Raw genomic sequence first — 288,358 nt, forward strand, 5'->3', positions numbered from 1 at the left:
GCTGCCATCCCACTGCCTCCTTCTCCTTCTCTGCCGTCTCTCCCCCCCCCCCCCCCCACTGTCTGAGGCAACTACAGGCAACCCAGGGCAGAGAGGAGCAGGCGGGGGGGGGGGACAGAGGCAGCGGTGGCGGAGGATGAGGCAAGCAACACTGAAATATACTCGGAGTCGAGAGTGGATTTCATGCTCTTTATTCAGCTCATAGTGGTGAGGAGGAATGGACGTTCCCCCAGAATGTCTGCCTTATATACATTATTTACACAATGGGCTGCAAGTGATTAGCTAATTCCAGGATTCTCCTGTAGGCCAATCAGGTTGCGGTTTCCCTTCCACCTGGAGCTGGATTGGGTGTCTCCTGTGGACCAATCAGACTGCTGCATTCTGAATCCTATTGTTCTAGGACCAATCAGACTGCTGCATTCTGAATCCTATTGTTCTAGGACCAATCAGACTGCTGCATTCTGAATCCTATTCAACTCAGTACATAACAAGCACATGCCTGCTCTTCCCAAGGCAAGAGGCAACTGCCTCACCAAGCCTGATGGGTGGGCTGGCCCTGTTGACAACAGTAAGTTGTTGTGAGCCACGGTGAGGATGAGGAGATTTCACCCCTCCCATATCCAAGAATCTGCTGATGTTCTCTGCTGATTCTCCAGAGAGGAGGGGCGGTTTCTGCTCTCTACTTATTCCGCTCCAGCCTCACATCAAAGTATTGGAGAGAGAGAGACTGAGTGTTAGCGAGAGATCGTGTGTATAGATAAGGTTGCTGCTAAGAGCAGCTGCAGACACTCAGTGCAGTTCAGCATTTTTCGTTTAGACCTCATTTAGCTCTGTATATAAGTAAAGGTAAAGGTACCCCTGCCCGTAAGGGCCAGTCTTGCCAGACTCTGGGGTTGGTGCGCCCATCTCACTCAAGAGGCCGGGGGCCAGCGCTGTCCGGAGACACTTCCGGGTCACGTGGCCAGCGTGACATCGCTGCTCTGGCCAGAGCCAGAGCCAGAGCCAGAGCCGCACACGGAAACGCCGTTTACCTTCCCGCTAGTAAGCGGTCCCTATTTATCTACTTGCACCCAGGGGTGCTTTCGAACTGCTAGGTTGGCAGGCGCTGGGACCGAACGACGGGAGCGCACCCCGCTGCAGGGATTCGAACCGCCAACCTTTCGATCGGCAAGCCCTAGGCGCTGAGGCTTTTACCCACAGCGCCACCTGCGTCCTAGCTCTGTATATAGTTGTGTATTATAGTTGTAGATAGAATAAAGAAAATATTCTACAGAGCTGCTCTCCGAGTCGTTTATGCTCTGCTGTACTCTGCTATACTCTGCTGTGCGACGACTGTCTTCTTGTGGAAGTGAATCCGGTGTTCACAACTCTAAGCTGTGAGTCCACAACACTTTGACCTGTTCCTGTGCAGAAGGTGGTCTCTGGAAGTGCTACCCAGCTCGCCTAGCCCAGTCGGGGCTGAAGTGGATGAGTTCAGTTGGTGGCACTGGCTCAAGGGCGATGCTGACAGAGAGACACATCAGGGCAGATTTCACATGCATTTTTATCAGGCTGATTGTGATTGGTGATTTGCATGTGTGAAGGTTGCTCCAATTATTTACTGCAAATAGAACTTTCACCTCACCTGATTCCAGACCCTCCAAGTGTCCCTATTTTCCAGGGACGTCCCTGATTTACAGAAGCCGTCCCAGGTTCTGATTTGATCCCAGAATGTCCCACGTTTCCTTAAAGGTAAAGGTAAAGGGACCCCTGACCATTAGGTCCAGTCGTGACCGACTCTGGGGTTGTGGCGCTCATCTCGCTTTATTGGCCGAGGGAGCCGGCGTACAGCTTCCGGGTCATGTGGCCAGCATGACTAAGCCGCTTCTGGCGAACCAGAGCAGCGCACGGAAACGCCATTTACCTTCCCACCGGAGCGGTACCTATTTATCTACTTGCACTTTGATGTGCTTTCAAACTGCTAGGTTGGCAGGAGCTGGGACTGAGCAACGGGAGCTCACCCCGTCGCGGGGATTCGAACCGCTGACCCTCTGATCGGCAAGTCCTAGGCTCTGTGGTTTAACCTTAGGATGTCCCTATTTTCATTGGAGAAATGTTGGAGGGTATGGAGTTATCCAATACACACACCCCTCCCCCAGAGCCTCCTGAAGGCAATCCTGTACAGGGAAGTTTTTAAAAAACCGTTTAATGTTTTATTATGTTTCTATATATGTTGAAAGCTGCCCAGATTGGCTGGGCCAACCCAGTAAGGTGTGGGGTATAAATAGTAAAATTATCATTATGGAATGGGACATCCCTATTTTCATCAGAGAAATGTGGGAGGGTAGGTGATTCCATGGTTAAAGCTTTCACGTCTGACCAAGACTCATTAAGGCTGCATATACACTCTACATTTAAAGTGCATTACTTCCCCCAAAGAATCCTGGGAACTGTAGTTTACCCCTCACAAAACTACAGTTCCCAGCACCCTTAACAAACCACCATTCCAAGGATTCTTCAAGGCTAGTGCTTCAAACGCATGGTGTGTAGGCAGCTATAGTGGAATGATAAGAGACCGAGCAAAACTTGCACAGGCATGAACAAGCTGAGAGTGAATCTAGGAAATTGAATCTAGTGGATCTAGGAAATTGTCCGGACTGCCTTGAAACCACCCTTTACCTTGGAAATGTCTAGGGCGGTCAGTTACCCAATGCCACAAAAAGAGGAAATGTGTCATTTAAAAGCAGGAGGGCAAAAGAGGACACAGATTTGCATAACATTTGCATGTTACAATGCATAGATACAAATTTAGAAATGATGACTATAATTGAAACAGAAATGGAATACGTCTCAATCAGGGCCTGTTTGTGAGATTCCCACAGACATCTGGTTGGCCACTGTCAGAAGAGGTTGCTGGTCTGGATAGGCCATTGGCCTGATCCTGCAGGGCTTTTCTTATGTCAGATAGCCCTGATCTGGTGATCATGTCTCCCCATTCCACTGCCCGGGTGTTAATTGTTGATGGGCAACTTCAGGCCCCCTGTTTTTCCTTCTTCAAGTCCTTTATCTTTAAATAAAGGACCTGGAGTGGGCAGGCCTTCAAATAAAGGACTTTTTCAAATGGTGGGTTGTCCTTTGTGAAGTACGACACCCTATAAATATCATTAATGCTGAATTACTCCTGTTCCTATGTTCCTGTGGCCTGTTGAGGAACCTCGATGGACTTTTGGCCATAACCTTGGAGACTTAACTAGTGAAACGCACTGGCTCAATCCTGGTCTCACATTGACTTGGCAAAGCCAAGAAAGCGTTTATGCTCACAGGAGTGGGAGGTCAGAAAGGGGTGGGTGGGGCAGGATTGCAAATTAACAGCAAGATATTGCAAACGCAAATGACATTAAACAAATGCAAAGGGAAAGAATATTAAAAGGCATGCATAAGGGAAATCCCGAACTAATTCATCTGTTTGCTCAGTGCAATTTTATTTGGGTATAAAAATGAAATAGGGTATAAATAGTGTGTGCTCTCTTTACTTAAGTTGTGAGAGATGGTTTGATATGGAGGTTATGCTAAATTATAGGGTTGCTATATGTCAGAAACTTCCCGGACATAGACGGAATACTGCAGTCGGAAGCAGTGTCCGGGCGGAAATCATTTTGCGATTTAGCCATAAAAGCTCATTACTGTGTGCTAAAAACACACACAACCCCCTCCCCCAAAACCCTCAACAACTTTGGCACAAAAAAAAGGTCAACAACTTTTGTGTCTGGATTTTCACTTTTTGAAATATGACAACCCTACTATATTAGCGTTCATAAAGTGAGAGTAACTCAGCCATGAAATGTTTTTAAAAGATCAACATGTATTTACAGCAGGAATTCATCTATGCAAATACAGCTAGGAAAGACGTTAGGTACCTCCTCTGTAGGATCTGCACATAATTTTGCTGTTGTTGTTGTTGTTGTATACCGCCCTTCATCCGCAGATCTCAGGGCAGTTCACAACATTAAAATACTATATAATACAACACTGGGGAACCTTTGGACTACAATTCCCATCATATATGATCATTTGGCTAGAGTCCTGGAGGGCTAGGTTCCCTAGCCCTGAATTAAAGTGATGATTACATCTAAAGAGAAGTGAATGATTTTCTCCACAAAGCACCTCACAAACATACCACAGCCAGCCACTGAGGATTAGATTTGATCATAATTTAAGTTGTTGTTTATTTATATCCCAATTTCCCCCCTGACAGGACTCTAGGAGGCTGCGCTAGGCCATTTACTGTTCTGCTAGGCAGGGTTTCACAAATGCAATGACAGAAAAATAAGTTGCGTTTGATGCCATTCCTGTCACAGAGCAGGACTTCAAATGGGCTCTCACCATATCCTCCAAACACCTTGATGGCAAAATTCAGGACACAATCTTCCAGGATGCCGTCTTCCCGTTTCTTCTTGTGAGAGAATGGCGGCCATTTTGGATGCTGTGATCTTGTGCAATTTGGGGGCATAATTTCCCCCTGGAAAAATTACTTTTTCAGACACAGCGCCCTAAAGCATGCATTTTGGGGTGCCACATGAGATCACAGGACCCCCCCCAAAAAAGTGCTTTTTGGGGAAGAAATCACTGCATAAATTTGTGTGAGATCACAGCACCCACTGCTCTCTCATGAGAAAAAACAGGACATCCCAGTTTTTACAGGACACTTGGTGCTCAGTTAGATTATAGCTTAAATTCTTGTCCTGCTTTGTCTGGTTTTCTGGAATATCAAGAAGGATCATAGCCTCCAGAAAGGGGTCCCCTGAAGTCATCATGCCTGCCATCTGAGGTAACTCTCTGTACCAATGATTCATTAGGGTGGGAGTAGCCAACCTGGCGACTTTCAGATATTTTAGACTACAACCCCCATCATCACCGGTCAACCTGCCAATGGACAGGGATGATTGGAACTATAGTCTATAACATTGGCTACCCTGCACTAGGGATTCAACTGGATGATTGTTGGTGGCCGGCCAGTAACAACAACAAAAAGCAATTTGGAAATGGACCAGGCACATCCACTTCTCAGGAAGGGTCATTGTCAGGGCTGAACCAAAGGCAGCAGTCTAAAATAAGCCAGGAATCTTCAGTCAGACCAAAGAAACCAAACAGGCATTGGAGATGAGGGTAAAACAGGAATCATGGCCAGGAAGCAATCCAGACCAAGGTCAGATGCCGGGAGCAAAGGACAAACCCAGAATACACACAAGATCACACCAAAAGCTCAGGAAACTGGAAGCCCTCACAATCCTTTCTGTCCACAAAGGTCCACTGGATGGCTGAGGGCAGGCTAGGTTACCAGTGTACTTCAATGCCTAGACCAGAGCTAAGGAAGCTGTGGCCCTCCAGCAATTGCAGGACTCCAGCTTCCATCAGCCTCAACCATCATGACCAATGCTCAGGGTATGATGGGAGTTGTAGTCCAACAGCAGCTGGGGACTGCAATGAAGGCTAGGTCCATTCTTAAGGATATGTACGTAACTGAAACAATTGCAACAAGCTCTTTGGGGCAGGGCCTGCCCTCTTGTATTCTGTGACGATTCAAGCATGATTTGATGGTATTAGTGTTTTGTGTGTGTGTGTGTTTGTGTACACACACACACACACACACACACACACAATGTTAATCATGTAGGGTGAAAGGAAGAAAGTTATTTGACAGGCCTCATAATACACACCAGACTCTGCAAAATTATAATAAATAAATAAGCGGGCGTGCATTGCAGTGTGCGAGGAAGGAGATGATTAGCAACCGCAAAGATGGTAAACAACACCCTGCCAGCTTAAGATGCGTTACGTTAAGCTGCAGCCCAGGGACGTACTCTGATTTTTATTCTTAGCATTTATACACCGTTCTATGAGCAGGGAGCTGCTTAGTGAACCTCCAGAGAGGTTGCAAAATAGAGAAATCACGGGAGAACTCGTGCAATAGATTGATACTCTTTATTCTTAATTAATAAAATAGATGAAACAGGAAACATTCAAAGCTTTGACTGGAGAAGTGTGTTTTATTGGTCGGATAACTGATCTAGTGCTTGCCTTGGGTGGGGGGTGCTCCCCTTGAAATAAGTCCCTTCATAGTCTGGGAGTGGATTCTGGAATCCACCTCTGTTGCTTTGGCCCAGGTGACCTCAGGGGTTAGGAGTGCCTTTTACCGGCTTCAGCTGGTTTGGCAGCTACAGCTGTTTCTGGAGTGGGGGAGCCGGACCACCCTCGCCCATCCTCTGGCAAACTCCAGGTTGAATCGCCGCCATGGACTTAAGGGTACCCAAGAAACTGCAGCTGGTGCTCCTACAAAATCACCTTACCCCACAATTCGATTGGCAGAATTGGCATTAATGCAATTAGTGCCCCATAATACCCGCTCGGCATTTGTAAGAATGCAATCATTTAGTGTTGAGATCAAGCAGGTGCCTACACAGTCCTCTTTTTAGCACCTGTGTAGACAAGCCTAACCAGATGCTTAGAAAGTGGAAGAGATTTTAATCTGCTTCAGGATTTTAACTTTTGTATGTTTTAAAGTAGGGTTGTGATTTTCTCTCTCTCAGTTTTACTGTTTTACCTTTTGTAAACCGCTTTGAAGGGATACTTTTTCTTTCTTTCTTTCACAATCAAGGGGTGTATAATTTTTTATTACATTCATACATACATACATACATTTGTTGTTGTTGTTTAGTCATGTCCGACTCTTCGTGAGCCCATGGACCAGAGCACGCCAGGCCCTCCTGTCTTCCACTGCCTCCCGCAGTTTGGTCAGACTCATGTTTGTAGCTTCGAGAACACTGTCCAACCATCTCGTCCTCTGTCGTCCCCTTCTCCTTGTGCCCTCCATCTTTCCCAACATCAGGGTCTTTTCCAGGGAGTCTTCTCTTCTCATGAGGTGGCCAAAGTATTGGAGCCTCAGCTTCAGGATCTGTCCTTCCAGTGAGCACTCAGGGCTGGTTTCCTTAAGAATGGATAGGTTTGATCTTGACATACATACATACATACATACATACATACATACATACTATTGGGAGGACCATTCCACATGATGTCAGAATAAACCCTATAGTGTGGCAGTGGACTGGGAATGGCCACATCGGTCCTAAAGGATCTTCACTGGGTCCCAGTACATTTCCAAGCACAAATTCAAAGTGTTGGTGCTGACCTTTAAAGCCCTAAATGGCCTCCGCCCAGTATACCTGAAGGAGCGCATCTATCCCCACCATTTAGCCCAGACACTGAGGTCCAGCTCTGAGGGCCTTCTGGCGGTTCCTTCTCTGTGAGAAGTGAGGTTACAGGGAACCAGGCAGAGGGCCTTCTCGGTAGTGGCGCCCGCCCTGTGGAACGGCCTCCCATCAGATATCAAGGAAATAAACAACTATCTGATTTTTAGAAGACATCTGAAGGCAGCCCTGTTTAGGGAAGTTTTTAATATTTGATGTTTTATTCTGTTTTTATATTCTGCTGGAAGCCGCTAGAGTGGCTGGGGAAACCCAGCCAAATGGGCGGGGTGTAAATATTATTATTATTACTGCACTTTGTAACTCCTGTTATATATCATGCAGGCATATTCTCTATTGGCCTTTTGGCACCTGCTGAAAACATTCTTCTTTCAACAAGGTTTCTAAGTGGAGACTTTTATCCCATCTGATATCTGCATGATTTGAATTGATTCATCATACATGTGTTCATGTTTGTCCTTCCACCGGCAGGTTCAATGCCTCTTATTTAAACAGGCTGTTGGGAGCTGACTGCTTTTAATGAAAGGGCTGGTGCCATGCTGTTTTTACTGTAAGTATCTTTATGTTTCTAATAGTTATTATATATATTCTCTTAATTCTATACTGTTTAATTTCTTTTTAATCATTGCTTCCCTCCCAAACGCTTTTAGCTTTTCCTATCTTATATGTAAGCTGCCTTGACTTGATGTCAGGGAACAGGGCAAGGGTATAAATAATTATTGTAATAATAAGAATAACATACACTCCAACACGCCAAGGCGAAAAACCTGGACGCTCATTTTCTAGGGCACACTCCCATGTGAGTCACATGACATGGGTGAACTCGTGGCCCCCCCCCCCAAAGCACAGTGATCTCACAGTGCCCGAAAACGCGTATTTTGGGGCGCCACGAGAGATCGCTGCCCCACAAAAAGTGCATCTTTTGGGGTGAGTTTACGGTGTGAGATCATGTGAGATTGTGGTGCTCAAAACCACACGTTTTTGGGTTCCATGCTCTTGCACAGAAAAATTGGATGTCCCGGGACAAGTGATGGGTATGGAATAATATGTGGTGCACATGTATGTTTGTTTGTGTGTGCGTGTTGTAAACTGCTGTATTGCAAATTGCTTTGAGGTGTCTCACAGGGCGGGATTCGTAAATGAAATAAATAAATAATACAGTGGTACCTCTGTTTATGAACTTAATTCGTTCCGGAGGTCCGTTCTTAACCTGAAACCGTTCTTAATCTGAGGTACCACTTTAGCTAATGGGGCCTCCTGCTGTCGCCGTGCCGCTGGTGCGCTATTTCTTTTCTCATCCTGAGGTAAAGTTTTTACCCCGAGGTACTACTTCTGGGTTAGCGGATTCTGTAATCCAAAGTGTTTGTAAACCGAGGTGTTTGTAACCCGAGGTACCACTGTAATAGCCAAACAATAAAGTTGCTTACAAGAAAATGTATTCACTGAAAGTGGAAAATGGGAAAGGTTGCATTAAACAGCAACATCAGAAGAGGTGTGTTGTTAGAAGCCTTGAAATTGCAGCAGGAGAGAGAATACTAACAGCATTGTTGCAGGGATGTTGCTGGAACTAAGATGAAACTGTCCAACTCCCTTGTTACAGTGGTGCCCCGCAAGACTAACGCCTCGCAGGACGGAAAACCCGCTAGACGAAAGGGTTTTCCGTTTTGGAGGCGCTTCGCAAAACGAATTTCCCTATGGGCTTGCTTCGCAAGACGAAAATGTCTTGCGAGTTCCTGTGGGTTTTTTTCCCTTTTTCCCCCCTTTTCCTAAGCCGCTAAGCCGCTTATCAGCTGATCCGCTGATAAGCCGCTTAACAGCTGATCGCTAAAAGCCGCTAAACCGCTAATAGCGCTAATCCGCTAAGCTGTCAATGGGCTTGCTTCGCAAGACGAAAAAACCGCTATACGAAGAGCCTCACGGAACGGATTAATTTCGTCTTGCGAGGCACCACTGTATTTGTTTGCTATTGCCAGGAAGTGCCATGTTGTTTAATGTTGTTGTTATATTTATAGTACTGAAACATTGGGGGGGGGGGGGGTTTCCTGCATGTCGCTATATGTATTTGTTATTTGCAGTGGTGCCTCGGTTTTCAAATGTCTCCGCTATCGAACATTTCGGTTTTCGAACGCCATTAAACCCGGAAGTAAATGCTTCGGTTTTCGAACACACCTTGGAAGTCGAACACGCCACGCAGCTTCCGTATTGAGTTTTCTGTACTGAGTTTTCTGTTTTCAGTTTTTGAACGTTGCGGAACTCGAACGGTCTTCCGGAACGGATTACGTCCTTGAAATATACTCGGAGTCGAGTGTGGATTTCATACTCTTTATTCAGCTCACAGTTCTAGGACCAATCAGACTGCTGCCTTTTGGATCCTATTCAACTCACTACATAACAGTCCGAAAACCGAGGTACCACCATACGTCGTTTCATTTCGTTATCATGCAGGAGCTCTTGCGATGGTTGGTATCAAGATATATTCCTTTATCCTTCGTTGCAAGCAGCCTTCAGCAAAATTCTTTTTTTGTGGAAAGGCGGGAGAGAAATAAAATGATGATTGAAATTGTACTGAAAGTTAAACAAGCAAACAAAATACCTAGAGGCAGCTAAAGACAACTGGAAGCTTTTAGGGTGCCTTTAAAAGCTGCAGAATCGCCTTTGCATTAAAAGCGATAAATATTTGAATGATCAAATCACCCAGGGCATTTTCTGGCTAAATTGTCTCGCACAGAATTAAAACAGCATTGCAAAGGTGGGAGTCAACACCCTGACAGCTTCAGATATGTCACTCTCAGCTGCAGTGCAGTGATGTGCCCCCATTTTATTCCAAGTGTAGTATTTATACACTGTTCCATGAATAGGAAGCTGGCCTGGCCAAAAGATGAAATTAATTGGATAAGTGGCACCAGACTGGGCAGTCCAAAAATAATGATTTACATCTATTTCAGGAAAGGCATATCCACTATACTAAGGGAGCGGAATTTATCTTAGCGCGACACATCATCTACAATAACCCAGACACTTCAGGAGGACTTCTAGCAAATACTGCTCTCAAAACGGGTCCTTCAAATTGTTGCTGAATTTCACTGCTCTTTTTTAAAAAAATAATTATTGGTCAGCATTTATTCTTGATTTTATAGGCATTGTTTTCAATGGTGGAGGCTGACATGATTTCAAGAACACACACACAAGGATGTGTGTGTGTTTATGAGATGTATAGAAACCACAAGCCACAGCGCCTGGGTGCCTCGGAGTCTGCTTAAAAATAAACAAATATCCATGGCCTCCACTGTCTGATGGGAAAAAATAGATGTGCTTGTTTGGCATAATGTGACCAAGGGATTCAGAAGAGGGTAACAGCCAAGACTCCTCAGTTAGATGTATGGTGACTAAGGGTGTTAGAAAACTGGTTTTTTTTATTGTGAACATTTCTCCAGATATGCCCATTTTTGTGTGCCATTTTGCCTCATATACACATATTTGCAGGAAACCTTCCCAATATATATATAGATGTATTTATCCATTAGAGAGTAGATATATATCTATATATATAGATAGATAAATAGATATATTGATTATGTATGTTGATATATATATATATTGTTTTAAAATAGATACATTTATGCCAGGAAAGCAAACAAACAAACCAACAATCATACAATCAAATAAATAAACAAACTATAAATTGACAAACAGACAATAGCAATACATGAAACAACACAATTATTATAACTAACATCATTTGTACTCCCAATGATGTGAACGATTGTAAAACTTGTAAAACAAGAAATTAAAAATGACTTCCAATTAGTCTTGCTGTACTTTATCTGTTGATTATCTTATACCGCACAGTTTCATACCATTAGAGAGTTACTGCCCTTTGAGGGGGATGGTCATAGGGCAGTTTATCCCCCAAAAATGGTACTGTAAAAAGATAAACTCATAATATGCAAAACGATTGCGATAATTCTCATGAGTACCATAATTCGAACACAGTAAAAACGACTGAGGAACAGTTCCCAGGATCCTTTGCTGCAAGTCATGTGCTTCAGAGTTCCTTTAAATGGATGTTGTGTACACAGCCACGGTCAGAGCCAAAAGCGACATTCAGGATCAGATTGAAGCCCTTCATTCCACAGGAACAACAAAACTCTGAACCTCTGGCAAAGGACGCAGGAAGAAGGCTTGGGAATAAGGCTGCTGGAGTGATGAAAATCTCTCTTCACACAGAATTGCAGGTCTGTGAGGGGAATAGGGGTCTTCTAACAACTCTACAGCTCCTGCCCAGTTCTCTTTGGGAGAAACCATGATCGTTTAATGTGGTATCATAGTGCTTTAAATGTATGGCCTGTGACTTTCTTGTTCCAGCAGGTATTTAAAGGTAGAATTTGACCTTATGATATCTTTTTTATTGTTTTGCTGTCTCATATTCTGTCAGTTGTTTTTATGTACACGCCTTAGAAATGTGAATAATTAAGCAGTATGAAAATGCCTCAAATACCTTTAAAAGTTTTTCTTTTTCTTTTATAAGACTGGGCAAAGGTGGATCCAAAATGTGGCAACCTTATCCCAAATGGCTGATCTCAGGGACATGGGATGCAAGTTGGATAAATGAATGAAATGCAATGAAAGGGGGCTTTGAAAATGCGATTCTCTGTAATTTGAGCAAGTCTTGTTTTTGCAAAGTCCTTTTAAATGCATCAGGTTATGTTTTATTAACATTTTCATCCCCTGCCTTCCTCCACCTCTGATAAAAGCGATATTCACAGTGCACTAACACAACAGCAGTGCTCCTTTAAATAAAGCTGTTTAGGGGAACCAGCCCACAGTGAAAATACAATAGCAAAAAGAAGAAGAAGAAGAACGCAGCCCAAGCTTTAATGAGCTGGGAGGCAGGCAGATTCATTTGGGAGCATTCAATCAATAACATTATCAAACAAAGGCAATTTGCATTCTCTTCTTTAAAAACAACAACCATCAAAGCTAAATGCCAAACCATATTAAAACAACGGCGAGGTAGCGAGTTAAAAAATAAACACAAATTGCATAAAAGAGCACCAAATGTAGATACTACGCAACAATTCTAAAGACCTTGCCTTATTCTGAGGGGATCCGCAAGCCCAGCATTATTGTGAAGGAGAGATGGGGTGGCCCTCCAGATATTCTTGGACTTCAACTCCCATCAGCCCCCACAAGCGTAGTCTATGGTCAGGGATGGTGGGAGTTGGAGTGCCACAAAGCCTGGTGGGGCAAGTCTTTTCATCTCTCCTCTAAAGCAATGGGAAGCAGCTGGTTCAGGCAGAAGATTCCAGAAGGAGAACCATTCTTCTGTTTTCAGTTTCCATCTCTGTGTGTCATTTTTTTAAAAAAGAACAGTCCAGAGGAGAAAGCATCCGCCATTTTGACTTCTTTGTTTTTCTCAGGTTTTAAAATATCTAAGGAGGACATGTGCAGTTTTAAAAAAATATTTTCATTCTCTAAGGCAGTGCTAGGAGTGGGTGTCAGGAGAGCCGGTCAGCAATCAACCACACAGAATCAGTGAAATTCACTCTTTGTTTAAGGAAGCGGGGTCTGCTTGGGAGGCCAGGCCTAGTGAGCACAACACCCTGGTAGATATTGCCCTTTTGAGGTAGCTGTAGGAAAGAAGAAGAGGAGGCGTTTGGATTTGATATCCCGCCTTATCACTACCCGAAGGAGTCTCCAAGCGGCTAACATCCTCCTTTCCCTTCTTCCCCCACAACAAACACTCTGTGAGGTGAGTGGGGATGAGACTTCAAAGAAGTGTGACTAGCCCAAGGTCACCCAGCAGCTGCATGTGGAGGAGCGGGGAAGCAAACCCGGTTCACCAGAATACGACTCTACCGCTCTTAACCACTATACCACACTGGCTCTCCAGGGACTGAAGGTCGCCACCTTCCCACAGCCACCTAAGTCTCTTCTCCCAGGTCCTTCCCAAGCAATCTGAGGCTCCATGGATGTGTATGTCTCTGCTACACGCTTTTCATACCTTTTCTGGTTCTGGGAAACCAGGGGGAGAGGAGCTGGTCTCAGCAGGAGGGGGAGACACCGTGGCTTCTTCACCAGCCTGACTCATCTCTGCCTTTTGGGCCCCCTCCTCCCCAACTTCTGATTCTGACTTTGATTCTGGGCTTCTCTCCTTGCCTTCCTCCTCTTCTCCCCATGACTACTCATTGTGACCCCACCACCAGTCCCCTGGCTCTGAACCCTTGGTGGTTCCCCAGTTGGTTCCTCCCGCCATTCCTCTGCATCCAACCAGTCCATGACAGTAAATGAAACCATATATCCTAAAGACACCAGTCTCCACTGACCTTCATTCCAAGGAAGCCGAACCCCTGGAGGCTCTCAGGGACTGGGGTTGCGAACAAGGATGTGTGTCCTGTAGCTTCGTGAGAAATACAGTGTGCTGGTCCCATGGGTTACCCAAGAGGCAAGGTCCAAGTCCGGTCCGTGGTCAAAGGTGCAACATGGAGGCAGTCCGTAGAAGCTGAAGCTGGGTGCAGGGCAGGGAGTCGGGTGAAGTCAGGTACAGGCATGCAAGCAAGGCCAGGGCAGGTGAGGAGCTCAGGTAAGCAGGACAGGGTCCAGGCAGGAACTAGCAACCAACAATGTTGCTCCCACAATTTGGGACTGGGGTGGCCGGCTTTTATCTGCCCTGAGGCATAGGGCGGCCCCTATCCTCTGGTGACTCGCCTCTCCTAGCCTGGAAGCGAGCACTCCCCCTGCGGGAACTTAGTTCCCTCCGCCTCTCTGTCCTGAGCCTCTGCAGCTCAGGAGAGGCTGGAGGGTTACCGGACCCAAAGGCAACCTCAGCTTCCTCTGACGGGGCACCTGCAGGCAATGGGTCCTCCATCATCTCAGGAGCCAGAGCAGACTCAGCTGGTGCCTGCACCTGAGGATCCAGCACAGGTGAGGACCCTTCAGGCTCAGGCCCCAGCCCTGGCTCAGCTGGTTCTGGAGGCGGGGACTCCTGTGCAGGCTGGGATCCCTCAGGTTCAGCAGCCAAGTCCAAATCCCAGGCCATCACATACTGTTCTGTGATGCGTTTCTCATTCAACCAACTTCTATCCAACTCGAAAACGTAAGTTGCTTCATGGGGAAAGAAATTGGGGGGGAGGCATCCCCACCCCACTCTCTGGTGTGTACAGCAACACACAAAAAGAACTCGAAACGCAGCAGAAAGAAATGACCTCGCTGCATTTTAAGCCACTGATGTGTGATGTGTGAAGCTTTTGAGATGAACCAGCCTGTCATTCAGTTAACAGCACCGTCGGACTGAAGGGCAAGCTAGCAAGGCAACAATGGACCATCTGCTTGTAGGAGAAGCCAGAAATGGGAATCAGCATAAGATGCCTAACTGCTATTGAAATGTAATCAATTAATCGATTGACTAAGCAGTAGGGATAGTCGTGAAAGCCTCCCATCTGAATTAATCCCTAGATGCTGAGCTGCCTAATTACCTGATTATGTTCCCAGAGCAACACTGATAAACTCGGAATCCTTCGTTCTTATTTCCAGAAACTGCATGGCGTCAAAACGTTCCTTTTCTGTAACTCAGAGATGGGGAACCTTTTTCGTCCTACGGGGTGTGTTTTCTTCTGAGCAGCCTTCAGGAGGGCAACTCGCAAGCAGCAGGGCCAGACGCAACATGGAGAGGGCAAGGAATATATATATATATATATATATATATATATATATATATGTCAGGGACTCAGCGGAAGCGCAGGGAGGGGAGGAGATGGAGAGCGAGGGGGAGCAATCCGAGGGCAGCGTAGGAGAGGATTACAGCAGCCCGATAGATTCCGTGAGCCTCTCCAGCGAATCGGAAGATTCACAGAAGGGGGCGCCGATGGGCAGGGCAAGGGGGGACCCAAGGGGGACACCCCAGAAACAAGGGGCCAGCGGGGACTCCCAGAGCAGCAGTTGGAAATCAGGACCAGCTTCCCCACCAGAGCGTAGTGGGGGGGAGGAGTCCCAGGTATCAGAGCCCACATATTCACCACCAGCGAGAGAAGATGAGTCAGGGGTGGCCACGCCTCCATCGGAGAGCGAGGGAACGGTCAAGAGGAAAGTTGCAGGCTGGGCGCGCGCGCCAAGTTCAAATGTACAGGCGAGCGGCACAGAAGGTAGCCCGGATAGGGAACCAGGTCCTAAAGCCCGCCGGAAGGAGGGGGAAGAATCATCAGGGTCAGCGTCAGAGGAGTCCAGAAAGGATGAAACCCTAGCGGGCAGGAGGGCCCAGAGGAGAAAGGAACTTAGGAAGAGGTGGAGCAAAGCGAGAGTCTTAAACTGGTGTGGAAGGGGCGGAGACTCAGACGGGACTTCGCCGGTCTAGGGTTGAGACGTAGAGCTGCGCGCTGCAGCTTTAAAATGGAAACTGAACCTCAATAAAGACTTTTGTACATAACTACAGCCTAGCGTTGGTCCTCTGTGAGCTGGGACCTAGAGGCAGCTCTGACAATATATATAATCTTTGTATAGCAGGTATTCGTGCATTGCTGTGGGTGCCAGCAGTGGTCCATTCTGCTGAGTACCATAATAAAGGCCTGCTCCCTCTAGCCAACAAAGTAGGGGTATAATAATTAATTAAAAGAATAAATAACTAAAATCAGTTAAAAACACCAAGACAACAAATACATTATTCATTCATTCATTAAATTTGTACTCCACCCTTCATCTGTAGACCTCAGAGTGGTGGCTCCTGGAAGCTGTCTCCATGGCACAGCAGCCACATTCCAGGAAATGGCTTCAACTGGCCAGCTAAACAAGGTGAGGGTAGCCAATCAGTCTCAAACTCGCAGGGAGTTAGGGGCCTCCACTGCATCCAAAGGCAGACTCTGGCAGGTTCAGCAGAAGCGACCAATTGTGATGCCAATAATGGTCAAGAAGGTGGTTTCTGCACCTGCTGTAGAGGGAAGTGAGGGGCCGGTGGGACAAAATATACACCAGGAAGCTTAGTTGGGTCAGTCTGAAGTATACCCTTCCAGAGTTAACACTAAATACATTACTTCTGGTAAATGAGCCCCTAGAGCTGCTAGAGGGCTGTGACAATTTGTGTCCCGGGCTTCTTAGACTCATCTACCCATGTACTATTGTGCAGATGGAATCCCCCGCCCCCAAGTTTTCCTACCCCACTATGTTAACCAGGTATGGTAGCACATCTAGGAGAAGGAAAACACTGATCCTAAACCTCCGCTGCCTAGACAAATCTGGAGTGGAGTCCCCAGGGTGGTTGAATGGTGCGTCGTACACCTCCTTCTGGCAACTCCTGCAGCCAAGCTGGTGCCAAATGTATTGCTCTGCTTTCCTTTGAACCACCTCAGCGAGACTGAGAGTCTTGTCATCTAGGAAGCCCAGAACCTCCCTATACACTACCCAGGCTTGTGCCCGGTGTGATGGCCTGGGGCTCGGACTCGGACTCTGCACAGGTTCCCCTGCAACAAGCACCAGCTGGGCCGAGTCAGGGGCCTGAGCCTGCCTTGGCTCCAGATGCGGGGATTACCTCCAGCTGGGCAATCACTTACAGCTGCTCCACTACCAGTTTGGTCGGGAGAGGCTGAGGCGGCCTCTGGGTCTAGTAACCCACCGACGTCTCCCGAGCTGCAGAGACTGAGGTCTGAGAGAAGGAGAGACCTGAGTACTTGCAGGAGGAGTGCTTGCCTTCAGACGAGACAGGGAGGTGAGTCACTGGGGGATCAGGACCGACCATTACCCTGACAGAGAGAAAAGGCTGTCGGACCCCGCCCCAGGTTGTGGGAGCAACGTTGCTGTTTGCCAGAACCTGCCTGTGATCCTGTGCCTGACCTTGCCTGGTTCCCTGCCTCGTGTCCTGCCTTGGCCCTGTCGGACTGACTCCTCGCTAAGCCTTGGGTTCGGGACCGGACCTGGACCACGTTGCTCGGGTTACCCCCTGGCCCAGCACACCCTGGGGAGGCCACTTTGGTGCTGTTCATGCAGCAGTTTGGCTTCACCCCCGGAGGTGCACTCCACTGTCTCTTGAGACAGACGGATGCCAACAACAGCAATGAAGTCCTTTTCAGGGATGAACATGGATGCAGCCCCAAGGTGGTACAATGCTCATGTTGATTCCTGAAAGGGGCTTCCTATCATGAGTTGAAGGCATCTTCCCAGAACTAACTCGGTTAGCTACACAATTGGGAAGGGCGATAGGTAAAGGGTAAAGGGACCCCTGACCATTAGGTCCAGTCTTGGCCGACTCTGGGGTTGCGACGCCCATCTCGCTTTATTGGCCGAGGGAGCTGGCATACAGCTTCCGGGTCATGTGGCCAGCATGACTAAGCTGCTTCTGGCGAACCAGAGCAGCGCACGGAAATGCCGTTTACCTTCCCACTGGAGTGGTACCTATTTATCTACTTGCACTTTGACGTGCTTTCGAACTGCTAGGTTGGCAGGAGCAGGGACCAAGCAACGGGAGCTCACCCCTTCGCGGGGATTCGAACCGCCAACCTTCTGATCGGCAAGTCCTAGGCTCTGTGGTTTAACCCACAGCGCCACCTGCGTCCCTCGGGAAGGGCGATAGCTCGGTGTTAAAAGCATCTGCTTGTCATGCAGAAGGTCCCAGTTTTGATCCCTGGCATCTCCAGCTAAAGCTAGGAATCTCCCCTTCCTGGATCCTGGAGAACAGTTGCCAGTCGGTGGAGGCAATACAGAGCCAGCTGTGACAGTGATGTGACTCAGTAGAAGGAAACTTCCCTACATTTCCAGCTTGGATGAGTAGTAGCACCACGGACGTTTTCAGCATGATGGGGAGAAGATGCAGTATATACCAGCAATATATAATTAACTGCTACAGTACTTCCAGAACAAACATGCACGAGTTGGTTTGAGTACTGTTAGCTGCACTTCCCTTCATTCCGGAGGATTAGACGTTGACTTTTCGTTTCTGCATGCAACACTTGCTGCTGCAGGGCGAAACAGAAGGTTGCTTATCCTTGTGTGCAAACAATATAAATAGATGTCAAATAGAGAACGCCGCGGAGCCATCTTTCTCCCGACAATATGGTAAGCCTCAAAGACAGAAATGGATTTCCTACTCGCTGCCCGCTACCTCTGCCTCAGTTGCTATAGCATTAGCCGGAGCCTAGCTTTCCAGAATGAGGGAAATAAAATAAAAACAAGCATCTACGATAAGTAGAAAACAACAACATATGCACTGCTCCCAGGAGGTGCTGCTAATATCGAAAGGCTTTCGGGAAGCCGCTCGTCATTCTTAGCATGGCTTCGAAGGCTGAGAACAACCGTAGCGTGGAAGAATATTGTGCATCAATTTCATTCAACAGCAGCTTTAAAGGGAGAGGAAATCACTCCAAGCGGTGACTTTTTGTGTGTGTGAAAGCAGCTCTGTATATTCTAATCACACCTCATTGCTGCCAAGTCCAGATCTATAAGAGGGGAAAGAGCTGAATCAGAACAGCACAAGAACGCATGCAGAAGGCAACCTCTGCTGCAAGGTTGAGGGAGTTCTGCAGCACATTTTACTAATTCACCTCCAGCCCCGCAGCGATAACGTGGCGGTTTGCAATCTCCAAGTACTCTTGGGGGGGAAGTGAAGTGGATTGGGGGGGGGGGAAGCATTCGTAGGAATCCTTGGTGCAATACTGAGCTGCACAACCGAGAGAGACAGGTTTCCAACCAACTCATTAAGCAATTCAACTTAAATCCATAAATGGTACTTCTTGCGCTACCTTCAACTCAGGTTGTGCTCTTCGCAGATAAATGCCTCCTGAGAAAATAACAGATGCCGGTTGTGGAGGCAGATTGCACAGGCGAAAGATCGCGTTGCCTTCTTTGGCATTTAAAACAAATATTTTGTTCCAGAGTACATGGTGATGCATTATACCAGGGCACGCTGCTTGCCCAGCTAATCTAAGTACTATCTACCTCAAGGGTGGGGAACTTTTTGCAGGCCGAGGGCCACCTTCTCTTCCGGACGATCATCCAGGGGCCACATGGGCAGAACACACATTTTAACTTTCCATAGCAGCCTAGGCTCTTCTTGTACACACAGGGACTTCCACCCAGTCAAGCAAAAGCCATTATTAGAGTTCAATGACACTTTACACATAGGAAAAAACACCCAAGGAGGTTGCAAAAGAAGGGGTGGTGAGTAGGGCTGTCATATTTCAAAAAGTAAAAAACAGGACAGCAAGTGAGAGCCAGGCTGGTGAGAGTCCTGAGGGCCAATGAGAGACACCTAGAGGGCCTTATCTGGCCCCCAAGCCTTGAAAATCTCCATCCCTGGTCCAGCAACTCTCCAGGGGCCCAAATATAGGTTTTCATGCACTATGGGGGATGGAACGGAACTGTACACTCTCCCACTTCAAGTGCTGGAGCACACAAGCTGGGAGTCACAGACACTACCAGAACTAGTAAATTATAATCTTATAAATCTCTAGCACAAGTGTCGCATTTGGGGGAAGGGCCCTGCTTTCTGGATTATGTCAACCTGTATGATATACTCCCGATGTTTTAGACTACAACATCCATTATCCCTGATCATGGCTGAGTGAAGCTGATGGAAGCTGTAGTTCAAAACATCTGAAGGGCAATCACTGATCTGTAGTGATTGGTGGGGCTCATCTGCCTTCCAAGCACCAAGTGTTGCTGCTGGTTCCTGAGAGAAGGGGGTGCGAGGTGCAGGAAGCTGCTGTGCTCGGTGAAGGCACGGCAGTGGAACCATGCTTCCTGCCACCATGCTTGCACCGTGCTGAGCTCCCTGTGCCTCGCCTGTCTCCCTGGTCCCTCTCCCTCTCAGGAAACAGCAACAATGCTCAGTGAGCAATACTGCTCTGCCCTTCCCCACCCTGCTGGCTGCTACGGCCTCTGATGTCAGCAGTTCAGGAGTTAAAATGAGGGATGGACATCAGTATTGTGTACTCTCTGCCCCTCTCAACGATGCTCACAAGAGGAGCTTTGGCATTGTTACAGGTGCCAACATCCCTTATGAGGAACAGCTAAGGGAGCTGGGCATGTTTAGCCTGGAGAAGAGGAGGTTAAGGGGTGATATGATAGCCATGTTCAAATATATAAAAGGATGTCACATAGAGGAGGGAGAAAGGTTGTTTTCTGCTGCTCCAGAGAAGCGGACACGGAGCAATGGTTCCAAACTACAAGAAAGAAGATTCCACCTAAACATTAGGAAGAACTTCCTGACAGTAAGAGCTGTTCGACAGTGGAATTTGCTGCCAAGGAGTGTGGTGGAGTCTCCTTCTTTGGAGGTCTTTAAGCAGAGGCTTGACAACCATATGTCAGGAGTGCTCTGATGGTGTTTCCTGCTTGGCAGGGGGTTGGACTCGATGGCCCTTGTGGTCTCTTCCAACTCTATGATTCTATGATTCTATAATGCCTGTTCTGCATTGGTACCACCACACTTTGAAACTCCCTGCCTGTTGACATCAGGCAAGTGAATTTACTGTACTCTTTTCGGTGCCTCTAAAAACATATTTGTTGAGACAAGCCTACAAGGTTTGGTAGAACGTTGGTGTATGTTTTAAGCTTATTGCTAATTTTAATATTTTTAATTTTAAAAAATAATTTCATTGCTTTGTTCTCTTTGTAAATCGGAGGTAATGCATAGCCACCACATCTATGAGCTCCTTTTAGTGAGAACCAGTGCTCCATCTAAAACAAGCTTAATGGCTGCCAACCTTAGGTATTGGATTGTCTGAACAAGCACCAGATTCACATGCAATGGCATGCATGTATCACAGGAGGAGCGGGTGACAGTTTCTGGAAAATGCATGGCACCTCCCTTCGCATTTGTTAACAGCCCAGCCTGAACAACAATTGGTCTCTCTCAGTTCCTGGCCAGTAGAGATTAGGGGTATTATTATGAATGGTGACATTTTCGGTGCACAGGGAGAAGAGGAGTTTTTTCACCGTAGCTGTTTCTTCTGGATAACAGAGATGTGTGAACTGCATATTTAATGTTCATAAGAGGCTTTGAAAATGTAAAGGGCAGTTTATTTATTCTTGCTTAAAATGATTAATCGTGGTCCTGAGGCACAAAAAGAAAGCATCGGAAGCTTTTCCAAGCACAAACTTTCACGTTTCAGGTCTCAATCTCCAGCTCTTCGTGGGCAAGGCTCGATGCAAGCAGTTTGCCTTAAGTATAATAAACATGTAAGGGTGTTGTCATGCTGCAGTTCACTGAGCCACTGACAGGGGGTGCTGTAGAGTAAACCCATCCAAAAGGCAGTGGATGAATGGCCCAGGAGCACCCAAAACAAACTCCAGGAGATCCCTAGCAGCTGCCCTACTCTACTAGCTCCTCCAGTTGCCAGTCCTAGAATTTCTGTCCCCAAGATCCAAAGCCCCAGGTTGCCTGGTGCTGCTACGAGCCACCTTACTCCTCCCTGGTCAACTTGAGGAGTTTGAGTTTCTGCTTCTACTTCCATGGCTGAGTAGGAGCATGAGTTCCCGTAGGAGCACAGGAAGGTGGCGATGAGCAGTGGCAGGCCAGCCTGGTAATCCGTTTCTACAACAGAAGATTCCCCAACTGGTCGGCGCTTCTGGCCTCCTTCCTGCTCTCCTCCTGCTGCCAGGCCAACCTTTCATCTCCCTTGGCTGTGGTGGACAGCAAAAAGACATAGAAGCGTGTTTTGGTCAAGGAAGGGGATGCAATGTGGGGATGCAAAGGAGAGCCAGTGTGGTGTAGTGGTTAAGAGCGATAGACACGTAATCTGGGGAACCAGGTTCGCATCTCCGCTCCTCCACATGCAGCTGCTGGGTGACCTTGGGCTAGTCACACTTCTCTGAAGTCTCTCAGCCCCACTCACCTCACAGAGTGTTTGTTGTGGGGGAGGAAGGGAAAGGAGAATGTTAGCCGCTTGGAGACTCCTTAAAGGGAGTGAAAGGCGGGATATCAAATCCAAACTCTTCTTCTTCAATTTCTGGAAACGGCTTCTCCCTCCCAGCAGAGCTCTTTGGAGCTGCCCTGCGTAGCTTCTTGCACCTCCGAGCTTGGAGCCACCTAGGAGCCACATGGAGAGGCTTTGAAAGCCCTTCCAGTCCTTCCCCATTTTCCTTTGCACCTCTGACATTGGAGTTGCAAAGGAGAAGGGGGGAGAAGGATCATAAAGGACTAGAGGATGGGTGGGGGATCTTTGGCCCACCAGATGTTCATAGAATCATAGAACCATAGGACTGCAGACTTAGAAGGCACCTGAGGGTCATCTAGTGCCTGCAATGCAGGAATCTCAGCTAAAGCATCCATGACAAATGACCATCCATCTAAAAAATCTCCAAGGAAGGAGAGTCCAAAACCTTGCAAGGGAGTCTGTTCCTCCGCCAATCAGTTTTTACCACCAGAAGGTTATTCCTGATGTTAGTCAGAATCTCCTTTCTTGTAACTTGAATCCACTGGTGCACGGCCTCTCCTCCAGAGCAGGAGAAAACAAACTTGCTCCATTCTCCTTGTGACAGTCCTTTAGATATCTGAAGATGGCTGTCGTATTTCCTCTCGGTGCCCTCGTTACCAGGCTGGACATACCCAGCTCCCTCCATGACCATTCCTCATAGTGCTTGTTTTCCAGACCCTTGATCATCTTGGTTGCCCTCCTCTGCACACCTGCCAGCTTGTGAATGACCTTCTTAAATTGTGGCACCCACAACTGAAAACATGTTGTGCTGCTAACTGCAGGCAAACCACCTGGCTTCATCTTTTGCAAGCAAAATCTAGCAACGAAAGCATGGCTACCTACAAGGTAGGTTCCCATCGCTACATGAAAATCCAGAAACCGCTGCTGCTGCCAGAGGGAAGACTTGGCTGACACTGGAGCTGCTGTGGCCAGAAAGCCGTGGAGAGTTTGCCTGCCACCTTCTCAACGGGGGCCTGAGCTGCTGTGGCTACTGTTTGGGTTGCCTGGATGATGGTTTAGAAAAGGCTGCTCTGGTCAAACACTTGTTGTTGTTGTTGTTTAGTCATTTAGTCGTGTCCTACTCTTTGTGACCCCATGGACCAGAGCACACCAGGCACTCCCGTCTTCCACTGCCTCCTGCAGTTTGGTCAAACTCATGCTGGTAGCTTCGAGAACACATTCCAACCATCTCGTCCTCTTTCGCCCCCTTCTCCTTGTGCCCTCCATCTTTCCCAACATCAGGGTCTTTTCCAGGGAGTCTTCTCTTCTCATGAGGTGGCCAAAGTATTGGAGCCTCAGCTTCAGGATCTGTCCTTCCAGTGAGCACTCAGGGCTGATTTCCTTAAGAATGGAGAGGTTTGATCTTCTTGCAGTCCATGGGACTCTCAAGAGTCTCCTCCAGCACCATAATTCAAAAGGTCAAACACTACATAATCCATAATGGGGGAAATGTACCAATAGGACTAGTGAAAGAGAAAGGGGTAAACTTTCACACCAGGGCCGGTTGCAAACTGCAACAGGTGTAACTAAATTGCTAAATGCGCATTTCGGGTGTGCGTGTGCTGAGTTATAAATGCAATGCCTCTCTGATGGAAAATTGCTTCATCTATCCCCCCTTTTATAACATTGCATATGCTTGCATCTAATAGTTGGAGAGTTAGTGCAATCCAATTTCTCTGGCTTTAAAAAAACAACAATGCTAAAGCGGAAAACTATAACTTGCAGCCATTAGTCCACATTTGCAATGATCTATTATGTTCTCAGTGCCTAATTCCACCGCCCTGCATGAAAATGAAATTAACAGGATCATTTTCGGGATGAGCCTTATTTTCAAACACAATGTCTTAAGATGTCAATAAAGCAGCAGCTCATTGGGCAGAGAAGCTTTATATTTTGTCAGTTGTTGGTTTTTATATATATATATAAAAATCAAGATCCACCGATATGCTGGGATCCTTTCAAGCGTGCTTCACAGAACAGTGGGAAGCAACGATACGATCTATCTTGGAGTAACTTCACACGCGGCATTTTCCAGTTTATAAAATGGTCGTTAAAAAGAAAGCGAGGGAGGTGAATGATTATGGAAAGCGCACTGTACGTGACAAGTCACGTCTGCGGCAGGATGGCTCGGGAAAAAACATATTTATAAACTCTTCCCGTTGGGTGCTTATAGATTGGCAAGATTGCAACCCAGAAGATATGCATTTATGGAGGATATAAACTGTCTTTGCAATTTACACACCAAAGGAGGGTACAGTAGAAGCTGCCAACTGTGTGGCCGGCAGCACCTTCTCAGAAACCCACAATGCACGAGAGGCTGTTTGCTCATTCTTCTCGGTTCCTGGCTCAGTCCCTGCTGCAATGGACACACACCCTTAAGCCTGTCCACGTTTTATTGGGTGCCAAGGTTGGACACCCATCCTCCCATCCTTCCTGAGTATAGGAGAGGTGCAAAGAGCATCTCTCTGTGAGTGAAGGTAGAAAAGTCTGGGGTAGATGCTCCCCACAACCCCCACTGATAGGGTGGCCGACGCAGAGGCATGTCTGTAATGTTTTATAGCCTTGTGCCTTTTGCTGCCCTTTTGGATATGGCAGTCATTTTGTGTTATGCCACACCCCCGTGGCAGCCATTTTGTGCTATGCCACGCCTCCTGCAGAAGCCATTTTGTGACTGGTGCCCATGGCACTTCTTCCAATGCGAAATGCTCCCACCTGGCCCAAAAGGTTGGCAACCCCTATCATGGTAGCTTGATGGAAGAGTGCGGGCTTTGTTTGCAGAAACTACCAAGTTGAATCCTTGGCAGTGCCAGGATCAGGACCTGAACCCCACACTCTGGCGAGGCCCGCTGCTGAGCCTACATTTATTTTCAGATCTGACAAGCGGGTGAACCAAACCAACCTTGTAAAATCCCCACAGTGCCCCTGGATCTAGCATCATTCTGGAATGCAGTGGCATAGCGTGGGTTGCCAGTGCCCGGGGCTGTGCAGAGGGAGGGAAATGGATGGAGTAGACATGCACATTCAACTGCCTAACGGTGTTTGTGTCACCCAGAAGATCGCAACCACTGAGATAAGAAAAGAATAGTCGTTCCGTTGTCTGGAGAGGTCGCTTCCTGGTTCGCAAGGAGAAGCTGTTTTCAACAGAGCCCAGCAACAGAAGTGTGCAGCTGTGTTGATGCAGCACTAGGTGTTGAAATTTTGCAGCCCTAACAATTTTGCGCCCAGGGCAACTGCGCCCAGGGCACACTATGGCACTGCTGGAATGTTCTAGGGAATTAATAAGGTGACTAGAACCATCAGCCCAGTGCGGTTCATAGCCTTGCAACCAGGTAAGCTCACTAACAGAGTAAGGGACCCGGGGTCACTTCAAAGCTGGAGCTGGGGCCCCGATTCCTGGAATCTCCTGTTCAAAAGGTCTGGGAGGATCTTTGCCTAAGATGATGAGACTGTGGAGAGCTGCTGTCAGTCAGAATAAGCAATAGTGAACTAGATAGACTAATGGTTTGATTCAGTATACTATTATTATTATTATTAATCATTATTATCATTATTTTCTTATACCCAACCCATCTGAATGGGTTGCCGCAGCCACTCTGAGCACCTTCCAACAAAAATAGAGGGAAACTGGAGGAGGGGGGAACCATCAAGCATTAAAAACTTCCCAAAACAATTATATAGTTGTTCAACTCTTTGACATCTGCTGGAAGAGTGTTCCACAGGATGGGTGCAGCTACCAAAAAGGCCTTCTGCCTGCTTCCCTGTGAGGGAACCGGAAAGGGTTACTTCCAGGTTTCGGGGGTCACGCATGCACAGAAGCACCGAATAGTAACCCGCGCGTGCGCAGACACACCGCTGTGGGTTGTCAACGTGCATCCCACATGGATCACGTTCACAACCCAAGCATCCACTGTGTATACATATATATATACACAGGTATATAAGGCATGTGGCCTCTTGGTTGTTCATATGCCTTCCTCCTCAATGGAAGGGCCCTACCTTTACTACAGGTTTTGAGATCTGTGGCTGCTGCATCTCCCCTTGATTGCTACACTCGAAGGTAAATTCACACTTCCCGGGTTATATGAAATGACAATCCGCCTTGTGAGTGCCAAAGAACACCGCCTGATTTCTTCCTCACTAAAATTCCTACTTCTTTTTCAACGGTCCTGATCTGCTGCAAACCACGGATGGAAAACCCACTATGGATTCAGCTATCCTTGGTCAGTTTGGACAGTATCCAATCCGTTATTCAGTCAGCATAAGGATGTACACTTCCCCACTCGACGCACTGTACCCTGCCCCAAATTTGCTCTGAAGGGTTCAGGGAACCCCCAAAACAGGTTTAGGAGGCACCAGAGAGGCCGAAGAATAAAACCCTTTTCCTCCAGCGTTGTGGAAAGTGCCTCAAACAAGAGAGGCAATGCTCTATAATGGTTGACTTCATGATAACGAACAGCACCAGAAATAGATAAAGCGTCAATAGCCACAATTAGTGGGTCAATATTCATTAGCGTAATAAAAGAGCTGGCCATAAAAGCACTCGGCTCCAACCCAAGAGGACAGTAGCCGAGTTTCTGTTTACATAGCCAAAACAAAATAGCTGATTTCAAGGTGGGGAGACCACTATTAAGGAGTGGTTCTTATCAGTTCAGCGCAGTCCTAATTTCATCCCTGCTTTGCCACGATGCTTGCTGGATGGCCCTTGGGCCAATCACTGGCAGGGGCTGGAAGGAACTGGAAGATGAAGGGGCTGAGGAGAGAGGGGACGTGACAGAGGGCACGACTGGGGATAGGCTGGTGGGGCAGAGTGAGGGGCAGAGGATCTTGGGGATGAGACTAGTGAACTGTGGGGTTCTGTGCCACCAGTGAGAATTAAAAAAACCCTCCACCAGCAGCTTCCCCATAGGCTGCATCTGTGAGGCATTTGCCAGCAAAGTCTGGGGAAGGGGCTCAGGAGCTGGGTGCAAGTCAACAACAGCAAAGGAGAAGAGAGGGAAGCCCAGGCGTTGACTGGACAGCCTCTGGAGATCCCTGAACATGCCCATGCAGAGCTTGTCTGAGGCCCATGGTGGGAATCCCCAGTCAGCTGGGAGGCACGGGCATTCTTGGCATGACGGTATAAGTCCCTGGCAGGGGACTCCAGCCAGCTTAGCCCTCAGGCCTGAGGCAAGTGTACTCTGTATAGCTCTGTACAGTCATGGCTTGGTCCTCAAATGCCTTGTGACTCAAATGTTTTGGCTCCTGGACGCCGCAAACCCGGAAGTGACTGTTCCAGTTTGCAAACGTTTTTTGGAAGCCGAATGTCCGATGGAGCTTCTGCGGTTTCCTGCAGCCAATCGGAAGCCGTGCCTTGGATTCCGAACGTTTTCAGAAGTTGAACAGACTTCCGGAACAGAAATCCCTTTAAGAACCAAGGTATGACTGTATAGGGAAGTTTTTCAATGTTTAATGTTTTATTATGTTTTACAGTGGTACCTCAGGTTACATACGCTTCAGGTTACATACGCTTCAGGTTACAGACTCCGCTAACCCAGAAATAGTGCTTCAGGTTAAGAACTTTGCTTCAGGATGAGAACAGAAATCGTGCTCTGCCAGCGCGGCGTGGAAGCAGCAGGAGGCCCCATTAGCTAAAGTGGTGCTTCAGGTTAAGAACAGTTTCAGGTTAAGAACGGACCTCCAGAACGAATTAAGTACTTAACCTGAGGTACCACTGTATATATGTTGGAAGCCGCCCAGAGTGGCTGGGGCAACCCAGTTGATGGGTGGGGTACAAATAAATGATGATGATGATGATGATGATGATGATGATGACTGTCCCTGCCCTTCATAGGCCTCTCCCTAAATGCTGAGACACACCCAAGCCCCCTGAAGAGGCTGAGCCTCTGGAGCAGAAGAAGAAGAAGCCGAAGAAGAGTTTGGATTTGATATCCCGCTTTATCACTACCCGAAAGAGTCTCAAAGTGGCTAACATTCTCCTTTCCCTTCCTTCCCCACAATAAACACTCTGTGAGGTATGTGAGGCTGAGAGACTTCAGAGAAGAGTGACTAGCCCAAGGTCACCCAGCAGCTGCATGTGGAGGAGCGGAGACACGAACCCGGTTCACCAGATTACGAGTCTACCACTCTTAACCACTACACCACACTGGCTCTCACTGGAGCCCTTTGTGGATCATTCTCCCCACTGAGGTGCACCCAACTACATCGTTTTTTTTTCTTTCAGGAAACAGGTGGAGACCCGCCTTTTCCAGCAGGCTTTGGGATGTGGGAATTGTGATGGCAGTAATTTGTGGATAGTTTGACGATGATGCTTTTATTATAAGTTGTAGTAAAGCAAGTGTTTTTACCTCGAATGCCTGCTGTGCTGTTTATCGCGTTGTAAAGCACCCCGTGGCCTTTTGGCATAGAGCAACATCCAAAATAATTTTGATAGCATTTTGCATTCATTTCTGAAAACGCAACTAGTCATGTTTTGGTTGATGCATTGGTTAAGCCGGGGAAGTACAAATTTGGGTAGTTTCCATTCTCCATGAATGAGTCTCGAAAGGCTTGTTCACATGTTATACCAAGCACAGGTCTTTACACATATACGCACATCTGAGCAACAAAGTGTATCCTTATGGAGTTGTACAGTTCAAATACCTGGGCACACAGGTACACAAATTGTACACCAGCCAATTGTATTGCATGTACACTCATACGGCCAACCCCCTTTAAAGCCATCTAAAGGCAGCCAATTCCACAGGTTAACTTTGTGCTGAATAAATACTTCTCTATCTCTGGCCTTGAATTTTCTGCCAATCAGTCTTGTTGGATGGCCCTGAAAGGTAGACACAGAGGTGAGGGGTGGAGATTTTTTGCATCTACGTTCTCCATACCAGGCAGAACGTTATAAACCTTCTGGTGTGATCCAAGGCCAGTTTAGGCCACAGGAAGGCATCACAATTGATTAAGGTAAAACCGCAATTCATCTTCCTTTTCCCTTTTTAAATAAGTAAAATCCAAACATTATTATTCAGTCGTTACCTTGGAAAGTTCCTTCAATAGTTGGGTTCAGTCCATCACAGTATAACTAATAAGCTGCCCTTGCTTAACTCTGGCTGGAGAAACGCAATGATACCCAGAAAGTGCTGAACTGGCATTCTAGAGGACATTGGACTTAGCAGCTTTTGGAAAGAAGGGGGAAAAACGACACTATAAATAGAGAGCTGGAAGAATCCAACTATGTTAATTACGGTATAAATAAGGCACGCTTCAGCTGTGTTTACACGTGCACTTCATTCTGGATTTGTTCTTATTCTTGTTGGCTTCACACACACAACCCCATCCCCCAATTGCATCTGAGCCTTTGCAACGGGGTGGGGGTTTGTTTCCCCCCAGTTTGCATTCCCCCGTGGGAAACCTTCCAGGGTCCATATGCCAGTGGGGAACACGCTGGAGAGAAATGCAGCCATCCTTTGAAATCCGCACTTCTCTGAATTTTGCTACGAAGTTCTCCAGCCAAGTAATGTGCATGAAAATACATATGCTCGTGTAAGATGTGCAGATGGATGCATCTATCGGTGAAAATAACATGCAAAATTGCATTGCGCTGTAATGTGCCCTGGGATCTCCAACATTTCTCCTATGAAAATAGGGACATCCTAAGGAAAAGCGGGACATTCCGGGATCAAATCCAGAAACCAGATGGCTTCTCTAAATCAGGGACGTCCCTGGAAAATAGGGAGACTTGGAGGGTCTGCCATTCGCTTTGGGATCATAGAATCATAGAATCATAGAGTTGGAAGAGACCACAAGGGCCATCGAGTCCAACCCCCTGCCAAGCAGGAAACACCATCAGAGCGCTCCTGACATATGGTTGTCAAGCCTCTGCTTAAAGACCTCCAAAGAAGGAGACTCCACCACACTCCTTGGCAGCAAATTCCACTGTCGAACAGCTCTTACTGTCAGGAAGTTCTTCCTAATGTTCAGCTGGAATCTTCTTTCTTGTAGTTTGGAACCATTGCTCCGTGTCCGCTTCTCTGGAGCAGCAGGAAACAACCTTTCTCCCTCCTCTATGTGACATCCTTTTATATATTTGAACATAGCTATCATATCACCCCTTAACCTCCTCTTCTCCAGGCTAAACATGCCCAGCTCCCTTAGCCGTTCCTCATAAGGCATCGTTTCCAGGCCTTTGACCATTTTGGTTGCCCTCCTCTGGACACGTTCCAGTTTGTCAGTGTCCTTCTTGAACTGTGGTTCCCAGAACTGGACACAGTACTCCAGGTGAGGTCTGACTAGAGCAGAATACAGTGGCACTATTACTTCCCTGGATCTAGTTGCTATACTCCTATTGATGCAGCCCAGAATTGCATTGGCTTTTTTAGCTGCCGCGTCACACTGTTGGCTCATGTCAAGTTTGTGGTCAACCAAGACTCCTAGATCCTTTTCACATGTACTGCTCTCAAGCCAGGTGTCACCCATCTTGTATTTGTGCCTCTCATTTTTTTTGCCCAAGTGCAATACTTTACATTTCTCCCTGTTAAAATTCATCTTGTTTGTTTTGGCCCAGTTCTCTAATCTGTCAAGGTCGTTTTGAAGTGTGATCCTGTCCTCTGGGGTGTTAGCCACCCCTCCCAGTTTGGTGTCATCTGCAAATTTGATCAGGATGCCCTTGAGTCCATCATCCAAGTCATTGATAAAGATGTTGAATAAGACCGGGCCCAAGACAGAACCCTGTGGCACCCCACTAGTCACTCTTCTCCAGGATGAAGAGGAACCATTGATGAGCACCCTTTGGGTTCAGTCAGTCAGCCAGTTACAAATCCACTGAGTGGTAGCATAGTCAAGTCCGCATTTTACCAGCTTCTTTACAAGAATATCATGGGGCACCTTGTCAAATGCCTTGCTGAAATCAAGGTAGGCTACATCCACTGCGTTCCCATCATCTACCCTTCATCTGGCCCCTCTCACTGTTGACATGCACGCACACACACCCCAAACAAATTACTCCCAAGACAATGTGATTCCCTGCTCTGCTTTATGAGACATACTTGCAAAGTCTTTCATTCTAGGCTGTTCTGACGTTATTCTGTGACACGCATATGAACCTGCATGCACAGGGAAGAAGTGGTGCCATGCCAGCTGACACTCACCACTGACACCTACAGATTGGGGGGGGGGCTGTAGGAAAGGGGAGCCTAACCCTTTGTGGCTTAGGGCCTTCCTATTTACAGGACCGCCACAGAGGGCCTTAAGGTCCAGGAATAATCATAGTTTAGAGGTCCCAGGCCCTAAGGAAGTCAGATTATCCTCCACCAGGGCCTTCTCAGTGATGGCTCTGACCTGGTGGAATGCTCTGTCCCATGAGACCAGGGTCCTGCAAGATTTGACTTCCTTCCGCAGGGCCTGTAAGACACAGCTATTCCACCTGGTTTTCAACTTGAACTTAGTCTGATCTTTTATTCCCCTTCCTTCCCTCCCCCTCCCCTTTTTATGAAGATTTCCCGCTCTGGGATCCCACAGCTATTTCTCCTCTGGCCTCCTCGCTGGCCCAAATAGGACTAATTTAACTAGCTATCCCTGGTGATCATCTAATGTTTATTGGATGGATTTTCCCCTAAATTGATTTTTGAATTTATTGTTTTTCACGCTTTTATACTGTATTTTATGCTGTTTTTTGTTGTATCACAATTAAGTGTTTTAAATTTGTTGTTAGCTGCCCTGAGCCCGGTTTTCTGAACCAGGAAGGGCAGGGTATAAATAAAAATTTATTATTATTATTATTATTATTATTATTATTATTATTATTATTATTAACCTGCATATGTTCATGCCCACCAGCTCATGCCCACTCTCCTTCCAGACAATGCACAAAGACTTGGGTGCATGGAAACATTAGTGGGAACAGTGTTGTGCAATGTAAAAAAAAAAGAGCATGGCTCAGTTGGTTGGAGCGTGTTGCTGATAATGCCAAGGTTGCAGGTTCGATCCCCGCATGGGGCAGCCTGCATATTCCTGCATTGCAGGGGGCTGGACTAGATGATCCTCAGGGTCCCTTCCAACCCTAGAATTCTATTCTATTCTAATGGGTGCTGCTGAGCTGGCACTGAGCGGTGTGCGTCTCTTCTGTTGGTGTCTGATGTCTACGAGCTGCAACACAGCCTGCCTGCCTGCCTGCCTCAATGCCTGCCTCCTCCCAGGTTCAAGAATGCCATAAATGCTACTCTCCCTACACGAAGAATCTGACCACATAAAAGGCTTCTCCTGGATCTTCTTACAGGCCTGTGGAAGTTGAGAGCCCAGGAAACTTCTCTCCTGAAGGAAAGGAGGCGTACGAGTTCAGCCCGAGTGAATGAGTGACCATTTGCCCGAGGTTTCTCTGCTACAGCTGCAGACAGCTTATGGTAATTTTAAAGAGTATTTATAGCCAGCTTTGATGAGTTCCCTGCAGTATTTCAAAGCTCGTTGCAATCATTTGGCATTTCTAATGACTCCTCTATTCCCCCACCTACTCTCTCTGCCTAGCCTAACCAAGCGACACTGCGGTTCCTGCAGGTGTAAAGGTTTCTGAGAAAGCAGAACTGTTCAAAGGTGTGTCCACACCTACACTGTTGTCTCATCACCATTCTTTCTGATACCAAACTCAGATACCTATCAGACCATATCTGCATGGCACAAATGCCACTTTAACCATCACTTTAACCATCCCCCCAAAGAATCCCGGGAGCTGTAGTTTGATAAAGGTGCTTAGAGTTGTTTGTTGCTGTTTAGTTGTTTAGTTATGTCCGACTCTTTGTGACCCCCTGGACCAGAGCACACCAGGCACTCCTGTCTTCCACTGCCTCCCACAGTTTGGTCAAACTCATGCTGTTAGCTTCGAGAACACCGTCCAACCATCTCATCCTCTGTCGTCCCCTTCTCCTTGTGCCCTCCATCTTTCCCAACATCAGGGTCTTTTCCAGGGATTCTTCTCTTCTCATGAGGTGGCCAAAGTATTAGAGCCTCAGCTTCAGGATCTGTCCTTCCAGTGAGCACCCAGGGCTGATTTCCTTCAGAATGGATAGGTTTGATCTTCTTGCAGTCCATGGGACCCTCAAGAGTCTCCTCCAGCACCATAATTCAAAAGCATCAATTCTTCGGCGATCAGCCTTCTTTATGGTCCAGCTCTCACTTCCATACATCACTACTGGGAAAACCATAGCTTAGGAGACCTGTATTCCACTCACAGAGCTGCAATTCCCAGAGTTCCCAGAGAAAAAGGAATCACTGTTAAACCCCTCTGGGAATTGTAGTTCCAGATGAGTTGCTAGGAGAACCCTATTTCCCTCAAAGAGCTGAAATTCTCACAGTCAATTCCTCTCCCCAGGGAACTCTGGCAATTCCAGTCTCAGTGCTTTCCAAGGGAATGGGCGGGGGGGGGGATGGGGGCTGAAACAGGCCTCCTCTCCAAATGGGGGTCAGCCTCTCCACTCTTAATGGCCTGCCATCATCCTTGCAACTCTCTGATATCTGTCCACCCAGACAGATTTTGCTACAGACCCTCCAAGTGTCCCTATTTTCCAGGGACAGTCCCAGATTTAGAGATGCTATCCCGGTTTCTGATTTGATCCCAGAATGTCCCATTTTTCCTTAGGACGTCTATATTTTCATTGGAGAAATGTTGGGAGGTATGGTGTTATCTGACCCCCGATCCATCTGAAGGCAATCCTATACAGTCGTACCTCGGAAGTCAAATGGAATCCATTCCGGAAGTTCGTTCGACTTCCAAAACATTTGGAAACCAAAGCGTAGCTTCCAACTGGAAGCCACGGAAGCCCCAACGGATGTTCAGCTTCCAAAAATAGTTCGCAACCCCAGTCAAGCTGGCAAAAATTTACCATCTGCCCGATAATAAATGTTGGAAATGCAAAGAGATTGAGGGAACATTCTTTCACCTTTGGTGGACGTGTCCTAGGATTAAGGCCTTCTGGGAGATGATTTATATTGAAATGAAAAAGGTATTTAAATATACCTTCCAGAAGAAACCAGAGGCCTTTCTCCTGGGCATGGTCGGCCAATTGGTGCGAAGGGAGGATAGAACTTTTTTTATGTACGCTACAACAGCAGCAAGAATACTCATCGCGAAGTATTGGAAGACACAAGAATTACCCACCCAAGAAGAATGACAGACGAAAGTGATGGACTATATGGAATTGGCTGAGATGACTGGCAGAATCCGGGACCAAGGAGAAGAGTCGGTGGAAGAAGATTGGAAAAAATTTAAAGTATATCTTCAAAAATATTATAAAATTAAGGACTGTTAGAAAGATGTTGGAAAAAGAAAATTAGATGGGTTTGGTTGAAATGACATAAAGGACTAAGTAAAGATGAGTTGATGAAATTGACAAAAGAGAGGACGTTAATTTGTAATATATTATATTAAATTACTTAAATGAAAATAAGGTTGGAAGGATTTGCTGAAATAACGATTTGAATTAGAATACAAAATTGGGAGGTGAGAGGAGGTCAAGGAAATAAGTAAAGGAGGAAAGTTATGTAAAGGTCTAATCAGTTCTTTTTATTTTTTAAGTGAATGTATTTTTTCTTTTTTGGTGTTGTTATTTCTTTTTGTATTTTGTATTTTGTATTTTTCTTTTCTTCTTTTTGTTATTCTTAAATTTTGAATAAATATTATATATATATAGTTCGCAAACTGGAACACTCACCTCTGGGTTTGGGGTGTTCGGGAGCCAAAACATTCGAGAACTAAGCTGTTCAAAAACCAAGGTACAGTTGCATAGGGAAGGTTTTTTTAAAATGTTTAATGTTTTATTATGTTTTTGTATACTTTTTATATACATGGCTGGGGCAACCAGTAAGATGTGTGGGGTATAAATAGTAAAATTATCATTACGGAACAAGATGTCCCTATTTTCATTGGAGAAATGTTGGAGGGTGTGTTACCACCACCATCCAGCGTTGCCATATAAAACTGTGGGAATCAGGTCATGGATAATAAACTAAGGCCCAGTAGTAGGAGCATCCCATACCCTACAAGTGTTCCAGAAAAACCAGCACATCCTGTTTTTTATCATGAAAGCATGGCAGCCATTTTAGTTGCTGTGATCTCACGCGATTTTGCAGTGCAATCTTCTCCTGAAAAAAGCACTTGAGGGTGGGCTGCAATCTTGTGTGGTACCCCACAAAAACACATGTTTTTTGGATGCCTTGACCGAAAAAGCGCTTTTGGGGAAAGGAACCGCAGCAAGAAATTGCATGAGATCACAGCAACCCAAATGGTCACCGTGTTCTTGCGATTAAAAAATGGGAAGGTGGTGTCCGGGAAGATGGCACCCTGAATATGGGCACCCCACAATGTCAGGAGGAAGGCAGCAAGTCCACTTCAACACTCCTCCCCCTGTCGCTCACTCAGGGGGAAACTCACCAAGTCAAACTTGCCCTCTACCAGGCTTTTGCCCCAAGTGAGGGTTATAGGCCTGTTTCATACAGGACCTGGAGTACAGTTCCATATTCTGTCCGACAGTGCGATTGCTCCTGTGCCTCTGACACCCTGAAGTAAAGACACCCAAAGCATCAAGCCCCTTTGGTGTCTCCCCTTCAGAAACAGCCATGCTGCCCGTGGCAGAGCTTGTTCTTCTAATAAGGCAGGCCAGGGATTATGGCAATTGTAGTCTAGAAACATCTAGGGGGCCACAAACGCCCCACCCCTGATCGGAGCAGAGCGCCATATTGTAATGCTGTGATTTATAGGCGAAGCCCTTCCTTCTGGATGGCTTCATTTCAAATGGTGAATTTGAAACTTCCATTGAAAACTATAAATCCACAGAGTGACTCCCCACCCCCCACCTTACAAGGCAAAAAAAAAAGAGAGTTTAAATAATCACACCCATGAATTAGACAGCTTGGGCAGACTCATAACCTATGAATTACAGGGTGGTACGTGAACTGCATCGCAATGGTGCCTTCTACACTATTAATTTTCTTTTTTTCTTCTTACGTAATTCTTCCTAAGGGTTCAGGCATTAATGGAGTACTAGAGCTCCCAAAGCAGACAAGAGACCAGCACATTCCAGATTCTAATTTGAATTGTAATTCTTAAAGCATTGAAGAGATGTCCCTTTGCCCCCAACCACTGAAGGTATTTGTCATCCCCTCCGCCCTCCAGAATGACAGCCCCGTTCGACATTTCTCTCCCCATCTGGCCAAGGTTCTCTTCCCAAGTACTGTATAAACATTTAGATGATAGATTTTTTTCTGGTGGTGTTGGAGAACCAATGGTGTTGGGGAACAAAATCCCCCAATTTCTCTGGGAAGAGGGATCGATGGTTTGGGAACCGCTCTGTAAACGGTAGTTCTGTGAAGGGAATAAAGGACTCGTAACAACTCTCAGCACCCTTCACAAACTACAACTCCCAGGATTCTTTGGGGGAAGAAGCCATGATTGTTCCAAGTGGTATCGTAGTGCTTTAAATGTGTGGTTCGAATTTGGCCAGCGTTTGCCATCCAAAAGTATCTGTTTCCCACCCTCCAGCTCTTGAAAAGCCTGCATACGAGACCTGCTTCCAGCAGACTTCTGAGGGGGCTTTCTGGCCTTTGGAGTTGAGGCAGAAAAAAATGGTTGTTGGCCCTGAATTCCCCCACCATTCCTCTTCATTGCAAGACCCTGGGTTCTAATGCTATGGGAGAGGTCTGTTAGCTTTTTTCAAACAGTGCACCTCTGCCATGCTCCTTTACTTGCCTTTTTTCCAAGCTAAAAAACCCCCAAACATTGTACAGTGGTACCTCGGGTTACAGACGCTTCAGGTTACAGATGCTTCAGGTTACAGACTCCGCTAACCCAGAAATATTACATTGGGTTAATAACTTTGCTTCAGGATGAGAACAGAAATCGTGTGATGGCGGTGTGGCAGCAGTGGGAGGCCCCATTAGCTAAAGTGGTACCTCAGGTCAAGAACAGTTTCAGGTTAAGAACAGACCTCCAGAATGAATTACGTTCTTAACCCGAGGTACCACTGTAATCTTTTCTCACAGAGAATTTGTTTCAGTCTCTTAGTGATCTTGGTTCCCCTTTTTGGGATTCTCTGGAACTTAACTGCAAAACTGTTGATTTGGGGCATCTCCACCCCCATCGTTCTGCCCGGACACTGAGGTCCAGCTCCGAGGGTCTTCTGGTGGTTCCCTTCTCACCCTGGGCCAGCAGGGGGATACTGTAGATAGTTATGCAAATAAGGGATCAAAAGTGATGTTCAGTGATTGGATAGTTTCAGAAAATTGTTACAGTTACGTTGTACTGGCGCTCTATATAAGCAGGCTGACTGAACCCTTCAGTTCTGTTCTGTTCTGGCCTGTGAATAAACAAGAGCTGTTTGAAGAATCGCTGTGTTGTCTGATATGTTCACCCACAACTTAACATATTCTGTTTTTAATCTGTTGGGAGCCGCCCAGAGTGGCTAGGGAAACCCAGCCAGATGGGTGGGGTATAAATAATAAATTTATACAGCAGCAGTTTTGGGGGGCATACATGTACGTATGTATGTATGTATGTATGTATGTATTTATGCATGTATTGCTTTGTTATTCTAAAATGGCATAATATATTAAAATCATAAAGTGGGCATGTACCTTAGGAATCAGCTAGAAATGTCGAGTTTGCTAAATCAACTGTAGCTAAAAAAATTTTTAAAAAATAATAATTATGTTTTTAGCTAAATTGTTATCTGGGTTTGTTTTTCTGGACTTTTGTGCCTGCTGCTGTGGTTAGCATAGTCACTTAAATAAGACAAAGTCCAGAGAGAAAAGTCTTGAAAACGCATTACTGAGGAACCGGAGCAGCACGGGGGGGGGGGGGGGTGATGTGAGAAATAAACAGAGCAGTTTTGTGCTTTCTTACTTCAGGCCTTGTACAGATCAGGAAGACATCCAACCAAACAAATGGATGAAAACTCCCTCAGAACTACAGAGCACAAACTACCTTACAGCACTCTGCCTGGTTGCTAAGTAACATCACCTCAGCCACCCTCTTAGCTGACTTATGGATAACAAAATTAACCCATAAATTACATATGGAATGATCTCTTCTGTTACCCTTCCAGCAGTTATAAATCTTTACAGGTACAGTTTTATTGTTTTTCTCACCAACAGACGCCTCTCCAGATCTATTAATACCGTAAGATGAGGCTTTCAGATTTGAGGATCAGTGACCTTGCCCCAATCATAATAAATTATCGTCCTGCCCACCGCCCCCGCCATTGCACCATAGTACCTGACTTTCCTTGAGCTTTTCTTTATATGAACCAATTTATCATAAAAGAGGTTGGAGAGGAACAAGGGCTGCGGAAAATGTATCCCGAGAAAGCTAGTCAAAATTGGAGCCACTGAAAAGCCTTCATCCTAATTACAAAAGACTGAATCTCAAGAATAACCGGTATGAAACTATTCCAAAAAGAAAATTGCATCTCCTCCACTGTGCTCTGATCTGCGTGGGAAGATACCTTCTTCTTATCTTCCCTTTTGTTTGACTAGATCTGGGTTGGCATGTCCGCGCTAAATCATTCTCTAAGTCTTGCCTTGTTTTTCAAACAAATTATCAGACCAAATTACTTACTCCGCTCAGATAATGACGCCATTCAGATTGTCTAATGTACAATTTCCTGACACGCTCCGCAGTGGTTTCTTAGGAACCCATTCAGAGGGAGACCTGAGATCAGAACCTCTCCCAGCCTCAGTCCAACCCTAGGAAAGGTATTAATGTGCAAATGTGGCATAAGAAGGTAGTGGGGATGTACTGCAATGCGCACTGCAATGCGCACCCCATGCAAAGTAATACAGCACAAGTAGATTGCATCCTTCCCCAACTGTGTGCAGTGGTACCTCTGGTTACGTACTTAATTCGCTCCGGAGATCCGTTCTTAACCTGAAACTGTTCTTAACCTGAAGCACCACTTTAGCTAATGGGGCCTCCCGCTGCTGCCGCGCTGCTGCCACCCGATTTCTGTTCTCATCCTGAAGCAAAGTTCTTAACCCAAGGTACTATTTCTGGGTTAGCGGAGTCTGTAACCTGAAGCGTATGTAACCTGAAGCGTATGTAACCCGAGGTACCTCTGTATTCAGATGAAAACTACCAGCAGGGGCGGGGGGGAGGAATTCAGGACGTTATACGCCAGGGGTCAGCAAACTTTTTCAGCAGGGGGCCGGTCCACTGTCCCTCAGACCTTGTGGGGGGCCGGACTATATTTTGGAGGGGGGGAAATGAACAAATTCCTATGCCCCACAAAAAAAACCCAGAGATGCATTTAAATAAAAGCACATGTTCTACTCATGTAAAAACACGCTGATTCCTGGACCATCCGCGGGCCGAATTTAGTAGGCGATTGGGCCGGATCCGGCCCCCAGGCCTTAGTTTGTTATACGCCTATCGGCTTAGAGTTCTGAGTTTCCTTAGCTCAGGGGTGGACCTTCTTTTTCTTTTGTTGAGAGTCGTATCCCCTGGGGATAATCTGCCAGGGACCACATAGCCGTGGTCTCAGGGCGGTTCAAAGAAAATCCTTACCAACCATATGAAGTTACAAGTAGGGCAAGGGTGCATGAAATTAGGTTGAGGACCACGCAAGGCCCTAGGGCTCGTGTGGCAAGCTTCTGACCCTTCAGAGTTCTGCTGAACTACAACTCCCATCAGCCCCAGCAAGTATAGCCAGTGACCGGGGGGATGGGAATTGTAGTTCAGCAACACCTGGAGGGCCAAAGGTTCCTCGCACTTGCCCACACCTGCCTCAGGTGGATGTAGGAGACTGACTTTCACCTTCTGTTCTGTCCAATAAGCCACACGCATGGGAATCATAAGCCACACAAAGCCTTGGGTGTTTAAGGAATAAGTTCTGCAAGAGCACCTGACCCAATAAAAGTGACATATTAATATTAATAACATTAAGAATAATATGAATACATTATCACTGCAAACCAAATGATTTTGATTAAACTGTCCCCATACAAACTCGGTTCACTAAGGTACAGAGCTCTCTGCTGGGGTGTTTTTGTATATCCGACATTGTCATAAAAGTTGCGGCATAAATATTTCATGAATAAATAAATTGCTGTTTTTGTTGTTTTAATTCTGTAAGGTGCCCTGGAAATATTAATGCTGTAGGGTGACATTTTGATAGAACAAAACAAAGAATAGATATGAAAATTATGAGAAAATCTTAATACAAAAGCTATTTAAACATTGCGTTGTGCAGTAAATATATACAACCAGAAGGACTTGCCACATTGTTTTCTGTTTTAATTTGATGGGTCACCTTCTCTATTACACATAAATCACCTCTTCTAATTAGTAATGATCCATTTATTGCCTTACCTGTCCCATCCCCCAATCACACTTCCCAACGCCCTTGGTTCAGTTCACATTCAAGCCTTGTAGGCTACAGTCCTATGCATGCTTACCTGGATGTAAGTCCCATAAAACTTAACAGAGCTTACTTCTGAGTAGACATGTATCGGATTGCCTTATTGGTGAAGCTACAATTGTAGAACACCCCCCCCTCTGCATATACAGCCTTCCAGACAAGGGAAATATCTTCCTTTCCTTAAAGGACAAATGAAGAAACTGGCATCAGAGAGCACAGCTGTGCCACACATTAAATTGCTGAAACCTTGAGCCCACCCACACTTCTTTCCACAGCTTCTCAGACTTCTGGATCCTCCTAATCCAGCACGATCTACTAGAGTTGTGCTCTTGAAAAATTACTGTTGCATTTCATCTCATCCCTTGTTCTGTTTTGTTTCCAGGAACCCAATTTCCTTACTTTTCCATTTGTCATTGTCTCATTTGTTTAGTTTCCATTTCATTACTGTTTTGTTCTCTCTTCTTTTTCTTTTCTTGGTTATTCGTTTCATTTCTACGTTAATTAGAACAGAGATGCAGCCATAACGTTGGTGTTTACCATCCAAACGGCATTAAATATGTGTAGATGTTGTACTATTCACCTAAGGTAGACGTTCCCAAAACAGGGGTGGAAGAATCTCTGGGCTCTGGGCCATTCTTGGCCTACGAGGCAGTCCGAGTTGGGCTGCTAAACCATTTCCCCAAACCAAACCCACCTGACCATCAGCTGACACAACCAGGTGACATCAGTTGGCTGGCATGGTTCAGTCCAGCTGAGTGTTGCTTCACCAGCTCATTCCCTGCAGGGAATGTGCTGGTGAATGAGACCCCTCCATCTGGCTCCATGGGTCAACTTTGACAGGTGGGAAATGGAGGGCCTGCCCCTGCCCACCTATCAGTCACCTGATGTCATTGCGATGATTGACAGGTTGGTGGGGGTCAATGTTGTCTCATGGTGGTGGGGTGAGAAAGAATTGAAGAAATAGATTTAGTCACTGGGAGAGGATATACTGTTGTTATGATCCTTCCATGCTCACTTTAGTCAGATCAACAGAGTACCATCCTTTGCAGCTTAAACATGGAAGCTAAGACAAAATTGATCTAACCTCCTAGAAACAATAATCCAGGATGCTTTAAGGCAGACTGGATTTTCCTGGTATTGCCCCTTTCCTCCCCCTTAAAAACAACAATCACACACCCACACATTGTTGTGTGAACAAATAAAAGTAGTATTTACTTACATAATCTAGGCCTTGAAGCAGCAATTACAGTTGCAAGATGAAGGCAGGTTTGTAACTACTGTACTGTCTAAGTGACAAAAGTACAAAATGGAAGTTTTTTTTAAAAAAGGTGTCTGAGCTGCAGAGATCAAGCATGCATGTGTGATCAGCTTCGGAGCATGATGAAGAAAAAGAGAGGTGCCCAGGAAAGAAGGAAGTGTGCAGTGTTTCAGCTTCCTGCCAAGGCAGACAAAGGAAGTGACCTCACAGAGTTCTCTCTAGCAAATATTACGGGAAAGCTCTGTGAGCCTCAGCTCCTCCATGTGTCTATCTGGCAGAACATGATTTGTTGGTATGACTACGATAGTGTCCCACAATATCAAGATCTGATATCCCATCCTTGCTATAAAGGACTGGGTTCAGATTTGATGCCGTGCCCACATTTACCTGTGGCCTTGCCTACCACTGGCATGTGGGTACCAGAAGTATCTACACCCAGAACCCTCCCATGCTGAGAATGGTTCTCCATTTCTGGTGTTGGCTCTTGACCCAATTTCATGCTGGTGTCAAGGAAGGGGGAAAAACACAGGGTGAAAGGAAGGGGGAGAGAAGATTTTGCCCCCTCCCACTTTTGCATCCGGCCCTGCCTGCCAGTGGCATGTAGCCCCTGACAGATTACCCCCAAGGAAATGCAACCCAAAGGTTTGGTTATAGAAGAACAGACAGCCTGACTGACCTTGTAATTATTTTCTCCCCTGGAAGAGAAAATTAGAACTATTTGTTCAAAGCCACAGATAAATACCGTAATGCCATTTTTTTTTTACTTTATGTGGGGGGGGAGGGATATATATATATATATACCAGATGGGGGAGAAGATGCCTATAAAACACATGCATGGTGACAACTGGAAGCTGCGGAATTGGGCTGGAATTGCATTTTGCCCCCTTTTGAAAGCTTAATTTGTCATTTCTGGATGCTGTGTATATACCACAGGACACAGCTGCCGAGTTGAATCACGACTCTCCTGCCAAGGCAGCATTTAAAACCCACAAAATGGAAGTAAATTCTACTGCTGCAATGCAAAGCCCGGTTTCGGGGAGGTCAGATAGGCATCTTTCCCCCACCCCCACCCCTCAAAAAACAAAAATGTGTTGCTCCCGCATTCAACATTGCCATAGAGTTTCTTTGCACAGCCCTGAGAAACTAGGATAGCTGTGGATATCGCAGGCCTCTTACAGAAACCACGGCGGTCTTATGAACACAGCATCATGGTGAAACTGGAGCTCAGGGGTGGCAAGCCTCAGGCCAAGGGGCCGAATGTGGCCCTGGGGATTCCCACCTCTCCCCAGCCACGCCCCTATCAGGGCCTGTCAGGTCTCTGAAGAGTGTGTGGCAGAGGCAGGGGCCAAGGGGAGTGTTATGTACTGAGTTGAATAGGATCCAAAATGCAGCAGTCTGTGGATGGGGGAGGGGGAACTTTCCTTTCTTTTCTCTATGTGATTAACCAAGAATCCGCCCCCCCCCACAAGTCACAAGTCAGAAATGCCGTTTAAATGACTTAAGCTGAGGATTTAAGACTGTGTGGAGATAATTTTCTAACCAAAGCATGTTTTAAGGAAAGTATAAGAGCTTTGGAATGACGCAGCAAAAAATAGCGTCGCCATTTTGGCAAGTTCTGTCGAAAGACTTACGTCTGGGAGGAGGGATAGATCTGTTTTCATATTGTGGGTGAGCCTCCTCAGAGGGACTAAAGAAGGCGACAGAATTGCGAGACTGATGGTGGAAAGAGAGCTTTTATTTATGAAAGTGATGATCTATGGAAACCATCTCGACATGATGATTGGATGAACGGAAAATTCACACAGGATTATAACTGGTGTTTACCTGCTTAAGGAGATTATCAGAAGGGATCATAAAGAAAAAAAGAAAAATATACGAACAAGACGATATGTGAGAACAGCAAGATAGGACTGGATAGAATTATGAACATTATTTGGACAGATTTGTGGATATTAACGCAGCAGCAAGAAGATGATTGGAATCCCCTTCGGAACTTGAAATATGGGTCCCCCCAACAAAAATTTAAAATTCGGCTTTGTAATTTGGAATTTATGTGATGTGATTTGATTTGATTTGATTGGTCGGTTAATAAAAATTATTTAAAAAAACCAAAATGCAGCAGTCTGATTGGTCCTAGAACAATAGGATTCAGAATGCAGCAGTCTGATTGGTCCACAGGAGCCACCCAATCCATCTCCAGGTGGAAGTGAATCCGCAACTTGATTGGCCTACAGGAGAATCCCAGAATTAGCCAATCACATGGGGCCCATTGTGTATATAATGTATATGAAGCAGACATTCAGGGGGAACTACCATTCCTCCTCACCACTATGAGCTGAATAAAGAGCATGAAATCCACTCTCAACTCCGAATATATTTCAGGGAGTGATCCAGGAGAGGGAGCCAGCGCTTCATGGGGCTTGACGCCATTCGCAAGGCAGGAGCCAGGGCAGGCGGAGGGAAGAGAATCAGGGCAGTCCGGGATGGAAGAAGGCACATGGGATGTGGTGGAAGAAGAAGAGGCCATTCAGGCAGCAGACAGGTCACTAGGCCTTCCCCCGACCTGCTGTCTCCTAGAACCAGGAGGGGCTTGAACTGGAAACAGCAAGTCAGCCCTAAATTACACCATGCAGGTTGGAGTTCACTTTTTATTAGTAAAAGCACAATCTCTGCAGACTTCACTGAGTGACAGGCTTAGTGAGCAGAGCAGTTCATTCCCTGTGCACTTCCTCCATGAAAACCAGTTGCCGCGACTGAAAGTCCCCTCCTCCCCACAGCCATCTAAGCCCCCTCCTCTCCAGGGCTTTTTTCAAGCAATCGGAGACTGCGCCTGCGTGAAGCCAATCTCTCTTCTGCCCTTTTCATGCTTCTTCTGGTCCTGAGAGATGAGGAGGAGAGGGAAGCTGGTCACAGCAGGAGGAGAGACACCCATGACTCTTCGACAGCGGGATTCATCTCTGCCTCTTGGCCTCCTTCCTCTCCTGCTTCAGCTTCTGCCTCTGACTCTGGACCTCTCTCTGCCACAGACTCTGCCAGCTCACTAAGCTACTGCTTCAGTTTGCCCCGTCAACAATCCCTGAGCTCTGAGCCTTCTTCCCTTTGTAGTTCCCCAGCTGGTTCCTCCCACCATTCCTCTGCATCCAACCAGTCCCCAACAACTTTCCATGCAGAAGAAGTCTCAGGGGAGGGTATATAAGCTGCAGAGGAGCGGGGCTCTCATTATTGGCGCAGCTGCTCTGCAGGGTGCAGATTTATGGAGGACAGCTGTCTAGCGACTAGAGCCGTGTGTGCGTGTACATCTGCGTGTGCATCTAGAGCACCACGGGAGTCACCTTAAGTGCTTCTTTTGTCAATAAAGACTTGGCTTTCAGGCGTATACCTTCTTTAGCTGTGGTGGGCTAGGAGAGCCCCCTTTCCCCAAGCCACACCTCCTCACTGGCCCTTCTCCACAGGCTTTGGCTGGAATGTGCATTGGAATTCTGTTCACGGCTCTGGATGGAGGAGGATGGAGACAGGGCATGGGAGTGCATGTGTGGAAACTAGGCTACTACAGAAAGGTAAAGCACATTTTATTGCCCCACCCACTTTCCCCTTTTGCCCCGCCCACCACCAGCATGCTGTATGAAACAGTACAGTGGTACCTCAGGTTACATACGCTGTTCAGGGAAGTTTTTAAATATTTAACGCTGTATTGTTTTTAATACTTGATTGGGAGCCGCCCAGAGTGGCTGGGGAAACTCAGCCAGATGGGTGGGGTATAAATAATAAATTATTATTATTATTATTATTATTATTATTATTATTCAGGTTACATACGCTTCAGGTTACAGACTCCGCTAACCCAGAAATAGTGCTTCAGGTTAAGAACTTTGCTTCAGGATGAGAACAGAAATCACTCTTCGGCGGCGCGGCAGTAGCAGGAGGCCCCATCAGCTAAAGTGGTGCTTCAGGTTAAGAACAGTTTCAGGTTAAGTACGGACCTCCGGAACGAATTAAGTACTTAACCTGAGGTACCACTGTACATCCTTTCATCTGTTCTAAAACCAGGTCACTTGAGAGAATACTTGTTCTACAGTACAGCTCTTCTCTGGAAAGATTGGAACGCCATTCCTAGGTTTCTGCCTAGGATCGCAGCTGTTCGGCTCCGACAATGTGCCAGAATTAGCAGGAAGTGGGGCTGGAGTCCCTGTGGGGGAGGTCTGACCTTTAGATGTCCACAAAAATGATAAGTCAGTGTTGGGCAGCTAAATGTCCCATGGCATTTCGGTTAGCAAGCTGGTGAAATGTGAGCCAGACAATAATACCGTTCGGTTGATTCGCAGCTGGAGAGAAAATCATACTTGGAAAGTGGGCATCAGTGGTTCCTCATCAAACTGGAGAGAGGCATTGAGTGGGGTGCTGCTACTCAGAGCCTAGTAATATTTTCATTAATTACTTAGATTACTGAGAGCCAGTGTGGTGTAGTGGTTAAGAGCGGTAGACTCGTAATCTGGTGAACCGGGTTCGTGTCTCCGCTCCTCCACATGCAGCTGCTGGGTGACCTTGGGCTAGTCACACTTCTCTGAAGTCTCTCAGCCTCACTCACCTCACAGAGTGTTTGTTGTGGGGGAGGAAGGGAAAGGAGACTGTTAGCCGCTTGGAGACTCCTTCAGGTAGTGATAAAGCGGGATATCAAATCCAAACTCTTCTTCTTCTCTTCTTAGATGAAAGCAGGGAGGAATAGCAGGGAGATGAAACAGGGAGGAATAGCAAATGCCACAGAAGATGGGAATGAAATTCAAAGCAGCATGCACAGAAAGGGAAACTGGGCTGAAATGGACAGAATGGAGTTCAACAAGGACAAATACAAAGTCTTGCATTTGGGCAACAACACATGTATATGATGGGATATATTTTGGAAGCAGCACACGAGGAAAGGATTTTGGGACCTTAAAGGTAAAGGGACCCCTGACCATTAGGTCCAGTCGTGGCCAACTCTGGGGTTGCGGCGCTTATCTCACATTATTGGCCGAGGGAGCCAGCGTACAGCTTCCGGGTCATGTGGCCAGCATGACTAAGCCGCTTCTGGCGAACCAGAGCAGCGCATGGAAACGCCATTTACCTTTCCGCCGGAGTGGTACCTATTTATCTACTTGCACTTTGACGTGCTTTCGAACTGCTAGGTTGGCAGGAGCAGGGACTGAGCAACAGGAGCTCACCCCGTCGCGGGGATTCGAACCGCCAACCTTCCGATCGGCAAGTCCTAAGCTCTGTGGTTTAACCCACAGTGCCACTCGCATCCTATGCACTCCCTAATTCCACACTAACTTCCAGATTTTGGACTACAGCTGGCCAGCATGACCAAAAGCCAGGGGTGATGGAATTTGAAAGGCAGTAGCACCTGGAGGACAACCCTGCTGCTGCTGCTGCTGCTGCTGCTGTTGTTGTTATTATTATACTGCCTTATACCCATAGATTTCAGGATGGTTCACAACATAAAATTACAATATAAAAAAATGCAAAATGCATAATAAAAATAATAACTAAGACAACCCTGGAGAAGAGTGACTAGTGGGGTGCCGCAGGGTTCTGTCTTGGGCCCAGTCTTATTCAACATCTTTATCAACGACTTGGGCATCCTGATCAAATTTGGGCAACAACACATGTATATGATGGGATATATTTTGGAAGCAGCACACGAGGAAAGGATTTTGGGACCTTAAAGGTAAAGGGACCCCTGACCATTAGGTCCAGTCGTGGCCAACTCTGGGGTTGCGGCGCTTATCTCACATTATTGGCCGAGGGAGCCAGCGTACAGCTTCCGGGTCATGTGGCCAGCATGACTAAGCCGCTTCTGGCGACCCAGAGCAGCTCACGGAAACACCATTTACCTTCCCACCAGAGCGGTACCTATTTATCTACTTGCAATGCGTGCTTTCGAACTGCTAGGTTGGCAAGAGCAGGGACTGAGTAACAGGAGCTCACCCCGTCGTGGGGATTCGAACCGCCGACCTTCTGATCGGCAAACCCTAGGCTCTGTGGTTTAACCCACAGCGCCACCCACGTCCATAGTTAATCACAAAAGGGATGGGGGGGTGGTCTGGAATGCTTTCTAAAGACACTGGGTCCCTCAGCTGTCCCTCCCCCTCCACTGCTGCTGCTTCCTCCTCTCCCATTATTTCCCAGCTTTTCCCCTCATCGGATTGTGATCTCCCTCAAACCCCTATTCTAATTCTGAACTGTCTTCTTCTTCTCTGGAAGGGTCAGGCTGGGGAGAAGGTCTCCACCATTCCTCCTCTGCCCAGTCCCTGACAGCCATGTGCACACTGCTTTCAAAACCAGTAGCAGGAGCACACTACACAGAGAGTAAACAGGAGTGTGCACACATCCAGTCTCTCCTGCACTGGGGTCTTTAAAGGGGATATTTACCTAGACATCATATCGGCTATGGGTGGACTTATTGCCACCTGTGGGACCTTGTTGGCAATCCATTTTCTAATTTATCCCCCTCCCATGGTCCTAACAAGCATTGAGAGGCAGAAGTCCTGGGGCTCCTGCAGAAAAGAGGGGAAAGGAGAAAGGGAAGGAAGAGGTGAATTTGCTTGAAGCCAGACAGATAAGCAACCAGGGAAACATTTGCACACAGGAGAGTGCATTACATTTATTGAAGCAGTAGCTATGAAACTCCTAGCCAATGATAATGTGAAATTTACATATCCTTCCACTCCTGGCACACTTCAGGTGTGGGGTTGATTGTTGCTCCAAAGCTTGAAGATTTGGTTCCTTTCACAAGAGTGGCATCCTACATTGAAATTAAAACATAGATTGCTGCAGAAATAAAGCTATCCCCATCTCTCTATGAGCACCTTCACACAAGACATTTTTCCCTGCATGGGCAAACGAAAAACCAAGTATACCTGTCAGGGAACTGCCATCGGAAAGGCAGGAGGTGGAGGGTCTCTCAGAAGTCAGGAGAGACTCAGCAGCGGAGGAAGGCACCAGCAGGGGGAGAGTGGGTGATCAGAGAGAGAGAGAAACGAAGGAATGGCTCAGGGAGTCTTCCAGCGATAACAGCGGAGAAGTCTCAGGTCCTCCCATAGGTACACCCACTCCTCGCCGGAAACTGTCGCGCCGAGAATCCAGACGACGCGTTTCCGTCAAGGAGCTTTTATGCTGGAGTAGATTCCGTAAACGCCCACGGTCGGATTCTGCCAGCGATTGAGGGAGCCACGCTTAAGGGCTCCGCTAAAGACAGAGTCTTGCTAAGCTGAGCAAACTCTGAGGGACTAAGCTTTTACGCACAAGCAGCTCATCATCCCATCACAGCAATCCGACAGTCTCTGAAAGCCGCTTGTGCAAGGAGAGGCATCATGAGCAACCCAGCCGGAGCCGGAGACGCAGGAGGAGCTGGAGCTGGTCCAAGCATGGAAGAAAGGTACAGGATGTTGGAGGTCCAGCTAGCGCTGCAAACGGCTAGGCTCGAGGAGAGGAGGGCTCAGGATGCAGAAAAGGGGAAAGCCACCCCACTCACGAGGAAGGTGCCAGGATTGGTGCAGAAGTTTGGGGGGGATCCCAGGAAGTATCAAGCCTTTAGAACAGAGATGCAATATGCCCTCAATCTGCAGTTTGATGACTTTCCTGATGAGGAATCGAGGGTAGCGTTTGTGATTGGCCATCTTGAAGGGGGGGTGAAGGACTGGGTGAGACCCCTGATGGCAGCTAATAATGACGCCCTAAAGGACTCGAGGAAGTTTTTTCGCGCCATGGATCTGATGTTTTCCAGCGAGATTGAACAGGGAGTGGTGCGCAGACAGTTAATGGGGTGTAAACAGGGGAGCCGATCTGTACGTGAGTACTGGACTGAGTTCACCATGTTGATCCATAAATTGGGATGGGAATTGTCGGCGGAACCCATACAAATGCTCTTTGAAGAAGGGCTATCTTCGGCGGTGAAGGACGAACTTTCCCGGGCGCCCAGGGCGGAGTCTATGGACCAGCTGACTAAATCAGCGCTGGCCATAGGAGCACGCCAGGAGGCGAGAGCTTTGGAGAAGCGGGAAGGGAAGGGGGAACGTTGGAGGGATTTCCGCATTCCAGAGATTCCCGAGCAGCATTCCCCGCCAGTAGAGCCGATGGAAATTGGAACAGCGCGCGTGCGCAGTTTCAAACCCTAGTGAAGGGCGGAAGAAGGAGGGAAAGAGCGCCAAGAAATGTTTTCTCTGCCAACAGCCAGGTCACTTTGCCAGAGTCTGCCCACAAAGAAAGGAATGGCAAGGGATGGCGGGAGCTGTTGGGGGGGAGGAGGAGGGAGTTAAGGAGCAAGTAAAAGCCAACGCCTGGCTGCCACCATCGGGGCACAGCAGCCAGGCCAAAGAGCAGTGAATGTGCCCATGCCAGAACCACCAAGACCAGCGCTTGTAATAGAGGTGTCGCTAGAGCTGCCAAACGGACACCCACCAAAGATAAAGGCGCTATTGGACTCAGGCAGCTCCTGTAATTTTATGAGTAAGGAGTTTGCAGCCGAACACCAGATACAGACTATCCCTTTAAGTAACCCTTTGCAGGTGACCACGATTGATGGGAGGGCGCTGTTGGGAGGGGAAGTTAACCAGCAGACTGTCCCAATGATAATGAGGGTGGCAAGACACACAGAACTGATAGCGTTTAATGTGGCCACCTTGGGAGGAGCGCCCATTATTTTGGGAATGAGCTGGCTAGCGCTGCATGATCCGCTAGTGGGATGGCACCAGCGGGTAGTTTCCTTTGGGTCAGCGCATTGCCTGGCACACTGCAAGGAAGGGGAAGCCCAAATAAGAACCCAGGCTACGCTAGCAGGGATGGAAATAACAGATAAACGGAAGGTACCACGACAATACGCCGACCTGGTTAACGTCTTTAGCGAAAGAGAAGCAGATAAACTGCCCCCGCACAGACCCTTTGACTGTCAAATTAACTTACTCCCAGGAGCACAATTGCCAGTGGGCAAGCTGTATGCAATGTCAGACAGGGAGATGCAGGAGTTAAGGGAGTTCATTGACAAGAATCTCAAGCGAGGTTTCATCAGAGAGTCACGAGCGGTGGGGAGCAGCCCAGTGTTCTTTGTGGACAAAAAAAATACTAATAAACTCAGATTGGTCGTGGACTTCCTGGCCCTAAATGCAGTGTCAGAACCAGTGACTTTCCCCATGCCCAGAATCGATGACATTTTGACCCGGGTGAGGAAAGGGAAAATTTTTACCAAGCTGGACCTAAGGGGGGCGTATAACCTGATACGTATGAGAAAGGGAGATGAGTGGAAAACCACTATGTTCACCCCCTTGGGAGCCTTTGAGTACCTCGTTATGCCCTTCGGTCTACAGGCGGGCTCGGCCTGTTTTCAATCGTTCATGAATCACATCCTGGGACCATTGCTCTACAAGAACTGTGTAGCGTTCTTAGATGACGTCCTGGTGTACTCAGAGAATGAGGAGCAGCATGTGTGAGACGTAAGAGAGGTACTGAGCAGACTGCAAGAAAACCAGCTGTGGGTGAAGCTGGAGAAATGTCAGTTTCATACCAGAGAGGTGGAATTCCTGGGGTACCGGTTGTCAGACAAGGGATTGGCCATGGATCCTAGCAAGGTTCAAGCGGTACTGGAATGGAAGACACCGAAAACTAAGAAGGATGTGCAAAGGTTCCTGGGCTTCGGAAACTTCTATTGGAAGTTCATCAAGAACTTTGCCCACTTAACGGCGCCCATCACTGATTGTCTCAGCAGCAAGAAGAAATTTGTCTGGACGGAAGAGGCACAGCGAGCGTTCGAAAGGTTAGAGAAGGCGTTTGCGTCGGAAGAACAACTTTTGCACGTGGATCTACAGCAACCAATGAGAGTGGAGACTGACGCCTCAGACCGAGCGGTGGGGGCCGTGCTTCTACAGCCGGGAAAAGATACGTCGGAATGGAGACCGTGTGCCTTCTTCTCGCGGAAGTTGAACAAATCTGAGAGGAACTACACCGTATACGACCGAGAACTGCTCGCCATTCATGAAGCGTTTCGGAGATGGCGACACTTGCTGATTGGGGCGCAGCACAAGGTCCAAGTGCGGACCGACCACAAAAATCTGGAATACTGGAGAACTGCCCGAGTAGTGAACCAGAGACAAGTGAGATGGGCCCAGGAGTTCTCCAAATTTCATTTTGAAATTCGTTACGTACCAGGACCGGAGAATGTCAGGGCGGACGCTCTCTCTCGAAAACCTGAGTATTTAGAGGGGGAGGGAGTGCCTGAGGAAAGGCATATCATCCCCGAGGACCACTGGGTGTGTGGGGCGGCATTGGTGGGGCAAAGAGAACTGGTAGAGGGTACCGAGAACGATGAATACGCCCAAGAGAAACTCAGAGAACTCAGGGGGACAGGGGAGAACACAGGGGGGGTTGAGGAAAAGAACGGGGCGTTGTATTACAAAAGGGCACTGTACATACCCGATGGGGAACTGAGGGGCAGAGTGCTCAAGCAGTTACACGACAGCCCCACAGCGGGGCACTTCGGGCAGCACAAAACCATGTGGTTGGTTACCAGGGAGTTTTGGTGGCCCAAGGTGAGGGAAGACATACGGGAATATGTTAGGGGGTGCGACAGGTGCCAGCGAGCGAAAGGGGAGAGGCTGGCACCAGCGGGGCTATTGGAACCCTTACCCACACCGGAAAGGCCATGGGAGGCAGTATCCATAGATTTTATGACGGATCTGCCCAAATCCAAAGGGAAAACAGCTGTCATGGTGGTGGTGGGCCTATTAACTAAGATGTGCCATTTTATAGCCTGTTCACACATGGTCACAGCGGAAGAAACCGCCAAGTTGTTTGTAAAGCATATTTTCAGGTTGCATGGCGTCCCCTTGAGGGTGGTCTCCGACAGAGGGAAACAATTTACTTCCAGGTTCTGGAGGAAGCTCATGAGCTTACTGCACGTAGAAGTCAATTTTTCAACTGCCCGGCACCCAGAAACAAATGGGCAGGCGGAAAGGGCAAACGGGATTTTACAACAATACCTGAGGTGTTATGTAAATGACAGAGAAAATGATTGGGTAGATAAGTTGGCCCTGGCAGAATTTGCCTACAACAACGCGGAGAATGTGTCCACAGGGATAAGTCCCTTCCTGGCCAATTATGGGTGTCATCCCAGGGCATTTCCAGGAGAAGGAGGGGAGAGATGGAGTGTCCCGGCTGCGGAACACTTTGTTGAAGAGATGGAAGCGATCCACCGGCAACTCCAACTTAACTTAGAGAGGGCCAAGGAAGAATACAAGAAGCAAGCAGACAGAAGCAGAAGGGAAGGTGAAACCATAAGGGTGGGGGACAGGGTGTGGCTATCCACCCAAGGACTGCCGTTCAAGGGAGGGTGTAAGAAATTGAGACCCAAACGGCTGGGACCCTTTGAGCTCATACAACAGGTCAACCCGGTAGCATTCAAACTCAGATTGCCCAACCACATGAAACTGCACCCAGTATTTCACAGGTCTCTACTGTCGCCATACCGAGAGGGGCGAGAGTGGGGGGAACGTGAGAGGGGGGTTACTCAAACACCGGTCATAGAAGAAAGGGAACGCAACATGCATGTGGCAGAAATCATTGATTCCAGGTGGAAAGGGAATCAGGTGGAGTATTTGGTAGAATGGGAAGGGGAAGCGGAGTCGGAAAACACATGGGTGCCGGCAGAGGAGGTCAATGACGAGGTTTTAATAGAAACATTTCATCAACGGTTTCCAAGGAAACCTCAGCCCGTGGGACGGTTCAGGAGGGAACACTTCGGCACCACCGATGAGGAAGAGGAGTTTGAAGGGTTCCCAGAATCAGGGCTGGAAGAGGGAATAGACTCCGACGAGGAAGAGGACACAGGGAGAAGAGACGGGAGGCAGTGGAGAGAAGTGTTTGAGTCCTCTGATGATGAGGAGTGTTCTTTCCGGGGTTTTCCATCCTCACCGCCAGCAGGGGAAGGGGCGGGAGGGGGTGAAGGGGGCCCTGGAGGGGAGGTGGATGTCAGGGAACTGCCATCGGAAAGGCAGGAGGTGGAGGGTCTTTCAGAAGTCAGGAGAGACTCAGCAGCGGAGGAAGGCACCAGCAGGGGGAGAGTGGGAGATCAGAGAGAGAGAGAAACGAAGGAATGGCTCAGGGAGTCTTCCAGCGATAACAGCGGAGAAGTCTCAGGTCCTCCCATAGGTACACCCACTCCTCGCCGGAAACTGTCGCGCCGAGAATCCAGACGACGCGTTTCCGTCAAGGAGCTTTTATGCTGGAGTAGATTCCGTAAACGCCCACGGTCGGATTCTGCCAGCGAGTGAGGGAGCCACGCTTAAGGGCTCCGCTAAAGACAGAGTCTTGCTAAGCTGAGCAAACTCTGAGGGACTAAGCTTTTACGCACAAGCAGCTCATCATCCCATCACAATACCCAATTTGCATTTGGGTGATCACTGCACATTATGATCTCTGGGGGGCTTTCAAATCATTCTTCTAAGCAAGTGTGTCCTGCGGAGGAATTCCGAAGCATGAGAAGTGGGATCCTCATCTTCCTAAAAGTCCAGGAACCAGGACACTCCATAGACCACTTGGTGGCACATATTTGCAGACCCATCAAGTTGATTATACAGTGTGCCAAGCGTGCCTTCCTCTTAGCACATTTCTCCTTTTCTCCCTGAGTTTGAGCGTCTTCAAAGCCCATGGTAAAGGTAAAGGTAAAGGACCCCTGGACAGTTAAGTCCAGTCAAAGGCGACTATGGGGTTGTGGTGCTCATCTCGCTTTCAGGCCAAGGGAGCTGAAATTTGTCCACAGACAGGTTTCCAGGTCATGTGGCAAGCAGGACTAAACCACTTCTGGCACAATGGAACACCGTGACAGAAACCAGAGTGCACGGAAACACCATTTACCTTCCCGCCAAAGCAGTGCCTATTTATCTACTTGCACTGGTGAGCTTTTGAACTGCTAGGTTGGCAGGAGCTGGGACAGAGCAACGGGAGCTCACCCCATCATGGGGCTTCGAACCACCAACCTTCTGATTGGCAAGCCCAAGAGGCTCAGTGGTTTAGACTACAGCGCCACCCACATCCCCATCACACCTTTGGGAAAGGCTGTTCTTTGGAGCACTCTTAGGCCAGTGTTTCCCAGAAACTATAATTTATAACCCTCTGCCCAAAATCGTATCCCCTACCTCTCTAATGCTCATACACCACGCAGGGCAGCTCTCAACAAAAGCACAATGCTTTTTTTATTTTAAAAAATGCAAAAAACCCCAAACATAAAGGACGCACAACATTAAAAATGCATTTCGAAAGCAACGGTGGCAGAGATCACAGATAAAAATGAAGAACGGTGCATACTGGAGTTTGCAAATTCTGTTCCAAATATGTGGACATTTTTCTTTCCTCCTTCAGCAGCAGCAGCAACACGAAGATACTTTGCATAAATCCTCCTCGGCCAGAATCTGTAATCTACATGATCATTGCTTCTAATCTACTGACTTGCCAGGGCTTTCCACGCTGGCATTAAGGAAGATAATTACAACAGCCCCCAGCCCCCACCCGTCGTTTATCTATAGATCCAAAAGCTTTACAAATGATTTCACAAGCCCCGAGATCCTTCCGTCAGCTAAAGTACTAAATAATCCTTAAGATCTGAGTGATGGGTCACCTCCAGATGAAAATTTACCTTGGGGAAAATTCAATGCAGCATCTTCAGCTGCTTCCAACCATCTCCGCATCTGCTTGTTCTCCTGGTCCTGTCTAGTGGCTCGTCGCTAGAATTATAGCGATCGTTCCGGCCCAGATTTATGGACCATTTATGTGCAAACCCCTACAACTTTTGTGTTCTATTTTTAGGCATCCGGTGGCACTGTAGGATGCTCGCACTGCATACATCAGCCCCTTCCTTAAGAGTTTCAGATGTGCCACCTGGCAGAGGCCGGAGTGCTTCTTTCTGCCCATTGCTGTACTTGCTGAGCTCTTAGGCCAGGCACCTCCCAACAGGACTTAATTTAAACCTGGTTTCAGCTCCGGCGGGGATGTGGGACCTGTAGCTCTTGGGATGGTGCTGGCTGGGTGTCAGGATGCTGTCAGAGGCTCCTGGCTGGATGCCCAGGAAAGTATAAAGACAAGGGAAAGTTGGTTACAGTCCTTTTTTATTCCAATCCTTAGAGAGAGAGGCTATAGAACCCTGCCTCTTGGATAATGGCGCTGTCCCGTGTGAATCTTCACCCCCCGTCTCTCCCAATTCCTCATTCGTCACTTCTACGGGTGCTGCTACGTGCCCTCTGTCTTTGAGCTCTTTGCTCTCCTACTTTTAAGACTCACCGGGTTCTGGGAGATGGAGGGTCTGGAATGCTTTCTAATGACTGTGGCGCTCACACAGGGTCCCCGGACGTTTCACCGTCTATTGATCCCTGTGCCACCACTTTATTTCTCGCTGCCACCACCCAGGCCCTACCTGGTACAATAATGAGTCCAGTCAGGGTTAAATTGTTTATTTATTGCAGTTTAACAAGCGAGCGGTTTCATAAATGGTATCGGTCCATTACAATCATGGGGTGCCTGTCCAGACCTATAACTTCCGCTACCTGCTCTCACTCACTAAACCACCTCTCAGATATTTACTTGTCTTCCTAGCCCCTAACTGTTCCTGACTCAGCTTATTTCGCTACACAAACTCAACCTACCCCCAGACTGTATCCCAATTCACTCCCACTCCAACCAACCACCCAACTCCCAATGAACTCCTCCTTCGCCCCTTCCAGAGCTGGTTTTATAGTCCCTCTGACTCCACCCCCCTGGGTTATGATTGGGTAACCTGTTTAACTATTTCACCTCCAGCACTCTCATATGTTAACGTCACATACCTCCTCCCTTAAGAAGTTTCAATTCAGGAGAGTTAACTTCTTAAAGTTACATTCCTGATCAAACAGTTTTGTGTTGATTTTCCCCATATATATATACATATATACATACATACATACATACATAAACAAGTAAATTGTTGATTGTCTCTGTTCATCCTTCACTCTCTGGTTTTTGTGATAAGGCATCTGCCACGATGTTCAAGGATCCTTTCACACTTTTGATGGTCACTTCCAGCACTCTCATATGTTAACGTCACAATGACACAGCAGCAGGTGTTGCTCTTGGCTCTCCCATGGTTGCCCAACTTTCCCCCTCATCTGCCTCTGAGCTGTGACCTCCCTCAAACCCCTGCTGTAAATCTAGACTGTCTTCCTCTTCCTCTTCCTCCTCCCTGGGAGGGTCAGGATGGGGAGGTGGTCTCCACCTTTCCTCCTCTGCTCAGTCCCTGACACTGAGGTGGATAGCAGTTGAAGTTCAACAACTTCTGAAGGCCCCTGGGTTCCCCATCTGTGGCTCAGGGCTTATCCACACCCCTGTTTGCCCTGTCACCACCACCCCCGGAAATCTGACCTTTAAGAGGACAAATGGTAATTGGGTTTGCTGTTTGTTCTGATTTAGCACTAAAGAGTAGTTTTTTTCAGTGGACAGTGGTGGGGCATGGCATCCAAACAAAGAAAATCATCGCCATCATAAGACCTAGAAACTTACTCTTTTCAAATCGAAAGCGGGGATTCTCCAGGAACCATTGTTTTGATGTGGGTTTTCTACATTCCCACAAAACTGTGGAGTTTAGGCAGACATATGCACTTTATATGTCTGTTGGACAACTAGTACCTGGGAAGCAATGGAAAACAATGTTGTTAACTCTTCATTCCTTCGTTCTTTTTCACCTGACAAGTCTGCATGTGAATTGCTCTGTTTGAGAAAACGCCTACTGGCGTGAAAAATGTTGCAATTGTTTTGTCTTCTGTTGCTGCAACTTACGCTACATTTGACTTGAGTGCCTCCCCCTCAATCATTCCTGGTTGTTTGTATGTAAAATTTTCTCTTTCTTTTTATAATTCACAAATTTTTATAAAAACATTTTTAAAAAACAAAAACAAAAACCTAGCTCACACAAAATCTGAAGCTTGAGCCCATGACTTCCAAACAGACTCAAAAGGCCCAGCTTACCCCTCTTTTGGGGATGCAGGTGGCGCTGTGGATTAAACCACAGAGCCTAGAACTTGCCGATCAGAAGGTCGGCGGTTCGAATCCCCGTGACGGGGTGAACTCCCATTGCTCGGTCCCTGCTCCTGCTAACCTAGTATTTCGAAAGCACGGCAAAGTGCAAGTAGATAAATAGGTACCGCTCCGGCGGGAAGGTAAACAGTGTTTCCGTGCGCTGCTCTGGTTCGCCAGAATCGGCTTAGTCATGCTGGCCACATGACCCGGAAGCTGTACGCTGGCTCCCTCGGCCAATAAAGCGAGATGAGTGCCACAACCCCAGAGTCGGCCACGACTGGACCTAATGGTCAGGGGTCCCTTTACCTTTACCTTTACCTTTACCCCTCTTTTTAGCAATTAAGTGTCATGAAGTGATCACGTTGTAAAAGAAAAAATTAAATATCACTAGAGCTACAGTCCTAGGAAGCCACAGCAACCTACATAGTGGGGATTGCAGAAGAGAAAACAAGTGACAGCAAAGGGGGATCAAGGTAAATCCTGAGTTATATGCACTGCATAGCAAGAAGATGAGTCTTCTTAGGCATCTAAAGATTGTCAGTTTTTCAACCTCAGAAGGTAAGAAAAGTGGAATGCAAGAAGCAAGCACACAAACAACTAGAACTGTCTCTTCCACGTAAGCCTAGCTGATAATATAACATCAAAACCTCTATCTTTTCCATAGAAAAAACATATATTCTCCTCTCTCTTCATGATTATTTTGATTCAGTTTCAATACTTTATTCAAGATGAAGGATTTGACATTCTTAAAATAATAATAATAATAATAATAATAATAATAATAATAATAATAATTGTTAAGTTGAGGGTGAACATATCAGACGACACAGCGATTCTTCAAACAGCTCTTGTTTATTCACAGGCCCAGAACAGAACTGGGCTGAAGGGTTCAGCCAACCAGCTTATATAGAGCTCAGCTACAAAGCAACAGTAACAACTTTCTGTAACTATCCAATCACTGAACGTCACTTTCAATTCCTTATTTGCATATGTGGACCTGAGTGAAAACTATCTACAGTATCCCCCTGCTGGCCCAGGGTGAGAACTTCAATACATAACAATAATAATAATATTTATTACTTATACACCGCCCATCCAGCTGGGTTTCCCCAGCCACTCTAGGCATCTTCCAACACACATAAAAACAGAATAAAACATCAAACATTAAAAACTTCCCTAAACAGGGCTGCCTTCAGATGTCTTCTAAAAGTCAGATAGTTGTTTATTTCCTTGACATCGGATGGGAGGGTGTTCCACAGGGTGGGCGCCACTACCAAGAAGATCCTCTGCCTGGTTCCCTGTAACCTCACTTCTTGCAGGGAGGGAACCACCAGAAGGCCCTTGAAGCTGGACCTCAGAATGATGGGGGTTGTTGGAGACACCCCATTCTTAACACGGACAAAGCTACATATTTTAATATAGTTCACTAAATTTATATCCTGCTCTTCCTCCCAAAGGAGCCCAGGGCGGCTCCTGAAGGCACATGATTTCCCCCGAAGAATCCTGGGAACTGTAGTTTATCCTTTACATAGTTGCTACTGTTCTCAGCAGCTTTAACAAACGACAGCAGTAAACTGCAGAGTGCACCTCCCTGGGGGTGAGCCACCCATAAATTTGATTCAGCTTGCATTTAAAGGAAACCTCCCCAATTCACATTCTGCCCAATCGCTATGTGAACTGAAACACAGCTGTCCTTCAAAAGTTGCCCTTTTCTGAATTTAGCAATGCAATTCTCTAGCCAATTAATGTGTACCCCCCAAAAATGCATTTAATAAACCGTGCATATAAATACTCAAGAAAATAACATGCAAAAACGCTCTGTATTAAGGCAAATTGCAAAAAGGTTGCACAGACAAGAAGCATCAACCCCACAACAAAGAGCCGCCAGGAAGCACATGTATGCAAGAGGGAAAGACTATTGACAGACGTGCCAGTTTTCTGAATGCATCTCAGTGGCTTCTCTTTGAAATAGTATGCTAAAGTTGTTGGCATCCATCTGTCTGGCGTGACGTTGGAGACGTGAGCCTTTAGGGGTGAGGCCAAACGATTGGGAGGTTGCAGTGCCTGCTGTGGCTGTAGAGACCAGTGCAAGAGAGACATGTTTTGTTGCAGCTGGGGCAGATGAAGGCATCCGGTTGTGCTGCTGCAGATGCACCATGGCGTTTCTTCTCTCTGGGCTCCTCCCAGCGGTCATTTCTGCCGTGGACGCACAACTTGACTGCCTGTCTCTAGGCATGACAGTCACCTGCAAGGGATTCCCACACCTCAGGGGTGATGTTGCCAGCCTTCATGTCACGTTTACAGACATCTTTGTGACGCAGAGTTGGTTTGCCAATGGGCCTTTTGCCTGAAGGCAGCTGCCTGAATTGACGGGCCCTACCCCACAGAGCCTAGGACTTGCTGATCAGAAGGTCGGCAGTTTGAATCCCCGCGACGGGGTGAGCTCCCGTTGTTCGGTCCCTGCTCATGCCAACCTAGCAGTTCGAAAGCACGTCAAAGTGCAAGTAGATAAATAGGTACCACTCTGGCGGGAAGGTAAACGGCGTTTCCGTGCACTGCTCTGGTTCGCCAGAAGCGGCTTAGTCATGCTGGCCACATGACGCGGAAGCTGTACGCCGACTCCCTCGGCCAATAAAGCGAGATGAGCGCCGCAACCCCAGAGTCGGTCACGACTGGACCTAATGGTCAGGGGTCCCTTTACCTTTACCTTTAAATCTGGTCTAGCAAGGTGCTTCCTTAAAATCTCAATGTAATAAATGAAAGCTACTGCTCACTATTAGACAGAAGGGCATTGTTAATATTTTATTTTCCATTCTCTTGTTACAGTTACCATCCCGAGACAGAGAAATCAATCCTGAAAGAAAGGAAGAGCGTTGCCCTTTAATCTCCTGCAATTAATGTTTGCCCCCACTAATGAATCAAGCTTTAGATAAGATTGCTATCTTTGGATTATTAACCTACTGATTGAAGCCTGCAGCAGTACATTTTAAAATGCATCTTTTAAGGTGCAAGTTTTAATTACTTACTGACCCCATGATACCTTCTCCAACAGAATGAAGATGCAGTCTATGGGTCACGACATTCGTTTGCATGACTGGTGACCAATTTATCTGAGAACTGTATTTGTGTTGGGTGCTTGGGCTGCCTATGCAAGGTAGCCAGCCAGATTCCTGGTTGTGCTCTGTCCCCTATAAAGAATTTAAGCGTATTTAAAGGGGCACAAAATCACCTGGAGAAATAAATCACCACTGCCCAGTCCTGCTGATGACAACTTAGAAACGCCCCCACTATGTGACAGAGAGAGAGGAAGAATGGTAGTTTCCATTAGGCCATTGATGTGACATGACATACTATCATAGGTGTATGTGGGCAAGGACCTAGGACCTTTTGTTATGGACTAGTGTAATAAACAAAAATCTCCCCTTGTTCCCTTATGGGGGACACAAGAGCCCTTACAGAGTCTTCTGTAGGTTCTCCATCGGTCGGAGAAAATAACAGAGGCCAACTAGAGAATATTGAGAAGCAAAGCAGCTAGTAAGCCTGATCTTTACTAAAGCTGTTGCAACAGGGTGCTCCCCTGACACGCAGGAGGACGGAGGAGGACCCAGAACCCAGGTGTGCCTGCCCTTATAGAGACATTTTAAATTCCCTGCCCTGGAGCTCAAGACCACCCCTCCATACATCACAGAAGGGGTGTAACCCAAGAACATCATACCTACATCACAGAAAAGGTGGTCTACCACAGAAATTTGAATGTTGTTGTTCCTGTCTGCCCGGTTATCTGATAGTGCCTTATCTGATTGCCTTGCCTAGTAGTCTGCCTATTCCTCTGAGGTGGTGATTACCCAATTCCTGAGACAATGGGAAGGCTCCCCCACCCCCTCCCTCCTTCTGGAGAAAACATTTGGTCAGTTTGGGAGTCAAAATGGTTTCAGGGGGTCCTCCTGTGCTGCTCCAGACATGTGGTCCACATATCTATGTACGTGCTTGGTTGGTACATTTATGAACATTTATTATATATATAAGCCCTTAAATTTTTTATTTCACTGGAAACCTAGGTGGGCATTCAGCTGAAGTTGCACATAATGTGGGATATTTAAAATGCAGTCAAACCAACAATTCACATTTTGCTAGACAGGCACATGGTAGGAACTGAAACTCACAGAGTTTCCCTGTAAACTTGCTAGAGAGTGTCTCCCACTGTGCCCTGACAGGGGGAGGGCATAGCCATATTTTCTCCTACCTGCCAGGGCACAACCTTTTCCCATCTCTTTCCACTCTGCCAGCAGTGTGCCAACATCTGCCTAGTCTGAGCTCCAAGCTTAGATTTACATATGTCTTTGTAACTGAATTACCATTTTAAGCCTACCTGGACAAAGCTGCTGTACCTGTTACTCTTCGACAAGTATTCTGAATGAGGAAATGTTATTCTTACCTTTTACAAGACTGTTTGTGTGGTTGTTGTTTTAAGGGGGGGGGGAGAAAAGGGGGAAATACCGGGAAAATCCAGTCTGCCTTAAAATATCCTAGATTACTTAAACAAAAAGGCTGAAACTAGCCTATCCAAGCTTCCCTTTAAGATGCAAAGGGATGGCACTCTGCTGAACTCGCAAACAGGAGGAAGGAAAGATAATATTTTATAAATATATCCTCTCCTAGCATCTATTCACATCCCAACACATAAAATAAAAGGGGAGATCACTGAATGCAGGAGACGAATGAGTGGGGCCATATCCACATTTGATTTCCCAGTCTGCTCGAGGCAGCAGCAAGAACGGCAATTGCTGCATGTTTGTGGTGCAGTGAGTGCTCTTTGGTGTATTATGTCTGAGTCCTGCCTTATTTGCATGGTTACACAGCCAAAACACATTTTGCTGCCTTAAGAATATCTCAGATGTTTCACCTGAGAATCCACCAGAGAATTCGCTTCAAAACAGGCTTCAGAATTGCACCTCTGGTGAAAGCAGCAATTCTCTCTGTGTGTGTGTGTATGTGTTGGGTTAATTTTGCTCAGGTTTTCTCCCCACTCGCAGTCTCCTGTTGCTAGGGTGCGATAAAATATAATTTCTGTTAGTTCTACCCCTTCTGAAGAAAGTCTCTCCTCGCAAGCATAGAGTCAATAAAGATCTCAAAGCGTTTTGCAAATTAATAGCGCCATTATCTTCTGTATGGAAAGAGCCAGCTCCCACGCTGCTCTCTGCTGGCTGCAGTCTTAAAAGCCCCAGATTCCAGGGTCTGCCACACTCTGCCGTCATGCCAGAATTCAGGGCAAGGATATCTCAGAAGGACTGAGGCTCAGGGACTGAGCAATCTGCTTAAGGCCCCAGGTCCAGTCCCCGGTATTTCCAGGGAAGACTTGGAAAGACTCTTGCCTGAATGGAATGTCAACAATATCGATCCGGGTTCCTTTGCTTTCTGTGGGACAAAGGAAGCAGCCTGCAATCTGAGAGACACTCAGGAGGGAGCGAAGGCTGCCTCTCGTCCCAGATCACTGGCGCCAAAAGGGTGGGTGTGGATTTCCTCCCATTGTAAATAGCAGCTTCAGAGGAGCAATCTTCACCAAGAGCATAGCAGGACAGGGAGAGGGTTTGAATCCCCCGTTTTGGCCTGCTGTGATCCCAATAAATATCTGCCCTCCTTCCCTCCTCCACAGAAGCTGCTGGTTGCATTTTCAAAAAAACGTAACAATGCATTTGACCTAGTGTTTAATTTGGCCCTGGGGTGACCAGGGCAGGTTTTTAGACACACCCTGGGGTGCGTTCCTGAGTATAGCTCTTTATTTTCTCTCATTCAAATGAGTGCTTCCTTTCCCCTATTCCATGGGGTCGGACAGGCTTACCGCAGTTTTTCTAAACGTTGAGAGTTCTGTCTCCAAGTGGCTCACTATCTCAGGAAATCAAACAGTTCGAGGGATATAAGACAGCCCAAAAAATAAATGACATTAGACTAAGCCATAAACAGTTCCAAAAGAAAATCATCCCCCCTCCTTTTTTCTTTTCAAGAGCATCAGTTGCAATGCATCTGTTTGGGAAAGAGGTGCTGCAAAGCTCAAATCTCTGTCCCGCATATGTTGGTGATGGTGGTTTCTGGAGCTCTGCTGAGGAAGTAGGCAGGCCGTCACTCCTGGGCTGCTCCTCTTCTTCCTCCTGTCAATCAGCAGCACCAGCTGTCAATGGCATGGGTTGGAAAAGATGCTGCAGGGTGGCCTGTGGGGAGGGATGGGGCATGGAATTGATTTTGTTCACATCTCCTATCAGAAACTTCCTAGTTCAAACATTTGGAAGCAATATGTGTAACGAATCCATTCTGAAGGAAATCAGCCCCGAGTGCTCACTGGAAGGACAGATCCTGAAGCTGAGGCTCCAATACTTTGGCCATCTCATGAGAAGAGAAGACTCCCTGGAAAAGACCCTGATGTTGGGAAAGATGGAGGGCACAAGGAGAAGGGGACGACAGAGGACGAGATGGTTGGACAGTGTTCTCGAAGCTACCAGCATGAGTCTGACCAAACTGCAGGAGGCAGTGGAAGACAGGAGTGCCTGGCGTGCTCTGGTCCATGGGGTCATGAAGAGTCAGACACGACTAAACGACTAAACAACAACAACATGTGGAACGAAATGCAGCGATCTTTTCCAAGTCCACACTTCTCCGAATTTTGCGATGCAGCTCTCCAATGCTGCATGGGGGAGGGGCAAGTTTGCATCAGAAGACACATATTTCTGGGAGAGTAGAGCTCAGTTTCAGAGGTGGCGATACCTCATGTATATATTTAATTTATAAGTATTCTTAACTGCTCTTCATCAAGTCGGCATACAAAGAAATATGCAGTTTTGGGGGAAGCCATCATGGCTGTTTAAAGTGATATCATAGTGCCTTGAATGTATGGGATGAATGTGGCCATATTGTCTCATTGAGGCAACACTGCGAGTAAAAGCAGGAAAGTGTCAGGCTCAGCGTGGGGGTGGGACAGCTGTGACCCTCCAGACATTGCTGGGGGCCAACTCGTATCAGCCCCGGCCAGCATGCCCAGTGGTCAGAGAGGATGGCTCTAGGTGGCAAAACATCTTTGGCCAGCCCTGTCATTGTGCTCGTTTATTGTGCTTTGACTGAGTTTGGTTCTCATTATCTTTTTATGGTTGCTTTTCTTTTTAATTAGCGGGAGCTGCTTTGAGGGATTTGGGCTGACAAGCAGCCCAGAAACAAATATGAACAGTATAGATGTTATGTTAATAGGTTCTGGATGAATCACGTACCTCGGTGTTCTGTAGAGCAGGGGCCTCAGCTGACCTTGGGCTCCAGATAGAGAATCACAGAATTGCAGAGTCAGAAGGGACCCTGAGGATCATCAAGTAAACGCCCTGTAATGCAGAAATATCCCATGCGGGGATTGAACCTGCAACTTTGGTGTTCTGAGCACCACCACACTCTAACCAACTGAGCCAAGAAGATGGTTTAGTTAGGATTAATAAATAATACAGACACAGCATGGAGCCAAGACAGCTGGGGGACAGGAATGGCAGATAAATCCTTGTGTGCTCACAGTCAAATCTCCCCCAATATTAAGACACTGGAAAATGTATGATGATCTCCGCCAACAATTTGTAGACCATCTATGTATTCCAACATGAAAACCAGAGATGGAGGTTATGTGTGTCTTATTACAGGGGAGAGACCAGGAGCTCACCAAGACAGTAGCTAAGTTCCTCTATTTGATTTTTTTGTCGCCGAAGTACGCTACAGGATCCTGCCCTTGCTGGAAACCCACAGAGATGAGGCGGATTGCTCGCCTCTTCTGCCCTTTGGCAGGTGAGTGTGTCGCTGGGGTGGCGACGAGATCGCACTGGCCTATCTATTCTGAATGTTCTTATGTGATGCCAATAAAGGTTACTTGACTTGACTTAAGACACTGGTGAGTCCTTCGTTTTTTTAATAGGTAGCATCAATTCTATGCAAACCCTTCCTCCATTAAGACCAAGGGCTCTTTCGCCCCAGCAAGAGAGGTTGCAGCAGAGATGCCTGTGACAAAAGGGAGAAGCTCTGGAGAACCTCCCGTGCCATTCCTTGCACAACTGCCTTGCAGAGCAGGCTGATGGTGTCTTCACTACACAGTACCAGCTGCCACCGCCACTTACAGTTGTCCTCTCCTGACAGGAATATGTTATGCTCAAGGAAGCACTAAGAACCCACACAAATACACACAGAGACCTGAGCATTTTGGCCTGGCTGGAATGCATCCTTGCACTCCCATCATGTCTGTTGCTTGCCTGGATAGAGGACCGAGAACAACATGCAGCTATGTGTAGAAACTAGCCAATGGCACAAAGGTAAAATTTATATTTGTTGATCTGCCGACTCCATGCCACACACACACACACACACACACCTCCAACCAACACTGGCATGAGGTCCCCAGAAGGCTCCCCTGATGCAGAAAACATTTTCTCAAGCTTTCCATACCAGGACATTTTCTTGTCACCCCTGCACCCCGTTCCAGCATCACCTACGGAAGACTGTTCTTTTCTAACATACCTTTGATTTACTTGCCGTGCTTGTTTGTTGATATGCATCTTTGCATTTATATATATTCTGCTGTTGGTGCATCCTTTTTATTTATTATGATACTTATGGAATCATAGAATCTTAGAGTTGGAATCATCAATTCCAACCATTCCTGCATTGCAGGAATCTCGGCTAAAGGACCCATGACAGATGGCCATCCAACCTCTGCTTAAGAACCTCCAAGGAAAGAGAGTCCACCACCTCCTGAGGGAGACCATTCCACTGACAGCTATTAAGTTCTTCCTTATATTGAGTCGGAATCTCATTTCTTGCAACTTGAATCCCTTGGATCGGGTCTTAGCCTCTGGAGCAGGAGAAACCTTCTTCCTCCATCTTCCATGTGACAGCCCTCAAGATATCTGAAGATGCTTATCACATCTCCTCTCAAAATAAAAATATAAAAAATTGTCCAGTAGCACCTTATAGACCAACTAAGTTTGTTCTGGTATAAGCTTTTGTGTGCATGCACACTGCTTCAGATACCTTCTGAATTCTTCAGGTATGCATGCACATGAAACCTTGTACCAGAACAAACTTAGTTGGTCTATAAGGTGCTACTGGACAATTTATTTTTATTTTTATTTTGACTATGTCAGGCCAACATGGCTACCTACCTGAATCTATATCTCCTCTCAGTCCATCACATGCCCAACTCCCTCAACTGTTCCTTCTAAGGCTTGGTATTCTACTTTTCCTCCCAAAAGCCCAAGGTGCTTTTTGTATATGGTTCTCCCTCTCCCTGGTTTATCCTCACAACAACCTGACCGTGTAGGTTAGGTTGAGGGATTGCTGTTCAATCGTTCCATCCATCAGTTGCTGCATTGAGCATTTCTGAAGCTGGAAGGGCGAAGAATATGTTGTCTAATAAATGAGTAAGTTATTAACGGACCCCTAACTTTGCATTGCCTCTTGTGCTATGGACACGGTGTGTTCTATTTGGACAAGAGGAACGGGCTTTGTTCCTGCAAGCGAATGCCTGGCGCAGCTTCCTCTCAGCCCCGGCCCCTGCATCTTTTGCATTCAGATCACAGGCAAGTTAACCTTGGCTTTATTTCTGGTGCGGGCTGTAATGTACCGCTTTCTGCTGCCACAGTAATGACCCTGGATGGTGACAGGCAGGCTGTGGAGCTCGCAGGATGCCCTAGGAAAACTAAACCAATTTACTAGCAGAGCTGCTCTATCTCAGGAGGATCTGGGGACGTCTTCTGCCACTTCCTCGCGACTTCTCTTATTATATCCTGAGCGTTATATGGCTCTGCGGCTGCATAACTTACCAGATACAGATGGATTCTCAAGCACAGGTAGGTGTACGTGCGCCAAGGAAGTCATTTAAGGAAATCTCCACTTGCTGCTTTTATGAAGACGCAGTCCCTGCCTGTCAGGCCCGCAAGGATGTGCTGGAGCCCGAGGAAATATTGCAGGACACCCCCCCCCCAAGCCCAGACGGTTCCCCTTCTCACTTTTACGCCAGTGTGGCTCACCTACATGCACTCACGAGTGCATTCCCACACACACCAGTACATTTTGGCACCTGAGGCAAACCCCCTCCCAAATGGCTTATCCCTCCCCGCAAGGGAGGAAGGGATGAGTGAAGGAACAAGGAGGGGGAGGAAAAACAACATTGGGTTGTGCTGCCCCTGGGGATCCTGCCGCCTGAGGCCGTTGCCTCACTTGGTCTCATGTGTGGGCTGGCCCTACAGAGACAGACAGACACACACAGAGAGAGAGAGAGCATTGCTCACGCGCTGGCAACATGCTGACTAACACTCTCTCTTCAGAAGCTGTGTCAGTACAGACTACTGCAAATTAAATGAAGGCATCCAGGAGTTCCCACTTGGCCCACCGACTGTGGTTGCCCGGGGCCATGGGTAGTACTGAAATTTGTGGGTGCCAATTCATGGGGAATGCTGTGGGTCCTCAGGCACCCAGGGCCTCAGGGAGTTGGCACCTAAGAACGCACCCTACAACAGGCAGAGAAGATTTGCAACTGGGGTGGGAGGAGCTTGAGCAGTGACCCTCGGTGTAAGAATAATGGCACTTAGGTACAAAATGTGACCCTGTTTTACCCTGTGACATGTTGGTGGATGTGAGGATGCTCTGATGATAAGAGGTGACTGTACCACTTCAGACTTCAGGGGTGTGGTGAGGTGTTGAATGCTCCCCCGTGGTTTGCTTGTTTTTGTTTGTTTCCTTGTATATAGGAAGCTGTCTCAACTAGAAAATCTCCCCCTGAAATGCTAGGTTTTTGTTTTTCTTAAAATCACAATAACCCCCCTTATAGACTGAAGTGGCACAGTTCCTTCTGCATTCTCAGAATTCTACCATCTCTCTCCAGTTCTACCGAAAAGTGCAGAGCATGAGCCAGATTCAAACCTCATTTCATAATGATGTGGCCACTGTGCTCTCAGCATCCTGCCCCCCCCAAAAAAAAAAATCAGCATCATGGGGATGAAAATATGGGCCTAACTTGCAAAAGTACAGCAATATGACATAATGTCCATGAATACACCTTAAAATACTTTTATTGGGTCCGATCTAGAAGCAAATCACTCTTCGAATAGACTCGTTTAAATCAAAAGGATTTGAATGAGCAAGTCCCAGTGGTTTCAATGGGCTTATGCTAAATATGGACCAAAGGCTTGTTCACATGCTACACTGAGCACAGATGCAACCCAACCCACGTAAAAGGGTTTGTGTGAAAGAGTCCACCCTTGTTCATATACAGAGCTTAACGGTTGTGCGCAGGGGTACAGACGTTACACTCGCTGAACATGACATGGGAATGACTGTACAAGTGCACAGCTCAGCTATTTGTGTACACATGGATATGGATGGTACACCCACTGAATGGAACATGTGAAAATTTTTACTGTCTAGATCCAACCAGAGAGGTGACATCCAATATATTAAGAGTGGACTTCCACACCTACAATGGGACATCCTTTCCTCTCCCTTCTTCTTCTGTAGCCCCCACTCCAAATCTGTTTCAGAGGACTCCCAAACTCTCCAAGTGTCCCTATTTTCCAGGGACAGTCCTGGATTTATAGAAGTTGTGCTGGTTTCTGATTTAATCCCAGAATGTCCTTCTTTTCCTTAGGATGTCCCTATTTCCATAAGAGAAATGTTGGAGGGTATGGAGTTATGTGACTCCAGAGCCAAGAAGGTAAGTAACTATACAACTTTTAGAAGGGAAGTTATTTTAAAGGTTAATGTTGTATTTTGTTTTTATATATGTTGGAAGCTGCCCAGAGTGGCTGGAGCAACACACTCAGATGGATGGGGGAAGAAGGAGGAGGAGGAGGAAGAGGAGGAGAAGAAATAAGACACCTCTATTTTGATTGGAGGAATAATATTGGAGGGTATGGACACTAGTGGCGCTGTGGGTTAAACCACAAAGCCTAGGGCTTGCCGATCAGAAGGTCGGCGGTTCGAATCCCCGCAACAGGGTGAGCTCCCGTTGCTCGGTCCCTGCTCCTGCCAACCTAGCAGTTTGAAAGCAAAAAAGTGCAAGTAGATAAATAGGTACCGCTCCGACGGGAAGGTAAATGGCGTTTCCATGCGCTGCTCTGGTTCGCCAGAAGTGGCTTAGTCCTGCTGGCCACATGACCCGGAAGCTGTACACCAGCTCCCTCGGCCAATAAAGCAAGATGAGCGCCGCAACCCCAGAGTCGGTCATGACTGGACCTAATGGTCAGGGGTCCCTTTACCTTTACCTTTATTTTCATTGGAGGAATATTATTGGAGGGTATGGACTTTTCAACCCTCCAGACTGCATTTCTGGGGGAGAATCTGCTGTGCCAATAGCATCTGCCCTGCTGAGGGATGGACACATTAGATCTCACCCGTTATGTTTGAACAGCTCATTATGAGCAATATAACAAAAACCCAGGAACTCCAATATTGAAATATTGTGACATTAACACTGAATAATTACAGCTGTCATGCAATTGTCAAATATCCAGGATGGCACTTCAGGCGGATTGTTTCTGTGCTGTACAAATCAATTCTAAAGAGAGAGTGTTTTGAAGAGGAGGCACGAGTGGCAGGCAGGCAGATAGGAACAAAGTCCTTATTGAGCTATGTCAAGAATGGAAGCCACGTAGTCTGGGCTTGGGGTGAATCTTGGTTATCCACGCCCCTAATCTCAGGCAGATGGGGTGCCAAATCTCTGAGAACTAGCTCTCAAACGTGCAGCCCGCTGCCAGTTCCTACTTTCGTTCTGTTTCTAATCAAGCTGCCACCAGCATGAATGAGATAAGACCCCTAAGGAAAATGTTAGTTTGCAGAGCCTACCAAATGGAAAAAGAAAAAGCGATAAAATTGCTACCGTGCTTTGTCAGCTGCACTGATTCCCTGTTTATTTCCAGGACTAGTTTAAGGTGATGGTTTTAACCTTGAAAGCCCTTAATGAGCTGGAAGCAGGTGACCTGGAATTTCACCTCCACCTATATATAAACTGCCTGATTCTCCAGATTCTCATCAGAGCGCCTGCTCTGAGTACCGCTGTCAGCTTGAGAGAGGGCCTTTTTAGTGTTGTCACACCAGATATGGCGTTGTTTCGCTTGCAACCCGTTTATGGTGTTTTCAGCACCAGGCAAAGACCTTTTACTTCACCCAGGAACACGTAAATAATTTGTGCTTTTACAATCTGGGCTTTTCCATTTGATTTTGTCTTACTATATATCAGGAGCTGCAAATCGTAGGGAGAAGCTCTTTGAACCTTTCCTCTGTTCAGAATAAGAGCTATCCTAGTCTTGCATGCAATGAAATATAGTCATGTTTAAGCAGGGCCAGGGGGTGGGGTGGGGTGGGCTTTGTTTAATGTAGGACATGTGCTGTAAACAAAAATTGCCCTTTTCCCTTATAAGGGTATCCAAGAGCCCATATAGAGTCCTTACATAGGTTCCCTATTGGTAGGAGAAGGTAACAGAGGCCAACCAGAGAATATTGAAAAGCAAAGCAGCTAGTAAGCTTCATCTTTATTGAATTGTTGCAACAGGGTGCTCCCCTCACCCGCAGGAGAGGAAGAGGAACCCAGAAAAATGGCGCACAAGGCCTTATAAAGACTTTTGAAATTGCCACCCTGTGGATCAAGACCACCCTCAGTTACATCATACCTACATCACAAAAAAAGGCGGCCTAAAACAGAAATTTGAATGTTGGTTTTTCTCCTGTCGCTTATCTCCTGTCTGCCAGGTTACTTGATTGGATAGTCTGGGTAGCCTCGCCAGTCTTTTGTAATGATACTTAGTTCCTCGGCCAGGTCCCAGGCTCATACCCTATTCATATCTTAAATGTGCCCTTAAGACAGGATTTGTGAGGAAAGAGACAATGGTAGGTTTCCCACTTTGACCTTGCAGAGAAAACATTTGCTCAGTTTAGGAATCAAAATGGTTCCAGGTTGGTCAAATATATATAAGGATGTCACATAGAGGAGGGAGAAAGGTTGTTTTCTGCTGCTCCAGAGAAGCGGACACGGAGCAATGGATCCAAACTACAAGAAAGAAGATTCCACCTAAACATTAGGAAGAACTTCCTGACAGTAACAGCTGTTCGACAGTGGAATTTGCTGCCAAGGAGTGTGGTGGAGTCTCCTTCTTTGGAGGTCTTTAAGCAGAGGCTTGACAACCATATGTCAGGAGTGCTCTGGTGGTGTTTCCTGCTTGGCAGGGGGTTGGACTCGATGGCCCTTGTGGTCTCTTCCAACTCTATGATTCTATGATTCTATGGTCTTCCTGTGCTGATCTATGTACGTGCTTGGTTGGTACGCTTATGAACATTACCATATATCTAAGACCTCAAACTTCCTATTACACATGGGTCAGCAAACTAAGGGCTGCGGGCCAGATCAGGCCCAACTGCCTTCTAGATCCAGCCCACGGAGGGTCCAGGAATCGCCGTGTGGGTCGCCAGTGTGCGTGTTCTTTCCCTCTCCCTCTCTCTCCCTCACATGGCAGTGCTTTTCTTCTCAGGGACAGAGCAATCTTGTCCCACGCTGGGCGCTGTCGACGGCGGGAGTCGGCTCGCCCGCCCGCCTGCCTCAGCAGGGTGGCACTGTGTGACGCTGGCTGCTGATGCGTTTTCCTCCTGTTCCTCCTCCCTCTCCCTCAGTCCACCCCCTTCCTTCTCTGCGCCCCTTTTCTGCGCTGCTTCCTCATGCGGTTTCTTCGTTGCTGCCTGTCTCCCTCCCACCCTCCCTCCTTTATTCCTCCCATGGCGTTCAGGTGGGTCATGTTATGTACTGAAGTTCTCACCCTGGGCCAGCAGGGGGATACTGGAGATAGTTATGCAAATGAAGGATCAAAAGTGACGTTCAGTGATTGGATGGATACTGTAGATAGTTATGCAAATGAAGGATCGAAAGTGACGTTCAATGATTGGATAGTTTTACAAAGTTGTTACAGTAACAAGGTACTGGAGCTCTATATAAGCAGGCTGACTGAGCCCTTCAGCTCAGTTCTGTTCTGGCCTCTGAATAAACAAGAGCTGTTTGAAGAATCGCTGTGTCATCTGATATGTTCACCCGCAACTTAACAGGTCATTGTGGTGGCCGCGGCCACTTGCGGGTTGGCGGGCAGCTCTGTCTTCTTCTCTGCGGTGCCTCTCAGGAAGCAGCAGCAGGTGGTAGGTAAAAGCTCCGACAATGTTCCCCTACCTCCGTCCATGGCTCCTCTGCCGGGGCTGCTGCTTCTGTCTTCACCGGCCAACACAGCCTCCTACCCTGCCACGGCCCTTGGCTGGCTGGAGAAGCCCAACTGTGGCTATTGGGACAACAACTGGGAAAGGTAAAGCAAAGCATCTTCAGGCCTCTTTGCAGGCAGGTGAAATTTGTTCATTATTTTTCCCAAAATACAGTCCAGCCCCCCACAAGGTCTGAGGGACAGTGGACCAGCCCTCTGCTGAAAAAGTTCGCTGGCCCCTGATGTAGGAGGTGCTGAACCAGGAACTAAGCAGGAAGAACAAGCAATCTCTTGTGTATTGTGGATAACTCAGGGCTTTTGTCTTAGTAAGTAACCAGCTGGCAAATGTTGGCTCCCCATTTTGTATAGACATGCTGTTAATTGTTTTTTGTTTTTTTTCCCTGCCAGGGAAAACAATTAGGCTGCTTTCTATTAATCGTACAGTATTATAACTTTGCATTTTTTTCTATTACTTTTTTCCCCAAGCTGCCCAGATAACACATTCCTCCAGTAGCCATGCAAATAGAATTAAATAATAAACCAACATTAAAAGTGGATAGGGGATATTTTTTGCTACGTTATTTCTATTCTTTCTTTCTTTTTAAAATACATTTTTATTGGGTTTCTTTGTTATAACAAATTGCAAATGCAATTATCCAAATTTTATATTTTACAATCCCCACCCTCCTATAGACTTCCCTCATCTTCCCTTTCTGGTTTATTACGGTACATTACTTGTTATCTTCTGCATGTTAAATAACTATACATGTTGTTACGCTGTCTTTCATCATATTCTGCTTAAATAAAGTTGTGAATCTTTATTCAAAACCAGCCAATGAGTCCATCTCTTTTTGTTGTTTCTGTAGGTAAGTTGTGAAAGGTCCCCATTCTTTTTTAAAGTCACTATTGTCCTTTCCATGTAATTTGTCCATTAGCTTTGCTAATTATGCATAATTCATCCATTTTTCTTACCATTGTTCTTTCGTTGGTACTTCTCCTGGCTTCCAGCCTTGGGCTAACGAAACTGTTGCCACTGTTGAAGCATACATAAATATTTTCCATTTTTCTTTTGGCAGATCTTGACCTGAAATACCCAGCACTGATACGTTATTTCTGTGATCATATTGAGTGCCCACCTCCAAAAATTGTGCAGCCAGTGGCCATGCCCACCACATAGGAATGTGGGGTGAGGATATGACCCTCTGCATCCCTCCAGCATTAGGGTGAGAGATTCCCACTGCTGTGGCATTAAGTTTGGCTGGTATTAAGTGCTATCTGGACACTAGCTTCTGAAAGGACTCCCATTGCTACGAATGTGGTATTAAATAACTGCTTGGTCCACATAGCACCCAAGATGCACTTGAACCCACTTGACATGTACTATATCAAAATGCTAAGTGATATTTATACTGGAAATGCCTGATGCAAACTTGTGCATCGACTTGTTCTTGGGTAGCATATGGTCACCCTTTATTTTCAACCTCGGCCATGAAAATATCATCAACGCCACCGGCAATAAATAAATAAAAAGAACATCCCTAAAGTGGCACAGTTATTGCTACAAATGTTACTGATAAGCACCGATGAAGTGCAAGGAAATCGTTTTAGGAAATAGAGCAAGCATAAATGCTAGAGCCCATTATCTTGTGCCACTGCCTCGGAATTATGCCTATTTATTGCATTAAAAAATAACCCTTTGACAGTCCGAGGAAATCCCTTTAAAATATCACACATCCCTTTAAAACAGGGGTCAGCAAACTTTTTCAGCAGGGGGCCAGTCCAGTGTCCCTCAGACCTTGTGGGGGGCAGGACTATATTTTTTTTTTGGGGGGGGGGAATTGAATGAATTCCTATGCCCCACAAATAACCCAGAGATGCATTTTAAATAAAAGCACACATTCTACTCATGTAAAAACACGCTGATTCCCAGACTGTCCGCGGGCTGGATTGAGAAGGTGATTGTGCTGGATCCGGCCCCCAGGCCTTGGTTTGCCTACCCATGCTTTAAAATACCATACATCATACTAGCATACAGGTTGGGGTAGCTGTAGCCTGAGGCATTAGGTAAAGGTGAAGGGACCCCTGACCATTAGGTCCAGTCGTGACCAACTCTGGGGTTGCGGCGCTCATCTCGCTTTATTGGCCGAGGGAGCCGGCGTACAGCTTCCGGGTCATGTGGCCAGCATGACTAAGCCGCTTCTGGCGAACCAGAGCAGCGCATGGAAACGCCGTTTACCTTTCCGCCGGAGTGGTACCTATTTATCTACTTGCACTTTGACGTGCTTTCGAACTGCTAGGTTGGCAGGAGCAGGGACTGAGCAACGGGAGCTCACCCCGTCGCGGGGATTCGAACCGCCAACCTTCCGATCGGCAAGTCCTAAGCTCTGTGGTTTAACCCACAGCGCCACTCGCATCCTATGCACTCCCTAATTCCACACTAACTTCCAGATTTTGGACTACAGCTGGCCAGCATGACCAAAAGCCAGGGGTGATGGAATTTGAAAGGCAGTAGCACCTGGAGGACAACCCTGCTGCTGCTGCTGCTGCTGCTGCTGTTATTATTATTATACTGCCTTATACCCATAGATTTCAGGATGGTTCACAACATAAAATTACAATATAAAAAATGCAAAATGCATAATAAAAATAATAACTAAGACAACCCTGGAGAAGAGTGACTAGTGGGGTGCCGCAGGGTTCTGTCTTGGGCCCAGTCTTATTCAACATCTTTATCAACGACTTGGGCATCCTGATCAAATTTGCAGATGACACCAAACTGGGAGGGGTGGCTAACACCCCAGAGGACAGGATCACACTTCAAAACGACCTTGACAGATTAGAGAACTGGGCCAAAACAAACAAGATGAATTTTAACAGGGAGAAATGTAAAGTATTGCACTTGGGCAAAAAAAATGAGAGGCACAAATACAAGATGGGTGACACCTGGCTTGAGAGCAGTACATGTGAAAAGGATCTAGGAGTCTTGGTTGACCACAAACTTGACATGAGCCAACAGTGTGACGCGGCAGCTAAAAAAGCCAATGCAATTCTGGGCTGCATCAATAGGAGTATAGCATCTAGATCAAGGGAAGTAATAGTGCCACTGTATTCTGCTCTGGTCAGACCTCACCTGGAGTACTGTGTCCAGTTCTGGGCACCACAGTTCAAGAAGGACACTGACAAACTGGAACGTGTCCAGAGGAGGGCAACCAAAATGGTCAAAGGCCTGGAAACGATGCCTTATGAGGAACGGCTAAGGGAGCTGGGCATGTTTAGCCTGGAGAAGAGGAGGTTAAGGGGTGATATGATAGCTATGTTCAAATATATAAAAGGATGTCACATAGAGGAGGGAGAAAGGTTGTTTTCTGCTGCTCCAGAGAAGCGGACACGGAGCAATGGTTCCAAACTACAAGAGAAGATTCCACCTAAACATTAGGAAGGATTTCCTGACAGTAAGAGCTGTTCGACAGTGGAATTTGCTGCCAAGGAGTGTGGTGGAGTCTCCTTCTTTGGAGGTCTTTAAGCAGAGGCTTGACAACCATATGTCAGGAGTGCTCTGATGGTGTTTCCTGCTTGGCAGGGGGTTGGACTCGATGGCCCTTGTGGTCTCTTCCAACTCTATCATTCTATGATTCTATGAACCCAATAATCCCCTCTACCACAACACATTCGAAAGGGCATCGGATGTCAATCAGCCAAGGACTTGGTTGAAGATGGGGAGCCACCACAGAAAAGGCCCTTTCTCATGTTGCCACCCTCTGGACCTCCCATGGGGGAATCTCATGAAGGGCAGCCCACCATTGGAAGACAATGTTCCTTGGAAAGGCATATACCTATGTAGATTTATGTTGAGAGGCCACTGTTAAGATGTCACACAAACAGCCTCTCAAATGGGAGAAGAAAGAAAAGGCAATATGTCATCTTTCTCATTTACTTTTCCTTTCACAAACCAGAGCGGCTGTCCCTCCCCATCTCATTCCACCATCCAGCAGAAACCTCATTAAGGAATCCTTCTTTTCCAAACCCCCTCGTGTGCCTTCTCCCTAAGGGAGTTTTAGTGCCATAACTCAAGCGAGCTTTCAAGTCTTATATTACTTCTGTTTTGATTTATCTCACGCCCTGTTCACAGCAGCCCAGGGCAAAGCACAGCGTGGTTAAAAGCTGGGAAAATATCAAATGTGAATCCTAAGCGTATCCTATCATTGACGATAATTTATAGGGCAATTATATTATGCAGAATGCTTTATAACCTGCCATTTAGGCTGTTGACAAATCGGCAAAGGACACCGCCAATGTTCCCGTTTTGCAAACAACGCTCTTCCCAGGGCACAGCCTCTGACTGCCACCAGGAATGCAAAGATTGCAGTTGTATATGCACTTAAGAGTTGCATGAGACATCAATAGGTCACCTAACCCAACCTGCTTGCAAGAAACCCACTCCTCCAGCATCCCTGACAGGTGGGCCTCTGTTTCAAGACCTCTAAGGAAGGAATTGACTGCAATGCAGGCCTGCGTTATGCCAGCTTGCCAGTTTAAGATTGCTCAGGACTCTGGTCTTCCCACCCTAGCAAGGCAGAGAGGCCATGTCTCCCCTTCAGCATGCAAACTGTAGAAAGGGTTCATCTGGCTGGGAGGTGGGGAAATCCAGCAGCAGGAGAGCCTTTCACGACTTCCAAAAGGCGTCATGTTCCCCTGTCTGTCTGTCCGTCTGGGGAATGACTAAAAGCCACCTGAGTCAGGAGAGCTTTCAAAAGAACAACAAAAAAAAAAAACCTGAATCAATCAATTGTGCTCCAGAACTTTTTATTTTGACAATATTTCCAGGATCAAACAAGGATATTCTGTTGAAAGAACTGTAAACATTTTCACTAATGGCAGCTAGATGGGTACCTCAGTTCAGCATGGGAAGGAATAGGAAAATCTGTCTACACAGATTTCTGTTTAGGGAAGCTTTTAATATTTGATGAATTATTGTATTTTAATATTTTGCTGGAAGCCGCCCAGAGTGGCTGGGGAAACCCAGCCAGATGGGTGAGGTATAAATAATAAATTATTATTATTTATTATTATTACACAATTTTGGTATAAGAACCTTTGGTCTGCTGCAACCTCAGGAAAGATAGCGGCCAATCTAAGACTGAAACGGGAAGGCAATATTTCAGTTTGGTGGGACTTTATTCATTTACCTTCAATCCAAATATGTGTATCTCTCTGCCAGAAGTAGCCAGATCTATATGGATGTCATAGGTCAAGCACAGAGATTTCTGGTGATTGTCTCACACCATTAAGAAAAATGAGAGGGCATTTATAATATATAGATGACCCTCAGGGACCCTTCCAACTCTATGATTCTCTTTGATTCATACCAGCTCAGGAGCTAGTCCTAGGTTTGGGCTAGGTGAGTGCCGGACAGCTTTTTAGCCCTTTTTTGTAATCTTTACTGAATTTTTCCAGCCCAATTGGCATCAGAGCGCCAACATTTAAAAAATAAATAAATAAAGTTATGAGAGGAATAGAAAAAGTAAAAAAGGGGGGAATAATGCCAAAAATACAATAAGAAAGATATAGTATAATGCGCTACATATAATCAGTTACACCTAATTCTTCTTCATAGAAGAAACTGGTTGGTTTTATTTTGAAGGATTAAGTTAGTTTATTAAGGAAAGGGGACAAAGATTATGTTCTGTATTATATTACATTGTCCTTCCTAAATGAGCAGGCCCGCCTTTGCCTTTTGTCTATTGACAACTACTTGGCTGAAAGCTTATGGCAATATTTTGCCATTTGAAAACACCCTCACACAGGCTATGCTAATGCATTCCCAGAGAGCAGAACATTCTCCATTGCAGGTCTTCCAGATTTTTGCTGTCAGAGCCCAAAGCCGAACCTGACACTAATGAGAAGGTCTGATGGGTGAGCGTTCAGATTGTGTCTCTTATGCAGTCATTTGTTATGGTTTCCCTGTGAAGTTGTGACACAAAATCATAACATCCAGCCCTTTTAACTTCACAGCGGCTTCTACAAGCCCCAATATTTTATTCCTCTCATGCAGATCCTTGTCAAGGGAAAGGACGGCTATAGCGATAGCAAACCTATAGTCTATGTTGTTGTTTAGTCGTGTCCGACTCTTCGTGTCCCCATGGACCAGAGCACGCCAGGCACTCCTGTCTTCCACTGCCTTCCGCAGTTTGGTCAAACTCATGCTGGTAGCTTCGAGAACACATTCCAACCATCTCGTCCTCTGTCGTCTCCTTCTCCTTGTGCCCTCAATCTTTCCCAACATCAGGGTCTTTTCCAGGGAGTCTTCTCTTCTCATGAGATGGCCAAAGTATTAGAGCCTCAGCTTCACAATCTGTCCTTCCAGTGAGCACTCAGGGCTGATTTCCTTCAGAATGGAGAGGTTTGATCTTCTTGCAAAGTCTATAGTCTATAGCAAAGCACTTAAGACTGCGTGCAGAAGGCCTTAAAACACACAAGCAAAGGCTCTTATTTGTAAGGAGGAAATATATATTTATTCAAGCAAGAAGTGGCACCGGTTTAGCAGTAGACACAGGGCTGAGGAGTCATAGTTCAGGAGCACAAGCAGCAGCTCAGATCTAGGAGGAAGCAGCAAAGATGTCCCAACAAGTTGCCATGTCATGCCTGGGACAGGTAGAGACATGGCTGCCAACCTGGTTGTGTATTTGCAAGGGAAAGCAGACTTTGGCTCTACTTCCCATTAACTGATGGATCGTAAAGACAAAGCCTGTTGGATTGGCTGCGTGTAGTTCTGTAAAGTCCCAATTTGGGGACCTCAGAGTGCCAAGTCGCCTGGCATCATTGTGCTATCAGGTGACAGACAGGTAGGCAGCCACACTGATCCTGATAAGGATCGGGCCCGCAGAGCCAGAAAAGGTCCCCCACTGCTGTTCTATGTGAAAAACATGTGCTCTGCCACCGAGGCCCCTGCCTATTTCACCAACTACTCTTAAGCACTACAGCTCATGCGCAATAGTCAAAACATAACTGCTCATCAGCTTTAACACATTTAAGGAGACAAAAGTACAACTCAGTGTATATTCCTGTCACAAAGGGAGCAAGCCAATGCTCTCGTTAGCAATACTATGCTAAGAGAGAGAGGGGAAAAGACAAATGAAAAGGATGTTGCAGTGAACCATAGCTTTATGTTGAAAAGATTGTCCCCTCTTTCAACACAACCAGACTTTTGTTTGTGCAAATAAGAGGGATCTACAGGAGTGCTTGTAACCTACTTGGTAAATTGTGTTAACAGAAAATAAACAGGCACTCCCATGAAACTTTTCTAATTGCCTCTTAATGTGCCAAACACAGGTCTCCATTCATGCAGCCATTGTTTTGCTCTGTTTCCGCTGTGGATCCATTGGGCTTTCCCCTAGAAAAGGAACAAAACCAGGTATGCTCACCTCAAGTTTACTGGGTTGACATTGGCTCAGTAGAGGATGCAGTTCCTTTGCTGAAATGAGTCAGTTCTAGAGTGTTATTTACTCATTAGTATTATTAATAATACTAGGTGGCATAAAACAAGGTTTTACTCATCGAGTAGACCCACTGAAATTACTAGACCTACATTATTATTTTCAATGGATCTTTTTTGGAGAAAAACTTAGTTGAGTATCACACATTAACACTACTGTTAATTTGAAGCATTGTCTACTCTTCATCAAGGGACGCGGGTGGCGCTGTGGGTTAAACCACAGAGCCTAGGACTTGCCGATCAGAAGGTTGGTGGTTCAAATCCCCGGGGTGACCTCCCGTTGCTCGGTCCCTGCTCCTGCCCAGCTAGCAGTTCGAAAGCACGTCAAAGCGCAAGTAGATAAATAGGTACTGCTCCGGCGGGAAGGTAAACGGCATTTCCGTGCGCTGCTCTGGTTTGCCAGAAGTGGCTTAGTCATGCTGGCCACATGACCCGGAAGCTGTATGCCGGCTCCCTCGGCCAGTAAAGTGAGATGAGCGCTGCAACCGCAGAGTCAGTCACGACTGGACCTAATGGTCAGGGGTCCCTTTACCTTTTACCTACTCTTCATCACAGGGTCCCAAGGCGAGCCATAACAATTTAAATAGTGTTTGAAACACATTTCTGTCACGAAAGATATTACAACGCATGTCTAGGGCTAGGGTAAAGAGGTGCACCTTCAGCATACAATGTGAATTGTACAGTGAAGGTGCCAGGAGCACCTCTATGGTGAGGGAAACCCACAATTTAGGGGCTGCCACAAAACAGGTCTTCTCCTGGGCAACCACACTCTAAACTTCTGAGGACAGCAGAATTACCAAGAGGGTCTCCACCGCTTATCTTCACACCCAAGACATGTCAGTAGGGAAGGAGAAGGTTTTTCAGATATTTGGTGACCAAAGTCACTTAGGGCTTTCAACACTAGCATGGGCACTTGTACAGTGGTGCCTCGCAAGACGAAAATAATCCGTTCTGCGAGTCTCTTCGTCTAGCGGTTTTTTCGTCTTGCGAAGCATCCCTATTAGCGGCTTAGCGCTATTAGCGGCTTAGAAAAGGGGGGGGAGGGGAAAAACTCGCAAGACTCGCAAGACGTTTTTGTCTTGCGAAGCAAGCCCATAGGGAAATTCGTCTTGCGAAGCGCCTCAAAAAAATGGAAAACCCTTTCGTCTAGCGGTTTTTTCGTCTTGCGAGGCATTCGTCTTGCTGTCACCACTGTAATTGGGTCCAGAAATGAACCTGACAACCAAGGAAGATGTTTTCCAACGTTCCAAATGGAAGCCTAGCCAGTAGCTGAGACAGTAGCTGCATTGTACATGAAATCTTTTTAATTAGACATGACTTCAATTTCTAGGTTTGAAATATGCAAGAAGGTACATAAAACAGGAGCAGGCTGATGTTTGTAGGGGAGTGCCCCCTTTGCTCCCACCTTCACTGACTCTGGTCTGTATGGGGGTATGTCCTACACATGAGTAATACATTCGTTTGGGTTTCTTTTGTGAGAGGGAGGTCTCTTAGGCGCTGCAGCCACCAGTCTCCCTTTCCACTTTTCCCCATGAACCCAGAACAAGACATCAACAATAGGGCTGTGGACCTCAGTGGCAGGAATCAAGAGTCTGGTAATCATAATTTCTGGGCAACTTCCAAAACTGCCAGTCAGCCTATAGTAGCCCATAATCTGATACCCTAATTTCTTAAATGGTCTGAAAATGGGACGTTTCAATGGTTTAAATCAAATGCTTCTATGTTTGCAGACGCAATGCTAAATTTGTGAATTAAAAGTGTGATTTTGCAGCCCGCAGGGTACAAGACTAGATCTCTATAAACGGCAAGGAAGGAAAATCACTTCTCAGTGGCAAAGCTGTCATTTCTGTAGGATGCATCTTCTGTACGTGTTGACCTAAAATAAGAAATGATGGTCTATATGTTACAACCATAATGAGCCCCTGCGAGACCGAATGAACTGTGCGGCTGTCCTAATGTATATTGACAGCATAATCTGAGGGATTACGGTGGAACTGTAGCCTTGCTAAAATTTATTGGATAAATAATAGAGAGAGATTTTTTAAAAGGATTATTGGATACAGCATTACTCTTCAGCCCAAGAGTGATCTTTCCTGGTTATCCAAAACACTCACAAGAGAATCAAGAGCTTGCTTGGAATATTTCTGACAATTGATAGAACATCCTTGTTTTAAGTAATGTAGAAGTGTGTTGCCGTCTGGAATAGTGATAGCAGCTTAGGAGGACATGGTGTGTATTATTGAAGTGTCATATTCACATACACATATGAGGAGGTGAATGGGAATAAAGCCTTTAATGACATTTGAAGCCTATTTGGTGGTTTTGTTTTGAAGGAAGACATTGAAACAGGATTATGTTCTGCTATGTCTTGAAAAGAAGAGGTGCTGGTAGCTTCAATTAGCCCAAGAGTTCTCTCAGGCCAATGAGGGTTCTGTCAGGAGTGATTAGTGTGTGCATTCCCTGGCGTGAGTTTCCTTACTTCTGGCTTCTCCCTGGACCCACAGCTCTTTCTTTTATGGCCCCAGGAAAGAGAAGATCAAGGCTGTGTACACACTTCCGTCACTGGTTTGGGAAGTGCTGTGCAACCAGGTCCTGCTATCCAAACGCTCGTTATGCAAAAAAATCACCTATCCAAATACAAGGAATTTGTACCCAAACCTCACTAGACACACCGCAGATTCAGATATCCAAACAGCTGGACCTGTGTGTAGTACTGTAAACAAATAAGCCGCCTTAAACAAGCCTTGCTTTTTTGCTTTGCGGATCTGTGGCAGCCCACAGGGAGGGAGGAGAGATTGGGCATATAAGAGAGCATATTTTCCCCATCCTTGTTTGCCTTTTGCAAGGTTTTAAAGGGTGGTCCTGGTGTTTTATTCCTTATCTTGGAGTCCAAATTCCGTAGTCGGGAACGCAATAGCGTTTTCCTCATGGGAATCAATGGAAACCGCAGACTCGCTCTGCAAACACTCACAACACTATTCCCCGAGAACACATTGTGTTTGTCTGGCAGGAGCTGCCTTTACAAATCCCGTGAGCCAGAATCTGGATCTATCCTGTCTCTCCTTATGAAAAGCAGCCTCAATCCAAAGTAAGAAGAATGGCTTAGCTGCACGGCAAGCAGGTACTGTGTACACAGCCTAACTATGGGGTAAATAGAAGTTGCATATTGATTACAAGAAGGGACTTATTAGGAAAGAAGAGGTCTGCTTGTTTTGATTTGGCTGTTAAGGACAGGCCATAATAATCTCGGTCACCTCAAGTGTTGGCTGCTGATACCTGCAACAGGCCTGTGTCTCTCTCAGAGTGAGGTGCCAATCACGCTGGACAAGCAATCAATTCTCAACTCCTATCCATTTTGGAATGATGAGGCTTTTAAGCACACAGTACATCACATCAATGGCTTGAGTTTTGTTTTTTGTTTTTTTTAATTTCATGTCAGCAAACATTGGAAATAATAGAAAAATGAACTGTGCAGAGTTTCAGAAAAGAATCACGAGTTCCCCTCCCCGCCATAATTCCTCTTACAGTAAAATGATAATTCAAGGGGTAGGGGAGGAAAAACTATTATTTTCAGTGGCTAAGCAGTTTTATAATTCTATGACCATTCATCACAGTTAAGTGTACTAAATAATGCGCAGGGAGGGAAAGAAACAGGCAACAAAAGAGAGAGAGAGATGAATAATATTACTTACAACAGCATTATCAATACATACTTTAAAAAAACCTACCCCTGATGCATAATTGTATCACTTCAAAGGCTAATACAGAATTTTATTATATTTGCAAACTTAACCTTAATCATCAGAAAGTCCGGGGGGGGGGGGATTGACCTTGTAAGCGGTCTGTGAGAATTTAACGAAATTGATAAAATCTACATAATGGAATAACTATACACTCCAGTATAAATTTAAATTTGAGGAGAATATGAATGTAAACACTCATTAATATACAACATGCCCAGACATATACTGACCTTCTCTCTTCAGAACTGTTGCTTTCGCTGCTAATTGTGCTTTGCTGCCCACAGAGGCAGCTATCCAACAGGTGCTGCTTCTGTTTCAGGGATGCTTGCAAGGAAAGGATTCCAGCTCAAGCACCACTGAAATGAATGGAGGCTATGCACCATCATCATTGCAAGTGGGATGTGCCCAGAGACACACCCCCAAAAAAGCTGCATTTTTTTCAGGGAGTAGCCGAAGGGGACTCAGGGTATTCTAGGGCATTGCACAAGATGGCTCGGTTTTGACAAGCTAAAAACACAGACTACAGCTAATTGAAACTCATAAAAACAGGGACACTTGATTTTGTTTTGTTTTTACCTTGGTTCATGTTTTAAAAATGTCCCAGGAGGATTAAACTTTGCCATTTTAAAACGGAAACTTCAAAAATCAGGTTATTTAAAAGCAATGCTAGGATCATATCTGGTACACAACATGCAGTGTGTGTGAGAATCTAAACGAAAGCGAAGAGTTAAATGACAACAAACATATTTTAGCCGGGCCGTAAATAGTAACAAAACTATGGCGATTTGAGGATAGTTCCCTCCTCTTTCCCTCAAAAAAGTTGTAAAATACTTGCTACCATTTTTACCCAACTTCAAGATGCACGCAACAGCCAAAGTCATTTCTGGAACTCAAGCGAGCCTTATATTTTCTTGTTTTTTTTCTTCTCAAACGGCATCTGTTCCCTGGCCTACCAATGCCACATGACAAACTACTTCAATTTAATCAAAGGGGAGCTTCTCACATGGGATTAAGCTTCTGAGAAAAATAGCAACCCCATAGATTAATCCCTGCCAGGAGGCCACTGCAAACACCATGCATGGGGCTAAGCAACTCATCTATCAGAACGTTCGAACACGGCATTGGCTGGCATTGGAACTGAGATCATTCTCTTTGGAATTCCTGGTACATCTTTGCAGTGGGCCACTTGGGGCTGTGGAACAGGAGGGCAGAATTATCGCCTCCAGGATCGAGGATGGGCGCCATTGGTTCTCTTGTCCTACCTGACTTTTCTGGGAGCTGCGTGGAGGAGACCCCTGACTTCCTGGGCAGGTTGCCAGACAAGGCGCTGACTAGTAGACTAGATGGCAGAGCCGGACCTTCTTCTCCACCTTCCCTCCATGTGTATACTGACTGCATGGAGTGGAAGAGCAGTTAAAACAGCCAGTCACCTTGCCCCTCAATCTGTCTTCAGCAGAATGTATGAAATTCACAGGCGGCTTCTATCCACACGATCAAAGAGCCTGGCTGTGCAATGTCCCTACTCACACTGAAGACTCCATAGATCTGTGCATGGGCAGAAGCCCTTTTGCACACATTCTGCCAACCCCTGGAAAACAGGGATGGGGAGGAGCTGCATGAAGGTCAGGGATTAGGGCCAAGGGCCACAATTCCCTCCCTCTCCTCAACACACAGATGCGTTTCAAAGGGGGGAAACTGCAAAAACAGCAACACAAAACAAAATAAATCCCTGCAATATGTACGAGGGCAACCCTTATGGCTGATTTGCCAGTTGTAGCTGCTGCTGAGCATATGATTGTACAACATTTCCCTAAGCTGTGTTAAGTTCAACATACAATGTCTCTTGCAAATATCTCGTCTTCCCTTGGCTCTAAATTAAAGAAGTTCGATCGCATTGTGTCAGACCAGTTAGGATACAACATTCAAATAAACAAGGCATCCTGATGGATAAACAGAGCAGGTTGGGGAGAAAAATGTACTGGCATGTTACACAACTATACTTAAAAATTAAATAGAACAAACGTAAAATTATGGCGCATGTGTACATTTGTTAAGATTTCTAAAACTAAGAGTCTTTTTTTTTTAAAAAAAAGTACCACTTTTTGTCGTAGCGATGCCGTCGTTGCACAATAACTTATACTTAGAAGGAAACGAAAACTTTCCATCTTCCACAAAATATATATAATTATAACATCCACACTGATAGTTTAAGGAAACAAAATTTAAGCAAATATTACATTTAATGTAGCAATCTTTGTGGACCTTTCTAAATCAGAACGTGGTGCCTCGGAACGTGAATGCTTGAACTGAAAGGTTAAGCTTTTCCATATAGGAGACAAGACTATGAAACAAAGAAAACAACCGAAAGTTAATAATATTTCCCCCGTTTCATACAGTTGCAGGTGATATTCAATTAATGATGGGGAGGGGAATTCAGTGTCGTGTTTTATTGTAGGCAGGTTTACAATAAGATAATCGTGAAGAGGCAAAGACATGATTTCTCTTCCTGGGAGAGGGATCAAGCCAAAACCCGATCTTTTTCTGATAATGTTTGGTAGGTTTGCTGAAGGGAGCAGCGAAACAGGCTTGTACTCTTGAGTTAAACCACATGATCAGCAGGTCCACTGTCATGACTGTACCACTTCAGCTGCAGAGGAGAGGTTACTCGACATAAATGCTCCCTAGAGACACAATCTTAACATGTTCTGGCCTCACTCTCTGGCATGAAAGTTCTCTACGCGGAAGAGTTTTCAAATCTCTCCCAACCAGCAATCTCAAATGTCCAGCAACATATACATCACATGATCATACCTTTCAGCTCTCTGACATTATGGATTTGAGGCAGACCATTCAAACCAACCTGGCTATTATATCCTTTGCTAATTTAATATAAAACATTTACATAGATTTTCTTAAAAAATATAAAATTGCACACTGCCTAGTGCTGCGGCTGGATTTTTAAAAAAGGACAGGCCAGGGTTGTTGTTTTTAAAAATAAATAAATTACTAGGTGGAAATCCAAACCCAAAACACGCCAATTATTCTTCGCCACGTCTCTTGGAAGCAGCTACTTTCTACAACCTTGCCTGGCAGGGAATAGACTCAATTCAACAAGGATAGGTGAGGATTTAAAGAAGGGGAAGAAATGGTTCCCAGAGATCGTAATCTAGATCAGATAGCTCAGGCACAAGGAGGTGTCACTTAGGAGTAAAGGAAAGAGGCCAAGATTTTGTCATTTGCACGCTAGTGTTTTTCAATTTCCCTGTTCCTCAGTAGACTAGCTGGCGTTATTTTTCAAAAAGCTTTATTGTTTCTTTAGCTCTCTATGATTTTTGGTGTTATCTATGTATTCTCCTCTTGTTTTGAACCCTGGATAAGAAAACAAGCAACATTATATATCTTGGCTTCTCCAACATTTCATCATCAGGCAGCTGCTATGAAGCAAGTCTTGTTTAAAAGGTGCTTCCAAGTGGCTAGAATTAGTCTTGATCTTGGCTGTTCAGGATCCGCTATGCTAGGGACCGGGGAACCTGTTGCATGTCACATTTGGCAGGACTACAGTTCTCATCAGCCCTAGCCATCAAGGTTAGGCATGATGGGAGCGAAGGTCCAACACTATCTGAAGCACCACAAGGTTCTTCATCCCTGCAATCAGGGCAAAATGGGCAGGTGGTTGGACTATTATTGTCAATGAAATTTGTCTACCAGCCAACTGCAATTCCCTTGTGGTTTCAGCCACTGAAAATTATGATAAAGTGCAGTTCTGCCTTCTCATGCATAGTAGAAGTCCCCAGTTATTATTACTGTTATATTGTTATTATTATTATTATTATTATTATTTTAAAAAGCAGCCACCTAAGTACACCAAAATGGTTAAAATGCTTACACTGGCTAATGCATGTCATAAGGAATAAGCCACCTGTTGTGCTTTAACTGCATATATTTTTAATTATCAAAACAGAAGGGACAGACCCTTCCAAAAATAAGGCATTTACATTACCTCAGGAAACAAGGGTTATTACTAGACCTGTTCCCCCATATATTTGCAGTGGCGTTTGGTGTACCAAACAGAACGTGTCTTAGGACAGCAAGCTTTGATCGGCAGGTTAGTTCGTAGGCAGGGTGTGTGTGTGTGTGTCAACTTTAGAAGGCAGAGGCAAATTTTAAAATCAGCGTGGCTGCCAGCGAAGGGTGCACATGTACATTTGCAGCTGCTACCGTAAAAAAGGGCATGGCAAGAGAAAAATATTAAAGATAGCTCTTTTTCCGTCCGACGAGCGGTAGGTTTATTAAATTGCAAATTAATCCCCCTCTTCGCCCTCAGCGTCTCAAAAAGCTGTGCATATTGAGGTTGCAACTTTATTTGAAATTGATTTCTACGTTAAGGGTACTGTGGCAATGAAGTCAACTAAAAACACACGCACATAAATTAACCCCTGGACATCCCTGATTAAAATTATTTAATTTTGCATCGTTATTACAGCTAATGAAAATATTTAAGAACGCTACATCCTACATCTTTCAGCTGAAGGGCTCCTTTGGTACCCACGCCGCCTCCATACTGCCGAGTTCAGAAGTCTAAGGAGGAGGAACCTCCAAGCCTCTGTTCCTCAAGCCAGCTCCATCCCAGCTCCTAGGAAGTGGAATTGCCACAACGGCCTTTGCCACACAGCTGGGCTCCGCGTGTTGGAAGGAACTAAGCGACAGCAGCTTAAAGGAGCTCTTGGGGTGGGAGAAAGTGGACAGGGTGTGTATGTGTGTGTCCCCTCTGTTCAAGCACACATTTTAAAGGACTGAAGCTCTCTATCCTAATTTGCACCACAATGTCGTGGCCGAGCAAGCCATTTGCCAAGCGCAGCGACTGTGCAGCCTCTGTTCACTTTGATGGGGAGCCAAGTCCCTTTCTTAAGACGACAGAAGTATCAAACAGATGCAGAAAAACCCCAGAGTGAATGGCAAAGGCTGCTGCTTTTGCCCGAACCCCTTAAGATGGTCAAAGGAACTCAGCTGTGTCAGCATTCGCTGGGAGGTTATAATGAAAGTACATGGGTGTTTGGGTGCATATACATCGATCGACCAACAGATTGTTCCAAAGCAGGTTATAGGCTGCACATTCCCTTTTGCACTAAGTAAGAAGGTCCATTACGACAATAATAATGACGATAATAGAAATCACAACTAAGAACGGAGTTTTCTTTAAAAATAAAAAGGAGCAGAATACACCTTCTGCATGTGCTAGGAGGCGGGTGGTCTACTGCTTGCAGCCCTGAAATCCTACCTACTTGTCATGTCCCCTGACTTCAGAGAAGCCACCAGGCCAAGCTAGCACATGCTCAATACATGTTTTTGATGGAGAGTTCATTCATATATATATATATATGTATATAATTATTTTTTTAAAAAAAGAAAAAGATTTTAAAATGTCACTGTAAGAATAATGATTACACCATAAAGTAAGCTGAAACCACACAAGGCCGTACAGAAATACATACTACTAGGGAGCAAGTTTTAGAAACACCCCTGGTTTGAGGGGTCAACCTCTGAGCGTGGGGAGGAGCAGGAGGGGGAGGAGAGCTGGCTGGTAAGAGGTTTTTGCATGCCGGCACGTAGATGGCTCAAGGAGAAGCTAATGCTTTGAAGTTGAGTATTGTTGAAGGGCAGAGAGCTTGTCTCAGGAACTGCAGAAAAGCAAATGGAGGCAGTATGGAGGAATGAGGAGGAAATTAAGGCAAATGTAGCACAGGAACAGAAGTGTTTTTGCCTTGGTTTGTGATTTGTTCTCTTCTTCTTCTTCTTCTTCTCTCTCTCTCTTTTTGGTAATAGCTGCTTGTCCACGGAGATATGATGGCTGTCTTGAGGTTTTGCTAATACCTGATATCATGGATAACCAACAGTAGTCAAAACATCAACATTGTTCTAGGCTACCTGAGTTTCTCATGATGCGGATGTATATCTGACATCCAAAACAGAAGTTGCCTGGAGGAGAAAAGAGAAGGGAGACACAACATTAAAATTGGACAACTCACACAGAGGTCAGATTTCCAAGCCTCGTATCCTGTCCCCAAGGAATCAAAGGTAGCAGGCACCAAAATGAGGGGGGGACCCACAAAATGAGGGGGGTGGCTGACTGACGTGAGAGCAAGGAGCTGGCAGTTCCTGTCTGCTCCGAGACGTCATTCACGGATTTCTCAGTCAATATTCATAAACAAACAGAAAGCTGAAACGTCAAGCTGCATTGCCACTCTTGTCAATGGCACGGCTTTCAGCAGAACATAAGAAGGGAGGGAGATGAGGCTGGAATGTCATCCTCAAAACCCCCTGGGCCCTAGATTTATAAATGTCTATTATGTCTCATGCACAACACTCGAGATATTCCATAATAGAGTCAAAACAAATATAAAAGCCGCACACACATCAAGCTCACAAAGCAATGAAGCAGGGTAGGGGGAGAGAAACGATATGAAAAAGTCGAGTGCCATCCGAACTCGTTAGAAAGGGAAGCTTTAGAAACTGGGCCTGACACATCAGAGAAACGAAAGTGTTTGGGTGCACTTTCCCAGGAAATCAACATTCCATGGAGGGAACTCAGGAGCGAGGCTCCCCCCTCCTGGGAGGCAGAGTCATATGGACACATGCTCCCTCTGTGACATGTGGGTCCTAGGCCACCAAAGGTCTTGGAATGTCAAAACCAGAACTTGAATTTTGCTTGGAAATAAATTGCATGCTCATGCAGCTGCCACCATGGCAGGCGAATGAGTCTTGGTTCCCCCTGCTTCTATCACAAAGCAGGCTGCAGTGGGAACTCCCAAAAGGGCCTTCAGGGAAGCCCTATGCCCAAAGCACATTGCCCAAAAAACAAAGGTATCTCCCCACCGAGGAAGGCACCTCACTCCCACAAGCCGCCATAAGATCTGCCATCATTTGAACAACGTCAAGAATAAACGAATTGATTTTCACTGTTTCTGTCAATAGCAACAACCAGACTTTGGGAACTGACTGCTTTTAACTAAAGGGTTGGTGCTGCGCTGTTTTTGCCATAATTATTTGCATGTTTTAAACAGATTCTATGTGTGTGTATAGTTTTAATTCTATTAATGTTCAATTGTTTCTTAATGATTGTTTCTTCTATGTTTTTAGCGATTCTTCTTTTTATCTGTAAGCTGCGAAGAAGAAGAAGAAGAAGAAGAAGAAGAAGAAGAAGAAGAAGAAGAGGAGGAGGAGGAGGAGGAGGAGGAGGAGTAGGAGGAGGAGGAGGAAGAAGAGTTGCTTGGGCAATTCAGTCAGAAGGGCAGGGTATAAATATCATCCTCACATGTGAGGAGACGCACTACCCCCAAGGGTCTCCACCAGCCACTTTCTTGTCACAGATTTTACAGAAAACTCAACAAAATTTTGACGCGGAGTCACAAAGAAAGTTCTTGGTGGACAGTGTGTTTAAATCAGACCTGAGAAAGACAGTGATCTTCCACGTACATGCTAGACGCCCCCAGGTTAGCCACACACAATCTTTGGAGGCTGCCAACTTTCTGTTTTAATCTGTCCCTGTTATAAAGTTTTATTGTTGCCAAGATAATTTAACTTGTGCTTTCATTTTTTTTCTTTTCAAATGCAACCCAATTTGCGGAATAGCGGTTGGAGAGCAGGTTTTAATTCTGCCAGCTCTGTGATTGACAAAAGGTAGCGTTAAAGTCTACAAAATAAAATATAAATAAATAAGATACACGTCAAACCCAGAACGACCTTCTTTCTTTCTTTTTGCCATGCTCTGTGCATCCTGTGTTAAAAAGTTGCCGCAGAGCAAACTTTTGCTTCGTTCTGCTGGCCTCGAGGCTCTCCTTGGCTCCAGTGAATATTTGATGTTCTCCAAACATGTCAAAACCACAGGCAGTTAGCTGATAATATATGACTGGCCAGCTTCCAAATGACACCACTAAGTAATAATGTTAGCAAAACACCATCCGAAAAGGAGCCGCTTCTGCCAAGGAACTGATTGTCAAGTTTTTGGGAACTAAATCAAGATTGAACTCAAGTTATATCCCTCCTACCTCATCTTCTTCTTCGGAAACTTTAATGGTATTATCTGGTGACTTTACGGGTTTCTGCGTGCTAGTTCCGTTCGTCTCTTCTTTGCCATGCTCTGCTTCCCACTCCTGTAGGACTTCGTCTATGTTAAAACGCCGCCGGTAATTTACAAAAAAGTTCTTCACCTGCACCACAGACTTGTTTCCAATCACATCAGAGATTGCCTGAAAATCTCGACCGTATTTCCTGATGGCTAGAGAAAAGGAGAAGAGGTGTTAAGGTTATTGTCAGCGCAATAATGGAAGCCTTTAAAGTTTTAATAAATTATTATTATTGCTACAGGGAGCCAGGCAGAGGGCCTTCTCGGTAGTGGCGCCCTCCCATCAGATGTCAAAGAGATAAACAACTACCTGACATTTAGAAGACGTCTGAAGGCAGCCCTGTTCAGGGAAGTTTTTAATATGTGACATTTTAATGTATTTTTAATCTTTGTTGGAAGCCACCCAGGGTGGCTGGAGAAACCCAGCCAGATGGGCAGGGTAGAAATAATAAATGTACAGTGGTGCCCCGCAAGACGAATGCCTCGCAAGACGAAAAACCCGCTAGATGAAAGGGTTTTCCGTTTTTCGAGGCGCTTCGCAAGATGAATTTCCCTATGGGCTTGCTTTGCAAGACGAAAACGTCTTGCGAGTCTTGCGAGTTTTTTCCCTTCCCCCCCCCCCCTTTTTCTAAGCCGTTAATAGCCGCTAAGCCGCTAATAGGGATGCTTCGCAAGACGAAAAAACTGCTAGACGAAGAGACTCGCGGAACGGATTATTTTCGTCTTGCGAGGCACCACTGTATTATTGTTATTGTTATTATTATAGACATGTGACGCTTGAATTTGTATTGTTGGGACACTGTGTCCTACGTATCATTATGTTTCTATCCTTCCTATCATCCTCTACGTTCACGCCCATTTCATCCTCTCCACTGGCCCAAGATCACCCAAATCCAGTATGGTGGGTGGGGGGGTGGACTGTGTGCTGGGATTCCTGCACTGCAGGGGGTTGGACTAAATGATCCTTAGGGATCCCCTGCCACCTCTACAACTCTGTGATTTTATTATCTTTGAAGAGGATCCTGTGCATGGTCACACCAGGGGCTATGCCCAAGGGACGGTGGCCTTCTGAATAGTAGAATACTCGGTTTAAAACCGATGTAAAAAATATTTCATAGCAAACACTGGAAATATCATAAGGTCAAGCAGGGCCCTCCTTATGGAACTCTCTGCGACTGGATCTGCATCTTTGAGCTTTCAATTCCGCAAACAACTCAAGATGCAACTTTTCACCCAGGCTTTTGAGCCCTCTTGATATACATTTTCTGGGTCTCTGGATCTTTTTGACTATAGGATTTTTATGTGAAGCTGTTTGAAATTTACACCATGGTTTGCAGGTCATTTCTTTTTCAGTGTGTTTCTGTGTTCTTGTATCTATATGACAATTTGTGAACAGCTTTGAGATTTCTTAATGAAGGGTGGGCATATAAACGAAACGATAAACACAAAATAAAATTTTGAAATTGTTCCTGGCTCGACAATACTTAGGGCTGCATTGCATGATAGGCGCTACTAGGTATGAATGGAACAAATAAAATTCATCACCATTGTTAGGCAACAGCCCACAAAACTTTAAAAGTCAGAAAAAAGATTTAAGAAATGCAACCAGGACTGCATGCACTCTATATTTTATATGTATATATATATAAAAACTGCACAAAGAAAAGCAGATCTATGCAAGCTGCATGATTTTTGTTTTATCTCCAATCCCTTTTTGTTTCACTTTTCTATGCTAGCTAATAAGAACTTGTAAAATATCAGTCAAACTTTACTGAAAACGGAAGTAAACAGACCCAAAGCACCACAACCTATACTTGTTCTCTCTGTTCACCACTGTTGTGGGAGGCGGGTTACGCTGTGGTCTAAGAAAGTAACTTTTCTGCAGGGATGTTCTGCTTGAGAAATGCCTTCCCCTTAGAAGTGTGCTTGGCCCCAACACTTTCATCCAGTGTTCGAAACGCCCATCGTTCTAGGCGCATTCTGCGATGGGGAATTTCATCAACCCAAGCAGCTTCTGAGCTCTCAGCGCAGTACCGCGCCTAAGATTTCAGATTAAAGCTGCAGAGTGGAAGGAAAGGAGGACCTTTTTCTGCCTCCCCACTTCCAGCTACTCTCTGAAAACTGGAGAAGAGACCCTCTTAAGAATATTAGGGGGGTGGGCAGGAGAAGGACTAGACCATGTGAAAAATTAACGTAATACTTCAGCTGCAGTTCATTCATTTTCAGCTTTGTATTCTTTGTTATTAAAAAAGTGTGCCTGGACATTCCGTTGTTGCGCCCATAACCTAGGTTTAAGGTGCCATTTAGCTCCTAGCTAAAAGTCCTTTGAGTAAATGTTCATAATGAATAGTGCTACAAATGTATAGGCCTCTTTTTTTCGCTAGCAAACTCCACCTGTGACTTGCGAAACTGCATTGGGCATCGCTACCTGGGTGGAGCCAGAGCTGAGCTATCACAGAGCAACCTCAACCGTAAATTGCAAACCAGACACCCTCCAAACTACTGTGATGGTTTAAGGTAAGTAGTAATAATAATAATAATAATAATAATAATAATAATAATAATAATAATAATAATTTGATTTATATACTGCCCTTTATTGAAAGATCCCAGCGTACAACATTAAACATTTTGCAGGGCATCATAAGAAAAACATAAAAGCACAGTAATAGATAGCATAATAATAAAAACAATCATAATAACTGTCAGTCCCCAACACCTTTAACAGGCCACAGGTTACCTAATGGCCAAAGGCCTGTATAAAGAGGAATGTTTTTGCCTAGAGCCCAAAGACACGCAATGATGACACCAGGAGCCTCTTGATAGTATTAAGTAGGAAAGTAGATAAATTCTCTCTGATTTCCTTTTTCTTTTAAAAAATGTTTTTATTAACAAAGGTTTTAGTTAACAAGGGTACACACAATGGCTCTGTTTTCGATGCATAGAGTCCTTTCTACAGGTCGGTTGCATTCAATGTGAGACACTGCTATATACAAAATATATAGGCCATAGAAAAATCCCTCAATGCAATCCAAGTCCAATTGGAGCATGATATAGGTTACGAAATAAACCCCACCCGATGGTCTAAACCACCCTTTAAGCCCATCTCAGCCAAAAGAAGGGAACTCACTTTGAAACTAATTTATAGAAGCTGGCACTGATTCACCCAAAACCTCACCTAAATGTTGGAGAAGTTGCACCACTACAGGATAAATTCTTTGTTATCAATGTGGAAGTTCCGCATCACCAAGAAATAGGGTGCCCACTATATATGGCAAACTAGAACTCCCATCCTTCCTGATCTTTGATCCTGGTGGCTTGGGCTGATGGGAGTTGGGATTCTCCAGCACATCTGGAGGGCTCCACGTTGACTACCCCGGGGACAGAGAGCCACCCTCCAACGCACAGAAATAGGTTTCTGGCACTATACCTTGTACAGCAAGAAGCTGCTCGTCGGTGGTCCAGCGCGCATTGCATTTCAGCGTAACCTAAGTGTCACGAGAAAGAAAAGGAATCATTTACTTAGGTAACAGATCTGCTTTCAAACCCCGAGCCTGACAGGTGTACACAAATAAAAAAATTGAACAAATTGCTTGAGCTGCAGGAGGAAAACAGTCATTTGTTAAACAAAGTCCCCATTATTCCTCTGAGCGGTAAGAAAGAAAGAAAGAATATATTTAGTCAAACGACAGAAGCAATTCATTATCTGAATTAACTGCTGACTGACAGCAGGGAAGGAGGAGGGGGTGAAGTGGGCAGGTGATCTAAGCTCAGGGAATCTCTCCCAGCCCAACCCAGAGATTCCAGGCACTGAACCTGGGACCTTCTCCATGCAAGGTCGATGCTCTGCCATTGAGCAATGGGGGCCATCCCCAACAAGTTATCTTCAAACACCACCCCAAGAGAGTTTCACACACCAAGCTTCATGTTAAAACTAGGCTTCTATGAAATTTTATTTATAGCCCTCCTTTCCACCAAGGAGCTTAAGATGGCAGACGTGATTCAACCCTGCCTTTCATCCTCACAAGAACCCTGTGAAGTGGTTCAGCCAAGAGCTTGTGACTGGTCCATGGTTACTCACTTGAGCTTCAATGCCAGGCTCTCAGTTATGCCTGCTAGCCTGGCTCCACTCCCTGACCTCACATTTCATTTCACTTTTAATTTGTATACCACCTTTGTGTATGTTACTATACACAAGGCGGTATACAACAATGAAATGTGCAACAAAGAACACATGCATTTTAATAATCTGATCCACTACAGAAAGTAATAATAAAACGGAACTTTGAAATGGAAAGACTTGTATCAAACCAAGTATATTCTATTAGAATATAACAGTAGACAATAAAATCAACTCTCAAAACATTAACGGGTAGTAATTACACAGAAGTTCACTCTTAACAATTGCAATAAATAATTTTTTAAAAATTCCTTCCAGTAGCACCTTAGAGACCAACTAAGTTTGTTACTCCGGGACGCAGGTGGCGCTGTGGGTTAAAGCCTCAGCGCCTAGGGCTTGCCGATCGAAAGGTCGGCGGTTCGAATCCCTGCGGCGGGGTGCGCTCCCGCTGCTCGGTCCCAGCGCCTGCCAACCTAGCAGTTCGAAAGCACCTCCGGGACCAGCGGGAAGGTAAACGGCGTTTCCGTGTGCGGCTCTGGCTCTGGCTCTGGCCAGAGCAGCGATGTCACGCTGGCCACGTGACCCGGAAGTGTCTCCGGACAGCGCTGGCCCCTGGCCTCTTAAGTGAGATGGGCGCACAACCCCAGAGTCTGTCAAGACTGGCCCATACGGGCAGGGGTACCTTTACCTTTACCTTTAAGTTTGTTACTGGTATGAGCTTTCGTGTGCATGCACACTTCTTCAGATATACAGTGCATGCACACAAAAGCTCATACTAATAACAAACTTAGTTGGTCTCTTAAGGTGCTACCGGAAGGAATTTTTTTTATTTTGTTTCGACTACGGCAGACCAACACGGCTACCTACCTACCTGTAAATAACTACTAAGCTATGATGAATCAAAATAACTGCAAGTCACAACGTATAAAATACCACAATGCATACAAAACCATGTAGAAGGATCAGATTCAGAAACAAAGCCACACAACCTATAAAATCATTAAAAAAACCGCAACAACCCTGAACTCCTCGTCTCATATGAGAAAGTCTAGAGGGGGAGCTGGGAGCTGGCTATACTCACGGGGGGGGGGCTTCTCCATTCAATCTGGCGCCAGGATCGTGACATGGTTTGATCCCAACGTGTTTGAACAAACCATAGTTTAAGCTAACCATAGTTCACGGGAATGTAAGATGAGTCTGTTGGATCAAAGCCAGTGGGCCATCTAGTTCTTACAATGACTAACCAGCGATGCCTGGGCAAAAGCCTGCAAGGGGAACCTGAGATGAACAGCCTGCAATTCCCAGCAAGTGGTGCTCAGAGTCCAGACATAGACCACAACTCTGGTTACGCAGAAGTGCACATAGATGCTCCTAATCTCTTCTGCATGGCTGCACCGGGAGGAGGAGTGAGAAGGGAGAGCATGTGAGCCCCAAGGCTTATTCCTGCATTGCTAGAAAGGTACAGAACCTATTTTTTTCCTATGGAAGCCCTGCATTCTCTCTCCTGTTAGCTTGCAGGGCGGGAGTAGGTAAGACCAGAGCCAAGATGAGTGTGGCAATTTCCTCTAATATATATATAATATTTGTATGCATTTTTGTTGTTGTTGTTGTTGTTGCCGACTTGCATTCCAAAGTTTGGAGGTGAATTTGAAAGGAAACCTGTGTTTCAATCTGCCTGCTGGTTCAGGAAGTGTGAATTTGGTAAAGACACATCAAAATGAGAACTCATATGAATTTATCACCAGTCAGTGCACATGAAACCAACAGACTTTCAGCATAATTGCCATCTCACCCACCCCCCTCCTTTGGTTCAAATTCCACTAGGACATAAAGTTACCTCTGGCAGCCGATATTGTTCGACTCCTCCTTCAAGTTTCTCTTTCAGAGCGCTGTTTGTTTGCTTGATATTCTGAATCTGAAAAGAAAAGCTTCGTCTGTCAATAGAGATAACAGAATAAAACACCACTTCCTTCAGACTGGGTGGGGTGGAGAAACCCCTGCCAAACTCTGATCTGCAATTTTCTGAAACACTTTCTCCTTTCTCTAAAACTTCCTACCTTTCTCTTTTTTTTCTGGTCAGCGCTGCTTTGAGGACCGCAGCTTTGCTTCAGAGCCAAAGGACTCCAGGGAAGAAATGAGAACTTTTAACTAATTTAAGAGGCAAGCCTGCACAAGATCTAAAAGAAAATACCCTTTTCCAGGGCTTCTTTACACACGCACAAAATCTAAGGGAATTGTTAAGTTTCAGAGGCGCAGGTCAAGAGGATCTCGGAGACGGTTTGCAGGCCACGGGTCTCAGTAGGAAATAACTGGGAAAGTACGCCTGGCCTTTGAATTACAGAGAGCGTTTGCCCTCAAAGACCTTTTACGCCGAGAGGCAGCTGGTAACAGTTTAATGCTCACATTTAAAAGCAAGACAGTACTTACCTATCCCGCCTTTAAAAAAACCCAACAATAACACAGCAAGAGAAAACAACTTGGTTTTTTAAAAACTAAAAACAACAACAACAACAACAACCAGATTATAGAACACAGAAGCCTTGCCTTGGAGCTCTACTGAGACTGTCAGTTTCAGTAGACTGTAGGGAAACATTAAAGAGATCCTGGAATCAGATACCAGAAGGAAATCATACAGAAACACCCAGGCCTCCCTTTTGCTTCTCCCCATCTATCTATCCAGCTACCACCTCAAAGAATCTAGCAATTCAGCTGCTGAGAAGCAACTATAGGAGAGGGAAATCCCCAGGTCTGACCCAACAGCAATGCTCTTCTTATGCTCTTAAACCTGTGGCATGGCACCTCTGTGCATTTTGCTCACTGGCTGCCATGCTCCTCTTAATTCGGGGTGGGGAACCCGTGGCTCTCTACATACTGTTGGATTCCAAGTTCCCATCCCCTCTAGGCAACCTGTTCAATAGCTGGGAATTAAGGGAGTTGGGAGTCCCAACAAGAGGTCCCTGGTCTTGATGGGGGACAAAAGCATCAGCACGGGACCGCCTCTCCTGGTATGCCCCGCGGAGGACCTTAAAGTCCACAAATGACAACACTTTGGAGGTCCCAAGTCGCAAGGTGGTAAGATTGGTCTCAACTAGGGCCAGGGCCTTTTCAGGACTGGCCCCGACTTGGTGGAACGCTCTGTCACAAGAGACTAGGGCCCTGCGGGACTTGACATCTTTCCGCAGGGCCTGCAAGGCAAAGCTGTTCCACCTGGACTTTGGTTTGGACTCAGTCTGACCCTTCTGTTTCCCTCCCCTCACGGTTTTGATCTATGGGCTACTTTTAAAATGAGGCTGCATTTTAAATTGCATTTTAACCTGTATTTTAAATTAGGTTTCCCCCCCCCCCATTATGTTTTTATTGTAATTTTACTGGTGTTAGCTGCCCTGAGCCAGCTCTGGCCGGGGAGGGCGGGTATAAATTATTATTATTATTAATGTACAATGGGCAAAAGTAAGGTCAGCGGGAATTTTCAGTTGGTGCCATTTCTCCCTTTGGTGGGTTCAGTGTTGGCAAGGCCGCACCTGCCAAGTTTTCAACTCCTATCCTTCATTCCCCATTCCTTCGTGAGGCATTCATAATCCATGCGGAGCCTATAAATATTTTGTTCAGCTTTTCAAGAGATTCCATTAAGCACCGGGGTTCATTTTTCTCACTTCAACCCTTTTATAGCTGTAGCCAGTGCAGGGAAAATAAAAGCCGGTGTAATGCAAGATATAAACGTAGTAAAATTAATTAGGAAAAGGGAGTATTTGCTTTACTTGATTTCTATTTGTTTGGGGTGAGGGGTTTATCCCACTTATCTGCGCATGGAACCAAAGTGCCATTAAGTGATTGGTATAAGCAAATGTAGAATGCGGCCAAACAAAAAAGGTTGCATTAACTTCCAGTGCAATTCTGTGCATGTTTACTCACAGGTTCAAGTGTATTTACTCACGGATAAGCACGCATAGGATTGAAGCTTTTGTTCATATTCATAAAGGGCATAAAGTATTTGATGCTCTGGCCTCTAATTTCTGTTATGATGGAACTGTATGCTTGGCCAAAGTATAGCCCCTAAATTTTTATTAATTAAATAATTAAGAGTAATTAAGAGTGGTGCAACAGGCATAAATCATCCAAATCGGACAATTGATAATTGGTTCAAGAGAAAAGGGAACAAGGCTACAAGTGTCTATATGAAGAAACATGCTTCTGCATTATTATTATTATTATTATTATTATTATTATTATTATTAATTTAGAAAGTGAGAGAAACTTGCCCTTTAAAAAATACGAATGCTGCTCAGTTAATCATGAGCGAAACCAATCAACACACAGCCTCTTCTATTGCACTGATTGGGAGAAAGGCAATTGGAATTCTGCACCATGGACCAATCAGTACATACTAGGAAAAGTCTGGGAGGAGCTTACATCTCCCTTGGCAACAGTTCACACCAGCTATTAGAGGAGGCCTGGGCCACATTCACACCATAAAGTGGTTTCATACTACTTCATACACTCAATGTCTTCCCCCAAAGAATCTTGGGAGTTGTAGTTTGTCAAGGGTGCTGACAGCTGCTGGGAGACCCCTACTCCTCTCCCAGAGCTACAGTTTCCCAAGTTCCCTGTGAAGAGGGACTTGATTGTTAAGCCACTCTGTAAAGTATAGCTCTAGGGGGCAAACAGGGGAGTCTCCTAGTAACTCCCAGCACCACAAACTACAGCTCCCAGAATTCTTTGGGGGAAGAAGCCATGACTATTCAAAATGGAATCATAGTGCTTTAAATACGTGGGGTGAATACATGTGGCACTTGAAAGAACGGAACAATCCTTTTAAGACAAAGCATATTTGGGGAGCGAGTTGCCCAGGGGTTGCGATCATAAAATCATGAGTTGGATCATCTGGCCCAACCTCATGCGATGCAGGGAACTGAACCTGCAACATTGGCATTCTCAGCACCACGCTCCAACCAACTGAGCTACTGGGTTATATCAGTTATATTATAACAATTTTCTTTCTTAAAATTGGGGGGGAAACCGATTTAACATCGGAACCTTGAAGATTTGCAGTACGGCATCAACTAGGCCAAATCTGTCACACAGTTCAGACTAGCTGTAATTTTTTATTTTGGGGGGGGGGGTAGAGAAATATCTATTGTATAGGAATGGTATGGGCAGGAAAAACAAGTGCTATCCTAGTTGTATTCCTGGATTTGAGAGTATGGAAGATTGCTATATGAGTAAAAGTTGAAGTTGGGAAGGAAATCAAGTCACCGAGTATGCAAAAAAAAAGTTTTTTTAAAAAAATAGTTGGCCAGTACAAAAATGTTCTCCAAACGAAAAAAAACCCCAAAAAACCCCGCCAGAGTATAAAAAAGAGTACAGAAACTGTGGTTTATAGAAGTCTATAGTAGCATCTTGGGGGAAGAAACAGGAAGCTGGCAAACCGCACATTGTACCTTGCTGCACTGTAAATAGAAAGCCAAGATGAAATAATTCCATTCTGAAACATGCTGCTCAGCTGACAGCTTGTTAATCAAGTCTCATCCCGATGCAAAACATTTCGTCCGAGCTATGAATCCTCCGGGGAGGCACAAAATTGAGACCGATGGCAGCTCCTTTCTTAAAATATGTATGGGATGATTAAAAATAAGCCTTGATTTGTCGCAGGGAAAGCGCTCGTACCTGCCGTTTGATGGAGACCAATTCCATATCCAGTTGCCTCAGCAAGGTGGTAGCAGCTGTCGCGTTGGCGGAGACTGCCTCCACATCTTCTTGAGAAAGGAACATTCCTTTGGGAGGTTTCCTCTTGGCTCTGTTCTTAGCTGCCTGGGTACTGTGCTTTTCCTTCTTCACCTGAGGAACTGTTTCCACCAGGGGAACCTGCAAAGTAGAAATCTGCCATACGTTAAGCCGGGATAATTCACTTCAAACCATAATCCACACATACAACTGTTTAAGAGGCCTATGAACCTGTAATTTGTCTGATTGTGGTGGCTGATCAGGGCAGCTGCCACATTACTGGCGCTAGGGCTGGGTGATATCTGGTTTTCAACTTTGTGATATACCACCATCGCAGAATAAAAAAGAAAGGTAAAGGACCCCTGACAGTTAAGTCCAGTCGCAGACCACTCTGGGGTTGCGGCGCTCATCTCGCTTTCAGGCCAAGGGAGCTGGCATTTGTCCGCAGACAGTTTTTCCAGGTCATGTGGCCAGCACGACTAAGCCGCTTCTGGCACAATGGAACACTGAAACCAGAGCAGCGCATGGAAAGGCAGTTTAGCTTTCTGCCGGAGAGGTACCTATTTATCCACTTGCACTTTTTGGCATGCTTTCAAACTGCTAGGTTGCCAGGAGGATCATGGGGATTCAAACCCCCAACCTTCTGATCGGCAAACCCAAGAGGCTCAGTGGTTTAGACCACAGTGCCACCCGTGTCCCACAATGTCTCAAATAAGGATGGAGCTATGTGGAGGCATTGTCTGGCTTTGCAGTTTTTCTCACATTGTGATTTTTGCATAGTGCACACACAAACACATCGTGATTCGCGATATATCACCAGGTTAAAAATTATGAAACCAGTATCATGATATGAACTTTAAACCCGTTTTGGAAAATGTATAGATATATCGCCCAGCCCTAACTGGCCCCACATGCAGGGACCAGCTTGTATAGACCAGCGACGCCATGTGATAGTCCCATATGTGTAAGGGGAGAGGCTAGAAACATAGGAAGCTCCCTTACACAGTCTGACCAAATTGACCTGTCTAGTCAATACCTCAAGGAGTGCCTCTCTCCGTATGAACCGACCCAGACCCTGAGATCATCCTCTGAGGCCCTTCTTTGTGTGCCTCCTCCATGAGAGGTCTGAAGGGTGGTGATACAAAAACGGGTCTTCCCTGGGGTAGCTCCCCATTTGTGGAATGCTCTCCCCAGGGAAGTTCGCCTGGTGCCTTCACTGCATACATTTAGATGCCAGGCAAAACATCGGGCTGATTAACATCTGATATCCTTAAATGTGTTGTGGGAGAGAGGACTGTTCACTTTATTATATGTTTTGTGTTTTTTTTATGTTGTAGTGTCATACCTCGGGTTGCGCAATTTCGGGCTGCGCACTGTGCCAAACCCGGAAATACCGGAACGGGTTACTTCTGGGTTTCGGCAGTTGCACACGCACAGAAGCGCTAAATGGCGCTTTGAGCATAAGCGCCGAATTACGACCCGCGCGTGCACAGACAGGCCGCTGCGGGTGCGGATTCTGCGGGTTGTGAATGTGCTTCCCTCATGAATCACGTTCGCAGCCCGAGAGTCCGCTGTATTTTTATGCCCTGAAGTTATAGACTGGCTGGATGGAGAGGAGTGTTAAGAGGAACCGGCCGGGGAACCCCTAGGGGAAGAAGACTCAGAGCCAGGGGACTGGTGGTAGGACGACAATGAGTGGTCAGAAGGAGAAGACTGGGAGGAGGAGGTGTAGGAAGCTGAAGAGGTAACAGGGTTCAGTGAGCAGGAAGATGCTATGGCAGAGAGCGGTTCAGATGTATGGACAATCTTGCCTTGCAAATTGTTTGGGATTAGCAGACCAGCCCCCAGCATTGTGGGGGAAATGTGGACTCCCTGGGAGGAACAACCATCACAGCACTACTGCAGCCACCACGAAGGCTGACATGGTTCTTACAGGTAACAAATTGGAACTCTGGGACTGCTTGACATACATACAATGGTGACCCCAGTGCTGTTAACCATGCTTGCACTGCATCTGTCAGAACGAGGCTGGCATCATTAACAATAACATGTAGATATGCTACTGCATCTCAGATTTTCCAGGAAGATGTATTTGCATTATTTAGGGAACAGTGGAACAGGGAATTAGAATGTACAATACGACCCGAACAATGGAAGATTGCTTTGGAATCTAGACAGAAAGTTTCTTTTGATTTAAAAATTGGGAGTTTCAGGTAAGCTGGACTCCATGACATCTCTACAAGAAGGTGCTGTCAAGCTCAGATATAGGATGAAAGTGCAATGTAGGAAATGCCTCGTTGAGGCATATAATGTGGGCCAGTGCAGCAAAATATTTATTTTTGCGCTGAAGTTGCTATCTGTATTAATCCTGTATTGGAAAAATCCTTCATATTTGTGGGTGTTCGTGTACTTTTAAATTATTCCCCTGTAGTATGGGGACTAACAAGAAGACAACAAAAATGGAATGTGTGAGTCCTTATGGTGACGAAGTGACTTACACTTAAGCCTGGAGGAATAAATACCATCTATTATGTAATGATCTGAAGACCTTAATGCCCTTGGACATTTGGATGGCATATATTGATCTGTATGTGTAAATTAAGATGGATGCATAGATGCTGAGTGTTATTGTTAATGTGAATAGATGATCTGGGTTTTGTTCTGTTGTTGTAGTTGTTTGGTTCCACCACCACCACCCCCTTGTGTGCATTTTCTCTCTATTTTTTCTTTCTTTAATAAATTTGCAATTAAAAAAAAAGATATGCATTGTATTTTACAGTTGCAAGCAAGGTAAGTGGGTAATAACAAGTTATGAGACTACTTTACAGGGGTTGAGTTGTGGAATTTATTGCTGGGACAAAGTTGTGATTAACTTGACACGGCTTCCTAGTATGTATTCATTATGTTTAGTATGTATCATGTATTACCTGTTATCATGCATTGTATTGTTCATTATTATGAACTGTAATTTATACAACTGTTTAAATTTTTGTTATTGTATGGATGTTGTGTTATGCATTTAATATTGGCTTGTATCCAAGGCAGTGCTCAGTCAGTTCTTCCATTAGGGCCAGGTGATCTGTTTTCCCCTCCTTCCCTCACTGACAGCAAATCACACTAGCAAGTTGGAGTTCACTCTTTATTAGCAAAAACAGGATGCACACAAGGAGCGTCAGGCCTAATGAGGACAGCAACTCATCTCCGGCAGATTGCCTGGGCTAAGTCTTTGCTTTGTTGGAAGCTGCCTTGTGAGGGTTCAGCCCCAAAGGTATTTGTAAAATAAATACCCTTATAGAATTCTGGTTGCTACTGGTTTTACCAGCTGGAGGAAAAGAATCCTGTCCCTGCTCCCCTCAGCACTTTCCAAGTGTGTCACTCAAAGCTACACAACGATTTCCACGCCACTCTTTCCAAAGCTAGGCCACCAATATGTCACTTTAATTCTTTGCCAGAAATAAAAGAAGACCTAGCTTGTTGAGTGGGTGGGAGAGAGAGAGAGAGAAGAGTAAAGTTTAAGTTTGAGATGTAATTTCCTGTGTGTCAGCCAGAGGGGAAGAAGCAGAAACTAATTTAAGACAAAACATGAGGGGTCAGATGATTGCAGACTAATCCTTAAAGCTCATTCATTTTTATATGCAGTACCACAAAGCACTAAGATAAGGATTTTTGCATGGGTATGGAATCTGCCCTGCAAAAGAAAATAAAAGGTCTTCTGGGGACAAGGTAGGCAACAGAAAGAATGCATTTTCAAAACATGAATCTGGAATATTGTTTTGCGTTTCAAAGCACTTGGATTTGCTTGCAGCTCCAGTACAGATTTCTCTCTCTAAAAAACTCATTGTTTTGCTTCTCTCCCAGTTTCTTACGGATAAGGAAGTATACACAGCAGAATGTGAAAGGGTTTTCTAAAATATTTGTGCTACCACCATTACTTCTTTCTTTCCTTATTTGAAGACTGCTAGGTATGAAGTAAGGGATGCGGGTGGCGCTGTGGTCTAAACCACAGAGCCTACGACTTGCTGATCGGAAGGTTGGCAGTTCGAATCCCCGCGACGGGGTGAGCTCCCATTGTTCGGTCCCAGCTCCTGCCCACCTAGCAGTTCAAAAGCACGTCAAAGTGCAAGTAGATAAATAGGTACCGCTCCGGCGGGGAGGTAGAGGGCGTTTCCGTGCACTGCTCTGGTTCGCCAGAAGCGGCTTAGTCATGCTGGCCACATGACCCGGAAGCTGTATGCCGGCTCCCTCGGCCAATAAAGCGAGATGAGCGCTGCAACCCCAGAGTCGTTCGCGACTGGACCTAAGGTCAGAGGTCCCCCTTTACCTTTAGGTATCAAGTAGTCGTGCTGCTCTCTCCTAGTCTGAGGGAATAAACCAGGTGTCGGCAACCTAAGCATGGGCCACAAGCAGCCCACGGGGGTCATTTAACCAGCCCACGAGCCGCCCCTGAACCGAGCCACCCGCAGATGCAGACACCAGAAATCAGGCGCATGATCCGACCCACGGAGGGATCTCTGCTGGAGTGAACCGGCCCAGGTGAGGTAAACCTTGCCGACCCCTGGAATAAACCTTCCCTGAGCAGGCAACACACCTTGTTCTAAGGATGGGGTGCAGCAAAGGGGTTGAGTGTCCCATCTCCAGGTTATCTCGGAGAGCTGCTACCAGTCAGTGTAGACAATACTGAACTAGATGCTCCAATGGTCAGGCAGCTAAGCACCTATGATGGCTGGTGCCTCCTCAGATAGGGAGGAGGCTGTGTAGGCTGACAGCTGTGATCTGCATTAGCCAGAGCTGAGTGAAATAGCTATCACAGAGGGCAACAGTCACATGCACCAGAATAGCAGCACATTATTCCCATGCTTGTGGTTCAAACCAAGAGCATCCCATAGCTTCGTTTGCATCTCTGCCTCTGTTCCCCTTTCTCCCCCCTCCTCTTTTTCTGCGTAGTCATAACTATGCTTTTACCACAATGTGCAGCAATTGTTCCCTCTAGTCACCCTTGGCTTGCAAGCCAGAGATTGAAACCAGTTTTATCTTGATTTTCAATCTCTGCTTTGAAAGCAAACTTTGGCTGGCTTTAAATGATGGTTATGCCAGTCTGGGCATCATGACCCAAGTTTCGTGATCACTAACAAGGAAAGGAAGGGGGCGTTAGTGTGGGGTACTTCAGAGATGCTGACAGAGAAGCAATTGGAAGGGGGGCCTCTGCAGTTTGTGTGCCTCTGGATCTCAGCCCCCCTCCCTCGCAGTTGTTCGTCAGCTATTAATGATTCCTTTGTTCCGGCAGGCTTTTGTTCATATGCGGGGAGCTAATGTTCTTATGCTTGGTTTCTACTGCTGATCTTGTCTCCTTGGCTGATTGTTTCATATTGATGAGGTTTTTTTGTTCAATGAAATTGTCCGTTTTAAATGCAAGCAACCCCGAGCGGCGCCTTTGCACCAGGAGGGCAGCATACAGCTTCTTCAACAAATTAATAAAAGTAAAATAATAGGCCCCTCCCCCCCAAACACTGTGATGGAGGAGCACACCCTACAATTTACATTCAAAGTTGAAAAATACTTCTTCACACAGATAACCATGGGCACAGATTGTTCACTTCTGAACTAGAGACAGAAAACAAGGCCGCGTAAATATTCTGTTGGGAGCCACCCAAAGTGGCTGGGAAAACTGAGTCAGATGCGTGGCATATAAATAATAAAGTTGTTGTTGCTGTGTTTGCAATTATGTAAATAACTGTTGTTAGATGCCTTGAGCATGGTTTTAGCTATGGAAAGGCGGCCTACAAATAACATGATGATGATTTGCACTATGTTTGGGGAGAAGGCCATTTCTGCTCCTTTGCTTCCACACATTCCAGCGCAATTGGGACACTGTGACCCCATGGGTCTTCCCAAGCGCTCTCTGTGTGCCAGGGGGCTCAAGGGAACAGAGATAGGCCACAACAAATAATGGCCGGCAAGCACAAGTCAACATCTGTGGGCAGTGGCACCATCCAGCAGAGACACCACCATCGACACATTTTAGGGTAAGCATTTTGGAACACGCGGCGCAGCTAACAATCCCTTAATGTGTGTGGGGTGTGTGGAACCTTTTCCCACCAAGGGCCACATTCCACCTTAGGTGACCTCCCAGGGGTCGCATGCCACAGATGGGCGGGACCAGAGGCAAAAGTGAGCGGGGCAATGGTTCTAATTTTGGTACTGTAGGCCACAACCTAGCCACGCAAACGTCAGGAGGTTTCCACACCCCAACCGTTACGTTTTTCCATTCTCCATAAAGGTAAAGGGACCCCTGACCGTTAGGTCCAGTCGTGACCGACTCTGGGGTTGCGGCGCTCATCTCACTTTATTGGCCGAGGGAGCCAGCGTACAGCTTCCAGCATGTGACCAGCATGACTAAGCCGCTTCTGGCGAACCAGAGCAGCGCACGGAAACGCCATTTACCTTCCCGCCAGAGCGGTACCTATTTATCTACTTGCACTTTTGTGCTCTCGAACTGCTAGGTGGGCAGGAGCTGGGACTGAACAATGGGAGCTCACCCCGTTGCGGGGATTCGAACCGCCGACCTTCTGATCAGCAAGTCCTAGGCGCTGTGGTTGTCTTCCAGGGCAGGTTCTAGTCAGGCAAAAGCACTTGAGGAGGGTGTAAAAAGGTTTGGCTTGAAGAGACTCCCAAGGGCTGGATAAGAGCGCTATTCAGCCTGAGCTTCTGTTTACAGCAGCAGAAGAAATAAATTATATTTAATTTTTTTTTTCACTGCTCCACAGAACATCTGAAGGATGAAGCAGGGACTTTATTTTTTTTTTTTTTAAAAAAGGAACAATGGGATTTGCTGATCAAAGGATTAAAGGAATACACAAGCAACGAGGGTAAAGGGGCAGAGATTTCACTTTGTTAACAAGCTTTAAGAAAACCAATTGTGACACGTACATTGTGCGGAGGACCCTTATATAATTTCTTCCACTCTCATATTAATTTTTAATACCATTTAACCAAATGATAAAGCGGCGTACTCCGAGTTCATCCAGTTTTTAATTAAATAGGGAGGGAGGGGAGGAGGGAGAAGAGAAACCTGACCATGTCATTTCCAGAAAAATATGACAAGTGAAGGGAGAATGGGGAGAGATGTACGTCCTCTCACAGATTAGATTAATCTCGCAGGATAATTTTGGATTGCATCAGCCGAGGGACTACAGATATGCAGGCTGATTAACTCTGTGCTGCCAGTTCTGACTGACAACTTCCATCTTTGCTCTATTCAAGGTGGTCACCTTGGCAGTTAACCCAGGTAGAACCAATGCAATTATCCCTCACTAAGAGTCCCTGCAGCTCAATAATCTAGAAGGCCAGGGATAGGGAATCTCGAGGCTGTGGGCAGATTGTGGCCCTCTAGGTTTCCATCTGGCCCTTGGAATCCTTCCGAAGACACATTGCAGACCGAGTTTGCTCTGTGCCATTCTCAACTACTTTGGCCTGGCTGGAATGTGTCCTTGAACTATGATGGTGCCTCCTGCTTGCCTAAATGATGTGATGGGGGGCAAAAAAGACCCCTCACTTTTACAAGGCTGGTGCATTTATTTTTCAAGTAACAGTGGTATCTAATAATCTGCCCACCTTTGCCTCTGATGCCACCCACCCTGGCATGCCGTCCCTGGAAAGTTAGGTATAAGAGATCTGTTCCTCAGACTGAAAGGGTTTTCCCGCCCTTCAGCAGACCTTAATAGTGCCTCCATTTTAAAGGCATGTTCTAGGATTTAATCCCAGGAGAAGAAATGGGACAACTAAGCCCCCATATCTTATCCAATTTTGCAGTGGTCCTCTGCAGCGCTGAGAATGAGGAAAGGAGTATAAACACTCAAATGCACCCAGGGGCACTACTGCCCTGCACTGGGGTGGTGGGGTGGGACAGATGAACCTTGGGGGGGTGTCCTCTTCCAACTCTACACTTCTATGGTTCTTCACCAGGTCTCTGTCAAACAGGTCAAAACAGTAGTGGAGGGGGCAATTTGAAGGTGGGGGGGAGTAAGGGGGGGTCTGTGGAAGAGAGAGATGCCAGAGAAAAGGCAGCAGGTGGGAGAAGAGTCAAGAGAGTCCCTCTTGCTGCAAACAAATACAGAAGAGGAAAACTCTGGTTCTAAACCTCTACTGCCTTGCAGGATATCTTCGGGAGAAGAAAAGGCTAAGGAGTAAACCAGGGGTCGGCAACGTGTGGCCCATGGGCCAGATGTGGCCCACGAAGACCGTTTTACCGGCCCCCAAGCTGCCCCTGAACTGAGCCACCCACTTGGCAAATCCTCCATGCGCTGCACTAAAATGGTACAGCGTGGTGCGGGGACTCACCGAGCGCGCCGGAAATCACGTCTGCACATGCACAGATACCAGAAATTGCATCTGTGCAGATGCTGAAATTCGCTTCGGCGCAGACACAATTTTCAACATCTGGGCACGTGCAGAAGCGATTTCAGGCGTCGTGCTGCGTCAGTCCGGCCCACGGACAATCTCCATGGGAGTGATCTCCAGCCCATGGCCGGTAAACCTGGCTGACCCCTGGAGTAAATCTTACACAAATCTGGAGTGGAGTCCCTAAGACGGTTGGATGGCGCCTTGTAAGCCTCCTTCCTGCTACTCCTGCAGCCCAGCTAGTGCCAAACGTAATTCTCTGCTTTCCTTTGGACCACATCAGCAAGGCTGAGGAGGGGGCCTTGCTATCTGGCCAGCCCGGGACCTCCATACACACTCTCCAGGCTTGCATCCTAGGGAGACCACTTCAGTGCTGCTACCACAGCGGTTTGACTTCACCCCTGGAGGCGGACTCCATTGTCTCTCAAGACAGGTGCCCAACGACTGTGGCAATAGAGAGAGCGCACAGCCATTGTGACTAGTAGTTCTCTCATTGTACCCCACCCCACAATGCACTGCAGCTGCTGGGCAGTGACCGAGGCACCAAGAACAGTGTCTGCTGCCAAACACCTGGTTTTCCTTCCCAGACCCGAAGAATGCACACACGTATGCAATGCACACACACGCGCGCGCACACACAAGCACACAATACTCTTATGTATTCTTAAGAGGCAGCTTGTCCTTGTGCCCGCAGAGCGACTGGATGCGCGTTGGCAATTCTGGAGGGGTGAGGTGAGTACAAGGGAGGGAACGGCGGCAGAGATTAGCTCTACTACAGCGTGATAAACAAGGGTGTGTAATCCAACGCACACTGCTTGGCTGCAAAGGGGACCTGAACTCAAACATTGCAGCCATCTGCTTCCTTTTGGAAAGCACAGCAGACACAAATTAACTTTGACTGTCAGCATGCACGGCTACGTCCACCGTTCTTGGCTTTGCAGCGGGGAGCCAGTGGCAATAAAAGGCTTTGGGGGGTGAGGGGGAAGCACAGCCAAAGCCAACATTTGTCATAAGCAAAGCCTGTCAAAGGGATTTCAAAACTTTTAGCTAATTATACACCGATCCTAAAACATCCATCCAACAAAGAGACAGTTGTGGCCTTGGTAGTGCCAGAAAACAATGCCAATTAAAAAAAAAGCAAAAAAGCGAGAGTGGGATATTTTTATTGGTCTTGCAAACCACACCCATCTGCTTTTACATAAGTCACACCATTGGTTCATTGAGCCCAGCATTCCCTGCACTGACCAGGGTTTCAGGAGAGAAAAAGTCCTACAAGTTCAGATTGGCAAGTGAAATTTGCGTGCTTTCAAATGTTGGTTCAAGGGAAAAAATAGGCATTTTTAGAAAGGAGAATTCCCTGGATGCCAAAATCCAGGTTTGGGACAAGTTGTCTTTGGTGAGAGAACCCCAGCAAAGATTTAAGATAACAAAACATGCAGAAAAGTAAAGCATGGAAAATATAGGCTGTCAGACCTTTAAAATATGCCCTTATGAGATCTAAAATTTGCCCCTTCCCCAGTATAGAAAAAAGACCGCACCTTTGGTAAGTTTAAAATAGTTTACTTACAAACTCTCCAAAGATCAGATTCATACAGCATTCAGAAAAATTGCACGGGCAGCAAAACTTGGTTAGTTACAGTGGTAAAAGTTCCTAAATTATTGGTACAGGAACTAAGGAGAGGCATGTTAGAGCCATGCAGCTAAGTTTAGCCACCTTAGCCTCTTCATACACTGAGCTTCTCAGATAGACCGGGGAAGAACAATGCCTTGATTATCTAGTCTCTTCCAAAGAGAGCTAAGCCTAGCAGGACATCTTACTCTATGGTTTTAACCCCTTCATACGTTCATTAGACTTAAGCATGTTGGTTATATGAGGCTGGTTATCCCATAATTTGTTTATGTCTTCTGGACCTCTGCTTTGGGGTCAGGTTGTTCCTGACCCTGGTCTGAAAGATTTGGATTACGAATGCTAATATTGTGAAGGGGTAGGGTGGAAAGAGCTTATTCAAAGACCTGTGACGGCACTTGCGGTACTAACATCAAAGAGCTGCTCATCACCTCAGAAACACAATACACACCTCAAGCTTCCTGGATTGGGGATTTGGCAGGCAGGCAATTTTAACAGAATTTAAACTGCATTAAATTTGTGCTTAATTATCACTCAATGTCACAGTAAACTCCCAAAGTGGGAGCTCCCTCCAGCAGCACTTCATTAGGTGTTATTGGATAAATTCATCCATCTGTCACTTAAGAATTAAAAAAAAATGATTGCAAAAATTATGAAAGGGGTTCTGTCAAAAAGGAACACAAGGGCACGGGAAACATACCTGCTTCCAGAATTCAACATTTGAAAGACAGTCCATGCAACGGTCTGCTGATTTATGCATTACATTATATTTATAGTCTACGTTTCCTCCAAGGAGCTCCAGGAAGTGAAAACGGTTCTCCCAATCCACTTTCCTCTTCACAACACACCTGAGCGGGGGTCTGTTATACTGAGAGGTATTAATTGATTCAAGGTCACCCACAAGTTGCACGACAAAGTGGGGATTTAAGCCTGGGTCTAACCCCAGGCCAAGTCTGGCAAAGGAAGTTAGATCATTTCTTTGTCTAGCTTAGTACTGCTGACATTGATCAGATACAGCTCCCCGATGTCTCAGAGTCTTTCCCAACCATGTGTCATGGATGCAGAGGAGTGGTGGGAGGCACCGGCTGGGGAACCCCCAAGGGAAAAAGCCTGAGAGCCTGGGGATTCGTGGTGGTCTGAAGGAGAAGACTGGGGAGGAGGAGGTGTTATAAGCTGAAGAGGCAACAGGATTTAGTGAGCTGGGAGAGTCTTTGGCAGAGAGCAGTCCGGACACGGAGGCAGAAGCAGAGGCTGGAAAGGAGGCCAAGAGGCAGAGATGAGTCCGGCTGGAGAAGAAGCCAGGGTGGCTCCCCCTCCTGCTGAGATGAGCTTCCTCACCCCACCCGACACAAAGAAGCTTCCTCATCCCTGCACAATGCCACACTGGCACATTGCTTCATGACCCACAGCAATGCACGTTATGCACAAAAATGTGGTTGCCGCCTTTGTCCTTTGGCTGCTTGCATGCCGTTCCCAGTAATGTGTGCAAGCTTTCACTCACACAGGTATAATGACTCACATGGTTATGTCCCTTGCAAGCCCCCAGACCACTAACAGAACAGTGTGTCTAGCGTGGGTTGCAACCACTGCAAGGCGCTCTGCTTGTGGTGGTGCTCACGTGGCCTTCTCAGTGGTGGCCCTCAGACTTTAGAACGCCCTCCCTGAGGAAGTACAACAGTTCCTTTCATTGCTGGGCTTCAGGTGCCAGCTAAAGGCTTATTTATTCAACTAGCCTTTGGGGAACCTAGTTGCCCAAATCTTCGTGCGTGTTCAACTGTAGTTTTGGAAGGCTGAGTTTTTAAGATATTAATGGTGTCGTGAATCAGTTTGTGTTGATGGGTTTTAATTATACTGCGTGCTGCTCTGGGCTGCCAATTGGGTGGAAGATTGGTTTTAAAAAAATAAATCAAAACAAACAAACAATATGGCGGAAATTGGATAATCTACCAGCAGCTGCACCAGATTGCAGGAAGTACATTGTTGTATGCAACGCAGATTAAGTGTCATCTGTGCGGTTACTGTCTCAACAGTGAAGAAGTGTTTAATCTGCCCTACTACAACTAAGGAACTGTTCTTTAAGGGGGAGACCTCTAGTAGTTGAAGGTTGAGGACTGTTTCCTTGACAGTGGATTTGTCCAATTAGTTACTTCCACCATAGGGTCATTATTATCAATTGCACCATGGAGGAATCCAATGACCCATGTGTTGTGACCATGCACCAAGACAAAACTCTGCATGGAGCCTACTATTAGACAAGGTCAGAAAATTTCATTCATGGTGCAAGAAAAACAGTTCAAATGCAACCAGTACAACCGTGGGTGGGCAAAGGATTGCCGCGGATATTCATCTTTACAGACACTTGTCTTAATAATTTAGTAATCACGCTGGCCTCTCAAAGCCATTATGAGGTTGAGATAAAGCAAGAACGTCAGTGCTGGACAATGACCACTGCCTGCTCCAATGTAACCCCAATTTACAGATGTCTCTGATCCTCATGACAAGCAGATGAAGTTTGAAAACAGGGTGAGAAGGTGCTGAATGAAATAATTCAGTAAAGATGGCATCCAGATTAAAGCAATGATGCCAAGTTCCCAGTTGCAGAGCTTCCTCTGAACAGTAGATTAGTTTGCCACACGCACTCCTAACGTACAATTTAGCTATGGGCTTCCAGCTGATGATTTAATTCCCATCATCTTCAATGCTGAATGTATTGTTGACAGGTGCCTTTGGCACTAATCAAGATAGCAGCCACGTACGATGTGGCAGTCTTGGAGTTTGCAGAATGATGTTTGCCCCCAAGACGTTAAGGGATGTGTCACGATTTGGTTTTCCATCCAGCCCTGCTCCAGTTCGAGCAAATAAGATGATCGTTTTGTGCCATCCGGTTGCCAAGAGCAGTGATGTTTTACTGGGCCAAGGAAGCATTTTTTAAAAAACAGCTGTCTTAGGCTGCTGTGCTACAATTTAAAGAGAAGGAATATATAATCTCCCCTCTTCCAAACTCCTCCAGGGAATTTTGGTATTAAAACATTGTTATACACTCAGATGTTTTAAAATTTTATATTTAATGCAGCCTGGCGAAAGGGTGAACTGGACGCCTGCCCATCGCATTGCTGCTGTCTATTCTTTCGCAGCTTTAACGTAATTGCTTATTCTACATAATCCTGAGTCTGATTAACCACAAAAGTGACTTAATAGATTGTATGAGCATAAGGTACAAAAGTACTACGTTCCAAGTGTGACAAATTCCTGAGATAAGCAGTGATAAAGGGGATCAGAAGCTCAAAGCGCTTCTTAAAATTTAGCATCACCAACACTCCCCGACAAGACAGCTATATATGTGGCAAAGCCGTGCACCTAGGTGGTCTATCAAACATTTATAGCCCACCAACCATAAAAGGGAGGTCCACAAGGGGCGTGAGAATCTTCCTGTTTTTGCTGTGTGTCTGCCTGGTGGTGAGGAGCAAGAACGAGGGAGTCCAGTGGCCGGCAGGTGGCATTTAGCTGGATAAACCAAGATGGACCAGCCCGATTCACTGAGGAAAGCATTCCTTCCCATGAATCTCCCAACTCACAAGCTAGAATCCTGAACACTCAAAGAAAGTTGTACTGGACATAGATGTTCTAACATGGTTTGGGCTCAAGTTTCAGATTGCAGTTCTAGCTGCTACGTGTCCTTGATTACGCACATGACAACACAGATGGTATGCATGGCATGGGGGAAGACCAGTGCTTTATTTCTGGGGGGACACATACCCCTAAACATTTTGTGAATCTAACGGGAGAAGAAACAAAAAAATTTAAAAGTTTTGTTTCTTCTCTAGCACGGTGAACTGTCAGTTCCGTTGTTACCCCCGATGGCGGCCTCATTTCCTGTCACTGTGTTTCCTGAGTCTCAGACGGAAGAGAGCGTTTAATGTGTGAAGTAGGAATTGGAATCTAGCATGGTGATTGGTCAGTTTCGTTGTTACCACCCCCAATGGCGGCCTCATTTCCTTTCCCAGTGTCTCCTGAGTTTCCAACAGAAGCAAGCGTTTAATGTGTGAAGCAGTGTGGAATGTGGATGTGTGGTGTTTTTCTGATGAATGTTTGGCCTCATTGAAGGGAAGTATTTCAAAATTAGTAGGAAGACGTTAGTGCACACAACCACATGCCAATGTGGAAGTTACTGTGAGCTGTCAGTTGTGTAATGTGAGGTAATGCATGTTCTTTGTATTTTTGCCCATTTACTGTCTTTTTTTCCCCAATTTGAACTATAAAATGGTGATTTTCTTGAGTCAAAATGAGAGTACTCCTAAATGTTGGTTTTTTTAAAGGAAAAAAGCACTGGGGAAGGCTTTCTTCACCTCTCTCATCACGCTAGAAGTCCTGGACATCCTAGTGAAGCTGAATATCGAAAGATTAAGAACAGATAAAATAAAGGGCTTTTCTCGGTCGGGGAGCGGGAGGGGAAGCTGTGAAACTCCCAGACATTCCTGAACTACAAATACCATCAGCCACAGCAAACATGACCAACAGTCAAGGATGTTGGGAGTTGCAGTTCAGCAACATGTGAAGGGCTAAACGTGACTTAGGATAGAGAGGTGAGCCGAGTTAATAACAGCAAGCAAAAATTGAGGCTAAAAGGATCAGAGGAACAAACTTCTAGAACAGACTTGTAACTAACCTGTGTTTTTATATTACCTCCCACATAAGCTAAGGCACTTAGAACTGAATCCTTACTTTAAAAAAACAACACCTAGATGAAAAAACCACAAATAAACTACCTAGCATTGTTTTAAGCAAATCCACAGGCTATTTCTCCCCTCCCTACCTTAAATGTACTAAAGCATTATTAGGAGAAATACCTCTTTTTTGTTCTCCTTGTTTTGTTCAACCTCGATATCGATAGGGTTAGTTCCATTTGCTTCTTCTATTTCATCCTCGCTAGAAAACAAAAGAGGAAGAAAGTGCCACATTAATTTTCTGTAAACACCAGACAGATCACTTTAAAAAAAGACAGTGTGCAGGTTCTAATACAACAAAATATAATCAAAAAGAGAATGCAAGAATCTTATAAGGAACATCCAGGGGAGATGCTCAAACTAAGGAAACAATCACACTATCACCTAAATAAGTATTAATGTGACCTGTATTTAGAGAGACAGGTCATTCTTATATTTTAAGAGACCATCTCACAAGAACTACTGAAGCAAACACAGGCTTTTTTTGCGTGCGAGCTACCAATCCATTACATGTTAGAAGAACTATAACAAAAGTCACTTCACTGAAAGGTCTACAGCACTTGCGATTACTTATACCTGACACCAAGTTTCCAAACCTTAGAAGCAAGTAGTTTCTTTTAAGCTATCGGTTTCCTTTTATTTGTTTTAAATCATTATATATTATGGTTTGGGATTATTTGCTTTGTAAGCTGCCACGGCAGTTTCATATTATGTCTTTTTGGAAGGGGAGCGATAAATACATAAAAAATAACCCTGAACCCTTTGCGTTTGTTTGTTTGTTTTTTAAAAAAATTCATGGGTCAAATCCATCATTGCTGCTCCAATAGTGCAGCACACTTCTGTTTGAACAACAGAATCTTTCCCACCTCTCCCCCATCAGCCCTCTGCAAAATCAACCCAAGAAGGTTGATGCACATTCCAGGCAAAGTCTAAGAGCACATGGGAAAAGATAAGAAGGGGAGGATCCCATGGAACTCTGTGTGTGCAGTGTTGGTGACAACCCCATGTTAGCCCAAGCCCAGCTGGAGCAAACCAACTGGCAGAGGATCCTATGCACGAGAACATGAAAACAGCCTGCTGGATCAAGCCAATGGCTCACGTATTCCAGCATCCTATTCTCACAGTGGCCAACCCGATGCCTGTGGGAAACTAAGGAGCAGGACATGATACACAAGAACAACAGTATTCAACTGGTATTCAGAAGCATTGCTTCCTTCAACTGTGCGGGCAGAGCTTAGCCATCGGATGCCCGTGAGTTCCAGTGTTATGAGAGAAACCTTTCTCTATCCACTTCCTCCATACCATGTTTTTTTTTTGTTTTTTTTTATTTTTATTTTTTATAATAATTTTTATTAATTTCCACACATATAATAAAGAACAATGTAAAACAGTATCACATCATACTCATCGGTTCTTACCCTTCTTTCTTTGACTTCCCCATACCTCCCCATCCCTGCATCCTTGTTTAATAATTCTTTAGCAACCCTTGAGTCCATTATCTTAGTTCCCTTTCATAAAAATTTCTTAAGTATTTTTGTTTACTGCTGCAATTCTTTACTTCTTACCCCCTGACATCCTAACATTCCTCAATTTTGCAATTATTTTTAAGATATATTTTGAAGTTCTTCCAGTCCTCTTCCACTGTCTCTTTCCCCTGGTCCCGGATTCTGCCCGTCATCTCGGCGAGTCCCATAAAGTCAATCACCTTTGTTTGCCATTCTTCCAGAGTAGGTAGTTCTTGCGTCTTCCAATACTTTGCCAGTAGAATTCTTGCTGCTGTAGTGGCATACATAAAGAAAGTCCTATCCTTCCTTGACACCACTTGGCCCACCATGCCCAAAAGGAAAGCCTCTGGTTTCTTAGGAAAAGTCCACTTAAGGACCTTCTTAATTTCATTATAGATCATTTCCCAGAAAGCTTTAACCTTTGGGCAGGTCCACCAGAGGTGGTAGAAAGTGCCTTCAGTCTCATTACATTTCCAACACTTATTATTAGGCAAATGATAAATTTTTGCAAGCTTGACTGGGGTCATGTACCATCGGTAGATCATTTTCATAATATTTTCTCTTAATGCATTACATGCAGTAAATTTAATACCGGTGGTCCATAACTGTTCCCAGTCAGCAAACATAATATCATGACCGATATCTTGTGCCCATTTAATCATAGCTGATTTCACCGTTTCATCCTGTGTATTCCATTTTAGCAACAAGTTATACATTTTTGATAAGTTCTTAGTATTGGATTCCAACAGTTCTGTTTCTAATTTTGACTTCTCTTTCTGAAATCCTATTTTCCTGTCCTGTTTAAATGTCTCATTTATCTGATGGTAATGCAACCAATCTCGAACCTTAGGCTTTAGTTTCTCATAACTCTGAAGTTTCACCCTTTCGCCATCATATTCTAAAATCTCATGATATTTTGGCCATTTAGAATCCATATTAAGCTTTTTTACTTCCCTAGCTTCCATTGGTGACACCCACCTAGGGGTTTTACTTTCCAGCAAATCTTTGTATCTAATCCAAACGTTATACAATGCTTTCCTTACAATATGGTTTTTAAAACTTTTATACACCTTTACCTTGTCGTACCATAAGTATGCATGCCAACCAAAACTATTGTCATACCCTTCCAGGTCCAAAATGTCAGTGTTCTCAAGAAGTAGCCAGTGTTTCAACCAGCAGAAAGCTGCTGATTCATAATAAAGTCTTAAGTCCGGCAGGGCAAACCCCCCTCTATCCTTTGCATCAGTTAAAATCTTAAATTTAATTCTGGGCATACCATGTGCTGTGGTCTAAACCACTGAGCCTCTTGGGCTTGCCGATCAGAAGGTCGGCGGTTCGAATCCGAGTAACGGGGTGAGCTGCCGTTGCTCTGTCCCAGCTCCTGACATCCTAGCAGTTCAAAAGCACACCAGTGCAAGGAGATGATGATGATAATAATAAATAAATAAATAATTTTTTAAAAAAAAATAAATTTTATTTATACCCCCCCCCCTCCCCAGCCAAGACTGGGCTCAGGGCGGCTAACACCAGATATAAAAACAATTGATCAAAATACAACTTAAAAACAAGAATAAAATACAACATTAAGATGCAGCCTCATTTCAGTAGAAACTCAAATCAAAAACTTTTTGGGGGTGAAAACATCTAATCTTCACCAAGGCCAACTATCCAGACTGGTCCTACATGGGCCAGAAAAAAGCCAGGGTAGTCCCTAAATAGGAGTTCCATTACAGAGGGAGAAAGGAAAGAGGAAAGAGGGGAAGGGGATCAAGTTGATTTCAAACCAAAGGCTAGGCCGAACAACTCTTGTCTTACAGGCCCTGTGGAAAGAAATCCGATCCTGCAGGGCCCTGGTCTCATGAGACAAGAGCGTTCCACCAGGCCGGAGCCAGAGTTGAAAAGGCCCTGGCTCTGGTTGAGGCTAATCTGACCTCCTTAGGGCCCGGGACCTCTAGGGCAGTGTTTCCCAACCTTGGGTCTCCAGCTGTTTTCGGACTACAATTCCCATCATTCCTGACCACTGGTTTTGCTAGCTACGGAGGATGGGATTTGTAGTCCAAAATCAGCTGGCGACCCAAGGTTGGGAAACACTGCTCTAGGGTGTTGCTATTTATGGACCTTAAGGTCCTCCGCAAGGCCGGGAGAGGCGGTCCCGTAGATACAAGGGTCCTAGGCCGTGAAGGGCTTTAAAGGTCAAAACCTTTAAATAAATAGGTACCGCTCTGGCGGGAAGGTAAACGGCATTTCCGTGTGCTCTGGTTTTCGTCACGGTGTTCCGTTGTGCCAGAAGCGGCTTAGTCATGCTGGCCACATGACCCGGAAAACTGTCTGTGGACAAACGCTGGCTCCCTCGGCCTGAAAGTGAGATGAGCGCCACGACCCCAGAGTCGCCTTTGACTGGACTCTAAGAATCCAGGGGTCCTTTACGTTTAACCATGCCGTGCATTATTTTACAAACTTCTATCATGTTTCCTCTAAACTAAAAAGTCTGAAAGGTTGCAACTTTTCTTTGTGAGGGAGTTGCTCCATTTCCCTGATCATTTTGGTAGCCCTTTTCCAACTCTGCAATATCCTTTGCCAGGCGAGGAGACCGGAACTGTACACAATACTCCAGTTGCACCATAGATTTGTACAACAGCATTATGATACCGGCAGTTTTATTTTCAATTCTTTTCCTGATTATTCCCAGTATGGAAACTGCCTTTTCCAGAAGCAATTCCCACTGAGTTCAATGGGCCTTACTCCCAGGTAAGTGAATATAGGGTTGCAGCCCAAATGGGGCTGCACACAGATTTTCTTGTTTGCTAAATCATATGGTATCTTTCTTTTCTTTTTTTTAAAAAAGGAAGGAAGGAACCACAGGTGACAGATTTTTCCCTGCCAGGCACAAAACAGCATATGCTCTGCAATCTGTGTACGTGTTTGTTTTAATTCCTGGGTGAGTGAAAACGCATTCTTGTCAATAACAAAAGAATAAACAACGGACATCAAACTGGAACAATATTGATTGTCATGGAACAGGCAGCATAATGGCGTTGGGGAAAACCAATCAATCATTTTATTTGTATGCCGCCTTTCTAAAGTTAAAACTTGCATGGTGACTTGCAACATGTGAAAAATTACATGGCTACAAACATAACAGAAGTAGTCATAAGCAATAAACAAAACATAAAAGTCACACAGCCAAATCAAACAATTTCCACACAAATCCTAAGATCCAAAATAAAGATACATAAAAGTAACAGCAGCAACAACAACACACACCTCTGCAACAAAACACCTTAAACAATACTACGGCCCAAGGATCTGCCCAGCAGCTTCAGCTTTTGTAGCTGGAGTCAGTCCGGGCCCTGCCCTCCCAGGCCAGGTGGGAAAACGAATGTAAGATCTTGCAAGCACTCACAGCCCTAAGAGATTCCTTTAGATCTTTAACCAATCCCACACTGAAGTAACAAGGTGCCTAATAATGACTTTAAATAAACCCTCCCCAGTTAATAATAATAATAATAATAATGATAATAATAATAGTAATAAAAACAGATCACTATTTTGTATACAGTGGTGCCCCGCAAGACGAAAAACCCGCTAGACGAAAGGGTTTTCCGTTTTGCAGGCGCTTTGCAAAACAAATTTCCCTATGGGCTTGCTTCGCAAGACGAAATGTCTTGCGAGTTTTTCTGACTCCCCCCCCCCTTTCCCCCCTTTTTCTAAGCCGCTAAGCCGCTTATCTGCTTATCCGCTAAGCTGATAAGCCGCTAAAAGCCGCTAAAAGCCGCTAAAAGCGCTAATCCGCTAAGCCGTCAATGGGCTTGCTTCGCAAAATGAAAAAACCGCTAGACGAAGAGAATCGCGGAACGGATTCTTTTCGTCTTGCGAGGCACCACTGTATTAGCAAAGTATTTCAAAGTCATCTGTCACCACTATCTACAATACCAGCCATGCAGGCCAATATTTTATATTCTGGGACATGTGGGTGATAACTAACATTAGCCATACTTAAGAGTAGAACTTGTATCCATTGATTTCAATGGGCCTTATCACCCAATGAGAGTACAGTGGTACCTCAGGTTAAGTACTTAATTCGTTCCGGGGGTCTGTACTTAACCTGAAACTGTTCTTAACCTGAAGCACCACTTTAGCTAATGGGGCCTCCTGCTGCTGCTGCGCCGCTGGAGCAGGATTTCTGTTCTCATCCTGAAGCAAAGTTCTTAACCTGAAGCACTATTTCTGGGTTAACGGAGTCTGTAACCTGAAGCGTATGTAACCTGAAGCGTATGTAACCCAAGGTACCACTGTACCCCACACTGGGTGGGGTATAAATAATAAAATTTTTATCATCACTATTACCATTACTTCTACTAATACTACTATCAGTGATAAGCTGTCAAACGGGGCCTGCAGACTCAGTGGATTTTTTGTTTGTTTGTTTGTTTGTTTGTTTGTTTATATTCACTTACATACTGCTTAATCAACAGTAACCTCTAAGCAGTTTATATAAAACAATATAAAATATACAAGGAAATAATACATCAAATCAAATCAAAGTTTGTTCAGTTGGGGGAGATCTACTACCCAGGCACAGATCTACTATGAAACTAATTAAGCTTAAGCTTCCAAGCCCCTAATCCCGGGGGCCCCCAGAAGCGACTTTAGCCCATATTGCTTTTAAAAAATGGGTTTAGTAGATTAGTTTTTTTTGTTGTATATATTAAAACAACCCCAAAGTCTGAGAGTCAGTAGCACAGATGCTGTAAAGGTGGAGCGTCATGGTAAATTGGCTGTTTTGCTGAAGAGCGCTTTAATTCTTTAGGCATATTGCCTCTAGAAAATGACATTTTCGTCTGAAACTGTACGTGCATGTTGTTAGGAAAACCAGAAAAAAGAGTACTTTGTAAAACATGCTTCATGTAATACGAGATGATCCGGCACAGCAATTCTAATCAAAATCCGAGATGTAGTAGTAATTATTTTATTTTTTTAATGTGGTGACCTGTCGTGGAACAACCCCATTGAAGAAGATAACAGTGGTTACCCAGACTTCGTTGCTGGTTGTGAAGGGCTCAAACTTCAGGGACCCTTGCCAACAAAGGTCTGTATAGGAAAAGCTGTGGTTTTCCCAGTAGTGATGTAAGGAAGTGAGAGCTGGACCATAAAGAAGGCTGATCGCCGAAGAATTGATGCTTTTGAATTATGGTGCTGGATGAGACTCTTGAGAGTCCCATGGACTGCAAGAAGATCAAACCTCTCCATTCTTAAGGAAATCAGCCCTGAGTGTTCACTGGAAGGACAGATCGTGAAGCTGAGACTCCAATACTTTGGCCACCTCATGAGAAGAGAAGACTCCCTGGAAAAGACCCTGATGTTGGGAAAGATGGAGGGAACAAGGAGAAGGGGGCGACAGAGGACGAGATGGTTGGACAGTGTTCTCGAAGCTACCAGCATGAGTTTGACCAAACTGCAGGAGGCCGTGGAAGACAGGAGTGCCTGGCGTGCTCTGGTCCATGGGATCGCAAAGAGTCGGACACGACTAAACGACTAAGCAACAACAACAACAAACATGTAGGTCCTCTGAGTAAGACTAATTTGTACCAAAACTAAGGACACCTGCTGTCTCATGTGCATAATCAAAGAAATGCAGCCACAAGAACTAAAGGAAGCAGCCACTGCAAGGACAATGGCACATGGACACATGGTACCCAGTCAGATTCCACCTATCTCAGTACTGTTTAGACTGGCCAGTAGTGGCCCACCACAATTCCTTCCCATCCCTACCTGGAGGTGCCAGGAATCAAACCTTCTGCTTGAACCTGGAGTTGTCAGGGATTGAACTCTTTCCCCTTCTGGAGCTCAGCAAGAAAGGGATGGAGCAAAAGGTCAGAGGGCTAGTAGGAGGGAAGCAGAAGCCCTAATCTGGCTCATGGATCACCTACTGAGCAAAAGGAAGAGGCAATGGCAGAATACCGCCAGGTGTGTTCCAGGGGAAGGTGGGCTGGAGTCGGAGGCCAGTGATTTGTGGGGAACTGCACCGGCCAGGAGGCAAGATGCAGAGGCAGAGGAAGCTTCCGAGCTGGAGGGTGGAGCTCAGGATGGGTTGGAAGAAGAGGAGGAAGAGGCAGGTCAAGCAAGTGAAGGGCCAAGTGCTTCCCCACTCCTGCACCACTGTCTCCCAAAACCAGGAGCGGAGTGAAAAGGGAGGAGCAGAGGCAGCTTCCACACAGGCTCAGTCTCCGGCTGCATGCGTGCAGCCCGTCGAGGGATGGTACACAAGCTAGTGGAGGGGAATGGTCCCCTGCTGCTGCAACTGCTTCATAAGAGTGCAGACAGGGAATAGCTGCCTAGATTGGTTTGTGTAGGTACCCAGAGCTGTAGAAGCATCTGTAAGTGTTATCTTTGAGAACAAGGAGAAAGGCACCACAACTTAGAGGCAGAGTTCATGCTTTGCATACAGGAAGGTCCTGGCTTCCATCCCTGGCATCCTCAGTTAAAAAGACCAGGAAGCACGTGATGGGAAAGATCCTGCTTGAAATCCTTGAGTCAGGCTAGCCCAGGCTTCCTCAACCTCGGCCCTCCAGATGTTTTTAGCCTACAACTCCCATGAACCCTAGCTAGCAGGACCAGTGGTCAGGGATGATGGGAATTGTAGTCTCAAAAACATCTGGAGGGCCGAGGTTGAGGAAGCCTGGGCTAGACAATACTGGGTTAGATCATAGGGAATCCGTAGTCCTCCACATGTTGTTGGAAGCTGGAGTCCGAGAACATCTGGAAGGACATCTCCCTGGGCTTCTTGGATGAATAGCCCCAACCCGGCACAGAGCATCTTCCCATGGGCCTAACTGCTGCTTTAATATGCAAGCTATATCATAGCAATTACTTTGAAAGAGAGAGATTAATATGCACTGTTTATAAAGTGCCTCAACTGCTAGGCACTGCACAGTTAATTATTTTGAAATAAACAAACCCAGCCTGCAGGCTTGCTATCTTTAAAAAAGAAAAGAAAAAAAGACAACGCCATGTGGGAAAGGGACACGAGCAAGGGAACATAAAAGGAAAAGAGATGTCTAGCAACAAGCTGTTAACCAGAACTGCAGTTTTTGTCTCCAGAATACACCTCCCTCTCGATTTCCGGGTTGGACTGGAAGGGTTGGCTACACTTGTGAACCTCCCAGGGGTAGCTCAGAGGGCAGGGGTTTCTCAAAAACGTAGCCCATGGACCACCAGTGGGTCTGCAAATTTTGCTCAGGTTGTCCACGGTGCGCCTGTGGATTTGTGGCTGACTACAGGAGACGGCACTTCCATTGCATTAAAATAGTGGTATTGATTTTTAATTTGTGTCTGCATTGCTTCTATTATTGTTATTTTATTGTGTTACAATCTGCACTCTACGTAATACGGGAAAATATAAACGGTAAAAGCAGCAATAAAATTATAATTAAAACCACACAGCACCTTGTAGAGCACATTACAATTGCTGCAAAGGGCATGAAAAGCCATTCAGAGGTCTGCCAAGAACCTCAACAATTTTCAAGTGGTCCGCGGGGGCAACAATTTTGGGAGCCACTGACGAACGGCAGCATCAATCCTGAGCACGATGGATCACTAATCTAACCTATCATGTTTTGATCCTTCAATAATTCCAATCAGATGCTGGACCACCGTTCACAGTGATGCTCACCTGTGACTTAGCATTGCTGTACAGGATGTTACTGAAGAGGCTTGTGCTGTGTAGGAAGGACAACAGCAAAGACAACAGCAAAGAACTTATTGGCTCCACTTTTAATATATGCGTAGGCTTCAGATCCAATGAAACTGGCACACCTTTCCAACAACCCATGAAATTAAAAAAAGATATTGCAGAAGCCCATATGACATACATTGCTGTTTTCTTTCCCAAACTCTTTTAGAATTCCTTCCACGCAGCCCAGAGTTTGCACCTGTTTACTGCGGAACACTTTTGTTATTATTATCTGACTCTGTGGTTTTCACAAATCGAGGCAAAAATAATTTTAATAACCCAACGCAGGAATCGTTGAGGGGGCACCGATTCAGGCAACCTTAACTAATGTGCTATCTTGCAAATACACCATCGCTTGTACAAGCTTTCTAATATGTTGTATACAATTAAATGAAGAGAACGACACACACACACACACACACACACACACACACACCCCTACCTCCTCCCCTGTTTCTCTCTCACGCTTTATGAATCTGTTGCTACCGTTTGGCTAGGCAAACTTAACTTCAAATCTGTGCAGACAGCAACTGTGCAGGGTTTCAGACACGGGTCTGGACAAGTCAGGGACTGAACCTGGGACCATCAGCATGCAACATAGATGCTCAACCGCAGAGCTACAGCCCCTTCCCCAAATGCGAGTCATTCTATGAAGCTGCTTTTTCAGAGTCATACGACTGAGTCCGTCTAGATCAGCACCATCTACGTCAGAGGTTGACAGGAGCAGTAAATCACACTAAGAAAGCTGGAGTTAACTCTTTATTAGCAAAACAGGATCTGCGCAGGACTGTCAGGCCTAATGAGCACAACTACTCATCTCCTGAAGGTCTTGCCCTGTGAAATAGTTGCTAAGACTGAGTCCCCACCTGTCCACAGCTGCTCAAATCCCCTCCTCTCCAGGGCTTTTCCCAAGCAATCAGAGACTGCACCTCCATGAAGTCAACCTCTCCTCTACCCTTTTCATGCCTCCTCTGGTTCTGGGAGACCAGTGGGAAGGGAAGCTTGTTGAAACAGGAGAGGGAGACACCCCTTCCTCTTCACCAGTCAGACTCATCCCTGCCTCTTAGCCTTCCTCCTCCCCTGCTTCAGCTTCTGCCTCTGATGCTAGACTTCTCTCTACCTTGGACTTTCCCAACTCGCTACGCCCTGTTACTTCTTCAGCTTCCGACACCTCCTCTTCCCAGTCTTCTCCCTCTGCCCACTCATTGTCATCCCACCACCAACCCCTGGGCTCTGAGCCTTCTTCCCTTGAGAGTTCCACAGCTGGCTCCTCCCACCATTCCTCTGCGCCCAACCAGCCCATGACATCAGTAGACAACATGGTGCCTTTCTGATGCTGCTGGACTACAGCTCCCATCATCCCTTGCAACTAGCCATGAGGGATGACGGGATTTGGGAGTCAGTCCAACTATCTCTGGGCGGCACCACATTGCTTGCCCCTGTTCTACAACGATAGACAGCATCTCCCCAGGGCTTCAGTCATAGGTCTCTTCCAGCCCTACTTGGGAGATGCCAGGGATTGAATTTGAGACCTAAAAAGCAGACGCTGGACCACGGAGATCTATCGCCTTCCTTTTTATTCTCTCTTAACTGTGGAAAGATCGTCGCTGGCGATAATAAGCTGAAGTGGTGGATAAAATTACGTTCGCTGCATGTGTTTTTATTGTTCTGCTTTATTGAACGCAGCAGCCCTGGGAATATTTATACAAAAGGGCAACGTACAAACTAACAAACGAAATAAAACGTAATGTGTGAAGGGGGCTACCTGGGTGGCTTTTTATTTCCCAGTGCACCTGCTTAAGGCGGAGGAAGAATGCATGTATTTGCTTCTGCATCCACCTTTGCGGCTTGCATTTGTTGGATAAAACAATACCTTTGACTCTCAAGAATTCCCAGGCCGGCAAGCAATACAAGCACAGTAACAAAAATATAAAGTATGCAGTGCAAGAAAGACAATCACTCACACACACACCAAACAGCGTACACATGCACACACACAAACAATTGAGAACAATAACCGCAGCCCTACTCAACCATTTAAAAAGATGAAATTCAGGAAGTTCACTTAAAAGCCTGGAAAAATAAAAGAAAACCTTCGCCTTGCGCCTAAGTGACATGGGTGTAGACACCAGGTGAGTGAAGCCTCTACGTTAAAGACCTAGATGGACTACCAGCGTGACTCAAAATAAGCCAGTTCCTAGCAATTTTCCGATTACTATTTTGCTTGCTCTGGTTCCAGTGCTAAGAGCAAGGCATGTTGGAAAATCATGCGAAGCAAGTCTATTACACATGCCTGCTCCCTTCAGTTTAGTTGCAATAGTTGTAAGTCATTGGTGTTGATGAAAGCAAGCACCAACCCAGGGCTCAGGAATGTTTATATTCTGCATTCACTCACGTTGTGCAAATGTTCCTTTCAGCGTTTGTAACCAGGCACCTGCAGGCTGCAATATTTATTTATTTATTTTGGTCACATACGTTCAGATACTGGCTTGTTTACTGAAATTGGATTGGTGGTTTTCTTTAAAAAGGGGGGGGGGACCAATTGCAATGCTGCTTGCTGTCTAGAGATCAAGCCAAAAACACTTTCTGCTCACAAGCTTATCTCGGTGATGAAATTAATACAGTTGCACCCAGCTTTCCCAAGTTTAGCTCAAGGTGGATCACAATTAAGAAACCAAGCACAATTTAAACCTGCAGTTTATCTATTCCTGGGGTTTTTTTAAAAAAAAAAAAATTCACACAAAATATACATATGCTAGCTTGGTCCCTTTCCTAAATGGTAAGAGTGGAATCACCATCTCCATAGCAACAGGCTCTCATGACTATTTTGAATCAATATTCCTGCACTGCAAGAGCACTGAATTAATGCAAAATCTAGGCTCAGGCACCATCTTTGTGGAGTTTTCCCAGGGTCCAAAGGTATGGGGAAAATACCTTGTAAATCAGATTAAGAACACGTGCGGGTCTCAAGGAAAAAGCAGGATGAAGAGAAAGCAAAACCCAACAGGGGCAGGATGGAACTATTAAGCTATTTCCCCCTTTGGGACTATTTCCATTGCAAATTTTCTGCTTGCATGTCCTCAGAATAAGCCAAGTGGATGATCACAATAAAAGACACAAATATAATAATAATAATAATAATAATAATAATAATAATAACAACAGCAGCAGCAGCAGCAACAACAACAACAATAATGCTGTTGAATGCAAGCCTTTTAGCTGCAAAAGGAAACAAAAGGGGGAAATTAACAACGGCAATATTAATGCGATGTTTCCTTGCAAACATAGAAGGTGTGAAAGGAACAAGCTGTGTCTGAATGGTCATCTCTCAACATACTTGCTGCGAAGCTGGTAGCCAGCTTGCTGGTTGTGACAACACAGGAAACGATGGCTAGTTACACATCTCATTGAGACAGATGGAGACAGAAAGGTGCTGCATGAATGGGCAGAAGGTTCATTCATGTGTTGGCTTATTAAGAACTGATTGGCTGTGTTCAAATGGCCCTGAGTTGTTGTTTTTAATGGCCTTAAGCTTTATAAGCAGTGACACACAAATGACTTTTCCTCTTAACACAACCAACCCTGCCCCTCGGAACAGAATGCATGACTGGCTGACAGGGGGAGGAGAGGTGGAAATAATAGCCCACAGCAAGGATCCCATTTACCAGAAAATCCAATTTCACAACAAGGAATTAACAGGGAAGCTCCATGTTCCTATAAGCAGGCTGGGCAGAGACCCTGGCAGGGACAGCTAAATAATCTTGACTGTCTATGTCATCACACCATAAGACATGCCCAGTGTTGACTGGGATCACGAATCACAGGGTAGTTATAAAGAAAGGTTCATTGGGAGATTTAGGACTTTCCAGGAATGGTCTGCATTTGATCTCATGGAGCAGCAACTGATTGATAATTCTTGCAACTTGGTCAGATAGGCTCTATCTAAACAGCCAGTCCTGAAATGCCAGGCTCCACCCCTTTCACTGTGCTAATTTTAGTTCTATATATACGGCCAGAAACAAATGGGAAAGCACAGAGATGGACATCACTTTCAATAGACTGCAAAATCCTGCTCTTTTCAGGGGGGAAACAAGATCCCCGTTTGTGTGATAACTTCCAAAGGAAGCATTGCAGATCTGCAGCTGCAGAAACAGCAGAGAGCGTTTGGGCACAGGCAAACAGGTTTATAATGGCATGAGCTTTGAGGGACAGAGGCTACAGTGTCAGGTGCAGCCACAAAACTTAGGCCACAATAATTTTTTCATTCTTTAAGGAGAAATGGTGCTTTCTATGCAATGTCATAATCCTGCTCCAACAGATCCAGCATGGACAGTGAACAGGGATGGTGGAAGTTGCAGCCGCCATTTTGGCCACCTCTGCTTCAACAACAACAACAATATTGTTATTTATACCCTGCCTGTCTGGCTGGGTTTCCCCTGCCACTCTGGATGGCTTACAACATATCTAAAAACAGAATAAAAACATCAGTCCTTAAATACTTCCCTAAACAGGGCTGCCTGTTTGTTACATTTGTGTGAGATGCTCACACAGCATCAACACTGAATATTCCCACCATACAGCCCTGTTTAGGGAAGTTTTTAATGTTTGATGCATTACTGTATTTTAATATTTTGTTGAAAGCCGCTCAGAGTGGCTGGGGAAGCCCAGCCAGATGGGAGGGGGTATAAATAATAAATTATTATTATTATTATTATTATTATTATTATTATTATTACCCTTGACTCCCAATTTGTGTGAGTTAAAAGGTATTTCTGTTCAAAGAACTCCAAACTGCCTGCATAATTCTGCACAAAACAAAACTGCAAAATATGCACCTCGAAGGGCCCTTAGTTTCTAGATCCTATGTCTTCAAATCCTATCGGCAAGCTTACCTTTCTTCCCTCTCCCTTTTCTGCTTCCGAGCATGACGATCCATGACACTCGTTTTGGTTCTCGTCTTTTTCCAGGAGTAGTAGAACTTCACCAGGCTTGCTATTGATTTGTCAGGAAGCTGCGGAACACAGAATATTGGGAGCATTGAGACGCCCTGCGTTACTCACGCACCAGCTTCCAATCAGATAGCAAAGTTTGCAGAGGAAAACAGCCATGGCCCATTTTGAGCAGAAGTTGGTAATTGTTGTGTTGGACAGGGCAAAATCTGATTCTGGGATTGCTTGGGGATGAGCTAGCACTTGCCTGAACCAGCAGCAGCGCACAAAAGGCTGGTGCATGGGTTTTCTGGGAGACCCAAATGGAGGTGTCATTCCAGAAACCGAACACAACACAAGGGGCAAAGTGAGTGCATTATCACAGCCAATGACTTACGTATTGCTGGTCTTTGACCCACGGATGGGTTGCACAGCGACCTAAAACGGGTCAAAATAGCAGCCCTGCTACCACTCAAACAAGTGTCAAAAATTAAGAAGTGGGTCCCCAAATCCATGTTGGGGACGACTAACTTAAAATCACAAAATAAAGAGGGACACATGGGCTTGGTTTGAGCATAACACTAAGCCACAGTTTGTTCAGCCCAGGTATTGCTTGTCTGAATGTGCAAAGCCAGCCAAGCTTTGGAGAAGCAACCCAAGGTTCAGGTGCTCAGGTGTGATGAGAAGCTTGTGGTTTGTTGAACAAGCCATCGTTAAAACAAACCATGGGTTAGCATATGTGAACACAGCCACCGAAAGGCAACAACTTGACGGTGCTTCAGTTGGTTGCTTCTTAATGATTCATTTTATTTGGCCTTCAGTGGAGAGGCTGGTCTTATAACTTGCCTCACGTTCCATAACACAACACCTTCCTTTTCAAGTTTGCATGTTTTTTTCCCTCCCGCCAACTTCTACCTGAGTTAGTCTTGCTTTATTTTCACTTAAACACTAATTACATTATCAGTTGTTCTGCTTTTACTGCTAGACAAGCCCAGCTTTAGAAAAAGCAATTTGCAATTAAAGAGCTGTCTCTCAATTGCATTTTTTTCTTTTTCTTCCTTTTTAAAAAGAATGTGCTTACAACCTGAAAGGGGGGCAATTTTGCGTGTCATTTCCTCCTCTCATAGCACCTTATGTCCTCTGAAAACCTGTTGATAATGGCTGAGTTTCATCCACTGGTTCTCATATTGTATGGAAGTGGTCTTGCTTTGGGGAGACCAAAGTTCCTCAGATGCTGAGGCAAGGCAAGTAATACTCTCTTCACCAGCCAAAATGAAATTATTATTATTATTATTATTATTATTATTATTATTATTATTAATAATAATAATAATACCCCACCCATCTGGCTAGGTTTCCCCAGCCACTCTGGGCGGCTCCCAGCAGAATATTATTAATAATATTAATAATAATAAAGCTATAAATGAGCTAAAGAGTACCCTTACTCACTTACAGTGGTACCTTGGGTTAAAAACTTAATTCGTTCCAGAGGTCCGTTCTTAACCTGAAACTGTTCTTAACCTGAGACACCACATTAGCTAATGGAGCCTCCCGCTGATGCTGTGCCACCGCTGCGCGATTTCTGTTCTCAACCTGAAGCAAAGTTCTTAACCCGATGTACTATTTCTGGGTTAGCAGAGTCTGTAACCTGAAGCGTCTGTAACTCGAGATACCACTGTACTTTGGATTTCTGGGTGTAATTTCTACCCTAGTTGCCTCCTTCATCCCAGCTGCTGCTCTGATGGCTGCTTTTATAGTTTATTGCTTGGCTTTTAGAGTGAGGTGTTAGAAGGGATCAGAAAAGCCTGGTTGCAGGTTCGTGGATGGGGAACCTCAGGCCTGGAAACCAAATGTGGCCCTCCATACTTTTCCATCCGGCTCTCGGGACCCTCCCCAGGCCACACATGACCTCAACAGTTTTTCTTTGCACCTTAACTGAGTACTTTTGCCAGGCTGAAGTGTGTTCCTCAAAAACTGGTTGTGCTTTTTCTTTTGCTTGGCTCAGGTGAAGGACAGAAAGAGTGGCATGTAAGGGCATGAAAAGTAGCACACTACAAACATAAAACTCACATTTGTTGCTCTGCCTACTCTTGCTCCTGGCCCCACCCACCCCTGGTACATGGCCTATGAAAGGATGTCCAGAATGGAACTGCCCTTCTTCTGGTCTTTTTGAAGTCTCTGCTAGGTCACTAGTCTGTTAAGATTGGTGCCGCAATCTACAACACCAAGCTGCATTGCAAAGGCCTCTGAATGATCCACTGTGGGAGAAAAGGCTGGCACTGGGTGCAGTGTTTGGGTACAAAAGAGGGTAAAGGTAAAGGGACCCCTGACCATTAGGTCCAGTCGTGACCGACTCTGGGGTTGCGGTGCTCATCTCGCTTTATTGGCCGTGGGAGCCGGCGTACAGCTTCCAGGTCATGTGGCCAGCAGGACTAAGCCACTTCTGGCGAACCAGAGCTGTTTACCTTCCCGCCGCAGTGGTACCTATTTATCTACTTGCACTTGACGTGCTTTCAAACTGCTTGTTTGGCAGGAGCAGGGACCGAGCAACGGGAACTCACCCTGTTGCGGGGATTTGAACCGCCGACCTTCTGATTGGCAAGCCCTAGGCTCAGTGGTTTAACCCACAGCGCCACCCGCGTCCCTCTACAAAAGAGGGTACAAGTATAAAAACCCCCAGAAAGGCCAAGCTTTGGGCTTATGCCAAAGTCAGCTAGTCAGTCTCACAGCGCTTTAAGAAAGGGCCCTGACTGACTCTAGCTACAAAAGCTGAGGCCGCTAAACATACTCTTGGGTTGCGGTATTGTTTAGAACAGCGTTTCCCAAACTTGGGTCCCCAGCTATTTTGGAGTACAACACCCATCATCCCCAGCTAGCAAGACCAGTGGACAGGGATGATGGGACCTGTTAGTCCCAAAACAGCTGGAGACCCAGGTTTGGGAAACACTGGTTTAAGGATTTTCATTGGGGAATCTTGTTTAGGGAAGTTTTTAATGTCTGACGCTGTATTGTTTTTAATATTCGGTTGGAAGCCACCCAGAATGGCTGGGGAAACCCAGCCAGATGGGTGGGGCATAAATAATAAATTATTTATTATTTATTATTATTATTGCTGTAATTGGTATTATTATTTTTTTGCATCTTTTTTTCGATCTTATGATGATCTTTGTGGAAACTGCCCCATTTGGTTGCATACTTTTTCGATGTGCTTTATTTACTGTTTACAACTACTTTTGTTACATTCGCAATTGTGTGAAACTTTTCATGTTGTAAGCCACCCTGTGCGTGGTCTTAACTATGAGGTTGATCATTTCCATCATTATGTTCTGATTTCCCAGTGCCGTTGCACCTCCAAAGGAATCAACCCAAAATTCCCTGCTCTCAAGCCATTCTGTCCATAATCTCTACTGGCTCCCTTCTGCCTGGGACTACCTTATAGCAAAGTGACGCTAGGTCTCTCTTCCTTCTAGGTATGTCACAAAACCCATTATACATCCTTGAAGCCGTGGTATAACGACTTTGCACTCATCTCCCATTGAAAGGAAGCACTGAGACTGCACTCACTTTGCCATCTATTTGTCCACCCTTGGCATGTCTCTCCCATGGCTGAAATTTAGAGTGCAAGCTCCTCCTAAGTCACTTTTTGGCTCATGTTCCTTTGTAAAGTACCATACAAATATGGCTGGTGCTATCTTGGTGACCTGAAGTGACTAATTCTGCCGTCGTCCTCATAACAGTACCGAATGCCACAAGAATGCACTTTTAAGCAGGCCCTGGAAAAGTCATTTCTTCCCGAGAACCTTTCAAGCACAGCAACCATATTTATGCCTTTGGAGTGGCTTGTTCATTTTTTGCTAGTTGCTGAAAATCAATAAGACTTCACATGGAGAAGAAAGCCCTGCATCTTGATGACTGAAAGGTCGTCTTTGTTGGTTGAAATACGTAAAACTTGATAGTCAAAGACCTTCAACTGTGAAACAATCAAAGGCGTAATTAATTACAGGCTTCTTTACATATTGACTCAGTTCAGACAAACCTCCAAATCATCATTCGAGGGATTCCTCCCCTCATCTTACGTACCTTTCTCCCACAGTATAAATCCTAACCGTCGTTTTCCATCAGTCAATAATGGTGAACCCTTCCTCTCTCTGCAGTGCTGCAGTTTAGTGCTAACCATAGTTTGTCATAATGTTCCCAATCAAGAAACTGTGGCTTGAAGTCTGAAATGAGTTTGGAGAGCAAGAGCTATCCAGTTTGCAGATTTCGACTTCATGGCAAACTATGGTAAAATGGGAAAGACAAAGCCACATGGCTGAAAGGATCGTGTAAGCTTGGGGCTCATTTCCAATGCTCCAAATCATGAAGCAGAGCCAGGGAACATGTGGCTGGGGCTAATGCGAGTTGCAAATCCGACAACATGCAGCGGGCCAGAGGTATCCGTACCACAAAGTCGTTGTCCCCCCACCCTACTCTACATCATTGGCTAAACCTCTGCCTGTACGTTACCAGTAGGAGGTGGGAGAACTCAGTATGGGCTTGCCATTCTGAATAAGAGGCCCACATCTAACTCTGCCCTTAGACAACATGTATAAATCCTTGTATTATCTGTCTACTATATTAACAGTCAATAAATTTGTGTATGTTTATTCAAAACCTGCCAAGGAGTCCAATTTGTTGTCTTTTTCAGTAATTTGTAAAAAGTTCCCATTCTTCTTTGAATGGGAGGTCCGTTCTTAATCTGAAACTGTTCTTAACTTGAGGTACCACTTTAGCTAATGGGGCCTCCCGCTGCCGCCGCCGCACAATTTCTGTTCTCATCCTGAAGTAAAGTTCTTAACCTGAGGTACTATTTCTGGGTTAGCGGAGTCTGTAAGCTGAAGCATCTGTAACCCAAGATACCACTGTATTATTTTTAAGAACTGGTGGTAAAATAGTTAACGAACAGGGATTAAGCTGGAAGACTTGGTGGGGCGGGGGAGGTACAGCTGTTACTTCTGCTAATTAACAGCACACAGCTTTTAGTGTGACCCGTAATCTCCAGTGAATATAAATATAAAACACTTCTGTTCCTTTTTTTTTTTTTAAAAAAAAGACCCTCAAGGAAAAGCAAGAATGCAGAGATTTGGGAGAGAGGGAGTCACTTTTCTGCACATTCTTTCTCCTAGTCGATAAAGCAAATTTATGCAAAAGCTGAGTTAAAATGCAATTAAAACAGATACAAAACACTCCTGCGCTTCTGTCATCTTAATTTGGTTCCACCTACAACTCCTATATAAACAGATCTACCCTTAGAAACCTTGCTGTGATCTTTTTGTATGTGAATATTTTGATGGATGTGTTTTAGCAATCTGAAACCTCTTTCCAGGCCAAGAAAGGTGGATATGGGATTCCATATCACAGTGTTGTCATCGCTGGTGTTTCACAGCAGTGGAATAATAAAATCCCCTCGCTCCATACGCCAGTATAAGGAGGGCCTGATCTCGCTCTCAGTCTGTGAATTTCCTGCATATTACAGGCAAAAATAATAACCTGACCATTTAGACTGCCAGACCCTCCCATCTTTATGAGATTAGTGACTTACCAGTTGTAGGTAAATCTTCATTTCATGTGTGTGTGTACACAGCACTTTTCTTTTCTTGAAAAACTTATTCATGAATGTTAAAACCACCAAGGGCAAAACAACAACAGCGGAATGGGGTGCACTTGAGTAGCCCTTTATGATATACGTAAATATTTATCTGACAAGTTCCCTGTCGAATCTGATTCTATTAGGATGAAACACTAGTCTCCATTTTAGAAGTGTATCCCGGAGTGCTCATCTTATGTCCTTTAATTTGCATTCTCCACTGTGCTGCTTTAATACAGATGAGTAGAATCTCTCTTCCTCAGTAGCTGCTTTCGACATTTTGAAGGGTAGCTTTCATTCTTATCTCTGCATTTTTGCAACCTGTTTTTTGTTTGATTGTTTTTCTTACAGTATAAATGTAAAAAAAGGGGAGTTCCCAGCACATCATCTTTTCCCGTTATAATCTCGTGCCCCAAGTCTCCAGCCCTCCTCCCTATCAGTGCTTCACACTTATCAATTGTGTAGTTCATGAACAAAGTGGGGGGAAATAAAAAGTCCAAAAACTCAAGCTCTTGCAACTCAGCCCTCCCGTCCCCCTCTAAAGATCCCTGCACCTTTGTAGATGGTCAAAGCATCTCAGCTGGAAAATCTACTTGAGATCATCCAAACCCAACATGGATCGCAGCACCCGCACTCACACCTTTGCACTCAGGCCTCAGTGAAGTCTCACCATTTGCTGAATACGGTGAAATGTTTTTCCGTGGAAACTGAAAGCCTGCTCAAACAAGACTTTGTCTTCAACCGTCCATTCGTCTGGGAAGGGGGTGAAGTTGGGCAGGTCAGCCAGAGACTTCTCAATGTTGTGCTTGTGCCAAAACAGCATTCCCAGGGCCTGGAGGAAGGAAGAGAGAGGGAGCATGGAAAAATGCAACAAAAAGTGGACCCACAACCAAAGGGAAACAACCGTCACCCTGGCCATTTTCATGCAAGTCAAAAGGCCAACACTTCTACCCTTCGTTTAGTTCCTAGGTTTTAGGGCTTGGGTTGTGTTCAGATCCTTTCTGATAACCTTCTGGCAGGCTCACTGCTTTCTTACCATAAGGAGAACACAGATGGTCTGGAAGTGAAAAGCTGGCCTTGCATCCATTCCTTCCCAATTGACTAAAGATGCACACAGTCTCTGTTTATGTCAGCCTCTCTCTCTCTCTCTCTCTCTCTCTCTCTCTCTCTCTCTCTCTCACACACACACACAGAGAGAGAGAGAGAGAGAGAGAGAGAGAGAGAGAGAGAGAGACCACAACGCATGCTAATCTTGAAACGATCCATTCAAAGCACAGTAAAGTCCCTGAGCAGTTTCCACAAGACTTCTAAAATCTTTATACCGCTTGGTATCTTTCTCGGAACTGAATTGATTTTGTTTACGTGCCGTTCTTTTAAGCTGTTTTTATATTTCTAACTGTTCTTATATATCCAATCATAGATTAACTATTCCTATATAATTTAAGATGTATTATATCGTAAATTGCTTTGGGGGTGCCTTGTGGGAAGAAAGGAGGGGGCGGCTATTGGGTTGTTTTTATTTTTATTATGTATTTTGTGGTTTTATATCTTGATTTTATTCTGTGAGCCGCCCTGAGACCTCCGGGTATAGGGCAGTATATCAATTCTAATTCTAATAATAAAAATAATAGTAGAAATAGAAATAGCAGACCACACAAATGGACTACTAAACATGAAGATGGAGTGCAATGTACAAACCACACCTTTAATTTTGTTTTGAACATCTTTGGGCATTCCCTAGACCAGGCTTCCTCAACCTTGGCCCTCCAGATGTTTTTGGCCTACAACTCCCATGATCCCTAGCTAGCAGGACCAGTAGTCAGGGATGATGGGAATTGTAGTCTCAAAACGTCTGAAGGGCTGAGATTGAGGAAGCCTGCCCTAGACCATGAGGAGCAGCGCTCCTGAAGAGCAAATGAACTTCAGATGAAGTCCTCAGATCTGGTGGTCATGGCTGTACTGTCACAGAATGAGCCGGAGATTCTGCTTCTCCCTCATTCCTTCATTCATTATTTGCCTTTCGTCACCAGGGTGGGTTACAGCAATTTCAAAAGGCAATATTAAAAACCCATTTAAAACAAATTGCTGTCAAGAGAATACGATGAGTGGCGGCTTCAGAAAGCAGTTAAAACTTTCCAGTTCTCCCATCTCACCCCTCTTTCGCTGGCCCCTGCTGTCCACCCTGACACTCTTACAGGAAACCCAGCCAGATGGGCAGGGTATGTATATATAATTATGTTGTTGTTGTTGTTGTTGTTGTTGTTGTTGTTGTTGTTGTGCTGGCCGCTGTGGCTTCTGCCACCCGCTTTCTTGTTCGCTGGTCTTCATTGCCTGGCTGGCCACTTGCTAAGTTTGCCTTCACACTGTAGTTAGCAGTGCCACCTATCAGGGACCATGTGAACTACAGCGTGATGACATCTCTACAGATATATATATATCTGGCTGACTGACCAAACCCAAAGGGTGCTCATCAATGGTTCCTCTTCATCCTGGAGAAGAGTGACTAGTGGGGTGCCACAGGGTTCTGTCTTGGGCCCGGTCTTATTCAACATCTTTACCAACGACTTGGATGATGGACTCAAGGGCATCCTGATCAAATTTGCAGATGACACCAAACTGGGAGGGGTGGCTAACACCCCAGAGGACAAGATCACACTTCAAAACGACCTTGACAGATTAGAGAACTGGGCCAAAACAAACAAGATGAATTTTAACAGGGAGAAATGTAAAGTATTGCACTTGGGCAAAAAAAATGAGAGGCACAAATACAAGATGGGTGACACCTGGCTTGAGAGCAGTACATGTGAAAAGGATCTAGGAGTCTTGGTTGACCACAAACTTGACATGAGCCAACAGTGTGACGCGGCAGCTAAAAAAGCCAATGCAATTCTGGGCTGCATCAATAGGAGTATAGCATCTAGATCAAGGGAAGTAATAGTGCCATTGTATTCTGCTCTGGTCAGACCTCACCTGGAGTACTGTGTCCAGTTCTGGGCACCACAGTTCAAGAAGGACACTGACAAACTGGAACGTGTCCAGAGGAGGGCAACCAAAATGGTCAAAGGCCTGGAAACAATGCCTTATGAGAAACGGCTAAGGGAGCTGGGCATGTTTAGCCTGGAGAAGAGGAGGTTAAGGGGTGATATGATAGCCATGTTCAAATATATAAAAGGATGTCACATAGAGGAGGGAGAAAGGTTGTTTTCTGCCGCTCCAGAGAAGCAGACACGGAGCAATGGTTCCAAACTACAAGAAAAAAGATTCCACCTAAACATTAGGAAGAACTTCCTGACAGTAAGAGCTGTTCGACAATGGAATTTGCTGCCAAGGAGTGTGGTGGAGTCTCCTTCTTTGGAGGTCTTTAAGCAGAGGCTTGACAACCATATGTCAGGAGTGTTCTGATGGTGTTTCCTGCTTGGCAGGGGGTTGGACTCGATGGCCCTTGTGGTCTCTTCCAACTCTATGATTCTATGATTCTATATATATATATATATATATATATATCCGTGTGTTATATATGTATATTGCTCAAATGCAGAGTAAAAAGTTGTGTCTTCATCATAAAACAAAAGCCACACAATGAAGGTCCCAGATGCACCTCTCTGGAGAGCGATTTCCACAACTTAGGGGCAGCTAACAAAGAATGTCCTCTCCTGGGCCACCCCCTGCTTCCAAACTTCTGAGGGTGGATGAACTACCAAGAGGGCCCCTACCGCTGGCTTTAATGTCCGAGACAGTATGTAGGTATATGCTCAGGTGTTTGTTTCTTAGTTAGCTAAGACAAAAGCCATTCAAGATCACCATGATACATTTGGGAAGGGTGGCACAAAGAATGTCTGGAAAGCCCATCTTACTAAATTATCTTGTACAGAAGAGCGCCAAAGTTGAAGGCACGGCATCACCTTTGAATCCCAGCAAGTTGCATCTGCTGCACGATCCAGTCTTTCCTCTCTATTTCCTCCACAGCAAACATTTCAGAAAGGACCAACTATCTCACGGTCATAGTTTTAAACAAGGTTAATTTGGCAGCACTGTCTCCTCAAGTAAAATTATTATTCCCTCCATCTGTTGGTTAAAATGCCCTGGAACAAACCTCTTAATTCTCTGCAAGTTATATACAGATCACATACCTCTTGGCCAAAACATTTTGACTCAGGTTATTCAAAGTGAAAGCGCTAACTTTGATGCTGGGATTTCCCTTTCCCCGAGCCCATTTTGCAATGCAAATTGTTGTTATTATTTTTTTAAAAAAAGTTTTTCTTCATTGGTAGAAAAGTCATCACTTCGTGATTTCCTGAAGCTCCACATTGGTCAGCACACGCAAGACCTTGCTGCTCAGTTCTGTGTCATCACGCACTCATTGCTCAATATCTAGGGAGTTTTCCTTCTTGGAATTCCCTTCAACATGACTCACTGTGAAAATAACCTTTTTTACATGAAATAGTATTTTCTTCCTTTCCGCCCCTTTCTAACCTCTCAGCAGGGACGGTGCCTCGTTGAAAAATGGAATAACCAAAGCTTAAAGTTATACATTTCTCTACTTGTATCATTCAAGAATTAAGTGGATCCTATTCGCCGCCTTAGCCAACCTAGCAGTTTGAAAGCACGTCCAAGTGCAAGTAGATAAATAGGGACCGCTTCGGCGGGAAGGTAAATGGCGTTTCCGTGTGCTGCTCTGGTTCACCAGAAGCGACTTAGTCATGCTGGCCACATGACCCGGAAGCTGTCTGAGGACAAATGCCAGCTCCCTCGGCCTATAGAGCGAGATGAGCGCGCAACCCCAGAGTCGGTCACGACTGGACCTAATGGTCAGGGGTCCCTTTACCTTTATTCGGCGCCTTCTCCAAATCTACCTTAGTTCCATGAGTCATAATGCTCCAGTAGTTTCCAATTTAGGCTGTGTACACACGGGTGGCGCTGTGGGTTAAACCACAGAGCCTAGGACTTGCCGGTCAGAAGGTCGACGCTTCGAATCCCCGCGACGGGGTGAGCTCCCGTTGCTCGGTCCCAGCTCCTGCCAACCTAGCAGTTCGAAAGCACCTCAAAGTGCAAGTAGATAAATAGGTACTGCTCTGGCGGGAAGGTAAACGGCGTTTCCGTGTGCTGCTCTGGTTCGCCAGAAGCGGCTTAGTCATGCTGGCCACATGACCCGGAAGCTGTACGCCGCCGGCTCCCTCGGCCAGTAAAGCGAGATGAACGCCGCAACCCCAGAGTTGGTCACGACTGGACCTAATGGTCAGGGGTCCCTTTACCCTTTACCTTTTTTACACGTCATACATTTAAAGAACATGGCTTTCTCCCAAAAGAATCCTGAGAATTGTAGCTTATTCGGGGAGCTGGAGCTTGTAACTTCTGTGAGGGGTAAACTATAATTCCCGGGACTCTTTTGGGAAGGTCCTAGAATTCTAGAACTTCAGAGCTGGAAGGGACCCCAAGAGTCATCTAGTCCACCCCCTGCAATGCAGCCATCTTTGGGTGGGCTCGAACCAACAACCTTCTGGTTAATAGCCAGACGCACTGACCCATCGCACCACAGCCTTGGGGTGGTGTTCTTTAAATGCTCCATCCATACACGCCGTACATTTAGATAGATCTAGGAAATGGGTACATAGGGAAGTAGAGAGGCGTCCATATACATACTATGATCTTTTCAACTGGCCAGAAGAGATACAGAAAAGCATGCATTAATTTTCTCTCTCATCTGCTACCCTTTAGGTTCAAAACTAAACGGAAACATGTGTAATTAAAACAATCACATATCCACATCCACTTCTATTCTCTCCTTCTTTTGTCAATTTCTGGTGTCAGTTTTAGACTGGGCAGGAACCAGCTTTACGATTTCTCGCGTTTATATCCCAGAGCATATATCCTACACATTTTATCCTCACAACAACCCAGGGAGGTACATGAAACTGAGGATAAGCGATTGGCTGAAGGTCACCCAGTGAGTTTCATGGCTCAGTGGGGATTTGAACCCTGAACTCTCAGGTCCTAGTCCAATACTCTAACCACGACACCACACTGGCTTCCTAGAGTACTTCTGCTGTGGGGCAGCTATATAAATTAGGTAGGTAAATAAATTCGGAGAAAGCAAAACGTATTTTCCTTGACGCTTGCATTCGTTTCATTGTGAATTGTTTTCATTTGGGGTTTTAATCAGTTGTAAACTGCATTGAGATTTGTTCTTTAAAACATAAAGCGGTATAGAATTATTATTATTATTATTATTAAGCAAAAAAAGTTCCTAGACATTCTGTTGTGGCAACCGTAACCTAGATTTAAGGTGTCATTGGGCTTATACATCTAAGTTTCTAACGCTCCTTCACAATTTATGGCCACACACATTCTTCTGAACACCTGAAGAGGTCTTCTGCTCAGCTCCTATCTGTGCGTTTTCCTGCTCCTGAACCATCTTAATAGTTTGTAGAGAAGCTGTGCCAGTGAATGTTCTTCTTGGCAATTTAGAAACAAAGGCAAAGCTCACTTGTCTAGGCAGGCATCTAGCGGGTTTATGTTTTATGACGTCACTTACTGGTCTTGTGTGTTTTGCTGCGTGTCCTTTTGTATTGTGGATTTTTTTTTTAAGCCTTTGTTGTTTGTTTGTTATATACGTTTTGAGCAAGACTTTAATGTTTCCAGCCAGCCTGACCTTTTACGGAGAGGCAAGATATTAAATGTGTTTGTTTATACATAAATACACCCAAGAATGGCAGATAAGGATCATGTCAAATGCATCTACATGGGTATGGTTTTCTCCTTGCCTGCCCCCCGCCCACCTTATTTTGGTTAGAAACAGGAATAAAACATCCCCACAGTGGTTTTAAAAAATGAAGATGTGTAGGCTAAGAAATGGAAACGATAACAAAATCCAACGTACTGGGAATGATTAGTAAAATATCTGCTTATTCCAGACATCAAAAAATTAACTGCATTGGTCCAAAGGGGAGAAGGAAGACTGCAGTACAACAGTCTGGTTTACAGATTACCATATTTTTCTCTATAAGACTCACTTTTTCCCTCCTAAAAAGGGGAAATGTGTGTGCGTCTTATGGAGTGAATGCAGGCTGCGCAGCTATCCCAGAAGCCAGAACAGCAAGAGGGATTGCTGCTTTCACTGCGCAGCGATCCCTCTTGCGGTTCTGGCTTCTGAGATTCAGAATATTTTTTTTCTTGTTTTCCTCCTCCAAAAACTAGGTGCGTCTTGTGGTCTGGTGCGTCTTATAGAGCGAAAAATACAGTAATTTGTTTCATTAACAACTGGAATGCAAGTGACGGACATGCAGAGTGTTGGGCCAGGATCTGGGACACCAAATTTCACCTACCTCACAGGGTTGTTGTGAGGATTAAATGAAGAAACTTATGTAAACCACCTTGAGCTCCTTGGAGGAAAGGCGGGGTATAAATGCAATCAATCAATCCATCAATCAATAATACTGGAAATGAATCTTCCCTTTAGAAAAAGTCATCATTTGGTTAATAGGACACTATAATTTTTTTAATTGTTTTCAGTACCTGCTCCATGTTGTAGCCGTGCTTTTCTTTTGCAATAGCGATGTATTCATCCACTGGGGAGAATTGGGGAGAGAGAGAGAGAGAGACGGAGGGAGAAAGAGAATTAGATATTGAGCAACAAAAGCTTCGGAAAAGCACAATATTCCCCTCTGTGCAGAAAAGACGATGCATACTTCTGATCCTCTGAACGCAAGCCAGAAAATAAGTTATCAAAACTGCCTATCTATTATTATGACTTATCACTTATAAAGCACCTACAATTTGCTGAGCACCAGACAGGGATTAAAAACAACAAGAGAGTGCCGGCCCACAGGTTTACAATTGGAAAGGCTCAGAACAAAACAAAAAGAAGTGGGGAAAACTGGATGGGAAGATAAATTATTGAAGTTGCTTAAGCCCCATTTACATGCTACTTTTTTGCTTGCAGGGCACTCGCCCTTCTATGCTGCAGCGAGGCCACGCTCCTTGCCCCAATGCCACTGTCAGGAGTTCAGCCTACACTCAAGTAGGACCCTGGCAGAGACACATGCCCGACTGGCATGTTCCCTCCCTCCTGGTCGATCGTTCGGGAGCTTCACAAGCTTTCTTCAGCCCAAAAATCACAGCGACCAATGCCAACCAACACCAGCACAGTTAGAGATTCGCAGAGTCTTCGCAGCATACATGTGAGAGACCTCAGCAACTCAGCATTTTGGCTAATCTACTTTATTTACATATAAACACACACGGAGCACTGCACCATGGTTCCTCCTCTCTCTAGCATCAGACAGCAAAGAGAAAAAGAACAAAGAACAACAGTCCCACTTCACAGAACACAGTAACACAAACAACCTGTCTCCGTCACTTCCCACTCTGTGGAGTCAAAACATATACCGTCATGTGATAGACAACAATCCCATGACTTCAGTCATGGAGCAGGAATTCTAACAGCCACATCAGCAATAGACCCACCAGCTGAGCACGGCCCTCTGCAATGGAACCCCCGTGTAAAAGCAGCTTCTCACACGACGGAGCCCCCCAATTCCTTGGGGTTCCTGTTCTCCCTGGGCCCCTACATGTGAGCTGCGGTTTTCAGGAAACTGCATTGCCAGGGGATAGAGCAAGCATTTCCCCATTCTGGCTTGAAACCATGGGTGCCTGCTGCCAGTGGCAGAGTGTATGCCCATGCTGCCTGGGGCAAGCGAGGGGGTGGGGCGCGGAGGTCACACTCTGTGTGCTACAGTTCAGGGTTAGGAGAGGGGCAGGGAAGCTGCTCTCCACTCTCCACCTGACCCAGTGGTGGAGGCAGAGCTTTTGTGGCCGGGGGCATCTCGCCATGGCCAAGGTGCGATGCTCTCCGCTGCCGAGTCAGAAGTGACGTGGTGGGAGAGCTGCTGCCACCTGGCACGAGGTGTGCCACAGCTGAGGAGGGTGGGCAGCAGCGCTGCCACCCACTCGCCTGCTCTCTCTCCCCACCCCGATTAAACCTGCCCTGGGGGCACCAGGCACAAGCACCGCAGTCAGGGCTCCGCTCCCTCTGGCACAGAGTCAGGCTCAGAAGGAGGAGCCTGCTGTGTGCACCCCCTCTCAAAATTTGCGCCCGGAGCAACACACACACCCCATGCTACACCTCTGCCCTCTGCACAAATGAATCTCGGCTGAATCCATTTCTTCAATCCAGGGAGACCAGCAGTGTTTTCTGTCTGATGGGGAATGAGCAAGTAAGCTCCCTGTTGCTGGACAGCCGAGGTTTTCCCCGTGACATTACTTTCTTTCCTGGGAGGCAAACCTCCCTGGGCCTTGGGATATTGCATCCTGAACGCATCACACACCAGAGCCCACGTGGTGAGCTCTGCAGAAACATGAATGTGCATAGGAAATGTCAAGTATTTCACCGTCAGGAACATAGCATGGCTGACCAGTCTTGTTTTCTTCTTATCAGTGGGCGTCTCTCTGCGCACAGACCTGCAGAAGCTGACTTTCCTATGCTAAATCGACATTCTTGAGCGCTGCCTTTTTATGACTTGGTTCCTGAAGCAGCTAGAAAACCCTTTGATGTCTTGGGGAGAGGGTCACTGGATAGGGAGGGCTAATGAGGTCACGAGATGCAAGGCCAGTTTGCTATGGCTTCCTCCCCGATCCACTCCCTTCCAAAGATAACAGTGTACAGCTCAGCAGAAACTCTCAAAGGGACAACACTACGTAGGTGGTGCCAATTATGCATTACAGCAGCAATGTGGGAATGAAGCAGTTCCCATGCGGCTGCTTTAATTTACAACCACAGAAGGAAACGGCGCTTGCATTTTCTTGCACCATTTTATACCATCCTCTGCCCACCCACTCCCCACAGGGAACGATCCCAACGACATTTTGCATGTTGATATTGTTTACTATGCTTTAAAAACAACAACAACAACAACAACAACAACAACAACAACAACGTGGTTTAATGTTGCCTGTGAAGCCTGTCAGGATGATCTGTGTATTCTGAAAGGTGGGTTATATATAATTGTAAGGTGAAGTACAATAAGATGTCGAAAAGCACTTTACAATAAAAATAAAACTGACCGTTGCAAAAAGCAACAAAGAACAACAGATAAAATAAATAAGCTAGTAGTGTTTATACATACATGCACATTTTTAAATGTGTCAACTCTCTTGGCTTATTAGGGCAATCAAGGAATTTTATCTGGAGGGTCAAACAAAAACAGAATTTTTTAACACTTTGGAAGAAAGGGCTACTTTCTGGAAGGCCCCCCCGAGAACAAACAAGGAAGACTTCCGCAGGGAGAGAGTTCCAAACCCCAAGAGCACACACAAGGCAGGCAAAAGTGCTAGAATCTGGCATACCCTGCTGGCCATTTACTTGGCGATATTGCTGAGGCCAGCAGAGCAAGCAAGATGCCATCTGAACGAAGCTTAGGCAACGTACTGTAGAGATCAGGTTGCACAATCGCTATAATGCATTGCGGATCAGGTTGCGGAATTTCCGGCTTTTCTAAAACGAACACAGAGAAAGCAGAGATAGAGAGAAGCTGCCCTCTGTCTCTCCTAACACTAGAATTTGTGGACATCCAACGGGACAGGTTAAAATGATGAGATTCATTCCCACAAGAGGCGGTGATGGCCGCCAACTTGGGTGGCTTTGCAAGAGGGTTAGACAAATTCATGCTATCAGTGGCGTAGCATGGGTTATCAGCACCCGGGGCAAGGCAAGTAATTTGCGCCCCCTAACCCATGGATTCGAATCCCTGCGGCGGGGTACGCTCCCGCTGCTCGGTCCCAGCGCCTGCCAACCTAGCAGTTTGAAAGCACCTCCGGGTGCAAGTAGATAAATAGGGACCGCTTACCAGCGGGAAGGTAAACGGCGTTTCCGTGTGCGGCTCTGGCTCGCCAGAGCAGCGATGTCACGCTGGCCACGTGACCCGGAAGTGTCTCCGGACAGCGCTGGCCCTCGGCCTCTTAAGTGAGATGGGCGCACAACCCCAGAGTCTGTCAAGACTGGCCCGTACGGGCAGGGGTACCTTTACCTTTACCTTAACCCATGGATTTGCGCCCCCTAACCCGTGGATTTGCGCCCCCTAACCCGTGGATTTCCCTAACCCCCAGATGTTGCGCCCGGTGCGGCCGGCCCCCCCTGCACCCCCCACGCTACGCCACTGCATGCTATCAATGGCTATTGCCCTGATTTTCTACCTCTGCTGTGAATTCTGGTTGCTGGAAACCCCAGAAGGAGAGAGGCGTTTGGGTCCTGCTTGTGGGATCCTCATGGGGATCTAGTTGGTCACAGGATGTTTGGTGAGATAAGCCACTGGCCTCATCCAGCCAGGGTTCTTCTTATGCCACACGCTAACCACCCCCGGGTTTAAATGCCTTTTCTCTCTATTCCATTCATTTCTCTGTACCTCCCTGCTCCAGAAACTCAGTCCTTAAAGGCTCTAATATGTATATGGCAGGTTTCCATCATTAGCCACCCTTCTCTTGAGTACAGCACAGCTGCCATTAACTGGCTTTTAGCATGAAGCGAAGTCCACCATCCAGATAACATTTTAACCCCCCCCCCCAAACTCCCCAGAAGATCAATAAAAAGCAGGACAGATAAAAAGTTCTCTCTTACAAATTAGCCTCTTAACGTCCTAATGTCTGCAGCAATTAAAGTCAGGGTTTTTACTGTCCATTAAAAGCCCCTCTCCTCGCTGCCAATTCAACTTAAGGGTATAAAAGGGATGGGGGGGAGTATCCTACAGCAATAGCACCTTTAAAAGCAGCTGGAGTGACCTCTCTCTGTGTGTGTGCCATTTTAGAAATAAAAAGCAAAACTTGGTCACTGTGGCCAGTGGGGTGGATTAAACATCAGTCCAAAGTTGAGGCTGAGCATGTGAAAAAGTTTTTAATAGAGAAAATGAAAGCTGTTTCCCAGAACCGAAAGACGGCACGCCCCAGGGGGAAAGAGGGACTGTGATCTATTGTTTCATTACCTTGAGAAATTATTGATAGCAGATGAGAAGTGTTTTGTTCGGCCTGCTTCACATTCCGCAGGCACAAGCCCCAAACGCTCGCCGCTCTTAGCTTCCGCGAATAAAACGTAGTAGGGAGTTTGCACTGGGATAAACCTTTTCTCTCCAAAGCAGAAAAAAAGGAGGCAGGGGTCGAGAGGGGACAGGCTGTGCGGGAGTTGCCAACATGGTGCACTCCAGATGTTGCTGGAATCCACCAAACGCAGCCACGGAAGGGCCAATGACTCATGGGGGGCAAAGGGTTGAGCTCAGTAACATCTGGAGGGTACCATAGAGAAGGTGCACACATGTGGGGAAGCTCACGTGTGTTTAAGTAGCACTCGTTCTCTCTCGGAGCCAGGGCCATCTTTAGCAGATGCGGCACCGGGGTGCAAATATCCACCCAGCGCCCCCAAATTACCACAGATAGTGGGGAGCGCAAAGCTGCGCACTGCCAGCCATCGGGGCAACGCAACTCTCCCCCATGCCGCTGCGGGAGAGCAATCCCCACAGAGGCTTGGGAGGGAAGCTGCGCCCCACCAACCATATAGTTCTCCTCCTGCAGAGGTTTGGGAGGGAAGCTGCGCCCCACCAACCATATAGTTCTCCTCCTGCAGAGGTTTGGGAGGAGCCATATGGTTGGCAGGGCATAGCTGGCGGGCGTACAGGGAAAGGGGAGGCCGCCGGCAAAGCCATGCAGCTCCCCCACTCGCTGGGGTGCCCCTGAGAGGCCAGCACCCTGGCGTGACTCACCACTAAGCCCTATGGGAAGGACGGCTCTGCTCGGAACAGACACAGCAGTTGCATGGAAACTACCCCTTTTGACGGCAGGTGCAGCGTGCCCTATACGGCCTAGGACCCTCGTATCTACGGGACCGCCTCTCCTGGTATGCCCCACGGAGGACCTTACGGTCTTCAAACAAAAACATCTTGGAGGTCCCAGGCCACAGGGAGGTTAGGCTGGCCTCCTGGGCTCAGACTGCACAGAAAAGGCATTATGGTTCCTGAAATTCCTGCCGGTTGTGCAGATAAAATATATCTGATAGAATTCTACAGGACATGTTGCTAGTGTGTGAAAACAGCTTAGATCCAATGATCCCCATGCATGCACCTCCAGATGGTGGAGATGTCAGGAGCCATCCTGGTGCCTAAGCAGCTTCACTTGGTCACAATAAATGGATGGTCTTGGGCCAATCACCAATGCTCAGTCTCTCAGGGTTTTAATGAGGATAATAGAGTGGCTGAGGAAACCCAGCCAGATGGGCACAGTATAAATAATATATGATGGTGATGTTGTTGATGATGATGATGATGAGGGGAACAAGGCATGCCACAAGTACCTCACCTTGAGCTCCTTGGAGGAAAGATGGGACAATAATGCAATAATAAACCAAATAATTTAACAGAACATTTTTTGTGGGGTCTGCGCATAGAAGACGCTTGGCTTTCTTGTTTCTGATTTTGGTTGGTTGGGTCCGAAGAAAGAATAACCAAGCTTCTCATTGTCTTCCTAATTCACACTTGAGGAGCTATTTTGCCATGTCCTCCAGGAACAAGAGAGAGTGCTAGCCTCAGACATCAATCAAGAAACTGAAGAACTTAATGTAGCCTGAATGGGGCACGAGAGTTGCCTGAGAATGTTCAGGGGGAATGGAATGCTAACTGACCACTGGAGGGGGAGAAGGGAAGCTATGCGGGGATTGGAGTGACTTGAATCCAGAACAGAAGCGCTCCACACTGGGAATGTTTTGTTACAAGGTCCCCCATGTCTTTTTATGAACATCCCTTTGTTATTTTCCTAATTCATCAGATTTTATGGGGTAGCACTGGCATAAGCGTTACTGGCTTTATTCGCTAACTCATTTGTTTATATATTGCTTCCCATTACCATACATTTATGTAATTCGTGTACTTCTCTCCTGCAATTCTAGTTATCTCGCAATCTTAGCCAGCACTGATACCAAATAAGAACACATAAGGGACAGAGAACAGGCAACTTCTTTACAACCCTTTTTTATGGTATTTATATATCACTCCTCCAAAGATCAGACCTGCTTGTAACACACACACACAAACAAATAAAACACAAAATAAAACAAACCACCGGCAATATAGAATACAACAGCAGCAGTACTAGTCTTCAACAGCTAGCCTGGAAATATTAGAGCTGCCTTAAAAAGTCAAGATTGCCAGTCCATATGGCCTACGACTGTCTACACCAGTATTTCTCAAAATTGGGTCTCCAGAGGTTTTTTGGGACTACAACTCCCATCATCCCTTGCTAGCAAGACCAATGCTCAGAGAGGATGGGAACTGTAGTCCGAAAACAGTTGGAGTTTGGGAAACACAGGTCTACATAAACCTCCTCCAGCATGGTGACTGCCAGATGATGTTGAACTCCAACTGACAACAGCTCCATCCTCCATGGCCAGTGGTCAGGGATGGTTGGAGTCCAAGAACATCTGTAACATCAGGTTAGAGAAGGATGGTCTACATACTCATTGTCAGCAGCAACCCAGGGTCTCAAGGCTGTTCATTCCACGAGGATTCCGCTCAACACTCTTTCTCATGGTGTTCTGGAAGCAAGCATCAGTTACGTTTTGTTCTGAGTTGTTTTTGCTTATTTGTTTGCTTTTTGTAATTAGTTGCCATCATGCTAAATATTTTTGTCATATACAGTGGTACCTCGGGTTACATACGCTTCAGCTTACACACTCTGCCAACCCAGAAATAGTGCTTCAGGTTAAGAACTTTGCTTCAGGATGAGAACAGAAATTGTGATCTGGTGGCGCGGCAGCAGCAGGAGGCCCCATTAGCTAAAGTGGTGCTTCAGGTTAAGAACAGTTTCAGGTTAAGAACGGACCTCCGGAATGAATTAAGTACTTAACCCGAGGTACCACTGTAATAGACTTGTATCATTGGAAGGGATCTAAGGGTCATCTAGCCCAACCCCCTGAAATGCAGGAATCTCTGCTAAAGCATCTGACAGGTGGCCATCCAACCTCTGTTTAAAAACCTCTAAGAGAGGGTACTTTCCAGCACGGAACAGCTCATACTGTCAGAAAATTATTCCTGAAGTTTAGTTGGAATCTCCTTTCTTGTCATTTTAATTTTGGTAATGGATTTCTAATCTGAGATACTAAGGGGGTTCTCAGAGAGGCAGCTGAAAAGCTGTTTCAGAAACCTTGGGAGTAAATAATAAAAAATGCAGGTGGGATTTCGTGCGAAGTCAACCCTAACCAATCTTAAGCCCAACTCAATAAATTACCCCTTTAGTGAACTGTGCATAAATAGGGTGAGCTCTTCTTGTTGAAAGAGGCCCTAAAATCTTTTAGGTCACCAGAATGAGGGTTAGTCTACGCATGCAGCGTGTGAACTGGTAGAGTCCTGAGCTGCTAGAACAGACTCTACCAGTTCTTGCTGTAGGCGTTCTTCTGGGTGTTCCTAAAAATCTATAGGAAAGTAATCTAGGCCACCTGCTCTAGATAGTCCAACATCCTTCCTCAAACTGATGCTCTACAGACATTCTGGACTACAGTTTCCATCAGCCTCAACTAGCATGGCAACGGATGATGGGAGTCCTAGTTCATTCTTCTTCTTCTTCTTCAAGACATTCACACCTCATTGGTTCTGCATCTGTCAACCAGGCCTGAGACTCCAGCCAAAGTGACGCTGTGCAGGTCTACCCCTCAGTGATAGGCCAGAGCTCATTTATTAGTATTATGCTAAGGATGAACATCTTTTTTCACTCTAATCTTTTTAGCTCATTATGTTAATTATGAAAAATGGAAATCCTAAGTAACCATCAGCAATTGAGATTAATTAAGGAATAATCAGTAATTTCTCATAAACACAAGTCCCCACTAATTTAAAAAGCTATTATATACTGCAAGTGCTAGCGATAGAAGTGGTGGCATACAGACCAATATCCAAGAGGGAGTTGTGCTAAAACAAAAACTAGAGTAACAGACAACATAAATGCACCTTGCTTTCCCTCTGAGAGCTGGCTTTCTCACAGGAATTTCCAAACTATTCCTCTGCAGTGTGGTGGAGCTGAATTGAGGGTTCTTTTGGCCATTGACTTGGTGGGAATGTTGGCCCATAGCAGAAGTACTCTAGGAAGGCAGCGTGGTGCAGTGGTTAGAGTGTTGGACTAGGACCTGGGGGATTAGAATCCCCCACTCCGCCATGAAGCTCACAGGCTGGCCTTGGGCCAGTCACAGCCTCTTAAACTACCTCACTGGGTTGTTGTAGGGATTAACTGAGAGGAGCTGGGTAAACCATTTACTCATTGGAGTAATTGCAATAAATAAGCTCTTCTGCTTGCCTTCTTGAGAAAGCTGGAGGGGTCAGCCAGATGGAGATGTCAGTCATCAACTTGGCATCTAAAGATCTCCATGTGGTTGCAAATGGACATTTGACAATTGCAAAACATGCCCAGGGAATTTTTAGGATTGCCATATTTCAAAAGGTGAAAATCCAGACACAAAAGTTGTTCAGCCTTTTTTTGTTTTGCAAAATCTCAAAAAAAAAATTGAAGTTATTGAGCTACATTGGTACCTTGGTTTAAGAGCAGCTTAGTTTATGAACAACTTGGAATAAGAACACTGCAAACCCGGAAGTAGGTGTTTTGGTTTGTGAACTTTGCCTTGGAAGCAGAACATGTTTCGCTTCCTGTTGAGTGCGTTCCATTTGTAAATTGAGTCCTCCGCTGCTATGGGAAAGCACGCCTTGGTTTAAGAACGCTTTGGTTTAAGAACGGACTTCTGGAACAGATTAAGTTCATAAACCAAGGTACCACTGTATTTTGAAGGAAATTCGCCAAAATCTAGACTTCTGACATGGATTGCCATACGTCTGGATTTTCCTAGACACCTCAGTGATTTCTGCCTGGACACTGTTTCCGACTCCTGTATGTCTTGGAAATTCTGGACGTATAGTAGCCTAGAATTTCTAACACTGGGGCAAAAGTTTCATAACAGGACTGTTGTGCCTTTGCTCCTGCTTAGCATTATGTGAATGATGCAAACATGCAATGTGTTAATATGGAGCAAACACTGATAACTGCATACTTCAAGAATCCCAGGAACAGACCAGAGGAGAAGGCCCATGTCCAAGTGGTAGATTGACTGCTTAGCAGGCAGAAGGTGCCAGGTTGAATCCTTACCAATTCCAAGTAGGGTTGGGTAATCTATTTGCCTGAAACCCTGGAGTGAGTCAGTGTAGATAATACTCTGTGTGTACATCAACTTCCTATGTTCCTATGACCTAAAATAAGTTAAGATAGGAAGGTGCTTTCACATACACAACACACTCGCTCCTCTCCTTTTGGCTCTGCAAACACAATGCAAGTCCCTTCAATGATTTCATGCATGTGTCAGGTTTTCTCTTTTATTAATGAATCAGTAAGGTGTGTGGGTTTAGCTTTCACGCGAGACCTGCAGACTGCCAAGCCAGCTCCCGTCGGCTGATTCAGTTGCACGCTCATTCATAAAAAGTGCATGGCAGCGTGTGTGCAGACACATGAGTCACCCCATACCTAGAAAAGCAAAACGTGGTGAGCGGTTCTGCATTTTAGTGAAGGCATCTGGCGAGGAAATCTTATTTACTCAATTCATGTGTCGCTTGCCACTCTTTAGTCGCTCGCCACGCAAGAAGTCTCCAAGAAACTTAATAACGTAAGAGTAGCATGCAGGATCGTGGGACGCAGGTGGCACTGTGGGTTAAACCACAGAGCCTAGGGCTTGCTGATCAGAAGGTCAGCGGTTTGAATCCCCGCAATGGGGTGAGCTCCCGTTGCTCAGTCCCTGCTCCTTCCAACCTAGAAGTTTGAAAGCACGTCAGAGTGCAAGTAGATAAATAGATACCGCTCCGGCGGGAAGGTAAACGGCGTTTCCGTGTGCTGCTCTGGTTTGCCAGAAGCAGCTTAGTCATGCTGGCCACATGACCTGGAAGCTGTACGCCGGCTCCCTCGGCCAATAAGCGAGATGAGCGCCACAACCCCAGAGTCAGCCACGACTGGACCTAATGGTCAGGGGTCCCTTTACCTTTACCTAGCATGCAGGATCAGGCCAGTAGTCCATCTAAGTCCAGCATCCTGCTCTCACAGTGGCCAACCAAATGCCTCTGGGAAGCCTGACAGCCGGACCTGAGAACAGCCCTCTCCCCGCCGCCACCCCCAACCTCTACCCTATGGCTTCCAGCAACTGCTCTTCAGAAGCATACAGCCTCATAGAATCATAGAGTTGGAAGAGACCACAAGGGCCATCGAGTCCAACCCCCTGCCAAGCCTCCAACTTACAAAAATTTAAGTGCATTGAGAATAACATAAAATAAAAAGAACAGCGCATCACAATAAAAGCCATACAATAACCCATAAAATGGACACAATAAATGCTAGGCATCCTTTATGGAACAGGGGGCAGAGAGAGGCATATCCAGACCTATTAATTACTAGCCAGCCACATGTGCTTCCTTCAACTACGGAGAGCCCAAATCTATGAAGAAATCTGTGGGGGGGGGGTCATCAATGCCATCTCTCAACCTGCCCCACCCACTGTGGATCTCTGAATCTTGCTTTCTGACTCAGTATCCCATCAGTCATAGCTGCTGCTGCTGCTGCTGCTGCAGAAAGAAGAGGGAGACTACCTTCCCACATAATCCTGCTAAGGAGCCGGGGGAAAGAGAGATCCATAGGGAGTTGAGCCCAAGAGAGAGAGCAAGAAACCCCAAAAGTTAGGTGGCCGCGGCAGGCTTTATTCACCATTACGTGACAAGGTACTGCAAAAAGAGGCTCTGCAACACCTTGCCTGTTACGTGCCAAAATGCACTGAGAGAACAGGGTTGAGTTGAGGACAAGGCAGCGGTTTCAACAGCACCCCCGTATTTAGTATGCTCGGTGCAGGTTCTAGCATTGATCAAACAATGAGAGGCTAAGACAGGGCAAGATTCCTCCGTCCTCGTCCTCCCCCACCTTCCAAAACCCATTATCATACAGAAGAGCCGGTGCAGATTGCTTGCATACAAATCTGAAGCATCTTCCGAGCTCCAGAACATGGTGACAGCCTAAAACAAACACCGGGAGCTGTGCTTTAGCTCTCCTTTAAAAAGGAAAGGAAGAAAAGAAGGACATCTGCGGTTAGCAGGTGGCTTTTTGCTCGCGGTTCATCAGCAAAGCAACTCTGCCATCTTGTGGCGCATATGCGCATTCTTGCTCGTAAAGGCGCAGTGAGAGGGAAGAGGCCGAAAGCAAGCCTGTTTAAACAAGGCAAGGAAGGCCTCTGCAACTTGCTTTTCTGTTTTTTAAAATTATTATTATTAAAGATTTTCTTGATTTACAAAAGTGTGTGCAATGTCTCTCTCTTGTATTTTTTTCCCCATGTAACATTTTTACTTGTGAGCTCCCAAGCTGAATGCAACTCCCCTGTTTGCTAAGCCCAGGTGAGTTTGCAAAAACAGTGCATTTTCATGACCCTCTGATGAGATGCTAAATCTATATAGCTAATGGGCTGGATTTGGCTTGCAAGTCTGTGATAATCTGACGATTTGGGGGACAGAGCCAATTTGCTCCAGTTAGGGCATTTGCAATTTCTAACTAAAGTTTTATGAAATTGTCAGGGCAGGTGGCATTGCATTTTTCAGAAAACCACCCTTAAGAGACCAAGATTGTGGTCCATCTTAGTTGCCCAACTTTACCTTTACACCTGAACTGAGAATGGCTTTATATACTCAAATTCAGGAAAGGCTTTTGCAGCTTCTCAGTCCATTCATTACATGAACTATTAAGCATTATAATATACAATCAAAACATCTTAATTAAAAATCTGTATCAGCTACAATTGCTACCCATGTGAATCAATTCAGTTCAATCAATGTTTGTTTTTTGAAAAATACAAAATAAAAACACACAGAGAGTTTTCTCAGCAAATACTACCACCATCCAAATCACATAAAACTGAGTACCCATTTAACAGCAGTACATGATATTTTCTATATAGCTATTTACGGGGGGTACTCAAAGGTACGCAGTACCAGTAAACCCCCCCCCCAATGTTAAAGTGTGGTAATACTGTAACAACTTATTGGTGAGTACTGGCACGTTTACTATTTACAGTGGTGCCTCAGGTTACATACACTTCAGGTTACATACGCTTCAGGTTACATACTCCGCTAACCCAGAAATAGTGCTTCAGGTTAAGAACTTTGCTTCAGGATGAGAATAGAAATCGTGCTCTGGCGGCAGCGGGAGGCCCCATTAGCTAAAGTGATGCTTCAGGTTAAGAACAGTTTCAGATTAAGTACGGACCTCCGGAACGAATTAAGTACTTAACCTGAGGTACCACTGTATTTATTTTTATAATCATTGGTTGTATACAAATACAGAGACAAAATACGCAACAAAAGTTGAAGGACGAAAGATTGTAAACAATCCAGAAAACAATTAAGTGCAACAATACCTTTTATAAGTGTGTTATCATTTAAATGCTGGGAGAAGGCTTTGAAGAAACAGATTCAATGGAAAGAAGGGAACAGATTGTTTATTGCTTGGCTGATATTTTCCTAGACAACTTGCCTCCCCCCTCCCTTTTAGTAGAAAGAATGCAACAAGTTGGTTAATGCAGGCACCGTTTTAATTAAGATTACTGAACAGATCTTGCTGTCTGAATTCCTACTGCATAAATGTTCCTCAAGGAGCAAATGAAAAATGGGTGTTCATTTACAGAATTAAGGATGCACACAGTCCAGCATGGCCAATGAGCATGAATGATGGGAACTGGAAGATTCTACAGGGCCTACCTGTGAACTAATATCTTGGGTACTCAAATGAGAATCTGCACTGCTTCAATACTGGGTTAAACAGACCAATGGTCCAACTCAGTATCCCATGGATCCAAAACTCTACCATGACTCAATACTCCAGAAATTCACGTACCATATTATATTATATACCCCAGACTTTCTCAGCCTGTGGCTTCTCTAGACAATAATAATTAATAATACTTTTTTTATTTATACTCTGCCCTTCCCAGTTAAGAAAACCGGGCTCAGGGCGGTTAACAACAAATTTAAAACGCTTAATTGTAATACAACATAGAAGCAACATAAAATACAGTATAAAAACATGAATAACAATAAAATTCAAAGTTCAAAAATCAATTTGGGGGAAATCCATCCAAAAAGCATTAGATAGTCACCATGGCTAGCTGGCTGAATTAGTCCTACTTGGGCCAGCGAGGAGGCCAGGGGAGAATTAGCTGTGGGGTCTCAGAGCAGGTAATCTTCATAAAATGGGAGGGGGAGGGAAGAGAAGGGAAATAAAAAATCAGGCTGAATTTAAATTAAAGGCCAGGCGGAATAGCTCTGTCTTACAGGCCCGACGGAAGGAGGTTAAATCCTGAAGGGCCCTAGTCTCACGGACTACAACTCCCAGCATCCCCAGGCAGCGTGGCCAATGGCCCAGGGATGATGGGCATTGGAGTCCAACGTCTTCTGAAGGTTGTTGGGTAGAGGGAGGCTGTTAATACACAATTTTATACAAGTTCAAGGAATGCTGCCCCCCCCCAATTTTTTTTCACTTTCTCTGAATGTTGGGTATTAATGTCATACATCTTGTTTACTTATGTGCACATTTTAGAATATTGATCCTCATCAACAACAAGCCATGTTTCACACAGGTGCGGCCAGAAAAAAAGGTAGCAAAGCAAAAGAAAGAGAAGATATCAATTTCAAAAAAAAAAAAAATGAAACCCAAGTTAAGTGTTAAAAATGCTGTTGGGCCCCCGCTTCATAACACCGCTAAAATTGAAAGGTTCTGCACTTAGGCAGGAACAACCAACTGCACAAATATGAGATAGGGGAAGCCTGGCTTACTAGCAGTAAATGTGAAAAGGATCAAGGGGTCTTGGTGGAGCACAAGCTGAACATGAGTCAACAGTGTGATGCAGCAGCAGCGAAAAAGAAAAGAAAAAGCTAACTCTATTCTAAGCTGCATCAACAGAAGTACAGTGTCTAGATCAAGGGAAGTAATACAGCGGTACCTCTGGAAGCGAACGGGATCCATTCCGGAGCCCTGTTCGCATCCTGACGCAAACGTAAGATGCGACTGTGCGTCTGCACGTGCGTCGTGTTTCACCACTTCAGCACATGCGCGTGACATCATTTTGAGCGTCTGCACATGTGCAAGCGGCGAAACCCGGAAGTAACACGCTCCGTTACTTCCGGGTCGCCGTGGAGCGCAACCCAAAAATATTTAAGCTGAAGCGTATTCATCCCGAGGTATGACTGTAGTACCACAGCTGGAATACTGTGTTCAATTCTGGGCACCACAATTTAAGGATATTGACAAATTGGAATGTGTGCAGAGGAGGGCAACCAAGATGGTCAAGGGTCGGGTAACCAAGCTTTATGGGGAATGGTTGAAGGAGCTGGGTATGTTTAGTCTGGAAAAGACGAGACTGAGAGGAGATATGATAGCTGTCTCCAAATATCTTAAGTGCTGTCACATGGAGGATGCAGTAAGCCTGTTTTCTCTTGCTCTGGAGGGCAAGACTCAAACCAATGGCTTCAAATTACAAAAAAGAAGATTCCGACAAAACATCAGGAAGAACATTTTAAAGGTAAGAGCTGCTCTGACAGTGAAAAGGACTCCCTCAGAATGTGGTGGACTCTCCTTCCTTTGGAGGTTTTTAAACAGAGGTTGAATGGCCATCTGCCAAGGATGCTGAGGATAGCTCAGTTGGTTAGACCAGTGTTTCCCAACCTTGTGCCTCCAGCTGTTTTTGAACTACAACTCCCATCATCCCTGACTAGCAAGACCAGTGGCAAGGGATGATGGGAATTGTAGTCCAAAAACAGCTGGAGGCACAAGATTGGGAAACACTGGGTTAGACCATGGTGCTGATAACGCCAAGGTTGCAGGTTCGATCCCTTTAGCTTTGACATTGCAGGGGGTTGGACTAGATGACCCCCAGGGTACCTTCCAACACTATGATTCTAAGAAATCTCAGAGTGAAGAGGCATGACTCCGTGGATCTGCTTGGCATGCAAAAGGATCCCTATGTTCAATTTCTGGGTAAGTAACCAAACAATTAAACCCCTGTGTTGAAAACAATTATCAGTAATATCCCAGGCAACCCGATGACCAAGTACAACAATGCAATATCAATATAAACTCTTTATAGTATCTATACGGAACATTGAATAATATGAAAAACCAAATAAACAGAAATCTTATAAATCTCTAAAGTCACAAAATGTGCATCTTGATGGATTCTCTTGAAAACATAGAATCTGAGTTATTGTAAGTTACCATGTATATGCAGGTCATCGTTTCAATAATTCATTTGCAGTTTATGAAGCATTCTTGCATCCTTCTGCTGTGCTGAAGAAAAATTCTACGAAACAGTGGGTAGATCTGGAATCGCTGTTCACTACGTCTGTTTGCGGACCTCTTCGGCAGCCTTGGACGTCATACAACAAAGCTTTACGGCTTGTTTTCACCAGATAAGAATCTGACCCATTGCTTCTTTCAGAGACTTGCATAGTCTACAGAGACTTTCAGAGACTTATAAGACTTATGTTTATTTGGTTCTATGTTTTCAAGAGAATCCATCAAGAGCGCACATTTTGTGACTTTAGAGATTTATAAGATTTCTGTTTATTTGGTTCTTCATATTGTTCAATTTCTGGGTAAGGCTGGGGAATATGCCATCCGAAAACCCTGGGCCGCTTTGCTGCCAGTCAGCTCAGACAATACAGAAGCAAATGGACCAATACGCTAACTCGGTATGAGACAGCTTCTTATGTACACACAGAATTCTAAGCACACCATTTCCTCAATTCCATACACAAGGCCTGTGATTAAAACCAAAATATCTTTTACTAATACTGCTCAGATCCACACACACGCACACACCCTCACCAGTCCAGTCCAGTTTTCCCAGTTCCGTTATCAAAAGCTGAACAGGGCCTCTAAGAATAATGCTGTTTCCATCCTTAGGCATGGCAACTTCTGCCACCCACCCTCTCTCTCTCTCTCTCTCTCTCTCTCTCTCTCTCTCTCTCTATCTCATGAAAGTTTTACACAGGAGCCCAGCTTCATAAATAGTTCACATTGTGCAAGTCCATTATTCCACTACAGGGCGTAGGTTTTTGCATTGCACTCAGGCACACATGCAAAGGGTGGATATGCACGGACTTGCCATCAGATTAAGATGCATTAAGAGGGCTACTGATAATGAAGCCTATTGCAAGGGAGAGGGATCACCATGGAGTCTTACCACTGAAGCAGCAAAAGTAGAGGCCTATTCAACTTCTTGGTGCCCTCTAGGAGAATGGCAAGCAGGAAAGGAAAGTAATGCCCTTCACAGGCTTCTTCGCTGAAAGTTAAAAGGGGCTCAAATGGGGAGGAGGGGGTGGCATGGTGCAGCGATTAAATAGACTGTGCTCTCAGTCAGGAAGTCCTCCACTGAAATCTTCCCTCCTCCTCCTCCTCCTCCTCCATCTTAAACTCACTAGCCTTGGCCCCATCTGTATTATACATTTAAATCAGCAACATGCCACTTTATAAACAGCTGCGGTTTCTCCCAAAGAATCCTGGGAACTGTAGTTTGTTAAGGGTGCTGGGAGTTGTTAGGAGAGCCCCTATTCCCCCTCGCAGAGTTCCTTGAAAAAATGAATTGATTGTGAAACCACACTGCAAATTTATTGTTAGACCACTTTGTGAGGGGACTAGCTGGGTCTCTTCACCACTCCCAGCTCCCCTTAACAAACTACGGTTCCCAGGATTCTTTGGAAAAAGCCATGGCTGTTTATAAAGTGGTATATTACTGATTTTAATGCATGCTGCGGATGAGGCCCTAGACAGGCTAGTTTTCTCCTGACCTCGGCCATCCCACTGCAACACAGAAACCACAATACTGGCCTACCATGCAGGGCTGTTTTGTAAGAAGGGGAAACAGGGCTGCCCCTTATGTAAGTTCAGTCTATTTGTTCCACTAACTTGGAACTGTCTCTACGCTTGACTGGCAAACGTCTCTCAGGCAGAAGCTCTCTCACATCACCTGCCACCCGGATCCTCCTTTTAATAGGACTGAGCCAGGTGCTGTCTCTGTTTTTAAAATTATGATTATACTTGCATCCCAACTTTTCTCCAAGTAGCTCAAGATGGCACATACAACTCTCTCCCCCGTTTTATCCTCACAACAATCCTAAGAGTTAGGTTAGGCTGAGAGGCTGTAACTGGCCTAAGGCGTGAGCTTCATGGTTGAGTGCGGGATTTGAACACAGGTCCTCGTCCAACAATCTAGCAATTACACCACAGTTGTGCTCCACTACGGAGCTGCAGCCATTTCTCATGTTGGCAGATTCTCTAAAATGCTATTATAAATTACAAAAAAGGCACTTCCTTAGTTCGAAATGAAGCTGCAGCAATACTCAGAGACTCTCCTCGCAAACAGCTCTTTAAGATGCCTTTAAGAGTGCCTTTAAGAGTGGGAAAAGCTTATTAGCACATAGTACAATGTTCATGTGCCAGCGCCACATATTCTCTTACACATGCATGCAAGTTTCTGTTTGAAAGGGGGGGGGGGAATGCTTTCCCTAAAAGTTCTTTACGCAATGTGTGTGTGTGTACCATGAGGAAAATGAAAGAGAATTGCAGAGAGTGGGTGAGTAAGAAAGAAGCAGGCAGACAAGGGAGGAACCAAATGATTGAGGGTGTGTTTGAGGGAGTAAGAGAAAGAGAGTGCACACATCACTAGCAAGAACAGTTTACAGTGGAATCCCAGCCACGTCAGAAGCAAGCTCCACTAAATTTATAAGTTGGGCTATGATTACAGCCTAAAAATAAATATTCCTATCAGCTTCAGTCAGGAGAAAGTCTTTATGTCAACTGAGTATGTAAGAGAGATTGCTCTTTTTAACTGGTGAATTAATGTATATGTGGAATGACAGTTCCAGTAGTCTAACTGAGAGGGACTGTGGTGAAGACACAGGGCAAATGTAAACAAGTCCACGCATTTTATTTTCCCCAGGGACAGCAACATGCCTGCAGTGCATAATCCTATTGCATGTTTTACAGGTTGGCAGAGAATCCACATGAACACCACATGCCATCCCTGGCATGATCTGTGTGCTGGCATTACACACAAAAAACATGCCGCGAAATTGTCATTAACTAATCAGATTAAGGTTTGGGTTTTCCCCATTTAATTTCAAAATGGCAGCAGCTGATAGCACACTTCCATCTCCTCACTGAGGATTGCTTGCCTGCCCCTCAAAACGAGCGCTATAAATTCCCCAGGTGCGTTTTGCGACTGGTACAGATCCAACTGTGGCCATGTAGAGATTTCTGGTGACTGACATCTCCATCTGGCTAGCCCCTCCGGCTGTCTTAAACAGGTAAGCAGAAGAGCTTATTTACTGCATTTATATCCCAACTTCTCCTCCAACGAGTGTACGGTTCACCCCCCCAATTAATCCCTACAACGACCCTGTGAAGTAGGCTAAGAGGCTGTGACTGACTCCAAGGTCACCCAATGAGCTTCATGACTGAGTGGGGATTTGAAACCCTGATCTCCCAGGCTCCAACACGCTAACCACTACACCACACTGGATTCCTAGAGTACTTCTGCTATGGGGCAGCTATATAAATTAAGTAGGTAAATAAATATGAGGAAAGCAAAATGTCACTTAGAGAAGGATCTGAAATGTTTTCCTTGAGGACCTGTAAAAGAGTATAGGGAATTAATTTATAATGAATTGGGGGGGGGAGTTTAAAAGTACTTTTTTTTAAAAAAAAAGAGTCATTTTTGTTGGGGATAATTCAGATTGAAATTCCCAGGTGTCGTAAAAGCCTATTTAAGTATGCCACTACTGCGGCCTGTGTTTCGTTAGCCCAAAAATGGAAAACGAGCTCATTGCAAAATAAAAAGGGGTGCCTTGACATTCTGTTGTGGCGACCATAACCTTGCTTAAGGTGCCATTTGACAGTCAGCTTGTACAGTGGTGCCCTGCAAGACGAATGCCTTGCAAGACGAAAAACCCGCTAGACGAAAGGGTTTTCCGTTTTTCGAGGCGCTTCGCAAGACGAATTTCCCTATGGGCTTGCTTCGCAAGACGAAAACGTCTTGCGAGTTTTTTTCCTTCCCCCCCTTTTTCTAAGCCGCTAAACCGCTATTAGCCGCTTAGCCGCTAATAGCGCTAATCCGCTAATAGGGATGCTTCGTAAGACGAAAAAACCGCTAGACGAAGAGACTCGCGGAACGGATTATTTTCGTCTTGTGAGGCACCACTGTATATCTGAGTTTTTAACACTGCTCAAAATACATAGAAGTTTGGGCTACCATAAATCTGTTGGACTTTCAGTCCCTTTTGGTTGCTTTAACTGTAACAAGCTAACATGGCTACCCCTCTGGAAGCTTCCTCACAGGGTTGTTGGAGAACAGGGAGTGTAGAGTCCATATAAGTCCCAAAGCATATTGTAATAATAATAATAATAATAATAATAATAATAATAATAATAATAATAATTTTTATTTATATCCCGCCCTCCCCAGCTGAAGCCGGGCTCAGGGCGGCTAACAACAATAAAATGGTACAACATTCTAAAATCATTCATTATAAAATTAATTCAAATCAAATTGATGGCAATCATTGGGCTAGAGTTCTGTGAAGATTGCCAAAGGAGGGAGTCAGGCTGTGCCCTGACCAAAGACCTGGTGGAACAGCTGTCTTGCAGGCCCTGCGGAAAGATGTCAAGTCCCGCAGGGCCCTAGTCTCTTGCGTTCCAATGACAAACCAGGTGCCTATGCGAAGTTCCCATACAGGATCTGAGCACTCTTATTATTCCTAGCAACAGGCACTCAGAGACATTCTGCCTCTGACACCAAAGGCAAAACATTTTACAAGGATAGTTAATAAATTCATGAACGGAGCTGCGAATCTTCAACGGAGAAGAATTAAGAGGAGGAGAGTTACTTTAAAACTATGCGCTGGATTCAGGAATGATGGGATGGGAACAAGGTCTTGCATGACCTCGGGTGCTTTTAGTGCATGTAGCAGCATGTGCTTGGCCCCTGTCAGTTTCCAATGCTAACAAGTTCAAAGCAGCAGCAACACCAAACTATACACGCATCTAGAATTAGACATTCTCCTCCATGGCTTCAAATGCTGCCTTTTCAAAGGACTGTTTGTTAGCAGCCGCTGTGAATTAGCTTTAAGCTTGTTCTCAAGCTTTACAAAAAGAAAAACCACACTCAACTTTGCAGCAGCTCTCCGATTCTCACTCAGCAATAGCCAAAAGGCAGGAAATATCTGGCAAGAGGCCACATCCTGCAAACTGTGCGATGCCTTCAGATTCTCATTGGGTTAACAGCTGCACGTGGGCTGGTCCTAATCTATACCTGTGGAGCTACTGTCATCAAAGTCTCAGCATACCAGTTTAGCAACTTCCATTGCCTATCAGCAAGAGACTTCCCAGGACTGTTTCAGAATGTGCTTTAGGTCAGGGACTACAGAGAGACCATTAGAGATGTGAAGGCCTGAGAAAAGAATCAGGAAAAACCAGAGTTTGTTCCAGGTTTTTATAAAACCTCTCTTTGTTTTCGCTCATCACCCAAAAAAAAAAAGGGGGGGGGAATGGAATAAATATTTTTTAAAAAATTATGAAATGATTAACAAAATAATAATAATAATAATAATAATAATAATAATAATAATAATAATATCTTTATTGTCATTGCCCCCTCTCGGGGACAACGAAATTACTTGGCTGCTCCATCCACCCAGGTAGGGCACTCCACTCAAAATCAGAACAATTATAAAAACACTAATTAAAACAATATCGTATAATACAGCAAGGAAGATTAGATGACTTTCAAAGTCCAGGTTTCCCATTCAGGGCCGAGATCGCTCTGGAGAAGAAGCTGTTCTTGAGACAGCTCGTTCTTGTCTTCATCGTCCTGTATCTCCGTCCCGACGGCAGGAGCTCGAAGAGACAGTGAGCAGGATGCGATGGATCTTTTACTATGTCCAGTGCCCTCCTATGGCACCTTGTGGCATAAATCTGCTCTAAGGTGGAGAGTGGGCAGCCAACAATGCTCTCTGCTGCCTTAACAACTCTGCACAACCCCATCCTGTCCTGGGTAGTACAGCTTCCGTACCACACACACAAGCCATAAGTGAGCACGCTCTCAGTGCACAGTGATAGAAGGCAAGCAGCAGTTTCTGTGGAAGATGGTTTTTCCTTAGGATTCTCAGAAAGTACAGTCTCTGCTGCGCCTTCTTCACAAGCCCCCTTGTGTTGACACTCCAGGACAGATCCTCTTGTAATTCAATACCCAAAAATCTGAACGTTGTTACCCTCTCCACACAGACCCCATCAATCAAAAGTGGCTGGACATTGCTCTTCTGTCTCCTGAAGTCCACCACAAGCTCCTTTGTCTTCCTTGTATTTATGAGCAAGTTGTTAGCTCTGCACCACTCTGTCAGCCGCTCCACCTCATCTCTATAGTCCGTTTCACCCTCCCTTTCAGAGATGAGCCCAATCACGGTTGTGTCATCTGCAAATTTGACAACCCTATTACTAGGGTGAGCAGCGACACAATCGTACGTGTAGAGAATATAAAGGAGCGGACTAAGTACGCATCCCTGTGGTGTCCCTGTGTTAGTCTTAAGTGTATTAGAGGTATAAGGGCCCAACCGAACCCTCTGGGTGCGGTCTGACAGAAAGTCCAATATCCACCCACAAAGTGATAACGGAAGCCCCAGATCTTCCAGTTTAGACATCAGACGTTGTGGCAGAATGGTATTAAATGCCGAGCTGAAATCTAAAAAAAGCAGTCTGGCATAACCCCCCCGCTGCTCCAAATGTGCAAGAACGGCATGGAGGGCAATCGCCACAGCGTCCTCTGTCGATCTTTTCGTTTTATAAGCAAATTGGAATGTGTCCAGTCCCTCTGGTAGGCAAGCAATGACATAATTTCGTACCAGCTTTTCAAAGCACTTCATGATTATAGGTGTGAGTGCTACTGGACAAAAGTCATTCAGATCTTCCGGGTTAGATTTTTTTGCTATTGGAACGATAGTAGAGGACTTTAGGCAGGATGGAACAATAGCCTGGGCTAGGGATCGATTTAAAATCCCAGTGAAAACTCCTGCTAGTTGATCTGCACAGTCTCTCAGTACCCTTCCAGCTACCCCATCTGGCCCTGTGGCCTTCCTTGGGTTGATTCCCTTCAGCACCTTCCTCATCTCTTCTTTTTCCACAGAGACTACCACATTCCTTTGTACTGATGATGACGATGGTGGTGATGGTGGCAAAGCCTTCACAGGGAGTGGTGGTGGTGGTAAAGCCTCAGCAGGTGTTGCTGCAGATGTTACTTCAAAACGGGCAAAAAAGGCATTCAGATCCTCTGCGAGGGATGCCCCTCCCTTGTCTGCCAGGGAATCCTTGGATTTATACCCTGTTAATTCTTGTACGCCTTGCCACACCTGCCTGGTGTTGTTGCTTTGTAGATGATTCTCCAGCCGCTGTCTATACGCCTCCTTTGCTACACGGATACCTCTCTTTAGATCCGCTCTAGCTAAGCTGTACAATGACTTATCTCCACTTCTGAAAGCAGTATTTCTTGCCTTTAGCAACCCCTGGACCTCCCTTGTCATCCAGGGCTTCCTATTTGGGTAGATCTTTATCCGGCGCCTCTGTGTTACATTGTCAGTGCAGAACCTGATATAGTCCAACACTTGCTCAGTATGAGTCTCTACATCCTGTTGGGCAAATACCTCCCAGTCGGTGTCATGAAAACAGTCTTGTAGTTGTTGGGATGCTTCAGCTGGCCATATTGTAATATCCGTCTTTATAGCTGGAGTCCGTTTCCTCAATGGAATATATTCAGGAGTCAGGAGCAGGGACACATGATCAGATTGGCCTAGATGTGCCAGTGGTTCGGCCTTATAGGCCTGTTTGACATTTGTATACAGCCTGTCCAGAGTCCTTTCTCCCCTGGTTGCACACTTTATGTGTTGATAGAATTTGGGTGGGGCCACTTTCAAATCTGCCTGGTTAAAATCCCCGCATACAAGAAATGCAGCCTCGGGATACTTGCCTTGTTGTCTGCTAATGGCATCATGCAGAAGACCCATTGCCTCATTGGTGTTCGCATCAGGTGCAATGTATACTATAGTTATCAGTACTACTGTAAATTCTCGGGGGATATATATTGGTCTGCATTTAAGCGTCATAAATTCCACAGTTGGGGAGCAATGACTAGCTATCACAGTGTGGTTTGTGCACCAGCTATTATTTACGTATGCACACAAACCTCCCCCCCTCCTTTTACCAGAGTCCTCTGTTCTATCATGGAGGAACACTGTATAGCCTGTTAGTTCTATGGCTGAGTCAGGAATAATTGGTGTCAGCCAAGTTTCTGTAAGCAGCAGGAGACAGCATTCACTCACAGTTTTCTCAGTTGCTATCCACAATCTCCACTCCTCCAGCTTATTCACCAAAGATCTCACATTCGCATAGAAAATGCTGGGAAGCGGTAAGTTATAATGTTGTATCTTCAAAATGTTTAAAACAAGGGGGTTCATATATTTATTCCCCCAAAATGATTCCTAAAACCACATTAACAGGAAGACTTTCCTATAAGGCTGTATACAGTATCAGATCATTACAGCCCTTGTACACTGGGGAATTGGGGATGTTCACCCAAAATCTGAACTTCCTCTGCATGAATTGCACCTTTGGGTTAACAGCAAATGTTGACCAAAATCACTCTGCCTGATTAATCACCCTGGTTATTTAAGTTGATAGATAAAAATCTCCATGGCCTTCTGATTTTTAGCTACAGTGGTACCTCGGGTTAAGTACGTTCTGGAGGTCCATTCTTAACCTGAAACTGTTCTTAACCTGAAGCACCACTTTAGCTAATGGGGCTTCCTGCTGCCGCCACGCCACTGGAGCACGATTTCTGTTCTCATCCTGAAGCAAAGTTCTTACCTGAAGCACTATTTCTGGGTTAGCGGAGTCTGTAACCTGAAGCGTATGTAACCCGAGGTACCACTGTATTTTGAACCATGATGAAGAGATAACGTAACATGGATTGTATTTGTATGCTGCTTCTCCATAGTTCAAACCATACTCAAGACAGCTTACAACTTGAAAAAAACACTAATTACAACATAACAAAGCTAGCCATAAACAATAAACAAAACATCAGAAAGTACACAAGCAAACTGAACAATCATAAGATCTAAAATAAAGACACAAAAAAATAGTATCAATAACACCAACAACCCTTCCTAAACAATACCCCAGCCTGATCTTTTGTTCAGTAGCCTCAACATTTGTAGTTGGAGTCCGTCCAGGTCCCACCCTCCCAGGCTAGGTAGAAAAAGGCCTGCAAGGCAGGGAGCAGGTCTTCCAGGATTCACAGCCAAGATGGATGTCAGAAACTGTGTTTACGAGCATGGGAAGCTGTGTCATCCCAAATCAGACCTGGTCCATCTACACTAACTGGCAATGACTCTTAGAGCAGGGTTCTCTCCTAGCTGTAACCTGTAAATACCAATGGATTGAAGCTGGGACCTTGCATGCAAGTTCTAAGAGATTGGCACTGTGGTCTAAACCACTGAGCCTCTTGGGTCTGCCGATCGGAAGGTCGGTGGTTCGTATCCCTAAGAAGGAGTGAGCTCCCGTTGCTCTGTCCATCTCCTGCCAACCTAGCAGTTCGAAAGCACCTCCAAGTGCAAGTAGATAAATAGGTACCGCTCCAGCGGGAAGGTAAACGGCGTTTCCGTGCGCTGCTCTGGTTTGCCAGAAGCGGCTTAGTCATGCTGGCCACATGACCCGGAAGCTGTACGCCGGCTCCCTCGGCCAATAAAGCAAGATGAGTGCCGCAACCCCAGAGTCGGCCACGACTGGACCTAATGGTCAGGGGTCCCTTTACCTTTACCTTACCCATCCAGGAGTCCTTTTACCTAAGAGATTCCCATGTCTGCCAGCGCTCCATTAAAGAGAAATAAGCAAGACATGCATGCCAGCCTGTTCCCCTGAATCCACAGTAAAAGTCCTTCCCGAGTTAGCAGAAACAGAGGTATTTCCCCCAATTCTCAACTCCCTCTAAACACCTTCCTAGTCTGGGAAAAGGTGATGATTTCCTTTTGTTAAGTACTAGGCCAGACAAGAACCCCAGGGCCTAATCTGATTGGATTAAAATATTTACAATTAAAGGCATACTATAATTAGAAAGGGACGCAGGTAGCGCTGTGGGTTAAAGCCTCAGCGCCTAGGGCTTGCCGATCGAAAGGTCGGCGGTTCGAATCCCTGCGGCGGGGTGCGCTCCCGCTGCTCGGTCCCAGCGCCTGCCAACCTAGCAGTTCGAAAGCACCTCCGGGTGCAAGTAGATAAATAGGGACCGCTTACCAGCGGGAAGGTAAACGGCGTTTCCGTGTGCGGCTCTGGCTCGCCAGAGCAGCGATGTCACGCTGGCCACGTGACCCGGAAGTGTCTCCGGACAGCGCTGGCCCCTGGCCTCTTAAGTGAGATGGGCGCACAACCCCAGAGTCTGTCAAGACTGGCCCGTACGGGCAGGGGTACCTTTACCTTTACCTATAATTAGAAAGACACACTGCCAGTAAAGATTAGAATTCTTTTATTTTTTTACGTAACTTCGCATACTGAAATATAGTTTAAGAAACTTAAAAGGAGGGGGGGCATGTCACAACAATTGTTTCCCAGGCAGCTTTCCCTGCAAATTAACTACAAATTACCTAGGCGTTCTCTTATATAGGTTGCAATCCCTACATACAGTTATCACGAAGGGTGCATTCATTGGGACATTAGTACATAGGACTGCACATGCATAGGACTGACAGAAGCTAGAAGTTCACACTCGCCGGTAAAAGAACATCACAATCTAATATTTTAAGCCATATGCCAATAGTCAGCATCTGAATTCTGAGGCTGAACTGCACATGAGAAACTCCAGAACTCCGGCAATGGAAAGTGAGACCTGCATTAAAATGTTGCGGTATGGAGTGCTCCTATTCACTGTTCCAGCCAGCCAACCACAGTAGCTGGGATGCACTGGGGACTGATAGGTCGCAAAGGCAGGGAAGCCAACAGTGGGGGGAGCCAGAGCCAATATAAGGCAGATCTTTTTGTCCCCATCCTCTTCCCTGTTGAGTTCCAAAAGGGGCAAGTCTGGGACTAAGGGGGAGGAAGCAGATGGTGAATGCAACACCCCCTGGACCGGTTTAAGGCAGGCAGGCAGGCAAGCACAGGCTGAGAGCAGAATGGGGTTGGGGGGCAGTGCTGGCTAATACCTCCGCGTCTTCTGTGGGCTCATGCCATTTGGACTAGGTGAGCAATGGCACTCACAACCCTGGACATCGGAAACAGAGCATGATGCACCAAATTAATATCACCTTCAAACCTTGGGTTTAATCACCTGCTTCGCAGGTCACACGCTTGAATAGTCTGGCTGAAGCTAAGGCATGCTTAATCCCAGGATTCCCTGACTCTCAAAGTTCACTGAACGCTCTGGAATTTAGGTTACAGTCAGCCTTTCTAATAATCCTTCCACACACCCCTTAAGTGAATAACTCTTGTACACATTTATTCATAAATATAACGAGGGTGGGGGTTACAGAAAAAGGGAGGGGAAAACAGCACTTGTTTTACTGAAAAAAGTAAATGTCTTTAAACCACAGACCAACTTTTCCAAGTATGATGCTGTGTTTTAAACACCCATCAACCCCGGCCAGCATTTTGCATGGTCAGGAATCATCTGTGGTGTAGTGGTCTTGGCGTTGAGGGGGCTTCAAACACCTGTTACTAATTTTGCTGCAGGGTCCCAGTTTCCAAGATCCTAGAGCCACTCCATCAGCAAGAAAGGAGAGGTTTTTTAGCCACCATGTGCACCAAAGCTAGGAATTTGGGAACACTGAAAACTTAAAAAAGTGCATACATTGCAAGGGATTGGTATGCAAGTTCTGTTACGCAGAATGACATTTCATGGAAAACGCAGTGTCACTCCAAAGAAGATATTAAAGGTAAAGGGACCCCTGACTGTTAGGTCCAGTGGTGAACTCGTGGACGACTCAGGGGTTGCGGTGCTCATCTTGCTCTATAGGCCGAGGGAGCCGGCGTTTGTCCGCAGACAGTTTCCTGGTAATGTGGTTAGCATGACTAAGCTGCTTCTGGGGAAACACCATTTACCTTACCTACAGCACCTAGCATTTCTGTTAAAAGTATAGCAATGTCAAAGCAGTTAGATTCAGCCCCTTTGTATTCCCGTTTTAAGCCTTGAGTTGCTTAGGAGACTTTTTAGCGCATAAAGCGCCTGATAAATGCAATCAATCAATAAGTAATGGGTGAACAGGATGCTGGATGCATTAATGACTGATTCCAACTGCAGGACGTCACACTTTTTATCTGAGCTGATTTCTGCTTTCCTGTACGTTTGCCTCCCAGTCACGTACTTGCTTCTTCCAAGGTTTTCATTATTCAACGCTTATTCTCCTCCCCACCCCCCCTGGCAGACCATAATATAGGGTTTGCAGGAGAAACAGGTGGAATCTACTTGCCTTTCTCACCTTCCTAGATGATTATCTTTTAGCATTAAGATATGTACAACAGGATGCAGCTGAGCAGCAGCAGAAAGGAGGAGGAAGTGGAAGAAGGTTCAGAAAACCCCTGGGAAGACCTCACCCCAGCACATACAACTTTTGCACAGAAAGCTGCAGACAAGAGCAAAGAGGCAGAGCAGCCAACGGAGGCTGCATACTTGCCATGTATTTAAGCACATCTTTTCCTCACAAAGGATTCTGGGGGCTGCAGCTTGTCAAGAGTGCTGGGAATTATAGTGCTGTCAGGCGTAAAACTACAGTTCCCAGGATTTGGTAGTGGGTGTGCACATTTTGGACGTGCGGTGTGTATGACGTCTTGCAAACAACCGGTGGGCTAAGATCAATGTTTAATGAAGCCTTTGCCAACCTTGCCTGGTGCTCATAGGAGTGGCAGTTCAAAATATCTGGAAATATTACAATATTCTGTTGTAATGTACTATGAACTGAAACAGCCTGATTCATTTGCTTCTCGTCAATCTGGGACAGTTTAAAATGGGGTAACACAGGACCTACGCAGGCTCCCAGCTGTGACTTCTTGCAGCAGGTGAGGCAAGAGCTTGTTGAATTAAAAACAAAGGAGAATTTTTATTTTTTTAAAGTGTAGGCAAATCCTAGCTTCCTTTCATAGGGTTGCAGCCATCTTTAGTTCTACTCAGACCCACTGAAAAGAACAGATATGACTAAGTCACACTTATTAATTTCAGGGGGCGTAGATAGTAGAATTGATACAACCCTTAAGTCTCCATTTTCAAAATCTCGATTAGCAGCAGGCCTTTACTTGCAGATAAATTTGGTTAGACAAGGGCCTGGGAGATCAGGATTCAAATGCCAACACAGCCATGAAGCTCACTGGGTGACCTTAGGCCCCTTAGCTTATAGCCTACCTCAGAGGTTTGTTGTGAGAATAAAAATGGGGAGAAGTGAAACTACTACTACTACTACTACTAATAATAATAATAATAATAATAATAGCAGCAGCAGCAGACTGTCTCCTGCAGACACTCAATAGATTTCTGGAACACTTCTGAAGCACTTCAGGTGAAACTTAACATAACGGGAGAATATTCGTATCTGACCCTCATCGGTCGTATCAGAGCAGCAAGAAACACATAAAAAGAAATAAGGAAGTCACATCGTTCTGACCACAGCCACCACCAAAAACAAAGCAAAGCCAACTTAAAAAATAGCACCTGGGATTCCGGTACTGTTTATCATCTGTTTCTAAGCTCAGGCAATTCCCTAAAACTTCCTACATGCAAAAACACAGGAAAAACCTTGTTCATGTTTTGCTGGTGGAGAGTATCTGGAATAAAGGCAGCAACTACGTCATGATGTCTTGCAAGAGAAAAGAATTCCAGGATACGGTGTATGTGTGCTCTGAGTTTTTTGTTCGGCTAAACTGAGGACTCTGAAGGGGAGCTGGCTATGCTAGTTATATGGGCAGAGAGCAAAAAGAAAAAGAAAAGAAAAGAAAAGGGAGAAAACCGAAGCAATGTATTAATTCAATGGAGGAGACCACCCCAGGCCAACCCAGGCCTCCTCCAGTTGCCATGGCAACAAAGTATTGATTTTCCTTTTCCTCCGGCCCCCTCTAGTGTGAGGATTCAGTATTTTGAATCCACTGTGCCGCTAATGACATCCAACAAACCCTGCTAAAATAGTACTGAAAATAAACAACAGAAATGTGTGTGTGTGTGTGTGTGTGTGTGTGTGTGTGTGTGTGTTACGGGCGACACTGAGGCAAACTGCCCCTTAAAATACTTTTAATAACTAGGAGCATGGCGTGGGAGGGGAGGGAAATGGGAAAAGAAGCTGCAGTTAATATGGAAACTTTTATTTCAATTTTGTATTTATTTTTTCTACTGGGGAGAAGGCCAGCTAAATGACTTTGAGGATAGTAACAACAGGGCTAACAAATGCACACCTGCATTTCAGTGCAAATTGCAGTTTTCAAAAGTTCAAAAGGTGATGGGAAAAGGAATTATCTGTGGGACTGAATGTAGGTATGCTTGAATATTTTTAAGGATTGTATGAAATGTATGTTTGTATATTCACAATATGCGTGTATTAATACTGAATTATTTTAACAATAAAAACTTTTCCAAAAAAAATAAAATTCTGCATTTGCTGCCCATTGCCTCCAATGGGTCCTCACCGTGTGTGACTAAAATTGGGTGTCACCTTTTTATTAATTAATTAATTAATTAATTAAATTTGCATACTGCCCCTCACCCATAGATCTCATGGTGGTTAGCTTTCCACATTCTACTGTAAACTGATATTATTGTTTGAATGCATGAATTCAAATTCAGCTGTAATACAGAACAAATTCAGCTGTAATACAGAAAAGAATTCATTTACAATGCTAAATGTAAACTGTAAGTGGGGACCCCATTGTTTTGTCAGTCCTCCCTTTGACTTGCCACTTTGCCACCGAGCTGGTGTGTATGTGGTGGGGTCCAAAATCGTCCGAAAAATATGGGATGTGACAAGGAAGGTTGTAGAGGAGGAGGAGGAAGAGCAGCAAAGGCCAATGGAAATCATGGTCTCACATTGCATGAGCAATAGGGAGAGCTTTTTGCACCTTTGGTTCCAAGCAAAGGAACAATCTCATACGCTGCCCGGAGTATGATTTAATTGGATATAACTCAAGCAGTTTATACCGATCTTGCTCTAGACCAGGGTTTCCCAAACTTGGGTCTCCAGCTGTTTCTGGACTACAACTCCTATCATCCCTAGATAGCAGGCCCAGTAGTCAGGGATGGTGGGAATCGTAGTCCAAAAACAGGTAGAGACTCTTCACAATGCAAAAAAAGGTTATTGCAATGAAGTAGGCTTTATATCTATATCTATATCTGAATATAAAGGTATTCACAAAAACACACAGACTAATTATCATCTGCAACCTGCTTCACCAGCTTGGTGCCCTCAAGATGTTTTGGACTACGACCTTCCGTCAGTCCCAGCCATCAACTGCTGGCTGATCGAAAAATTTTAGTCAAGTAAACGTTGCAACGCTAGCAGAAATCCAAGTACAGATCGCTATGTACACCCTACTAGAGCCAACAGCAAGTTTCCCACACTGATTCCAAATGGCTCCAGGCTGCACCTACGTCAAATTACTCTGGACCTTTGTGGCACTTGTTACTTGTAAAGTAGAAAACCAACTTACCTCAAGAATAACAACTGGAAACAATGAAATGCAAACAGAGTGAGATGCTGATCTACAGATATTTAAGTTCCCCCCTCCACTTTTTAAAAAACCTTATAGCTGTTCTAAGAGCATTGTTAGGAAGCATGAACATATTTGATTAAGACACTGCAGGGGAAATTTTCTCCAGCAATGCCTCAGATACACAATACATTTCTTTGACTACTAGTAACATACCAGGAGTATCTGTTTCTTTGTCTTTAATAAAACAAATAAAACTATTTTCAGTTTGCTCTGCCCTGTACGATCACAAGGCAAAGCTACAATACAATTATCACACAATGACAATGTAATTAAAAGCACAGATGAAAAAAAAGTGTGGTGCAGTGGCATAATATCAAAACTTAATGAAATTATAAGATTGAGAGAAGGAAGAGGCTTGAATCATGGGCTTTTATACTTGTAAACTGCTCAGAAGCCTGTTTTGGTGTGAAGCAGTATATAAAGTAATCGTAACAAATAATACAAAGTTAACAAGCCATCATCTCCTCAAGTGCGTGAAAGAGGAAACAATTTTAAATATATGATAAGATTATGCAATATTCATGCAGAACACTCTTATACATTATCCTATTTTACATTAATAAATAGTAAAAAGTATATAAAGGTTAAGAATCTAATATTTGAATTAAATTTATTTTAAAAATAATTTTAAAGTGCAGGTAAAAAAAAACCGCAACCTTAAAATTATAAGATATGAAAAGATTTATGGTTCCTTAATTGCAGCATTAGTAAAGGTAAAGGTAAAGGTACCCCTGACCGTTAGGTCCAGTCGTGGACAACTCTGGGGCTGCGGCACTCATCTCGCTCTATAGGCCGTGGGAGCCAGCGTTTGTCCCCATGTGGCCAGCATGACTAAGCCGCTTCTGGCGAACCAGAGCAGCGCACAGAAACGTCATTTACCTTCCCTCCGGAGCGGTACCTATTTATCTACTTGCACTTTGACGTGCTTTTGAACTGCTAGGTGTGCAGGAGCAGTGACCAAGCAACGGGAGCTCACCCCGTTGTGGGGATTCGAACCGCCGATCGGCTCTGTGGTTTAGACCACAGCGCCACCCGAATCCCTGCGAATTGCAGCATTACAAACTACTAATATTCAACCAAAGCTCAATCAAACAGGTGGATATTTGCCTAATACTCTTCAAATTACAGGAACACCAAACCTAGGTTTGCGACCAAATGCACGTGCGACAAAAGGCTGCAGAAAAATTCGCATTCAATACTGACCTGTCTACATATGAATACGTGTTGCCCAACATGTGTCGTTTGGTGCTATGGAAATGAGCCCTGTGCTATATGATCCATCTCTGGGAATTTTCCACTTAGTTACTTCCTGGTTCCCTACTACCCTTGAACCACTACAGCTATGGTTTGTGCTTGCCCAGCTAAGTCCTGGTTCAGGAGATAATTCAAACAATAATTTGCAAGTTTGGATATACAGTGGTGCCTCGCAAGACGAAATTAATCCGTTCCGTGAGGCTCTTCGTATAGCGGTTTTTTCGTCTTGCGAAGCAAGCCCATTGACAGTTTAGCGGATTAGCGCTATTAGCGGTTTAGCGGCTTTTAGCGGATCAGCTGATAAGCGGCTTAGCGGCTTAGGGAAAGGGGGAAAGGGGGGGGAACCCGCAGGAACTCGCAAGACATTTCGTCTTGCGAAGCAAGCCCATAGGGAAATTCGTTTTGCGAAGCGCCTCCAAAACGGAAAACCCTTTCGTCTAGCGGGTTTTCCGTCTTGCGAGGCGTTCGTCTTGCGGGGCACCACTGTAACTACAAGCTATGATTTGTATGTTTTATAACGTTTTTGTAAACCAACCTGGAATCACAGCAAGCAGTCAGGACATAAATATTTTAAATAATAATATAAGTAAATAGAGGCATGAAGCAAAAGTAGGAAATACTTTAATTGATTAAGCCAAGGAAGAAAGAGAGGGGGAACATGTGAGCCAGAGGTTCCGCCACATCATGCCAGACCATGGCAGGATAGCATGCAATCAATGAAGCTTTGCATCCACGTTCTCCCTTTCTTTCCTTTAGCTTCATGCTCTTAGCAAGCCACAGTTTGCCCAAGAAACTATGGTTTGCCAAGAACCAGAACTAAATGAAGGATCCTGAGCAGACAAGGGGAGGATGAAACATGTGGACCCAAATATCATTCATGCAGTAACAGCGCCAAACCATGGGTTCCCTTTATATTTAACACTGCCTAGTATTTGATTAGATCCACCAGTTTTGGAGTTAGAGAAGCGAGAAAATCCGAGTGGAACTCCCTGGTATTAATAAAATGTTCTTTGGCTATGTAAATTATTCCCAGCTTCGCTTTTCCTTCAGTTTTTTGATGTGGGTGGAGAAGCCTTTGATCAAAATAACACTCCCCTGTGCATCGCACATTAAAGTGGCACTTCAAATGCTCCTGGCGGGTATTTTTTTTACAACAACAACAACAAACAAAAAGTCTACAGCCAGGAGAAGTGCAGTAACTTCAGAAAAGTGCACACATACATACATTATAGACTTTCAACAAGGTGGTATGGCCTTCTACCCTCAGTGGAGATAGGTCAATCAACCAGAGAATGCATGCAGAGAATTGCACGTGCCATTACAGAAATTCATGTACAGGGACCAGCAAATTGTGTCTAATAATAATAATAATAATAATTTATTATTTATACCCCACCCATCTGGCTGGGTTTCCCCAGCCACTCTGGGCGGCTTCCAACTGAATATTAAAAACAGTACAGCATCAGACATTAAAAACTTCCCTAAAGAGGGCTGCCTTCAGTTGTCTTTTAAAAGTAAAATAGTTGTTTATTGCCTTGACATCTGCTGGGAGGGCGTTCCACAGGGCAGGCGCCACTACCAAGAAGGCCCTCTGTCTGGTTCCCTGTAACCTTACTTCTCGCAATGAGGGAACCGCCAGAAGGCCCTCGGCACTGGATCTCAGTCTTGGCAGTCCACAGTTGTTTCTTGTGTTGAACTACAACTCCCACCATCCTTTGCACATAGACCATGCTAATGACAAGTTGGAGTCCAACTTGGAGAGCAACTCTGGAGAACACTATGTTGGCTGTCACTGCATTAAATCAGTCTCATCTCAGGCTATTTGTCCCAAAAACAAACACCTGGGGGGGGGGGATTGATTTGGAAATTTTTCTGACGCCCTCGAGCAGGGAGCTGTACCCTTCCAGGTGCTATTGGACTCCAACTCCCATCAGCCCCAGCCAGATTCACCAATGGTAAGGGATGATGGGCGATACAGTTCAGCAACTTCTGAGGGGCCACAAGTTTCTTGAGGGAAATTACTCTGCCTTATCGTGATTTAACCTTGCAAGTCAGTCGATGTATAATATTTATAGAAAACTGGAAGGAAAACAACAGACCAGGCCTTCTGCTCATTTGGGAGGCAGGTGTTATAGCTCCTTGGAAAAGGCAAAAGACAAGTCCTGGGCCTATGTGGTCATGACTGCCACCTTTCCTTATGTTCCAATTTTATTTTATTTTTTAATTTGCGTTGTCTTGGTTATATTTAAGGTGGCACCAACAGTTTTTGCCCTAAAGCGCACTGTAACAACTTTTAGAGAACATAAGCGCTACACTTTTTTCTGAGCAGCTCAAATTAGAACGCATGCTAATTTGCAGATGCAAAACTTCACAAGATCTCAGAAAAGCTTCGTCCTGTGGAAGTATAAAGGGGAAGGAGAATAAAGAACAAGAGCTGCAAATCTCCTTCTGCCTTATCGGAACTAAGAGCCTTAAATCACTTTCCAAAAAGTTCTATCCCTCATGGTTGGATAAGGCAACGGAATGTAACTGAAGAATACAAAAAGGACATTAATAAATCATAATTATGTTGTTGTTGTTTTAAAATATGAGTGTCTGTATAAGCTGTTCAAAAGTTGGAACTATTCAGCAAAGCTTGCCACTCTTCAAAGCATTTTCTGTGTTTGGACAATGTTCCTTGCAACAGCATATGGTGAAAATATACCATATTTTTCGCTCTATAAGACGCACCAGACCACAAGATGCACCTAGTTTTTGGAGGAGGAAAACAAGAAAAAAAATATTCTGAATCTCAGAAGCCAGAACAGCAAAAGGGATCGCTGCGCAGTGAAAGAAGCAATCCCTCTTGCTGTTCTGGCTTCTGGGATAGCTGCGCAGCCTGCATTCGCTCCATAAGACACACACACATTTCCCCTTACTTTTTAGGAGGGAAAAAGTGAGTCTTTATAGAGCAAAAAATACGGTAATTAAAACCAGAAGAAAATGCCTTCTCACACAGGCACCTTTTACTTTTCATGTATATCCCAGTTTTTCCATGTTATTTGAAGGTGCACAAACTACAGCTACAGGTAGAGTCAGTTAGCTGACCTGACTTACTTACTAAATCTGACTGACAAGAAGCCCGCACTGCAAGGGAGTCCCAACCTGGCTGAACAAATCGAAAACACCTAACTCAATCTATGCTGAATGCTACGCTAATGGCATCATTTGAGATTCACAAAATATGTTCAGTGGCCAGTCATTACCATTTCCAAGCATATACTGGGATGATCTGAATGTAGCCAGGTAACAGCAAACCTCACAGAATGCACATCCAACATGCAACTGGCCAGGTTAAAAATAGAGCAAAAAAGGAGTGAGAAAATGATGGGGAGCCTCAGACCAAGGCCTCAGGCCTTCTCCAACCACACCTGCCACTGGCCCAAAGGAAGAACTCTGTAGCAGGAACAATCCTTCCTGCCTGGCCCAAATGTTGTCACCTGCTCTGTTTCCAGATATGATGTGGTGGGGAGGCAAGACAGTATCCGCACAGGCAAAACGACAGAACTGTGTTATAAGAGATGTAATTTGTGCTTGTCTTTTCCCTCTTCCCTCCCCTTCTTTTTTCCTCGTGTGTCATGACTCCCTGAATAAGTCATCAGTTTTTGCAAGCCACTCAAGGAACCTTTATGACTAAGAGGGAGGGTAAAAATGCTTTCAATAACAAACAAATGTTCTACTGTTAGTTAGTTTGGGGGCTAATAATCATAGCTGTCAACCTTCCCTTTTTTTGCGGGAAGTTCCCTTATTCCAGCGCCGTTTCCCACTGCTATCCCGGATTGTTAGATATCCCATAGACTGTCTCCAGGACAGGTGAGGCTGCTGATCCCTTATTTTCAAATCTGAAAGTTGACAGCTATGCTAATAATGCAAATTTGAGTGGCCATTCCACATTTTTTAAAAGTTTTTTTTAAAAAAAAAAAGTCAGTAAGAAAAGTGCAAATAACTTATTTTCAGTCACCCTGATATTTTTGGGGATTCTTATCGGAAACTTGTTAACTAAATAGCATGAATAGGAATACTTGCCTCTGAACAGTTACTCCCCACTTTATTCTTAGGGACGACCCTGCTCCCAACAAACTTTACTCCTACAGCTGAGCTGCCATTATTTTTTCCTTCCTCCCTCTCCAAAGCAGTAAAGCCAATGGCACTTATCCTTGCACAATGCTTCATAGAACACATCCAGAAATTTAGTGAGAATTCTGGGAAGCTTGCGTTCAAAATTTTCACAAGATGTGTGATTAGGAAACGAAGGAATTAAAGATGCTTTCTCCATCCAGGGTTTTTTGACAACACCTCCCATCGGCCTCAGAAAACCTTGCGTAAGGTTGTGTTACATCACAGACTCAAAATTCCACTTAAAGGACAATGAAAACACAAAGTAGGTTACAGCTGTAGTTTCTCCCCAGTGACAAAGCATCCTGGTGTTTTATTTTATTTGCCTTTTTAAACAGGCTTTTTTTTTAAAAATGTAGGGAGGTTGGGGGAAGCAAAAATCCAGAGACTTACACTTTGCTTCAGAAATATTCTGGTTGGGCGACCAGACCAGCATACCAAGATTTTCTCTCTCCTGGGACCGCTTTGCAAGTTTAGCTGGAAGAAAACACATATATGTACGTTAAAATAAAATAGCAAGGTGGAATCTTATTGCTTCTAAGCGCCGATAAAAGAAACTGTATAATTAGGCTCACAAAGTGTGTACCACCTAGCCGCAATCCTTGAAATGTTTTCATTCATTTTAAAAATAAAAATAAAATTATGTCTTGACAGTATTTTCCTGGACCCAACTGAAGATGAAGATTAAACAGAATTCAAAATGTTGTTGTTGCTTTAAGATTTTGGCACTTTCAGGGAACATGCCAAAAAAACCCCACACTAACACACTATAGAGTTAAACTGCAGGATTTGCAGAAAAGGTTGCTATCTGATTCTCCCCAGCTATTAGCCAAGAGAAAAAGAAGAGCAAGCAAAGAGAAATGGGAGTCTGGCTGTATTGTGTCAGCAGGTAAAGCTGGATCAGTTCTTAACACCAGCAGCGCCAGCCAACTTATATATGCAGTTACCCCTGAAGACTGATCTTAAATCAGGTGTTGAAGGAGAAGGAGAGCTTCTATTGGGTTCATTAAAGGCCTCTAGGTCTGTGATCAAATACCCCTTTATCACATTATACATTTAAAGCACATTCCGTCTTGCAAATAATTCTGTGAACTGTAGTTTGTTAAGGGTGCTGGGAATTGTAGCTCTGTGAGGAGTAAACTACAGCTCCCAGGTGTTTTTTTGGGGGGTGAGGGGTTAAATGTATAGTATAAATATAAATGTATAGTATAACTCCTCTATTCCGAACTTAAAAATGGAACGAGTAATGCTGGTGGTCAACAAAAGAGGTTTAACAACTATCTCAAGGCAAATCTAAAAAACACTGACAACTGGGAAACACTGGCCTACGAGCACTCCAGTTGGAGAGCAGTCTTTACCAAAAGTGTCATGGGCTTTGAAGACACTCGAACTCAGGACGCAAGGGAGAAATGTGCTAAGAGGAAGGCACACTTGGAAAATCCACACCATGATCAACTCCCGCCGGGAACCCAATGTCCCCATTGTGGAAGGACGTGTGGATCCAGAATTGGCCTCCACAATCACTTACGGACTCCTTGTTAACACCGTGTTTATGGAAGACAATCTCACTCGGCTACGAATGACTGCCGAAGAAGAATAGTCTCATAAGAAGAACTTACACACTTCATATAGGATTCTTACGTTGAACTTTTTTTAAAAAATCATGTACTGTACTGGGACAAATAGAAAGAGGCAACTATACAAAACTCAGTCCGCTCACAATATTGTTTATTCATACCATCTTTTAGATCTTAGCATAATGTGCAGTTTTCCACAACTGCTATGATAGAAGCAAAAATGTGACAATTAAAAACATGATTCAGGAAAAAAAAGTGGGGGGGGGAGGCATGCCGGCACAAAAACAATTTAAACAGCAGCACACACACCCAAAAACCAATCATGAACGACCTGGGACCCACCAAGGAAATGTTTGCTAATGAAACACCCAACAGCAAGCTCTCTGACACTGCTCCTAAGGCCTCAGAAAGGGAAGTTGGTAGATAAAAGTAGCCCTTTTGAGTCAGTCTCTTAAAGACCCCCTCCTCTGCATTCCATTGGCACTGATTGATTTATTATACCGCCCTTCATCTGCAGATCTTGGTTTACAAAACAAAAGCACAAGATAAAAACACAAAATGCGTAATAAGAACAAGAACAAAAAACCACAAGCCAATAAAAAACGCCTTCCTCCCACAAACACATTTATAGGAGTAAAGGATGTTAATCAGCCAAAAGGCCTGGTCAAAGAGGAATGTTTTTTCACCCTGGCGCCTAAAGATGTATAATGAAGGCTCCATAACCTTGGGACAGCATTCCACAAATTGGGAGCCACCACAGAAAAGGTTGGTTCTCAGGTTGCCAGCCTCCGGACTTCTCATGGAGGAGGCACGCAAAGAAGGTCTTGAAGAGGATGGTCTCAGGGTCCAGGTAGGCTCATATGGAGAGAGGTGGACAGCTGCATATTCCTGCATTGTTGGGGGTTGGGATAGATGATCCTCAGGGTACCCCCCACTCTACAATTCTATGCTTCTATATGTTCAGGCCTGTAAGGTGCCACCATATTTGGCTTGGAGGTCATCAGATCTGATGTGCCTGACCTGGAGCCTAGGCTGGGTAATTTATTCCTAATCAACGGGTGCTTGTAAAGAGATTCTAAACTCAGTAAAGCAAACTGAAGCATGAGAAGTTTAACCACAGATCTCCAGGGCCCAGGGCATTTTGCAAGTACCGTATTTTTCGCTCTATAGGACGCACTTTTTCCCCTTCAAAAATGAAGGAGAAATGTGTGTGCGTCCTATGGAGCGAAGACGCCATAGCCCCGCGACCCTCTCCCGGCTGGAGAGGTGACGTGCGGCTATGGCAGGAGCCTCTATAGCGTCACCTCTCCAGCCGGAAGAGCTCGCGCGGGACTAAAGAAGCACCCTTCAACCCTCTCCTGGCTGGAGAGGGGACACGCAGCTATGGCAGGAGCCTCTATAGCCACGCGTCACCTCTCCAGCTGGGAGAGCGCGCGCGGAGCTAAAGCAGCCCCCTGCGACCCTCTCCCGGCTGGAGAGGTGACGCGCGGCTATGGCAGGAGCCTCTATAGTCGCGTGTCACCTCTCCAGCTGGGAGAGCGCACCCGGGGCTAAAGCAGCGCGCCCCCCCCCCCCCCCGCGACCCTCTCCTGGCTATGGCAGGAGCCTCTTTAGCCGCGTGCCACCTCTCTAGCCGGGAGAGCCGCGTGGGGCTAAAGAAGCCCCACTTACTCTCTCCCAGCTGGAGAAGTGACGTGCAACTATGGCAGCAGCCTCTCCGCTGCGCCTTTCCGCTGCTCCCTGACCTGCTCTTTGGGGCTGGTGGTGGGCTTCCCCCGTCAGCCCCAAAGAGCAGATCGAAAGGAACCTGAAGCCTGGAGAGTGAGAGGGGTCGTTGCGCACCGACCCCTCTCGCTCTCCAGGCTTCCAAGGTAGCCGCCTGAACGCACCTTAAACGGCACCTTTTAGAGCGGGAAAACAAGAGGGGGGAAATTCTCCCCCTCTCTGCGCAGCACCTCCTGCCGCTTCGCTGAAGGGGCGCTGGGCAGAGAGGGGGAGATTTTTTTTTCTTGTTCTCCCCCCTCTAATACAAGGTTCGTCCTATTGTCCGGTGCGTCCTATGGTGCGAAAAATACGGTATCCTTCCTGGGCAAGAATGATTTCTCACCATGTGGGAAGGGCCATAGCTCAATCGAAGAATATGCACTGCATTCAGAATGTCCCTGGCCTCTCTAAGCAGGGCTGTGAATGGCTCATGTCTGAAACCCTGGAGAATTGCTGTCCGCCAGTGTAGACCAGGGGTCAGCAACCTTTTTCAGCCGTGGGCTGGTCCACCGTCCCTCAGACCATGTGGTGGGCCGGACTATATGGGGGGGGGGGGGAATTAACAAATTCCTATGCCCCACAAATAACCCAGAGATGGATTTTAAATAAAAGCACACATTCTTTGCATGTAAAAGCACCAGGCAGGCCCCACAAATAACCCAGAGATGCATTTTAATAAAAGGACACTTTCTACTCATGTAAAAACACCAGGCAGGCCCCACAAATAACCCAGAGATGCATTTTAAATAAAAGGACACATTCTACTCATGGAAAAACAATCTGATTACCGGACCATTGAGAAGGCGATTGGGTCGCATTCAGCCCACGAGCCTTAGGTTGCCTACCCCTGATACAGACAGTACTGAATGAGGCAGACCAAGAGTGGGACTCAGTATAAGGCAGTTTCCTATGTTCCCGCAAACCTCACTGCTCACTGCAAAGAACAACAGGCTGATAAAATGTTTGAAATGAGAGCCTGCAAACTGCTTGAGAGAACAGCAGTTCTCCAAGTCTTATCTGCTCTTTCCTTCTATCTAGGGCGGTTACAAGGCAGAAGAGGAAATCTAGCCCTTGCGTAAGTCAAGCAAACGAGCTGCCAATTAAAAGAGAGAACTGGGTGTGGCTACCTGTGTGTTGCAACTCAGCCATGCCAAGAGCATCATCAGCACAGTAGGAAAATCTAGTCCTAGAGACGACAAGTACTCCTAGATTGATGAAGATATACAAATTCCACATTTTCTACTTAAATGGCACATAATGGATGCAGCAGGACTCTTACTATTGGGGGGGGGGAGCATTAATGCGACCAGGGGCTTTTGAATCATGTAACTGGTTCCAGCCAACTGATTTTTCCAATGTTTCCCCAAGTCAAGACCACTACAGTGGTACCTTGGGTTAAGTACTTAATTCGTTCCGGAGGTCCGTTCTTAACCTGAAACTGTTCTTAACCTGAAGCACCACTTTAGCTAATGGGGCCTCCTCCTGCTGCTGTGCCACCAGAGCACGATTTCTGTTCTCATCCTGAAGCAAAGTTCTTAACCCGAGGTACTATTTCTGGGTTAGCAGAGACTGTAACCTGAAGCATCTGTAACCTGAAGCATATGTAACCCGAGGTACCACTGTACTGTTCTTCCTAGATCCATTTCCGCATATTCCACCCCTTTCCCAACATACTGTGTTTCCCATTTCTGAGACTTTTAACTTTTCCCTTGTGGAAGGGCATTCTGCAATTCAAGAACCTCCACAAAACATTTTGCTGCAGGCAAAATTTCACTTAGAGCAGGATTAAAAGTGAATTGGGGGTGCTACAAAGTATTTTAAGGGAGCTAAAAGTTCATCTGAGATGAGTAACTTTTTTCAGAGGGGGTACCCTAGGCCATGACTAGATTTTGTACATCTCTAGTTCTTCTGTTGTCTTTGTCCATGGAGTTTTCTTGGCAGGGATACTGGAGTGGCTTGCTGGTTCCTGCTCCAGGTGGATCACGTTTGGTCAAAACTCTCCACTATGACCTGTCCATTTTGGGTGGCCCTGCACGGCACAGCTCATAGCTTCTCTGAGTTATTCAAGCCCTTTCGCCACGGCAAGACAGTGATCCATGAAGGATCTTTGACCAAGCTGCAGGAGGCAGTGGAAGACAGGAGTGCCTGGCGTGCTCTGGTCCATGGGGTCACGAAGAGTCACGACTAAATGACTAAACAACAACAGTTCTTCCAGCAAACGCCCCTTTTCTGCAGAATGACCAGTGCTCTCAATTTCATTCTCTGTATCCTTTTGCACAGTGGACTTTCAACCGTTGATCAAGCCTCAGCTTGGTGAATTCTGGAACTGACATTTTAAAAACGACTTCAAGTTTACTGATGAACAAGCTCACCTATGCACACACAGTACTCAAAGCACAGCCAGATTTACTGCTATTTTAAGATTTTAATTCTAGAAGTCTTCTAAGCACGGCGTAATACCAAGACGAAGAACCTCCTAAAATGTCACAATATCAGACATGCCAGGTTAAATTGGACAGCTTTTTTTTTTTTTTTTTACTGTCACATGTACAGCAAAGCTGCAGGTCTTATGCTGATGATAACTTATATTCATTGCGCAAAAACTGGGCGGGGGGGGGGGGGAGCAGCTGCTCATTCCCATCAGGCATTTATTCCGAGATAGCTTCCTTCCACCTTTTGCTATGCAAATACACAGACAGCAGTAACATAAAAGCAGTTTCAAAGCTACTGCATTTTTCCACCTTTTCATTCTTAGTGTAGTCTCCATTGGTGACTTTCCACTGACAGGAAAGAATCCAAAGGCACAGAGGGGGAGAGCCAATTTTCAATGACTGCTGCACCACCCCACACCCCCTCTAAAAAGGCTCTGGATAGTCCCCAAAGCCGCGACATCAGATTTAGAGAGATGTGGGGCAGGAGGGAAAGGGGGTCACCAAAACTGGCTGCTTCTTCATTCTTTTCTCTCAGTAGGCAGCCACCAATGAGTTATCCCTCTTCCTGTGCACCCAAATGTTGGCATCATCAAAGCATAATGCAGTGCAATCTATGGAATCTTTGCTGAATTAACATATAGAATATGCTGTTTGCAGATGGCACAACCCCTTCTGCCAAACTCTACACCATCTCGGTTGCATGGAAACACCTGAACGGAGCTACTGTTAATCTGAATATTGGGGAATGGGGAGGTTTGAGTGTCAAGTTCACCTTTGGAGCCCTGTATGGCTCAGGACCACAAAAGCTCAAGGGCTGTGATGATGATAATGACGACTACAGTGGTACCTTGGGTTACAGACGCTTCAGGTTACAGACTCCACTAACCCAGAAATAGTACCTCAGGTTAAGAACTTTGCTTCAGGATGAGAATAGAAATCACATGGCGGCAGCAGAAGGCCCCATTAGCTAAAGTGGTACCTCAGGTTAAGAACAGTTTCAGGTTAAGAACGGACCTCCGGAACGAATTAAGTTCTTAACCCAAGGTACCACTGTATTATTATTAGATGTATATACCTGCCTTCATCCGAATATCTCAGGGCAGTTCACAGGATTAAAATACAAGCTAAACACACAAATAAATAGTTAAAAGTACAAAACAATAACAACCCCCTCCTTCCCATAAACACATTTTAAAGGCTGTGGAATATTAATCAGTCCAAAGTCTGAAGAAGAACGTTTTTGCCTGGCACCTAAAGATATTTAATGAAGGCGCCAGGCAAACCTTCCTGGGGAGAACATCCCAGAAATGGGGAGCCAATGCAGAAAAGGCCCCGTTCTCCTGTCGCCACCCTCACATGGAGGAGGCACACAAAGAAGGGTCTCAGATGATGAACTCATGGAGTCTGGGTCGGTTTATATAGGGAGAGGCGGTCCCTGAGGTTTTGTGGTTCTGAGCCATGTAAGGCTTTAAATGTCTAAACCAGCACTTTGAATTGGGCCCCGAAGGTAACTGATCTTCACTGGAGGCCCTTCTCTGGGTGCCCCACCAGAAGGAAGTGTGGAGGGCGGCCACATGGGAACAGACCTTTTCAAGTGGTGCCTTCCCCTCCTCATTTCAAATGGAATGCTCATCTAGTCATTTTTTACTGACTTTGGTTTCCCCAGGGCTTTGGTTAAGCACTGTTGCCTCTTATGGTGATGCCCATCTTAAAGGAAGGTGGGCTGGCAGGGTGGATTTGATTTAAATCAAATCAATTTAAATCATGATTTAAATCACTAGTCAGTAAGACTTGATTTAAATCATTTTTTTACAGAAAGACTCATTCTTGCAGGTGTAATCTTAGTATTTACAACCAGATGAAGGTTTCATTTTTGGAGTAATAAATTTTCAGAGTAGTTTTTACAGTTACAGTGCTACCTCTGGTTACGTACTTAATTCGTTCCGGAGGTCCGTCCTTAACCTGAAACTGTTCTTAACCTGAAGCACCACTTTAGCTAATGGGGCCTCCCGCTGCTGCCGCACCACTGGAGCACGATTTCTGTTCTCATCCTGAAGCAAAGTTCTTAACCTGAGGTACTATTTCTGGGTTAGCGGAGTCTGTAACCTGAAGCGTATGTAACCCAAGGTACCACTGTATATAAAAAATTACTGATTTGGTTATACTATTAAAAATACATAGACCGAGAATTATGAAATTATTGTGTGGTTTAATAACTTAACATTTTATATTTGGACAACTTTTCTGCTGTACTTTATTGGAAGGAGAAAAATAATCACTTCCTTAATAACAATTTAAACAATGTATTTAACCATAACAATAACATTTTAGCATATGTATCCATGTTTGTTAACTGAGGTGATTAAACTTTTTTTTAAAAAAAAAAAAAAACTTAGACTGAGTTTTAGCACACATGGAAAACTTAAAATAAAACCTTATTTCCTGATAAATAGCCTTTGGAATATAATGTAACTTAAATAGAAAACTATCTTTAGAAAGATTTCTCCTCCAAAAGCATTTTATTTTAAAAATCCAATTTTTTTAAAAATATCTGATTTAAATTTTAAAAATCTGATTTAAATTTTAAAAAAATCACTGATTTTTATTCACCCTGTGGGCAGGACTTTACTACTAGTAGTACTACTAGTACCACTACTAGTACCACTACTACTAGTAGTAGTAGTGTTTTACGTATTTTGCATTTTTTAAAATCTGGTTTTATATTGCTTTTACGTGTTGCCCTTTACTGGAATAGGTTGCCCTGATCATTTTTTTATTGTCGAAAGCAACAAATAAACGTAATCGTAATCATCTCCCCATCTGTGGGCAGGATTTCTGCATTGCTGGGATTGGACCTTGTGATTGGACCTTGTGACTCTACAATTTTGTGATCCTAAGGAGTCAGGGATGATGGGAGCTGTGACCCAACGATATCAAAGACTGAAAAACACTGCTCAAGAAAAATGTGGGAGAAGGCAAGTCCTTCAGGCACTACAAGAAAAGAGATCCACAGGTGATCGGATATTCAATCCTTCTCCATCTCTTCCTCTCTTATCAACTTTATTCCCAAGTCTTTCAGCAGATTCCCCAGACTTCCCAGAAGAACCTTTGCCGATATACAATTTGGCTGTATAATTTGTAGGCCTGTTAAAACGTGAAGGAGCATTTCCAGGCCCAAAACCTGTATACCAAGTGGGTTCTTTTTAATTAAAAGAGCTGTAAATTAAGCAGCATTGGAAGACTTCCTGTGCGCATCTATACCCAATTATCACATAAATATTCCTCTGTCTGTCCATCTTTCCCCAACACCCCCCCCCCGATTTTTTAGTTTCACTTGTGACACAAATAACTACAAGACCACAGTCACCGTCCGACATTACGTATCTTCAAAGCTTTACAAAGCATAGAAAGGTTAAAATGCCATACTTTGATATTTACTCTTAAAATTGCACTTTTCCAAAAAAAAATTTAAAGGCTTACAAATGTTTATAAAAGATTAGTAGCATTTAAATACAATTCGTCAAAAATCATGCTCTCTGAAGTGGGCTTACTCCTGAGTAAGCGCACACGAGATTGCAACTTTAGGCAAGTTCCCCATATATAGATGTTGTTTTTGCAGTTTATCTTGTTCTTTTATTCTAAACCGCTTTGTTGTTGTTTACAATCAAGCGTTATGCAGATTTGATGAACTCATTAAAATAAATCAACAAATGAAACAGTAAAATTGTATAAATAAGCCCTGTTGGCTGGGGCCGATGAGGATAAGTCTAACATATTTTGAGGGCACCAAGCTGAAGAAGACCACTGGAAAAATGGGGAGCCTTGAAAAAACACAATCATGTTCTTATCACTAGGGGAGAGAGGAGACGAATTATCTGGATTTTTCTGCCTCAGGCACCAAACTGTCTCAAGACATCTGTCTGGGGCCAGAGATAAGGCAACAACTTTTTTTCTCCCCTTTGTGCTTCATTAATAAGGGTGGGGCTCAAGAACTCTGAAGTCGGCAAAGGTACAATAAAAACCCGTTTCCAGTTCAGAAGGTGTTAACTAATCCACTGCATATATCAGTGTTTCATATGTTTTTCCTGTCTACCACCCTAACATATTTATCAGCAGCCAAGTCTCCCACCTCCAGATTGCACTGCATACCCAAAACAAACAGGAACCTCTCCTGTTAGTAAAAAGGTAAAGGTAAAGAATCCCCTGACCATTAGGTCCAGTCGTGGCCGACTCTGGGCGTTGCGGCGCTCATCTCGCTTTATTGGCTGAGGGAGCTGGCGTACAGCTTCCGGGTCATAAGGCCAGCATGACTAAGCCGCTTCTGGCGAACCAGAGCAGCGCACGGAAACGCCGTTTACCTTCCCGCCGGAGAGATACCTATTTATCTACTTGCACTTTGAAGTGCTTTCGAACTGCTAGGTTGGCAAGAGCAGGGACCGAGCAATGGGAGCTCACCCTGTTGCAGGGATTTGAACCGCCGACCTTCTGATTGGTAAGCTCTAGGCTCAGTGGTTTAGACCACAGCGCCACCCGCACATCCCTCTCCTGTTAGTGGTGCAGACCATACAAAATTTCACTTTTACTACTGTAATTATCACTGGGGCTGGAAATGTTGGTTTGAACTGCACACTTTGTGCAACACACAAAGTGCAACTTTGTGTTGCACTTGGGGGGGGCAGGTTTAACAACTGGTGCCTCCGCTTGCTTTTCTTTCCTCCTCCCTCCTCCCCCTCTTTTCCTTCTGTTTCGTGTCTTTTAGGTTGTGAGCCTGAGGGCACGGACTGACTTTCTCTTGTTCTGAAGAGCAGGGTAAGATGTGCTTTAAATAAATAATAAACAAACCTCCCAAGCTAAGACAAGACATTGATGTGGACACTTGAGAAGCCCTGGTCCAACTTTATCTGAGTCACCTTTAACCCTGTACCCTTCTTAGCTGAAGTTGCTTTAGCCACACGAACCAAACGAAAAATAAATACCTGAATTAGTAATTGGGATTGTATCACTGCGTAAAAGTGACACAATGGGATGGAGCACAACACAGATCTGCAACTGCAAACAAACAAAGACAAAGGAAGAGCAAGAAAACGCAAGTAAGGTTTATTGCTGGGGTCTCAGCACAATGCTATTATCTGTGAACTTAAGAAGGCATTGCTCATTTCCAGGAGGCCTCTGAAACATCAATCATTGTGACTGAGCAGGTAGCTGTGTTGACCCATTAGAAGGAGGAGGGGGGGGGGAATCAGATGCGGTACAAGCATAAATACCTTTATTCGGAGCAAAAGGAGCTGAAAAGCTAACACCTCAACTCCAACCTGCCAAAGGGCAGGCAAAACCTAATGGTTTCTTCACTGTGCGGTATATTCCTCTATCTTCTTTATAAATCAGGGAGACCACAGGATGACTGTCACCAGAAGCAAATTGCCAGGATTTGGAATGATCCAAAACAACACAAGTTTCGCTGACACGATTAACAGGAACATATTCTGTTGGAATGGGAAGGAAACAACTGGTTTACGGACGTATCCCCTGGCCCAAACCTCGGCTTAGCACAGTGCTGTATGGCAGCCAAAAACAGAACGGAAAGAAACAGGAAGGAGCAAAGAAACTCTGTCCTCCTCTCCAGGAGGTCCACACAGTCACAAACCAACCCAGAGTTTGCTACATGTGAACCAAAACCAGCAAGGAAAATACCGCTGCAAAGACGCAAGAAGAAGAAGAAGAAGAATTTGGATTTGATATCCCGCTTTATCACTACCCTAAGGAGTCTCAAAGCGGCTAACAATCTCCTTTTCCCTTCCTCCCCCACAACAAACACTCTGTGAGGTGAGTGGGGCTGAGAGACTTCAGAGAAGTGTGACTGGCCCAAGGTCACCCAGCAGCTGCATGTGGAGGAGCGGGGAATCAAACCCGGTTCACCAGATTACGAGTCCACCGCTCTTAACCACTACACCACACTGGCTCTATATACTGGCTCTATACACTGGCTCTATATACTGGCTCTATATACTGGCAAGAATACTAGTGTCATTCCCAGAAGAGAGAGTAGGAGTCGAACAGAACCTGAGCCTGTTTACTTCTGCATGATTCCTCCCACAAATAATGTACAGCACATTAAGTACCTATGGCCCGGAGGAGGAGGAGGCTTGTTTCCTCCCTTTACCGCCTCCTCCAGTTTCCTTGTACATGGTACTCTTCCGCTTTCGCTCCAACAACGGAAAGCAGGGAAAGGATGAGGGCAGCCAACTCATTCGCAAATTCTGGGGATGCTTCCAGATCGGCAAACTCCTAGAGCTAGCAAATCATTGCCCTTCCACTGTAAGCTGCGTGCGGAATTGCAATTCATGCTTTGCAGGAATGGGTTAGGATACAGCAATCAATCTCTCTCTCTCTCTCTCTCTCTCTCCCTTCCGTATGAGTATGAAAGGGACTTTTTTTTTTTTTTTTACAAAGGACACTAACTGCACTATTGCTTTAACTTTTTTAAAAGATGGAGGGTTAAAAAGTGTGCTAGGTAAAATGATCAGCAAAGGAAGAAGTTGTTCACAAGGTGCAAACTGGAAAAGCAGACCCAAATCCTGCCGTTTTCTTGCTTGGGATCTCATGTGTACAGCCGGCTAATTTTGGTTTATTAAATATAAGCGTCATTTGCCACTTAAAAAGAAGAAGCCCTGAAGCAACTTACAGCAAATAAATACAGTAATACAATAAGAGTTAGCAGTACAATATTGTTGCTGCTGTCCAAATGCCCGGATAAAAGCAAAAACACCAGGCAGGAGGTGGTATGACAGAGAAGGCCCATTCTCTCCTTGCTGCTTTCCTGATCTCCCACCTTCCAGGTGTCCCTATTTTCCAATGACAGTCCCAGATTTTCAGAAGCCATCCCCGGTTTCTGATTTGATCCCTGAATGTCCTGTTTTTCCTTAGGGCACCCACATTTTCATCAGAAACGTGTTGAGAGAGTATGTAACTATGCTGGATTTCCCTCAACCTGCCTTCTCTTGAGCGGTTAAGCATGTTCCACTAGGATGTCAGACAATGGCATACAAAGAAAATAGGGCAAAAATCCAGGAGAAAAGCAGCAACTGGTGTGCTGCTGTGATTAGGGGTTCAGTATCTTGGTTTCCCTGTGTGCTTCCTCAAGCAGAAGGAAGGGAATGTAGGCCAGTTTAGATAAATCTGAACCTTCTGCAATTGGCTACACACTGTTTCCCACTCCCACGAATGACCAGAGTGTTGGGTCACAAAATAGCCTTCCCCTCCTTGCAAAGGCCAAACTGTTTCTTGCGACTTCCTCTAGAGGAGAATTCCTCTCCCCTAATTCTACATGTGGCAGGGTAGCTACTAATTAGTCATCAGCAAAATCCACTCATTTCCAAACTTAAGAGGAACTACACATGCTCCCAAGGAGATCTGGGGGCACTGGCGGAGGAAGAGGAGTGCAGCGGGAGTGCCCCCGGCAGCGCGATCATGGTGAGGTGCCATCGCCCCGGTCCCCCTGCCCACGCTGGGCACCACGCCCCTGCAGTCGGCATGCCACGCCCCCTAGGACACACACCACGCCCCTGCGGGCGACGTGCCACACCCCGGGAATCACGCCAGCCCTGCCCCCGCCTGCTCTCCGCCCGATGCCAGAGCATGAAGCTCCATCGCTGTTTGGGGCCTGCACTTTGGTAAGCCTGCATTCAAATTGAGCCCCACGCCTCACTAAAATCAATACAGTATAACAATCTGTGTGCCATGCATACATGTACCTACGGGACCACCTCTCCCGCGGAGGACCTTAAGGTCCACAAATGATAACACTTTGGAGGTCCCAGGTCACAAGGTGGTTAGATTGGTCTCAACTAGGGCCAGGGCCTTTTCAGTACTGGCCCCGACTTGGTGGGATGCTCTGTCACAAGAGACTAGGGCCCTGAGGGTCTTCACATCTTTCCGCAGGGCCTGCAAGACAGAGCTGTTCCGCCTGGCCTTTGGTTTGGACTCAGTCTGGCACAAAATGCATAATGATTTATCCACTACTTTTAAAATGAGGCTGCATTTTAAATTGCATTTTAACCTGTATTTTAAATTGGGTTTTTTTCCCCATTATGTTTTTACTGTAATTTTACTGGTGTTAGCCGCTCTGGCCAGGGGGGGTATAAATAAAATATTATTATTATTATTATTATTATTATTATTATTATCTCTTCCATGCAGCCTCCTCCTTCCCAACTAACTAAGACACTATCTATCTATCTTATCTATCTATTGTCCTTACAAGTTTAATATTCAGCATTGCAATTGGAGCCAACACTTCAGCACCTGCTCACTCTTCTCTTCCTTGTTTGCACAGCCTAGCATAGCTGGTGCAGCTTGTGTTCGAGAACCAAACATGCACAAGGTTTGCAGCAGCAAGGAGCCAGTCCTTGTATTATGAGCCAGCCCCTGCCATTACAGCTAATGCACTCAAAGAACCAACCAAGGTCCCTTCAGCACACAACCCAGCACACAACTTTTACACTGGGATAATGAGGGGTGAAGAAGACATATGGTAACAAGATGGTAGCCAGCCTGGATAGAAGTCCATTGGAAGGAGCAGGTGTCTGCCTCAGGCACGTTAATAGAACTTAGCTAGGGTGGGGGATCTGTGGCCTTCTAGATGCTGTTGGGCCAAAATGCCCAACATTCCTGGTGACTGGTCACAAAATATTAAGAGGCCATGGTTAGGCATGAGCCATAGGCAACAGTAATGTGAGAGAAGGAACTCAAGTAATTTGGAAATAGTTGTATTGGGGGGGGGGGAATCTGTTCTGAGTGAGACCGGCAGGGAAAGGAAGCTTAAGATGTTCTGACTAGTTTCAGTTTAGTATATACCGTATTTTTCGCTCCATAAGACGCACCTAGTTTTTAGAGGGGGAATGCAAGGGGGGGAAATTCTTTAAAGGGAGCGCTGAGCAGAGCCTGTATGCATCCCAGGCTCTTCTCAGCGCTTCCTTTCACGAACTGCGTGGAGCATGTGTGCGGCGCTTGAAGGCTTTTAACCGAGGAGGGAGAAGGGACTGATGGGCTGCCCTTCTCTCTCCTCAGGGAAAAGCCACATGCTCCACGCGACTCTTTAAAGGGAGCGCTGAGCAGAGCCTCCCTCCTGCATTCGCTCCATAATATGCACACACATTTCCCCTTACTTTTTAGGAGGGGAAAGGTGCATCTTATGGAGCGAAAAATACGGTAGTTCGGTAGGAGCTAAGAAAAATTTGTTCCTTCTAATCCAGTGTACGTGGTGATTTTGCAAACAATACAGCAACAGTGAGGGGCTGGGAATGAGGACCCAGGCCATAAACAAAAGTCACAGCAGAGTGCAGGTATATCTCAGTTGCTTGACCAAACGAACAGTGTAAAACAGGAAGTCCTCTTATACTCCTTCTTGTTCTGGAAAAGTCAATGGCCAGCCTAGCAAGTGGAACCTTGAAGATCCTTCACAGAGAAGCTGTAGTTATGCACTTCGCCACATGGGGCAGTGGTCAGCAGTTCCTACCAGCCAAGAAGACAATTCCATGTTAAACCAAAATTATTATAATCTGTCCAACATGTTGCAGGTGGCTAAAGCGAGAAAAGGCAACAGAGAGAGTGCATTAGGAATGACAAGCACTGCACTGGGTCGCTGGGAAAACTCCATACTGCAAAGTATCCTAGTTGAGACCAAGAAGGGCTTTAATCCTAGGGGTGAATCCAGATTCCATCACTGAAATCAGTGAGACTTAGATTAAGTCACATGCAACTTAAATTCCATTGATTCCAACGTTTGGATTCAAACCGTAAGTTTCTGAAATGACAGAAATATCCTTACGACACTGTTAAAATCAAGAGGGAATGCACTGCTAATTAGATTCAGGAACACTATTGGGCAGGCACTGAAAGCAGATTTTCCAAGAGTGGCAAGTTTCACAGATCTGAATGGTGCGAGAACAGTCAGACCCATCTGTAAGGCACTTACCACGTATGCTCCTAATTTTAAAGCACAGAATGCATCATCCACTCAACAAACTCCCCCCAGAAGCAAATTTCATTCCGTTTACCAAAAAAACAATTTTGTTGTCTATTGCCATTAAGCAGTTAGCAGTAGCAAGTAGCTAGCATTAGCAAGACTGTGCCATTGGGCTCAGTCATCAGCCAGCTTCTAGAAATTTAAGCTTCTATGTAAGCACATTTCTAGCATGGATGGATGCAGAGTTAGGCCTGGAAAGAGGGGAGGGTCAACTTGCGAAGGATCAGAGCAGGCATAGGCAAACTCGGCCCACCCGATGTTTTTGGGACTACAACTCCCATCACCCCTAGCTAACAGGACCAGTGGTCAGGGATGATGGGAGTTGTAGTCCCAAAACATCTGGAGGTCTGAGTTTGCCTATGTCTGGATCAGAGGCTGGAGGGATGGATGGAAAGACAGTGAACTGAAACAGACTTGATTCCACCCCACATTCAAAGGGCATAGAGCAGATCTCAAATGGCTGGTAAGGGTGAAGTTTCATTGCTCTGTATATTGTTGGTGGTGGTGGTGGTTAAATTTATATACTGCCCTTCATCGGAGGATCACAGTATAAAAACACAGAAATACACAACATAATAACAAACAAAACAATAACGCCCCCTCCCCTTGCTCATTGCTCAATGACTAGAAGAAGCTAAATTATGCAAAACAAGCAAATCTATTAAAGTGTCCCATTTGCATTGCTCATACAAGTTGTAGATACCGAATCTGTAACTTTTCCCAGGAAGGAATGTGTTGCCCAGGAGGAGATGTGACTCTCAGACTGAAAAAGGTTCCCCACCCCACCCTCATCTGCATTTATCTTCTTTACAAAGGAGAACCAAGTCTTTCCCAATTTCTCTTCCCTCGGAAAAAAAGTAAAGCTGGGGTGGAGAGGTGGAGTGAAAAGAGATTGCAGTTTACCTTAAAAAAAAAAAAAAAACAGTTTGAGATCCAATCAGGTTTAAAACCCCAGTTCCAACTGAACAGCCTAGCAGCCATTTTTAAAAATGCAGTTGGAGCTTTAGAACCGAATACAGTCGTACCTCGGATCCCAAACGCCTTGGGAGTCGAACGTTCCGGCTCCCAAACGATCGAAACTGGAAGCGAGTGTTTTGGTTTTAGAACTTTGTTTTAGAAGCTGAATGTCTGATAAGGCTTCCGCAGCTTCTGATTGGCTGCAGGAGCTTCCTGCAGCCAATCAGAAGCCGTGTTTTGGTTTCCAAACGTTTCGGAGGTCGAATGGACTTCCAGAACAGGTTCCATTCGACTTCCGGGGTACGACTGCACTCCCACACCAAACATCAGAAATAACAAAAGAAAGGTTGTTTTTAGCCATTCACCCTTATGAAGGTGCTACAGGGCTTAAGTCAGTTCCATTGATTTGCAGTGGAACCAAAACAGTGTGTTGATGTCCTCCTTAGACCATGCCTTCCACAGTCTAAGATTGTACATCAAGAGATGAGCGACACACCTGGGGTCTTTCTCTCCCCCTTTCCTCCACCCACTTTTAACTAGGGACCTGGTTTGGGGTGGTAAGGGGGAGAAAACATTTCTAATTGTCAACGAAAAAGCATCTGCAATAGCCTGCACCAGACTAGAAGTCTTGTTGGGCAAGTGCCCACCCAAAAGATTATACAGTGGTACCTCTGGTTACGTACTTAATTCGTTCCGGAGGTCCGTTCTTAACCTGAAACTGTTCTTAACCTGAAGCACCACTTTAGCTAATGGGGCCTCCCACTGCCACCGCACTATTTCTGTTCTCATCCTGAAGCAAAGTTCTTAACTCAAGGTACTATTTCTGGGTTAGCAGAATCTGGTAACCTGAAGCGTATGTAACCTGAAGCGCATGTAACCCGAGGTATCACTGTACAGCACAGCCAGAAAACGGGAGAGCTTGCCATGTGGAGGACTGTGTGAGCCAAATTACCGAAAGGACACCAGCAGTCGTATACCTTGCAGATTATAAATTTCCCTTGTGCAACTCTCTTCCCCGGGAAAAGTGTGCAGACACGCACTTTGAGGGCAGAGAATAAATTGTAGACCCCTCTCACACGGTGGGAGGGGGTGAGAGACAGAGAGAGAATGGAGAAATAACACCCTTGTCCCTCTCCTTGCTATTTCCGTTTCTTTCTTTTAAAAAAGGAAAGAAAGAAAAACTTCCGTTTCTGAACAAGGTCTGCTGCTACTGATCTTACCGATTAGAAACAGAGCGAACTCTGCAGCTCCCAGTTCAGATCTCACCTTAAACTTCTTTATTGATCTGCTGAAAGTAGAATTTTTACCCTGCTCAGCAGCTGAAAAGGCCTCCCTGCAGAGCAGCTTAACATTTAGCAGTTATTTACTTTGTTCAATTTCCTACTCGCTCTTCCACCATAAGGTCCCAGGGCGGGTTACAGCAATTATTATTTTTTAATGCAATGTTGAAAACGGTTTAAAACAAGGGTTACACTCAAGAGAACAGGGTGGGTCCTAAAATATCTCTCTCTCAAGTGTAGAAGGCCAGGGTTAGGGATTCCTCATCTAAGACTTGATAGAAAAGGAAAAACCGGTAAGAGGGAGGGAGGGAGGGACCAGTTCTTAAAGTTACAAGCTATGAGTTAAACACTCATCAGAAAGCCTGTTCTCTACCCTTCTGTCTGCGATATGGGGACATTGCTAACCTACTGCAATATTTCTTTAAGGACTTCAAACAAAAATGCACACGAAGAACTTTGAATGCACACAAAGAAGTGCTAAATAAATGCTGATCCTCCTCTCCAGTAGGACAGACCAGGATGAAGAATATTTACTTATTAAAAGTCTATTGTTCCTCTTCCTTTGGAAACCTCAGAACAGTCTTGCATGTGGCTCCCTGGCAGTCTCCGATCTGCTTCATTTATTTATTTAGGATCTTTCCATCCAGCCTTTCCACTCAGAAAGCTCTCCCAAGTGGCTAAAAAGACCCATAGAAATAGTCTTTCACAGGTAGATCAGTCCCTCCAAAACACACACACAGCTCAAGGATCTTAAAATGCTATCAAAAGCTTTGGTGAAAAGGACAAAGTTCATCTGGTGCCTAAAGGGCAGCAAGAACGGTACCAGCTGCACAACAGAGGCCCACTGAATGGACTTGACCAACTTAAGCCCATTAATTTCACCAGGTCTATCTACTCTGAGTGTAACTTACTTCGTTGAAATCTTCAGTTTCCCTTCTCTTCCCTCCTCACCCCACACAAGAGGACATGCAACAAGGACGGTGAGTTAAATAAATAAATAAATAAATAAATAAATAAATAAATAAATAAATAAATAAATAAAAAGCAGGTAACATTCAACAATTACAGAATTACAGATAATAAGAATCCAAAATAAAACAAGAACTAAACCATCACAGTTTTAACAAACACAAAATAAGGCATAGTAACATCCACAGTTGTCTTATAAAAACTTCCTACTGACAATTTATGGAACCATAAATGGAGGCAGTAGCTTGTGGCAAAAGTTAGCTTTCTATTTTTAGTAGCTCACGGGCCAGTATTTGGGACAGTGACCTGGCCGTTAGGAGCCCCTTTTGTGTATTATAATTTTGGGAATAAACTTTGCCCAATTTAAGAAAGCATTGCCAGCAATATGGGTCTTAGTCCACCAGGACTTGAGGAGAAGAGGGAGCAAACCCCATTTGACCCCGTGTACTTTTTAAGGAAGTCCATGCATTTTAGGAATAAGAGGGAGAGATGGGTTTTGCTTCACTCGCCCAGAAGTGTCAAAAGAGATTTAGCACAAAGCTCTCCTTGCCCGAGTTACAATTTGTGTTCTTCACTCTGAGATAGGCCACGAGACACATCTGGCCTGTAATATAATTTGACTTTGCCTGGGGATTTAAAGACACAATTTCAGCGTATTATATCTATAAAGGTTTCTAGTTGTGACTGCAGAGGCAAGGCTCATAAAAGGCAATTAAGGCTACAGTGTCAAGGTTTCAGGTATCGCAGCCTAGCAAATCGACGTTATGCAAGTTGCAGGAATGATAATTAGCAAAGCAGCTCCGAGGGAAAGAGAGAGATTTGGACACCCAGGGAGGTGCATAGATATAATCACTTTCTCACTCCTGCCCACTGTTAGCTGTGCTCTTACAACAGCCCTATGAGGAAGTCTAGGCTGGGGGGGGGCAAGGTCACCCAGGCAGTTTCATCCCTACCAAATGTTCATTATGTAACCAAAGGCCATCAATTGTGCTGTGGGTTAAACCACAGATCCTAGGACTTGCTGATCAGAAGGTCAGCGGTTTGAATCCCCGCAATGGGGTGAGCTCCCGTTGCTCGGTCCCTGCTCCTGCCAACCTAGCAGTTAGAAAGCACGTCCAAGTGCAAGTAGATAAATAGGTACCGCTCCGGCGGGAAGGTAAACAGCATTTCCATGCGCTGCTCTGGTTCGCCAGAAGCGGCTTAGTCATGCTGGCCACATGATCCGGAAACTGTACGCCGGCTCCCTTGGCCAGTAAAGCGAGAGGAGCACCGAAACCCCAGAGTCGGCCACGACTGGACCTAATGGTCAGGGGTCCCTTCACCTTTACCTTTATATATCACTTAGAACAGGGGTCGGCAAGGTTTACCTTGCGGAGATCGCTCTGCGGGCCAGATCGCATCTGCGCAGACGTGATTTCCGGTGTTTGAGCAGACACGGTTTCCAGCGCCGCGGAAGCGAGTCCCCGCTCTGTGCTGCACCACTTTAGCGCAGCGTGTGGGGACTCGCCAAGCGGGCGGCTCGGTTCAGGGGCAGTTTGGGGGCCGTTTAAACGACCCCCATGACAGAACAAACTTTCCACAGTACTAACAAACAAGAGAACATTGCAAAAGTAGTGAAACGCTGCGTATATTTATAATTTAACCTAATGTTTTAACCCAAAGTTAGCAACTCTCTGCTATCCATGTTCCTTCCCACTCCACACCATCCCACTGTCATTGTTCTGAATCGTGCTGTCAGTCAACCATTGGGTGTCCAGACATCTTGACATGGTCTCAAGTGACCAACAGCCAGGTGCAAAATGTGCCATAGCTAGGGTTCGAAATTAGCAGGGCGCCAGGCGCATTTTGCGCCTAAAGATTCTCCACTTGCAAGCACCTCCAAAAGTCTGGGTGCCATTTTTTGCACCTGGCTGACACTCAAGGATTACTGAAATGTATGTGCTTTGAAGCCTCAAAGTATATGTTAAGGATAGGCAATATGTTAAGGAGTTTAACAATAAAGGGTAGAGTGTTTTGAAAACGGAAGTACGGTATCAATATATTTTATTGTAAACACCAAATTAAACATGTATTAACGATTTCTGTTAAAAATGTGATATTAACAATGCGTCACTTATGTGACCTGTGTATTAATTTGTGCTTATAAAAATATAAAAAAAGTTTTGTTGACCCTCCCCCTCAAAATGGCGACTAGACATTCTGTTTTGACACCCACAACCCAGATCCCAAACCTAGCTTTTCTATCCCAGTTTCAAGCACTGCGCCTGTGAAAATTAAGTGGAATTTTCATATTTTAAAAAATGAGGCTGGTCTCATTTGGTGTGCTTGCTTCATCGTCTTTAATCAACAAAGCAAAAACCTTGAAACTGCCAACCTTGCTTAATATTTATTTTCATAGTTACTAAAGAAATGGGAAATTTTCTGCTTAGTGATAAAGCACTGGAAAAACATTCCAACCTGCAGCACTCAGCCCAAGCTGGAAGAAAACAGTTTTCAGCTGCAGGAGCTGTGCACAGCTCTCATTTGTTGTCCCTTCTGTCAATCAGGAAGTTGCCCCGCCCTCACCCAGGCAGACTTTCCAAATATTTTTTAAAGGAAATGATAGCGGGGTGGGGAGTAGTAGTAGTAGTAATTGGCCAAAGAATGCTTAAGCAGAGAGATATGCATGTCGCTAAGAGGAGAATGTAAATAGTCTGCTTAAAGCTTAAATCTCAACTTCCATCTTTTCCATGAAGCCTTTGGCACAGGATTGCCTGCTTGCCTAACAGACTCTAAACACTCGTGTTTTGCAGAAAATAATATACATCCCAGCTAGGGGGCCATTTATAAATGCCGAACCTGAATAGTCAAAACACTGCTAAACGTATGTGGCTTAATTTAAAGAATTCATTGCCATTTCGGAGTCTCGGTGGTCTAAGTTCTTTGGTGCTACTCTTAAGAAAACCCAGACCCCTCCTGCCCCCACCAAGATGTTGAGGGTTACATCCAGGCAATAGATACCACAGGCAGTTCCTCCACTGGCAGCAGTGAGCAGAGTGCCCTGGAATGAGGTGTTTTGCAGGTGGGGTGCCCAGATCTAAACCCCCATGGAGGAGGAAAGCCATATATGAATCGTCGTATAAATATACAAAGAATGCAAAATAATGACTTAGGCAGTGCTATTTTTCTAGAAAAAGAGGTGCCAGAACTCACCATGAACACCTCCCTCGTTCTCTTAGAATGGCAATGACACCCACCTGAGAGGTGCCAGAACTGAGTTCTGGATGAAAAAAGCCCTGCATTTTAGGGTAAAAATACTTCAACAGGCTTTAGCTCAACATATCGGCTAGGGAGTCATGCATTTAGGTTTAAGAGATTTTAAATCAGACTAACGTATTTTCATTTGCATTAAAACTGAGCTTTCCTTTTTGCACCAGGTTGTCTAAAAGTAAACTTAAAGTTGTTCTGTGGGTTTAAAAACAATCAAACAAACAAAAAAGAACTGATACCATACATATATTATATACATATATAATAGCTCCGGGCCTGAACACTGAGGTCCGTCCGAAGGCCTTCTGGAGGATCCCTCACTGTGAGAAGTGAGGTTATAGGGAACCAGGCAGAGGGCCTTCTCAGTAGCAACACCTGCCCTGTGGAACACCCTCCCATCAAATGCCAAGGAGATAAATAACTATACAACGTTTAGAAGACATCTGAAGGCAGCCCTGTATAGGCAAGTTTTTAATGTATGAAGTTTTACTGCGGTTTAATAATTGTTTGAACTAGGGACGCAGGTGGCGCTGTGGTCTGAACCACAGAGCCTAGGGCTTGCCGATCAGAAGGTTGGCAGTTCGAATCCCCACGACGGGGTGAGCTCCCATTGCTCAGTCCCTGCTCCTGCCAACCCAGCAGTTCGAAAGCACGTCAAAGTGCAAGTAGATAAACAGGTACCGCTCTGGTGAGAAGGTAAACGGCATTTCCGTGTGCTGCTCTGGTTTGCCAGAAGCGGCTTAGTCATGCTGCCCACATGACCCGGAAAAACTGTCTACTGACAAACACCAACTCCCTCGGCCAATAAAGCAAGATGAGTGCCGCAACTGGACTTCAACTCTCACTGGTCCTTAACCTTTGCCTTTTTAATAATTGTTTGAAGCCACCCAGAGTGATTGAGGCAACTCAGTCAGATGGGCAGGGCATAAGAAATTTATGATTACGATTATATTACCCCTGTACCATGGAATGCCCTTCCCCTACCATACATGAAGCAGCAATTATCAGTTGCTTCAGATGTCTTATAATATCATATCTTTATGTCCAGCCTCTCCCTCAGCAGTAAGGTTGGGTCCTGTTTTATATCTGCGAGTTCCCCCAAATCCGTGTTTTTATATGCGCCCTTATACAGTGGTACCTCGGGTTAAGTACTTAATTTGTTCCGGAGGTCCGTTCTTAACCTGAAACTGTTCTTAACCTGAAGCACCACTTTAGCTAATGGGGCCTCCTGCTGCCGCAGCACCGCTGGAGCATGAGTTCTGTTCTCATCCTGAAGCAAAGTTCTTAACCCAAGGTAATATTTCTGGGTTAGCGGAGTCTGTAACCTGAAGTACCACTGTACTGCTGTTTTCCTGTTGTAAGCTGCTTGGGTGTTTTTTGTTTTTTAAAAGTTAAGCTACTATCACAGATAGTATATACACAGACCAATGTATAAGGATGAACACAGAAGAACCACCAGGGGGGTGAGCTTCAACCGCCAAATGCCAGGTTTCTTTTTTTCCTTTCCTTTTTTAAATAAAGCTTTATTAATCTTTTTCACAATACAGGCATACCTTGGAATTCAAACGGAATCCGTTCCGGAAGTCCGTTCAGCTTCCAAAACAGTTCAGAAACCAAGGCGTGGCTTCCAATTGGCTGCAGGAAGTTTCTTCAGCCAATCGGAAGCCGAGGACGTCGCAACGAACATTCGGGTTTCCAAAGAACGTTCACAAACCGGAACAATCACTTCCGGGTTTGCGGCATTCAGGAAGTCGTTCGAGATCCAAGGTACGACTGCACTGGAAAAGACATGCCAATCCACACCAAGAATAACAAAGAAAGAAAAGAATGATATAAAAATACAAGGTTCTCCTCACACAAGTGTATCTCAACTTTTGTCCCGTGCAGAAAAAGATGACCCTTTCCCAGATCTCACCTGGGAACATCCCTTTCTTCTCTCCTCACCCTGGGAGATCTCACCTTCCCTGTCTCTCATGCAAGTTCCTTCAAATTGTCCGTCATCTTCATCTGCACACTGCATACCAAGTTTCCAGAGACCGCCTCAACGCACACCATGCCTTGCGCCAGCCAGAAACTTTTAAAAGTTTCGACCCGAGCAAAAATGCACCAGGCAGCACACAAGGAAAAAGGCCAGCCAGCGGCGAGGAACATTGCAGCTTTGTGAAGCAACAAGATACGGCACACATTTTTTTTTGAATGCCTGCAGTAACAGGAGCACCCGTTTTAAAAGGCAGCAAACTGGTGTGCGACCGTAAGCCATTTTTGTGGAAGGAGAGGGTCAAATCCTTTCCCGGTTCCCCCAAACATCAAAGCCACAGGTCACTGGGATGGGGTTTTGGCCCATTCCTTGACTGTCCACCAGGAAAAGGGGTAAATAGAACAGGTTTGTGATCAGATATGCCATTGCTTTGAAGGGAGTTTGGTTTGTCTTCCAGGCGTCTGATGTTATGCTGCTCTACGGCACCCCAGTGCTATTCGGCTGCTCTGGGAGAAGGAGGAAGTGGAGCAGCTTGCATTCACACAGCTGAGGAAGAGATAATCAGATGAAGCAATGTTCCATGTAATCTAGTCACTCAACGTTTTGCTGGAGACATCTGCCTTCGGAGCATCCCAGCCCCCAATTTGTCCGCCTTCAAGGACGCAAGCAGAAGCCAGGGAGAGGATGGAGTAACAAAGGGACATACAGGCCCTTCTGGTAGCATTTCATAGAAACATAGTTGGAAGGGTCACCAAGGGTCATTGAATACAACCCCCTGCAATGAATGCAGGAACCCAACGTGGGGTTCGAACCCACGACCTTGAGACGAAGAACATCGTGCTCTAATGGCTGAGCCATCGCTCTCAAACTTGGGTCCCCATCTGTCGTTGGGACGACAACTCCCAGCATCCATGAACACTGGTCTTGCTAGCTAAATACTGCCTACACTGATTGGCAGTAGCTCTCCCAAGGATTCAGAAAGGGTTTTCTCCCAGCCTACCAGGAAATGCCAGGGAGTTTATTTAATTATTGCATAGCTGGCGCACATGGTCCTCCTCCCTGCTCCTCATTTAAACCCTACAACAACAACCCTGTGAGGTAGGTTAGAATGAGAGGCACCCGGACACTGAGATCCAGGGCAGAGAGCCTTCTGGCAGTTCCCTCATTGCGAGAAGTGAGGTTACAGGGATCCAGACAGAGGGCCTTCTTGGTAGTGGCGCCCGCCCTGTGGAACGCCCTCCCTTCAGATGTGAAGGAAATAAGCAGCTATCTTCTCTTTAAAAGACATCTGAAGGCACCCCTGTTTAGGGAAGTTTTTAATATTTAATGGTGTATTGTTTTTAACACTTGATTGGAAGTCGCCCAGAGTGGCTGGGGAAACTCAGCCAGATGGGCCAGGTATAAATAATAAATTTATTATTGTTGTTGTTGTTGTTGCGGTTGTTATTGTTATTGTTACAGATAGGTAGCCGTGTTGGTCTGCCATAGTCAAAACAAAATAAAAAAACTATACGTGTGTATCTGAAGAAGTGTGCATGCACACGAAAGCTCATACCAAGAACTAACTTAGTTGGTCTTTAAGGTGCTACTGGAAGGAATTTTTTTATTTTTTTATTGTTATTGTTATTGATATTGTTATTGTTATTATCATCATCTCTGGTCCAAGGTGAGCTTTGTGGCCGAGTGATGGGGTCTCAGTCCAACGCTTGCCTTGCAGAGTATCCTTGAGAGAGAGAAAAGGCTAAGGAGTAAACCCTACACAAATCCAGAGTCCCTAAGACGGTTGAATGGTGCGTCGTACGCACCACTCAGTGGATTTCTAACTGGCTGACTGACCGAACCCAAAGGGTGCTCATCAATGGTTCCTCTTTATCCTGGAGAAGAGTGACTAGTGGGGTGCCACAGGGTTCTGTCTTGGGCCCGGTCTTATTCAACATCTTTATCAACGACTTGGATGATGGACTCAAGGGCATCCTGATCAAATTTGCAGATGACACCAAACTGGGAGGAGTGGCTAACACCCCAGAGGACAGGATCACACTTCAAAACGACCTTGACAGATTAGAGAACTGGGCCAAAACAAACAAGATGAATTTTAACAGGGAGAAATGTAAAGTATTGCACTTGGGCAAAAAAAAATGAGACGCACAAATACAAGATGGGTGACACCTGGCTTGAGAGCAGTACATGTGAAAAGGATCTAGGAGTCTTGGTTGACCACAAACTTGACATGAGCCAACAGTGTGACGCGGCAGCTAAAAAAGCCAATGCAATTCTGGGCTGCATCAATAGGAGTATAGCATCTAGATCAAGGGAAGTAATAGTGCCACTGTATTCTGCTCTGGTCAGACCTCACCTGGAGTACTGTGTCCAGTTCTGGGCACCACAGTTCAAGAAGGACACTGACAAACTGGAACGTGTCCAGAGGAGGGCAACCAAAATGGTCAAAGGCCTGGAAACAATGCCTTATGAGGAACGGCTAAGGGAGCTGGGCATGTTTAGCCTGGAGAAGAGGAGGTTAAGGGGTGATATGATAGCCATGTTCAAATATATAAAAGGATGTCCCATAGAGGAGGGAGAAAGGTTGTTTTCTGCTGCTCCAGAGAAGCGGACACGGAGCAATGGTTCCAAACTACAAGAAAGAAGAGTCCACCTAAACATTAGGAAGAACTTCCTGACAGTAAGAGCTGTTCGACAGTGGAATTTGCTGCCAAGGAGTGTGGTGGAGTCTCCTTCTTTGGAGGTCTTTAAGCAGAGGCTTGACAACCATATGTCAGGAGTGCTCTGATGGTGTTTCCTGCTTGGCAGGGGGTTGGACTCGATGGCCCTTGTGGTCTCTTCCAACTCTATGATTCTATGATTCTACGATCCCTCCAGCAACTCCTACAGCCAAGCTGGTGCCGAACGTATTGCCCTGCTTTCCTTTGGACCACATCAGCGAGACTGAGAGGAGAGTCTTGTTGCCTGGGCACCCCAAGACCTCCATACACACTGCCCAGGCTTGTGCCCTGGGGGAGGTCACTTTAGTGCTGCTAAAACAGCAGTTTGACTTCACCCCTGGATGTGCACTCCATTGTCTCTCGAGACAGACAGGTGCCAACAACCAAAATTAATGGCTAGAAGGGGCTCCCATTGCTTTGCCCTGCTCCCATCCCAGGAAGTTCCGCCTCCCTCTGGCGCACAACAAACTGTTGAGTGATGTTGCTTTTTGCCAAGGCTTTGGCTGCACAGATAAGTAATATTCATATTTTGAGTGCTGCAGCTAGGTAGATAAAGGTGTTTCGACCCCAAGGCCTTATGAAGGCATGACGCTAACTGGGATCCAGAGCATCACAAATGTGTACTCTGTGCCCTCGCATACTCTTGATTGCCACCCACAACTTCCTGTAGGGAAGGGAATGCAGCTCAGCGATGCATGCAAAAGTTCCCAAGTGTTCAGTCTACGGCAGACTCTGCTCAGCAGCAGCAGTCAAGAAGCTGCCCATCTCAGAACCGAACACACTGCTCTTTGGAAACACGGGGTTCCCCTGGGGTGACCAAAAATGGCTCATGTGCTGAAGCCGTAACGAAATCAGATTCAGCTCCTAGACAAGTTTCCACCACCGACATCACTCTGCTGCGCAGATTCACTGGGGCATTGTGATATTTGCATGCAATGGGCTCCGGAGGAACAGCACTGCACAGAGGAGGCCTTTTAAAGTTGTGTCAGTAGCTGCCGCTGCAACTGACAGAAGGCCAGACTGTGAAGCCAGAGTCAAACTTCCAGTACTATTTGAATTATTTAACCCCTCCTCCTTTTAAACAAAAAAACCCCCAAACACTTCTTGATGTTAAAAATACAGACCTGGTAGCTCCACACTGAAAAATTCAATTAAAAACAGCATTTCTGCGGCCGGGGGGTGGGGGGCACAGGAGAGCGCCATGCAAGCGTTTCCCACGACTGCCTCAAAAAAAAAAAAGGCAATCTGTTTGATCTCTGAAATTGCTATTAATTGCATTCATATCCAAGGAACTGAAGGAAATGTACATGATTCACACACACACACACACACACACACACACACACACACAGAGTGAGAAAGAGGGGGGGACTTTTTATCCTCACAATAAACCTGTAAGGTAAGGACAGGCTCAGAGGATCTGAACCCGGATCTCTGCAATCCCTAGTCCAACCCTGCCTTCCCCAACTTTGTGCCTTCCAGATTTTCTTTGAGCAGAGCTCCCACCATCCCTGACCACTAAGTCCTGGCTAGCTGGGGCTGGTGGAAGCAGGGGTGTAGTGGTCTGGGGTCAGGGGGGGGAGTGTCAAAGACCCGGTACTATTTCCACAGCAGAGACCCTCTCTCTAATGTCCTAGACCTGCCCAATCAACATGCAAGGAGAGCTTTTTCGCCACCATGAGCGCCAAAGCATTTAGGTACCCTGAAAACAGTGCTAGAAACTCATTTTGGTTGCTGAAATTCATTCTGATTGTGCAGATGAAATATAATGGATTGAATTCTACAGGATGTGTTGCTGGTGTGTGAACACGGTCATGATCCGAGGGTCTCCAGGCATGCACCTCCAGATGGTGGAGACATCAGGTGGTTGCAAGTTGCCGATAGCTAGGTGCAAAATGCACCTGGCAATATTTGAAAGCTGCCTGAAAATGCAAGGTGTTTCAGCTTTAAGGGAATGGTGTGCAAGTTTCTGCTGCGTACAACTTCGCAGGAAACACAACTCAGGTCAAAAAAGATATTTGTACATTCCACAACATTTGCCCATGTTTGCGTACAGAAAATAGCAGATTTAGCTGAAAGACAACACTCGAATATCTGCATTAATCATTGCCGTGCGTGCCTGATTGTTATTATTGTGCAATTATAAGATGACTGCATAACTTTATAAAGTTGCATAATCTGAGATGGGGTGTGGCTGTGAGTTGACTAACAGGAGGGAACCTGGGCTTCTGAACTTGCCACTACACTACAGATTGGAAATTGTAATCCAACACTGCCTGGGGCACATGAGGTTTGCGGGGGAGCGCCTGAGCATCCTCTAGCCATTGTCCCACATCGGCTCTTTCAAGACTTCTGGAGAGCTGCAAAAACAAATGAGCTGTTAATCTGCTGTGCTTTCAATGTGCTTGCCCCCAACTTTTGGCCACAATCTCCCTATTCTGCTAATGAACCCTCCAGTTCTGCTGTCAACTCCCCAAGTGTTGAGAAGCTGGATTTTTTTCAATAATAATAATATATATATATATTAAAAAAAATCAGAACATGTGCTCAATACCTGCACTGAGTTAGACCTGCCTAGCAACAAGTTGGGAGCCACAAACTCGCATCTTCCTCCTTGCGTTCCCATGGCTACTGTCACCCATGGTGAATTCAGCAGCTACACACAATCAGCAGCGAGGTCCCAGGAGGACCACAGAGAATGGAGGAGAGAGAAAATGCCAGCAGTGGTATAAATAAGAGTCCAGGTGGACTCGCCCCTCTCTTGCCCCCGCCAAAGCGAGAGCTCAGAAACCAGCTTCCCACAAGCGCCTATGGAATGCAGGGTGTTTTTCACAAAAGACATGATCAGGCATCTCCGACATACACAAAGATTTACAAGTATTGCAAAAGCGGGGAGGTTAAGAAAGAGACGAAGAAGGCACGAGAGAGAAGCATCCCCAGGTCTGCAGAACTGCTGCCAGTCAACTCGTCGTGCAAAGGAACACCAGAAGCTGCCTTAGTAAGAAAGACCGGCAGTTCCTACTTGCTCCGAATTGTCTGGTAGCTGGGTTTAGCAGCTTTATTCAGAGACAGAACCACCGGTTTGTCCATATTGTCTACATGGATCGGCAGCAAGTTTTTCCAAGTGGGACATTCCCAGCCCTGCCTGGAGAGATGCTGGAGATTTAACCTTCTGCATGAAAAGCATGCATTTCTGCCACTGAGCTACACAGAACTTATTCGCCATGGGGCATCTCACAAATGCTGTTTACAAATCTACAATTACGTAAGGACAGGCTACAACGAAGAGGCTACCCCCCCTTTTTTTTTCTAAAATTAGGATGCTGGGATGAAAAAAAGCTTGTGAGTGAAACCAGAAGGGTTGGTGGGGGTTTTTTGGTGGGGGCTTGGTTCAGTCACAGCAGCTCACTTTCAGTACCATCTCCTGGGCTGAGCATGTTCTCACAGGCACTCTGCTCTTTAATTCCACAAGTGTGTTTGCTGCTCCTGCCTCTCCCACTCCCACCCACAAGAAGTGGCTGTCTGCACCAACTTCTCACAGCTAGTGGAACCTTGGTTCTAGCAAAACCAAGCTTGAAAGCAGTGCCCACTGGCCTGAAGTCTGCCTGGCACTTGGAAAGCTTCAAGGGGGAGTATAACAAGGGGAAGGCCTAACCATGATAACTAAATAGAACCTCCAGCTTCAGAGGCAACAGACCTCTGAAAATCAGGTGTTAGAGTACTGTTTCTCACACAAATGCTGTTGTACTACAACTCCCATCATACCCAGCTCCAGGACCATCTGTCATGGATGATGCAGATAGTTCCAAAGCAGTTTACACAACAACCAATAAAGCAATCCATCCACCAAAACAATACGGGAGTGTTAAGACAAAACAAAAACCACAAGTAAATACTTAAGCTCCATAAAAATAGGCATGATGCAACTTCTGTAAGATGCCTGCTGAATCAGAGGAGAGCCTCCCTAAGTCCAACCTGGAGATGCTGAGAAATGAATTTGTGATGTTCTGCATGCAAGCCAGACACTCAAACTTGCAAGTTTCTCCCTACAACTACTACCTTTATGAAAGAGTAAATCGAGGAGTAACAAAACACATGGGGACGCAGGTGGTGCTGTGGTTTAAACCACAGAACCTAGGGCTTGCCGACCAGAATCCCCGCGACAGGGTGAGCTCCTGTTGCTCTGTCCCAGCTCCTGCCCACCTAGCAGTACGAAAGCACGTCAAAGTGCAATTAGATAAATAGGTACCGCTCCGGCGGGAAGGTAAACAGCGTTTCCGTGTGCTGCTCTGGTTCACCAGAAACGGCTTAGTCATGCTGGACACATGACCCAGAAGCTGTCTGCAGACAAACGCCAGCTCCCTCGGCCTATAGAGCGAGATGAGCGCGCAACCCCAGAGTTGTCCGCAACTGGACCTAACGGTCAGGGGTACCTTTACCTTTACCAAAACACACTACTCTCTCACACTTTTATTATCTAAAGAGAACTTGTCCTCCGCTGTCTGGTGGTTTCTAAGAATTCCACAGCAGCCCTGACCAATACATATAAGACAAAGATCAGACAAATATTTCAACTCAGGCGCCCAATTTCAATAGGCAGGTGGCGTAGAAGTTTTATGGGGCCGTACCAGGCAATGTCCCACCTTTGAAATGTGACCGTAATGTTGCGCTTTAAGGACTGCCCAACAGTTTTAGTCTTTTGTCATCTGAAGAGAAGTTATTATCTGGCAATGAGCAGCTGTCAGCCTCACAGCACCTTAGCAAAAAAGTTTTGGGAAGTGCCTTCCAAGGGTGGAGACACACAAACACACTCACACACTTGCTAAACACATGCAGGAATGGGGCACAGGGGAGGGATTTACAAGGAATGAATATAACGGACTCTCCCCTGCAAACACCTTCTCTAATCGCAGAAACGATAAATACAGTAAGGGATATGTGGACAAAGAAATCAAGCCATCTCTCCCAGTCACTGATTCTTTCCTGCAAATGTCCCCCACCCCCCATATTAACATTGCAAAAGAGCCAGTGCAGGTGTAGTAGTTAAGAGTACAGGACCACAAATTGGGGGAGGGATCTGGGTTCAGGTCCTCACTCATCCATAAAGCTCCCAGGGCCAGTCATTGGTCGTGTTTAGGCGTAACCAGAAGCCACAATGTGCATAAACTGAAGAATACAGCTCCAGGCTCCAGATGTGCTCCTCCCTTAAGTCCACTGGGGAGTAAACCACACAGGAGCTAGCTTGGAATTACAGCCCACACGATTCTCTCTGAACAAACCATGATACACGGAGCCATGGTTTGTTACTGCTGGCTTACCCTTCCCCTGTGGCACCTAAACTAGCAGGAGTAGAAGCTATCTATCTGTATATTTTGCTCTCGGTGTGATCCGCAGTTACACCCCCTCTCCCTGGCCATGTCCTTTACCTTTTCCTGGCTTTGCACCCTCTTTTGAGTATTTTTGCTCAGCAGGATGCTTTCAGAACAGCAAACACAGAGGCACTGTATTATTATCCAAGTGCACTTTCAGGGGGGGGGGGTACTATTGCTCAGATTACATGCTTTGCGTGCAGGAAGTCGCAGGTTCAATCCTGGCCATCTCCAGTTAGAGTAATCAGGTAGCAGGGTGTAGAAAATTGTTGCTGTTAATGATGCAGAAAGATATTAAGAGCGTGGGTCATTTTGCAAAAAAAGGGGGCTTTTGCTAGAAGAACTGGAGGTGTAAAAAAATCTGCCATATACGCCATTAAATTCCTCAGATGGTCTCATTACTGAAGACTCTCCAAATTCTCTTCTAATTTCACTTCAGGCAATTATTTGGTTATTATTTAAATCTGTATACCACCCTTCATCCATAGATCTCAGGGTGCTTCACAACATAAAATTACGATATTAAAAAACCCCAAATACATAATAAAAATGAGACCAAAAAGAAACCAATTACACACACACACACCCTCCCACAAAACATTTAAAAGGGCATCAGGTATCAATCAATCAGCCAAAGGCCTGGTTAAAAAAAAAGGAATGTTTTCACCTGGCACCTAAAGGTGTATAATGGAAGGTATCAGATCAGCCTCGCTGGGAGGGCATTACACAAATGGGGAGCCACTGCAGAAAGGCCTGTTCTCATGTTGCCACCCTCCAGACCTCTTGCAGAAGTGCCACACAAAAGACGGGCCTCAGGTGATGATTGTACAGTCCGGGGCAGTTTAGATACCTTGAGGTATTGTGGTCTTCAACCGTTTAAGAGGAAAGAGGCCTTTGAGATGTTGGTACTGTCAAAACAGACCACAGTGGGCAACATGGGACAGTCTGGCCCAATATAAAGTCTGCTTTCCATTTGTTACGAACCTGCCCCCTCTCTGCTGCACACAACCACAGACCTCATGGGTACAAGCAGGTGCACTACCTATTAAAAAGGTAAAGGTAAAGGGACCCCTGACCATTAGATCCAGTCGTGACAGACTCCGGGATCACGGCACTCATCTCGCTTTATTGGCCGAGGGAGCCGGCATACAGCTTCCGGGTCATGTGGCCAGCATGACTAAGCAGCTTCTGGCGAACCAGAGCAGCGCATGGAAACGCCGTTTACCTTCCCGCCGGAGTGGTACCTATTTATCTACTTGCACTTTGACGTGCTTTTTGAACTGCTAGGTTGACAGGAGCCAGGACCGAGCAACGGGAGCTCACCCCGTCGCGGGGATTCAAACTGCCGACCTTCTGATCGGCAAGCCCTAGGCTCAGTGGTTTAACCCACAGTGCCACCCACGTCCCTGCACTACCTATCAGGGTACAGCAAATGGGAAATCCTCACTTTTGCAACCACTTTAAGGATGTAGCTGGGCATGATCCCACCCTAAGCCTCGTTATGTAGCACACCTTGATCAGAGCCAAGATTTCCGAGCTAATAATAAGGCCTTAATCGCAGGGATTTCTTAGCCCTGCCACTTTGCCAATTCACCCAACTTGCTAGGCTGGGAAGGGAAAACGAAAAACTACAAGTTTCAAGAAGCTGGCCAATACCCTAGTTCTGAGGAGTAGATCCTCAGTTCCGTCGGCTTGCCGATATTATCCCTGCGCACATGTCAGCCTCCACTCGTCAAATTTTGGGATCCCCCAAGTCCCTTGAAATGTGCAGCTCCCACATCAGGGTGACAACATCTGCATAGCACCCCAATTTGTCTCTCACTGTCTCTTTCTCCCAGTGTCCATCTACTCTGGGTAATACAGAATGAAGGTGTACAGACTATGCATTTGCACAACAACTACAGTGGTACCTCAGGTTACATACGCTTCAGGTTACATACGCTTCAGGTTACATATGCTTCAGGTTACAGACTCCGCTAACGCAGAAATATTACCTCATGTTAAGAACTTTGCTTCAGGATGACAACAGAAATCGTGCTCCGGCGGCACGGCAGCAGCGGGTGGCCCCATTAGCTAAAGTTGTGCTTCAGGTTAAGAACAGTTTCAGGTTAAGAACAGACCTCTGGAAGGAATTAAGTACTTAACCCGAGGTACCACTGTATTAAGGAACACGATGAAAAGATGGCTTTTATTTCTTTGCAAAGAATGAGGAATCTTCCCCTTCCCGCCCCCCATGCTATACATACAGCAATTTGCTGCCAAGGCTATCTTTTGCTCCTCTTGCAGTTTTCCAGGTGCTTTTATTTCTGACTGTTCCATTCTACTTTCATTTAATTCTGTTGCAAACGGGAGGACCAGAGACACAGGTGTGAATACTAAAATGGCTTTTAAAAATTATTATTTAACAGAGAGCTTACGAGCGGCTCTGGAAGCCAGTTTCAACACAGCCGTTCTGCTTTTAGTTGGCCTTGAACTGTGTTCCTCACCCACAGCTTCCCTTCCGAAAAGCTCCCGCACCCTGGCAATGGCTCTTTGTGTGTGTCTCTGCACAGCAAGAAATAAGGAACACCCTCCTTGCAACGTAACTTTACAATCAGGCTTGCTAAGAGTAGGCACTTGCTGGTGGCCAAAAAGAAAAGAAAAGTTGTCTCAGGAGCAATGTTTCCCTCCCCCCTCAACAGTCATGAGTAGGTAAATAATGAGGTATAGCAACTTGATGGCTCCTTTTCAAGGTTGTTGATAGGATGCAGGAATCTTCTGCCCAACGTGGGGCTCAAAACCCATGACCTCCAGGTACAGGTAAAGGTAAAGGGACCCCTGACCATTAGGTCCACTCGTGACTGACTCTGGGGTTGTGGCGTTCATCTCGCTTTATTGGCCGAGGGAACCAGTGTATAGCTTCCGGGTCATGGCTAAGCTGCTTCTGGCGAACCAGAGCAGTGCATGGAAACACCGTTTACCTTCCCGCTGGAGTGGTACCTATTTATCTACTTGCACTTTGACATGCTTTCAAACTGCTAGGTTGGCAGGAGCAGGGACCGAGCAACAGGAGCTCACCCCGTCGCGGGGATTCGAACTGCTGACCTTCTGATCGGCAAGTCCTAGGCTCTGTGATTTAACCCACAGAGCCACCCGCGTCCCTCGTATAGGGCAGTATATAAATTCATAATAATAATAATAATAATAATAATAATAGCACCATGCTCTACAGACTGAGCCATCGTTCACAAACCTGGGTCCCCAGCTGTTGTTGGACTACAACTCCCATCATCCTTGACCACTGCTCCTGCTAGCTAAGTACTGTCTGCACTGACTGGCAGCAGCTCTCCAGGGATTCGGAAAGGGGTTTCTCCCAGCTTGCTTGGAAACGCCCAGGGCCTTTAGTTATTGCATTTATATCCCACCTCCCCCTCCAGGAGAGATTTGAGGTGGTGTACGTGGTCCTCCCCTCTCCCCACAACATCCCTGCGAGGCAGGCCAAGCTGAGAGGCGGCATGAGTAGGCCAAGGTAGCTATCTGGTGTAGCAATGTTTCCCACAGCCTGTCCGGTATCTCCTCCCTCGTCCAACCCAACCGCCAGCCATGCCAAAGGCTTCTGTTTGGAGCAACGCCAGCACCAGCCACTCCTTGCATGCTGAATAAAGGTGACTAAAGAGTTGGGAGAAGTTTGGCAGGGAGTGGGAGAGGGAAGGAAGAAAGCCCTCCCTTCTCTGAGGGGCAAAGGGGATAGAGAGGAGGTGCTGAAGGAAATTAGAAAGTGAGACAAATTGCCAATATGTATGATAAGAACCATGATAATAAGTAAGGGGGTGAGAAAGGAAAGCTGTGAGAGGAGGAAGAATGCAAAAGGCACAGAAAGGAGGCAGCGTGTGTGAGGGGGGAAATAAGGTACAAGTTGAAGGTGAGAGGGAGGAAATTACAGGAGATGGGTAAAAACATGCCTAAGAGCCATGTGGGGGTTGAGGACAGGAAAAAATATGAAAGAAAATGCCAATTCCACTTAGAGCGTCTGGATGAGCAGATTTCACCTAGAATAGGGAGGCTGTGGTATTATCACCAAAGCAAATGTCTGTTCTTTGCTTAAGGACTGCTAAACTACGGAACTCCTTGCCACAAGGAAAATGCTGTGGGAAACAATTCAGTAATCACCAACCGTGGATTAGGTATCAGAAGGAAATGATGTCAGCTGATTATGCCAAACTCTGCCACCATCTTGTGGTTGGCTTTGATTTGCCCGTTCATTGTGTGGGCCTTGTTAATTTTCAGATGTCTCCAATTGGGCCCAGGGGGCTGAAAGTTTTGAGAATCTCCATGGTACACTTCACTTCCTATGTTAGTACTAGATCTGAAAAGGAGATTTTAAAAAATGAAGGTAAACTCCCATCATTCACATCGACACAGCCAGGAGATAAGGCAGCTGTTCCGCTAAGATGTCAAATCATTACAACGAAAGACTGCCTTTTATAATTTTGTAAACTCCTCCCCACTCCTTAGAAAAAGTACAAGGGTATTTAAAAGAACTATTTGAGTGAGACAAAGTGCTAAGTCCCTGCGATTATGTCACACTGGCTTGTCCTGACAAAAATGCACCCCCGCCCCCAAAATGGGATAAAACAAAGAGAAAGAAAACCCAGCAAACTTTTTCTGAAAATTAAATGTGACCAGTTTTTGTGGCTGTTTGTCTCCTTGATTCACCACTTGGGTGTCTGCTATGGATACTTTCAAAGGATCCCTTAACAATAACCTCACCAACACGCCCCTGTTCTTATGTTTTTTTCAGATTTTGTTTAATTAGTTACTCAATCCATATTCTGTTTCCTATTTCAACAGCAAGCATAAATCCCAACAAAAAGGAATCAAGGTCAGAAACACAATACGTATCCACATAGTAACTATCTTAAATAAATAAGCAAATCTCTCTTAATTATGTATGTTAGAAATAAAGCAATGCCGAGGCACCAGATGGCTTCACGGTTTTTCCCACATTGTGATTTTTGCAAAGCGCACACACACATACATCATTATGAAACCAATATCATGATATGGACTTCAAACCGGTTTGGGGCGATATATCACCCAGTAAAGTAAATAAGTAAAGGGAAAATTTATGTGTTTTTTTCTTTTCTTTTTTTTTTAGTGGTTTTTGTATTCTTTTTTGTATTTTTGTATTTTGGTGTTTCTTTTTTGTTGTTTTACAATGTATTATTCTGGAAAATTTCAATAAATATCTTATAAAAAAAAAAAGATATATCACCCAGCCCTATACAATACACATTACAGTGGTGCCTCGCAAGACGAAATTAATCCGTTCCGTGAGGCTCTTCGTATAGCGTTTTTTTCGTCTTGCGAAGCAAGCCCATTGACAGCTTAGCGGATTAGCGCTATTAGCGGTTTAGCGGCTTTTAGCGGATCAGCTGATAAGCGGCTTAGCGGCTTAGGAAAAGGGGGGAAAGGGGGGGGAACCCGCAGGAACTCGCAAGACATTTCGTCTTGCGAAGCAAGCCCATAGGGAAATTCGTTTTGCGAAACGCCTCCAAAACGGAAAACCCTTTTGTCTAGCGGGCTTTTCGTCTTGCGAGGCAATCGTCTTGCAGGGCACCACTGTACATATTTATCTACATGCTTCACCACAAATAATATTCTACCATGTTGGGAGTGGTACATGCAAAAGCCACACACTTACTCCAATGCATCTGGCTGTTAACCAGAATGTTGGTGGTTCAAGCCCACCCAGGGACAGCTGTGGGCAAGATTCCTGCACCTAGATGACCCTCGTCGACCTTCCCAACTCTACAGAGTTCTATGATTTCATGAAGTGCTGTTATAGGCTGAGTTAATTCCCCACCCACCCCTTTCTCTCTGTGCTTGGCTAGCCTATTACTTCAATGATGACTTCACTGAATGCTTGTTTGTGTATTACAAATTGTGTATTTGTGGGAGATCTTCTGTCATCTACTTGTTTTGCTCTTACATTTGCTGTGAACCAAATATGTAGGTTTACCGTACTTTTCCGGGTATAAGACTATGTTTTTTTACTCTAAAATACTGTTCAAAATCTGGGCTCATCTTATACACGGATAGTATCTCTCCCCCCCCCCCCCCCCATTTTCTTAAATAGGAGTCCCAAAAAATAGCGGGTGTCTTATACATGGGGGCATCTTATAGACGGAAAAACACGGTATTTGCTCAGAGTTTGCATTATTTCTTTGCTTGTTTTTCTTTGATATGGAAAGTCTTAATAAAACTGTTCTTTAAAACTCTGTGTGTGTGTGTGTGTGTGTGTGTGTGTGTGTGGTTGTTGTTGTTGAAGTCAATTTATATCCTTCCCATTGCCCAGACTCAGGGTTTGGATTTTATACAGTGGTACCTCTGGTTATGAACTTAATTCGTTCCGGAGATCTGTTCTTAACCTGAAACTGTTCTTAACCTGAGGTACCGCTTTAGCTAATGGGGCCTCCCCCTGCCTCCACGCAATTTCTGTTCTCATCCTGAAGTAAAGTTCTTAACCCGAGGTACTACTTCTGGGTTAGCGGAGTCTGTAACCTGAAGCGTTTGTAAACCTGAGGTACCACTGTATAGTAAATGTGTTGCTTTTTGTGTAAGCCCTGATTCTTTACTAGCTGGCGCTGCAAATTCCTTCCCCCAATCCTAGAACAGTAACAAGTGGAAAGGGGGAACCGCCACTCAATATGATCTCTCTTTCACTCTTTGTCTTCACTTCCTGTAAAAGTGGCTTCTCCGAAGGTGTTTACAGACTTCACAACCCAGACTGCAGACAATCCATTTTCAGGATTTCCTAGCAGTCAGAGCTCGTTCAAACACACAAGCAGTAAAAATCACCTGCTCGTGCCTCACATTGCATTGCAGGGGGTTGGACTAGATGCCTCTCAGGGTCCCTTCCAACTCTACAATTCTATGAAAATGCTCTAGTGCTGCGTTAGCAAGCAAGGCCTAAGTTGTTGTTATTATATGTATTAAAAGTGGAAGTTCGCTTTTTAACCCCATACCTGGCTATTAAATTGCAGCGCAAACAGGAAAGTATTGCAGAGCTTCCAAAAGTTATCAAGGCTCAGAATAACCCTAATTGCCTGCAGGGAAGGGAAGGAACAAGCAAGCTGTTGTAAGGTACTCTTCTCAGTCCATGCTAACTATTGGAGTTCGTCCAGAGGTAACTGGACAGGGTTTCCTTGTTTATTTTATTACATTTTTATGATTATCCTGCCCTCGGCTCCAAGGAGATTGGAATGAGGTACCGAATTCCTCCATACACTGCCATCTTTAACCTCAAAACAACCCTGTGAGGTAGATTCGTCTGAGAGGCAAGGTACTAGCCTCAAAATCACCTTGTGAGCTTCATGACTTAAGTGAGGATTTGAACCCTATTCTCATTGGTTGGCTCTGGCCATTGCACTACACTATCTCTCCCTCTTTGTTATCTTTATGCTATTCCCCATCTCAAGAGAATATACATGATTTCAGACACAGGCCCTTCTTCGAACAGTGCCTTGTGTCTTTGTAGCCAGGTAAGTATCTGAGGTAGGGAGGTCAAATAAATCACGGTTACGGAAAGGTTTTGAGTTCACATGGCTAAAACACACCAAGATTCATAAGTCAACAACAAACCATTGTTTCAGACTGTGGTTCGTTGCCAGTAAACAAACTATAGTTAAGCTGCTGGACTGAGTTCACGCACAACACAAAGTCATGGTTTAATAAACCATGGTTTAGTGTTAGGGACAACGAGGCGGTTGGATTATTTACACAGCTGAGCAGTTGCCTAAAAATGAAAATATCTGAACAGAAGTTTGCTTGGTTTTATAGCAGCCTCTGCCAACCTGGTGCCCAACTAAAATACAGTTTGAAATGAGAACATTGGGCAAAAGATTGGACAAGATGACCCTTGTGGTCCCTTCCAACTCTATAATTCTATCATCATCATTATTATTATTATTACTGAAACATCATCACAACAAATGTCCCCAAAGCAACTCTTTGTGGCTACCCAAGCAGCAAAATTAAGGACTGGGAGTGTCCAAGCTAGAGGCAAGTCAATCAAATACAGCGGGAGAAATAAGGATTGGCAAGTCCACCGTGAAAGAAATCCTAACAAAATCAAAAGCTTTTAAAAGCAATTGTTGCTTCGGCAATACCCCACATGTGCCCACTCAACCGCTTACATGATTCCACAGTTGCAAGAAACACATCTTTTGCTGTGGCAAAAGACATTGGAACTCTCTACCCATTGATAACAAGCAAGATGTCTTCACTAAACTGCTATTGGGTGTCTGCTAAAAGCTTTTTTGTTCCAGCAGCCCTACCCAGGCATGTAATTTTAACAGGTATAACTGTTTTAAAATTACTGATTTCATTTTTTTTTATTTTTTATGTAACTCCTTCTTAATTGGTATTTTAAATGAACCGACTGCCTTGTAAACCACCTAACAGGGTTGTGTTGTGTTGTGTTTTTGTTTTTTTGCAGTAAATGGCATATAATTTTGTTAAATAATAAATTCCAAGACTAGCAGCAGAGAACCCCTACTCATTGTCTAGCTGATAAGACCCATATCCTGCTGGCTTTTCCTTTTTTCCTTAGAAAGGTATACCTCACACCAAGCCTACTATATCTCTGGCATTTAAATGGCAGCAAAGCTACAGACCTTTCTGCTGATTTTACTCGGCACCGTTAGCAAAATGTGCAAATCAGACCCCATACACCGTCTGGAATTTTTATTTGATGCAAATCAATTATTACCAATGCACACCTTGCAGACAGGCCATATCTGTGTGCTTTACTCTGGATTTCACACAGATTTCAACATTTAGATGTGGGGAGGGTGCCAAGCCCTTGCTTGCCTCTACTCAGTTCATGGAGTCACAGAGAACAAAGAACCTCACCACAGGCCACTCCTTTTATCTTGGATACATTTTGGGCTCTGCACAGAATTATGACAGGCCTCCAGCTACCTTGGCAATTTCATGGGCTTTAGGTGCTCGCTGTAGAGGGAAGACTCTAATTCAGTGGTGCAACATCCACTATGGCTCCAAGAGCGATCTCCAGGCAAGGGCTCAGGTAAGGTCAGGAGGGACCCCTGTCTGAAACTTTGGAGACGCACTGCTTGCCAATCTAAAAGGTAAAGGTAAAGGGACCCCTGACCATTAGGTCCAGTCGTGACCAACTCTGGGGTTGCGGTGCTCATCTCACTTTACTGGCCGAGGGAGCCGGAGTACAGCTTCCGGGTCATGTGGCCAGCATGACCAAGCCACTTCTGGCAAACCGGAGCAGCACACAGAAACGCAGTTTACCTTCCCGCCAGAGTGGTACCTATTTATCTACTTGCACTTTGATGTGCTTTTGAACTGCTAGGTGGGCAGGAGCAGGGACCGAGCAACAGGAGCTCACCCCGCCGCGGGGATTTGAACAGCCGACCTTCTGATCGGCAAATCCTAGGCTCTGAGGTTTAACCCACAGTGCCACCCGTGTTCCTATGCTTGCCAATCTAGACAATAATAAATTAGATGGGCCAATGGCAGTATAAGGCAGCTTCCTAATGGCTTTGCTTTACACTCAGTCAGGCCAGGTGAGACAAGCAGCTGATCTGAGAAACTGCAAAGGATCCCAACTTCTTTTTCCAACCCTAGTACCTCTGTACTTCTTGACCAGTCATCCCATAAAAACATGGAGACATTTGGACGCAACCATCTCCATCTGGCTGGCCCCTCCAGCTTTCTTAAGCAAGTAAGGAGAAGAACTTATTTACTGAATGTATATCCCAGCTTTATATCCATGGAGTACATGGTTCACCCTCCCCCCTCAGTTAATCCTTACAATGACCCTGTAAGGTAGGTTAAGAGGCTGTGACTGATTCCAAGGTCACCCAAGCTTCATGACCGAGTGGGGATTTGAACCCTGATGTCCCAAGCCCTAAGTCAGACACTCTAACCCAGGCATAGGCAAACTCGGCCCTCTAGATGTTTTGGGACTATCATCCCTGACCACTGGTCCTGTTAGCTAGGGATCATGGGAGTTGTCGTCGCAAAACATCTGGAGGGCAGAGTTTGCCTATGCCTACTCTAACCACTACACCACACTGGCTTCCTAAAGCATGGCTGCTATGAGGCAGCTATATGAATATAGTAGGTAAATAAATAAATGGGGGGGGAGCAAAACGTCCCTCAGAAAAGGATCTGAAATGTTTTCCTTGAAGACTGAGTTTGTTTTATTCCAGATTGTTTTATTTGATGTTTTAATGTGTTATAAACCGCTTTGAGGGTTTTTTCTTTAAAAGTGGTAGTAGTAGTAGTAGTAGAAGAAGAAGAAGAAGAAGAAGAAGAAGATTCACACAAAAAATGTGCCTAGACATTCTGTTGTGGTGACCGTAACCTAGGTTTAAGGTGCCGTTTGATTATATACCTGAGTTTCTAACACTAGTCTCATCTGAGACAAGTTTAAAAAACAGATGTAACCAAATCACGTCTCCAGATAGGCCTGCCGAAACACAGAAAAGTTTTTGGCAGGTGGCTAAAAGGATACAATGATGGTGCCAACCTAATGTCAATAGGCAGGGAATTCCAAAGATCAGGTGACACCACACTAAAGGAATCACAGAATTGTAGAGTTGGAAGGGACCAGGAGAGGACCATCTAGGTCAGAGGTCAGCAACCTTTTTCATCCAAGGGCCGGTCCACCGTCCCTCAGACCATGTGGTGGGCCGGACTATATTTTGGAAAAAAAAATAAATGAAGGAATTCCTGTGCCCCACAAACAACCCAAAGATGCATTTTAAATAAAATCACACATTCTACTCATGTAAAAACACCAGGCAGGCCCTACAAACAACGCAGAGATGCATTTTAAATAAAAGGACACATTCTACTCATGTAAAAAACACGCTGATTCCTGGACCATCCGCAGGCTGGATTGAGAAGGCGATTGGGCCGCATCCAGCCCCCGGGCCTTAGGTTGCCTACCCCTGATCTAAGTCAACCCCCTGCAGTGCAGGAATATGCCACTGTAAATGACTCCTTACAATGTGAAATGAACACTGTGTGGCCCTTGTATAAGTGCAAGTTCCACAGATCAAAGCGATTGGTTGGGTTAAGATTTTAGCTGAATCACCCCTGCCCACAGAACCCCCTATGCCTGCACAAGGTCAAATAACTACAGTGGTACCTCGCAAGACGAAATTAATTCGTTCTGCGATTTTTTTCGTCTTGCGATTTTTTTCGTCTTGCGAAGCACGGATTTTGGAGAAGCTTCAAAAATCACCAAAGTCTTCAAAAACCTCAAAAAAAGGCTACCACACCGCGTGCTATGAGTTGCTCCTCGAAGTCAAGTCGCAACTGCACCCCCTGAATGCACGGTTTCAAGAAAAAGGAAACAAACTTGCAAGACAAAGGAAGCAAACTTGCAAGACGTTTCCATCTTGCGAAGCAAGCCCATAGGGAAATCCGTCTTGCGAAGCAACTCAAAAAACGAAAAACTCTTTCGTCTTGCGAGTTTTTCGTCTTACGAGGCATTCGTCTTGCGAGGTACCACTGTATTACACACCATTAGAATAGCTAAAATGGTACACTTGGGTCAAGCAAGCACATAGCGAATACTTTAGGTGTGCATCAACCTTACTGTTTTAAGCCGACACTGAATAACTAACCCTAACCAGGTATCATTTAAGCTACTAACACCAAAGCGTCCTGTCGTTCTGCCTAATATTGAAACCATCAGACAGCTAAAATAAATAGTCACAAAAAGTTAAAAGGCAGGATAGGAAGAGCACCCCTAATTCTAGATACCCACAGCACCAAATTTTTAGGCACTTGGGAGGCAGAATACACAAGGTATTTTCAATACCAATTTCCTTAGGAGGAGGAAGAAATACCAATTTCTTCTAGGAGAGGTTTAAACATTTTACTTACCCCCCCCCCCAAAAAAATGCTGACGTTCAAGAACTAGTTGACAAGAACACTTCTGGGAAAGATTAACTTGACAAACTTGACATCACTGACATTTGTGTAAGTTAAAGCAATACCTTGGTGATAAGCTCCATCAAGTAATTTGACAGGTCTTTACCCCAGTTAGTAGAGAGCATCATTAAGAAGTGTTTTTTTAGTTCATAAAAAGGTAGTATGCATGACTCTCAATTGATGGAAGCCCAAGTGGGGGGGGGGGGGCTAGCCTTCCACACAACCTGGTCCTATCCAAAGTTTTTTGGGATGTTACTCTCATCAGCTGCAGACAACATCTGGAGGACACCAGGCTTTTGTAAATGTGGGGAAGGGCGACAGGGAGATTTTAAAAAATGTGATGATCTTTGCAGAAAGTAAATTAAGGTTCTCACTTGGTTAGTGTGTGGTGCTAATAACACCAAGGTCATGGGTTTGATTCCTTTACAGGACAGCAACATACTGCTACACATCACAGGGTTGGGCTAGATCAGTGTTTCCCAACCTTGTGCCTCCAGCTGTTTTTGAACTACAACTCCCATCATCCCTGACTAGCAAGACCAGTGGCAAGGGATGATGGGAATTGTAGTCCAAAAACAGCTGGAGGCACAAGGTTGGGAAACACTGGGCTAGATCAGACATGGCCAAACTTGGCCCTCCAGCTGTTTTGGGACTACAATTCCCATCATCCCTGACCACTGGTCCTGTTAGCTAGGGATGATGGGAGTTGTAGTCCCAAAACAGCTAGCGGGCCAAGTTTGGCCATGCCTGGGCTAGATGATCCTCAGGGTCCCTTCCAATTCTATAATTCTGTACATGCAATCCCATTTACAACAGCCAAGTATCCAAATTCCTAACAAGTTAGAATTTACCTAAGAAGAGCCCTGTGGAATAAGGCCAAAGGGCCCCAAATCCAACATCCTGTTTTCAGAGAAGGCCAACCAGCTGCCATGGGGAAGCCTACAGCCAGGACCTTGAATGTAACCCCATCTTATTTTCCAAGCAACAAAATATCCCAGTCTCTCTTTTAAAAAATGTGGAAGCTTTAAGACTGATGGGAATTCAGTGGGTACAGTGGTGCCTTGCAAGACGAAATTAATTCGTTCCGCGAGTCGCTTCGCCTTGCGATTTTTTCGTCTTGCGGAGCGCGGATTGCCCGGGTATTAACGGTTTTACGAAAAAGGAAGCAAATCCGCAAGGCGTTTTTGTCTTGCGAAGCAAGCCCATAGGGAAATTCGTCTTGCGAAGCACCTCGAAAAACGGAAAACCCTTTCGTCTAGCGAGTTATTCGTCTTGCGAGTTATTCGTCTTGCGGGGCACCACTGTATATGTTTTCCCACCCCCAACAGTGCACACATAAGAGGGCCTATTCCAACAATAAATTCACAGTTAGTTCTCCATGAAACTCTCAAACCCAGAAAAAATAGTTGTATTATTGCAGCACAGGAACAACTTCCACGTGGCCTAGCCATATCTGCAGAAAGGAGATACATGAGACGAATGGATTGCCTGGAGAATAACGGCACCATTTGCCACGTCACACGGATGCAACCTAAAAATGGTCCCCATGCAACCTGTCTGACAGCTGCAGTGGCCAGTCCAACTTGGAGCAACAAGATGACCAAAATATAATAACCACACTACAAAACTCAATCTAGTTTGAGGGAGCCCTCCCCAAAAAGAAGCTTGTGGATTATAGTTCTGCAAGAGGAACATGCTGCTCAGACGCATCTCACCTAAGATTGCTTCTAACCAGCTCACGAAAATATTCAGTAACAAGTTTATTGCGGCAGGAAACAACCTACTACAGTCATACCTTGGGTTACAGATGCGTCAGGTAGCATTTCTTCGGGTTACAGACGCGCCAAAACCCGGAAGTACCGGAACGGGTTACTTCTGGGTTTTGGCGGTCGTGCATGCACAGAAGCGCTGAACTGCACTTTGCACATGCAGAGAAGCGCCAAATCGCAACCCACGCGTGCGCAGACTCGGCACTGCAGGTTGTGAACGCTGCGGGTTGAGAACCTGCCTCCCACACAGATCACGTCCACAACCCGAGCGTTCACCGTACTTCAGAAGCAATTATAGCCAACCAGTGGCCACAAAAGTTAAAACACAACGCCAGATTTAATTTTCAGCATATCATGGTTGGACCACTGTAACCTACATAACTGGGGCAGGAGGCGTTGGGAGAGGTGGGGGAGGGAAGAGTACAAAAGGATCAAATTAGGCAAGACTTTGAGAGGTCCTTGATTGGATCTCCAGCAGGTATTTGGTTTTCTTTAAAGGTTAAAAGAAATGTAGGGAAGTAAATCTAATCAGGGCTGCGGTGCAGGAGAACAGCCAACAGACGCAAAAACCTTTACAAGACAAAACCCCACCCCAGTGCAGAAACTCGTTGCCCAAAGGAGAAAACATGCAAATTTACACATCCCTGTGTGCCTTCTACCTGCCCCCTACAAATAGCAGCAATTTTGATCAGGAAAATACACCTGGGAAAGAGGATGAGAGCTTTTCCAGCTCTTGGGCCCAATTCAGACACTCACCCTCTTCAACTTGGGGGGAAAGGGGGGGGGCAGGAAATCTCCTCTGGATTTTGGCCCTGCCTGTAACCTTCATCCAGGAAGCGCTTCCTACATGGGGAGTGTCCTACTGTGGGAATCCCCTTTGATGTTAATTGTGTGTGACAAAGACACATGAACCTGGTGCTGCCATATGTATAGCCAGCTGCTCCACACACACACACACACACACACACATGTACACATGGAAAACCAGATGTGTGCGCATACAACACATGGTCACGGTCTAGGGAGGGATTCGTGCAACACTAAACAAGCATATACAAGGCATAAAAAGCTTAGATCAGGGCAAGTGTGGTTTAGAGCAGGGTGTTCCAACGCACAAATGCGGCCCTCCAAGCCTTTTTGGGCGGCCCTTGGCAAGCCTAGTTAGCACTTTTCCAGGGTTGGGAAGGAGGTGGGAGGACTGCAGGACTTGCCAGCCGTGTTAAGAAACTGGGAAAGAAAAGCTAGGAGCCAAATGGCTTCTGGGACCTGGGTTGTGGGTGCCAAAACAGAATGCCTAGTGGCAGAACTTTTTAGTTATTATTTTGAAAAGTATGAATTAACACACAATACACATAAGTTAATTCACATTGTTAATGTTTTTTAGCAGAAATTTGTTAATACATGCTTAATTTGGTGTTTACATCAAAATATATTAGGACCGTACAGTTTTCAAAACACTCTACTCTTTATTGTTAAACTCTTTAACGTATTGTCTATCCTTAACGTATACTTCAAGGCGTCGAAGCACAGACATTTCAGTAATCCTTTAGTGTCAGCCAGGCACAAAAAATTGGCACACACCCCCGACTTTTGCAGGTCCTCACAAATGGAGAATCTTTAGGCGCAAAACGCGCCTGGCGCCCTGCTAATTTCGAACCCTAGCCTGGCACCTACTTCCCATAGCCCAGAGTTTTGTTAGTGGGTTTGGGTTGGGAAGGCAGTGTAAGGGCTGGGGGCGTGTGTCAATTTTTGGCCTCAACCACACACACACGTGACAAGGCACTGTGCAGCCCACACATTCTGTGTCGAAGTACTTTTGAGGCCCAGGTGCGATGAGAGGTTGAGCCGCCCCAGTTCAGAATGTCAACAAACCCAGGTTCAAAATCCTGTCCAACTTAAATAGTACATTTAAGTGTTTTTGAGTGTTATACAGCACTTTTGAATCACACGTTGTCAGCAATACTCAACACAACCCAGTAAGGTAGGTGGGCATTTTTCATAAAATCACAGAATCATAATGTTGGAAGGGGCCCCAAGGGTCATCTAGTCCAACCCCCCCAGCCCACAGTTGTCCCTGGATGGGTTTGAACCACCAACCTTCTGGTGAACAGCCAGACAAAATGACCTTCTCATATTTAAGTTTTAAGATTAACATTCTTTGAAACCAAATAAACTCCCATGAATACATCCACATCCACCTAACCAGTTGTGTTTACTTCTGAATAAGTATGCATAGGATCAAGCGTTTGGCAAGTTTGTGGCTGGGGCAAGATTTAAATTTATCAGCGACTTAACTTTCCAAACTTCTTATGTCGGTGGCACACTTTTTACATATGCATAATTTCACAACACAGTAATTCAGTTTTACTAACAAACCAGAGGTTAAACTAACCCTTTTCCAGCCCCGGGAGGAGAGCGGGAAGCGATCGCATGACACACCTACACACTGCAGCCGACACACGAACATTGGAACTCAGCAAAGTAAAATTCAATAATGCAAAAGTTTTGCATTTGGGCAAAACAGAAATCAAATGGCAATGCTTGCCAGTAACGCATGCGAAAAGGAGCTTGCGATTGCAACTGATCACAAACGGAAATGCGAGTCCGTGGTGTGATGCAGCGGCAAAAAAGGCCAACGCAGTTTGAAGCTGTTATTCATAGAGCTATAGTTTCCGAGGGCCAGATTCAAGCACTCCGTTCCACTAGCAGCAGCCAGCAGAACTGAACTCTCAGTAGCGCATCCGGGCTTTTCTCTACCTCCATGAATCTGGGAGAACATCAAGTACAGTGCATTTTGGGGAAAGGGGGGGTGGAGAGATCATTTCACTGTTTTGACAGAGTGATCTCGCTTGAAATGCACCCCCAAGTGTGCAAGAAGTAATAGCTGCACTTTATTCCAAATACCACATCCAGTTCTGGCCTCCGCACTTAGGAAAAAAAGAACAGGTTCAGAAGAGGACACGACGAGCATGGCCAGTGGTATGGAAAACGTGTCTTAAGAGGAAAGGATGGAGGGAGCTGAGTTATGTTTAGCCCGAATACGGAAAGATCAAGGTGGAAGACACACTCTTCAGATATCTGAAGAGCTGCCACACAGAGGGGAGGAAAGAGAAGCTTTAATGGGAGATTTCGGATGCAAAAAAATTAAAAGAGGAATCTCTTGATGGCACAAGCGGCTCAACAAGGTCACCCGTATGAACTAGGACTACAAACAGATGGTTGGACAGCCGTCCCCCTGAGGATGCTCTGCCCATGGGATTTTTGCATTGAGGAAGGGGGTGGGCTACATGGCCTGCAGGAACCCCTCCAGCTCTCCCGATTCTTAAAACAAGGGCATCCTAAGTCCCAGCCCTGCACAACTACACCAGCCCTACAAATCTGCGAGCGCTATCACAAATTACGACAGTCAGCAAACTAGGGGGGAAATCAATTATCCGGAGTTCCGCCGGGTCGTGCTAAAAAAAAGAAATCTCATACTTTTCAAAAGGGGGGGGGGAGAGAGGCCGGCCGCTCTTTTTCGTTGGGCTTATTATTTTTGAAAAGTCCAGAAACAAAGGATTCAATCAAGTTAGCTACATGCTAAGAGTCAGCTCTCGTGTTAAGACCCGAGACAGTGGGGGGTAGCAGGGTGGGGCAGGGTTTGGGGTGGGGGGGTTGTTGTCGCTGTTTTGCTTGTTTTACAGGAAGACAGCATCAAGCTATAGTTGCAACTGGGAGCCTTTCCGTTTCAAAACTAAGGAAGTAAAGGCTGTAGCATGGCTCCCTGACAAACACACATTAAAAATAATAAATTATCTGCCTTACAGGAAACCTTGAATTCCTTTGTTTGCCCAGATTTCTCTCTCCCCCCCCCCTCAACCCCTTCAATTTTAAATTAAGAGTAGGGGAAACTGAGGGAGAGATTAAGTAGACAGAGAGCATTGGGGAACTAGCTTTTTCTTCCTCCTCCTCCCACTCCCAAACCCCAAGAACAGAAACAGTTGATTACAATAAATGTGCACATCCTAAATAAAGGAATGAAGCTGTTTTGTTCTCCTCCACTCCCAAAAACCCTACACCATATATCCACGTAAAGAGAGATTTATTTATTTTTTAAAGGGGGGGGGAGCAAACACTCCCCTTTCGCCATCTCTCGCTGGACAAATCTGTTGTTCTGCTTGACACCCAGTCTATAAAGCGCCCCCTGGAAAGACTTCTGTTGTTTTTATTAACTGGATTTCTTTTCTTCCCTCCCTCTCTCTCTCTCTCTCTCTCTTTTTGTCCTCTACTCCACTCGCCCCTAAAAATCCGTCATTTAAAGAAGTAGGAGATTCCTGCTCTCCTCCGCACCTCGCTGGACAACCTAACCAACGCGAACCGCTCATTTAATAACAATAATTGTAAAAGTAATTGGATTTAGGTCAATTGCATGTGAAATAATTGGTAGTGGGGGGGGGGGGAGAGAGAGAGAGAGGTTGCGGGGAGGAGTCTAAAGGAGTCGACTGGCACCGGATTTTCATAAAGGGCAGGTTCCTTCCCCCATCCGCCAATGTGAATTATGAAAATAGTAACCACACCTGCAAAGCACAGAAATGGGGGGGGTAGGAGAGGAGAGAATATTAATCTTTTCTCCTCCCTGAAAAATCTACTTTATTTTTCTAAAAGGAAGAAAAAAAGGGGGAAAAGAAGAAATAATAAAGAATGGATTTGTGGGAAGATTTTCGAAGAAGTAAAAAACCCATAATATATCCTCCCCCCCCCCCCACTTTTATCATCAAGTGTGGTGGCACGTTTCCCAAGCACGTTTCTCTGCTTTTCCAAACCCCCCCCCCTTCCCTTGCTGTTCCTTCCTTGGACAGCAGGGTAAACACAGAGGGGAAGGGGCAAAAGTTGTCATCTTCCTGCTTCTTGAACAGGGTGGGGGAAACAACAACACTTTTTTTTAAAAAAAAAATACTACTTTTTATAACAAAAGGAAGGAAAAGCCCTTTCACCCTTGCGTTCGCAACCTCGCACACAAAATGACTTTAGCCATTCCCCCAATCCATTACACGTTTTACTTGGGAGGAAGCACCACGGAATTTACTTCCTAGCAAAAAAAAAAAAGAAAAAGCAGGCACCAGATCAGATCCTTTTCCCCCCTTCCAAATGGCGAAGGATTAGAGGGGGGGGGGTTGTGCAGAGACAGAGAGAGGCAGAGCTCGGATCAGCCACGCTCAGAGCAACCCCGATTGGAATGAATGGCCACCCATGACTACCCACTTGGGCCCATGCACTCCAACGGGCCTACTCCCGAGTAGGACTTCCTCAAAACTACTCGTCCAGAAGAGACGCCCCCCCCCAAAAAAAGGCACGCAGGATCCACGGAAAATGACTCACCAGGGTCGAAGTCGGGAACGACGGCTTGGTATTGGGATCCCACTCTCATGCCTCCTCCTCCTGATGTGGAAACAAGCAAGAAGAATAAAAAAAAATGCTTGCCATGCCCGTATTCTCAAAAGTCTGCAAGCTTTTTGGGTGGGGGGGCAAACTCTGCTCGATTTCTTTCCTTGCTTCCCTCCACCCCCCCCCGCTCCTGATTTAAAAATAAGAATGCTTGCTTTACAAAAAACCTATTTCCAGAAGTCTGCAGAGTTTCCTCCCCACCCCCCTTCTCAATTTTCTCTCCATCCCTTCCTCTCCCCCCCCACCCCCCAATATCCCCTGGAGACTCACCATGCTCCTCATCGCTAGAAGACCCCGAGCTGCCCTCTTCCCAAGAGTTGGCGGCGCTGCTGCCATTGCCATTGGGCGCCGCCGATGCCGCCGATGCCAAACTTTTACTATTATTCCCATTGTTGGCGCTGCCGGCTGCGACGGAGGCAGAGGCGCCCTGAGAAGCAGCGCCGCTCGCCTGGCTGCTGGCATTATTGTTCCTGCCCCTTCTTTTGCCGGAGATCTCCGGGCCCTTCTCTATCATGGCTGGCATTGGGGGTTGGGGGGGAGGCAAAAAAATAAATAACTAGGAAAGAAGAGGAGGAGGAGGAGGAGTGTGAAGGGGGGGTGGGGGGTGGGAGAGATAGAGAGAAGGTGAAAAGGAAAGAGTCAGAATTTAGAGGGAGGAGAGAAGGGGGGAATAGCAGAAGACGAGCTTGCTGCTTTCTTTTATTTTTCCTCCCCCCTTTTTTTTTTGCAAAGAAAGGGGAGGGGAAGCAAGCTGCAATTGCAAAGCTTTTCCCCAGAGGCTGCTTTTATTGCAATCTCCCTTCTCTCCTCTCCCCTTCCTTCAAAGAAGAAGGGGGGGAAATTCCCCGCAATGAGAGGAAGCCTCGAACTTTGAAGCTCATCCCCTCCTCTCTCTCTCTCTCTCTCTCTCTCCTTGCACTTCCCTGCACTGGGACTAGTCACTGTCAACCTGAGCTGCTAGCCTCCCCGCGAGCCGGCCCCCCTGCGCAGCCCATTGGCCGCCCACACATTTTGGGAAGCCTCCCCGCCACGCCATTGGTTCCGCCGAGCCGCCCGTCAAAGCCGGTCCCGAGCTTCCGTTTGCTCAGGTTAGGTGGAGAAGGCGGGGGGGGGGGAGAGAGAGAGCGTTCCCTTTGCAATCTCTGCGCCCAATGAGGCAAGGCTCGTTGCAAGGCTACACTGTGTCTTGACTGAAGCGAAAAGAGGAAAAGAAAGATTGCAATTGGGAAAAAAAATAAATTTAAAAAGGGGAGTTTGGGGGCATCGTTGGCAAATGCACTCTAGCCATGCTCAGGGGAACAGGGAGCTTGGATACAAAATAGAAGAGGGTGGCGTAGCCGCAGCAAAAAAAAAAAAAAAAGCGAGTTGCAAGCAATTTCTCTCTCGTGCTCACATATATTTCCCCCCCACACACCCCACCTCCGCACCCATCAGAAGGGTGACGAGTAGCTTGGGACTATTTTTTCTCCCCCTCCTCCTCTTTGGCGGAAGGTTACTGGTGACACGCTGAACAGTTTGAATGGAATCTCCATACAAAGAAACTAAGATAATACTACGAAGTCGCTCGCTGTGGTGCGACGGGTGCCCTCGCCCCACTCGCGCGCGTGGAAAGATGTTATTGCATTGTTTCCTCCCCGCCCCCCCAATTTTTCTCTCTTTTCTTCAAATGCCCAAAACCTTTCTCTTGCGTGTAAAGTGGGAGCTATTGCTTCTTTTACAGAGAAAGGCGGTGTGCGCGGATAGGCAAAGTCATCTATAAATTGCTGGAGTTGTGTGGTTTTTCCCCCCCCCCTTTAAAAAGAAAAAAAGCAAATTGCTTCTCCTGTCTGGTGGCGTGGAGTTGAGAGAGAGAAATACACAGAACCTTCCACCTTATTATAAATGAAGGCAACTTTCCCCTGCACGAGGCAGAGAAGAAGAAGAGGAAGAAGGGAGATGGGGTTCTTTCTTTCTTTCTTTCTTTCTTTCTTTCTTTTTGTAATGGTACTGCAGAACAAATATTCAGGGGAAGAAAGAGAAGGAGAAGGGAAACCCTGGAGGAGATTTCAAATGCCTGGGGTGGAAGAGAAAGAGAGAGAACCCTCAAAATAATGTACCCGTCCAGTCCACCCACTGGGCAAAGGGAGACATCGAAGGCCAATGGCATATTTTCCAAAGCTGTCTTAACATTTGATTCCAAAGTAAAAGAGGCTTCGCTCTCTTCCTTCCGTCTCTCTACGCCGCCCCCCCCCGCAAAAAACCTGTCTTTCCTTCCCCCCCCTTCCAAAAAGAAAAGAGGAGGAAGGAAGGGGGGTGGTGGAGGCTGAGGGAAAGAATTTGTCAACATCTGACAATTTTTTCCACACGGGGGAAGGAGGAAAAAAGAGAGAGAGAGGCAGCCTTGAAGGGCTGAAGTTTCTGTATATGGTGGCCTTTGTTTGGCTCCTCAAAGGCCTTTGGGAAGGAAAATAAACAGCACACAAAATATGGTTGATACCCAGGCTGTGAGGCCCCCCCCAGCCCCCCCCCCCAGCAAAGAGCAAAACCTAAAAGGCAGGTGAAATTTTATAGTGCAAAACCAAGGGGGTGGCTGCTTTTAAAAATATATATATGAAAAATCGTGGTATGAAATAGAAGAACTCCAAGCCTCACTCGTCCGGCAAATATGAACCTGCCTGCCAGCTGGAATCTGCCTCCACAGCCTTCCCCAACCTGGTGCTCTCTAGATGCTTTGAGCTACAACCTGCATTATTGTAGCTAGAGGGCACTGATAGGGTCTGTTGTTCATAATATCCGGAGGGCACCAGGTTGGGGAACCTCTGGGAGAGGGCCAAATGCAGCCTTCCAGGAACTTTACCCAGCCTTTTTCCGCCTTGCTGGCTCTGCTTTGCACTCCAAATGTTTCTGCCCTTGAAATCTTGCATATCAGGATGGAGGATAGAGAAGGGTATAGAATCACAGAAATGTAAGAGTTGAGAGGGACACCAAGGGTCATTCTAGGCCAACCCGCTGCAATGCAGGAAACTCAGTGGAAGCATCTCTGACAGATGTGAGTGTGTCCCAGTGCCTGCTGGGAAATGGTAAGATTTGCATTTGTTGCTCCGCCCACCTCTGTCATGTGGCTCTTGGAAAGCTGCCAGGAAGGGGATGTGTTGAAGAAAGCTTCCCATCCCTGCTGGAGACAGAGCCTTTCCAGTGGTGGCTTTCCTGTTGCAAAACTCTCTGAGGGATAGCTCAGTGTGAGGCTCTTAATCTCAAGGTTGTGGGTTCGAGCCCCACACTGGGAGAAAGATTCCTGACCATTAGGTCCAGTCGTGACCCACTCTGGGGCTGCGGCGCTCATCTCGCTTTATTGGCCAAGGGAGCCGGCATACAGCTTCCAGGTCATGTGGCCAGCATGACTAAGCCGCTTCTGGCGAACCAGAGAGCGCACGGAAACGCCATTTACCTTTCCACCAGAGCGGTACCTATTTATCTACTTGCACTTTGACGGGCTTTCGAACTGCTAGGTTGGCAGGAGCTGGGACCGAGCAACGGGAGCTCACCCCGTCACGAGGATTCGAACCTCCGACCATCTGATCAGCAAGTCCTAGGCTCTGTGGTTTAACCCACAGCGCTACCCACGTCCCATCCCTGAAAGGTAATGGTGGCATATAAATGTAGTAAATAAATAAAATAAATAATAACTTTTAATAAGGGTCGAGACACATTTAATTGCCTTCTGCTGTTCTGATTCGTTCTTAACCAGCCGGTTTTAGTGTTCTGTCTAATGCTCTGATGGTTTTTATGATAGCCGTCTTTTTTGTTTTAAGCTACTTACTGTATGCTGGTTTCAGGGCCGCTGGCGATAAGGCAGAACAGAAGTCTTAACAAATAAGAAAATAAATTAAGCCACTGAAGCACCCTACTTCATGTTGACTCAGAAGTAAGGCCCACTTTGAGTGCAATGTAGCTGACTTGCCAACTGTGTTATGCTGTCAGGATGTGTTTAACATTCATCTATCTGCCCAGGCATTTCCAGGCCATTAATATTGGATAGGAAGCACAGAGCAGCACCTACAGTGGATGTGATTGTGAATTTTGGTGTTTTTTGGTTTTGGTTTTTTTCTGTTTTGTGGTATGGTTTTTACCGAATTTCACATTAGAGTTTTTATTGAATTGTGCATTAGAATGGTTTTTATTGAACTGCACCTTTAGCTTAGCATTTGCACCTAACGCTGGGACGCAGGTGGCGCTGTGGGTCAGCGGTTCGAATCCCCGCGATGGGGTGAGCTCCCGTTGCTCGGTCCGTGCTCCTGCCAACCTAGCAGTTCAAAAGCACGTCAAAGTGCAAGTAGATAAATAGGTACCGCTCCGGCAGGAAGGTAAACGCCGTTTCCGTGCACTGCTCTGGTTTGCCAGAAGCGGCTTAGTCATGCTGGCCACGTGACCTGGAAGCTGTATGCCAGCTCCCTCGGCCAATAAAGTGAGTTGAGCGCCGCAACGCCAGAGTCTGGACCTACTGGTGAGGAGTCCCTTTACCTTTGCACCTAACGCTAAGCTAAACTATGGTTTAATGCAAACACGCAAGTGTGAGGATTCCTGGAGAGCTCACAGCTGCTGCTTTACGTTTGCCACAGTCCTGCTGCAGTACTACCAAGCCATGATTTGGCTTAGCTAGTTGTCTGAACCTGGGTTCGAAGCTTCTCTTGCTCCTTACAGATTGTGAGCTGTAACCAAGGTTTATCCTTGGGTGTATAGCTTGTGGTTTGTCTGGAGGAGACAAACCATAAGTCCGGGTTTGGTCAACAGGTAAAACCAAACCATGGCTTAGCTCATAGCAGCAGGAAGATTAGGGAGAGAGATTGCAGCAGTCACCCTCTCCTCTCTGGGATGCCTCATACTTGTATATTTGCAATGCTTTGGCAAAGCACGATGTTATGAACCAGGTCATTGTCTCTGTACACTGCAGTGTCATTTTTTAAAATACAAAGTGGTATATAAGTGTTTAAAAAAATAATAAATGCCTGTTATCGGGATTGCAAGCCATAGTTTGCAGGATCATCCACAGGAGTGCTGTTCGTCACTCCCTGGACTGCCAAGGCTCATTCGGACAGCGACAAGAAAGGGGAGACTTTAGTGTCATCGGTCCAGTCTTCTGGAATACGCTGCCAGTAGAGATTGAGTCGGGGCCCTTCTATCTCAGCTTTCAAGTGCCTGCTGTATACTTTTTATATTCCACCAGGTTTATGCAGGTAATCAAGAATACACAGAATTGTAGAGCTGGAAGGGACCACAAGGGTCATCTAGTCCAACCCCTGCAATGCAGGAATCTTTTGCCCAACATGGGGCTTGAACCCACAACCCTGAGATTAAGAGTCTCATGATGTACCGAATTAGTTCTCATAAGAGTTAGCTGTCCTCTGATTTAAAAATAAAAATAATAATAATAATAATAATACTGTATGTTTTTAATTGCACTGATTTTGTGCATAGCTTTTGTAAGCTGCTTTCATATTTTTTATGAAAAAGGGTATAGAACTATCTATCTATCTATCTATCTATCTATATATATGAGAAAAGTAACTGTCAATCTGCTTCATCATGCGTCTTTCAGGACGTTTTATTGCTCTCTCCCATTAATAAAATATAATAATATCTTCTAAAAGTCAGGTAGTTGTTTATATTTAGATATCTTCTAAAAGTCAGGTAGTTGTTTATTTCTTTGACATCTGATGGGAGGGCGTTTCACGGGGCAGGCGCCACTACTGAGAAGGCCCTCTGCCTGGTTTCCTGTAACCTCACTTCTCACAGGGAGGGAACCGCCAGAAGGCCCTCAGTGCTGGATCTCCGTGTCTGGGTTGAATGATGGGGGTGGAGATGCTCATTCAGGTATACAGGACCAAGGTCGTTTAGGGCTTTAAAGGTTAGCACCAACACTTTGGTGACCTTGTATACCTGAGCACATGTGTGGTGTCGGAAGGAAGCTTCATGGATGGAAAGCTGATCTAGGGTTGGGAGACCCAGATGCAAATGGCCACTCGGCGATGCATCTTGCTATGGTGACTCAGCCCTATTTGGGCATTCCGTTTGCACACAAGGAAGAATCAAAGAATTGCAGAGTTGGAAGGGACCTTGAGTGTCATCTAGTTCTCAGGAATTGCAGCTAAAAAATCCCATCCACACTCATATGTTTAAAAAACTTTCACTGAAGAACAGTCCACCGCCTTCCAGTGCCGAATTACCACATAGGCAGAGCAGGTACTGGCCTATAGGGCCCCATGCCTTTTAGGGGCCTGGCAACAACAGATCAAAATAATATTAATTTGATCTTGTTGGTTGGTAAAATAAAAAACATGTTTGTTGTTTAGTCATTTAGTCATGTCCAACCCTTCGTGACCCCACGGACCGGAGCACGTCAGGCACTCCTGTCTTCCACTGCCTCCCACAGTTTGGTCAAACTCATGCTGGTAGCTTCGCGAACACTATCCAACCATCTCGTCCTCTGGATATTAGGAGATAATTTGTGAGGCTCCTCCACTTGAGATTTCAACTGCCAGGAGCCTCCACAGGGTTTAATATGGCACTGCCACCATCCAAGGTAGTCTTTTCCACTGTTGACCAGCTTTTACAGTCAGAAAGTTCTTCCTACTGTATAGTCGGCACATCCTTTCTTATCATTCAAATCCATTGCTTTGGGTTCTACCTTCTGGAGCAGGAGAAAACAAGCTTGCTTCATCTTCTGTGCAACAGCCCTTGGGATATTTGAAGACAGCTCCAAGCCTCCTCTTTACCAGGCTAGATATACCGTATTTTTCGCTCTATAAGACGCACCAGACCACAAGACGCACCTAGTTTTGGGAGGAGGAAAACAGGGGAAAAAATATTCTGAATCTCACAGTGAAAGCAGCAATCCCTCTTGCTGTTCTGGCTTCTGGGATAGCTGCGCAGCCTGCATTCGCTCCATAAGACGCACACAAATTTCCCCTTACTTTTTAGGAGGGGAAAAGTGAGTCTTCTAGAGCAAAAAATATGGTACCCAACTCCCTCAACCATTCCTCGTAAGGCTTGGTTTCCAGACCCTCGATCATCTTGGTCGCCCGCCACTGCACACATTCCAGCTTATCAATAACCATCTTAAACGGTGGTGCTCCTAACTGGACAGGCAGAGAAAGTATCTCAACCAGATATATTTGTCGAAATGTTGGATTCTCTTTGTAAATGGTTGGAATTTAAATTTCTGAGAGAATATGCTATCGTAATTATTGTCTTTTCTATATACAGATAAGGGTTGTTTATTTGTATACAGTAATTAAAAAAATATTTTGATTGAAATATTTTCATGGGTAACAAAGGTACAAATAACTACTCTTTTTTCAGTTTGTGGAGTCTTACCTGCAGGTCAGGTACATTTGGTGTGAAACACTGCTACCATAGGCAACTCTACAATTCTGTTTCTAGTACTATAATCCCTGCCTTCAATCAAGTTCTGAGGGCAGTTTACAACGATGTTCAAGCACAATAAAACATACTAAAAACTCCAAGGCTGAAGACCAAATTCAGGTCAATTGCAGAACCTGATATTAAATAGCCCAAATCAAAGTTGTTTCTTGTAAGTTTATTGTAAAGAGCTCTGATTTGGGCTAGTGCCTAAGGTTCTTGCTATGTTTTAAAAGACTCTGAAAAGGTTTCCTTTTAAAGATAAACTTGAGCCGCTTGTCTTTATCAGGCCTTACGGGGGTTGCCCATCTCAGTTTAAGATAATAATACAGATTTGTGTTGCGTGAATCTTTCCCTTTCCCTTTAAAGCATTGCAGTGTGAAATATTGCCTTCATCATGTGTTTATAGGTCTGTGATGATTGCAATCTAATCTCCTTTTCGGGGTTTCACTTTGATCATAGGTCAAGGAGTGGAAGGAGGGTTGGGGCAAGAGCTTCAGTGGGTTAAGGAGTTTCTCTACATTTCCCTCTTCTGAATTTTAAAAGGCGACCACAAATGCACCATGATGGAGAGCAGAGAAAGTCTGGCATTCCACTCTGTACAAAGCTCCTTCCGGCTTGTACACAGCAAAGGCTTTCAGCGTTCCAGCCCTTTCCAGGCTGGGAACTGGCGCCTCCTAAGAGAGAGGGGGAGGCCTTTGGCATTTCCCTTCTCCCACAAGCTTTTCCACAGAAGGTGGCAATCTGTCCCTTGGTAAGCATTGCAAATTCGTTTGAAATTGCTCCTAACCAACAAAAATGTGGAAGGCGAAAGAAAGATCCGAGAGTGCACATGCAATTTAAGTTAAGAACAGTTCACTAAAAAGCAGCTTCTAAGGTAGGAATGCCACTAGATTTTTAATTTTTATAATGCCGTTTGTAGGTCTTTTAACAGCAGCAGGAAGTTAGAAAGTCAAGCTTGCCTCATCACTTTAGAGGGCAGATCCACACCATATATTTAAAGCACCTAAATTTAAAGTGCATTACTTCCCCCCAAGAGCCCTGGGAGCTGTAGTTTGTTAAGGCTGCTAAGAACTGTATGGGAACTACAGTTCCCAGGATTCTAACGGGGCAGTCACGCGTTTTAAATGTGGCTTTGATGTGCTCTAAATGCATTATCTTCAACCCCACCTGCTAAATTACTTATATCTCCAAAAGTGTTCCCACATTGCACATTTAGTGTAGAATTGCCATACAATCATACCTTGGAAGTCAAACAGAATCCGTTCCAGAAGTCCATTCAATTTCCAAAACGTTCGGAAACCAAGGCATGGCTTCCGATTGGCTGCAGGAAGTTCTTGCAGCCAATCAGAACCCGCGTCAGATGTTCGGGTTCCAAAGAATGTTCGCAAACCGGAACAATCACTTCCGGTTATGCGGTATTTGGGAGCCAAAACATTCAAGTCGCAAGGCGTTCGACTTCCATGGTACGATTGTATTTAATTCACTTTTTACAGAGCATCCCAGGAATGATGCCATCTTATTATCATCACCATCATCCTGCCTTTTCCTGTACCTCTCCAGTCTTTCGTCACATCACTAGAAAATCTGACTTTCTTCAGAAGCATGGAAGAGCAGGAAGTATCAGCAACCCCAAAAAGAGGGTGATAAGAGAAAGCAGCAACATTGAAAAGAATGAAATTGTGGCCAGATTCTCACCAGCAGCTTGTTTTTCTTACACCAGGGACAGAAATGGCTAAATATAGTTCTCAGCCTCCACAACTCTTATAACATGAGATTTCTTTCCCATATCTTAGGATCATGTTTTTGGAGAAATTAAAGCTCTGTTTCAGAATGTTCATAATATTCAGAAATAACCATTTGTACAAGTGGAATTTGCAACCAGAGCCCTGTCTGGACATTCAGTGTGCAGTTATCATGTTGTGGGGCAGGAGACCAGGGGACTCTGAGAATTGTAGCTTTGTGAGGGGAATAGGGTCCCCTAGGTAAAAGGTAAAGGTAAAGGACCCCTGGGCAGTTAAGTCCAGTCAAAGGCGACTATGGGGTTGCAGCGCTCATCTTGCTTTCAGGCTGAGGGAGCCAGCATTCGTCCACAGACAGCTTTCCGGGTCACGTGGCCAGCATGACTAAACCGCTTCTGGCGCAACGGAACACCATGACAGAAACCAGAGTGCACGGAAATGCAATTTACCTTCCTGCTGCAGCGGTACCTATTTATCTACTTGCACTGGTGTGCTTTTGAACTGATAGGTTGGCAGGACTCGAGCTGGGACAGAGCAACGGGAGCTCACCCCATCGTGGGGATATTTGAACCGCCAACCTTCTGCTCAGCAAAAGGCTCAGTGGTTTAGACTACAGCGCCAAGCTCTCAGCACCTATAAGAAGCTAGTCAGTTTTCATTGGGCCATCCATCCTGTCCCTGCATTGCTGTTTGTTTTTTCTTTTCATAAAAAAGTGTTACTTCTGCAAAGTTTGGAGTGTTGGGAGGGGAGGTATAAAAGGAGAATTCCCTGGATGCCAAGATCTAAATTTGGGGCAAGTACTCTTTTGTGAGAGAACCCCAGCAGAGATTTAAAATCACAAAACATGAAGCCAAGTAAAAAGTGGAATTATAGGCTATTAGAGCTTTAAAATATGCCCTCCTAAGTTCCAGAACTTCCCTTAGCATAGAGAAAGGCCACATGTTCGGTAAGATAAAAATGGTTTACTTACATACTCTCCAAAGGTCAGATTCATGTGCTTTTCCATACAGCAGGAAACATGGGCAGTACAACATGGCTTGGTTACAGTGGTGAAAGTTCCTAAATAATTGTTCTAGGAATACAAGAATGGCTTGTAAGAGCCATGCTGCCTGAGCTGCAGCAACCAGCTCAGAACCTCATCACATGCTATGCTTCTCAGGCAGACTGAAAGTGAACAGAGTCCTTGATTACCTTCCTCCCAAACTGCGGGAGAGTGACTTAGTTAAGCCTGGCAGGACAGCTTACTCTATGGCATTAACCCCTTTATGCCATAGACTTAAGCATTTTGGTTGTATGAGGCTGATCATCCCACATGGAGTTCCCCCAAGCATATTGAAATCCCCCTCTTGTATGTCAGCGGTACTGTTTTTGTTATATAAGCACCCACAGCCTGAGCAATGGGTGGAAGTAGAGAGGCAAGCTAGGTCCCCCAACACAAGGCTAACTGTGTATGCATAGGCACCCATGGGAATTTTCAAGGGTCGGGGGGGGGGGGGGAATAAAGTAAATAATCCAGGAAAAACATACTGCTACAGCACTGGTTGCGTTGGAAGCCGTCTTTAAGTCTCATCCAAGCCCATTGTTTTATATCTGTAAGGGGTGGGGTTCTATAAAAGAAAAAAAAGACTCCAAACAACCCTTTTTATTCAGTTAATGGCCCTAGCCAAGCATCTCTTTGCATGACAAAAGAGTTGGCCAAGTACAGGTGTGCTGCCATAGAAACAACTAGCTGGGGATGATCTTTCAGAAGAAAGGGGCAGAGAACTTCATCCCACACCTGTCTGGAGGTGACCTCATCCTGGATCCATTTTAAACTCCATTTGGTCTCACCCTAATTTTTCACACTCTTTATCTTGGCTATTTTGTTCTCTGTGCTGGCTGCCTTCACCGCATGCAATTTAAGCTTATCTTGGCATGCAAAGATCTAATCTCCATTCTCTTCCAAGCATTCCCACGGTCCCATTTCTTCCCTTCAGATCATCTTTTTGTCCTTAGCTGCAACATACCTCGTTCACTTAAAGGGGGAAAAGGAGGACTTGCCGATCGAAAGGTCGGCGGTTCAAATCCCTGCGGCGGGGTGCGCTCCCGCTGCTCGGTCCCAGCGCCTGCCAACCTAGCAGTTCGAAAGCACCTCCGGGTGCAAGTAGATAAATAGGGACCGCTTACCAGCGGGAAGGTAAACGGCGTTTCCGTGTGCGGCTCTGGCTCTGGCTCTGGCTCTGGCCAGAGCAGCGATGTCACGTTGGCCACGTGACCCGGAAGTGTCTCCGGACAGCGCTGGCCCCTGGCCTCTTAAGTGAGATGGGCACACAACCCCAGAGTCTGTCAAGACTGGCCCGTACGGGCAGGGGTACCTTTACCTTTACCTTTAATCCAGTAATGTCTAACCTGTTGTCATCCAGACGTTATTAGACTCAACTCCCATCAGTCACAGCCAGAATGGCCAATGGTCAAGGGAAGGCACTATGTTGGTGATGGCTTAGTTACCTGTTGCACAAAGATAAGATCAAACGTATTTCCTGCCTGCTGGCTAATGCTCTCTGCCAACTGGAGCTTATGGGAGTTGTAGTTCAAAACAGCTGGATGGCACACCGTTGGAGAAGGCTGCAGGAGCTATAATGGTACATATAGACTGGTGACTGGGGGCGGCCGCCGAGACCACATAAGACCTACATTGGCTCCCAGTACATTTCCAAGCACAATTCAAAGTCCTGGTGTTGACCTTTAAAGCCCTAAACTGCCTCGGCCCAGTATACCTGAAGGTCTCCACCCCCATCGTTCTGCCCGGACGCTGAGGTCCAGCGCCGAGGGCCTTCTGGCGGTTCCCTCATTGCGAGAAGCAAAGCTACAGGGAACCAGGCAGAGGGCCTTCTCGGTAGTGGCACCCGCCCTGTGGAACACCCTCCCATCAGATGTCAAAGCGATAAACAACTACCTGACATTCAGAAGACATCTTAAGGCAGCCCTGTTCAGGGAAGTTTTTAATGTGTGATATTTTAGTGTATTTTTTGTTTCTGTGGAAGCCGCCCAGATGGGCGGGGTACAATTATTATTATTATTATTATTATTATTATTATTATGTGTTGCTGTCATTTATTACTACCATAACAATCAATATGAAGGTGCCCTCAGAATAGAGCCGCAAATACAAATCATGCCAGAAGGGCAATTTGAGGGCAATTGCTCCCAGGCGTTTACAAGTTTCAGTAGCCTAATCAAGCAGCCATTTGAAAGCGGCAAAATCTGGTGCAAATACATGAAATCTGAACAAAGGAAAAATCTTGGCAGCATCTGTGGAAAGAAGGAGTTTTAAGAATACAATGCTGCTATGTATTGTTATGAGTTGGGAGGTGAGGGGAAGTATGCGAGATCCTTCTAACTCCTGGAACGAACAAGCATTAAAATATAAGCCAGGCTATTTTCCTGTGTTGAGGTGACAGCTTGGGCAGTGGGCCATTAAGGGAAACAAAGGGAAGAGCCCTCAACTCAGAGATAGTTAGAAGGAGGAAGCAGAGTTCAGAGTTGAGTTGCAGCGCTGTGACCTTAGAAGCAAAGCAGCAAGTCGGAGAGAGAGAGTCGGAGCAATGTTGGGGAGGACTGTTTGATTTCTGTTTGAATCCTAGGCTGCGGCTTTGGGAGAAACAAGACCTCCCCCTTGGTGTTTTAATGTTGTGAACCACTCTGTTGTAGGCTCAGGTTGTATATACAGTGGTACATCTACTTACGAGCACCTCTGGTTACGTATCCTTCAGGATACGCACGCGGCAAACCCGGAAGTATTTTTCCGGGTTTCACACCATACGCATGTGCAGAAGCGCTCTACCACGCTGCACGTATGTGCAGAAGCACTCTACCGCACCGCACACATGTGTAGAACAGGCACCTCTGGTTGCAAAAACCTCGGGATCTGACTGGAGCTCTAAAACGGATCCCGTCCGCAACCGGAGGTACCACTGTATGTGTAAATAAACCATATAGCATAAAGACACCACAGTCTCTGCTGTGCCTCATTCCAAAAGGAAACACGAACCCTGGGTAAGTGCCCAGAACCTCATGATTCTCACACCAACCGCTCAGAGATTGGGGTGGCAAGCAACAGTATGTTAGCAAGTTGAAATGGTAGCTATGGTGACCACGAACAAAGAACAAAGGCATTTGGGTCGACTTCAACACACCCTCAGTTCACAAACTGTTGATGTAATACTCAGGCTTTGTGAAACCAAGTTAGATGTCAAAGTAGGGGGGGGGAGACATTTAATTCTTCACAGCTCTGTTAATTTTTTAAACCAGGTTAAAGCAATCACACACCAAAAAAGCATCCCTTTTTTATTAGGTGTGTTCTCCACTAGAGTCTCCCCTCCCCCACTTTTTTAATTTTTTAAAAATTGATTATTCTGCCTGCACTTTTGGAGACAGCCAGGAATTACTAATGGAAAATGTCTGATCAGCAAGAACTCGTTTATTCTCTGTTATTGCCCTACCTGGTTAGAAACTACGCAAAAGAGTAAGGGAATTACAATGCTATTGTGGATCTTCTACTACACCTTCACCGGGTTTTGTTCACGTGTTATTAGGTTTTGTGTACACTTGCTGCAAAACCCTCTAATTTCACTGACCTGGAGCTGGGCGCTGTGCAGACATCTCGGTTCCTCCTGGGCATTACTGCTGTGCAGCCAAAATAATTGGTCACTCTATTTATCATTTCCGTCCCCAAAGATGCTCGCAAATGGCATCAAAATGGCGGCACTGCCGGCAAACAGACATACTCATAGAGGGAGGTATCAGAGAGTTTGGATTTGGATTTGATATCCCGCTTTATCACTACCCGAAGGAGTCTCAAAGCGGCTAACATTCTCCTTTCCCTTCCTTCCCCACAACAAACACTCTGTGAGGTGAGTGGGGCTAAGAGACTTCAAAGAAGTGTGACTGGCCCAAGGTCACCCAGCAGCTGCATGTGGAGGAGTGGGGAAGCAAACCCGGTTCACCAGATTACGAGTCCACCGCTCTTAACCACTACACCACACTGCTCTCAGCAGACTCAGGAGAACCCCAAAATGTTCAGGGGTGGAAAGAAGGGGAATGACCTCTAGGGGACAGACCAATAGGTCTCAATGGGCACTGATGACAGATTGAAGCAGGTGGCGGCAGCGGCGGAGCAAGCTGATTGGGTGCCTGGGGTGGCGTGCGTGCCCTGTGCCCAGGGGTGGGGCCAGCTGCGCAAGCAGCCTCCTCCACCTCAGCCACCTTGAAGCTGAGGGGGAGATGGCAAGCGGACCGTTTGGGGCAGCACAGAGCCTGCGGGCGCCCAAGCCACCGCCTCACTCCCAGGAGAGATGCATGGCTTGGGCACGCTGCAGGCCCTGTGGTGAGAGCCGCCCAGCATTTTGTCACACACACCCCCTCAGTGGTGACACCTGGGGTGGACCCGCCCCTACAGCACTCCCCTTCCACCACTCCTGGGGGGCGGGGGACTGAGAACCATGTGGGAAGACTAATGGAATGAAGTGGGTGGAACAGACGAAAAAAGGAAGAAACTCATAGATAGAGAAAGGGCAGCAAGATCCACCTTACTGTCTGGATAGGTCATTTCCTGGTTCACGTTGAGAAGCTGTGTCCCCACATTATTACGGCTTGGAAACTTCTTATGGGCTTTTTGTGTGGAAGATAAAACAAACTTGTAATATCTAAATTTGAAGATTGGGGAAAAAATTGGCTTTTAGAAGATAGAATGTTTGGAAGTTAATGAGTGAATACTACCGTATTTTTCGCTCTATAGGACACACTTTTCCCCCTCCAAAAATTAAGGGGAAATGTGTGTGCGTCCTATGGAGTGAATGCAGGCTCCTTGGCTTCAGCGATAGCAACGCAAAGCTTCCGAAGCACAGAGGGAGCGCTCCCTCCACGCTCTGGAGGCTTCGTGTTGCTTTCGCTGAAGCCTGGAGAGCGAGAGGGGTCGGTGCGCACCGACTCTGCTGGCTTCAGAATCTCCCCCTCTCTACTCAGCACCCCTTCAGCCAAGTGGGAGGAGAAATGGAAAGGGCTCCGTTCCTCCTGCCGCTTCGCTGAAGGGGCGCTGAGTAGAAAGGGGGAGAATTTTTTTTCTTGTTTTCCCCCTCTAAAACAAGGTGCATCCTATGTTCCAGTGCGTCCTATAGAGCGAAAAATACGGTATATGTAGCTGTAGGACAGAGAACTGGAGGTCTTTATATTTCTTTATTCTTCTCCCTCTCTCTCACCTTTTCCCCTTCCTTTCTTCCCCCTTTTTAACTTTATTTCCCCTTTCTTCTTCTTTCTACCTCTGTCCCTTTTAAACATTTATTTTATTTCAGTGTGTTATAAAAATATACTTGGTATTGAGTATGAACTTTTGTATATCTTTGGACAAGTATCAATACATATATTTTGAAAGAAAGAAAGAAAGAAAGAAAGAAAGAAAGAAAGAAAGAAAGAAGCAGCTCTGTCAACACAAATGACATCTGCCCATAGAAATATTACAGAGGAACCCAAGATTTGAAAGTAGCAAAATCAAGCGAAAAACGTGAACCACAACCGTTGAGAACTGAGTATTCTCAGTGGCCATGGAATATGGACTGACTGACTGGGGGACATATGCAGAAACATGCCGGTATTCCACAGGTGAAACTATTATGTTAAACAGGTAGAAAATGAGGAAATAAGGGGTGGCATTCAACTAAATATTACTCAGTATAAACCCATTGAAATTGCTTGACGTGACTTATGAGTGGAATTCAGCAGAGCTCTAGGGCTGCATCAACATTTCCGCTGGTCTGACTGAACAGCCCCAGTCTCATCTCCATGTGGACTGTTCTCCCAACCCTCCAGAGCGGATTTGGGGGAGGCACAGAGGGAGAAAAGAGTGGGGGGAATCCCCATTGCACTAATCGGAGTCCTTGTGCCCATAGGAGCCAACCCCTAGGGGGTGCAGGGACTTCGGTCCCCTCAATAAAAATAAATATTGAGTCCCCCCAAAGTTGATGGGCATTGCCATTCAAATGGTGTGTGTGCGCCGTGTCATGTTATCAATTAAACAGGGCCCCCACAATATTTTGTTCAAGTTGGCACCCCTGCTTTCTCTAGAGGAGCGGGTTACTTGAATCTGGCCCTAAAGCAGGTCTAATCATTTCCATTGGCCTACTCTGAGGGAAAAAACACCACACAAAGTCTTCCTTCTCAGGCCAGAAACAGCTTCAGGGGTTGAGTTCCCCCTGCTATCTAGCTTTGATACGTGAATCTTTTGCTTTGTGAATGATGTTGCCAAAACAGCATCACCTAAACACAGCTGGGAGGAACCAGCAAACTTGGAGAAACACCAAGGTTTGCAGGAGGAGGAAATAAATAAGGGGTGGAGAAACAAAAAAACAGGCCAAAGGGGACAGAGGAGTGTTCAACAGCCATATAATGCTAACTATATGACACGGGTAGCGCTGTGGTCTAAACCACGGAGCCTAGGGCTTGCCGATCGTCAGTTTGAATCCCTGCGACGGGGTGAGCTCCCGTTGTTCGGTCCCAGCTCCTGCCCACCTAGCAGTTCGAAAGCACATCAAAGTGCAAGTAGATAAATAGGTACTGCTCCGATGGGACGGTAAACAGCATTTCCGTGCGCTGCTCTGGTTCACCAGAAGCGGTTTAGTCCTGCTGGCCACATGATCCGGAAGCTGTCTGCGGACAAACACCGGCTCCCTCGGCCTCTAGAGTGAGATGAGCACGCAACCCCAGAGTCGTCCGCAACTGGACCTAACGGTCAGGGGTACCTTTACCTTTTCAAGGGTTGGGAGTTGATGAAAAGAAGACCAGGTGGGAGAGGGAATGTAAGGACTGGAATCAAAGCAACAGTACTCCATGCTGCAACAATTTATTGCAGGTCCTACTTGTGATTCTCGATTAGCAGATTTTTTCAGGAACATAGCAAGCTACCTGATACTGAACCAGACCTGTTGCTTCACCTGCCTCAGTACTGACTGAAAGCGGCTCCCTAGCGTTTCACAGAATCGTAGAATTGTAGTGTTCAAAGGGACCCCAATGGTCCTCTAGTCCAACACCCTGCAGTGCAAGAATCACAACTGAAAAATCCCTGACAGGTGGCCATCCCATCTCAGCAAAACCACCAAGGAAGGACAGTCCACCACCTCCCAAGGAGGATATTCCCAAGCCTGCCTAGAGATTAACCTGGGCCCCCTAGACACAGAAAACAGGTGCTCCCCACCCCAATAGCAATGTCACAGGAGTGATCTAGGATCTCACCATTAGCCTCTGACAATCTCGGCCCTTGCCTCTCCCAAATTTGCTCAGTAGACAGGAAAAGGGTGTCAGTGATAGTTGTGCTTTCAAGATGAGCTGCTGGGTTCAGGGTAGGAGGAAGGAGAGAGAGGAGGGGACTTGATAACACAAGAGTCATTAGTTAGGTACAGTAAGCGTGCCTCCCACTATGCAGACAAGCAACATTTTGACATACGGTAAGCATGTGCTGTCCCTTCTTTTCCTCTCCCCCCCCCCCCCCCCGCTTGAGTGCTTCAATTTGCCAACAGTCAATTTAATTAATATCTGCAAAGGAGACGTGGCTGTAGGGTCCCCTCCTCCTGCTCCAAAAAGGTGGGCTTAATCATGAAACCCTCAGCTTCAGTTCCAACTCCTTGATTGAACCCCCCCACAAACTCCTTCCACTTATCCCATGCCGTTAAATTGACAACAATCACAATTTGCAGCGCCTGATGATGTTATGGTCGCTGTGGGAGTGATGGCTCCGAATTTGCTATCTTTGGCATATTGGCATTCTGAACTTATAAATATAACGCAGTTGTTTTTGTTCCGTTTAATGTCAGCGCTTCTTTTTAAAAATTAAAATCTATAATAAGGGTGTGTTTTTGTCAACATGCTTCCAGAGATACGTGCTGGGAGCAGCTGGTGCTGTTTACACCAGATCCCGAGCGGAGTAACATTGACGCATCACTTCAGGTGGTTTGGGGAAGGTAAAGGTAAAGGTACCCCTGCCCGTACGGGCCAGTCTTGACAGACTCTGGGGTTGTGCGCCCATCTCACTTAAGAGGCCAGGGGCCAGCACTGTCCGGAGACATTTCCGGGTCACGTGGCCAGCGTGACAAAGCTGCATCTGGCGAGCCAGAGCCGCACACGGAAACGCCGTTTAGCTTCCCGCTAGTAAGCGGTCCCTATTTATCTACTTGCACCCGGAGGTGCTTTCGAACTGCTAGGTTGGCAGGCGCTGGGACCGAGCAGCGGGAGCGCACCCCGCCGCAGGGATTCGAACCGCCGACCTTTCGATCGGCAAGCCCTAGGCGCTGAGGCTTTAACCCACAGCGCCACCTGCGTCCCTGGGGTTTGGGAAGGTATGCATGGCCAAAACCTGATAACTGTGACTTTAAAGATGAATGGGAACCCTTTACAAAGTATCTGAAGACGCAACAAAGTGAACTGGACTCCTTGGCAGCTTTTGAATAAACATTCACAAACTTTTTATTGATAATGATCAGCTAAATAGTTTGAGGATCTATACAACTTTGTAACATGCAGAAAACAGCAGTCTCAGAGAAACCAAAGACTGGAATTGAGGGAAGTGGGGGGTGGGGTGGGGGTGTTTTGTGTGGGAGGGTGGGGGGAGGGAGGAAAAATGGGGGGGGGGAACAAGGATGATATGTTTTTGGATAATATGTCTTGTTTTAATTTTGAATAAAAAAACTTTTTAAAAAACCGAAACAAAACCTGATGTTACCTCAGCAAATGTGCGTTCTCAAGTTGCACATCATTTACTTGGGTCACAGGGATGGTGGGAGCAGTTCTGCTGAATCTTCCTCCATTCAGGGGTGCACCGAGATAATTTTAGACCCAGGGCTTATTGGGGGGGGGCTTACATGGTCACTTCAGTCTCTGCTGACCATCATTTGAAGTAAAGCGAACCCTTAACTTTATATTCTCGCCGCCACCACCAACATCCCATTCTTTACAACGGCTTCCAAATTCCTGATACGTTACATCGAAATTATTAAAGGCAGTTTGCCAACCCTGATTTAAAAAACAACAACTCGCAGTTTTGCATTTTTATTTCATTTCAGTCACAGCAGCATCACGACTACAGGAACTAAAGAGGGTGCACTTTTTCTGCTGTGGTAGTTAAACACATTTACGTAAGAATAACGGCGGCTAACAGATTGAGGCGGCTAACAGATTGAGGTTGAATCCTGACAAGACAGAAGTACTGTTTTTGGGGGGACAGGAGGCGGGCAGGTGTGGAGGATTCCCTGGTCCTGAATGGGGTAACTACCCCTGAAGGACTAGGGCCGCAGCCTGGGAGTCATTTTGGACTCACAGCTGTCCATGGAGGCACAGGTCAAATCTGTATCCAGGGCAGCTGTTTACCAGCTCCATCTGGTACGCAGGCTGAGACCCTATCTGTCTCGCCAGAGACCCTATCTGTCTCGCCAGAGTGGTGCATGCTCTGGTTATCTCCCGCTTGGACTACTGCAATGCACTCTACGTGGGGCTACCTTTGAAGGTGACTCGGAAACTACAACTAATCCAGAATGCGGCAGCTAGACTGGTGACTGGGAGCAGCCGCCGAGACCATATAACACCAGTCTTGAAAGACCTACATAGGCTCCCAGTACGTTTCCGAGCACAATTCAAAGTGTTGGTGCTGACCTTTAAAGCCCTAAACGGCCTCGGCCCAGTATATCTGAAGGAGCGTCTCCTCCCCCATCATTCTGCCCGGACGCTGAGGTCCAGTGCCGAGGGCCTTCTGGCGGTTCCCTCATTGCGAGAAGCAAAGCTACAGGGAACCAGGCAGAGGGCCTTCTCGGTAGTGGCGCCCGCCCTGTGGAATGCCCTTCCAGCAGATGTCAAAGCAATAAACAACTACCTGACATTCAGAAGACATCTTAAGGCAGCCCTGTTCAGGGAAGTTTTTAACGTGTGATATTTTAGTGTATTTTTTGTTTCTATGGAAGCCGACCAGAGTGGCTGGGGAGGCCCAGCCAGATGGGCAGGGTATAAATAAATTATTATTATTATTATTATTATTATTATTATTATTATTATTATTATTAACACCCATGGCAGTTTTATCAAGAAACGAGTACTGGCATCTCATAGTAATATATATTTTTTAAACCAAACAAAGCACCAGAAATGTGTATTACTTCACTTCCTTCAAAATCTGTTGTCAGTCAAAATCTGTTGTCAGAGTTTAAGGGGTGACCTGCTCATTCTGCTGGGTGAGGTCCCATACACAGTTAATAGAGACATCCTATAGCATCATCATCCGTACTATTTATACCCCATCCATCTGACTGGGTTTCCCCAGCCACCCTGAGCTGCCTCCAACATATATAAAAGCATAATAAAACATTAAACATTTTTTTTTTAAACTTCCCTATATAGGGCTGCCTTCAGATGTCTTCTAAGGGTTGTATAGTACAGTGGTACCTCTGGTTACAAACTTAATTCGTTCCGGAGGTTCGTTCTTAACCTGAAACTGTTCTTAGCCTGAAGCACCACTTTAGTTAATGGGGCCTCCTGCTGCCGCCGCGCCGTTGCACGCGATTTCTGTTCTCACCCTGAGGTAAAGTTCTTAACCCACGGTACTATTTATGGGTTAGCAGAGTCTGTAACCTGAAGTGTTTGTAACCCGAGGTGTTTGTATCCCGAGGTACCACTGTATCTCTTTGGCTCGGGGGGAGGGGTGTCATATATATATTTTTTTTAAATAAATTTTTATTAAGGTTTCAAAGATTACAGAAAAAAAAGAAATAATAACAATCAATAAAAAAAGAAAAAACAATACATATATAAAAAAAATCGTCAAAAACCATAAAACAGAAGAAAAAAGATAGAAAAAAAAACAAGTCAAACCTGTACATCACTTGCTTACATTCCCTTATTTCCTTGACCTCCTCACGCCTCCCATTTTTGTATTCTAATTCAATTTGTTATTCCAGCAAATCCTTCCAACCTTATTTTTATCTTAATAATTTGTCTTAATATACTATAATTTTACATTCTCTCTTTCACCAACTCATTTTTACTTAATCCTTTATGTCATTTCTACTAAAACCACATAATTTTCTTTTCCCAACATCTTTCTAGCAATCCTTAATTTTGCAATATTTTTGAAGATAAACTTTGAATTTTTTCCAATCTTCTTCCACCGACTCTTCTCCTTGGTCCCGGATTCTGCCAGTCATCTCAGCCAGTTCCATGTACTCCATCACATTCATCTGCCATTCTTCCCGGGTGGGTAGATCTTGTGTCTTCCAATACTTTGCGATGAGTATTCTTGTTGCTGTTGTGGCTTACATAAAAAAAGTTCTATCCTCCTTTCGCACCAATTGGCCGACCATGCCCAAGAGAAAGGCCTCTGGTTTCTTCTGGAAGGTATATTTAAATACCTTTTTCATTTCATTATAAATCATCTCCCAGAAGGTCTTAATCTTTGGGCATGTCCACCAAAGGTGAAAGAATGTACCTTCAATCTCTGTACATTTCCAACATTTATTATCGGGCAAATGATAAATTTTTGCAAGCTTGACTGGTGTCAAGTACCACCTGTAAATCATTTTCATTATATTCTCTCTTAAGGCATTACATGCCGTAAACTTCATACCTGTGTTCCATAACTTTTCCCAGTCAGCCATCATAATGTTATGTCCCACATCTTGTGCCTATTTGATCGTAACAGATTTAACTATTTCATCCTGAGTATTCCATTTCAACAGCAAGTTATACATTCTTGACAAATTCTTAGTTTTTGGATCTAACAATTCTGTTTCCAATTTTGATTTTTATACCTGAAAGCCAATTTTCTTGTCCAGGTTATAAGCCTCCCTTATTTGATAATAATGAAGCCAATCTCGTACTTTATTTTTTAGTTTTTCAAAACTCTGCAGTTTTAATCTATCTCCTTCTTGTTCCAAAATTTCCCAGTATTTCAGCCAATTTGCCTCCATATTGAGTTTTTTCAGAGCCTTAGCTTCCATTGGTGACAACCACCTTGGAGTTTTATTTTCAAGCAAGTCCTTATATCTTATCCAAACATTAAATAGTGCTTTCCTGACAATATGGTTTTTAAACGCTTTATGTGCTTTGACCTTATCATACCACAAATATGCATGCCACCCAAATACATTGTTAAAACCTTCCAAGTCCAAAATATCTGTGTTTTCAAGAAGCAGCCATTCTTTCAGCCAGCAAAATGCGGCTGATTCATAATAAAATTTAAGGTCTGGCAGAGCAAATCCCCCTCTTTCTTTAGCATCAGTTAAAATCTTAAATTTTATTCAAGGCTTCTTGCCCTGCCAGACAAATCTAGAGATATCTTTCTGCCACTTCTTGAAACAGTCCACTTTATCCAAAATTTGCAATGTTTGAAACAAAAATAACATCCTTGGCAATACATTCATCTTTATCGCAGCAATTCGGCCTAGCAATGATAACTTCAAATTTAACCATATTTCTAAATCCTTTTTCACTTCCATCCAACATTTTTCATAATTATCTTTGAATAAATTCACATTCTTAGCAGTCATATTAACCCCCAGGTATTTCACTTTCTTAACCAATGTTAATCCTGTCTCCTTCTGAAACCTCTCTTTCTCAGTCACTGTTAAGTTCTTCTCTAACACCTTAGTTTTCAGCTTATTCAATTTAAATCCCGCAACCTGACCAAATTATTGAATTAGTTGCAATACTCTTTTAGTACTGGATTCTGGCTCCTGTAATGTCAAAACTAAATCATCGGCAAAAGCTTTCAATTTATACTGTTTAGCTCCGAGTTGTATACCTTTAACCAATTGGTCCTTTCTAATCATATTAAGCAAAACCTCCAGAACCGATATAAAAAGCAATTGAGAGATTGGGCAACCCTGTCGTGTTCCTTTCTCAATCTTAAACTCCTCTGTAACTACATTATTCACAATTAATTTAGCTTTTTGTTCTGAGTAAATGGCACCTATACCATTTTCAAAACCTTGGCCTACCCCCATTCCCTGTAAGTTTTTCTTCATGAAACTCCAAGAAATATTGTCAAAGGCTTTCTCCGCGTCCACAAATATCAAAACTGCTTTAGTGTTAATATTCACTTGTAGTTTTTCTAAAATATTAATTATATTCCTTGTGTTATCTGACAGGTGTCTCCCCGGGAGAAAGCCCGCTTGATCTTTGTGGATTTCTTCTATCAATACCTTTTTAAATCTTTTGGCCATAATTTCAGCAAAAATTTTGTAATCCACACTGAGCAAAGATATGGGACGGTAGTTCTTAAGCTGTGTCTTCTCCGATTCTGTTTTCGGTATAAGTGTAATATAGGCTTCTTTCCACGACTCTGGTGCCTTTTTCCCCTCCAGTATTTCATTACAAACTTCCTTCAAAGGCTGTACTAACCATTCTTTCAAAGATCTATAATATCTTGAAGTCAAGCCATCCGGCCCTGGAGATTTGCCCAATTTCATATTCTGAATGGCTCCTTCCACCTCTGTTATTTTATAATTTAGCATTAACTTATTCTCTTGAGAGATTTTTTGTAATCCATTTATTTTCAAAAATCAGTCAATATCAATTTCTTTCTGGGTCTCCTGTGTATATACAGTGGTGCCTCGCAAGACGAAATTAATTCGTTCCACAAGTCTTTTCGTCTTGCGAGTTTTTCGTCTTGCGAAGCACGGTTTCCCATAGGAATGCATTGAAAATCAATCAATGCGTTCCTATGGAAACCGCCTTCAGACCAGGTCCGGGGACAGTCTGTCCCCCGACCTCTTCTGAAGGCCGGGGGGGCAAAAGTCTTTGCTTCCCCCCGCCTGCCTTCCCGGGACAGCGGAGACTTCTCCGCTGTCCCGGGGCGATTTTAAAATGCTGGCGGGCGGCAGCAAAGTCTTCGCTGCCGCCCGCCAGCATTTTAAAAACCCCGGGACAGCGGAGGACTTCTCCGCTGTCCGGGGCGATCTTAAAATGCTGGCGGGCGGCAGCGCTGCCGCCCGCCAGCATTTTAAAATGGCCCCGGACAGCGAATGAATTCTCCGCTGTCCCGGGGCGATTTAAAAGCCCCCGGGAAGGCAGGCAGGGGGGACAAAGACTTTTGCCCCCTGCCCGCCTTCAGAAGAGGTCCAGAGGGCTCCCCAAGCGGCGAATGTCTGCCCCGCGCGAGGGGCGCTCTGCTTAAGAGCACCCCTCGCGCGGGGCAGCAGGCTGCTATCCGCAGCCTAGGCGGGAACTCTTCTGAAGGCTGGCGGGGGAGAAGGGCTTTTCTTCCCACCGCCAGCCTTCAGAACAGCCTTCTGAATGTTGGCGGTGGGGAGGAAAACCTTCCTCCCACCGCAAGTCTTCAAGACAGGTCCGGGAACAGAGGAGAAGGCGCGCTGCGCTTCCCCGCTGTCTCCGGAGATTTCCCTATGGGCTTTCGTCTTGCGAAGCAAGCCCATAGGGAAATTCGTTTTGCGAAGCCGCTAAAAAATCGGAAAACCCTTTTGTCTTGCGGGCTTTTCGTTTAGCGAGGCATTCGTCTTGCGGGGCACCACTGTAACTGTTTGAAATACTTCTGAAAGCACTTCCTAATCTCCACAGGATTCTGTATATTCTTTCCCTCCACTGCCAAATTTTTTAATGGTGTTGAGTTTTTGTCTTTTTTTCATGGAGGGAGGGGTGTCATATAACTCCATACCCTCCAATATTTTTCCAATGAAAATAGGGACATCCTAAGGAAAAGTGGGACATTCCGGGATCAAATAAGAAACCGGAACGGTTTCTGCAAATCTGGGACTGTTCCTGGAAAATAGGGACACTTGGAGGATTCGAGGTCCTGAATTTCTGCCCCAAAGTCCTACCCTCTCAGCACTGCGATTTACTTTTCATTCATTAATTTTTTTGTGGTGTTTGTAAGATAGACCATAACATTAAGTTTCCTGGGTGGCTTGCAGTCCAGGTGAGAGAGACCTCTCTGCCTGAAAACCTGAGAACTAGTCAGAGCAGATGCTACTACCATTGCTGGACCAATGGTCCAGTCTGGTCTAATATGGCATCCTATATTACCCTGTGCAATCCAATGAAAGCACGCACTTAGATTTTGCTTCTCTTCCATATGCTATAAACTCACACTAGATGGCTCTTCACATCAAGCAAACATGGCTGTTCTTGATGGCAAGATTGTCTACTCCACCTTGGGGGTGGGGGGGCAGGAAGGTAGAGTGCAAAGTTCATTCGTTTTCATAACTGTTTGAATGTAAATATAACAGAGAGGTTGGGCCCCACATGCGAAGATCAAACTCTTTACAAGGCTGCAGAATGTGACACTGCCTGCCACCTTCACCCCAAACAATGAATATACAGTGGTACCTTGGTTCTCAAATGCCTTGGTACTCAAACAACTTGGAACCCAAACACCGCAAACCCGGAAGTAAGTGTTCCAGTTTGCAAACCTTTTTTTGGAAGCCGAACATGCTCCGTTTTGAGTGTTACACTTCCGTTTTGAGTGTTACGCTGAGGTCTGTTTTTGCTTTTTATTTTGCATTTTTGTTTTTGTAGCTTTTTTGTTTTGTTTTTGTGACCGTGTGGAACCCAGTTCAGCTACTGATTGATTGATTGATTGATTGATTGATTGATTGTGTGACTGCAGTACTGTTTATTGCTTTCATTTTATGGATCAATGGTCTCGTTAGATAGTAAAATTCATGTTAAACTGCTGTTTTAGGGGTTGTTTTTAAAAGTCTGGAATGGATTAAACCATTTTGCATTACTTTCTATGTGAAAGCGCGCCTTGGTTTTGGAACGCTTTGGTTTTGGAACAGATTTCCGGAACGGATTAAGTTTGAGAACCAAGGTGCCACTGTATTATAATGATGGTGATGATGATTTGTTAGTCACTTATCTTACAATGTGACCCTGAGAGTCACAGTCTCATGTCTCATGTGTTACCAACTGAGCTGTCCCACAATGTCACCCTTCAAATTAAGGGCCTAGTGTCTAGATAAAGAGAAGTCTTTGCAATACCTAAGCTTGACAAAAAGAGTGTCTGTCAGCTGCCTGGGAAGCGAAAAGTGGTGTGTCTCCATAGGAGCCAAGATGCTCAGACAAGGTTAGGGAACAATCAGAAGAGGTGATCTAACTTCAATATTCTATCAGGAAGAGGGAACAAGTTAGACCTGTGTGTAAAAAGAACGGCAGACAGGAGTTTGAATGAGCATGAGAAAGAAAAAGAGATGGGTTTTGGTTTTGTATGGATTTTAGGGTACTGGTTGTCTCTTGGATTATGTGGGGCCTCTGAATACAAATCTGTTCCTAAATTTCAAGCTTTACATAATCAGTTTTTTTTAAAAAGATCATGTAAATGTGGTGGGGGAGAACAGACATTACCGTTCTGATATGACAAAAATATACTTCAGCTACACAATTATTTGTCATGTTGTGTTTATAGCACCACTCATAAAAGAATATCATCACTCATATCATATTTGTCACCTTGTGCTTACAAATCTGTGCAAAAATAACCATAATCTGTGTGAAAATTTCATGAGGCCAGGTAACTGCTTTTGTGTCGCTGTACATTAAACGTATTCATATATGCCAAGTAAGAAATCACAATATATTCTCATCTGGAGTTGTTTCGTATGCAAATAGGCTTTATTGCAATATAGATGTTTTAGTTAGATGGTTAGTTTTTAGTTGCCAGTACGCCGGTATATATGCAAATATAAACCTTTATTATTATTATTTTTCATAGTTCTTTCTGTTAGAACATTGTTATGAGTCCTCTTAAACATGACATACAGTTTAGAGCCTCAGCATGTCTTAATCCTGTCCTGCCTGCAAATTTGAAATAGCAGCAGTGGGCTTCGGCTGCCCATGGGCTGTGTTTAAGCCGTGCTACTACCTAGCTATATCCAACCTGTATATTTATAAATAATCGCAAATATTACAAAGTGGCCTAAGCTTCCAGCAGCTTCCTTCCAAAAAGAAAATGAACTTGGGTAAGCACTGCAGTCTGCAGCTCTGCAACTACTATCGGAGAAGCGGAGTTGAGCATACATTTTTTATTGTGCTATTGTTGATTTCCTAAAGGGTTAATGTTTTTTTTAAAATATTTTATTAAGGGTTTTCTTGTTTTACAGTGTAAGTGTAATGCCTCGTATTTTTTTTCCCCATGTAACATTTTTACAAATCCGTTTCATTTGTTGAGGCATTAAGGGGAGAAGAAAAAAGAAAAAAGAGAGAAAAAAAGAAAGGGGGGTGGAGGGAGGGGAGATGGATGGGGGTGGGGTGGGGTAGCGGTGTTTCTATTATGCTTAATGTATGTAGAGCTTGGTGTCAGCGTGTTTGTGTTGTTCACTTGTGTTCCTTTGGTGCTGAGAGAGGTTGGGGTTGGCCTAGGGTGTAATTGTTTGTTTGTGATTGGCTGTGATGATCTTTGTTTTCGTGTGTGAGTGAGGTGGGTGGGTGTTTTGGATCAGGTTAGCCATATTGATTTGTATGCTGTTGGTGGATTATTGTCATTGTCCTGTTGGGCTGTGTATGTGATAAAGGGGAGCCATACCGGGGTGAAGGTGTCTTCTTCTGTTTGTCCCCGTGTTAAAGTATCTCCATACACACTGCCCAGGCTTGTGCCCCAAGGAAGTCACTTCGGTGCTGCTAACACAGCGGTTTGACTTCACCCCCGAAGGCACACTCCATTGTCTCTCAAGACAGACGGATGCCAATAATAATTAAAAAATTAAAGGCACCTTGTTCAGGGCTTCTTTCATTTCTCAAGCAGACCATTGCTCTTTCAAAAAATGCAACAGTTGCATTTTTAAAAACATATCTGTTGCATTCCAACACTGTATTTTTTTACAAGTACTTTTTACAGGAACACAGTTTGTAGAGCATGAGAATCTCAGGGTTGTGGGTTCAAGCTCCACCTTGGGCAAAAGCTTCCTGCATTGCAGGGGGCTGGACTAGATGACACTTAGTGTCCCTTCCAACTCTACAATTCTGATTCTCAAAATGCAATATCTGAAGCATCCCTCTGCATGTGCTGTTTCTAAGGGCACCCCAACAGCTTTTGCAAATACGGAGATGTATATTTAAATCAGTTTGGGCGGACGGGAAAACGGGTAGACACTAACAGTATATTCCCTGTGTAGTATTTTTGGCCGGAACTGTGACTTTACTGCACTTGTGCCTTGCTTACTGACAGGCTAGCTGACTATTACACATAATTAGCCAGGAGAGAAAGTACAAATCTTTCATCTGCTTCCAGCCTCTTGTGTGTGTGTTTACATGCTCTCTGTTGCAATAGTAGCTCAACTGTGCCCTCATTAATTAGTGACAGCAATTTGTGCCTATCCTCATGTGAGATAAGCAAGCCTATTGCATAGGTAGGAATGGCATGTGATAGCAAGGTTGCAACAAAGGAAACTGTTCAAGCGCACACCATCCCCTATGTCCACATGCCTGGCTCTCCCTATTGAGGAGGAGCAGCCCTTAATTTCTGCTATCACCCCCGGAAAATAATAGTTTTTCCCACTTTTTCTTTTCTGAGAGAAACTAGCAATGCATTTTTTAAAAAACTTTATTAGGCAACACAGTTGTACACATGTGTCTGACAGATTTGAGTCCAATCTCTGGGTCAGAAATGGGGAAACACATTGAAATATACTCGGAGTCAAGAGTGGATTTCATGCTCTTTATTCAGCTCATAGTGGTGAGGAGGAATGAAAGTTCCCCCAAAATATCTGCTTTATATAGATTATTTACACAATGGGCCCCACGTGATTGGCTAATTATGGGATTCTCCTGTAGGCCAATCAGGTTGCGGATTCACTTCCACCTGGAGCTGGATTGGGTGGCTCCTGCGGACCAATCATACCGCTGCATTGTTCTAGGACCAATCAGACTGCTGCATTCTGAATCCTATTGTTCTAGGACCAATCAGACTGCTGCATTTTGGACCCTATTCAACTCAGTACATAACACACATCCTGACTACTGCATAGGCAGACACACTACCAGGGAGCCAGCCAGCAATAAATCACACAGAGTATATGAAGTTAACTCTTTATTAGCAGAAACAAGGCCTGCTGAGAGGAGTCAGGGCAAAATGAGCACAGCGACTCTTCTTGGTAGGTCTTGCCTCTGTGAGAAGAGAGAGGAAGAGATTTAGGCAGCGGTGGGATGGTGGGGATTTTCAGTCTCCAAAACTGCCTAAATCTCCTCCTCCTTCTTCTTCCCTCTTCTGGTCCTGGGAGACCAGTGGGGAGGGGAGCTTGTCTCAGTAGGAGGGGAGGCACTTCCTGGCATCTTCACCAGCTGGACTCATCTCTGCCTCTCCTGCTTCAGCTTCTGTTTCTGGCACAGACTCTCCCAGCTCACTAAGCCCTGTTACCCCTTCAGCTTCTGACTCCGCCTCTTCCCAGTCTTCTCCCTCTGCCTACTCATTGTCATTCCGCCACCAGTCTCTGGGCTCTTAGCCTTCTTCCCTTGGGGCCCCCCCAGCTGGTGCTTCCCACCATTCTTCCATGTCCAACCAGTCCATGACAGACCTCTGGGGCTTGCTGGCAAGAGCAGAGGCCTTTTCAGCTTAGTGCAACCCAGTTTGGCCACACTGGGTTCCACGCTGCATGGGGCACCACAACAACGCTGTAGAATGGAGCGTGAGAGGCAGGAGGCACCAAATTTTCATGTTGCCCAGGGAAGCGCCGAAATTTGAGAGCTCCACTGGCAACAGTGCCAAACCACTGGGTATCACTTTTTTGGGTTACCTCAAGGATGTCTCCTCCCCGCCCCCCCCCCCAGGTTTGTCTTTGTTAGTATGGGTATTCTGGTGGGGGCAGGAATTATTGTGGGAAGAGCACGTACGCTTATCAATAAAATAACGATGTTTAGTTGGCTAGTAAGTCTGCTGAGTTAATTTGCTTAGGACCACACTGCGCATGCTATATATACAGAAGGATCCCTTCTCTTAAACTGTAGAGCACCAGGTACACTGATGATCCCATCCAAATAAATAAATACATGAAAAGTTGGAAGGTGTGAAGTTGTGCTTGATGACCCATGACTAAGATGGCCTAATGGATTTTCTTTCTTTCTTTCTTTTTTCCTTTTTCTGTCCAGGGTACAAGGTCTACTCCAACAACGGTGCTATTTCTTCTTCAGCGCTCTTTTTCCTTCTCCTTTCATAGGGCATCCTTTCCCGTGCAGCTTTTTCAGCTGTTTCATCTCGTCTTTGAAATATTCATGTTCATCTCTGTAGAGGCCATAGGAGCCAAGTTTTGTCATGAGGTTGTGGTAGGTATTGTGCGGAGGATACCAGCCATAAACTTCCTTCCGCATCGCATAGGGCTGCTCGCTTAACAGTTTGATGACTTTCATGGACGATGTTATCAGCTGGGCGAGCCACTTCTCCAAATATCCACACCCTCAAGCGAGCCATCTGTAAAGCGTAGTAGGAAAGATTGGATGACATCTCCAAGCACAAACTGGGCACATGGAATTGTGGGCACCTCCTTACTGTGGGTTAAACCACAAAGCCTATGACTTGCCGATCGGAAGGTCAGCGGTTCGAATCCCCGCAACGGGGTGAGCTCCTGTTGCTTGGTCCCTGCTCCTGCCAACCTAGCAGTTCGAAAGCACGTCAAAGTGCAAGTAGATAAATAGGTACCACTCCGGCGGGAAGGTAAACGGCATTTCCGTGCGCTGCTCTGGTTCGGCAGAAGTAGCTTAGTCATGCTAGCCACATGACTCAGAAGCTGTACGCCGGCTCCCTCGGCCAATAAAGCGAGATGAGCGCCGCAACCCCAGAGTTGGTCACAACGGGACCTAATGGTCAGGGGGTCCCTTTACCTTTACCTCACTGTCCCAAGCGTGCCTCTGCCTGCAGGATACCTAATGGATTTTCTTTGGGTGGTATTCAACTGGATAAATGCATGAGCAGAACAATTTCCACTTGTGCAATAGGACGTCCACACACACCCCACCCCACCCTCCGGCCCCTGCACACACCCCAATTCTCTTCTTGGGGTTCCGTAGCCTTTCATAGCAGATTTGGGGATCGCATGGGGTGCATTCTTTCCCCAAACAACAGGGGGGGTCCCTGACAACTGGGCAGGCTCACTAGAGTTTATGGGAGGGGTCCAACAGCTGCTGGAGTCCACAGGTTGGCCACCCCTAAGAGAAAAGGGGAGGCAGTTTTTGCTTAGTTCCCTGATGCTTCCTGTGCTCCCCCTGGGAGGGGAACCCAGTGGAAAAGCATGGAAGGACACAGGTGGAGGGGGGGGCATGGATGGAAACAACCACCTTCAATTGCCAGGGCTCACTCACTGCTGGGTCAAAAGCCATTCTGTGAACAGAAAGGTGGTCTGGATGCACTCCACCGTCTCCCTGATTTTGGAGCGTCTGAGAACGGAGGTTAAATGTCCAGGAAGATAATGTGGTGCAACCCTTTTGGGATGGTACAACTTCACACTACGAATTCAGGTTACAGCAGCAATTCCAAACAACAGGAGCAACATAAAAGCAACGGTAGGAGCTGTGTTAAAAACAACCACATAACACCCAGTAGCCGCCCGTCAATTGGGTCAAAGTGTTTGCGATAATGTACAAATTTCAACTTTACCAAAAAGGAAGAAAATTAAACTCAGCAACTGCTGTTCTTGGCATAGATGCGTAAATAGGGAGACACATTGCCCACCTTGTCTGCAGCAGAACCATTATTCCAAAAAACAGCAACATCTGATCATCCACTTAATTGGAGTCATTACCTTTCCATAATTATTTAGGTTTTCTAATTTCCAGGTGAACTGGAGTACCTGTGATATAGAAAAATATCTGAGACCAACTCAGGCCAATCAGTTTATCTTTGCAAAGAATGTGTATAAGAGGGGGAATGTACACTAAAATGCTGCTGAATTTTCATCTGGACTGTATTATTTTTTAGAATGCAAATGGATGTGGAGATTTGGAGAACTGAGCTTCTGCGTTGAAAAAAATGAGAAATTGAGAGAAGCCAAAATGGAACGATTCACCCATCGCTAAGTGGTGAGAATTGGCTGGTGACTGGGACCCTGACAATCACCTGAGGATGCCACAAGCTGATGCCAGGCCTGTCTCCGCTACCCCACTGCTCATGCCCTCCCCCGGGTGCTTAGCTTTCCCTTGATATTCTCTGCTAGCTCATCCTTGCGCTGCTGCTGCTGCCGTTCACTGTGGGCTGCATTCCATATGGAATGACAAGATCTCTAGCTGAATCATAATCAAGTGAGAAGTCTGTCGTGGATTCTTGCCAAGGCTCGGCATCCATTTTTGGTAAGGCTTCGTGGAGCAATTCCTCTTTCGAGCAAGTTTAAACTTCCAAGGGGAATGTATTCCAGCCCCTGGATTCACACGGCACTTCCCAAGTTGTGTGCATCAGGCAACATCATATCCGCTATAATAGTCACCAACAATTTGAGGCCAAGGTGGGGAATCTCTAGCCAAGGGGCCAAATAGGACACCAGCCCCCAAAGCAACATGACCAGTGCGAGGTGAGATTGAAGGGCGGACAATTGCCGCATTCCCACACCATCCTCCCTTGCAAGGCTTGGATCTGGGGAGGGCGGTGTAGGAAGGATGCAACAGCCATGCCACTTGGGGGCTGCGGCTGGGTGGGCAAGGTGGGCTCTGTTTGTCCTCCGCCCCTGTCCCACCCTTGGCGCATGCACACACACACAACACCAGTCCCTGGAGGCATGGAGATATGCTCCACCATTGGAGCACAGGGTCTCTTAACAACTCTCAGAACCCTTAACAGTTCCCTGGAAAGGACCATTACTTTGGGAGAAGGCATGACTGTTTAAAATGATATGATACTGCTTTCATTATACAGCCGTACCTTGGTTTTCATACAGCTTAGTTCTCGAACGTTTTGGCTCCCGAACGCCGCAAACCTGGAAGTGACTGTTGTGGCTTGCGAGCTATTTTTGGAAGCCGAACGTCCGACGGGGCTTCTGCGGAACTTCTTGCAGCCAATCAGGAGCCGCACTTTGGTTTCCGAATGTTTTGGAAGTCGAATGGACTTCCGGAATGGATTCCGTTTGACTTCCAAGGTATGACTGTAAAAGGCAGATGGGGTCTCAAGGTTGCAGGATCCACAGCTAGATAGGGGAAGTGTCCCCTGTATTTACTGACACATGTGTACACATGTTAACATTATAGGTTTGCAGAAGCAAGCACACAGCAGACCCTACCACTTGCAAAGTAATACCAGCATTCTGGATTCCTCACAAAGCTGCTTCAGCTGGCAACAGATCCCTGGCTAACTTTCAGCCAGCTCCAACATTCAAATAATTTCCCTTTCCAGCTCTTTTGGCACACGCATCCCACACTCGACTGGTCAGACCAGTTTCATAGCCTCCACCCGCCATGCAGGGGCGTGTGACCTGGTTATCCAAATGGCTAATGTGATCTGCCGCGTTGCCAAAGAGAGAGAAGATCCACCTTAAAATGGTTAGGGAGACATGGTGCAGTTTGCATTTGCCAACATCCCCCTGGCATATACTTTTTAAAAATTGGATTTGTATTAGCATTTCCTCCAACAATCAGAAAAACTCACATACAGTAATAAAAAACCAAAAGAATATACATAGCAAATACTGTGAACTTCGCCCTGGTACTACTTGTTGATGCACAGGAAGAAAGAAAAACTGAAGCAACCTGAGGACAGCCCCCGTCCTATTATTAATTCTGTTTCTGTCCTTATTGTTATTTTGCCTTTTACATATGTCACTCACGCAATAAAGCCAACTAAAATAGGTTTTTAAAACAATACAACAACAACTAACAATATATCCAAAAACAACACAGATAAACACTCAGGTCAGAGACTTAAAACCTTCCCCCTTCCATCCAGTCGGAATAGGAGGAAGCAAAAATGACTTTGGTTATTACAGAAACTGCAAATAGTGGGGGCCTGCCATATCTCTGCAGGGATGCTGTTCCACCAAACAGGGGCAGCCGCAATGAAAGCCCTGCTCTGAGTTGCCATGATATTTTAGGAACTTCAGGGGGAGACTCTCCAGCAGAATGCAGTGCCCTACTCGGTCTGTAAGGGGTAAGGTGTGCAACCTAGGCTGGGTAGAGACCACTGCTTATTCTGGCTCCAGTGTGCTCCAGCCACTGGTGCTTGAAGCCAAGTGTACATGGTGTGAGCCACTATCCACAGGTATCCTGTAGCTCATGGATAGGCAAACTAAGTCCCGGGGGCTGGATCTGGCCCAATCGCCTTCTCAATCCGGCCCGTGGATGGTCCGGGAATCAGCATGTTTTTACATGAGTAGAATGTGTCCTTTTATTTAAAATGCATCTCTGGGTTATTTGTGGGGCATAGGAATTTGTTCATTATTTTTTTTTTCAAAATATAGTCCTGCCCCTCACAAGTTGCGAGTGACAGTGGACCGTCCGACTGCTGAAAAAGTTTGCTGACCCCTGCTGCAGCTTATTGACAAATACTTTTGTTTGATGCACTTCCCTTTGAACCAGCTTCCATCCAATTTGAAAACAGAAGCTGCGGTTAAGTATGTACGATCCGGGACATGGGTGGCGCTGTGTGTTAAACCACATAGCCTAGGACTTGCCGATCAGAATAATAATAATAATAATAATAATAATAATAATAATAATAATAATAATAATTTATTATTTGTACCCTGCCCATCTGGCTGGGTTTCCCCAGCCACTCTGGGCGGCTTCCAACATATTAAAAACTTCCCTGAACAGGGCTGCCTTCAGATGTCTTCTGAATGTCAGGTAGTTGTTTATTGCTTTGACATCTGATGGGAGGGCGTTCCACAGGGCGGGTGCCACTACCGAGAAGGCCCTCTGCCTGGTTCCCCGTAACTTGGCCTCTCGCAGTGAGGGAACCGCCAGAAAGCCCTCGGTGCTGGACCTCAGTGTCCGGGCAGAACGATGGGGGAGGAGACGCTCCTTCAGATATACTGGACCGAGGCCGTTTAGGGCTTTAAAGGTCAGCACCAACACTTTGAATAGTGCTCGGAAACGCACTGGGAGCCAATGTAGGTCTTTCAAGACTGGTGTTATATGGTCTCGGTGGCCGCTCCCAGTCACCAGTCTAGCTGCCGCGTTCTGAATTAGTTGTAGTTTCCAGGTCACCTTCAAAGGTAGCCCCACGTAGAGCGCATTGCAGTAGTCTAAGTGGGAGATAACCAGAGCATGCACCACTCTGGCGAGACAGTCTGCAGGCAGATAGGGTCTCAGCCTACGTACCAGATGGAGCTGGTAAACAGCTGCCCTGGTTACAGATTTGACCTGTGCCTCCATGGACAGCTGTGAGTCCAAAATGACTCCCAGGCTGCGCACCTGGTCCTTCAGGGGCACAGTTACCCCATTCAGGACCAGGGAATCCTCCACACCTGCCCGCCTCCTGTCCCCCAAAAACAGTACTTCTGTCTCGTCAGGATTCAACCTCAATCTGTTAGCCGCCATCCATCCTCCAACCGCCTCCAGACACTCACACAGGACCTTCACCGCCTTCACTGGTTCTGATTTAAAAGAGAGGTAGAGCTGGGTATCATCCGCATACTGATGAACACCCAGCCCAAACCTCCTGATGATCTCTCCCAGTGGCTGCATGTAAATGTTGAAAAGCATGGGGGAGAGGACAGAACCCTGAGGCACCCCACAAGTGAGAGCCCAGGGGTCTGAACACTCATCCCCCACCACCACTTTCTGAACACAGCCCAGGAGGAAGGAGCGGAACCACTGTATGACAGTGCCCCCAACTCCCAGCCCCTCAAGACGGTCCAGAAGGATGTTATGGTCGATGGTATCAAACGCCGCTGAGAGATCCAGCAGAACTAGGAAACAGCTCTCACCTCTGTCCCTAGCCCGCCGGAGATCATCAACCAGTTCGACCAAGGCAGTTTCAGTCCCATGATGAGGCCTGAATCCCGACTGGAAGGGATCCAAATGGTCCGCTTCTTCCAGGCGTGCCTGGAGTTGTTCAGCAACCACTTGCTCAATCACCTTGCCCAAGAATGGAAGATTTGAGACTGGGCGATAATTGGCCGTCGTGGCCACATCTAAACATGGTTTTTTAAGAAGCGGTTTAATAACCGCCTCTTTCAGCGGGTCTGGGAAGGCTCCCTCACGGAGGGAAGCATTCACCACCCCACGAAGCCCATCGCCCAGTCCTTCCCGGCTAGCTTTTATAAGCCAGGATGGGCAAGGATCCAGGAGACAGGTGGTTGGCTTCACTCGTCCAAGCAGCCTGTCCACATCCTCGGAGGTAACAGATTGGAATTGATCCCACACAACTTGACTAGACAGGACTCTAGCACTCTCCCGCCCCGGCCCTGCTCCCACGGTGGAGTCTACCTCTTCCCGAATCTGAGCGATTTTATCTGCAAAAAACTTTACGAAATCATTGCAGGAGATCATGTGGCCCGTACTGGGCCCCGATGTTGCAGGTGGTTCTGCTAAATTGTGAACCACCTGAAAAAGTCTCCTTCTGCTGTTTTCTGCAGATGCAATAGAGGCGGTGAAGAAAGTCTTCTTCGCTGTCGCTATCGCCACTTGGTAGGCTCGACGTTGAGCTCTAACCTGTGTCCGGTCAGATTCGGAATGAGTTATCCGCCACCGGCGCTCTAGCCGTCTCAACGATTGTTTCATTGCCCTCAGATCCATGGAAAACCACGGGGCTGCCCGGGCTCCATGTATCAGAAGGTCAGCAGTTCAAATCCCCGTGACAGGGTGAGCTCCTGTTGCTCAGTCCCTGCTCCTGCCAACCTAGCAGTTTGAAAGCACGTCAAAGTGCAAGTAGATAAATAGGTACCGCTCTGGCGGGAAGGTAAACGGTGTTTCCGTGTGCTGCTCTGGTTCGCCAGAAGCGGCTTAGTCATGCTGGCCACATGACCCGGAAGCTGTACACTGGCTCCCTCGGCCAGTAAAGCGAGATGAGTGCTGCAACCCCAGAGTCGTCCACGACTGGACCTAATGGTCAGGGGTCCCTTTACCTTTATGTATGATCCAGGCAACCGCTGCACATGTGCAGATGGCAGTGAATTGGAGTTTGGCTCAGGGTAACAACTCGGGTCATAAGCCCTTGGTGAATACATCCCTGTCTCCCTCTGTCTAGGACTGCAGTTTGAAACACACACACAGGAGCGGGGAACAACCTAGCTGCATTTTAGACTGCTAATGTGTACCAAGCCCTGGTTGTCTCCAGCTGTAGGAGGCTACTTTGTGCTAGTACCAAAACCTTGAACTTTTAAAAACACAGGATCTCTTTCGACTCCTTTGAATCTAATCAACCCTGCATTTTTCAATAACCCATCACAAGCTATCTCTGTGCCTGCATCAATTCATACCAGCGGTGATTCAACTGGGAATCCCTTAGCAATGGATTTGCCACCTGAAGCTTAGGCAGTTATTGTAACAGCGCAATTTGGGACATGCTAATTAAACAATGCTTCTATGTTTGTTTTAAATGGCTTTGTAGGGATCCATAAATTTCCAGTAAACGTAGTAGGGGCTGCTGAAACGGCAGGCGTGTGCAACCTGGCCTGATGAACAAATATTCACTTTGAGTGGGTTTTGTTTTTATTCCTTAGAAGGGAGTCGTTGCAGTCCTGTCGGACGCAGTGGCTTGGGAAAATAGCAGGAAAACAAACAGGAGAGCAAAAATATATTCTGTGCATAAATTAACTTGCTCTGCTGGGTGTCTGGCCAGACCTTCTAACACAGTATTGTCTGCACTGTCTGGCAGCAGCAATGCAGGGTTTCATAGAGACAGCATCACTCTCAGTGCTTCCCGGAGATGCCAGGGACATTCAGCATGCAAATGCCGTGCCCCTACATTCAGAGAACAGTAGCAAGCAATAACTGAAGGTTGGCTCTGTTGGTAGAATAAAAGGTAAAGGGACCCCTGACCATTAGGTCCAGTCGTGGACGACTCTGGGGTTGCGGCGCTCATCTCGCTTTATTGGCCGAGGGAGCTGGCATACAGCTTCCAGGTCATGTGGCCAGCATGACTAAGCTGCTTCTGCCGAACCAGAGCAGCGCACGGAAACGCCGTTTACCTTCCCACCAGAGTGGTACCTATTTATCTACTTGCACTTTGACGTGCTTTCAAACTGCTAGGTTGGCAGGAGCAGGGACTGAACAACAGGAGCTCACCCTGTCGCGGGGATTCGAACCACCAACCTTCTGATCGGCAAGTCCTACACTCTGTGGTTTAACCCACAGCGCCTCCCGTGTCCCCTGTTGGTAGAGTAGGAGACTCTTAATCTCAGCGTTGTGGGTTCGAGCCTCTCATCGGGCAAAAGATTCCTGCATTGCAGAAAGTTTGGCTAGATGATGACTCTCACTGTCCCTTCCGATGCTACAGTTCCATGCAAGGTAAGCATTTTCTCAACACACCGGCTGAACCAAGTTTTGGGAGATAATGCAAATCTTACAGGTGCAGCTTCCCAGAGCACGAATCTCTTTGCATGGGAGAGGATGAAACGGCACGTCCCAGGCTCAGGAAGAAAACGTGTGCTTTTGATGCATGACAGAACAGCAGCTGTGGTTTTTGCTCAAACATTCAAACACAACTATTTTTAACACTTCCCCTCCCCCCAGGGCACCAGAATCTCTAGTTGCAACCCTGCAATCAAAGGACTTTTTTATTAGCCATTCCCAAAAGGAACTCTGGGAACTGTAGTTCTGTGAGGAGAACTAGGGAACCCTGTTGGTCTGGTTCACATTGCAACAATAAACCATAGTTTGAAATAAAATACAATTTAACATGTAACAGGTCTTTGCTCCTTCCACGCTCCTGACTGTGCTACTTGGGGACAGAAAAAAGCCAGAATTGTGGGTTTGCTTGTTTTTTTTAATCTGTGCTAAACACTACCTTATTGGGCTGATGAAATTTCTACCCCACCCCACCCCCAAAAAAACACTTTTTAAATTTTATTTTCTGTTATATCTCACCATCAACACGTACTCTGGTGCATTCATGTACAAAATGAAAAGAAAAATAACATAAATATAAAACATAAACATGCAATAACAGTAGTGACATATGTATATTCCTGCAAGCTGTTTAAATCCAATATAATTATTGGGCTGATGAATTGTCTTACTGGCCATTCAGCAAACTGCGTTGACCACCTAAGTGTCCCATAAACACTGAAAATAAATACAAGTATTCTCTTAGCCTCTGGGTGGACAGTAGGGTGAGCATTATCAGCCTTCCGCAATTGCTCAAAAATCTGGGCAAGCACCAGCAGAACCAGGCATAAACAGAAGCTGGAGATAGCCACCTCTCCACAGTTTATAGCTCCCACATGGGATGTTTTGAAGTAACTTCCATTTTGTTAGCAAGCAGCGATCTGTTCCCTTCCACCCAAAGGTTGTCTCAGAGGCTGATGACGCAGGACAAATATCGGGAACCAGTCACAACATTCTGTGAAAAAGGAATTTCAGGGTGTTTCACCCACATCCCTGATGACCCTCATCAGCTCGGGTCAATTTCAGGTCACTCGTGTTTGCAAGGAATTCCTGAACTCTGCCTGCTTCTGCACAACAGAGATAAGCGCCCTGCAACCAAGTTACTGCTCACGTGTCTCAGAACGCAAAATAGAACGCCAAGGTTCTCTTCTTTCAGCTCAGTCAAGCATCCAATTCATCTCTTGAAGGTGCAAAACAAGCAAGTGTAGTGGTTAGGGTTTCGGAGACCAGGCTTTAAATCCCCACTCAGCCATGACACTTAACGTGTCGCGACACACAGTTTGGAAAACTCTGGTCTGGTTGGTTTTAAAGGGGGGGGGGGGAGCAGCACACCTTGTGGTTATTTTATTTTTCTGTCTCACAACAACTCTAGCTGTGTCAACCCAGGTCACAAAGTCGTCCTTTTCAAGTAAGGGGATTTGTGTCTTTGCCACGCATGCCTCCTTCACTGGCTGTTGATCTGCATTCCTCAGTCAGTGTGAGTTTCCCAGAAATGCAGGCCCTGGGAAGGTTTAATCATGTCTGATCTGAAATGAAGGTAAGTGGCATACCGGATGAATCGCGTGAACTCTGCATGAGAAACAGCCTGCTTCTTGTAGATGTGATAATGCAAACTGGAAAAAAGAAGAAGATGGGTATCATTTGTCGAACATTATCAGGAATGAAGGACGGGAAATAGTTGAAGTTCTTATTTGAAGAGGCTGGAGAAGATGAGAGCTGAAGTCAAGGGCAGCTGTGAGTGCAGCTCAGCAGCAGTATGGAGAGAGAGAGAGAGAGAGAGAGAGAGAGAGAGAGAGTGTCAGGCAGGCAGGCCTTAGTGGGAAATCCTGCATCAAATGACAGACACCCTGCTTCAAAGGTCAGCATGCAATTTCTTTAAAGCATGCATATTAGCAAGTAGACTTCAAGCTTTTTGGGATATTGTGGAAGGACTTCAGGTTTGTGGGGTTTTCTACTAGACACCTAAAATCCTCCAACTGGAGCCCAGTGCAGAAGGCATAAGCTAAGAATTAAAGGATTCAATCAGAGTATGAGGAGTTTGCTTCAGGAAAGGAAAGGTGCTCACAGTCTTCCCACCCAAAAAATCCTGCTGCAGCAGAAACATAATTCAGGGTGGGAGGATGACATGTAACGTTGCTGTTGCTGCTGTCGTCAAGTTGGGAATCAGAAATCCTTGCCCATCTGCGGCAAGCTGCCCAGAAATCTATCAGGAGATCCTGTTCTGCCTTCTGAGCTAAAAGCACCATGCTTTCCTGTGGTGCTCTTTTAGAAATTAGTCCTTGAGAGATGTTACAGCAAGGGTCTTGTAAGGAGACACCCTCTCCTCCTCCAGGAGGAGGGAGAAGGAACTCTTCTCCTTTGGGCCAAAGCAAAACAGGAAACAGCATTTCCTCTGAGTTCACTTGCATCCTTCCCATGTCTCTACTCCTGGACAAGAGTGATCCAGCACCACTGGCACACACAAAATCCTGGCTTCCTGCAGTCCCCTCCCTCGTTCTCATTTCTTCCTTTCTGGTTCCATAGGGATAATTTCATGTGCTGCAGGTCCGCTGGTAAGCCATCAGCTGTGGTGGTGAAATAGAAGCTCGGTGGTCTGTGGCAGTGTGCTTCTTAAATTCACAGCATAAGGGCCAGACTGGGTAAAGATAAAGGACCCCTGGACAGTTAAATCCAGTCAAAAGCAACTATGGGGTTGCGGCGCTCATCTCGCTTTCAGGCCGAGGAAACCGGTGTTTACCCACAGACAGCTTTCCAGGTCATGTGGCCAGCATGACTGCTTCTGGCGCGGCAGGACACCGTGGCGGAAACCAGAGCGCACGGAAATGCCGTTTACCTTCCCGCCGCAGCGGTACCTATTTATCTACTCACATTAGTGTGCTTTCGAACTGCTAGGTTGGCAGGACAGAGCAACGGGAGCTCACTCCGTCGCGGGAATTCGAAACGCCAACCTTCCGATCAGCAAGCCTAAGAGGCTCAGTGGTTTATACCACAGCGCCACCTGCGTCCCACTACAGGCCAGACTAAGGCTGTGCTCACACGAGGAGAGGAGAGTGGGGGATTGTGCCGTGTAGCAAGGTGAAATGCTTGCATGTACAGAAAGCTCACCGTATTACACAAGGCCAAATTCCATCCCTGCTTTGGAAACCCATATTGCCCAGCTTTCACAAATTCAGTTTTACCCCACCAGGGCAAATGAAATGCTTTCTATTTTGCTACAGCCACTGTGCACTTAGCATCGAAAAGTCATTAGCCTTTTTATTGTTATTAATTCAATTTGCATACTGCCCTATACCCGTAGTGTCTCAGGGTGGTTCACAACATAAAATCACGATGTAAAAACACCAAATACGCAATAAAAAATATAAACAAGAGCAACCCAATAATTCCACTACCCCCAAAAAAAATTTTTTTAAGGGCATTGGATTTCAAGCAGCCAAAGGCTTAGTTAAAGAGGAATGTTTTTGCTTGGCACCTAAAGGTATATAATGAAGGTACCAGCCTAACCTCCCAGGGAAGAATTGATATACTGCCACGTATCAAAAGATCCCACGGTGGTGTACAACATTAAAAACACATTACATAGCACCAATAATAAAAACATAACAAAAAGCATAGTAACAGACAGCATAATAATAAAATAATCATACTATTTGTTGCTGATTCAGCTCATTTGCACAGGTCCTTTGGGGGCTTATCTGGTTCTTAGTATTTGCCAACTTGAGTAATTTGGTGTCATTCCCTACCTTGGGGCAGATCCACACTGTATATTTAAAGCATATTCATCACACATTTAAAGCACATGAATCCCCCTCCCCAAGTATCCTGGGAACTGTAGTTTGTTAAGGGTGCAGGGGTGTATACCCCCTATGAGGGTTAAACTATAGCTCCCAGGATTCCTTGAGGGAAGTCATGTGCTTTGGATGTGCACTGAATATGCTTTAAATCAGGGGTCAGCAAGGTTTATCTTGCCTGGGCTGGATCGGTCCTGCGGAGATCCTTCCGTGGAGATCACGCCTGCGCTCGCGATTTTCGGCGCTGCAGAAGTGAGTCCCCACGCTGCTCTGCGCTGGTTTAGCGCAGCGTGCAAGCGGGCAACTCAGTTCTCGGGCGGCTCGTGGGCCGGTCAAACGACCTCCGTGGGCCACTTCTGGCCCATGGGCCTTAGGTTGCTGACCCCTGCTTTAAATGTATAATGTGGATGCAAAGGGGAGGAGGACAATTTTAAAAATTCATATTTGACTCCAGATCAGTTCAGGAGTGGGGATTATCGTGTTAGTCGAGAGCCAGTGTGGTGTAGTGGTTAAGAGCGGTAGTCTTGTAATCTGGGGAACCAGGTTCGAGTCTCCACTCCTCCACATGCAGCTGCTGGGTGACCTTGGGCTAGTCACACTTCTTTGAAGTCTCTCAGCCCCACTCACCTCACAGAGTGTTTGTTGTGGGGGAGGAAGGGAAAGGAGAATGTTAGCCGCTTTGAGACTCCTGAAGGGGAGTGAAAGGCGGGATATCAAATCCAAACTCTTCTTCTTCTTCTTCTTCTTCTTAGTTTTCCTGATTATAACGCTAGCATTTCTATGCTGGATTCTAACATTTCTGTTACACTGTGCTACCTGTTGTGTTATGGAGCTGTGGCTTAAAAAATAATATTTATATTGGTTTTGGTATCAATAGTAATACACATAGCAGATAACACAGGATTAGCAGCTACTAAACAAGAAGTTGCAACAGTTATGTGATATATCAAGACTTAACACTTTAGAGATTTAACTAATGTCTGTGTCGGCATGAAATATCCATACCAGTGAGGAGTGTGTGGGTCTTTTTGATCAATAAACCTAAATTTTAAATGTCAGGAAAGAACTGTTTGCTGGAATACCACCCCAGATTTCCTCATCTGAAATAATAACACAAAACTCCTGCAATTTTCTAGAGCTGCAAAAAGGGATGTTTTCTGGAAGCAAATAAAATGGAAATGAGCGCTAAAGTTTCCACCGGATTCTGCTGGTTTTCCAGAAATGGCTTTTACATTGTGCAAAAGGTCACATAAAGCGTGGAAATTATTGGGTCAGGAAGCACTGGGGAAATGGAACAAAGCGTTGTGTGAATGCAGCCTAAATTAGGGTGGGAGACCCATCCCCCTCCAGTTAATTTACCAAAAATGTTGCAATCAGTATGCATTTATGATGTTACATTTGTTTGTTCACTTGTTTTTTAGTGGTGTGGCAGGTGGGAAAGGGGGAGCATTTTGCTGGCGGTTGCGTAATTAAGGACCGAACGAGAGATGATGCAAAGAGGCAAGCTGGCACAGCTTAGGGGCCAATCAGGGCCAATGCTGGTGCCTGCCCTGACTAAGTCCCCATCACTTACGTATCTTTCACTCCATAAGATGCACCTGACCATAAGACGCACCTAGTTTTTAGAGGAGGAAAACAAGAAAAAAATACTCTGAACGAAACATTGGATGTATGATTTTTGTGGTTCAGACATGTGATCTGATGGTGAATTTGGGGTGACCCAATGCAAAAATCCTGAGGATCCATGTGGATCCATGCTTTGTAACCACGTTTTTGCGCCATTGCGGCCCCCTCCCAGGCAGCCTCCTTTATCTCTAGCGTTCCTTATCTCTCTCCCCGATCGGCAAACGATCAGCGGCTTTGTTTCAACACCCATTTCCCTCTTTTTTTTTTTTTTTTAAAAAAAGGCATGATCTGCTTTTTGCCCCTGGGCAATTTGGCTCCAGGGACCATGCATTCGTTCCATAAGACGCACAGACATTTCCCCTTACTTTTTAGGAAGAAAAAAGTGTGTCTTATGGAGCGAAAAATAAAAAATACAGTGTTTTCCATACCTGGCACAGCAAGCAAATCCAGTCAGCTGAATCCAGCTGCCCTTTCGATTTCCCACAATGCCCTAGAATGTTCTGGGGCATTGTGGGGAATTAAACGGGTAGCTAGACTCAGCCACTCAGTAGAAAACTGGAGTGTTGCCACGACAGCTGGATGAAGCCGTTGACTGAGGAAAGGGCTCACTGAGGACACTTTGCCCTGAAACCCCCGCAAGAATTGACTTCATCCAAGGCCGAGCCTTGTTCTGTACAGCAGCAGAGCTCTGGTGTTGCTTTGGCAACAGCCGCAGGCTAAGTTTTCAATCTCATCCCCAGAAAAGCATCTTCACACAGGGCCCAGTTCAACTAGGGAATTCGTTTCCGCAGGAGACAATAATGGCCACCGGATTGGACCGCTTTAAAAGGGAATTAAGGCTGCTAGTTAGTGGCTGTCTCCTTACAAGTATAGGTTCTGCTGCTGAACTGAGGAAGGCCTCTTTTCCCTTCGCTTCAGCAAAGCAAAACATGGATCAGCCGCAAAATAGCCGTGTCAGAGTTATTTGACAAAAGTAGCCTTGCCAAAGTTACTTAACCGAAGGCTCATGTAAGTCGCTAGCCACAATGGCTGTGCTCTGCATCCACACTCGAGGCTATAATGGCTTCTGAATACCAGTACAGTGGTACCTCAGGTTAAGTACTTAATTCGTTCCGGAGGTCTGTACTTAACCTGAAACTGTTCTTAACCTGAAGCACCACTTTAGCTAATGGGGCCTCCTGCTGCTGCCACCCAATTTCTGTTCTCATCCTGAAGCAAAGTTCTTAACCTGAGGTACTATTTCTGGGTTAGCGAAGTCTGTAACCTGAAGCGTCTGTAACCTGAAGCGTATGTAACCTGAGGTACTACTGTAGCTGGGAACCACAGGAGGGGAAAGTGATGTTCTTATGCTCCAGTCCTGCTTACATGTTTTCTACAAGCATCTGGTTGACGTGATTTGTTGATGTTGTTGTTGTTGTAAAACAGGTGTGAGGAAAATCTGGGAAATGCTCCCACTGGCACCATTGAGAATCCTCCCTTTCCGAACTAAAAGCGGTGTGTGGGGTGAAGGGGGATTTCGGTCAAGATCATGGTTTGAGATAGAACTGTTAGACGTCACCTCTCCACGCACGGGGGTGCGGAAAATACATCTGCTATTAACAGAAGACAACATTTGGGTGTGCTTTCCAGGAATACATGTAGTGTCATTTTCCTTATGAAAAGACAGCCATCTTATTAGAAACACAGACAATCTCAGTAGACCTAACCATGCCGGGATGAGTGATGACAACGTCAGCTTCAAGGGCTGCTGCTGGCACCGTTCGAGGGCCTCCCTCCTCTCTCCTTCCGACACAAATATTACTCAGAAGAAAACCTGGCCCGCCTGCCAGAAGGTTGCAAACTAGGGCTTGGCGCATTGAGTATCGCATGCCAACACTACGTGAATATAATCTGGGGCCTGGGACCTAAAGCAGCCTTTCCCATCCTGGGGTCCCCTCCAGATGTGATCAGACTACAACTCCAGCTAGCCCAGGTCGTGCCAGATGTGGTTGATGGGAACTGTAGTTGAACACATCTGGAATGTGCCAAGTTGGCAAAGGCTGGCATAAATCACACCGCTAGCCCAATTAATATGGCACTGCTTCTGAAATTTTTCAGTTTCTAACAAACACTTAGGTGTGAGGTTTTATGTTTCGAAAAATCCTTGGGTTGCATCCAATGTAGCATTAAGTAACTTGTTCCGTTAGTGCAAAGATAATTCGGGAAGGGCCATAGGCCAGTGGCTGAGCATCTGCTTCACATGCAGAAGGTTGCAGGTTCAAACCCCCACCCCCCAAGAAAATAAAAAATCCTGGAGAGTATTCTGTGTTCCTAAGGATTTACACATTCGCAACAGAACACTCCCCCATACACACACTCTCCTCCTCCTGTGCACCCCTTAAATCTGTTATGGGGGTTACCCTAACCCCCTGGAGCACGTTTGGGGAGAGTTCAGGGTGTGAGGGGAGAAGGGGGGGGGAGTGCACTGCACAAGCGTAAATCCTTGCACTAAGGGAGAAGCATCCTCAATCTAGCATTCGACCTCTTCACAATCTCCTCGTTTCTCAGCATTTCTCAGGGCCTGTGCACCTCAAGGGTGTTGCTATGGAATCGCTCAGCGGCCCCAAGAACTGAGTCTTCTGCGCCAGACTCCTGATTTCCTGCCCTTCCCTTAAAAAAAGAAGGTAGGGTTAATATGTTTTTTACTACTAGTACTACAACAACAACAACTTTGCTTACAAAGCAGCTGAGCGCACCACAGAACAATTCCGCCTGCCTCCCCTCCCATTAATTTGCAGAGGGCCCAAACCACATACAGCCCAGGAAATCCTATTTGCACCCCCCTGGCAGCAGTGGCCGGAGGTGTTGTTATTTCTCTCTCTCTCTCTCTGAAAGCCAGCCCAGATTTACACTGGTGCATAGAAATTAGCATATGTGCATTTTAAGGCAATTTATGCCCCAAGTCTTTTTAAGTACCTTGCCAATGCTTTAAGGTGCGGTTGCCTTTTCTGTTGATACAACAACCCAGGCTTGCTCCCCCCCCCTTCACCTTCGCCCCGGTGATCTATTCATCCTCTGAGACATCTCCAACTCGTTCAGCTCCCCCCCCCCCTCCAACCCAATTACTTTTCCTTTGTATGTTCCCTGTGCAGGGCCTGTATTCAGATGGTTATGCTGAATGGACAATATACAGATGTTCTGCTGAATCCCCACCTTGCTGGTGTATCTCCAGCACAGTATGTTTCTGTGTGTGCTTGTGTGGGTGAGAAAGAGAGAAAGAGCCCTTTGAGGAGCTACACCGTTTCTGCTTCCACATATGGTGCTCAAGGAGCAGTGGGAGAGAGGGCAAGCTATTCATCAAGGTCCAAATTCCTTGAATGCGTTCAAGGTCAAAGCGACGAAAAAGCCCTGGGTTTTAAGAGCATTTCTTTCCCCATCTTTCCGACACCTCATAATTATGACAAGTTTATCGGCACAGGTTAATGAGAACCTTTAACACAGCCTTTCTCAACCTGTGGGTCCCCAGATGTTGTTGAACTACAACTCCCATCACCCCTAGCTAGCAAGGCCAGAGCTCAGGGATGATGGGAGTTGTAGTCCAGCAACATCTGGGGACCCACAGGTTAACAAGAGAGCAGGGGGGTCCTTTGTCGCTATGGAAAGCATGTCTTCCACCTGAGACCTGCTGCCAGTTAGTGTAGACAGGTAAAAAGGTAAAGGACCCCTGGATGGTTAAGTCCAGTCAAAGGTGACTATGGGATTGTGGCGCTCCTCTCACTTTGGGGCCGAGGGAGCCGGTGTTTGTCCACAGGCAGCTTTCTGGGTTAAGTGGCCAGCATGACTAAACCACTTATGGCGCAACGGAACACCGTGATGGAAACCAGAGTGCATGGAAACGCCGTTTACCTTCCCGCCGCAGTGGTACCTATCTATCTACTTGCACTGGTGTGCTTTCGAACTGCTAGGTTGGCAGAACTCGAGCTGGGACAGAGCAACAGAGCAATCACTCTGTCACAGGGATACGAACCACTGACCTTCTGATCAGCAAGCCCAAGAGTCTCAGTGGTTTAGCATTAATGGTCTGAACTGGCATGAATCTACTTCTTATTTGCCCCAGGGGAGAAAATATGTAGATATCAGCTTCTTCAAGGGGCAGGATTTAAATGGGGAAAACAAGAGGCAGGGTCTATACAAACCTCCCCAATTGTAGAGTTGGAAGGGACCCCAAGGATCATCTAGTCCAGCCCCCTGCAATGCAGGAATATGCAGCTGTCCCATATGGGGATCGGACCTTGGCGTCATCAGCACCGCGCTCTAACCAACAGAGCTATCCATGTTCCTCCAAAGAATCCTGGGAACTGTAGTTTGTTAAGAGTGCTGGGAATTGTAGCTTTGTGGAGGGCAAAACTACAGTTCCTATGATTTCTGGGTGGGTGGAAGTCGTGTGAATTAAATGTGGCCACCGAGACCATATAACACCAGTCCTGAAAGACCTACATTGGGTCCCAGTACGTTTCCAAGCACAATTCAAAGTGTTGGTGCTGACCTTTAAAGCCCTAAACAGCCTCGGCCCAGTATAGCTGAAGGAGCGTCTCCACCCCCATCGTTCTGCCCGGACACTGAGGTCCAGCTCCAAGGGCCTTTTGGCGAGAAGCGAAGTTACAGGGAACCAGGCAGAGGGCCTTTCCGGCAGTGGCGCCCGTCCTGTGGAATGCCCTCCCACCAGATGTCAAGGAGATAAAAAACTACACAACTTTTAAAAGACATCTGAAGGCAGCTCTGTTTAGGGAAGTTTTTAATGTTTGAAGTTTTATTGTGTTTTTAATATTCTGTTGGGTGCTTCCCAGAGTGGCTGGGGAAACCCAGCCAGATGGGCGGGCTATAAATGATAAATTGTTGTTGTTGTTATGTTAGGTGTATGAATTAAATGTTAGTTGTGCAAACCTGGTTGGTCCTTGTGCGGAAGGACGAGTTTTCAGCTGAGACGCCTTTGGCCACCCCTGCAAGATGAGAAGAGCTTTGTAAAAGTAGACACACCTGTGCCCTCCTTTGCACCTGAGTGCTCACACGAGGAGTGTGCAATGTAGAGCTCAACAAGCTAAATAACGCCTAGAACAGTAGCCGTCCCACTCACCCACCTGCCCACTCAGCAAACCTCCCATTTTTAAATTATTAGCTGGGACTAAGAAAACAGGAGGACTTCAGATGCCTAACAGATCACACTACAAGTTCATGGAGTTATTACATAGGCTGACCCGGGTTATGCTGTCTCTTATTCATCAGGACAAACAAAAGAAAGTACTTCTTCATATAGTGCATAGTTAGACTACGGAACTCACTTCCACAGGAGGCAGTGATTTATGCCAAGTTGGATGGCTTTAAAAGAGGACTGGACAAATTCTTGGGGGTGAAGGCTATTGACGGCTACTAGATACAAGGAATATGCTCGGCCTTCAAGGTTGAAGGCAGTAATGCTTCTGAACATCAGTTGCAGGAAGCCACAGATAGGGAGAGGGCTCCTGTACACAGGGAAACCAAAATGCTCGTTTACAAAGCTATTGTACTACCAGCCTTACTGTATGCTTGTGAAACATGGACCACTTATAAACGCCATCTCCAACTCCTGGAAAGATTCCATCAACGGTGTCTTATACACATTATACACATCACTTTGGAAGACAGGCAAACTAATGTCAGTGTACTGGAAGAAGCAAGGATCACCAGTGTTGAAGCAATGATTCTTCAACATCAACTCTGTTGGACCGGTCGTGTGGTTTGGATGCCTGATTATCGCCTTCCAAAGCAACTACAGTGGATGCTCGGGTTGCAAACATGATCCGTGCGGGATGCACGTTCACAACCCGCAGCATTTGCAACCCGCAGCGGCGTGTCTGCACACATGCAGGTTGCAATTTGGTCTTCTGTGTATGCGCAAAGTGCAATTTAGTTCTTCTGTGCATGTGCGACCCCCGAAACCTGGAAGTAACCCATTCCGGTACTTCTGGGTTTCGGCGGGTCCGTAACCCGAAAAAACGCAATCTGAAGCGTCTGTAACCTGAGGTATGACTGTACTCTATTCCAAGCTTAGAAGTGGAAAGTGTAATGCCGGTGGTCAACAAAAGAGGCTCAAAGACTCTCAAGGCAAATCTTAAAAAATGTAGTATAAACACCGGCAGCTGGGAAACACTGGCCTGCAAGTGCTTCAATTGGAGAACAGCCTTTACCAAAGGTGTCATGGACTTTGAAGAAGCACGAACTTAGGGAGAAAAGGAGAAACAAGCTAAGAGGAAGGCACGTTTGGCAAACCCTCTCCATGATCAAACCTATGGTATGTCCCCACTGTGGAAGGATGTGTGAATCCAGAATCGGCCTCCACAGTCACTTCCGGACTCACTGTTAAGACCATGTTCATCTTACTCGGCTACGAGTGATTGCCAAAGAAGAAGAAGATTACTGATACGACATCCTTTCTCTGTTAATATCCTCGACAATGCCTTGACCACAGTTCACAGTTGCATTTTGTAATATTTATGTGATGTGCATATTTTGTGTCTCACACTGACATTTGCAATACATCCCAATAAAATATATATATTTTAAAAATAACAGTGTAAAATGCAAGCCATCTTTAGCAAGCTGAGAGCAAAGATAAATAATATCTCCGTTGTTGTTGTTTAGTCGTTGAGTTGTGTCCGACTCATCGTGACCCCATGGACCAGAGCACACCAGGCACTCCTGTCTTCCACTGCCTCCTGCAGTTTGGTCAAACTCATGCTGATAGCTTTGAGAACACTATCCAGCCATCTCGTCCTCTGTCGTCCCCTTCTCCTTGTGCCCACAATCTTTCCCAACATCAGGGTCTTTTCCATAGTGCAGGCAAAATAATGAAAAGGGAGAGGGAGAGAGAGAGAGAGAGAGAGAGAGAGAGAGAGAGAGAGAGAGAGAGAGAGAAGGATCATTTCAGCACTCAGCGCTCTGGCTGTGTGGCTGATGGCATTTGTGGCTGTGCGCTGCACCTTTAAATATACTCAGGCCTTCTTTTGTGCTGTCACTTCAAATACAGAACAGCTACAGAGGGAAAAGTCATGTGTCTATGTTCTCTTTCTTGCTAATGGAGACTTTAGGGCATATGCCAAATTGTCAGACACACACACGCAAACACACACACACACACCCTAATTATCTAGGCTTTAAAATAAAGATGGGAAGGGAGGCTGAGATTGCCGCTTTTCAAAAATCACCATGCCTGGGTGAGCGGATGCAAAGGAAGGAATTTCATAGAAGGAACCATTTGGCAGGTGTAGTTTGTCGTGCGGGGGTGTGTAAGTGTGAGGAAAGGAAAGTGGCGCTCTCCCTGAGATTTCTCTCTTCTGCGCATTTACAGAAGCCTTGTCTTCCTCTTCCCAACGATCGCCCTCACCAACTCTGTAAATATCACAGTTTTAACAGGGGGGGAATGTATGTCAGCTGTATCAGGGTCATTGCCTAATTTAAAAGCATCTAAGGCTGCAATCCTGCCCAGCTCCCTAGGAGCACACCCTGTTCAACAGCTGGACTGGCTTCCACAGTAAACATGCATAGGAATGTGCTGTTAACTACGAATGCATTTGCATATGCACAAAAGAAGTCAAAAGAGCAAAAGACACTCTTTGCTTTCTTTCTTTTTCGGGACCTTAGATAAAACTGCAGTTATGTTGTTGGATACAACTTCAGCTGATAAGAGAAAAAGGCAGAGGGGGACGTCACTGCAGAATCTAATGAAGAATACACACGCCCAAACCCAGCCCAGCCATTAGACAAGTGAGGCCATTGCCTAAGGCAGCAGAAACCCTCTCGGGCAACATACCTGTGGGTCCCCCACCTGCCCACCCCACCCCCACCCCCATTGCCTCTGCCAGCAGCACCAATTTGGGACAGGATTTTGTCCATTTGGGGTGAGACCTCACCCGAAATCTCCCAAGATACTGCAGAGTCTGGGAACTGCAGTTTGTTAGGGGCACTGAGAATTGTTAAAAGACACACACACACACACACACACACACACACAGAGAGAGAGAGAGAGAGAGAGAGAGAGCGCTACAGTTCCCAGAGTGGTTTAACATTTGACATCTGAAGGCAGCCCTGTTTTGGGAAGGTTTTTAGTGTCTGATGTTTTGTTGCGTTATTTTATAGTCTGTTGGAAGCTGCCCAGAGTGGCTGGGGCAACCCGGCCAAATGTACAGGGTATAATAAATGAGTTGTTGTTGTTGCTGCTGCTGATCCCTCTTAATGAGGAACTCTGGGAATTGTAGTTCTATACCCAACCCACTGAGGAAGATAACAACGCAATGAAATGCCAAACAGTGAAAACTGATTGCATATTTATTCAAAACCCAACAAAAACAATTTACAGGCTCTCCATATTGACCTTCAGCTCTCTATATTGGACAATATATTGGACAAAGTCTCTTTGCTGGGACTTCTGCTTCTTTCCACTTTGGGGCAAGTAACAACGCGTGGCTGCTCTGGACCCAGAGGAGGACAGCATGGGGGGCAGAATGGGGTTTGGGAATGGAACAGGATTATGCACAGTCCCCCAGCGCATGGGTGGGGCAGGAATGGAACTTAATTTGTTCTTGAGGTCCTTTCTTAACCTGAGGTACCACTTTAGCTAATGGGGCCACCCGCTGCTGCCGCACCATTTCTGTTCTCATCCTGAAGCAAAGTTCTTAACCTGAGGTACTATTTCTGGGTTAGCGGAGTCTGTAACCTGAAGCGTCTGTAACCTGAGGTACCACTGTACATAAATCCTTCACTGGCCACCTGAAGTTCAATTAATTCAACAATGAACTTAATCCAGTGATACTAGCTTTTCAAAGTCTGGTGATCATTTATAGCTCCAGTGCACCACTGTCACCCACTTGCTTCCTAGTGCCACACCCCCTCCCAGAAGTCCCACTGCCTCCTGGGGGGGGGCAGGACCCCCAACTTTGGAAACCACTGCTGTGCAATTACTGGCAGCAGGTCTCCAGGATTTCAGACAGGGGACATTCGTAGCCCTACCTGGAGATGCTAGGGCCTGAACCTGTTCTGTGCTACAGAGCTAAGGCCTTTCCCCGAACCGAGCAGCTGCCAGCACCGCTAAGGCTTCTCTTTGATGTCTGATTCCTACCAATGAGATGCGGAGACAGCCCGAGGCCTGTGATCCTGAAGAGAGAGAACAGTTTGTGGCATTCTCTTCCCTGTCTCTGAATGAGCAGCGCAAATTAGAAATCTTTTTTAAAAAGCAATCTCCTCGTCTCAGGTCGACAGGGCTTTTGAGGACTAGAGGATAAATGAGTGAAAATCAGGCAGTAATGAGGGTTTCGGAGGCTGGTGCTGTCACAAATGTTTATGGAGCACTTTCTGCTTAGCAAAACTGAGAACTGTCTGAGAGGTAATGGCTTATCCGAAGCCGCAAAATGAAGCCTTGGCAAGCAGAGGAAATGTTTAAAGCTTGGGCAGAGTGTGATCGGAAGCAAGGCTCGGCTCCAGGACAAATATCTGTGGAATAATATTGCATAAGTATGGAATTAATTGGCAAAAGGTGCAGTAAAAGCCCCTCCCACCTGGCCAGGCCGTCAGTGACGATGTCCGTCCGTGAATGAGGCATGATGCCACAGGTCAAACACCCCAGATGAAACTTCCATTTTCAACCTTGCATCACCTCTGATATGTTCTTCATGTAGGCTTAGCTTATACATCACAGTAAGCCGAAATACGGTGCCAGGAGTCCAGTCCCCGGCTTGATAACACAGTTAGCATAGTTAATTAAAAAGGATGTTTTATTGTCAAAACAAATAGGTAACTCCAGACGGCTCTAACACAGCCTCCGCCATCATCAGTCAAGATGACCCTTCTGAAGACTGCCTCCGGCCTGACCAGAAGCAACTGAACTTTCGCTTCTTACGTCTTTTGTTTTGCTTTCTGTCTAACAACCCTCCCCTTAGTCTACTCTGAGGGGGGATTGGATTAGCTGCAATCTCTTCCCGTTCTGACAAACTGCTTCCTTCTCTGTTCACACCAGTTTGCACATCGCGAGCATGGCACATTCTCAACTGGCATTCCAAGGAGCAGGGGAATTGGCACTAGCCGGTGCCCATCCTGCCTGGCAGTTAACCCTCTCTGTTCTTGGCTGCTTTATTCAGCTGGTTGTAAACTGCTCCTGGGAGCTGGCTCATTCATGACATATGGCCTACCTGTGCAAACGTGACGACTCTCAGAAAGGAGCTCGCAGCCACTTTGTTCCTTGCTGGTGCTTCATCTCAGCATAGCAAGGCAACTAAGCTCAAGATTAGGAACACAGGGAGATGCCGTATGCTGAATTGTGTCCACCCAGCTCCCCAGGGTTTCAGGAAGCGGACATTTCCTGCCCTGCCTGGAAATGGTTGAACCTGGAACTCTCTGCATGCAAAGCTGTTTCGCCATCATTTCCATAGCTCAGAGGTGGGATATAATTTCTGAAATACATAAATAAATGTTTGGGGCAGAGCCACAGTTATGTTGCAAGGCATGCCAGGTGTGCCTATTATGGGTTGGATTGCACAGGAAAGTTATTAATTAACAAGATCTCTGGCAAGGTTTCAAAGGCAGAGATGCATTATGTTTTCCTGCTACTTTTAAGTAACAGGCTGGAAAATACGTGGGGGAAGGGTTTGCATTTAAATAGAAGATTCACAAGGTGCTGCAAGGCAAAGTAAACCTTAGCTGCAGAAAAGGAGATAGCTTGACCATGATCACAGCTGTGGACAGGTTCGGCTCAACTCGCTATGTGGCACTATGCTAAAAGAGCCAAGAAGGAGCAAAGCATCTGCAATCTCCTCCGCAGGACCTCAAACATTAACACTTTCATGCTAAGCCAGAGGTTTCCTTTTTTAATATATATATAAAGGTAAAGGTAAAGGTACCCCTGCCCGTACGGGCCAGTCTTGACAGACTCTGGGGTTGTGCGCCCATCTCACTTAAGAAGCCAGGGGCCAGCGCTGTCCGGAGACACTTCCGGGTCACGTGGCCAGCGTGACATCGCTGCTCTGGCGAGCCAGAGCCGCACACGGAAACGCCGTTTACCTTCCCGCTGGTAAGCGGTGCCTATTTATCTACTTGCACCCGGAGGTGCTTTCGAACTGCTAGGTTGGCAGGCGCTGGGACCGAGCAGCGGGAGCGCACCCCGCCGCAGGGATTCGAACCGCCGACCTTTCGATCGGCAAGTCCTAGGCGCTGAGGCTTTAACCCACAGCGCCACCTGCGTCCCTTATATATATATATATATATATATATATATATATATATATATATAAATTTTTAGCATACACAATTTTAAAGACATACCACACAAATTATTACACATAAATCCTTATTTGGACTTCCTTCAGCACCTCTGATAATCCTCCGTCTTAATTATTTCTCCTGCAATTCCTAACCTAATATTGCCTTTACCTTTTCTAACAAATTATTTCTCCCTTTCCATTTTTACAATATTTCTTAAATTACTCCTCACAGAACTTCTTGTAATCCTACAAACGTAATCTGATCATTACAAATACTTTTCAAATACTCCATAAATTTAGTCCAGGCTTCGGTAAACCTCTGGTCCCGTCGGTCTCAAATCCTTCCTGTTAGCGTGTCTAATTCTGCATAGTCCATTAATTTCATCCTCCATTCTTCTAATGTTGGTAACTCTTCTTGCTTCCCTTTTTGGGCCAATAATATTCTTGCTGCTGTTACTGCATATAAAAAAAGCTTACAGTCTTTCCTGTTTATATCATTT

General features: G+C 45.6%; 1 protein-coding gene and 1 long non-coding RNA gene across 3 annotated transcripts; both read right to left on the bottom strand.

Moving 5' to 3' along the window:
* Window positions 1-83,964: 83,964 nt before the first annotated feature.
* Window positions 83,965-233,488, bottom strand: RCOR1 (REST corepressor 1). 2 transcript variants are annotated; one of them, XM_079951910.1, is made up of 12 exons: window positions 232,830-233,488; window positions 232,494-232,553; window positions 181,480-181,563; window positions 144,334-144,386; window positions 137,492-137,653; window positions 131,160-131,278; window positions 117,154-117,232; window positions 102,226-102,423; window positions 98,399-98,476; window positions 95,872-95,929; window positions 92,365-92,594; window positions 83,965-90,295 (listed from the first exon to the last, which is right to left on the bottom strand). In XM_079951910.1, exons 1-12 carry the CDS (start codon window positions 233,080-233,082, stop codon window positions 90,254-90,256), a joined length of 1,416 nt encoding a protein of 471 aa, XP_079808036.1. In that variant the 5' UTR covers window positions 233,083-233,488; the 3' UTR covers window positions 83,965-90,253. The 2 variants fall into 2 exon arrangements, with proteins under 2 accessions (XP_079808036.1, XP_079808035.1); XM_079951909.1 differs by having other exon boundaries at window positions 102,226-102,438; window positions 232,830-233,487.
* LOC307209045 lies at window positions 154,186-161,475 on the bottom strand. The gene is made up of 2 exons (XR_013835295.1): window positions 161,087-161,475; window positions 154,186-154,347 (listed from the first exon to the last, which is right to left on the bottom strand). It is a non-coding gene; the product is annotated as an uncharacterized lncRNA (long non-coding RNA).
* Window positions 233,489-288,358: the final 54,870 nt, after the last annotated feature.

This window comes from Podarcis cretensis, assembly GCF_951804945.1.
Source record: "Podarcis cretensis genome assembly, chromosome: 1".
NCBI lineage: Eukaryota > Metazoa > Chordata > Lepidosauria > Squamata > Lacertidae > Podarcis > Podarcis cretensis.

Coding starts and splice junctions, on each gene's coding strand:
- RCOR1 (XM_079951909.1), bottom strand. CDS start 233,082: ATGCCAGCCATGATAGAGAAGGGCCCGGAGATCTCCGGCAAAAGAAGG. Junction 144,387..181,479: donor GAATATTTCTGAAGCAAAGT/GTAAGTCTCTGG, acceptor AATTCTCCCCAG/TGGATGAATACATCGCTATT. Junction 92,595..95,871: donor GCAGCTTCTTGCTGTACAAG/GTATAGTGCCAG, acceptor CCTTTTCTCTAG/CCATCAGGAAATACGGTCGA.